General features: G+C 56.3%; 3 protein-coding genes across 8 annotated transcripts; all 3 read left to right on the top strand.

Moving 5' to 3' along the window:
• Positions 1 to 10,069: 10,069 nt before the first annotated feature.
• On the top strand, positions 10,070 to 35,327 carry LOC311510917 (alpha-1,6-mannosyl-glycoprotein 4-beta-N-acetylglucosaminyltransferase-like). Of its 4 annotated transcripts, none has more exons than XM_084611030.1 (5): positions 10,070 to 10,268; positions 11,889 to 12,098; positions 26,723 to 26,886; positions 27,609 to 27,756; positions 33,048 to 35,327. In XM_084611030.1, exons 3-5 carry the CDS (start codon positions 26,785 to 26,787, stop codon positions 34,190 to 34,192), a joined length of 1,395 nt encoding a protein of 464 aa, XP_084467156.1. In that variant the 5' UTR covers positions 10,070 to 10,268; positions 11,889 to 12,098; positions 26,723 to 26,784; the 3' UTR covers positions 34,193 to 35,327. The 4 variants fall into 4 exon arrangements, with proteins under 4 accessions (XP_084467156.1, XP_084467157.1, XP_084467158.1 ...); XM_084611032.1 differs by lacking the exon at positions 10,070 to 10,268 and adding an exon at positions 10,979 to 11,344; XM_084611031.1 differs by lacking the exon at positions 11,889 to 12,098.
• An 18,147-nt stretch (positions 35,328 to 53,474) lies between these two features.
• On the top strand, positions 53,475 to 145,983 carry CACNA1S (calcium voltage-gated channel subunit alpha1 S). Of its 2 annotated transcripts, none has more exons than XM_084611485.1 (43): positions 53,475 to 53,684; positions 63,740 to 63,845; positions 75,941 to 76,080; positions 76,684 to 76,817; positions 77,387 to 77,539; positions 78,352 to 78,557; positions 79,793 to 79,896; positions 81,153 to 81,301; positions 82,423 to 82,504; positions 83,506 to 83,666; positions 84,116 to 84,341; positions 90,544 to 90,751; positions 90,957 to 91,077; positions 91,503 to 91,617; positions 91,778 to 91,871; positions 93,133 to 93,202; positions 94,085 to 94,217; positions 94,564 to 94,693; positions 96,863 to 96,922; positions 99,470 to 99,576; positions 100,600 to 100,687; positions 101,106 to 101,213; positions 102,026 to 102,078; positions 104,375 to 104,521; positions 104,754 to 104,955; positions 108,875 to 109,033; positions 109,621 to 109,731; positions 111,012 to 111,095; positions 119,655 to 119,783; positions 120,424 to 120,489; positions 120,996 to 121,087; positions 122,664 to 122,823; positions 124,104 to 124,231; positions 125,756 to 125,852; positions 127,187 to 127,289; positions 128,256 to 128,357; positions 128,513 to 128,637; positions 130,277 to 130,405; positions 132,351 to 132,541; positions 140,333 to 140,409; positions 141,246 to 141,340; positions 142,514 to 142,681; positions 144,604 to 145,983. In XM_084611485.1, exons 1-43 carry the CDS (start codon positions 53,524 to 53,526, stop codon positions 144,928 to 144,930), a joined length of 5,601 nt encoding a protein of 1,866 aa, XP_084467611.1. In that variant the 5' UTR covers positions 53,475 to 53,523; the 3' UTR covers positions 144,931 to 145,983. The 2 variants fall into 2 exon arrangements, with proteins under 2 accessions (XP_084467611.1, XP_084467612.1); XM_084611486.1 differs by having other exon boundaries at positions 53,476 to 53,684; positions 142,544 to 142,681.
• Positions 145,984 to 158,860: 12,877 nt separating this feature from the next.
• Positions 158,861 to 244,335, top strand: KIF21B (kinesin family member 21B). Of its 2 annotated transcripts, XM_084610902.1 has the most exons (36): positions 158,861 to 158,983; positions 200,656 to 200,878; positions 201,263 to 201,445; positions 205,741 to 205,890; positions 207,634 to 207,768; positions 207,884 to 208,039; positions 208,374 to 208,489; positions 209,218 to 209,413; positions 210,805 to 210,994; positions 211,152 to 211,215; positions 212,401 to 212,622; positions 213,072 to 213,147; positions 213,777 to 213,876; positions 214,344 to 214,535; positions 215,538 to 215,737; positions 216,618 to 216,725; positions 217,907 to 217,975; positions 218,742 to 218,971; positions 219,258 to 219,405; positions 219,543 to 219,737; positions 221,579 to 221,680; positions 222,050 to 222,215; positions 222,684 to 222,744; positions 223,251 to 223,308; positions 224,038 to 224,243; positions 224,802 to 224,876; positions 225,535 to 225,648; positions 227,460 to 227,498; positions 229,176 to 229,312; positions 230,946 to 231,126; positions 231,946 to 232,110; positions 232,971 to 233,088; positions 234,140 to 234,310; positions 235,495 to 235,694; positions 236,347 to 236,545; positions 237,133 to 244,335. In XM_084610902.1, the coding sequence occupies exons 1-35, from the start codon at positions 158,877 to 158,879 to the stop codon at positions 236,444 to 236,446; spliced, it is 4,953 nt and encodes a 1,650-aa protein (XP_084467028.1). In that variant the 5' UTR covers positions 158,861 to 158,876; the 3' UTR covers positions 236,447 to 236,545; positions 237,133 to 244,335. The 2 variants fall into 2 exon arrangements, with proteins under 2 accessions (XP_084467028.1, XP_084467029.1); XM_084610903.1 differs by lacking the exon at positions 236,347 to 236,545.
• The last annotated feature ends 4,823 nt before the right edge of the window (positions 244,336 to 249,158 follow it).

Here is a 249,158-nt window from a genome sequence, read left to right as displayed (position 1 = left end):
GCATTTTTTGAAATTTCCCACAACTCAGAAATTCTGAAAGAAAAATAAATGGTTCAGAAACAGGGACACACAATCTGCTCCTTGGGACCCCAGCAGCGGCTGAGTGAAATTGACTTGATTCTTTTCTGTTTCAGGCAGTGGCTGCCAGGGCTGGCAGGGTCTGTGGCTCCAGGGCACCCCCACTATGTGGGACCTTAGGACTTCCAGACTCCTGATCCAGCTGGCTCCCAGGGCTGCCAGCTCAGAAGCTGGGGTTCACAGAGCTTCCAGGCTCCTTGCAGATTAGAGATGGAGATAGAGCTCCCTGAGCTTTCAGGTTCCCAGGTCTGCAGCAGAGATCCTGGAAGCCCAGGCATGGCAGTGCTGCCCTGGAGTCATGGACCTGGGAAGCTCATGGTCTCCAGCAGCCTGCCAGGAAAGTTAATCAAACCCGAGATATTTCTGAAAAACATTTTGGGTTCAATGAATTGGTATATTCCAGCAAAACTTTTTAGACTGTGTTTTCATGTTTGCACACTGGGTTTTTCAGTGCAAGCCATTGGCAGCCTGCGAACATTCTACCAGTTCTGGGCATGCTCAGGTAGCTTCGGGAAAAGCATAGGCAGGGGAAGGAGAATAATCTGTATTGATATATCAGCTGTATCCCTAGGGTTTGTATCACATCCAGAGTTGTATCAATTCAAAATTTGTCTATAGACCAGGCCTAAGTGAAGTCAAAAATATAGCCTTCACGTTGCGCTGAGGGTTCTCGGACCCCATCTTAACAGAGAGCTTGTCCCAGGGGCACCTTCCTCCCGGTCACTAGCTTGTGAAAGACATCCCCTCCCAATCCCAGCCACGTAACGGCCCTGTGACAGCTGCCCTAGAGACCGCCGTACTCCTGAATGGTGAAATGGCTCCTGCAGAAAGCACCTGCAATGGTCTGGGGGAGAGAGAGGTCTCTGTCTTATCCATGATGCCACCACAGCCCAAGGCTAATTGACCCTAATTCGTTTCTCCATTTTCAGTTGGGCTAAACTCAGACTCCACACCCTGGTCTTCAATCTGTGTTGGGTCTTACCAGGAACTGGCTTAAGCCTTCATAACACTTAGCAGTGTCCTTCAGAGAAGCCATTTGAGTGCACTGGCAGCAGGCCATGTGGAGTGCTGCATTTCTTGGAGATGTTTGTATTTGACTCCCGTGCAACCCATCAAACCAGCCCTGAGCGCCAAACCACGCATGTCAAAGCTCAGAGAGCTCTGAAAAGCTCCACCATTAAGAAACAAAGAGCATTGCTTCAGAGTGGCTTTGCCTTTCTAGGGGCTTCTTTGTACTTTGGTTAAAAAGAGAGTATTGTAGTGTGTAGGTTGGGTCTAGTACTGTGAGTGAGAAAGTACAGGCTTCTATGTACTTGTCAAGCACTTTGCGAGTGCTGATAGACACACCTCAAAGGCTTGGGCCCAGATAAGGCCCTGAGAGTTCAGGGCCCCCACAACGTCGAGCACCAAAGGCCGGCTTAGTTTTGGGACGTGCTGTAGACCGTGACCGTGACCTTCCAGAAAGGAGGTGTGGGTAGGGCCTAATCCCCCTAGGCAAAGATTCAGATTCCTAGGTCAAGGAGTCTGATCGGATAATCAAAAATTCGGATAATGGGAAAGTGTGAGGCTGCAGCGCCATCTAGTGGCCACAGGAGAGCTCACCCACGTCTGGACCCGTGCATGCCGGTTGTTCGGTTAATACGGAGAGCCGCCGGATATCGGCTCAACGGGGTTCTGCTGTATTCCCTTCGCAGCCCGCTGAGCATTTCTTCTTCTGTATCTCTAATTTTTAAGAGCAGGTTGGACAAACACCTGTCGGGGGGGAGGGATAGCTCAGAGGTTTGAGCATTGGCCTGCTAAACCCAGGGTTGTGAGTTCAATCCTTGAGGGGGCCATTTAGGGATTTGGGGCAAAAATTGGGGATTGGTCCTGCTTTGAGCAGGGGGTTGGACTAGATGACCTCCTGAGGTCCCTTCCAACCCTGATATTCTATGACGGTCTATAATAATACTTAGTCCTGCCATGAGTGCAGGGGACTGGACTAGATGACCTCGTGCCGTCCCTTCCAGTCCTGCAATTCTATGATTTACCCTATTGCTATGGCTATCGCCTCTCGTGGGCATATTCCCAGCGTGTAGTGGGTGCCTGCCTGCCTGCTGCTGCTACCATCAGCTCTTGGACTAGGTCTGACACAGAGCTCTTTCACATCTGAGTCTAGCGGCGGGTGCCGGGCTGTGTTCTGGGGCGCTAAGCCCTGGACCAGAGCGTGATTTTGGTAGCATGTAGGTAAAGACTGAATGAGATGCTCACACTGCAGATTGTCCCACAGAGGTGACAATTCACACGTCTTTGTTTGGAGTCATCCCGAGAGCCCCCTTTCTCAGCGCTCGCTGCCTTACTCTGAGCGATCCGTGGACTCCTTCGGAGACAGCAGCCTGGCTGCCCTACAAGCGCTGGTTTGCTCACGAGATGTTTGCTCCTTTCCGAGTCGGCCTGGGCCAGAATGACCAGGGGGGCAGCGGCCGGCGCACGGTGGTTTGGCTCCTTGAGCTGGCTGAGTCCCAAGAGGGGGTGAGGTGAAGCAGCAAAGAGACGAAGCTGCTGGCTGGAGTGAAAGTTCGGAGCTGGCTTCATTTGAGCAGAACCCGTTTCCATGTCTCTGTTCCCACCGAAGCAACCCCCTGTCCCTGCTTATGGTCACCTGGCCTGCCTCCTGCCTGTGGAGGCAATGGTGCTCGGATAACAAACCCGACTTTAGGTTCAGAGTCCAGGCTTAGTTCTCCAGCCAGGGCTAGCTGCTGCATCCCCGTGCTCCTCTCCCTGGCTTGTCTCAGCTGTTTCTCTGTCCAGCCGCCCCATCAGATGCCATGTAACATTTACGTAAGGGAATGTTCCCCGGGGGGCTGCCACGCAGCGTGGGGGCTTGAGTGAGCTGGAGTTGGCCTAGGTTCAGCGACTGGTGAATCGGGCTCATGTTTATTTACATAAGTGTAGGGAAAACCCGGTGTTTGCCCAGCCGCTCTGCACGAGGGCGGAGCAGCTGGGCAGGAACAGGACGTGCAACTGTATCTGGTGCCCATGCCAGAGCTGGGAGGCCACCTGTGAGATTCAGCTCCCTGCCCAGTCCCAGGCTCCAGCCCTGCCCTGTGATGCTGAGCTGGGGCAGCAGGCAGGCGGGCCGAGTGCTGGGGACAAAGGACCGTAGAGCTGGCCCTGCCCATGCCCTACTATCTAGTCTCATTCCCAGCCCATCACGGGCTGGCCCCAGCCTCCATGACTCAACGTGCCCGCCTCTGGGACTCCCCCCCCCCATCCCAGACTCAGCAACCGCCCTGGCCCTCAGCAGCCGTTTGCCTCTCCTGAGCTCCGCCCCAGGCCTCCTGGCTGCGCCCCTCAGGCTGCCCTCTGCTCCGGGCCAGCCACACGCTTGTCCCCCACCTTTGGCCAAGCCCTACAGGGTGCAGCTAGCCCCTAACAATTCTCCTTCCTCACTCAGCTCCTCCATCCCCTGGCTCTTTCCAGCGGCGTTCCCGTACTGAAGAGCCTAGGCCGGCAGAGGGGCGTTCAGAGGACGGGCCGAGGCCTGCGGAGCCCAGGGTCCCCGGCTCCCCCCGGCACGGCTCCCGTTCGGGCTAACCCTGCAGAGACATGTTGGCAGCCTGGAGAGATAAAGGCTGTTTGTTTTGCCGCTCTGCCAGCAGCTCAATTTCCTGGGAGGGTGAAAGCCCTCGGCCAGGTACCCTGCCCCGCCATGGAGACCCATACAGTGCTAGGGGCAGGCGGGGAGGGGAGCAGAGTGGAGAGGGGACAAGGAAGGGAGAGAAAGGGCACGAATGAAGGCAGGGGTGGAGGGGCAGAGGGGAGAGGTGAGGCAAGCAGAGTGCTGGGGGGGGGGACAGAGAAGGGGGAAAGGGAGGGGTGGGGGTTCCTGGGAATGACGTGCAGACAAAAGCTCCCACTGAGGAATCTGCTGCTGTTGCCTAGCCAATAGCTGGGAGACCCACAGTGCAGGGATGGGGTGTGCAGTGGGCAAAGGGGGCTGTGCAGTGAGATGGGGTGTAGCAGGCAGGGGGGCTGTGGAGGGGCAGAGGGGGCTGTGCAGTGAGATGGGGTGTAGCAGGCAGGGGGGCTGTGGAGGGGCAGAGGGGGCTGTGCAGTGAGATGGGGTGTAGCAGACAAGGGGGCTGTGGAGAGGTAGAGGGGGCTGTGCAGTGAGATGGGGTGTAGCAGGCAGGAGGGGCTGTGGAGGGGCAGAGGGGGCTGTGCAGTGAGATGGGGTGTAGCAGGCAGGAGGGGCTGTGGAGGGGCAGAGGGGGCTGTGCAGTGAGATGGGGTGTAGCAGACAAGGGGGCTGTGGAGAGGTAGAGGGGGCTGTGCAGTGAGATGGGGTGTAGCAGGCAGGGGGGCTGTGGAGGGGCAGAGGGGGCTGTGCAGTGAGATGGGGTGTAGCAGGCAGGAGGGGCTGTGGAGGGGCAGAGGGGGCTGTGCAGTGAGATGGGGTGTAGCAGGCGGGAGGGGCTGTGGAGGGGCAGAGGGGGCTGTGCAGTGAGATGGGGTGTAGCAGACAAGGGGGCTGTGGAGAGGTAGAGGGGGCTGTGCAGTGAGATGGGGTGTAGCAGGCAGGAGGGGCTGTGGAGGGGCAGAGGGGGCTGTGCAGTGAGATGGGGTGTAGCAGGCAGGAGGGGCTGTGGAGGGGCAGAGGGGGCTGTGCAGTGAGATGGGGTGTAGCAGACAAGGGGGCTGTGGAGGGGCAGAGGGGGCTGTGCAGTGAGATGGGGTGTAGCAGACAAGGGGGCTGTGGAGAGGTAGAGGGGGCTGTGCAGTGAGATGGGGTGTAGCAGGCAGGAGGGGCTGTGGAGGGGCAGAGGGGGCTGTGCAGTGAGATGGGGTGTAGCAGGCAGGAGGGGCTGTGGAGGGGCAGAGGGGGCTGTGCAGTGAGATGGGGTGTAGCAGGCGGGAGGGGCTGTGCAGTGAGATGGGTTGTAGCAGGCAGGGGGGCTGTGGAGGGGCAGAGTGGCCTTTGCCTGGCACCCGGAGCCCAGCTCTGGTCTGTGGGGCCATGCTGGGCTGTGCACGTGGGTGCCCCAGGGCTCACCTCCCTGCCGTGGGGGGTGGCTGGCCAGGGGTCTGTCCTGGGCCCTAACCAGGTGTGACAGAATACAGCCCTGTGTTCACACCCTACGCCCGCCTGCACTAAGGTCAGTGCAAGGGACGCCTTGTGGTGGGTCAGTTCAAAACTCCTCGTTTGCTGATCAATAATCCGACGGCCACATGCACGGAGCGGCGCGACCTGCTAAACACCAGCTGAGCTCACGGCCTGGAGTATGTTGTGCAGAGAAGTCTGGGGAGTGGTGGAACCAGTTCCTCGGAGACAAAGAGCGAGCTGACACCTCACCCAGGCGTAAACAAGACCGATGGATTGCTACCTGCTAAGTGGCCGTTCTTTGGCAGGGGCAAAAAATCGACGTCATTAGCAAAGAACCAGCATGAAGTTCCCACCACACAGACTTCCTGGTGCCTCGCTCCCGGCGGGAAATGCTTCTCAAAGGGGGACAGGACTATACAAAGGAAGCGGCAGACCCCCCCGGGACCCCTCTCTCTTTCCCTGCTCATTGCATTCACTGCACCTGAAGTGACAAAGGGGGCGTTTGTTGGATCTGGAGGAGGGGTCCTGCCCTGAAGAGACTGGTCAGTCAGGCCGCAGAAAGCACCTGGTGAGAAAACAGGGGTTTGAATCTAATAGACTGTGTTAAGCTGGGCACCAGCAGGGTTTTATCTTTATTTTTCTTGTAACCCTGTCTGACTTTTCTGCCTCGTTGCTTGTACTCACTTGGAATCTCTCTTTGTCTGCAATGCACTTGTTTGATCTAATCCAGCATGTTCCAGCCGTGCCTGGGTAACTCCGTTTGGGGTAACAATTTGGGTGCATATTCTTCCCTTAAAGGAATAACGGACTTAGTATATTGGTACTGCCCAGCCAGGAGGGGTCATTTCTGGGGGGCAATGTGTTGGGGTCTCTCTGTGAGAGCCCAGGTGTGGCTGGCTGGCTGCAGCACACGCAGACATGGCTGGGAGTGATTTGCACGCTGGAGCAATGCAGGGCAAAGGGCACCCCAGGTTGCAGGGCAGCGGTGACTCGTCGGTCTGGCTGGCACCCGGGCACGTCACACCCCAACGGCTGGTTTTTGCAAGGGTCGGGGAAGGTGACTGAGCCTGCCGCCCTCTTGCTGGGGGGAGGGGAGAGACCACAGGGCTTGGGTTCTGTGCCCACATCAGCTGGGCCCTCTGGGAGGAGCAGGGGCCTTGCGGGATGTGGATTTGGGCTGCAGCCAGGCTGGGGTTGGGACCTGGCTGCGGCTGGCTGGGGTCACCTCCCTGGTGACCTGGGCCAGAGTCAAAGCAGAGACCCAGAGCTGAGAGGCCCACGCTCACAGCCGCAGCGGGTTTAACCTGGGCCCTGCAGAGGGGGCTGGCTGCAGGCTGCACAGCCCTAATGCTTGCACTCCAGCAGCTCCCCACTCCCTGTGTGGAACGGCGGGGCCCACTACAGCAGGGGCCTGGCTGGCGAGACAGCGCAGGGAAAGGCCACAGAGAGCAGGGGCTGCTCGGAACAAAGTCTGCTCGAGCCGCTTCCCATCTGGCTTTGAAGAGCGAATGGGTTACCCGGGCAGAGGAAAAGCAAATCCCCGCCCGGCTGGGAGGGTTGGCGAGTGTTTGGACAGTGCTTTAAGCATGAGAGGTGCCAGCTAGATGCCAGGTACTGGTGAGACTTACAGCCTAGTCCACGTTCTAAGGGCTTTGCTCGGGAGCTCGGCCCTCGGTGTGTTCCCAGTGCACCTGTCGCCTTGCTGGTTAGCTGTGCCTGCATTTCCCCGCACCCAGCCGCGGGGGGCTGCCCACAGGGGCATGGCTCTACATTGGCTCGGCCACCGTTGCATGTGAAAATGTAGCCCCCGCTAGCTGCGCTTGCCACCCCACCGTCCTTGTTTTCAGATGGGGAAACCGAGGCACGGACAGGTGACGGGCCTCGTTTTCAAACCGCCTCACCGTTATGTGGGCAAACAGACGCGTGCAACTGTGAGTGTGATTTGCACCCGCTGGGGAATGTACCTTGGGACTCAGGCAGGAGTGCAGGAAGGGCGGCTAGCCCCGTCCACACCCCCCTGCTCTGCCGCGGCTCCGGCGTTGGCTCCAGCACGCTGACGCGCTCAGAGCTAGTGCAGGTCTGTCTGTCTGAGCCGGGAACGCCAGGGCCGCGTAGACACCAAGCTGCCCGAAAACACACGATGGCTCAGTTGGGGTGCAATCAAGATGGCTCCCCCAGGGGTCTGTTCGGGGCACTGCTGGCGGGATTGAGAGGCCGGGGAGGAGAACGTTGCCTTCTGCCCTGAAAGCTGGTTCTTGACTGAGGTCCCCCAAGCGTTTCCGTGCGTCTGTCTGCCTGTCGCCCTGCCAAGGGCTCAGCCTACGGGAGGAGTCCCTGCAACGGGCCTTTGCTCACCGTGATTCCAGAGCTGCGCAGGCTCCAGCTGCCCTCCGAAGAGGCTGCAGGTTGGTTCATGTCCCTGGGGGGGTCAATGTGAAATCTCCCAGCGGAGGTCTGGAAGCCCAGCGAATGGGTGCCATGCAGTAGTATGCTGGCTACACGGGTCCCAGCCCACCCGCGATGCCCTGAGCACCTCGCGGTCGGGCCTGAAGCAGGGGCACCCAGACGTGTGACTAGAAGGCGAATGTCACGTCGGGCGATAATTAAAGGCTCGCGTAACAGCTAGCCTGGCCCGCTGTAAACACCAACCTAGCGCAGCCCCCTTCATGGCCTTCTCGGGCACGTCTCCGACCTCTGATCAGACCCCTCTGGCAGGCAGCTTGGGCGCACCCCATCTCCGGTGTCCTGTGCCAGCCTCCCCCTGGGGCGGTGCAGGGTACGGCCACCCAGCGAGCACCGGCCTGCTGCAGCACGGCTCCAAGCCGGGATCACTGCTGGGCGTGGCCCGGACCCCGGGCTCTGAGACGCTTCCCACCCACCAGGTTTCAGCTATTTTTAGCCCCACCAGTGTGAATCAGGTGGAGCTGGGCTCGGAGACTCGCTTCGGTGGGGGTTTTTTGCCACGTTGACACTAACTCAGTTATAAGAGCTGCTCCCTTTGATCTCACCCACCTGTCCCCTGGCCACTGTCACAGCTTCTCTCTAATGGCCCTTTGGGCCTTGGACTCCTAATGGCCACGGAACCAATGGGAGTTGTGCACCTAAATCCCATGGAGGATCTAGGCTTTTGTTCTCATGGTCACAAATTAATCTGAATTTGGCCATCTGTCTGCCTTCCTTTGGTGTTTAAAGGGACAGGGCCCCTTCTCATGGTGGGCATTTGTCTGAACACTGACTCGCCTCTGATGAGTTATTGACGGATTAGCACAGGGTGCAGGGAGGACTCCCAGTGCCTTTAGAGGACGGGATGAGCCATCAGTCTCACCAGGAAAACAGGTGAGAGAAACTATAAATGGAGATTTAGTGCAGAGAAATAGGAAGTGGAGCCTGTAAGAAGGGATAAAATCAAACATCCGATTAGCAGAGCGGGGAATCAGATTTGCCCCCCTGCGGTGTGAATCTACCCCTCAAGCCAAATGCTGGATTGGGGCAGTGATGCCCGCCCAGGACCGTTGGCACAGGGATCCATCTCTGCCTGGGTCCATGCCCTCCGCACTGTTCCTAATGATGGAGCAATTCCAGCTCCATTAATCCAGGGGACTCTTTACCTGCCCTTTTATGACAGGCCTTAATGCGGGTCACCCAGAGGCAGGGGATCTGTGCGGACGTTCAGTGACTCAAATGGAACTGGCAGGTCAGAAGGGTGAGAGCAGCTGGACTCTGGCTCAGGATAGAGCACGCCCAAGGGCACCGCCCTACCGTGCTGCGGGCCGGATTCAGTTCTATCCCAGCAGTGTGAAGGCCTTGTTCAGTGACATGATTCTGCGTTTACACGGCCACAACAGAGCAGGAGCAGGCCCCAAAGCTCTTCTCATGGAAGTGTGTTGTCCCTTTAAGATTGAAATCCACACCAGTGAACATCACTCTCCCCCTCCCTTCGGGTAACCGGAGATGGCTCCATTGTAAAGTAACGCCGATGCCAAACAAGTTTGTTCCACTGCCTTGCCCTAGAAACACACACCGTGTGTCCATCATGGTGCTGGCTCCTGGCTGCTTATGGGTGCCCTGAAAGGGCTGGAGGTTTTATGGCAGTGGAGTCTCCCCTGTTAGAGCTTCGCTCCCTGGCCCTCCAGGTCTGGGGCATTTTTTGGCTTTAAAACGGCAAGAGAAATGCAAAGCCTCCATTTCCGTAGCATCAGGCAGTGCTCAAGAGGGGCCCTCTCACCGACGTGCTTCTAGGCCGTGCCCATTCCTGGGGGGGTTTCCCGAACCCAGCAAAAGGAAAAGCAGCGCTGGGGAGCTGGAAGGGGTTTGTGGGAACCACCTGTTTGCTGGCGGACGAGAGGTGTTTGATTGACGCGGCCGTGCCGTTAGAGTCAGGTGACTCACCTGACACGCTGGGCTCAGGCCACGTCCACACTGCCCCATTTCAGACCCCGCAGTGTGGACAGGGTAGACCCCTGCCAGCGGCAGTTTGCACCCAGTTGCCCTGCCTGCACCAGTGGGCCTGCCGTTTGCTCTGCCCCTACCCACAGATTATAACCCGGGCTTTGTGACTCCTGCAGTCCATCGTGGCATTCATCCTCTGCTGAACCGTGCCCCAGGCTTTCGCAGTTCATTGAACACTGTTGCTAGCCCTGGCCGTGTGGAAGGAGGGCTGCCCCGGGCCAAGATGGCCACCTCGGGGCTCTTCTGTGGCCAGTGTGACCGAAGCCACCTGCTTCCCACAGGAAAGAAGCCCATTCTCCGGGTTCCACAGTTAAGAAATTCCAGGGAGGCAAATCTATGGCATGACCCTCCGGTCAGTCAGGGGGGCCCTGGCCGGGGCTCCTGAGGAGAGATGTTTCCAAGCCCCCGGGGTGGGGTCTCTCCGGGCCGTGAGGAGCAGATACAGCCCCAGGCAGACTACAACGTGCAGCTGTGAAGTACGTTCAGCTGCCACCCTGCACTGAAAGCGGAATCTCTCACACACGCACACACACACACACAAATACTGAATCCAGGAAGTCCCAACCCTCCCAGCGGCTGGGCAAGCGACTGCTCCAGTCCTGAGCACACTGTTCAAAGTCGGACGACCACGGGGACAGTGGCAGAGCCTTTCCGGGTGAGTCAAAGTTTCCAGCAGGAACAGGGCGAAACCGCTGCCCGGCGGTGACAAAACACCACTCCAGGGGCTGGCACTGGGGTGGGTTTAAGCAGCCAGCCACCCTTGCACTCTGATTTCCGGCCTTGGTGGGGACAGGGCAAGGTCACCGCTGAGCAGCCGTAGCTGCAGCGGGCGGGTGGGAGGAGGGGTTGTCGGTCTGCAACCCCACAGGGAAGGTGCTGCGGGGAGTGGGGAGGAGAGCTGGCGGCCCAGGGCCCCTCCGTTTGTCTAGGACTTGGTGGGTGACGGGCGGGGGGAGATTGTCCCCTGGCTTTTGTCTGAAGTGAGCCTCACTAGGTGGGAACGGGAAGCTGCCTCGTATTTGTGTTTGGCCTTTCGGGGGCAGAGTTTTTAAGCGCACTCAGGTCCCGTGTAGGCACCAAACTCTGATTGTCCAAGGAGCAGCGCAGCAGGTGGATGTTGGCAACTCACTGGACAATTTGGCCCCAGTTGTGGTGCTGAGCCACCTTGAAAGTCTGTCCTTACAGGGGGCGGGCCAGGCATTGTGCCCCTGGCCCAGTGCTTGGAGCAGCCTGCCACAGGGAGGGGTGACAGCACGGCAAGGGGGTTATTTTCCTTATTTTCCTCACGGCGTCAGGTACGGGGTGTCGAGGGGTGACCCCGCCTGGCCGAAGCCCTAGTATAAACACTGTTAGACCAGTCTATGCTGAGTATACACACAGGCTACAGTGAGTATACACACAGGCTATACCGAGTATGCTAGGGGGACTGGAATAAGCTAGCCCATACACGCGGTTTGCTGGTCTCGGCTGTGTCTGCATGAGAAAGACTTTGCCCCTGGAGTGTACCAGCAAAGCACCCCTCCGGTGGAGCTGGCCTCTGAAGGCGAGGGAGCAGGGCAGCCATCCCAGGCTGGTTTCCAGCCCGTGTCACCGTCACACCCGCCTCAGCATTTTCAAGTCCCTGGGGGCCATCAGGGGAGGCTGGCCCCAGCTGAGCTCCTGGGAAGGCTGCTATCTTGGCTGACGCACCAGGGACTGAACCGGGGCCCTCCAGCGCCAGGAGCGTAGCCGGTAAGGCTATGTACACGCCACCGCTTACTGCGGTATAACCTGTGGCTCGGGGGGTGAATAGGCCACCCCTCCCCCGCCCCGAGCAACGCAAGTTACAGCTCCCTAAGCCAGTGCGACGTCGGCCGGCTGGAGTAAGGAAGTGACGGGCGAGCTCTCCCCCGTCCGCTTCGAGCCTGCAGTAGCAGCTGCATGGGTGTAAGCTCGGCCACGTGCCACCACCTCAGAACGGAGCTAAGGAGTCCAGCCTCCCTTGGCAGAGGCTATAGCAGCCTCGGTCCTGTGGATCAGCACCCAGGGGCACCCCCGTAACACACACTCACCCGTGGGTTCCCCTCCGCCCTGCTGGCAGCTGCCAGCCCAGGGCCAGATCCTGCTGGGGCAGTTACCCACTTAGCCTCGGCTTCCCCACAGCCACGCCTTGCCCCGGGGTCCCTCTCCTCCGGTCCAAGCTGTCCCTCTGCTGAGCAGGCCCTGGCCTTTGCTGGAGTGGGGATGGGACGGCCCAGACCCAGCTGCCTTGCACACAGAGCCCTCTCTCCCCCAGGACTAACCCGGAGAGTGGATCTGTGCACAGCAGCTGCAGTCAGATTCTCCTCCAATGTGAGCCGTGAGCCCCGGCTCGGGGTGGGGCTTGTGCAGGAGGAAAGCAGAGGCACCGGGCACAGGGAAGCGAAAGGGCGAACTAGGAGAATAACACGGGAGCTCCGGCGTTCGGCGGCTTCCTTCCCTGGGGGAGCCGGCTCAGCCAGACGAAGTAAGTCCTTTCCCTCCAGCTGTCCTCCTGGGGGGCTTTCCCGTGGGCACTAGCTAGGAGCCACATGCAGCCAGGCTGTGAAACCATCACCAAGGGAAAGGAAGCACTAGAGAAGGGAGTGGTTCTGGCCCTGCCCGGCCCCCCTGACCTGCTGCCGGGCACAGCCAGGAACATTTTGCCCCCCTTCCCCCCCCCATTTTAAAACAGGCAGGTTCTTACAATAAAAAGTGAATAGGGGACCCCTGGAGCTGCTTAGGGCAGGTCTGTGCTACCGCTTAAGTCGATCTAACTTACCTCGCCCAGGGATGTGAAGCGCCCCCCTCCCCCAGCAATGCAAGTTTCACGCCAGAGTAATTATGCCGATGGGAGACTGGCTGCAGCTGCGCCAGGGAGGGTCGACTGGCCGTTCGTTGGCTCATGCCTCGCGCCGGCCCTGCTGCCAGGGCTTTGACATGGTTTCCCCACTGAGCCATGTGGGGCAAAGCATGGTGCAGCCAAGCCCTGGGTTGGCTGGGGGAGGCTCAGGCAGCAGCAGGGAGATGCTGACGGCGTAACAGTCCTACGCCCCAAGCACCCATCATCCCCTTCCGTGGCGACGCCCGTGGGTGATCTCCCCCCTCAGCCCGCCAGGGAGCAGGGCAATCCCCCCTCCCTGCTCCTCTGTACGCCCACCTGGGGAGGAGACGCAGGAGCCAGGCCTCGCAGCACACTCAGCCCTGAGGGAGCAACGCAGCCCTGACCATGCAGCCCTGGCTGGTCTTTAATGACATCTTTCAGGGGGGCCGGAGTGGGGCAACGGCCAGCCCTGTGCACCTGCCCCCTCTCTCCTCGCTTGGGGCCTGGGCTTGGGAGAGGTTGATGCTGCGCCATCCCGCGGCTTGATGGCTGACTCAGACCCTGATCTGACCTGCAGTCAACTCTTGGTTATAAGACAGGTTTCAGAGGAGCAGCCGTGTTAGTCTGTATCCGCAAAAAGAACAGGAGGACGTGTGGCACATTAGAGACTAACCAATGTATTTGAGCATCAGCTTTCGTGAGCTACAGCTCGCTTCATCGGATGCATTCAGTGGATGAAGTGAGCTGTAGCTCACGAAAGCTGATGCTCCAATAAATTGGTTCGTCTCTAAGGTGCCAAACGTCCTCCTTTTCTTTTTGGTTATAAGAGAGGCACCACCAGCCATTTACAAGCTGCTCAGCGTGGAGGGAGGGGATTGGTCGGGTTCTACCCCCCAATCATTCCCCTGGTCCCTTGTTGCCCTGGCACAGGCCTATTTCCCTGTGTCTTTCAAGGTGTGTTTCTTTCCCCTGTTGCCGTGAAAGAGCCACACACGGACACAACAGGACCAGGGGACAGTCTAGGACAACAAGGGGTGAAAACTGAGGCAGACTTGACCCAGAGGGTTGCTAAAAAACCCTTCGGACAGAGCACTCTTTGGGTCAGAGGCATGATTGGTGACACCCAGGTACATGGTGTCCCTTTACATTAGCTGAGCCCGCCCGCCCTTCCCATTTTGGGAGTGAACACCCCAACCTTTGCTCTCCCCTGCCCCCCATGGAGGGGGCCCCTGCCTAATCCCACTGCCTCACGCTCCTCCCCCATCCCAGCTGTTAATCACAGTGCGATTCTCTCGCCAGCACCGCTGTCTCCTGCATCCCCCTCTGTTAGGCCGGAAGCTCTTCAGGGCAGGGAGCGTCTGTACTCTGTGACTTGCCGAACTCCCACGCTTTCATCACGAGTCCCCTGTCATGCCAGGCCCCTTGGGAGAGCGTCAGCAGCAGGAATTGAACTGGTGGCCTCCAGCTCTAAACCTAGGAGTTGCTGCTAAGAATCCGGCTGTGGGCTCTGGCTGTACACACCCCACCTAGCAAGGGCTACGGGTTACACGCACAATATTTGGCGGTGTTCTTAACGCCTCAGCTCATGAGGTCGTGTGATTAGGAGGGTGATAGGGTGGGACTCTCCACTCTGGCACCTCCTGCCAGCTGTCGTGGGAATTAGCACTTCTCGCCAGGCTTCCCCCTTCTGGCGATGCCTCACCACTGTCACTTCTGCGCTGGGACCCCCGTCACTCCCAGGACCGCGACGTTCTCTTCAGTGACACAGTCCTCCGGCTGTGCTGTATTCTGTGCTCCCCCTTTTCGGGGGAATGTCACAGTCCCTTAGTCCAGCCACTTCCTCAGTGGCAAGTGAGGGTGCGGGGGGGACCCGGGCCCACCCACTACTCTGGGTCCCATCCCAGGGACCCTGTAGATGGCTGCTGCTTGCAGCACCCCCTCCAACTCCAGTAGATTTCCCTGGGCCACTTCCCTGTGGCCTCTTTGCCCTTGTCTCAGGGCCTCGGCCTACAGCCTGCCAGGAGCTGCCTTGAGCTCCCTACGTCTCTCCCTGCAACACTGCTCTATCTAGGGTGCTTGCTCCCTTCAGCCTGCCAGGCAGTCTATCCTCCTCAGGCTCCAGGGAGTGACTGAAGCTGCCCTGTGTTCAGCAGCCCTTCTTATATGGGCCAGCCTGGCCCTGATTGGCTACTCTTCGCAGCCCTTCTCTGATTGGCCACCTCCTGCACAGCCTCCCAAGGGCTCTATTAACCCCTTAGAGCCCAGTGTGGGGCAAGCGCCCCATCACAGAGACTCTCAGCTTCTCCTTTCAAAGAAAAGTAAGTTTCTAGCCCTCCCAGTTGTGTTGATAAGGCCCCAAAAGGTGACCCCTGAACCCAAAAGCACCTAAAACATATCAGGCTGGATCTAAAAATCCTGTGGTTTTTTTTTTTTAAGCCAAGCTCACCATTTTTCTGGGGACGTGGCTCGTAGTTTTGAAGGCTTGGGGCTAACACCGCACTAACAATGGGAGCCAGGGGCTGCCTTCTCTTCCGGTGTGCACACTCGCTCGAGGCCCGACAAGAAGTACCGATGCTGGGGTTAGGCCGTGCCTGCCCCATTGACATCACTCCCAGGCGCTATTCATGTCTAACATAGAATCATAGACTCATAGAATATCAGGGTTGGAAGGGACCTCAGGAGGTCATCTAGTCCAACCCCCTGCTCAAAGCAGGACCAACTCCCCAGATCCCTAAATGGCCCCCTCAAGGATTGAACTCACAACCCTGGGTTTAGCAGGCCAATGCTCAAACCACTGAGCTATCCCTCCCCCCCTCCTGCACCCCAACCAGGGTTAGGGTGCAGGAGGGGGGGAGGGGTGCAGGGGGGAGGGACAGCTCAGTGCAGTTAGGGGTGCAGGGGATAGTTAGGGGTGCAGGCTCTGTGAAGGGGCTCAGGGTTGGGGAGGGGGTTGGGGTGCATGAGGGGGTGTGGGCTCTGCAAGGGAGTTTGGGTGCAGGGGGGGCCCAGGACTGGAGCAGGGGGTTGGGGTGCGGGAGGGGGTTCGGGGTGCATGCTCCAGGAGGGAGCCTGCCTTAGCCCCGCTGCGCGCCGCTGGTGAAGGAAGGCAGGAGCTGCTCAGTTTGCCGGGGACTGAGCCCCATCCGGCCTGACTTCCTGCTCTGCTCTGGTGCAGCAGCCTCCTTTACAAAGGCAGCAAGGAAGTGGGAGGGAGCGGAGTCTGTGGGATTTCCTCCTGCTCGCTGTGGGGGTGGCAGCCGCAGCCAGCTCGAGGTACGTTACCGGCTGGGAGCCCTGGCAAATACCCACCTGCAATTCCCTCCCAAGCCCTGCTGCCCCAGAAATCCTCCTGCTTACCTGCTTCCCCAGCCCCTCTGCAGTGGTGCTTACTCCTAGCCCTGGCATGCAAGGCCCCAGGCAGCCCCACTCCTGCCTTTCTCTAGCTCCACACTTCTCTCCACCCATCCGGCATGATGGCCCCAGGCTCGTCCCAGCTCACCCTGGCATCAGCACCTCTTCCCTGACCTGCTCTCAGGTGCCTTCTGCCTCTCAAATGCCCTTTCCCTGTAAGCCCTTCTCTTCTGCTGCCCCCTGCCAAAAGACAGGAAATGATCCGTCATCTGACTGTCTCCAAGCTAACCTTCCTGTCCCATCCTTTGGTATTTTCTCTTCTTTCATCCGTGCATTGCCTATTCAAAGAGTGAGTTCCTTGTCGAAGGGTCCTTGTCTCCATCCCTGTCTGTTGAGTGCCTGGGACTCCGCACTAATCATGGGAGCCAGGGGATGCCTTCTCTTCCGGCCTGCACACACCGCTCGCTGCTGTGGCCCGCTCCTGCACGAGCCTTGCTAGCTGCGGTGCTCTTCCACTGCTGAACTCTCCGCTTCCCCTGGGAGGTGGAGCAGGCTGCATCGGATGGATGGATAGGGAAGCCTGAGGCAGAGAGGTTAGGGGGACTCGCTCAAGGCTCGATAACCATCCCCGAGGCCTTTGCTTATTACAGACCATCTGGCTGCTAGCACAACCCTGCGCAAGGGAGCGGCTCTCATGGTGGCCTTACTCCCTTGTCCCCCCTGCTGATTGCTGGTGGATCAGGTCTCTTCATCAGACTGGTCGGGTTTAAGACCCACATTCTCACAGGTAGGTATGCGCCCAAATCCTATTGCTTTCAATGGGATTTCGGTGCCTAAATACTTTTGAGAATGTGGGCCTAAAGGTCTCCACTGCGACAGGAGAGGTGGACACGAGTCTTGCTGCGGGTTACGCTGTTTTATCTCTGGTGTCCCCTCCCCACGCAGCCTCGCCAGCTAGGGAATCGGTTCCTCGCAGCCAGTTTGCTGGGCGTGGGCCCAGCGCGTGTGAACAGCACAGCAGATCCGTGAAAGCAGACACAGCCGTCTAGAAATGGGAAAAAACCCAACACTAATGCCACATTCTGGCTGCCCAGTGAGCATCCCAGTAAGCTAAGAAGGGAGGAAGTTAGGGTTCCAACACTGAAAGGTTACCTCAGCCATTCCATGCACCCAGGAGAATTTATTGTTTTAGGAGACATACAGGATTTGACAGCATGTTTGCGGGGGGAGGGATAGCTCAGAGGTTTGAGCATTGGCCTGCTAAACCCAGGGTTGTGAGTTCAATCCTTGAGGGGGCCATTTAGGGATCTAGGGCAAAAATTGGGGATTGGTCCTGCTTTGAGCAGGGGGTTGGACTAGGTGACCTCCTGAGGGCCCTTCCAACCCTGATATTCTATGAGTCTATGAAGTCCCCGCAGGCTCTGGTGACACCCTGTCACATTTGTCTGCTCCTGTAAACGGCTCGGTATGCCTGGCGCTCGCCACGTCACCTGTCCACTCCCCAGGTGCTGGGTACCGTTAGCGGGCAGGCACCTGGCCAGAGGGCTCAGCGGACACAGGATTCTCTTTGAGAGCCAGGTCCTACCCGTTGATCTGCATCGGAACCAGGCCTCCCGAAGGGTGTTTGTGTAACCAGGCGGGCCAGGCCTGGCTGTCCGTGGTGCGGCAGGGAATCCCAGAGTCCGTTGCCCTGCATGCTGCCGGTGCTGCTCTGAGTGCCCGGCTGCCAGGCGCTCTGTCCCCTGCTGAGGCACTATGGGATAGCTGCCTGCGTTTCCCTGCAATGCGTCAATCCGAACGCAGCCAGGCAGCGTTGTAGGTCCAGGTGCACGGATTGAACCGACGCAGGGCTGAGCTGTGGGAAAGTGTCGGGCTCCTGTCGCCAGGCCGACTGAGAGAGCTGCGGCCTGGTTACAAAAGCAAAGTGCGACGGAATGCTTGTCTACACGGGGAAATGGACTGGCCTAGCCCTAGGGGAAAAATTATTCTGTTATAGATGGGCGGGTCAGTTTCCCTGTGTCGTCAAGCCCTTGTAGTGCACAAGTGCCGTATGCACAAAGACTCAATTGTGGAGTTAATGACCCAGCAACGCTCATTAGCTATTGTGCTCATTTAAGCGCCTTAAAGCCCGGAAACGTCAGCTCACCCATAAGCTGCACCGACAGGCTGCGTATGCAGGGGGAGTGACCCCTGGTGTGGGTTCTTGCCTTAGAGTTCTCAATCCATCCGCAAACCCTGTTGTGATAGGGGAGTTACGGATGCTTAGCAGCACTTTGTACCCTTCCAGAGCAGGCAAGTTGGCAGCCAAAGTCCATCTGAGGATCAGAAAAAATAACTTGGCCACACAAGATAATGCACCAAGCCAGGCCATTATAAGCTCCCGGCCTGGTCTCCGCGCTTTGTGCTGCGTCCCCCACCCTGCTCTCCCTGCTGCGTGTCTGCGTTATGCACCAGGCCCGAATTTTAAAAGCAGGACATTTCAGGGCAACTGTATCTCCGGACTCCTTTGATCAAACGACCCCGGGGTGGCCCCACCGAGCTGAACTAGCCTCTGATCCGGCATTCCAGATTTCACTCTTCCTGTGCATTTCAGAGCACTTTGAAACGTTGCCTTTGCAAAGGAACGCTGCCCCAGCCTGCGTCGCTCAGCCCGCTCCTGCTGGCATGCTGGAGCTGTTGCACTCATGTGCACCCCTCGGACAACCAGACCCAAAGGCTCCTCACGGCTGACCCACGGGGTTTTGACAGCCAGCTGAGATGAGGGGCAGCGCAGCAATAGAAGCTGTGTGTGAGTACTCCCTCTAGGTTTCCCCTAGCTCTGGCAAAAAAAGGGTAGTCAGAACCAGCAGATTTTAAAACGAGATCACAGCGTGGGGGCGGAATCTCGAGAACCCCCGTACCAAATGCCCCCAATTTCCAGTGCTAACGCTCTCTGGGCTCACCGCTGGCCCAGCAGTTCTCTGGCCAATTTGACGACGTGTGCGGATTTTAGTGCACTTAAAAAAATCGTCTCTCCACAGAAGGCTCGGTGCAACCTTACTGATGGTGCTGCAAGATCATCCCATAATAACATTACTGGCCCCCCCCTTTTACCAGAGTCTGTTGACCTCAAGTACCCCGTGACCTGGCTTCTCTTCGCCATGGTCTCAATCAGTAAAGCCCAAGCTAGGGCGGCTGCTTTGCGGGGCTGGATTCCAGAATTAGCCCAGAAATTCAGTGACCAAGGTGAGAAAATGAAGCCAGACCTTTTTATTTTAAATCCCCAAGTTAATCAGTAAGGCAACAATCAACTTGCATTGTGCTACTTCACTAGGGTGACCAGACAGCAAGGCTGAAAAATCGGGACAGGGGTTGGGGGTAAAAGGAGCCTATATAAGACAAAGCCCCCAATAGCGGGACTGTCCCTATACAATCGGGACCGCTGGTCACCCTAGAAGTCACCGAAATCAAGGTTACCACTGCCCTGAGTCACAGCTTTAACCCCTGGTACTCCCCAGTGGGACTTTGGGCGCTCTGCTAGACAACCAGGCAAAGCACTTGTGATCTATGCATGAGTGACCGAAGACTGTTCGGTCATGGAAGGGCCTGAGCCGCCTTACTCTTGGGCGCTGATGGAAGTTGTTTTCTTTGTTTTTAACAATTTATTTTGGAAGCGCTGACAATGTGACTTACAAATCCTTGCCGGGTAAATATCAGAAACAAAACAACCCTGACAGCAGTTAGTGGTTGTGGAAAGCAGGGGTGGCCAACCTGAGCCGGAGAAGGAGCCAGAATTTACCAATGTACGTTGCCAAAGAGCCACAGGAATACATCAGCAGCCCCCCATCCGCTCCCCCTCCTCCAGCCCTCAGTGCCTCCCACCGGCAGCCCTGCCAATCAGTGCCTCCCCCTCCCTCCCCACGCCTCCTGCAATCAGCTGTTTCATGTGTGCAGGGGGGGGGAGGAGGGGGAGGAGTGAGGGCATGGCAGGCTCAGGGGAAGGGGCAGGGGCCTTGGGGAAGGGAGTGAAGAGGGGGCAGGCAGGGGGTTGAGCAGTGAGCACCCCCCGGCCCATTGGAAAGCTAGCGTCTGGAGCTCCAGCCCCAGAGCCACCGGTTGGCCACCCCGGTGGAAAGAGACATTATGTAGGAATACAGGCAGTAGATCTCTCCAGAGAAGATGTGAAAATTGTTAAAAGGCCCAAGCCGAGCATTGTGTCTTGTGACCGCGGGGCTGCAGGGGTTGGAGACACAGCATTGGTTGTGTGAGTTTAACTCTCCTGCTGTCGGTCAGGTTTCACATACCCGGACCTTTCTGTGTATTGTGAGCCCGACTTCAAAGTCTGCTGAAGTTTTTCCACTGACCTTAATGGGTCAGGCCCTAAATTCCCTAGATTATTTTTTTTTTTTTGTACATGCGTAAAAGGAAAAGTCCCTGGGCAAAACCCTAGTCCCACTAATGTCCATGGGCTTTTCGCCTCGGTCTGCAGTGGATGCAAGATTCATCCCTCATCGGCGGGGGTGAGACGCGCCCTCCAGGTTCTTTGTTGCAGAGAGCCTGGATGTGTGCAGAAGTCAATGGGAATGAAGAGGAGCCTGCTGAGTGGCTTTCGCTCGGGACAGCTGCTAGCTATGGGGATCCGTTCTCACTGAAAGACACCAGTGGGACTAAAGGTGCCGGCCGCCATCAGGAGCCATTACTGGGCTGGAAATGGGAGCGTCTAAGCTGGGAAACCACTCCAGTGGCGAACCCAAATACCCAGAGGAACTGGTCCTTATGCATCCTGAAGCTCCTGCTTTCTCTTTGGGGCCTGAGATGTACTGTCTGGCTCCTGGAGGGTGTCTACAAGGTAATCAGAGATGTGGCGGCAGCAGAGGGGTGATGGTACCAGGGGGGTGTCGGCAGACACAACCGGAGGGGTGACGGCAGTAGAGGGGTGACGGCAGACACAATCAGAAGGGTGACAGCAGACACAATCAGAAGGGTGACGGCAGTAGAGGGGTGATGGCAGACACAATCAGAGGGGTGACGGCACCAGAGGGGTGACGGCAGACACAACCGGAGGGGTGACGGCAGACACAATCAGAGGGGTGACGGCACCAGAGGGGTGACGGCAGACACAACCGGAGGGGTGACGGCAGTAGAGGGGTGATGGCAGACACAATCAGAGGGGTGACGGCAGACACAATCGGAGGGGTGACAGCAGCAGAGGGGTGACAGCAGACACAACCGGAGAGGTGACAGCAGCAGAGGGGTGATGGCAGACACAACCAGAGGGGTGATGGCAGTAGAGGGGTGACAGCAGACACAATCAGAAGGGTGACGGCAGGCACAACCAGAGGGGTGACGGCAGTAGAGGGGTGACAGCAGACACAACCAGAGGGGTGACGGCAGGCACAATCAGAGGGGTGACAGCAGCAGTGGGGTGACGGCAGACACAACCGGAGGGGTGACAGCAGCAGAGGGGTGACAGCAGACACAACCGGAGGGGTGACAGCAGACGCAACCGGAGGGGTGACAGCAGACATACCCAAGCTAGCTTTGCACTAGCTCGCTCCAATAACAATAGCAGTGAAGTCGCAGCAGCACGTGCTGCACCAGTAACCATCCTCCCTGGGACCCTGGCTGTGGACTCAGCCCGTGCTGCCCCAGCTTCACGGCTGTCGGCACTCCTGCTAGTGAGAGCAAAGCTAGCTCGGGTCTGTGCACACTGGAAGAACTCTTGCAGTGGGAGCGCTGGGAGAGCTTTCCTTGGGTGTGTGTGTATTAAATAAAAATAGTCGCTAGGTCTTTCCCTCCGCAGATCCCAAAGCATTCCAGAAAGGAAGAGCAGGATCATTATCCCCATTTTACAGATGGGGAAACTGAGGCACGGAGTGACGATATGATTTGCCCAGGGTCACCCAGCAGGCCAATGAATTTCTAGGAATTAATTAATAACTAGAACTAGGAATTAAACTCAGGTTTCCCCAAGTCTCAGTCCAGTGCTCTGGCCACTGCTGACACAAACAAGCCAATGAACTTTAAACCATCTGAGTAAAAATACCTTCCATTCCTGTCTCTACAGACTTCACTTCTTTGGTACCCATGATGTCACAACCCCGCCAACTCCTCCGTCACCTAGAATGTCTTCCAGGGTAGACCAGGCCAGAATTCCTAATGGTAAAACCCTGTCTCACTCCATCAAGGTCATCCTCTCCAACCTTCCTGTGCCTCGGTTTCTCCCCTGCCCCCACAGAGGATAGTCCTCCTGGGAGAGCTCATTCCCTAATGCTCTAAGTGCTATGGACTATTTCAGCCTGGCACTGGAGCAGATGCCAGCGGGCAGGGCTGAGAACATAATGCAAGAAGCTTTTCCTGCCCAGACCTTTCAATAATATATGAACATCGTGTAACATCATCACACTCCCTTTCATCAGTCCAGAGCTGTGAAGGAGGTAGAATCGGGGATCCTGGAGTGCAGAGAAGAGCCCCAGTTAGCCCTGCAGACCTCATCAAAGTCTCATTGTGTGTCCCCTAGCTAGGCCTGGCCCTCTAGGAGAGCGTGGTTTTGTTGATACAGGGAATTCCTTGGCGGGGTGGGGGTGGAGAGGGGATGTTTGTAAAAGAGGCTTGTTTGAGACACCTGGCTTGTTAGCTGGACCTGAATTTCAGGTTCCCATCCTCGTCTTTGTCCTGACTGTCTGCATGTTCCTGGCCTCCACTGGAAGGGAAGTTACTTGGCCAGAGAGCGGAAAGCAAGGCAGGTTTGATACTCCTTCCTCTTGCATGCAGATGTCCTGGTGCAATGTCTAGGTTCCGTAACCAGAGGACAGCCTGTGGATCAAGGGAGGCCAGGAATTGCAAACTGCCCTCCAGATATGGGATTGGGCAGGCTTCCACCACAGGAGTTATCGTCTGCAACGCTGCCCACACAGTCCCTGCGTGGAGAGGAAACCAGGGCAGAGGCAGTTTGTGGAGCCTGGCCCAGGATCTGTGATTAAGTGGACAAGGAGGCAGGTGCGGCAGCTGACTCCTGAATTTACTTAGTGCATTGGACTCTTTCCCACCGCCGCGTCCTCTCTGTGAGAACGTCGTTTTCAGCACTTTGTCAGTGTGTGGTAACGGGCCAGCTGCGTTCTTGTGCAGGAGTGCATGAGCAAAGGGGTGTTGAGAGCTCCGCTGTGGGGTCGCACCTCGGTCCACAGGAGTGGGATCCCTCCCCTGAATATGGGCAGCCGGTTGTTTCCTGTCTGAAAACAGGGTGCCAGTCAACCGGAGATGTCATGGTTGGTTTCCTCTGGCACAGCTCTCCAGTCAGGCTTAAAAGGACTGGCATCTTGTTAAAGGTCTCGATTCTTCTCCAGTGAGTAGCTGAACTTAAGGCCAATATTTGTGAAATGGGGCAGCTATTGTGGGCACCAGCTTTGAGTCCCCTTGACCTGATTTCCAGAGGTGCGGAGCACCCGCAGATCATGGACTAGTGGGGCAGTTACAGGCGATGTAGGTAGGGGAGGTGCTTGGAGTTCTGTCTTTTGGGCCATTCTGCAAGAACCGGATGAGACTCTCTTGCACTTAAGTCCTGTGCTGGGGTGGGCACCTGTATGGACTTTCAAGCCCAGCATTTTGTGAGGCCCTGGTATCCTTTTTGCAGTTATCGCAGGATTGCAATAACATCACTATAGGTCCCCCAGGCCTCCAGCTCTGGAGAGCTCCCCTCTCATTGCAGGAGTCCTGGGCTGGAGGTAGGACCCCGACGACTGAGCCAACCATGTCTTATAAACTTGCACCCCCAGATCAGCTCAAAGCAGTGGGATCAACACCCACCTCCCCTCCCCTCCTGCTCTCCCCACACACGTATACCAGTTTCCCTTCTCCCCTGCCCATCCTACTGGGTAGATCTGGACAGCATGATTCAGGATTAGTGGTAATTCTCTGCCCTTATTTTTCAGAACTGAACATTCACGTCTGCAGAGACTGGCACAGGGAATCTTCTCCCTCTGAGATGCCCTCAAAGAATTGCCCTTTCCCAAGATGGCAGCTTTCTCCCATTGCACTCAACCATATTGCCTCCAAGGCAGGCCATAGACAGAGGACAATGGCAGACAGTGGCTGTTTTGGCAACGGGCAGTTTTTAGTGAGTTGTTTTAAAGACATCCCACCTTGATTTAAGAAATTGTCAATGATGAGGAATCCACCACGACCCGTTGGTAAATTGTTCCGATGGTTAATTGCTGTCATGGTTAACAATTTACACGTTTTCTGCAGTCTGAAATCCTACATATTTCTTTTCAAAAACTACCCTTTGCACCGGATCTGCTCAGGATTCATCTCCCTGTCAATTTTTGCCTAGATAGACAATGACTAAGCTGAGGGGGGGGAAAAAACAACCAAACCTGATGCCAAATGCTAACTTTCTAAAGGCCCACTTTTAAATCCGTTTCCACTCCTAAACTACTAGATTGATTTGTAAATTCTTTCAGAATTTGGCTTACGCTCCGAGTGAGTGCTGTAATTTAGAGGGTTGATGCTGTGTTCTCTGGACATAATGAACAAGCTGAGTCCTTGCTTTAAGAACACAATTCACTCAGCTTTAACTATGGACGCCATGACGGGCGCTTCCAGAACTCTTTAGATAGGTGTCACAGCATGCCTGGCCCCTTTAAGGGGAGATGGACCCAGTCCACCTGGGACTAATAAGTCCGCAGGCTGTGGGGCCAGGGCATCAGGTGATAGCTTGAAAAGCATCTGGTCTTTATAAAGGCCAGCAAGAGCTCGGTGCAGAGTGGCTGGTACCCTGATGCTGGCAGGAATTGCTGTGGTCAGGGAAAGAACCCAGCTGGCTCCCTGGTTCACAGGGTGGGAGCGACAGCTGCAGGAAGTAGAAAGGTTCCTGTGGGAGGCCCTGGCTCTGCGCACTGGCTGAGGGAAGAGCTTGGAGGAGCTGGTGCCGGGCAGGGGCAGAACAGGCTCTGGTGTGGTATCCGTCCTTCCTGGGCTGGTGAGGTGTGTCGCGATACCTGGGTGAGTGAGCTCCATGCTGTCGGGGTTTCGCGGCTATTGCTTTCAAGCTAGCTGGGGTATGTCCGCATGAGCTGCAGTCGCCCCTCTGACTGCGGGATAGCCGTTCCTACTGAGGGGGGGCTATTCCTGTGCCAATCGGATCAGGCCCAGGGAGGCGTGTGCATCAAGCAAACCGAATGATGCGGCAGTGAGACTGCTTGCCCACATCTCACACGGGTGGTACCCAAGGCCCGTGGAGGCAGTTTCCTTCATCCCATCACACACGTCTCTGCCTCGGTAGCAGCCAGCAGGTATTAGAAAGGGCAGGGTGAAGGGCTGTAATGTGTTTCGAGGGCATCTGCATCATTGCCAGAACAATTCCATAACATTTATAATAAGTGACTTAGCCAGTGTTGACTGGGGGCCCTGCCCATCCTCCCAAGGCAAAAGGGAAGCTAGAGAGGACTAATAAACCCTCCTGCTACCCACTAGCACATGACTGGGGTCAGGGCAAAACTTCTGTGGGCAGGTTTGTCCGTAATTGCTCCTTAGGGGATTTCTTGCACCTTCCTCTGTCGGAGCCGGTGGTAGGAGCGCCAGGAGCCCGGGCTGGCTGGATTCATGTACTGAGCAGTTTGGGGTTCCTATTTACTGGTGGCCATCAAGTGTTGTGAGCAAGACCCCGCCATTCATATCCTTTAACCCCCGGAGACTGGGTCCAGCACCTGGTGCGTCCAAGCGCTCGTACCTGGGCTGGGATTTGAAGCCAGCTCAAGTGGTCAGAGGGGAGCTGAGACGCACTGGAACAGGCCCTGGGCTCCGCGTAGCGTGCGTGACAGGGAACAAAACTCAGTCTACTCTTGTGCAGCTGCCTCTCCTTGGCCCGAACCTGCCCGAGCTTTTCATGCCAGACTCCTGCTGCAGGTCGCAGGCTGCACCTGAGGGTGCTGGGTGCTGATAGCACAAGTCACCCCCCGGCTCTGAAATTCCAGGTATCACTTGAGAAGAGAGCCAAGGGACGACAAAAGCCAGATCATCAAAGGCTTTAGAGTGCAAAACAAACATTGCGTAGGGCACCTGGGAAGCCAGGAGGTCAGAGCCACCCCAGGGTGTGCTCCTTTCACCCGTGTCTGCAGGCATGTTCTGCAGTAGCTGATGTTTCCTCGTGACCTTCAGGTGCAGCCCCCTAGACAAGTCGCTTTACTTATCTGGCGGAGCCCAGGAGCGGCTGTGCACCGTACACATGGATCTGTGCCTGCAGATCTTCCAGCGCTCAGGGCCGTGATCGGATCTGGCAGTGGAACTGCCCCAGAGCTCTCATGGACCAGGGTTTGTGGGACATCTCACCATTGGAGTTGTGGGGGGGAGGAGAGAGAGCCTCCCCCTTCAAATATGCTCGAGACCAGTGGGTGGGGCACCCATCTGCCCTGAGTGCTGTTTATATGCTCAGGTACTTGGCAGCCCTCCTCCCCCAGCCCAAGGAGGCAGTCAAGTATTCGCCTCCGATGAAGTGAGCTGTTGCACGATGCTCAAAATGGTTCGTCTCTGAGGTGCCACAAGTCCTCTTGTTCTTTTTGCGGATACAGACTAACACGGCTGCCCCTCTGAAACCAAGTATTCACCTGTCCATTTGACAAATTAGTCAAGGGAGCTCATGTCAGGTGGCAGAACTGAATATGGCAGATCTGAAGTTTATCCAGGAATTCAGCCTGTTTGTGGCGGTTTCTTCCTGGCCCCTGCAGAGCCAGCAAACACCCCCAGCTCCCCGCCGGGCCCCTCGCCCTCAGAGCTGGCCTGTGCCACGCAGCTCCAGGCTCGTCATGGGAGCTGGTGAGAGCCGCTTGGGACCCCGGCTCTCTGCGCCATGAGAGCCGAGGCGCTGGCTGGCTGCTCGGCAGCCCTCCCTGCCCTGCTCCCCGAGCAGGCCGCGCTGCTCCGAACCGTGCCCCTCATGCGCTCTCACCTCTCCCCCGAAGGAGCCCGGCTGAAACTGGCAACGCCCCCAGGAGCCAGCCCCTGCCCGTGGAGCCCAGCTGCCATGAGATGCTTCCCAAAGCGCTTGCTCGCCACTGCCCTGATGCTCCTGGCTCTGCTCCTGTTCTTCAGCACCCGCCTGCAGTGCCCGGAGGACCCACTGGTGGTGAGTACCAGGCTGGGCTGGGCGGAGACTTCGCCTCTGCCTGCCCCTCTGCTCCCAAACTGCTGTGCCAGCATCCCTTCCCCTCCCCTGCCCCAGGGCTGCCCTCCCCTCACTCTTGGGTCTGGGCTCCCCTGGCCCTGCCCCAGGCTGCCCCGCATCCCTTCCCCGTCCCGCCCCTTGCCCTGCCTCACAGACTGCCCCACATCCCCAGCCCCCACTCTGGGTCTGGGCTCCCCTGGCCCTGCCCCAGGCTGCCCCGCATCCCTTCCCCGTCCCGCCCCTTGCCCTGCCTCACAGACTGCCCCACATCCCCAGCCCCCACTCTGGGTCTGTGCTCCCCTGGCCCTGCACCAGGCTGCCCCGCATCCCTTCCCTGTCCCTCCCCTTGCCCTGCCCCATGGGCTTTCCCGCATCCCCTCCCCTCACTCTGGGGTCCACACTCCCCTCTCCTAACCCCACCTCCTGTCCCTGAATTGGGGGCTTCCTGGCCTCTCCTCCCTTGCCGCACTCAGGTGGAGAAGTCTGAGCAGGGGGAGGGCATGACTGGCGGGTGGGCGATGGCGCAGGGCTGCTAGGGGGTGCTGATCTCCAGCTCTAGCCCTCCTGAGCAAAGGGGGCTCTGGGCTGGAATGGACGCCCCGTGGCGGACGAGGTGTATCTGCCACTGGCCTGCCTTGGGGTGTGCTAACGGCAGCTAATGCTGGCTCTGCTCCGGCTCCCAGGAGGAGGTGAAACGCTGGGCCCAGGAAACGGTTCTGCAGCCACTCCAACCCGACGGGAACCTGCGCAGCTCCCAGGAGCTGTGGAACGCCTCTGCCTCCAGGAACGTCTCCTATCTCTACCTCGCCGGCTCCCCCCCCTCCAGGAAGAGTGAGTATCCCAGGACCGGCCTGCTTTAGCCTCCAGCGTTCTCTGCCAGCCGCTGGATCTGGAGAGAGACGGTCCAGAGCTGTGGTTATCAACGTTTTTGATACCAGGGGGTCTGACTTGCTGCCTTCCTAAACTGTGTCAGGGAGATCTCGGGGACTGGCGAGAAACGCTGGGTTAGAGGCACCGCCATAGCAGAGTGGCTGCTGGGAAGCAGGCTGACCGATTTCTGTAACTGGCGCAGATGCAGACCGGGGGATATCTGGCTTGGCAGCAGCACGGCTGAGAAGGATCTGGGAGCTGTGGTGGATCACAACCTCCGCATGAGTCAGCGATGCCATGCTGTTGCAAAACAAGCAGATGCAATTTTAGGTTGCATTGAGAGAGAATACCGCTCTACTCGGCACTGGTTAGGCCTCAGCTGGAGTTCGGAGTCCAGTTTTGGTCACCGATGTCTAGAAAGGATGTAGAGAAACTGGAAAGGATCCAGAGGCGAGTGACAAAGATGATCAGAGGGATAGATCCCAAGCCCTACGAGCAAAGGCTGAAGGAACTGGCTATGTTTAGTTTGGAAAAGAGGAGATTAAGGGGGGACATGATAGCGGTTTCAGATACTTGAAAGGCTGCCATAAAAAAGATGGAGAAAGGTTGTTCTCTCTGGCCACAGAGGGCAGGACAAGAGGCGATGGGATCAAACTACAGCAGAGCAGATTTAGATTAAACCTCAGGAAAAACTTCCTATCGGTCAGAACAGCAGGACAATGGGACAGACGCCTCTGGAGCTTGTGGAAGCTCCTTCACTGGAGGCTTTCGGAAGGAGGCTGGAGCCGTCTGTCTGGGATGGGTTAGACACCACAAGTCCTGCATCGTGGCAGGGGGCTGGACCCTTGTGGTCCCTTCTAAATCTGTGTTCTATGAGTCTGTGCCTGTGTTCGGGTGCTGGGCTTGGCTGGCTTGCCTGTGGCGAGGCTCGCCCGTTTGAGAGGTCTGGGAGCGGTTACTCAGAAGAATGGTGTGGGCTTTACCTGAGTTAACATCCTAGTGAAGACAAGGCAGGTTGTAGCTGTCACGTTAGTCTGCAGGTCAAGTTAAAGGCTAGGCTCCCCCATAGCCTCTATCTGTTATCTCCTCTGAAAGCTACAAGCTGCCACACCCTCACGAGGTTCTAGCAAACACACAGCTGAGTCTCTCCAGAGCGGCGGGAGACATTTATCACTGAGGAGCTATTCACGCCCACGGGAGAGAGCCCAAAACAGAAACAGTGGGCTGTGGCTTTCCCTCTGCTGCAAATGGGAGCATGTGACCCCCTGCCCCCGGGGCCGAGACAAACCACAGGGCAGACTCACGTAGGGTGCAAAAGTCCACCAGAGTGTAATGAGGCATTTCCCCACCCTGCCAAAGTCTCACTGGGACTCACAGGCCTGTGAATTATTGCTTTGCTTTACTGCTTTACTTCCAAAAACAAACTCCATGATCCTGCGCCCGGCCCACCTTCTGCCCCCTAGAGCTCTGACACCCAGTCAGCCGTCTCTGCAGAGGCTCTGGGCTGATCCTTTCCTTAGGAAGCAAAAGATAAAAGGTCTGTTCTCCTCTTTGGACAGCCAGCCACCTGCTGAGCTGTCCACTTCCCTTTTTAACTGCCCATTTGTTCATTACCTGGCAGCGATGCAGGCCTGAGTGGGCCCACAGCAGCCCCATAACCCTTGCCGGCTCAGTGTGGGGTTAGTGTCCCCCATCCCAGCCAGGAAGGGAGTTTCCCCTTGGCATAGATGGCATGACACTGTCACTCAATGGGCAAAAAGATCTGGCACAAGACATACAGATTCCTTCTAGCTCTGTTTGTGCAACTCTTGGTACCCCACTCCTGCTCAGCCTTAGGGAAGGGGACCGGCAGAAGAGAGAGGAGACCCTGTCCTGACTTGTGTGTTCATAGAGGGTTTTCTGGGAGCAGTCAAATTCTCACTTGCAACAGTTTGGAGGTGCAGTGGGAGTGGTTGGGTCATCTGGGGTCAGGAGAGATGGCAGCTATTCCACTCTGATTAAACAACACAGGCTTGGAGCTTTTCACTGAGAAAGATTAGGTAGGACACAAAGGGGAAATTAACAAGAGAACATGATGAATAAGCTAAGGGCTGGTACACACACACACACACAGTTCTCCTGAAATTACCAGCATCATTAAACAATTCACATTTACCATTGTGCTAGCTGCTACACAAAGAATTTGTAAGATATGCTTCCTGACTCCTAGAGCCTACCATTGAAATACACAAGACAGACACAAAGTTGGGGAAAGGAAGTGTCATCCGTCCCCCCCGTTTTACAGTCAGGGAACTGAAGCCTGGAGAAATGAAGGGTCAGATTTTCAAGACCTCTCAGCACACTGGGCAATGAGCATTTTGTAAAGATCTGGCTCTTATTGAGGTGCCTAAATAGAAGCTGAGCTTTGTTGAGAACGTGCTCCTAAGTGACACGTCCAACATAGCGCAGGAAATGTGTGTCACAGCCAGGAACGAATCCAAATCTCCTGAGTTCCAGCCAAGTGCTGTCGCTCTCAAGACCCACAAGAAAGAGGACCCCAAAAATGCCCCCATGGCTGAACAGAGTAAAAGGGGTGGGGGGAGACAAGGACACGTCTTTTAAAAATTGGAAGTCAAATCCTACCGAGGAAAATGGAAAGGAGCATGAACTCTGGCCAGTCCAGTGTAAAAGTCTAGTTAGGCAGCCCAAAAATAATTTGAAGAGCAACTAGCAAAAGACACAAAAACTAACAGCACCTTTTAAAAGTACATCAGGAGCAGGAAGCTGCCAAACAAGCTGTGGGGCCACTGGACCATCGAGGTGCTAAAGGAGCACTCAAGGCAGATAAGGCCATTGCAGGGAAGCTAAATGAATTCTTTAAAATGGTCTTCAGTGCTGAGGATGTGAGGGAGGTTCGCAAACCTGAGCCATTCTTTTTAGGTGACAAATTTGAGGAACTGTCCCAGATTGGGGTGTCAATCGAGGCGGTTTTGGAACAAATTGATAAACTAAACAGTAATAAGTCACCAGGGCCAGATGGGATTCACCCAAGAGTTCTGGAGGAACGCAAATGTGAAATTGCAGAACTACTAACTGTAGTCTGTAACCTCTCATTTAAATCAGCCTCTGCACCAGATGACTGGAAGATAGCTAATGTAACGCCGATTTATTTTAATTTTTTTTAACAAGGCTGCAGAGGCAATCCTGGCAATTACAGATTGGTAAGCCTAACTTCAGTACCAGGCAAATTGGTTAGAACTATAGTAAAGAACAGAATTACCAGATACATAGATGAACATTATTTGTTTGGTAAGAATCAACACAGCTTTTATAAAGGGAAATCATGCCTCACCAATCTATTAGAATTCTTTGACGGGATCAACAAATATGTGGACAAGGGTGATCCAGTACTTAGATTTTCAGAAAGCCTTTGACAAAGTCCCTCACCAAAGGCTTGTAAGCAAAGTAAGCAGTCATGGCATAAGGGGGAAGATTCTCCCATAAATCAGTAACTGGTTAAAAGATAGGAAACAAAGGGCAGGAATAAATGATCAGTTTTCAGAATGGAGAAGGGCATATAGCAGGGTCCCCCAAGGATCTGAACAGGGACCAATGTGGTTCAACATATTCATAAATGATCTGGAAAAAGGGGTAAACAGTGAGGTGGCAAAGTCTGACACAGAATTACTCAAGATAGTTAAGTCCACAGCAGACTAACTGGGTGACTAGGCAACAAAATAGCAGATGAAATTCAATGTTTATAAATGCAAATTAATGGACATTAGAAAGCGTAATCCCAACTATACATACAAAATGGGATCTAATTTTGCTGTTACCACTCAAGGAAGAGATCTTGGAGTCATTGTGGAGAGTTCTCTGAAAACATCCACTCAATGTGCAGCAGCAGTCAAAAAAGCGAACAGAACGTTAGGAACCATACACCAGAAAATATCATGCCACTATATAAAGCCATTGTATACCCACACCTTGAATACTGCATGCAGTTCTGGTCACTCCATCTCAAAAAAGATATATTAGAATTGGAAAAAGTACAGAGAAGGGCAACAAAAACGATTGGGGTGTGGAACAGCTTCCAGATGAGAGATTAAGAAGACTGGCTGTTTAGCTTAGAAACGAGACGGCTAAGGGGGGATATGATAGAGGTGTGTAAAATCATGACTGGTGTGGAGAAAGTGACTAAAGAAGTGTAATGTACCCTTTCACATAACACAAGATCACCTGGTGACATCAATCGGCAGCAGGTTTAAAACAAACAAAAGGAAGTATTTCTTCACGCAACACACAGTCAACCTGTGGGAATCATTGCCAGGGGATGGTGTGAAGGCCAAAAGTATAATTGGGAACAAAAAAGAATTAGGAAAGTTCAATGGCTATTAACATGCTCTGGGTGTCCCTAATGCAACCCCATGCTCTGGGTGTCCCTCAACCTCTCACTGCCTGAAGCTGGGACTGGGCAGCAGGGGATGGATCACTCGATAATTGCCCTGTTCTGTTAACTCCCTCTGAAGCACCTGGCACCAGCGATTGTCGAAAGACAGGCTACGGGGCTAGATGGACCATCACTCTGACCCGGGATGGCCGTTCTTATGTCATTCAGACCTTCTGTAGGCTGCTCGCCTGTCCCCTCACAGCCCAGGCAGGAGGGACCCTACCCCCAGACCCTACCCTCAGGCCCTTTTCTTCGGGCTTCGGCTTTATTTCTGCCACACAATGCTAATGCAGCACATCAATCATCTCTGCCCCTAACCCGGAGTCTCCTGCAGGGACCTGCCTATTTCCTACAAGTTCCTACTCTACAGACTACTTGCCTGGGGGTCAGACCCGGCCCCAGCGCCTCACACAGGAGCCAACTTGCTTCCCGTAGCTCTCCTGCTGGACCCAGGCCTTCCTTCCCTCCTCTTCCCAGTTGAGCCATGCTGGCTTCGATAATGACCGGATCCCTAGTGGATCTATCTCAGGTGGGATGTAGCCGATCCATCATCTGTAAGGCTCGGCACAACTCCCCACAAAGGCCCAGCCACCCTCTGAGACAGTCCTAGAGGCTACAGTAGAGGGCGTCAGCCTGTGCTGAAACACAAGGACCTGCTATTGGCTTCAGATGAAACCAGCTAGGCTCGCACCCTCATGGGGATTTAGGTGCCCAACTCTCCTGGATTTCAAAGGGAGTTAGGCACCTAAATACCATGAAGGTCTGGGCCTTCCTGACGTGTCAGCGGTGCTCATGTCTGTCCTTTCATCTCTCCGCGTTTCAGAGTTCCTCACTGTGGGGCTGTCGTCCGTCAAGCGGAAGCGAGGAAACTACCTCCTGGAGACGCTGAAGTCCATCTTCAGTCAGTCAACCCAGGAGGAGCTGGAGGGGATGGTGGTGGTGGTGCACCTGGCTGACCCGGACTCGGCGTGGAACACCCAGGTGGTGATGGACATTACCGCAAGATTCACTCCCCACCTCCTCCGGGGCCAGCTGCTGGTTATCCATGCCCCTCCGGAGTGCTACCCGCCCCTGGAAGGCCTGAAGAGGAACTACAATGACGCCGAGGATCGAGTGCGGTTCAGATCCAAGCAGAACGTGGACTATGCTTATCTCCTCAGCTTCGCTGCCAACCTTTCCTCCTACTACCTCATGATTGAGGACGACGTGGAGTGCTCCAAGTCCTTCTTCACGGCCATCAGGAAGGCAGTGGCATCCCAGGAAGGCTCCTACTGGGTCATGCTGGAGTTCTCCAAGCTGGGCTACATTGGCAAACTCTACCACTCCAGCGACCTGCCCCAGCTGGCCCAGTTCCTGCTGCTGTTCTACCAGGAAATGCCGTGTGACTGGCTGCTGGGGCACTTCCGCCTGCTGCTCACCCAGAAGAAGGTGATTCGCTTCAAGCCATCCCTCTTCCAGCACATGGGCCTGTATTCCTCCTTCCAAGGGACAGTCAACCAGCTGAAAGACGATGACTTCGAGGCAGATTCCTTGGACCTGCCTGACAACCCCCCGGCTGTGATGTTCACAGACATAGACACCTTTGAGGCCTACCTGCCCAGCAAGGCCTACAGCACGATGCCGGAGTACTTCTGGGGGAAAGCCCCAGCTGCCGGCAGCCACTTCACCATCGTGCTCCACCAGCCTGCCCGTATCTCACGGCTCCAGGTCCACACCGGCTCCAAGGAGCGCCACAGCGACTATCTCCGCGCGGGGGCCGTGGAGCTGGGCAGCCAGCGGCAGGGGAACGGCAAGGGCTGTGCTCTGTACACCCACGTCGGAGCCTTTGAGAAGGGACACTTTGAACGGAGGGGCTTGGAGAACAGCACGGCGGCCGCCGCGGAGTGCGTGCGGATCCTCGTGACAGAGAGTCAGAGCGAATGGCTGATCATCCGCAGCATCAGCATCTGGACCACACCAAACAGCTAACGGGGGTGCAGGGACAGACGCGCTGCTGGTGACCTGCAGGGCAGGGAGCTGGCCTCCCTTCTCAGGGGCGAGCGAGCGGTTTGGGGGTGTCTGGTGCAATGAGGGGCCATGGAGGGTGGTGGCTCTGCCCCCCTCCCCCGGCAATGGCACCCTGCAAGGGAGGCACAGTCAGGGCCGAGTGAGGAAGGAAGATGGGGCAGTGAGGGTCAGGGCAGAGGCACGGCAGGACCCTGGTAGCGTGGCAGGATGGTGCATGAGGGCAAGAAATGGGAGCTAAGGCAGCACATTGATACTCAGGGCAGCCTATGTCGTTGGGCACTAACTGCCAGGTATCGGCGAGCCTGGCCCCCCGCCTGGCCCCACAGAGCTGACTGACTCCTCTGAACTGCTTCCCGTGGGGGCCGTGCAGTCAGAACCAGGCCCAGGTAGGGTGTCCCGCTGGGCCAGACCCCAGGAGCGAGACCTGGAATGGTGCTTGCAGCAGACCGCTGGGGCTCTGGAGAGGTCAGGAGAGCCAGCAGTGCCTGGCTCGGGACAGGTCTACCGGGGAGCTCTAGCCCAGACATGGGCAAAATCAGCACCCCAGCGGGTGAGGTTGCTCCCAGCGGCCACGTGGGAAACCTTGGCTTAGGATCCTACTGCTCACAGCCGACCTGCTCTACCCATGACAGTTTAGAGCTGGGCGTCCAACCTCTCCAGCCTGACGGCCAAAGTGCTGTACCCCGAATGCCAGGGGGCTACACTCATGGTGAGAGGGGCAGGTTATTAATCACATTCATTACAGCAGTGCTAAGGAATCAACCAAAATCGGGGCCTGGTTGTGGTAGGTGCTGTACAAACACAGAGTAGCAGACAATCCCTGCCCTTAAGTGCTTACAATCTAACCAGACAAGACAGCCTCCTTGCCAGCCCCCTCCTCACTCCTGACTTCTTCACAAACCAAACTGAGACGCTAGAAGCAGGGCCTTGTGTGGCCCCTGGCACCATGGGGCCAAATGCAAGGGCAAGAACTCCTCCGTTCTGTGGCAGTGTTCATCTAGTGTATCCACGGTTAGGCTCAAGCCTTAGACAATCGCAAGATTGGCTTTAAAGTCATGAGATTTTTACAAACTTAATAAATATTTGGTTCTTTTCACTGGCCTTCTGGTGTCTGAGCTTTTAGGGTCACGTTTTTAAACTTTTCTCCACCACCGGTGGCGGGGTAGGGGAAAGAACCCTTAATATTTGTTTGAGGTGCAAGCTGAGATTCTCTTATATTCACTTGACTTCAGGAGCTAGACCTTATAAAGAGTATCAGACATCATGACACAATAGAATCGTGGGAATTGGCAACACTGGGTATTCCCAGGACACACCCTTCTTTGCCAGTCCCAAGCACACACAGCTGGCTCCCTGGGCCTTGGCTTCTGTGCTGCTCCATAGACAACCGAGAGGCCAGCCTGCACTTCTGGCCTGCTCCTCCACTCCTTGCCTATATGCTAAACTGAAGCCTGGCAACCCAAACTCGCAGCCAGCTCTCAGAGGCATGTCTACACTGCAGTGTAAGCCGGGGTTAGTGGGACTTGAGTCCATGGACCTTGCGTTTGGGAGTGTCCATGCCCTAGGTTTACAATTTCAGGACACAGGCCCCAGCGTCCACACTGCAGTACTGAAACCGGAGTCAAACCACCCTATCTCAGGCTTCCTAGTGCTGTCGCCAATGTGGCCGCTTTAGCTCCTGGTGCAGTGTGGGAAAACGTGACTGTCCGCCCTGCACGCGGCAGGAAGCTGTTATGGCCCATCGAGTTCCCAACACCTCCTGCCAAGCCGTCTTTTGGGTCTGCACGCTCCCAGCAATCAGAGCCAGCAACCGGGAGGAGTCCCCGGTTGAAGAGCTTCTCTTGCTTGTGCTTTCACTCCTGTTTCAGCAAACGGGCAGAGCATCTCTGAGACACTGGTGGGCAGGGGCATGTGTGGGAATTTCAATTTGACCGCTTTTGGAGGGGCAAGTTGAATACATATACACATTAAACCATATCAACACACGCACCTACCATCTGCATAGAAATAAACAGTGGTACATTCACCATTGCAACGAAAATCCATGCACCGGGGAGCCATCTGAATACAGGTATCCACAGCCTCTTCTGTGTTCACACTGTTGGTTAAGTCAGTCTTTACTGCAAGAATTCACAGTTGCTGAAAACCAATTTCTGTCAGGCTGCTGCAAAGTCTATGAAATTTGCACTTTTTAGCGCTAAAACCGTTTTCTGCAGTTGCAACTGTAACAGGTAACGGTGCCAAAAGCACCAATAGGTCAAATCCGTCAGGATACAAAAGTTCCAGGTCATGTTCTGTACAGACCTTCATGAGTTCCAGAAAAGATATTCCATTGTCTGGTTCCTGAGCCTTTCAAATAGGTTCAGTGTGGTGTACTAATAAATCATACTGCATCTCAGGAACTCTGCACTGAAATTCTTCGTTCAGTTTCCCTTTCGATATATTAACAGTTTTCCGTTTTTTTGCAGTGAGATAGGCCACAGCTTTGCGGATTAAATTGTCCGGCGATTTCACTTATTGCAGCCCTGAGTGCAGGGGAAAAAGCAATCTGCTTTATCTTTTAAAGATTCCAAATGGCAGGATGCGGTGTGACTGCTGTAAAAATAATCCAGAGTTTTTGCTGGTTGCCTTTTCCTGTAAGTTGGCATTTGCAGATTCAGTTCAGTAGCTTGCTGTTCAACTTTTACGAAGTACCCGTGCAACTTCTCATCCATTCTCAGGTTGTGCAAAGTTTTCAGCAACTCTCTATTGCATTTATTGCACAGGCAAAATCAGTGTTTTCCCCCTGCAAGAAAGGATAGCATAATACACACAGCCAACAATACCAAGCTGCAGGTTGTGAATTTGAAATCCATCTGTACCACAAGCCCCTTTGCTTCTGCTGACACACTTGCTTTGCTGTCATTCTGCTGAGTATTGATGAAAGTTTCTCTAGTAACAGAAAACTATTCATCTGGGACCTGCAAAGCTCGGCAGTGTGAATACCAGCGCACTTCATGAGGACCCGGAAGATGTGTCTCTTGACCACTGTATTAGTTGCCATTGATGCTTGAAGTCCCTTCTGTCTGTGTCATGGTGTCCTTCTGTAGTTTTTTAGAGACGGAGCTGTGGTAACTATGGGGTGGATGAAGTATACAGGTATACAAAGTATACAAAGTATACAGGTTCTGAACGAGTCCAAAAACGTTCTTGGAAACAGTAGTAGAGCTCAAAGGAGTAACCATGACTAAATGTAGACACTGCGCATACCAATGTGTGTAAACAGCATGTGGCTGTTTTGTTTGGTGGTTAACAATCATCCAGCAAGAGCCATTGATGGGATTTCTCCCCCCTAACTTCTGTGTATGTGGGCCAAGACATTACACCTCCCAGGTCTAAGCGACAGTGCAGGGCATCTCGCAGACGAATTGAACCTTGTTGTGTAGTTATTACGTTGGTTATCAGTATGTGTAATTGTGTATTGTATTAATGTTGGGGTTTTAAGCATTATTGTTATTAAGTTTTGGCTTGGAAGGGAAGATGTGGTATTGGGAGCTGTGCCTTCAAGGGCTGAGCTTCCCAGACAGAGAGTCTGGGCAGGGTGCCGTGAAGCTCTTGTTGTTTTGCACAGCCAGCTGAAACTAGGCACAGAAGTGCTTGTGGCCACCTTCAGCACCGAGGCCCAGATCCTCAAGGGTATTTAGACTTCTAAATTCCATTGAAATCAATAGAATCACCTTTGTGGTCTGGGTGTGATCTCTGAATGCCACAGTACCCACTGGGCTCTGCTGAGGACTCTCAGGCCTCCAAAGTGAGCTGGCCAACTGGTGGATTTGATTGGGAGCCAGGTGCAACTCGGGGCTGGCACAGAGTTTGCCTCCTAACACGGGGCAGTTTGGGAGGAATCTCCCTTGGCAGTTTGGGGCTGAGTCAAAGCCTGCAAACTCTTGAACCACAAAAAGGCACCTGCAAATCCAGCTCCGTGATGGTCCCATGGTACCATTCAGGATGATCTTGTGTCTTCTAAGGCTGGCGGTATCCCTGCCAGAGGCAGAGTCTGTCTAGCCAGGGCCGGATGAAAACATCACCTCTGAATTTGTCATGTAGGCCTGATATTTCTTCACATAGAGCCTTAGAAAACCCCAGGAGCCACCACCAATGTCAGTCCTCTGTGGTTAATCCTTCCTGGCCAAGTGGATGGCACGGAGCAGGGAGCAGACCTTCCTTAGGCCTTCCATTCACACACTGCTGGATCTCTGCCTTTAAAAGCACACACCTAGTTAGTGATCAGTCAGTGTGTGCAATTACTTACAGCTGTGACTGGGGTGGAGGAAAACCATCAATCAAGGTGTGTGTACCAATTCTGGTACAGCAGCAGTTCTGCAGAAAAGGACCTGGGGATTACAATGGATGAGAAGCTGGATATGAGTCAGCAGTGTGCCCTTGTTGCCAAGAAGGCCAACGGCATTTTGGGATGTATTAGTAGGAGCACTGCCAGCAGATTGAGGGAAGTGATTATTCCCCTCTATTCGGCACTGGTGAGGTCACACCTGGAGTATTGTATCCAGTTTTGGGCCCACCCACTACAGAAGGGATGTGGACAAATTGGAGAGAGTCCAGTGGAGGGCAACGCAAATGATCAGGGGGCTGGGGCACATGAGGGATGAGGAGAGGCTGAGGGAACTGGGCTTGTTTAGTCTGCGGAAGAGAAGAATGAGGGGGGATTTGATAGCAGCCTTCATCTACCTGAAGGGGGGTCCAAAGAGGATGGAGCTCGGCTGGTCTCAGTGGTGGCAGATGACAGAACAAGGAGCAATGGTCTCAAGTTGCAGTGGGGGAGGTTTAGGTTGGATATTAGGAAACACTATTTCACTAGGAGGGTGGTGAAACACTGGAATGGGTTCCCTAGGGAGGTGGTGGAATCTCCTTCTGTGACGATGTGACTCAGCAGGGAGGGGGGAGTGTTGACCTGGGAATGTGCCCTGGGGATGGGAGACCTGAGAACCTGTCACCTGAGCCAGGAGGGGGAGGGGGAGGTGACACCTCTGCCCAGGAATGTGAAGAGAGGCTGCAGCAGGGAACCTGCTGGGTGGGTTTAGTTTCAGTTTGGGGCTGGGTGGAGGAACACAGGGAACCCCAGGGCTGGGGTCTAAGCTCCCTGCTCCCCCAGAAGGACGTGACTGAGTGGTCCTGGTTGTACCCACAAGCTCTGTTTTGGACTGTGTTCCTGTTGTCCAATAAACCTTCTGTTTTACTGGCTGGCTGAGAGTCTCAGTGGATCCCAGGAAGAGGGGTGCAGGGCCTGGACTCCCCCACACTCGGTGACAACTGGTGGTAGCGGTGGGATCTACTGCACCCCGTGAACGGCGCTTCCTGCAGTAAGTGACTGGGGAGCAGTAAAAGGAAGGGGAATTGACGGGGACCAGGCGTGCTGAAGATCCAGAGAGAGACGGTTTCGGGGGGCGGTTAACCCCTGGGAATGTGTGACCAGAGAGAAAGACTTTTGCAGTAACAGGGTCCCCCGGGGGGATTGCAGCGAGCGGTCCCAGGGGTGGAGGAGTCTGCAGCTCGACCCTGGCAAAGAGTCGGTGACCTCAAGAAGGACTGGCACACGAGGGGCTTTTCCTGGAAACCGTGGGAAGCTGCCCGGCCTGCGAGTGGCCAGCAGGGCGATGTACGCTAAACGCCTTAAGAGCGACCTGGTGGAGCTGTGCAGGCAGAGGGGGCTGCGCATCGGGAGGTCCACCAAGGAACAGCTGATTGCCCAGCTGGAGGAGAGGGATCGCTTGGATGACCCGATCCCTGTCCCTGAGGGAAGCTGCCCGGGGGACGCAGCGTGGGCCCTGGGGCCTGACCGGGCTGGGAGGGGTCAGACTGCTGCTGAGGACATCCCGAGACCCTTCCTACCTATGTCCGGGGGAGGGGTTGGGGGAAGCCCAGCGAATACCGAGGGCACCCTGACCCCGGCACCCAGCAGGGGATCCTCCCAGCGGAGCTCCCCATCCCTGGAGCGGAGGCGGCTGGAATGGGAGAGGGAGATGAAAATGAGGGAGCTGGAGGATCATGAAAAACAACGTCAACATGAGGAGAAACAACGTCAACATGAGCAGGAGGAGAAGGAGAAACAACGTCAACATGAGCAGGAGGAGAAGGAGAAACAACGTCAACATGAGCAGGAGGAGAAGGAGAGGGAGCGTCAGGAGAAGGAGAAACAAAGACAGCATGAACTGGAGCTGGCCAGGCTGAGGAGCAGTGGGGCCCCAGCTGCGGTGAGTGCGGGGGGACCCAAGACTGCAAGGAACTTTGATAAGTGCTTCCTGGCCCAGCGGAAGGAGCGGGAGGACATAGATAGCTTCCTGACGGCCTTTGAGAATGCCTGTGAGCTGCACAGGGTTGACCCCGCAGACAGGCTCCAGTTTCTCACCCCCTTACTGGACCCCAAAGCCGTGGAGGTGTACAGCCGGATGACAGGGCTGGAGGCAGGGGACTATGAATTGTTCAAACAGGCCCTGCTCCGTGAGTTTGGGCTGACCCCCGAGATGTACCGGAGAAGGTTCCGGAGTCAGCGTAAAACGCCTGAGGTCACCTACCTACAACTGGTCAACCGGATGCAGGGGTATGCCCGCAAGTGGACAGCTGGGGCCCGAGCTAAAGAGGACCTGCTTGACCTAATCGTACTGGAGCAACTGTATGATCAGTGCCCTTCCGACCTGAGGCTGTGCCTGGTGGACAAAAAGCTCGAGAACCCCCAGCACGCAGGGCAGCTGGCCGACGAGTTTGTGAACAGTCGGTCAGGGGGTAGCCGGGAGGAGTCCCAAAAGAACAGGCCCCCCCTGATGCAGAGAGAGGGTCACCAGGGGGCCTCCCAGCGGGGAAATAGGGAGAACCCCCTCCCAAGGGGAACGCCTGGCGTCGGGCCCCTCCGACCCGCTCGAGGGGACCAACGTGACCTGAGCTGCTATCACTGTGGCCAGAGAGGCCACGTACGGACCCAGTGCTCCGGGCTCAGGGACAAACTGAGCAGACCCAACCTACCCAGGGTTAACTGGGTAGGGACCCAGCTGGACGAGGGGCAGACGACCCAGGAAAGGGGGCCTACCAGTTTACCACCGGCCCCGGAGGGAAGAGTACCCCAGGCCAGCTCCACCAGAGGGCTGGAGGCTCTGGACTCAGGGTGCTCGGTTTACAGGGTGGGCGCGGGGCTGTCCCTCCGGAGAGAGTGCCTTGTTCCCCTGGAGGTGGATGGGAGGAAGGTCAATGGATACTGGGATACGGGCGCGGAGGTGACGCTGGCCCGGCCCGAGGTGGTGGCCCCAGATCGGGTGGTGCCCAACACCTATCTGACCCTGACAGGGGTGGGCAGGACCCCATTTAAGGTGCCCGTGGCAAGGGTACACCTGAAATGGGGGGCCAAGGAGGGCCCCAAGGATGTGGGGGTACACCACCATTTGCCCACTGAAGTTTTGATGGGGGGAGACCTAGAGGACTGGCCAAGCAAGCCCCAGGCCGCCCTGGTTGTGACGCGTAGCCAGAGCCGGCGAGGGGCACTGCGCCCTGACCTCGGGGAGGGTATCACACCGGAGGTGCAGGACCCTACCCTGGTGGGGAGGGAGGGCCGAGGGGCACGGCTCAGAGAGGCGGAGGCCTCAGACCTGGCCAGCGAGAGGGAACCGGGCCCCGTCCCTGCCCCAGCCGCTGAGTTCCAGGCCGAGTTGAGGAAAGATCCCTCCTTGCGGAAGCTCAGGGACCTGGCCGACCTTGGTGTGGTACGGACCATGAGGAGAGGCTGCCAGGAGAGGTTCCTGTGGGAGAAGGGGTTCCTGTACCGAGAATGGGCTCCCACAAGGGAAGTAGAGTCCTGTGGGATCAGGAGGCAGCTGGTGGTCCCCCAGAAGTATCGCCGCAGGCTCCTGTACCTGGCCCATGACATCCCCCTCGCAGGGCACCAGGGAATCCGGCGCACCCGGCAGAGGTTGCTACAGAACTTTTACTGGCCCGGGGTCTTTACCACGGTCCGGCAGTATTGCCGATCCTGTGACCCCTGTCAGAGGGTGGGGAAGGCCCGGGACAAGGGGAAAGCGGCTTTGAGACCTTTGCCCATCATAGAGGAGCCTTTCCAGAAGGTGGCCATAGACATCGTGGGGCCTCTCAGCAAGACGACCCGGTCGGGGAAGAAATACATTCTGGTGGTGGTAGATTTTGCCACCCGCTACCCCGAGGCAGTGCCCTTAGCTTCCATTGAAGCCGACACCGTGGCCAATGCGCTCCTGACCATTTTCAGCCGAGTGGGGTTCCCCAAGGAAGTCTTAACAGACCAAGGCTCCAACTTCATGTCGGCCCTGCTCCGGTGCTTGTGGGAGAAATGTGGGGTCCGGCACGACTGGGCCTCAGCTTATCACCCCCAGTCCAATGGGCTGGTGGAGAGGTTTAACGGGACGCTAAAGATGATGCTGAAAACCTTTATGAACCAGCACCCGCAGGACTGGGACAAGTACTTACCTCACCTGCTGTTCGCGTACAGGGAGGTGCCCCAGGAGTCTACCGGATTTTCGCCTTTCGAACTGTTATATGGCAGGAGGGTGAGGGGCCCCCTGGACCTGATGAGAGACGAATGGGAGGGGAAGGCCACTCCCGATGGAGAGTCAGTGGTGGAGTATGTCCTGATCTTCCGAGAGAGACTGGCTGAACTCATGGGCCTGGCCAGGGAGAATCTGGCCAGAGCCCAGAGGAACCAGAAGGTCTGGTATGACCGCACGGCACGGGCCCGTGCCTACGCCACCGGGGATCAGGTGATGGTTCTCATCCCAGTGAGAAAGAACAAACTACAGGCCGCCTGGGAGGGCCCTTTCAAGGTCGTCAAGCAGCTCAATGAGGTAAACTATGTGGTGGAGCTGTCAAACCGGGCGCACCACCGCCGGGTGTACCATGTGAATATGATGAAGCCATATTATGCCAGGGGGAATGTGGTGTTGGCCGTGTGTGGACAGTGGGAAGAGCAGGGAGATGACCCTTTAGTAGATCTATTCCCTGGGACCAGAGCTGGTTTCCCCCTGGAAACAATTCCCCTCTCGGATCAGCTAACCCCTGCCCAGCAAGCTGAGGTCAGGGAGGTGCTGCATCCGTACCGACAGCTGTTTTCCAACCAGCCTGGACGCACTAATCTGACTGTCCACCGGGTGCAGACAGGGTCGCACCCGCCGATAAGATGCTCCCCCTTCCGAGTCACAGGGAAAACTGCTCAGGACCTGGAAAGAGAGGTCTGGGACATGCTGGCTTTGGGGGTGATCCAGCCATCTGCCAGCCCTTGGGCCTCGCCGGTGGTGCTGGTCCCCAAAAAGGACGGGTCGGTCCGGTTCTGTGTGGACTATCGGAAGCTCAATGCCATCACTGTATCTGATGCCTACCCCATGCCCAGGCCGGACGAGCTCCTAGACAAGCTGGGAGGAGCTCGGTACCTTACCACCATGGACCTTACAAAGGGCTACTGGCAAGTGCCGCTGGATGCAGATGCCCGACTGAAATCGGCCTTTATCACCCCTCTGGGGTTCTATGAGTTCCTGACCCTGCCTTTCGGCCTCAAGGGAGCGCCGGCCACCTTCCAGCGCCTAGTGGACCAGCTCCTGAGGGGGATGGAGAGTTTTGCCGTGGCGTATATTGATGACATCTGTGTCTTTAGCCAGACCTGGGAGGACCACGTGTCCCAGGTTAGACAAGTGCTGGACCGACTCCAGGGGGCTGGGCTGACTGTAAAAGCGGAGAAGTGCAAGGTGGGGATGGCGGAAGTATCTTACCTGGGCCATCGGGTGGGGAGTGGCCGCCTAAAGCCGGAACCAGCCAAGGTGGAGGTGATCAGAGACTGGCCTGCTCCCCACACCAAAAAGCAGGTCCAAGCCTTTATTGGGATGGCAGGATACTACCGAAGATTTGTGCCCCACTTTAGCGCCATCGCCACCCCCATCACGGAGCTATGCAAGAAGGGGAAGCCAGACAAGGTGGTCTGGACCGAGCAGTGCCAGGAGGCTTTCCGGGCGCTGAAGAAGGCTCTGGTCAGTGGCCCAGTTCTGGCAAACCCAGACTTTGACAAGCCCTTTGTGGTGTTCACCGACGCCTCAGACACGGGACTGGGGGCGGTGTTAATGCAGGAGGATGAAAAGGGGGAGAGACACCCCATCGTGTACCTGAGCAAGAAGTTGCTACTCCGGGAGCAACACTACGCGGCCATCGAGAAGGAATGCCTGGCCATGGTGTGGGCCCTCAAGGAACTAGAGCCCTATCTCTTCGGGCGACACTTCACCGTGTACACCGACCACTCTCCCCTGACCTGGCTGCACCAGATGAAAGGAGCCAACGCCAAGCTCCTGAGATGGAGCCTGCTCCTGCAGGATTTCGACATGGACGTGGTCCACGTGAAGGGAAGTGCCAACCTGATAGCGGATGCGCTGTCCCGGAGAGGGGGCCCCGAACTTCCCCAGGTCACTGGTCAGCGTGACCCCGCTCAGTTCAGTCTCGAAGGGGGGAGAGATGTGACGATGTGACTCAGCAGGGAGGGGGGAGTGTTGACCTGGGAATGTGCCCTGGGGATGGGAGACCTGAGAACCTGTCACCTGAGCCAGGAGGGGAAGGGGGAGGTGACACCTCTGCCCAGGAATGTGAAGAGAGGCTGCAGCAGGGAACCTGCTGGGTGGGTTTAGTTTCAGTTTGGGGCTGGGTGGAGGAACACAGGGAACCCCAGGGCTGGGGTCTAAGCTCCCTGCTCCCCCAGAAGGACGTGACTGAGTGGTCCTGGTTGTACCCACAAGCTCTGTTTTGGACTGTGTTCCTGTTGTCCAATAAACCTTCTGTTTTACTGGCTGGCTGAGAGTCTCAGTGGATCCCAGGAAGAGGGGTGCAGGGCCTGGACTCCCCCACACTCCGTGACACCTTCCTTAGAAGTTTTTAAGGTCAGGCTTGACAAAACCCTGGCTGGGATGATTTAGTTGGGGTTGGTCCTGTTCTGAGCAGGGGGTTGGACTAGATGACCTCCTGAGGTCTCTTCCAACCCTGATCTTCTATGGGTATGTCTACACTATGAAATCAGGTTGAATTTATAGAAGTCGTTTTTTTAGAAATCGGTTTTATATATGTGAGTGTGTGTGTCCCCACAGAAAATGCTCTAAGTGCATTAAGTGCATTAACTCGGCAGAGTGCTTCCATAGTACAGAGGCAAGCGTCGACTTCTGGAGCGTTGCACTGTGGGTGGCTATCCCACAGTTCCCGCAGTCTCCGCTGCCCATTGGAATTCTGGGTTGAGATCCCAATGCCTGATGGGGCTAAAACATTGTCGCGGGTGGTTCTGGGTACATATCGTCAGGCCCCCGTTCCCTCCCTCCCTCCGTGAAAGCAGCAGCAGACAATTGTTTTGCGCCTTTTTTCCTGAGTTACCTGTGCAGACGCCATACTACGGCAAGCATGGAGCCCGCTCAGGTAACCGTCACAGTACGTCTCCTGGGTGCTGGCAGACGTGGTACAGCATTGCTACACAGTAGCAGCAACCCCTTGCCTTGTGGCAGCAGACGGTGCAATATGACTGGTAGCCGTCATCGTCATGTCCGAGGTGCTCCTGGCCGCATCGGCTGGGAGCGCCTGGACAAACATGGGTGCAGGGACTAAATTTGGAGTGACTCGACCAGGTCATTCTCTTTAGTCCTGCAGTCAGTCCTATTGAACCATCTTATGGTGAGCAGGCAGGCAATACGGATTGCTAGCAGTCATACTGTATCATATTCTGCCGGGCAGGCAAGAGATGGGGATGGATAGCAGTCATATTGCACCATCTTCTGCCGGGCAGGCAAGAGATGAGGATGGCTAGCAGTCGTATTGCACCGTCTTCTGCCGAGCAGCCATGAGATGTGGATGGCTTGCAGTCCTTCTGCACCGTCTGCTGCCAGCCAAAGATATAAAAGATAGATGGAGTGGATCAAAACAAGAAATAGACCGGATTTGTTTTGTACTCATTTGCTTCCCCCCCTCCCCTGTCTAGGGGACTCATTCCTCCAGGTCACACTGCAGTCACTCACAGAGAAGGTGCAGCAAGGTAAATCTAGCCATGTATCAATCAGAGGCCAGACTAACCCCATTGTTCCAATAAGAACAATAACTTAGGTGCACCATTTCTTATTGGAACCCTCTGTGAGTCCTGCCTGAAATACTCCTTGATGTAAAGCCACCCCTTTGTTGATTTTAGCTCCCTGAAGCCAACCCTGTAAGCCGTGTCGTCAGTCGCCCCTCCCTCCGTCAGAGCAACGGCAGACAATCGTGCATCTGAGTTGAGAGTGCTGTCCAGAGCAGTCACAATGGAGCACTCTGATGGGGCTAAAACATTGTCGCGGATGGTTCTGGGTACATATGGTCAGGCCCCCCTTCCCTCCCTCCCTCCGTGAAAGCAAGGGCAGACAATCGTTTCGCGCCTTTTTTCCTGAGTTACCTGTGCAGACGCCATACCATGGCAAGCATGGAGCCCGCTCAGGTAACCGTCATCGTATGTCTCCTGCGTGCTGGCAGACGTGGTACTGCATTGCTACACAGCAGTATCAACCCCTTGCCTTGTGGCAGCAGATGGTACAGTACGACTGGTAGCCATTCTCGTCATGTCTGAGGTGCTCCTGGCCACATCGGCCAGGAGCGCCTGGGCAGACATGGGCGCAGGGACTAAATTTGGAGTGACTTGACCAGGTCATTCTCTTTAGTCCTGCAGTCAGTCCTATTGAACCGTCTTATGGTGAGCAGGCAGGCGATACGGATTGCTAGCAGTCCTATTGCATCATCTTCTGCCAAGCAGCCATGAGATGTGGATGGCATGCAGTCCTTCTGCACCGTCTGCTGCCAGCCAAAGATGTAAAAGATAGATGGAGTAGATCAAAACAAGAAATAGACCAGATTTGTTTTGTACTCATTTGCTTTCCCCCCTCCCCTGTCTAGGGGACTCATTCCTCTAGGTCACACTGCAGTCACTCACAGAGAAGGCACAGCGAGGTTAATCTAGCCATGTATCAATCAGAGGCCAGACTAACCTCATTGTTCCAATAAGAACAATAACTTAGGTGCACCATTTCTTATTGGAACCCTCCGTGAAGTCCTGCCTGAAATATTCCTTGATGTACAGACACCCCCTTTGTTGATTTTAGCTCCCTGAAGCCAACCCTGTAAGCCGTGTCGTCAGTCGCCCCTCCCTCTGTCAGAGCAACGGCAGACCATCGTTCCGCGCCTTTTTTCTGTGCGGACGCCATACCAAGGCAAGCATGGAGGCCGCTCAGCTCACTTTGGCAATTAGGAGCACATTAAACACCACACGCATTATCCAGCAGTATATGCAGCACCAGAACCTGGCAAAGCGATACCAGGCGAGGAGGCGACGTCAGCGCGGTCACGTGAGTGATCAGGACATGGACACAGATTTCTCTGAAAGTATGGGCTCTGCCAATGCATGCATCATGGTGCTAATGGGGTAGGTTCATGCTGTGGAACGCCGATCCTGGGCCCGGGAAACAAGCACAGAATGGTGGGACCGCATAGTGTTGCAGGTCTGGGATGATTCCCAGTGGCTGCGAAACTTTCGCATGCGTAGGGGCACTTTCATGGAACTTTGTGACTTGCTTTCCCCTGCCCTGAAGCGCATGAATACCAAGATGAGAGCAGCCCTCACAGTTGAGAAGCGAGTGGCGATAGCCCTGTGGAAGCTTGCAACGCCAGACAGCTACCGGTCAGTTGGGAATCAATTTGGAGTGGGCAAATCTACTGTGGGGGCTGCTGTTATGCAAGTAGCTCACGCAATCAAAGATCTGCTGATATCAAGGGTAGTGACCCTGGGAAATGTGCAGATCATAGTGGATGGCTTTGCTGCAATGGGATTCCCTAACTGTGGTGGGGCCATAGACGGAACCCATATCCCTATCTTGGCACCGGAGCACCAAGCCAGCGAGTACATAAACCGCAAGGGTTACTTTTCAATAGTGCTGCAAGCTCTGGTGGATCACAAGGGACGTTTCACCAACATCAATGTGGGATGGCCGGGAAAGGTACATGACGCTCGCGTCTTCAGGAACTCTGGTCTGTTTCAAAAGCTGCAGGAAGGGACTTTATTCCCAGACCAGAAAATAACTGTTGGGGACGTTGAAATGCCTATATTTATCCTTGGGGACCCAGCCTACCCCTTAATGCCATGGCTCATGAAGCCGTACACAGGCAGCCTGGACAGTAGTCAGGAGCTGTTCAGCTACAGGCTGAGCAAGTGCAGAATGGTGGTAGAATGTGCATTTGGACGTTTAAAAGCGCGCTGGCGCAGTTTACTGACTCGCTTAGACCTCAGCGAAACCAATATTCCCACTGTTATTACTGCTTGCTGTGTGCGCCAGAATATCTGTGAGAGTAAGGGGGAGACATTTATGGCGGGGTGGGAGGTTGAGGCAAATTGTCTGGCTGCTGGTTACGCGCAGCCAGACACCAGGGTGGTTAGAAGAGCACAGGAGGGCACGGTACGCATCAGAGAAGCTTTGAAAACCAGTTTCATGACTGGCCAGGCTATGGTGTGAAAGTTCTCTTTGTTTCTCCTTGATGAAATCCCCCGCCCCTTGGTACACTCTACTTCCCTGCAAGCTAACCACCCTCCCCTCCTCCCTTTAATCATTGCTTGCAGAGGCAATAAAGTCATTGTTGCTTCACATTCATGCATTCTTTATTCATTCATCACACAAATAGGGGGATGACTACCAAGGTAGCCCAGGAGGGTTGGTGGAGGAGGGAAGGAAAATGCCACACAGCACTTTAAAAGTTTTCAACTTTAAAATTTATTGAATGCCAGCCTTCTTTTTTTGGGGCAATCCTCTGTGGCGGAGTGGCTGGTTGGCCGGTGGCCCCCCGACTGCGTTCTTGGGTGTCTGGGTGTGGAGGCTATGGAACTTGGGGAGGAGGGCGGTTGGTTACACAGGGGCTGTAGTGGCAGTCTGTGCTCCAGCTGCCTTTGCTGCAGCTCAACCATACACTGGAGCATACTGGTTTGGTCCTCCAGCAGCCTCAGCATTGAATCCTGCCTCCTCTCATCACGCTGCCGCCACATTTGAGCTTCAGCCCTGTCTTCAGCCCGCCACTTACTCTCTTCAGCCCGCCATCTCTCCTCCCGATCATTTTGTGCTTTCCTGCACTCTGACATTATTTGCCTCCACGCATTTGTCTGTGCTCTGTCAGTGCGGGAGGACAGCATGAGCTCAGAGAACATTTCATCACGACTGCGTTTTTTTTTTCTTTCTAATCTTCACTAGCCTCTGGGAAGGAGAAGATCCTGTGATCATTGAAACACATGCAGCTGGTGGAGAAAAAAATAGGGACAGCGGTATTTAAAAAGACACATTTTATAAAACAGTGGCTACACTCTTTCAGGGTAAACCTTGCTGTTAACATTACATACAAAGCACATGTGCTTTCGTTACAAGGTCGCATTTTGCCTCCCCCTATCACGTGACTACCCCCTCAACCTTCCCCCCTCCCTGTGGCTAACAGCGGGGAACATTTCTGTTTAGCCACAGGCAAACAGCCCAGCAGGAATGGGCTCTTCTGAGTGTCCCCTGAAGAAAAGCACTCTATTTCAACCAGGTGACCATGAATTAGATCTCACTCTCCTGAGGATAACACAGAGAGATAAAGAATGGATGTTGTTTGAACGCCAGCAAACATACACTGCAATGCTTTGTTGTACAATGATTCCCGAGTACGTGTTACTGGCCTGGAGTGGTAAAGTGTCCTACCATAGAGGACGCAATAAGGCTGCCCTCCCCCGAAACCTTTTGCAAAGGCTTTGGGAGTACATCCAGGAGAGCCGCGAATGCCAGGGCAAAGTAATCCTTTCACATGCTTGCTTTTAAACCATGTATAGTATTTTAAAAGGTACACTCACCGGAGGTCCCTTCTCTGCCTGCCGGGTCCAGGAAGCAGCCTTGGGTGGGTTCGGGGGGTACTGGCTCCAGGTCCAGGGTGAGAAACAGTTCCTGGCTGTCGGGAAAACCGGTTTCTCCGCTTGCTTGCTGTGAGCTATCTACAACCTCCTCCTCCTCATCATCATCTTCTTCGTCCCCAAAACCTGCTTCCGTGTTGCCTCCATCTCCATTGAAGGAGTCAAACAACACGGCTGGGGTAGTGGTGGCTGAACCCCCTAAAATGGCAAGCAGCTCATCATAGAAGCAGCATGTTTGGGGCTCTGACCCAGAGCGGCCGTTCGCCTCTCTGGTTTTCTGGTAGGCTTGCCTCAGCTCCTTAAGTTTCACGCGGCACTGCTTTGGGTCCCTGTTATGGCCTCTGTCCTTCATGCCCCGGGAGATTTTGACAAAGGTTTTGGCATTTCGAAAACTGGAACGGAGTTCTGATAGCACGGATTCCTCTCCCCATACAGCGATCAGATCCCGTACCTCCCGTTCGGTCCATGCTGGAGCTCTTTTGCAATTCTGGGACTCCATCATGGTCACCTCTGCTGATGAGCTCTGCATGGTCACCTGCAGCTTGCCACGCTGGCCAAACGGGAAATGAGATTAAAAAGTTCGCGGTTCTTTTCCTGTGCATCTGAGTTGAGAGTGTTGTCCAGAGCGGTCACAATGGAGCACTCTGGGATAGCTCCCGGAGGCCAATACCGTCGAATTGTGTCCACAGTACCCCAAATTTGACCCGGCAAGGCCGATTTAAGCGCTAATCCACTTGTCAGGGGTGGAGTAAGGAAATCGATTTTAAGAGCCCTTTAAGTCGAAATAAAGGGCTTCATCATGTGGACAGGTGCAGGTTTACATCGATTTAACGCTGCTAAATTCGACCTAAAGTCCTAGTGTAGGCCAGGGCTATGATTCTAATTCCAAGCTGCTCGCCACACCCCAGCTGGCCACGAGATGTCCCCAGAGACCCTCCCTTGCACAAACAACTGCTAGTGGCACAGGGACAGGGCTGAGATGCTCAGAGCTCCCCGCCGGGGCTGCAGCCGTAGCTGAGCTCATAGGTTGAATCCCAAGTGACATGGGGACAGTGATTAGTGGGAGAAGGAGGGAGGGAGGGCAAAATGGGGTCCCACTCAGGATTGCAGTCAGATGTGGTGAACGCAGCCCATGATGCCTCCAGGGACCCCATCATTTGTCAGGGGTTGGAAGGAATATTTGACCCTAAAATACAGGAAATGATTGGAGGTGTGTGTGTGGAATTAATGTTGCTAATTTTACCCCTTTACAGCTGAGCTGATGCTCCCAGAGCACGCAGCGATGGACGGGAACAGCTGCAGCGTCTCCCCTCCCCCCATTGGTTAGCAGGCCTGTAGCTATGGGATTCTCCTTCAGGACTGTGTTGCACCGGGGCTGCTGGCCCGTGAATTGGGATGCTCCCAAGCCAGGCAGTTCCATGGTGGATGACATGATCCTGAGATGATATAAGCTGTAGCAGGGATACTCTGAGAGCAGCAGGGTGGTAGCAGAGTGGTTAGCACCTCCAGCTGCAAGGCAGGGAAAGGGGGTTCTGTCCCTGGCCTGTTGGCTGATGTGGGGCCAATCCCCAAATCGCGTGGGGCTGTAGTTTCTCTGCTTGTAAAATAGGGACACTGACATGTTCTTTCTTTGTCAAGTGCACACAGAGCAGAGTTAATAAGCGCTATAGAAGCATGAGAGATGGCTGTTTTGTCAGCTCTGCTGTGGATTTGCTGCATGACTATGAGCACGTTGCCGCTCCAGGCCTCAGTTTCCCCACCTGTGAAATGGGGATAATACGTCTGACCCATCTTTCTAAAGAGCTTTGAAATCTGCAGATACAAGGCTCTCTGTAGGTGCTCGGTATTATTATCTAGTAATGTTCTTAAAACACATCCAGGGTAAAGGCCCCTGTAGCAGGGCAAAGTTTAATTCATCTCCTGGAGTATTTAACTGTTTGTATGTAGACATTTCCCTAGGGGACATGCAGGCAGATCACACAGTGTAAAACTCAGCGATGGGAGGGAGGGGTAAGACAAGGTGTTGGGTGTTGGTGCTAGCCAGTCCTAGACCCTTTTAGGGGGTGAAATCCAGAACAAGCCCTATAGAATCCTTGAAATGTGGGGCTGGAAGGGACCTTGGGAAGTCATCAAGTGCAGCCCCTTGCACTGAGGCAGGGCCAAGTAAACCTAGACCAGCCCTGGCAGGTGTGTGTTCAACCTACTCTTAAAAATCCCCAATGATGGAGATTCCACAACCTCCCTTGGCAGCCTGCTCCAGAGCTTAACCACCCTTAGGAAGCACTGAATTTCCCTGGCAGCCGAGCGGAGGCAGAAGGAGACATGGGCTGTGTTCCTCGCTCTGGATGAGGCTAACGGCACTGCTGACCCCTCCTCCTTTGTGCCCCTCTGCTGGGCGTGCCTTGGAGAAGTGCCTGCTAGTTACAGTCAGGATCCAGGGGCAAATGCTCCGAGTTCGGCATGTGCTTTCTGTGGCTACTCTGCAGTGCGGAAGGAGACTTTCGGGGTTCCCGCCCTGGCGCGGGGCTCGGGAGATCTGTGTTCTGTTCCTGGCTCTGCTACTGTGGGACTTTGACCCAGATCTGCAAAGGAAGTTAAGTGCCTGATTCTCATTGAGCTCAGATGCCTGAATCCTTTCGAGGCTCTGGCCTGCCCCGCTCTGTTCCTCTTCTGCAAAATGGGGATCAGAAGTCTAACTTCCTCCCACTCGTGTCTGGTTAGATTCTAGGCTTGTTGGGACAGGGATTCTCTCTCATGTACATGCAGCGCCTAGCAGAGTGGGGTTTCCATACACTCCCTGATTCTGGTTAATAACAACATTTGCTTTGACGGGGAATGTTTGTCCTAACAAACACACTGGCTGGAAGGATCACTGGAAAGCAAACACCAGACGGGAGAGGCGAATCCATTTCCTGGGGCAGAGGGCCAGGGAGAGAGCTGAAGTGGGATGAAGAGGGTTTTTCTTGGGGTATTTCCCTCTGGAAGTGGGTCCCTCACCCCCACTCCTAACCTGGAGCTGAAGCTTGGGAAGCAGTTACCGGCTTTGGGATAAGCAACAGCTGCTGGGCTTCTTTTGCTGTCTCAGGAACTCTGACAGCACCAGGGAGCGGGGACGGTGTCTAATTTTAAACTCATGCCTGGTGCATTCGTATATGTGTGAGTACACTTTCCAGCCACATCCCCCCCCCCCCCGCCTTCCCCCTCTGCACCGAGGAGACTGGCTCGGCAGAAGAGAACCAGAAGGGGCTTCGGGCAGAGGACGGGGGTCTCAGCCGTGGGAGGAGGGGACGGGGGGAGAACGGCTAGAAGAGGCAGCTAGGGAAGGAAGATCATGGAGCCTGCTTCTGCCCAGGATGATCAGAAGAAAAAGCAACAGAGAGAAAAGTCGAAGAAAGCGGTGCCACCCGCAGCCCCCCGACCAGCCAGGGCTCTGTTCTGCTTAACCCTTCAGCACCCGCTGCGGAAAGCCTGCATCGGCATTGTGGAATGGAAGTATCCTTTCCGTCCAGGTGGGGAGGGGAGACGGGACCTGCGTGGGGGTGTCTAGAAACACGGGAGGCCGACACCCGGCAAAGCGAAGGGGGCATTGGAAAGCGTGCGGAGGGACTGCCTCAACGCAGCGGCGAGCTAGAGGAAAGTGTGTGCCCAAGGCACGGGGGAGAATGTTTGGGGCCATTTGGTGGGTGTGGATAGGTTTTTACATTTGGTGAGCGATAGATCTGGTTCCCCTGTTCCGGACGGCTGACGAAGTGCCTGTTTGTACAGTCTGTCTCGCTGGCGATGCGAAAGAGCAGGGGAGGCCAAGAAAAGGCTAAATATACATGAGAAGGAATGAGGGGCCCGATTCTGTGATCCCGCTGCACTCAGTGGCATAAAGCTGGAGTCAGGGAGATCAGGATCTGGCCTGTGTTTTCTTGGGGCGAGGTCGCAGATGGTAATTGATGTGCTCAGTGGAAGGGGGGCTGTTTGGGTGAGAGAAACGGAGGAGGTTTGGATCAGGGACACTGTGGCTTCTGTTCAGTCTCTTTGGTACCAAGCAAAGATGGGGCCATGGGAAATAATCGCAGGGGTTCCCCTCTCCCATGCGTTGTGCAGCCAGGCGAGGAGGGAGAAGGGGAGACGTTGCTTTCACTTCAGGAGGGAAGGTGCTGGCGGGAATCCAAGGAAGGCAGAAACCATCTTGGGGAAGGAATGCGAGCGAATCAACCAGCGAGGAGGAGAGAACCGACATGCAGGGTCAGGGGGCACCTGTGCCAAGGGTGCGTTGCAGGCCGGTGGCAGGAAGGTGCCGGGTGATTGGAGAAGCCGGGGCAGGGATCGGGGTGCGGTGGGGAGAGGATGCGCTTCGCTCGGGAGGCAGGAAAGGGGAAAAGGTGGAGGAGGCCCGGAGCGGAGCGTCGCGGAGAAAATGTCAGGCTGGGAAAGTAAAGTGTGTGGCGGGGGGAGCGACTGAGAGGGACTCTGCGAGCTGCTTGGAATAGCTCGCCCGCAGCTGCTGTCTGACATCACAGATGGATGGCTCTGCCTGCCCCTCTGCCATTCCCTTCTCTCTCCCTCTTTCTTTCCTTCTCCCTTTTTCTCTCCTTCTTGCTCTGTCTTTCCCCCACACCTTGCCCTCTCCATCCAGCACTCCCCTAGGCTCCCCTATCTCTGATCCCTGCTCTGCTAAAAGCTCGCTCTCGCTCAAAGAGGAATGAGTTCAGGCCCTGCATGATACAGGGGGTCAAACCACATGGCCCCATTGGGCCCTTCTGGCCTCACATTTGGACCCTGGAGCAGGGATGAGGGCACGGCAGCTCAGAGGGGCTGGGAGCTAAGCCCTGGGGGGGCTGAAGTGGAGCCCATGCGGGGCGGAAGAACCTTTTGTGTGTTTGGATTCTTGTTACCCTGGAAGGGGTGAAATTGTAGTTACAGACTTGGCTGGAGGCTGGGCCCCATCGCCACCTCCAGCCTGTGTGGGGAAGGCTGAAGGTTGGGGGCCACCTCAGAGGAGGAAAGGGAGGCAGGGAGTGTCTGCAGTGCCAGGCGTGGCCTGCAGAGAGTGCTACAGGGCAGCTGCGGCTGCTTCCTGCTAATAGCCCGAGGCCGGGAACTGGGAAGAGATTTAGGCACTGCTGTGCTCAGAAGCCTACATATACTTTTCAGTAGGGACTTGGGCGCCACAATCTCCTTGGCAGTCAGTGGCATTCTGCCTCCAACCGTGTCCATCGCTGAATATATGTAACGAGCTGGGCCTTGCTCCATTAGCTCAAATGACGGAGGCTGTTGGTTTTAGGACCCCGAGGGGCCCAGATTCACCCCAGGTGTACTAGGCTGCAGTCTGGCCATCAGGCATGTCGTATGGGTCCTTTCTTGACTTGAGGGCGCTATCCCACTGCTGGGGAAATCAATGTAACAAGAGAGAGGGGGGGTCGTCCTATGGGCACACGCTGGCTGGTTGGCCATCAGTCTTCTCTCTCGGACTCGGTACTGAAGCACTGTGCCAGCCGGGTGCCCCACGCTGCTGGATCAGACCTGAAGTGTGGGGCACGTCCGTCGAAGGCTTTGTGGTACCTTTTGGAAGAAATGGCGCACGGGGCCTTTGTCTTGGGTACGCTCCAGTTTGCCACGTTTTGCCTCGTGTGGCAAATTGCCAGTACGATTATGATGGGTCCCACGCTTCCTCTTCTTGGGGGGGTGGGGGGGAGTTCAGGGCTCAGATTCCTGCCCCTGAACTAGGGTATTTACTGTCCCACTAGTAACCCAGCGATGGGTAGTGGAGAGGGAGGGACCCAGGCCTGCCCTCTACTCCAGGTCCCAGCCCAGGGGCCCTTGGGTTAGCAGTAAACCACTTGAACTCGTGCTTCCTTCCCCTGGGCTACTTCCCTCTCCTGCTCTTCAGCTTGTGGGGCTTCCTGCCCTCTCTTTCTGCACAAGCCGGGTGTCTCTTTACCCGGGTCTTGGTCTTGGCTGGGTCTTGGTCTTCTAGCCAGCCACGGCACTTCTCCAAACTCTCCTCCACTTCCGCTCCTCCAAACTGCTCTCTGCTCCAACTGCAAACCACTCTGCTCCAACTCCTTCCCCTGGCTGATTGAAGCGGGGTGGGGGTTATCAGGTGACTGGCTTCAGGTGCTTTTAATTAATCTATAGAAACCTTTCTTCCCTCTACAGGGAATAAGGCTTCTCCTCATCCTGGGACTTACATCTCTCTCCTAGATCACTCTCCTGTTGTCGCCGTCACCCTGGTGTCCTGCCCCGATACAAAATGGCAGGACCTTCTGCCACCTTCGGAGGGTGAGGAGCCCTAGTGGGCCGGCCTCTATTCCACCTTGGTCCCGAGGCCCGCCGGGGATATCAGTTGGCGGCTCCTTCACGGAGCCATGAGCATGGGCATGTTCTTGGTGCGGTTCACCCCTATACCAGACACCTGCCCCTTTTGTGGCGTAAGAGAAACCCTGGTGCACATATATCTGGAGTGTGCCAGGCTGCAGCCCCTATTCCGTCTCCTCACCAATATTTTATTACATTTTTGGCTGCACTTTTCCCTTCACCTCCTTATTTATGCACTCCCTATCCGCGGCCCCACAAAGTCACGGGGCTCCTGGTCAACCTCCTTCTGGCGCTAGCTAAAATGGCCATCTATAAAACCAGAGTGAGGAGGTTGGCCGATGGAGTCTCCTGTGACTGTGGGGCCCCTTTCCGATCCTCGGTCCGTGCACGTATCTGGGCAGAGTTCCTCTGGGCGGTGTCCACTGACTCCCTTGATGCCTTTGAGGAGCAGTAGGAGCTGTCCGGGGTTCTCTGCTCGGTGTCCCCGTCCGGTTCCCTTCATTTGACCCTTTGACTGCACTCCTGTCCCTGTTATTTCATTAGTTGTCCCCCGCATTTATTTGGTATCCAGGTCCTGTGGACCCCCCTCTTAGGCTGGGGGGATCCTTTAGCAGTGGACGGCTTCACCCCTTTCCCGGATCCCAATAGGATCACTCTCCTGCTGCCTTCTGGCCATGCTGTATCACACTCCTTAAAATCCTTCCTGCATCATAGCTGTTATTGACTCCTCCTCCCTCCCATGCAGTGTTCCACCCCAGAAGTGGCTGCATTTCAGTGGGGAGTGAGCAATCCCTGTCCTACCCTATGCAAAGGGCTATGGGACCTGGTGTTGTTGTTTTTTTATCCTTTTAATAATAACGCTCTGGGCTGCCTTTGCCAAAGGCTGTCTCACTGCTTTACAAACATTTAATGAATTAATTCTCACAACTGCCCCACGCGGCTGTAACGGGAGTAGTGCCCTGAAGCTGCACATGGGACAAGAGACACCGAAAGCAGAAGTGACTAGCTCAGGGTCAGCCTGCAAATCAGCAGCACATCTGGGACTAGAACCTATGACCCTTAGGTCACTGCCGTAACCTCAGAACCCTGGTAGCCATGAGAGCGAATGGGTCTGCTATGTCCAGGGAGCTCTAGACTGGAAGGAGGAAAGAGACAGGTGCACCAGCAGGAAGGTCAAAGAAGCAGTCACTGCAATCAGGGTAGGGGACAGCATGTGTGTGAGAGAGAGTCCTCTGCAGCATCAGGTTACACTGGTACCCACAATGCAGCAGGTTCTATTTATACCCACAATGCACTGGGTACTATTTATACCCACAATGCGCCTGGTTCACCTGGTTTATTGCTTTGGGGGTTGCAATGAGAGGAAGTGGCCTAGTTTTGGCCCACTCAAGGTAGCATTTGCTCAAAGATCAGGCCAGTTGCTTGGTAGGGGGTTAATTGTAACCGAGCTTTGTGAGCGTTCTGGGGGTGTATGGAGTGGAGTTTGTGAGTGTTGGGGTGCTGGGGGCAGCGGTGTGGGGACATGTGCCCCATTACTGGTATACATGGCACCTGGATGCCACCCTCGCTTCCCAGTGCTCAGAAGACAGGTTGCTTATCCGGTGCCTGGTGGAGCTTGCTCCCTGTCATGCCCCAGAGAACCTGGCCATAGAAGCCAGCAAATTTCCAGGCCTGGTGTGATTTAGGCTGCAGCTAGAGACAGGTTTATGATGCGGGCTGCTGCTGCTGCCAGGGCAGACGTGATGCTCTCAAAGGGCTTTACCGGAGTCATAAATGGAGAGAAGCCAGGAGGGAAACCTGCCCCCACAGGATCCCGAGCGTCTGTACTGGTTTAACTTGGGTGCATTTGCTGCTAGCGAAAGGGGCCAGGCTGGCACCCCTCGGCACTTCAGCCGCAGAGGGGTTAAGACCCGGACATGCAGTAGGTTAGGTCCAGAATCAGGAACAGAGATCCTGGCTCCTAGGCCCCTGCTCCAGCCAGTAGGTAATACTCCCTAGAGAAGTATCTGAGAGGGAACTATGTAGAGTAAATTCCCAAATAGCAGAGGCACAGAGAACGGTCCCAGGCTCCTTCCGTCCTTGCGGGACAAAAGGCAGCCCATGCAGTGGGCGAAGCAGGGGACCAGGAATCAGGATTCCTGGGTTCTGTTTCCATTTCTGCCACTGACTTTGGGTGTGACTTCAGGTGGGTCGCTCGATCCCTGTGTCCCTCCTTTAACTCTTCCGGAGAAGGGGAGACTAACCTGAGGGAAGGGGAGGTTTCATTCGTTGTACCAACTCACGAGCGCTTTCCCTCTGCAGATCTTCACACGCCGGGCAGAGACAGGGCAACATCATTATTTCCAGGGAGCAAATGAGGGAAATGAGACGGTGGGGAAGGGAATTGAGTTTTTAAAGCCCTGAGAGTCTGGGACGGAAGGGCTACCGGAGGCTGCTGATGGTGATTGACAGTAAAGTGTGGGGTGAAATATACAGACTGCCAGCATGTCCACCTTGGGCACGTGACTAAAATTAAGGCAGTAGAGGATCATCTTTAGCAGCCAGTGGCCTCCTTGTCAGCTGATTACAGCAGGTCTAGGCAGCAGGCAGATGCTGAAGGGCTGGGAGATTTAATCCACGGGGCGAAGGGGCTGGTTCTTTGTGGAAAGACATCATCACGGACATACATGGCTCTCTTTACCAAAGATATCTAAAGAGCCGCAGGTGTTTTGTTTGGCCTGTGTAACAGGGCTGCCTGCCCCTTTAAGGGCTGGAGGCCTGTGACCAGCTGGCCCTGTTCACTAATAAGATCTAGCCGAGGGGAGACAGGTGCTTAGCTCACTCTAAGGAGGGGCAGGAACGTGGGGTTTGCAGAGAGATGTTGCAGCAAAGGACAGTTGCTGGCAGGAGCCGCTGGAGAGAAGCCCCAGGCACTGTGGCTGGGTAGAAAGCTCCAACTGGGTCAGTTTTGTTTTCCTTGGGTGAGTTTGTGGTTGTTGGGATAATAAATGGAGCTCAGAGGGAAGGGACTAAGGACGGAGGCATCAGACCTTGTCCTCTGCACTGCTTCTGCTTTATGCTGTTCCCCCCGGGTGCAGAAGCGCGTGGGACAATGCTGCAGAATGGGCCAGCACGCGGTCATTGAAAGATGATTCCTATCAATCCCTCCCTGTCCCCACAGCCCTCATCAGGCAGATGCTTGAGCAAACGGGTGGTTTGCACCATGCCCTGGCAGGCAGAGACTCGGGTGGGCCCAGTTGAATTCCAGGGAGGGGAGGAGTGCCTTGTTGGGGGTCTGGCCCCGGGGAGCCCCACTCTGAGGATCAGTTGCCCGCTAAACTCCCCTGCAGGGTGAGTGTCCCAGGAGCAGCGTGGCCGTCGGGGCCCAGCCTGTCATCACTGTGGATGGTCCTCAGCCGTGCAATGGCAACAGGTGTGATGTGATCTTTAGCCTAATGGCTGGGCCACTCTGGCTGTCACTGTCTGCAGCAGCTGACGTGTCTTAGGCCTTTGCCCCATCCCCTAGCCAGGCCACGCTGCTTCCCCTGGATGGAATCTTTGCCGTCTTGTTTTCAGCCTGGCCCCATGAAAGGAAACCCAGCATGCTCCATGGGTGGGATGACAGAGGGACACAAGCTGTGTGACCTGCGACACCTCCTCCCCAACCTCCCCCCCTATCTCCGATCCACCTCCACATACACGGCGGGCACAGGATAGGCTCTCCCCAGCACCGTCCCCCGGGCTGTTGAGCAGAGGGGTGACTGGATCTGCTAAATGGCTGGAGAGCATTTGGATTGTTTCCCTTGTAAAATTGCCCAGCGAGCATCACTTCCTGGCCCTCCCCGCTTCCCGGGGCTCTGGGTCCTGCCTTGGCAGAGGAGCAAGTGGAGATGTTGATTCAAGAGCCTGCTTTCGTTTTGCTTTTCCTGTCTCTGTCACAAGGGAGCGGAGAGGAGTCCCGGGCCAACCAGGGGGCAGGTAGGTGCAAGGCAAACCCCACACACCCAGCCCTGTCCTCCAGCTCCCCAAACACAGCTCTGCCACTGCCCCTCAGTCCTGACCTGCAGCCCCCAGACTTGCCAACGCCTTGGGGCCAAAAAGCAGCAGAGTTTGAATTTTCACAAACTTGGGCAAATGTGCATGAAATACTCCCTGGGGTGGGGACGCTTCCAGCCACTCCCTAAATGCAAAGGAATGAATTCTGTGCCCAGCTGTGACGCTTCACAGCCGGGGTACCTGGGGTGGGGAGGCACCTCGCTACCACCTGCCCTTTGCATGTGGGAGCCTTGTCTCTGCCCACCGGGGGTCAGCTCCTCACCTCCACCCGCACCCCAGGCCCTACCCTCTAGGCCTCTGCTGTCACTGAAGGGTTAGCAGTTGGCACATGCCAGGGGGACACTGGGCCCTCCAGGGGACAGTGGAGGTTGGAGTGCGCCGATTGCTCACCCACAGAGTGTTCCCAGATTCGCGGCACCCACAGCAGTCGTACACGCCCCCCACCAGCTCCCCAGTCCCGCCTCCGATGGCTTCGCACACGCTGGGTGTGTCCCGAGGGGCGCGTGCAGCAGTTTATTTGATGCGGAGCTGGGATTGCGCTGGTAGCACGTACAGGACGCTCCCCGTTAGCCGAACAGCAGGCGGGGCACGGATTTTATTGGAATAATCTAGCGGGCAGGAGCCACTCAGCAGCCGGGTGGCAGCTAGGGCTTGTCTTTCTCCTCCTCCTCGCAGTCCTGGCCGGGGGTCGCTCCCCTGACCGCAGGGCAACAGAGGAGCTGCCATGGGGCCGGTGACGGGGGGAGGCTGCGGTTTTGGCGGGGCAGAGCTGAGACAACCCCCCAGGCCAGGACTCTGCTCTGCCCTTCCAGGAACGCAGTCTTCCTTGCACCTGCAGGGATCAGCTGTCACGGCCCTGCCGCAGCGCTGGGACTGGGAGCCCCCTGCAGCTCCACGGTCATGATAGTGGGACCGCAGAGGGCTCCATGGACGGCCGCAGGGTGGCCTCCCGCATGGCCAAGGGCTCGTGGTCCTTGTCACAGTCCTGGCCGGGTGGCGGGGGGGGGGTCTCTGCTCTATTGTCTGCTGTGTTAGCCGTCCTGGCTTGTCACCCAGCATGGGAGACGTGCTGTGGAGGGCGTGTACTGGAAACCAACGGTTACATACAAAATAAAATCAGAGCACACGTTCTAGAACCTAGACTCGCTACTTTCATGTCGTACACAGCAAAGTTCGCCCCAAAGTCCTTCCAGCTTTTTACAGCCTGTGATCCTTGTTTCACGAGACAAGTCATGCTGGCAGCTTGCCTCCTAAGTAAAGGAGCCCCCAGTGTCTCTTTTGCAGCACGGGCTATCTCAAAACAGTCCTTTGATCTTTATTCCTAACCCAGACCCCATGGTGCTAATTGCTCTGCCCTGTAGATTTTGCAATCTCTTGTCAATTTTGTAATCTAGATGAGTTTGTGGCTCCCTATGCAACTCGACTCCCACTGTGAAGGGACCACACACAAGGAACAGATGTGGAGATAAGTGTCTGTAACCCCTTCCTGAAAGGAACCTGTCTGAGATATGTCCCCTCCTGGTTACCTGCCTCAGCTCCGAGGCATTAAGGACGTAATTTTCAGTAGAGAGACATAATTCCTTAAATATTATCCATGCTTACATTTCAAAATGATTGTGACGACCAGCGGGCTACAGGCTTTTGGTGGAGACCATCTTCTGGAGTACTAACACGCACAGAGCTGACCCAGGAGATCCCTGGAAAACCCCCTGCATCTGCTGTGCCAGTTGGCATCAAGAAGTCACTGGGTCACAACAGCCCCACAGCAATTACGAATGTGTTCCCACATTTCCCCACATCAGCTCTGTGTCTCCCCATCAATCTTGTGCTCCTCTAGCTGCCCAATCTTCCCCAGCTCCCCCTCACTGCTGAGTCCCTCCCCAAGCCCCACATCTGCCATTGGCTCCCCATGTCCCTCGGCTCCTTATGCAGAGGTTCTTCATCCCCCCCCCCCATTCCTAGGCCGGGTGGGATAGGGTGGCCAGGTGTCTGGATTTCGGACACCTGGTCGAAAAGGGATCCTGGCAGCTTGCACCTCTGACCGGGCCATTTGCTGTCCGGTTGGCGGAGCAGCACAGTGGGGCTGGTAGGCTCCCTGCAACCTCCGGGCTGCGTGGCTCCCGGGAAGCAGCCAGCATGTCCCCTCTCTGGCTCCTATGCTTAGGGGTAGCTGGGGGGCTCTGCAAGCTGCCCCCACAGCTCCCATTGGCTGGGAACCACAGCCAATGGGAGTGGCGCCTGTGGATGGGGCAGCATGCAGAGCCGCCTGGTCACGCCTCTGCATAGGAGCCAGAGGGGGGACATGCTGCTGCTTCTGGGAGCCGCTTGAGGTAAGCACCACCCGGAGCCTGCACCCCTGACCCGCTCCCCAGCCCTGATCCCCTGCTTCAGCCCTGATCCCCCCTCCTGCCCTCCAAACCCTTCGGTCCCAGCCCGGAGCACCCTACTAAACCCCAAACCCCTCATTCCCAGCCCCACCCCATAGTTTGCACCCCCAGCCAGAGCCCTCACCCCCCCGCACCCCAACCCTCTGCCCCAGCCCAGAGCCCCCTCCCGCACCCTGAACCCCTCATTTCTGGCCCGATCCCAGAACTTGCACCCCCAGCTGGAGCCCTCACCCCCCGAGCCAGCCTAGTGAAAAGGAGTGAGTGAGGGTGGGGAGAGCGAGCAACAGAGGGAGCAGGGGATGGAATGAGTGGGGGCAGGGCCTTGGAGGTGGGTGGGGCACAAGGTGGGGTAAGGGTGTTCAGTTTTGTGTGAGTAGAAAGTTGGCAACCCTAGGGTGGGAGGAAGATGGGGAGAAGCAGAGGCAGGAACCCATCCCCGTTCACAGGAGAGGAGAAGGGGCACCTTCCCCAAGAGGTGGGGCAGTGGGGAAGGCAGCCAATCAGAGGCTTATTTCCCCCTAGACTGATGGGCTGTGCCTCAGATCTGTAAGAGGCTCTGAAACTGTGGGAGTGTTGGCTGGTCTGATGGCAACCGCACCCCATGTTATTGCAGCCCTGGGTCCTCCCCCCAAGCTCTGCCAGGGCCCCTCAAGTTCTGAGCTGCAGCACCCCTGGCTAGTCCATTCCTGGGTCTCTCCTGTGTAAATGTGACCGGTGCCCTGGCATTGGATCAGCTGATGAGGTCGTTACCGTTAATTGGTGCATACGCAAGGACTGCGCCTCGGCTCTGTGCTTCTCCTTAATGACCACCCACAGACCCTTCGAGATCATTATCCTGATGACCATCTTTGCCAACTGCGTGGCGTTGGCCGTCTACCTGCCCATGCCGGAGGATGATACCAACGCTTCAAACTCCAGCCTGGTAAGAGACAGCCTCATCCTCGTGTTGTACAATCCTGCCCCCCGGCACCGTCTTGCTCGCTGCAAAGCCCCCGAGGCAATCATTTTTCCTTCACCTGTGCTCCAAACTAACCTTTTATAAATAGCAGGGGCATCAAGTCGAGGCAGCATTAAGGGGCTGAGTCCCTTGCTCACTAATGTTAGCACCTGCCTGGCACTGAAATTTCACCCTCCGAGACACCGGCACATGAACTGCATGGTCTCCAGTTATGTATTCGTGAAATTTACACCTGCGCGTCTGAGTCCATGAGCAGGAAGGGAAGCTGGGACCCACAACACCAAGATACAGGCCTCTGCTCCCTGTTAGGTTGGGGAGGGAGTGGCTGGCCCCACAAGTGACAAGATGTTAATAAAACATCTCTGTTGCCTGTTAGCAGCATTAAACTGCTCCATTATCCCCTTTGACCCGAGCAGCTACTCAAATTCTGGGGCCTTGCGGGTTGTCCAGCCGGGAGCAGAAATTGACGATGGAATCTGAGATGGTCTGGTGTGTTTGTCCCTTCCTTGTAGAGTCCTGCTTTACTCCTTGTAAGACATGTGCCCCAGGACCCCAGGTGCGGGGACCGAAGCCTGAGCCCTGCCGCACTGGATGGGGAAGCAAAAGTTGAAGCTTTGGCCCCGGGGGGTGGGGCTCGGACTTTAGCTTTGGCCCCGGGCCCCAGCAAGTCTAACGCCAGCCCTGGCAACCCCATTAAAATCTGGTCGCGCCCCACTTTGGGGTTCTGACCCACAGTCTGAGAACTGATGATAGCCTGTCTTTGTCATTCTGTCATTTATGCTTACTGTCCTTGCTGACCTCACCTCGGGGGCTGACAACCAGCTGGCTCTAACATACGGTGTGTTCTGTATCCTCAAGGGTTTGTATTCAGAAAAAAGAAAGGTGATTAGAAAGGAGTAGGATTTTATCATTATTAGGTCCATGACAGTGGTACTGAAAGGCCACAACAGAGATCAGGGCCCCATTGTGTTGGGTGCTGCACACACATGTAATAAGAGACAGGCCCTGCCCCAGAAGCTTACAACATGAATAGACAAGACAGACAAAGGGTGGGAGGGGAAACTGAGGCCCAAAGAGGGGCCGTGTCTTGCCCAAGCTCACCCAGCGGAAGAGGCAGGGAAAGCACTGGGTCTCCCAAGTCCAAGTGCAATGATCTCTGGGGACAGTTAGTGCTGCCGTCTCGAGGTTTGCTTCAAACAAGCACCCAAAGTTCACAGGCTCATTTGAGCCTTACCCAAAGAGCTCAGATCTGTGAGACTGAGCTGGAAATCTCATGAGAGTGACTGTAATTTCTGTTCCTTCCTCATTCAGTTAGGCTGGAAAGCCCCCCAAAACACCCTCTTTCAGGGCATTGTAACAAGCCTTTGGCCACTTAAGAATTGCAGAGTTGTCCATCTGTTTCACACCGTGAGCGGTTAGAATTTCAGAGTGACAGCGGGCTCCTAATTCAGATAATTTTGCTCCAGAAAGCCCAGGTCCCTACTATCAGAGCAAAATGAAAATCTCCATTAGCTGTAAGCAGAGTAGGGCCTTTGGCATACAGTTGAGCAGTTCTGATTGCATCCAGTAGAGGGCAGTGGTCTCTCTCTCTCGCTCACACACACACAAACTGAGAGGGAAGTTTGCTGCAACTGCTGTGTGGCTACAGAAGAGCGAAATCCCCAGGGATCTCAATCCAGCCGCTACATTCCCATGAACCTTGAAACAAGGAAAGGAATCTGCACACGCCTCTGCCTGCTCAGACCTCCCCGGAGATGATAGAGTGTCAGAGCCAGGAGCATGTGCAGGGTCTGCGATTGCTGCTTTTCAAGTGAATAAATAACTGGTAGCTGACAATACCGCGGGGATCTGAGTGGGCGGCTAAGTTATGGCTGGGGTCCCGTGTAGGTCCCAGAGTTAAGGCCCCGCTGGCAGGGTTACAGAGGCCAGCCCTGATGGAGAAAAGCGGCAAGGTTTATGAGCGGGAGCTAAGGAGTCCATAAAGGGAAAGGCTCCTTGTAGGAAGTGTCACCTCCATTCGCTCAGCTCCCAGGGAGAGTTATTGCTGCTTTGCAGCTTGTCTCGGGAGCCCTGGGATTCATCAAACAAGCCCCGTCACTTGTTTATGGGAGGAGAGGAGCAGTGGGTGTGGGGACTGGAGCTCTGGGGAAAGCTGAGCGTGCAAGCCAGGAACCGATCCTCGGCTGTTTCCTATGCGTTTCCCATCCATACCCTCTCCTTCCCCGCCCCCTGTATGCATTCCTCTCCGAGTACCCCCCTGATCTGCGTAGGGAGCCGTTCGAACAGGCAGCCTTCCAGCCAGGGTCTCCTGACGTCGAGAGGCTGTTTGGGTTGGAAATACCCCCCCCGCCCTCCCCGGGCACCGTTGGAAAATCGTCCGCCACGTGCTCTGGGCCTAATGCCTGGTGCTTCCGTTCCTGCACTCGGAGCAGGGGGTTGAAACTCGTTGGGTTCTCAGGAGCCATCCCGGCTCCCAGTGGAACTGAGAGCAATCTCAGGGCTCCTTGGACTTGCATTCTGCTCCTAATGCCTCCCTATGAGCTCAGGGAAGCAGAGAACAGCTCTAGTGCAATGCTTTTTGTCCCCCCCCCCCGGCCCCGACATGCTCCACGTCCGTCCGTCGTCCTCCCCCCCCCCCCCCCCGCTGGGCCATGGGGAGCTGAGAGCAGAGCCTGTATAGTGAGCCAGCTCTGCGCTGGCTGGCGCGGGAGTCCCTGGTCCCATCACCCACGGCCCCTTGGCAATGCCAGACCAGGAGCAGTACTGTAGCTGCAGGTCCGTCCAGTATACAGCTCTTGTTGGGTTCGCCACATGAGTTATTCGGCAAATAATTTGGGGGGCCCTTGGTCATCTCCTCAGCTGCCTATTCAGCCAATACGTGGCCCTGACACACTGACAGTGCTTGTCAGGTGGGTTATTTCATGGGTATCCTCATGCCCGCCCAGCGTTCCAGTCGCAATGCCCTGCAGAGCGTTTGCAGAGGCAGAGGCAAGCCCAGGACCCTAGTCTGAGTTCCCAGCCCCGGAGAATGGATCAGCGAGGGCCCACAGCAATCCCAGGAGGTGCAAATCCGGAGGAGTTTTAGAGTGAGTGTCTGATCCCAAGGCTTGCATCCCCCACTAGCCTCTCACAGCTGTTGTTGTTATTTATTATCTGGATTACCGTAGCACCTAGGAACCCAAGTCGTGGCCCAGGACCCCACTGTGCTTGGCGCTGTACAAACACAGAACAGAAAGAGACTCTGTGCTCCGGAGAGCTGACAATTTAAGAGAAGAGACAACAGGTGGACACGGACAGACAGTACAGTACAAGGGAACAATGAATCCATCCTGGCCAGCATGGTAGGCAGGGATTTCAGCCTAGCTGTTAGGTTTTTTTGCAGGCATCCTGGCAAAGGAACGTGGTGCAGAGGGATGTGAAGGAAGAGAAGAGGGAGCTTTGCGGGTGTTTGCAGGGAGCTCCGCCCCAGCGGGAGGGGAAAGCACGGAAAATGTAACAGGAGGGCAATGGAGGTGGCCGTCATGGTCCAGCCGGAGGCAGGAGTCGCCGTCTGGAATCTCTGGAGTGGGTGAGAGGGAGGGTGGGGAGAGGCCCTGGGGCCATTGCCAGTGAAGACAGCTAGCTTATGTTCGATGCAGCAGGGACAAGGGAGGCAAAGACGGGGACGAGATGGCCAAAGCCACGGGCTTGGAGGTGACATCTGCATGGACATGAGCAGGGCTGGAGGGCATTTGTCAGGAGCAGAGAGGAGGACGTAGCTGGGAAACGCAGTGGCCCATCTTCTCGACCACTCTGTCCGCTGTGGGCCACTGGCCCCTGACAGCTGGGCTGAGGGGCCCTTTCTTTATCCTGATTCTGTAAAGTCCCTGAGGGTCTCCTCTCCAGGGCCTGCCTTAGCTTTGCAAGTGAGACCTGATGGGATCCCCTCCCAGCCCTGGGTGCTGTGGCTCCAGGAAAAGAAGCCAGGGCCTGGTTCTACTCTCGCTCCCCATTCACACCGGCATAATCCCATTGGTGTCACTCCTGATTGACAGGGGGCTGAGTAAGGAGCACAGGACCATGCTGTCCACAGGCGTTTCTATCCTCCAAAGCATCAGTCTCTACAGCACTAGGTGCCCAAGAGGCAGTGTGGTCCAATGGGTGAGGCACTGGGCTGGGTGTGAGGAGACCCAGCTCTGCCACTGCGCTGCTGGATGCCCTTGGGCAACCTGGGGGTTGCAACACCATTCACTGCGCTGGCCCGCTGCCCCTCTGTATTGAGAGATGGCGTTGTGACCTGGCACACAGGGCATCTGTTGCTGTGCCGTGGAACACAGGGGCGTCCCCCAGGAACTTGACCCTTGGCAGCACCGGCTCATACACTGTGTGGGGAGACTTCCCAGCTGAGGGAGACCCAGGGTCCCTGCATGAGGAGGGAGAGGGACGAGCGGGGACCGGAATTCACACCCCTCCCCAATACCTGAACTGGCGTCCCTGCTAGAGGGGCATTGTGAGCTGAGGTGCCTGGAACGGACTGGCAGGTTGGCATTGACTCGCCCACCCAGGGGGCATGTTAGCCTGGCAGGAGGGGTGCTTACCCTGTGTACTTGGCACATAGGCGTGAGGGTCTATCCTACCCATGCAGGTCTGGATCCTGCAGGTCAGCTCGGTGGTAGGAAGGGCACCCGCAGCAGAGTCCCTCGCAGCGCTGTGGATGTCGGATTTAACTGGCCCATGGCCCACGTATGAGCAATTCCCTACATACATCCCACCCTGGAAACCCTGGTGTCTGCAGCGTCACCTGCTCCCCTGCCTTGCCCCCTATGTGTTACCAGCACGAATCCTGTGGCAGAGGGAAGAGTAACGCGCTGGCAGTAGGATGGGTGTCCTACTGGACAGCTATGAGACAAACACATGCAGTGCCGGGTTCACAGTGGCTCCATGGAGCCTGGTCCAGGCTCAGACGGGGCCCCGGCCTGCTCCGCTTGAACTGCGCCCCGAGACCCTGCTGGCTCCCCCTGCCCATCACTTGCTTCTCTCGGCCTGCCCGCCGGCTGGCCAAGGGCTCCTCTCCACCCCCTGCCCCACCCCCTGCTCCTCTCAGCCCCCTGGCCAGACCCCAGGGCACCTCTGGCTCTGCTCAGTCTCTGCTTCCCACCACCCTGTGGGGCCCCACCTGTCTCCCCGGAGCCGAGCCGCCTGGGACTGGCGCAGAAGCCTGGCCAGTCTTGGCCGGTTGGGGGGGCGGGGAAAAGTGTGGGGGGCTTGGCTGGGCCCCTCCAGGCAAGTGCGTCTTGAGGGAGCCCGGCCAGGGCAGGTCCTGGCCTGGCTGATCACGCCACTTCCGAGGGGCCGGAGTGATCCCCAGCCCTGGGACAGTCCTGGCCACACTGGTATTTCAGCCCGGCAGACACAGTCGCCTCCCAGCAGGGCCGGTGAGTGCGGCCGGGAGGCAGGGCCTGGGGGAAGGGGTCTGTGGGGAGTCTGGGGGCGGGAGGATCTGGGTGTGTTGGGGCACTAGGGAGTGGGGGTTCTCTGTGGGGGGTGCTGGGCAGTTGTGGTGGGGCTGTGGGCAGGGGTGGTGTTGTGCAGGGCGCTGTGCATTTCTGGGGGAGGTCTGCGGGGGCTCTGGGCATAGTGGGTCCAGGGGGCCTCTGGCCATAGGAAGTCAGGAGGAAGTTGGTGTTGGGCGGGGGGCTCTGTGGCGTGGCATGGGCCCGCCCCCCGAGGGGACGGGGCACGCTGGCATCACAGGGCCACTGTGCGTCTTGCAATTGCTGGGTTGCAAATAGTGCCCTTGCACCGGGCTGGGTGGAGCCGGACCTCCCCTGCCATGCCATGCCCCATTGCCCCTGGCTGGCCCCTGGGTCTGGGGACCGACCTCCCCTCGCCAGGCTCCATTGCCCCCATGGGGGCCCACAAATATGTTTGGCGTCAGGCCCACAAAAGGTTAATCCGGCCCTGCACACATGCAGTGTTGGTCTGTAAGGCTGTGTGGAGTATATGGGCTGCGGTACAGACCCAATGAGACTTGTAAAAAGCAGGCCCGGGGAGTGGGGAGGGGACTCTGCTCTGTTTAAAAAGTCTGTAGCGACAAGATGGGTGAGGAAATATCTTTTATTGGACCAACTGTTGGTGAGAGAGAGAACACGACACTACACAGAGCTCTTCTTCGGGTCTGGGAAAGGTACTCTGTACTAAATACAAGGTGGAACTAGGGTGACCAGATGTCCCGATTGTTTCAGGACAGTCCCGATTTTGGGGGCTTTTTCTTATATAAGTACTTATTACCCCCCCACCCCTTGTCCCGATTTTCTACACTTGCTATCTGGTCACCCTAGGTGGAACAGATTATGTAGCATAAGTAGTTAATACATTCACCCACATAGTCTCTCACATATTCTAAGGGACCATTCAAAGTGAAGTGGCCCATTACCACCTCTGAAGTCATGGGACAAACAAAGGGGGTTAGTGGGTTACAGTTTGTTGTAATAAGCCATAAATCCAGTGTCTTTATTAAGATGGTGATTTTTGGTGTCTAGCAACGTTATGAATTTAAGCTCCCAGGCTCGTCTTTTGAAAGCGTCGTGCAGGTTTCCTTTGAGGCCGAGAACTGAGAGGTCAGACATGGAGCGGTCGTTCGGTGAAAAGTGTTCGCCCACAGGTGATTGGGTGTTTTTGTGTTTTATCATTTAACTGTGCAAGCCCATTCGAGAGTGTTTGGGTTCACCCACATAGTTGTTGTTGGGCGCTTAATGCACGGGGTGAGGTACACCACTTGTTGTGATAGGCACGTGTAGGACCCATGGATCTTGAAAGGTGTGCTGTGTGGGGTGTTGGTCATTGGAGCTATGCCTGCCGGTTTTACATCTGTGTTCTGGCAGTTCTGGTGCCACTTTGAGTGAGTGTGTCCTGGTCTGTGGATGAGTTTGGAGAGGATGGGGGGTTGTTGGAAGGCCAGAAGAAACGGTTTAGGAAAGATCGTTCAGGATGTGGTCCCCACAGAGTGTAGGTTGTAACTGGTCGATGATGTCCGATATGGGTTCCAGTGTGGGGTCGTTCCTTGATGTGATCTGTTTCTCTGGTGGAGTGCCCGTGTTTGGTGAAGGCAGTTTTAAGTTTGTAGCCCGGACTTCATAGATTTCTACCACACCTTCAACAACCACCATCCGTCTGTCAAACTCTTTCTAGAACACTCCTGCATCAGCATCAACTTCTTAGACACCATAATCAGCTTCAGCATTGGAACCCTACAGACAGCTAGTTACAAGAAATCCACGGATCCCCACACTCACTTCCACAGATCCAATAACCACCCCAAACACACCAAGAGATCTCTTATCTGCAGCTCAGATATCACAGAATGTGCTCCAAAGAAAAAATCCATTTTTAGTGAGTAAACTGAAGCACAAAAGGTTAAGGCCCAGGTCCTCAAACGGTACGTCTACACTGCAAAAAAGGACCTGCGTCAGCAAGTCTCAGAGCCTGGTTCAACCATCTCGGGTTTACAGGGGGTAACACTCGGGCTTGGGCTGGAACCTGGGCTCGGAAACCCGGCGAGGGGGGAGGGTCTCAGAGCCTGGGCTCCAGCTTCAGCCCGAATGTCTACACTGCTAGCTTAGCCCTGTAGCGCAAGCCCCAGTCAGTTGACGTGGCCTGCCAGACTTGCTTATCAATGCGAACATGCTTTCCATTTACTTCTTGGGCGTAGGACGATGGGGTGTCATCTTTGCCTTCCAGATATTGTTCACTGTCCTTGCTCCCACACAGCATAGCCACCGGAGGCTTGTTTCTCCTGTGTGCTGCTTGCCTGTTGGCTTCACATCTCTGCCTTGGCGTTTGGGCAGCCATTGTGTTATCTTACAATGCTTGAATTACAACCTGACACAGAGAGCGGAGAATAAATATCTCTTGTCTGACAGAAAACCTGGTTTTTCACCTCTGTGATGACTAACATCGTAATCCAGTCTATAAGACCATGTTTTCAGTATCTATACAGAAATCCTTCCATAGTATCAATACATACATCTCACAATGATATTAATAACCCGTGTGCCACCGGCTTTCAGTGGAGACCTCTCATGACAGTCTTGGGTGAATGAGATGGTGCATACTGGCCTCAGGGTATACCTGTACCCCTATGTACCTCCTTGTTGGTTGGCATTAATAGGTTCTCGGGTCACAATATGGAACGAGGCTGCTAGCTATCCAGTCATACCTGGCATGTTTGCTGTCTGCGTGCAGGTGAAAAGGGAGCTACGTGGGCTTGGCCTGATTTCTTGCCCAGCACCTAGAGGCGGGAGATTTCAATCCTGGGTCCCATCCCCTGTTAGGGTGAATTCACTCTTTCAGTTCTGGCATTTTCTGCTCTACCAGTCAAATGAATACTTAGGAAGATATGTGTGGGCCAAACACCCCTATTGGTGGCAGCAGGAGATGGGCATCTGTATTAGAGTCTGGCCCCGAAGAGCATTCAGGGTGTAATTCCAGGCTGGGTCAGGATTTCAGAGCAAACCGAAAGTGGGGAATCTCCCTGCCCTGCAGCAGTGGCGGCTTCCCTGAAGGGGCTGTTATTGTGGGGTGTGAATGTAAATACATAAATATAAATATCCTCCCCCCAAATATCTGGCAGGCTCTAAAGTATTTAAATCCTGACCTGGAAGAGGCCCTAGCAACAGGCAGTGATTAGCGTCAGCGGGGGTGATGGACAGCTGGCAGCTACTGCTGTGCCCGGTGACTATTCTGGGCCCTGATGGCCGCAGGCAGCTGCACTGAGTCAGCCAAAGAGCCAGACAGCAAAGCCTTTGGACGAAGGCAGGAGAGGAGGGGGGGGGCAGCATCCTTTCTGCCCAAATGGAGTATAGGGGTCCCCTTCCCCTGGTTTGTCAAACCTCAGTTTCCTGCCACGAGCGGCAAGAGGGGCTCACAGCACAAAGGGAGCTGGAACCCATTGAGGACAGCCATGAGCAAAACCGGGGCTCAGTTTGGGTTTTGACGGGAGCAAGGGGCCCCACTGATGGGGAAAAGGGCTCTGCTGGGGGGGCTGGCCGGAGGGGGGAGGGCCCAGATGCGGGAATTGGCCTCAGTGGGACTGAGAGCAGCTGGAGGGGCTGGCCACAGTGGGGGTGAGGGACCCAGCTGGGGGGACTGGCCACAGTGGGGGTGTGGGGCTCAGAAGTCATATTCAACTGTACTTAATAAAGAGGGACAGGATCACGGTGGAATGGATCAGAGGGGGCTGGGCTCAGGAGGGAAACAGAGGCTACTTCTGGGGGGATTCTGCACCAAAAATTTAAAAATCCTGTGCCAAAATTTTAAAAATTCTGCGAAATTCTGCATATTTTATTTGTCAAAATAACACAATATAATCACTTCAATTTCAATTATTTTGGTAATTTATTTCAAAATACCTGTCAACAAGTACATCAACAATATCACCTCCCTGGTGGTCTAGTGGTTAGGATTCGGCACTCTCACTGCCGTGGCCTGGGTTAGATTCCCGGTCAGGGAAGGAATTTTGGGGCACGATAGCTCAGTGGTTTGAGCACTGGCCTGCTAAACCCAAGGTTATGAGTTCAATGGTTGAGGGGGCCGTTTAGGGCTCTGGGGCAAAAATTGGGGATTGGTCCTGCTTTGAGCAGGGGGTTGGACTAGGTGACCTCCTGAGGTCCCTTCCACCCCTGATATTCTATGATTCTACAGTCAACAGCTAAAAAGATTTCCCCCAGGAGTAGAGAGTTAAAGAAACCTCTATGACAACCCAGTTCCAGTTGAGGGGGGCTGGAGGGAGTTGTGTGGGGCCCCCCAGAGACCAGACACCTGCACTCCCATCCCCCCAGAGCTGAGCCACGCAGCATCCTCCAGCCCAGACACCAGCAGCCCCCTCCCCGCAGATCCCAGTCGCAGGGCAGACACCAGCACCCCCAGCACCTTTACTCCCCCCAGCTTCTTTACTGTCCCACTAGGGGACATGGTGTGGGGCAGCCCTGCCCTTCCTCATCCTTTACCAGAGCTGGCTGGGTCTCCAAGGCCCTCCCCATCCCCCGGGAGAATGAGGATCAAAGTGCTCCGCTCACTGCGAGCTGGGCTCTGCAGTGCCCAGCGGCCCCTAGTGGCGGCCAGAAATTCCGCAGGGGAAACCGGGAATTCTGCAAAATTCTGCATTGCATGGCGCATTGCGTGCAGTTCCCCCAAGGAGTAAGAGGCTGTGTGTGAGCAGGAGCAGCAGCTGTGGAGGTGAGCTGGGAGTTGGGAGTCACTTAGTGAGAGAGTGGGGGGCTTCTCTCGGGTGACCAGACAGAAAATGTGAAAAATCGGGACGGGGGTGGGGGGTAATAGGAGCCTATATAAGAAAAAGACCCCAAAATTGGGACTGTCCCTATAAAATCGGGACATCTGGTCACCCTAGGCTTCTCTCAAAGAGTATTAAACTGGTTTGCTCCGTTTTCCCTCTTAACAACAGGGTATACGTGAATTAGACATTCTCACCCAATAGCAGTATTGCTAACCCCAAGAGATCAAGAATCATAGAATCTTAGAATATCAGGGTTGGAAGAGACCTCAGGAGATCATCCAGTCCAACCCCCTGCTCAAAGCAGGACCATGATTCAGATCCTCTAAAATCATGTGATTGGCCCCACAATCAGTGAGATTTAAAAAAAATAAAAAAGGAAAACCATCAAACTCTGTTTTTCAATCTGTCTTTTGCCTTTCAAATTCTCCTCTGCTCTTCTGTCAGTGTGTGAGTGATAATGTCCGGCTGACAAGTCAACCTTTAATGCGCATGTGGCTGCTTGAATGGAGGCTGCAAGTAGACAGACATACTTCAGGAGAATTCGAGAGGAGAAGATGCAGAAGATGTTGCATTTGGGCTAGTCCTAGGTAGCAAGAGATTCATTTCAGTATAATAGTCGTGCTTCTGTTAATGGTATCTCCTCATGAGGATGGATAGCCCCTCAAAAGTATCCATTCCCAAATGGAGAGATGCGGTAGAGGGAAGGCATCCATGCTGGTTGGAAAAAGGGAAGGATGAATGGGAAGTTCTTGTACACAGGTGTAACCTCAGTACTCAGTGGAGAGCTCTGTCCTGTGACAAAGTGACAACATGATAGAAAAACCTAATTCACACCTATTCAGAAATAGACTGAACAAGGCTTGTAAGATGGAGCCGGCAAATGAGCAATGAACGGCCGAGAAACACAAAGCGTTCTCTCTGTGCAGCACGTTTTCTGATGGTTTTTGAATAACGAGGTGAGCTGCAGAGCTCTTGACACATAAGAATACCTTTACATCACCAAACCCCTTTCAGAGCTTTCCTTAGCTCAGTGCAGTAATTACATTCATAATCCCTAAAACAAAATCAATTCGGTCACATTCAAAGCATTTCAAAAATCATTTAAACCGTCTGCTGTTGTTGTATAATTTTGATAACTACATACATATATACATGATCCAGTAATTACAATGAATAATTTGGTTTTTAATTAATAATTATCCAAATAACTAAAAATAAATCATTTTTTTATTTTAAATATTCTTCTCTTTCGCAACCTCCCCATCACTCCAGCCTCCCCATCAGTCCCCAACCCCTCAGTCCAGCCCCCGGAGCCTCACCTCTGCTCCTCCTAGCTTTCCTCACCCCCTTTCCCAGGCCTGGGGGGGGGCGTTTAGTGGGGTCCCCTCTCATCTCCCCTTTCCCAGGCTGGGGGGTTAGGGATGGCTCCCTCTGTCCCTTCCCAGGCCAGGCGCTGGAGGGGCAAAGAGCAGAGATGCTGCCCTGTCCATGTTTCTCACAGGATGGGAGGAGGGAACGGAAGCTGTGCTGGCTTTGTCGGCTTCCCGCAGGACCGAGCTTCTCAAGGGGGCTTCAGCTTCTTGCATCAGCGCCCGACAGGCTCCAGACCCCCCTGAAATCCCGCCACTCACTATAAAATCACAAGCATTGGCAATACGACAATAAACAAGCTGCACTTTGCTGAATGATTGCTGTGGGGAGGTCCCAGGGCTGCGGTGTCATTCCCCCTCACTGTGTCTGTTACCCACCTCGCTACTGGTTCCCTTCTGTCCTTGGTCTCTCGCAGGAGAAGATCGAATACGTCTTCCTGATCATCTTTACCATTGAAGCCACACTCAAGATCATCGCCTATGGGTTTCTACTCCACACGGACGCCTACCTCCGAAACGGCTGGAACGTGCTGGACTTCGCTATTGTCTCTTTGGGGTAAAGGAGGGGGGGAGCAGAAGGCTTCTTAGAAAATGTCCTGGTGTTTGTTGGAGTGGGTTGTGAGACCACGGGAGGGACAGTGTGAACACGCCCGACGCCTGGAGTTTGATCCGAAGCCCACTGAAGCCGGTTTCTAGTGACTCCAGTTGGATGAGGCTCACTTACTTAGTTCTCGCACCTTTTCCCACACGGCACCCTTCTGCCTGATACAACTTCCACGAGCTCGCCCACACGCCCTCCCCACTTTTAAGTCCTCCTTCGAGACCTACAGGTTCCGCACACGGGCTGGCTTTAAATCAGAGCTGCGAGAATCGCCGATCTTTTGATTCACTGGCCGTGCCGAAAAACGGAAAAAAAGCCGTACCGAACCATCTGGGCTCGGTCTGAGATGAGGTTAGGGTTTAGCTGTGCTGGCAGGGGCCGTAGTGGGAACTTCCCCGTCCCTGCCTGTACAGGGTGAGATTGACTTTCCTTGCTTGGGTTTTTTTTTTCCTGTCTCCTTCCCCCCTTCTCCTCCCCCTCCATGTTCCTTCTCTTGCTCTTCTCCTCCCCTTTCCCCTCTCTTCCCTGTCCCACTCCCTTCCTCACCGACTCTGGCAGGCTGGTCACGGTGGTTGTGGAGCAGATCAACGTGATGCAGGGTGCACCACTGACGGGGAAGGGCGGCTTTGACGTCAAAGCCCTGCGAGCCTTCCGCGTGCTGAGACCCCTGCGCCTGGTGTCGGGAGTGCCAAGTGGGTGAAAGCTGCCCGTACGGCAGGCGGCTCTGGCGGGAGGCTAGGGTCACGGCAGCTGCAGTAGGCTTCCCCTTCGCACGGGTCTGTGGCCAGCCCCCAGCTGGGTCTCGGTGGAATTCCAGCCGACCAGCAAAGTCGAGATAGTCCCCGTGTCGTGCCCCTTGCTGAGACATAACCCACCAGGACCCAGCATGCGCCAATCCCACCATAGCCTGTTGTGAAAGGAGCTGGTGGGTGTCTAGGAGCAGATGTCCCCATCCTGAGACCATCTCCCAAGGAGATGGACTGCGGGGATTCGACCTTCCCCGATCCCTCTGGGGCGGCATGAGGGGGCCTGGAGCTGCTGCTGCCTGTAATGGGATTGAGAGAGTCACCAGGGCTTTCCTTCTTTCACACACACTCCTGGGACATGGAGGGACACATGCTGGGGAGGAAGTATGGCCGAGTGGTTAAGACACTGGTGAGAGCTGGGCCTAGGTCCCTCCATCCCTTCGTGACGCTGCAGGGCTGCCCATCAGGTGGGGAGGGGGCGTGACCTGTTCCCCTTCTCTCTCCCTGGGCTGCAGGCCTGCAGGTGGTCTTGAACTCCATCATTAAGGCCATGGTGCCCCTGCTCCACATCGCCCTGCTGGTCCTCTTCATGATCATCATCTACGCCATCGTTGGGCAGGAGCTGTTCAAGGGCAAGATGCACAAGACTTGCTACTACATCGGGACAGGTCTGGAACGTGGGTGACCCTCCCACCAGCTGGCGGGGGGCAGAGCAGGGAAAGAGGAACGTGGCACTGCTACTGTGGGGTGTGTCTGTGGAGTAAATCCATCAGTGGCATCGGGAAGCCCAGTCCTGAGTGTCATCACTGGCTCTGCCGGCACAGGAACAGGGCATGGCTATATGGCATGGCGGAGAGGTGTATGGCATGGCTGGGGGCGTTATATGGCTATATGGCATGGCGGAGAGGTGTATGGCATGGCTGCGGGCATTATAAGGCTATATGGCATGGCGGGGAGGTGTATGACATGGTTGGGGGCGTTATATGGCTATATGGCATGGTTGGGAGGTGTATGACATGGTTATGAGTGTTATATGGCTATCTGGCATGGTGGGGAGATGTATGCCATGGCTGGGGGCATTATATGGCTATATGGCATGGCTGGGAGGTGTATGGCATGGCTGGGGGCATTATATGGCTATATGGCATGGCGGGGAGGTGTATGGCCTGGCTGGGGGCATTATATGGCATGGCTGGGGGCGTTATATGGCTATATGGCATGGCGGGGAGGTGTATGACATGGCTGGGGGCGTTATATGGCTATGTGGCATGGCGGGGAGGTGTATGGCCTGGCTGGAGGCGTTATATGGCCTGGCTGGGGGTGTTACAAGGCTATATGGTGTGTTTAGGAGGTATATTGCACTGCTCCAAAACCCTCCTCTGGGTGGGGCCGGGGACTGAGTTATAGGCAGCAGCAGGCAGGTAGCTGTCCTTCTGTCCTCTGCTCAGCCTGTCCTTCTGTGCTTCGGTTTCACCCTCAGATGTCCTTGCCACCGTGGAAACGGAGAAGCCATCCCCGTGTGCCAGCACCGGCCACGGGCATCACTGCACCATCAACGGCACCGAGTGCAGGAGCGGGTGGCCGGGGCCCAACAACGGCATCACCCACTTTGATAATTTTGGCTTCGCCATGCTGACCGTGTACCAGTGCATCACCATGGAGGGCTGGACGGAAGTCCTCTACTGGGTAGGTGCGGGCTGGATTGGGCTGGCCAGGCTTCCCAAAGAGTGGAAATCCCTGTCGGGGCAGCGAGCCCCCCCAGTCTCTGCAGCTACTGGAGAATGTAGCCACCGAGCGATGCCCCCCCGGGGAGAAGGTGACGCCCGCCAGTGCAGCAGAGTGGGCTGGCTGCCATGCAGCCGTCGGGTGGAGTGCAAGGTGCTGACTTTCCCCGGCAGAGCCCCAAATGGTTTGAGCCCTGCCTACCCGAGAGACTGTCTCTATCCAAGTACCGCTGAGACTCTCAAACTTACCCCACCCTTGCATGGTGGGAGCGAGTCCTCGGGCAGCTCCTCAACTCTGGAGCTCAGGTATAAGTGACTTTAAACTTGCCCTCCAAGCCACGAAGCATGGTAGGGGAGAAAGGATGGGGTGACAGCTCAGGGACAGTCTGGGAATTGCAGAGCTGAGTTCCAGTCCCGGCTCTGCCTCTGGAGAGCGCTTGGTGTGTTACCCTTCTGGGCACCCTTTGTTCCCAGGAGCATGAGGTGAGGGCAGCTTGAGACACAGGGTGCTGGGCCAGCGTCTGATGTTGTATCTGGTGGCTTTTAATAATAACACCACCTAGCTCTGGTTTCAGAGTAGCAGCCATGAAAAGGAAAAGAACAGGAGGACTTGTGGCACCTTAGAGACTAACAAATTTATTTGAGCATAAACTTTTGTGAGTTACAGCTCACTTCATTGGATGCATGCTCTTATGCAGTGCTTTTCACCATTAGATCTCAAAGCATTTCATTGTTGTTACCCCCCCTGCCCCCCCCACACCCACACCCACATACACATATGCCCGGAAGGGCGGCTGGACAGTGCTATTATCCCCATTGCATAGATGGGGAGCTGAGGCCCAGAGACTAAGTGACTTGCCCAAGGTCACACAAGGAGGCTGTGGCAGAGTAGAGAGTTGGGTCTTCAAAGCCTTAAACTAGTGCCCTAACCACTGGGCCCTTCTTCCTCCTAGGGGTTCCTGGGAGGACGGCTGGTCGATGGGTAGGGACAAATCTGAAACCTGGGAGAACCAGGTTCAATTCCCTGCTCTGCCACAGGCTCCCAGTGTGACCTTGGGCAAGTCTCTTATTCGTTCTGTGTCTTAGTTCCTCATGCGTAAAGACTGTGAGGCGCTCAGCTACTCCAATAACGGGCTTACCTGAGCCAGGTGGATTTGATTCTCCCCCTGGATCTTCATCTGCCTCTGTCCTGCTCAGGTGAACGACGCCATCGGGAACGAGTGGCCCTGGATCTATTTCGTCAGCCTCATTCTGCTGGGCTCTTTCTTCGTTCTCAACCTGGTTCTGGGTGTGCTCAGTGGGTAAGGCGCATGGGCAGTGGTGCCGCCCTCCTATCTCTTGGTCCCAGCAGATCTCTGCCCCGAGGGAGGGGCTGGGCCCTTCTTGAGTTTGGGGATATGAACAGAAAGCCTGAAAGGGATTTTTACCTTTTTCTTCTGTTTTCTTCTTCCCCTCTTCCTTGGTACCTTGGCTACCAAGGCTATCAAGCCTTGTCTTCCCTTTTCTCTTGGAGGACTCTTTGGAGGACTCAGGAATGTGGAGCGGTGACGCTCTCAGCCCTTAATTGAAGGGACAGGACGGCGGAATTCTTAATACAGAGAGCTTTTCTCCCTAGCCTTAACAAAGCCAGACAATGAACACATTGTAATTATTCATTTGTATTGTGGTAGCACCTAGCAGGCCCCATCCTGGCCCAGGACCCCTGGTGTTAGGTGATGTGCAAACACAGAATAAAAAGACAGTCCCTGCCCCAACGGCTATTTTAAATATTCCCTGTAAAACTCCCTTCCCTTCTCAGTTAACCAGCTGTCACGTCTTGGTCCCTGCAGTGTCACAATCCTACTAGTCCTCAAGTCTTCCAGCGTAGACAAGACATTGATTAAAGCAAGCGGGTAAAATACCACTGAAAACAAACCCACCCGTCCTTTCCAGGCCGGCTTTATCCCCCAGAATGGAGTAAAAAAAGCCAAGCCTGATGTTATTCGCCCTTGACAGGTCACCTTTACTATGGAGAGCGTGGGAAAGTGGGCTACAGCTGGCAATCTCTCTGCACCCTCCAGCTGTGTGAGCTTCCCCTTTAGCTCTGATCCTCTGTATGATTTCCTCAAGGCTTTCCAGTATTGGATCATCCTGTGTGCCTCAACAGCAGGAGTGGGGACAGCCATTAGCGCTCCTAATGTTAACCTGCCCTCTTTACAATCTAGCTGTAGTAGCTGGTTCTGTGGTGTCCTGTGGCAAGGAGTTCCACAGGATGATAATAAAAAATGAGGAATAGGGAAGCATTTCCTGTTATTAGGTCTGTATTCCTCTTCCTCCTCCTCCAATTTTGTATTATATAACAAAGGTAAAAGGCAGGACTGATCCATTCTCAGTCTTTAGTTGTGTTAAAGGAGTAATTCCACTAGCTGGCAGCAGTAGTAGGCTCTTATCCTCTCTGGGGACCAGCCACTAGAATGGGACGTGGCACACACTTGATGAGCGTGTCCCGTGAGCAAGGTCTGGCTTGAAGCCGCCCCCTCTCCATTTGCCTCATGCCAGCCATCTGGGTTTGTTCCAGGGAGTTCACCAAGGAGCGTGAGAAGGCCAAGTCACGGGGCACGTTCCAGAAGCTGCGGGAGAAGCAGCAGCTGGAGGAGGATCTGAAGGGCTACATGGACTGGATCACCCATGCCGAAGTCATGGACAGCCACCGGGCCAGGGGAGAAGGTATCATCCTCACCTGGGCAAAGCCAGGCAGGACACGCCCGGGCCTGGCTTCCCTCTCGCTTCTGGAGAATAGTTAAATCTTCCACCGGGGTGGGGGTGGGGTGTGTCTGTGGGAGGAGCAAAGGGGGGCCGGGGGGAGGTGTGCACTGGCTCTTAGTTTACTCATTGGGGGAGGCTGCCCTCCCGTGACATTATCCAGGTTTAAGGATTAGAAGTTGCTTCAGACCTGCCAGAGATGAAGAGTTTTTGGAGAGGAAAGACAGTCTTATGGCACAGGACAGGCCAAGGCCTTGGGAAATCTGGAATCTGTTCCTGGCTCTGCCACTGACTTACTGGGTGACCTCGGGCAAGTCACTTCACCAATATGTGCCTCAGTTTCCCCATGCGTAGTGGGATGTACTAATACTTGCCCATTTTGGGCTGAAATTATTCACATTTGCTAAGGGCTTTGAGAGCCTTAAGTGGAAGTTGCTATAGAAAAGCGTTATTGGCAAACTCCCCTTCCCCATTACCTCCCGGGGTGCTGTTGTCTGCTTGGATATAATCCCTTGGCTCTTTGTTTACTCTGTGGGGCATTTTACACAGCTGTGGAGCTATACGTAATAACAATTCTGAACTCCCTCGCTGGTTCCCTGCTCTCTATTGCCACTGGTTACACTCCCATGGTGTCTAGTGTCTCTCCGTTTCTTTGCACATTACTATGCCAAAAGACCCCTCCTTCCCAGACTTGTTCTGTTGAGTGTGGACATGTCTCTTGGGGAGGTTTGTGTCTCTTAGGGAGTTATTAGAGGGGAGCCCTTCCTTTGCAGATGTGCTTCTCAGGGGGTATCTGCACTGCAATCACTTTAATCTAGCCAGCTCGGTTACCAGAGTAGGTGAAGCCGCAATAACCCCGTGAGTAATTACGTACTGATTTCACCACTCCAGCATCTGAGCTAGCTAGATTAAAGTTAGCTCGGGTGTGTCTACACAAGTTGCGATCACACCTCCGATTGCAGTGATGACATAGCCTTAGAGTTCCCCTTCCAGATGTGCTTCTGGAAGGCTCTCCAGGGGGAATCCATTGCCGATGTGTCTCGTGAGGGGTTTCCCAGCTCACTGAAGATCTCTCTCTTTCATAGGGATGCTGCCGTCAGAGGAAGGGGGCTCAGAGACAGAGAGCCTGTATGAAATTGAGGGCATGAACAAATGGATTCTCTTCTTGTGAGTACACGCACACACACTCTTTGTCTCTGTCTCTGCCGGACCCCGACTCTCCTGCTCTCGGAATCAATCCCGTTGTAAGATCCCCTATGAGAAGAGCTGGTGTTTTTGTTAGGGGGGGGATACACCATGATCAGTGCAGCCCATGCAAAGGTGGATTTTGCTATGTCTGGCTCCGGAAAAAGGCTAGTGCAGGTGGTATCCGGCCTCTTCTTTTGGGGGACCGTGCGTCAAGCTCCTTTCCCCAGTCCCTCCTCCCACCCAGCACATCCCAGGTCTCTGGGAACTGCGTGAGTGGTGTCAGGCAATCAAAGGTCAGGCCGACTGATGAACAGATGATGCCAGGGCACTCTGTAAGGGCAGGGCAGCGTCCTCTCCAGAGCATGCACAGGGCCAGCTGCCATGCGGAAGGGAAGGCATAGAATCATAGAATATCAGGGTTGGAAGGGACCCCAGAAGGTCATCTAGTCCAACCCCCTGCTCGAAGCAGGACCCTCATAGAATCATAGAATATCAGGGTTGGAAGGGACCCCAGAAGGTCATCTAGTCCAACCCCCTGCTCGAAGCATCTCATGCATCTCAAGCATCTCAAGCATCTCATGCATACTGCGCTGGGCGAGCAGCCAGGACACCTGGGTTCTATTCCCTGGGCAAGTGCCTTAGTTTCACCACCTGTAAAATGGGGATAAATGAAGCACGCTTCCCAAGGGCTTTGAGACAAGTTGTTCATTAACGCACCAGCATCTCCTCTGTTACCCTGGTGCATTCCCATTTGCCATCGGGGCGATTAAGTGGGGACTTTGACCCCGTGCCGGTAATAGATTGGGATGGAGGAAAGATGCTAGATGGGGCGAAGCGATAACCCCGCCTGCAGAACCCCTCTCCTATGCGTTCGCGTGGGTCCCTGGGAGCCAGTGGGCAGGGCGCTTTGCAATGGCTCTGCCCTCTGGGGCTGGGGGGCAGGGAGCCCCAAAGTCACCCTTCTTGGCCCGTCTCTCCAGTCGGCAGTGGAGGCGATGGAACCGCCTGTTCCGCAGGAAGTGCCGCGAAGTGGTGAAGTCCAAGTTTTTCTATTGGCTCGTGATCCTGCTCATCTCGCTGAACACCCTGTCAATCGCCTCCGAGCATCACTGGCAGCCCGAGTGGCTGACCCGCGTGCAAGGTGAGCAGGGCGGCCCGGTGCCGGTGAGCCCCCGAGGACACTGCCAGGTCAGTGCAGCTGCACGCACGGGGGGGGTGCCCGCCTGCCCAGGCGTGAACACCCACATAGATACACACACCCCAATGCACACGCATGCATGCACCTGCGCACCACACCCGTGCAACCGTGCACACGCACGAGTGCGCCGGCGTGCAAGGGTAGTTTCCTCCCGGTCTTGTGTTTCCCCTCCGCTGCTCAGGGCTAGGAGCTGGGCAGGTAAGTGTGAGTCAGCCTCCTCCTCCTCCCGGCTGCGCTGGCCCGGGATCGTAGGCTGGGGGGACAGGGAGGCAGCAGGGGGGCAGAGTGAGAGGGAGGCGGCAGAGGTGGTCTCACCAGCAGCCGCTAGTGGCCACCGGGGGGATCTGCCGCCTCGGTCCAGAGCGCTGACCGCCCAGGTTCACTGCCTGCAGACAGCGCCAACCGGGTGCTTCTGTCGCTCTTTGCGGCCGAGATGCTGCTGAAGATGTACGCCCTGGGCCCGCACCAGTACTTCATGTCCCTCTTCAACCGCTTTGACTGCTTCGTGGTGTGCGTCGGCATTCTGGAGGTTATCCTGGTGGAGATCGACGTCATGTCGCCCCTGGGCATCTCCGTCCTGCGGTGCATTCGCCTGCTGAGGATCTTCAAGATAACCAGGTGGGGGCACCTGTCCCCACGGCCTGGGGTCAGGCGGTACGGGCAGGGGGGCTTGCACGGGGAGGCTGGGCTATCCTTACCCCTTCTGAGGCCTCAGGCATGACCACAACTATGAGCTGCCGGGTTCAGGATACCTAGTGTCTGTTTACAGCTCCGGGAGGGGAGTGGGGTCTAGTGGTTAGAGCAGGGAGCCTGGGAGCCAGGACTCCTGGGTTCTTTCCCCAGCGCTGGGAGAGGAATGGGGTCAAGTAGGTCAGAGTAGGGAGCTGGGAGCCAGGACTCCTGGGTTCTCTCCCCAGCTCTGTGAGGGGAGTGGGGTCTAGTGGGTCAAAGCAGGAGGCGGGGAGCCAGGACTCTTGGGTTCTGTCCCCGGCTCTGGGAGGGGAATGGGGTCTAGCAGGTCAAAGCAAGGGGAGGTGAGGGGCTTGGACACAGAACTTCGGGGCTCTAATCTGACACTGACTCACCGCCATCAGCCCCCAGCTGATCAGGCTGCCCTGTGAGTGGAGGGGCATACCGCGCTCCGAGTCATTACCTGCGGCCCTGCTGGAAGGAAGGCGTAGAGAGTGCAGGGTCTGAGCCCTCCTGCCATGAGACAAACCAACAGCTCAGCCTGTCCTTTGGGACCCACTGAGGCTCCTCACAGCTACCCGGAGCAGGGGCAGGAGCCCACTCTGCCAGAGGGGTCCCGGAGACACAACAGAGCTGAGAATGCCACGGGATTCATTAACCTCACTTCCCTAGGTTGGGGTATTTGGTGGCAATAATGAAAATGGGGGGGAGCGGGGTGTCACGGAGTACCTGGGCGATGCTCTGGAACTGCTCCCCATGAAGCCAGTCAGGACTCTGGGGTAGTCGCCTTTCTGTGAGCAGCCTGTCTTCAGGACACAGCTCACCCGGCTTCCACCTTCCTGGGTCTGACCTCGGAGCATTCAGCATCCTCTGCCCCTCCGTGCGCTTCCCCCCAGCGAGTCCACTCAGGTGGGGCTCCTGGGGAAGCCAGAGGGTCCTGCACCCCAACTCCGCAGTCAGATGTGACTCTCAGCCAGCCAGTAAAACAGAAGGTTTATTAGACGACAGGAACATGGTCTAAAACAGAGCTTGCAGGTGCAGAGAACGGGACCCCTCAGCTGGGTCCATTTTGGGGGGCAGTGAGCCAGACAACCACGTCTGCACTTCACTCCATGTCCCAGCCAGCCCCAAACTGAAACTCCCTCCAGCCCCTCCTCCTCTGGGCTTTGTTCCTTTCCCGGGCCAGGAGGTCACCTGATTCCTTTGTTCTCCAACCCTTTAGCTCTCACCTTGCAGGGGGGGAAGGGCCCAGGCCATCAGTTGCCAGGAAATAGGGTGTCGGCCATTCTCTGTGTCCAGACCCCTGCACACACCTGCCCTCTAGGGCTCTGCAATGATCATACACCCTTACCCCACCACCTAGATACTTAAGAACTGCACAGGGGAAACTGAGGCACCCCCACAATATTCGGAGGACACATTAAGAACAGGCCCACTTCGTCACATCTCTCCCCCCTTCGAGATCGAACTGAGTGGGGTCACTTTACCCGGTGACCTGGGGAAGTTCGAAGCCACCAACGTTCCCATGGATGCCCCAGCATCTCTCCCATTCCTTGGTAGGAGTTACACCAGGCCCTTCCAGTTTCACGCCCTCCCTTAGGTCGGGGGTGGTCGATAGCACTAGCAGGCTGCATGTGGGAAGGTTTCTGCAGCCCATGCCCTTTGGCCACCCCAAAACCCCAGGGGGTCAAACTGGGATTGGGTTTTCTCCCAGAGCTCCAGTCTGGAGGGCTGCAATTTGGGCTCTCTTGGTTAAGGGCCCCCATCTTGACCTGGGCCACATACTGTTCACTTACAGAACTAGCATGGAGACATCCCTTTCTCCACAACCTTGTCTCCCCAACAAGCTGGCCAAACACAGCCACTTGGTTAGAGGACGGTATACCTTTCTTAACAGCTTTCACTCCATCTGAGACCTTCTCAAAGCTATCCACACTGGATCTTTCAACAGGAAAGTCAGTGGATCCATTCACAACAGAAAATTTCTGGCTGTTAGGAACTGAAACTTTCTTGATTAAATCATTTTCACACCCTTCAGTTGCAGTAAACTGCTTGCCAAGACTCCATGAGGATTCCTTTCCCTAGGGCTTCTCTATGCAACAATTCACCCCTCCCAGAAATTCTGCTCTTACCCTCTTTACCTAGGGCTTGCTCTAGGGGAACACTTTCCTGAGCAACAACAGACTTTTTCTGGGTCTCCCTTACATCCAGAATCACCTCTGGCCCATCAGGCGGATTCCTACACAATCCCCTTTCAGGCAAACTTACAGACTTCCTAGATAAAAGGTCAGAAGCATTCTCCTTCCCTTTGCCACACACAAGTTCAGGAATCTTTTCCTCCTTGCTACAGGTTTCCACACCCTCAGTAGGTAACACAATCACACACCTTCATGCTCTCCTTGTGCCCTGGCTAGGATCTCACCCTGATTAGACAGAGTTGCTCCACCCTTTCCAACAACACACTAGCAACAGGCAAAATACAAGCACCAGAATTGTCTGGTCTCGGGGATTTTACATAGACACTAACTGGATGCGACCTAGTTACAGGGCCATTCTCCCGAGCGGACACAAACTTAGGACCCTTCCCTTCCTGGGCTTTAGCTGAATCCAGAACCAGCTCTGAGACAACTGCACGACCCTCAACCATCACAGGCTGAAAGGCCCCTTCTGTCTGCTCCCCAGACCAAGAAGAGCCGGACACACTTTCTCCTTTCCCAGACACACAGCTTGGGATCTCATTCCCTTTGTCCCAGCACACAAGGCTGGTCACAGACAACTGCTTGGAGATCAGGGTAGCTCCCTCCATAGGCAAGTCAATACCCCTGACAGACAGAGACCCATTTCCTTCACTGTCCCAATTCTCCACCCAGCTAACAGGTAAGGTCCAGGGACTCTCATCTTCCACTGTCCTCGCCTTCCCACCCTGCTGACTGGACACATCCATCAGATCACAAGGCTGCCTAGGCTCATCCAAACTTTCCTTACCAAGCACCTTGCCACTCCCCACAGATCCCCTGCCCTGCCTGTGTCTCCCCCCACTCAGCTGGGGTCTCAGCTCCCACTGTGCTCAGCGCTGCCCTTGCTGTCCCAGTGGGGCAGGCCACTGCTTTCCTCAGTGCATCAGAGCCAGGGAGAGTCCCCGCTCTGGTGTGCAAGGGGGTGGGGAGCATCTCTCTGTCCCACCCAGCCCCAGGGGTCTGGTTACAGGCAGGCAGGTAGCCTGAGCCTAGCGGCTCCTCCCTGCTGCCAGCCAGGTCATCTGCATTTTCACTGACCATTTCCCTCTCCACCGATTGGTTCCCTGGATTCAAATTCAAACCCTTGGCAGTTACAGGAACAGGGCCTGGATCCTGTCCCAAAGAGACACAGTCACCCCACAACAGGGTCTCGCAGCTGGTATCCTGGAGAACCCCAATGACCAGCCAGCCCCACCCCTCCTGGGTCTGCACAGGGATCTGGGCCATAGGCAGGGCGAGGGCTTCGTCCCTGGGACCCTCACCCAGCTCACACAGGCCCTCAGCATCTGAGGCTGCACCACCCGGGGCCTGACAACAGTTCTCTCTGTCCCAGGGTCTCGCCACCCCAGGAATGTCTCCCCATTGACCATCACCTTCCGTTCCCACTGGAGGTCCGAGGGGCCTGGCCCCAGGAAACTCCACACAGACATATAGGTTGGGGTCAGGAGTGGGAACCTGTCCACCTCCCCACCCATCTGGCTGACGGAGTCTATGGCCTTGGGACCCAGCAAGGGAGCTAGACACCGGGGCTTTTCCGCAGGGTCCCCTTGGTTCAAATCGCCAGCCTGCTCAAAGGCAGTGGGGTGGGCATCCACCCCCCCCCTCCTTAACTCGGGGCAGCAATTTAGTCTCAAGGTTCCCTGCGGAACTGGCCCCCCGGGATCTATCCCCACTCACCCCGGGGAGGTCCCCTAGGCCTCTCCGCTCCCCCACCGCCAGTTCATGCTGCTGCTGCTTCTGCAGCTCTTTCTCGGGCTCTCGCTGTCTCCCACGGTCCTCTTGCTCTCTCGGACTCAGCTCCAGTCCCATCCATCTCCGATCCCCGGATGGGGAACGTCTGGTCGGGGACAGGAGTCTTGGCGATGCCTGGCTCCCACTCCAGCTGCTCCCAGATCCTGCGATAGCCCCATTTGGGGTCAGGAATCTGTTCCTTAGAGCGGTCATCCTCCTCCAGCTGCACGATTAACTGTGCCTTGGTGAACTTTCCAACGCTCAACCCTCTCTTTTTGCACAGGGTTACAATGTCCTTCTTAAGGAGACGGGGACAGGCCATCACTCCGCTCCTCCCAAGTTGTTGTGGACTCACAGGCCCGTGTGTTCTCAGCTCCCCACGGTTTCCAGGGAGAACCCCTAGTGTGCCAGCCCTTCTCGAGGTCACCACCTCTTTGCCAGGGTCGAGCTGCAGACTCCTCCGCCCCTGGGACCGCTCGCTGCAATCCCCAGGGGAACCCTGTTACTGCAAAAGTCCTTCTCTCTCCCCACGCCAAGCTGCAGGCTCCTCCGCCCCTGAGACTGCTCACTGCAGTCCCCAGGGGGACCCCATTACTGCACAGTCCTTCTCGCTGGTCACACACTCCCAGGGGTTAACCGCCCCCCGAAACCGCTCCTCTCTGAGCCTTCAGCAGGCCTGGTCCTCGGCGATCCCCCTTCGTGTTACTGCTCCCCAGTCACTTACTGCAGGAAGTGCCATCCACGGGGTGCAGTACATCCCACCGCTGCCACCAGTTGTCACGGAGTACCTGGGCGATGCTCTGGAACTGCTCCCCATGAAGCCAGTCAGGACTCTGGGGTAGTCGCCTTTCTGTGAGCAGCCTGTCTTCAGGACACAGCTCACCCGGCTTCCACCTTCCTGGGTCTGACCTCGGAGCATTCAGCATCCTCTGCCCCTCCGTGCGCTTCCCCCCAGCGAGTCCACTCAGGTGGGGCTCCTGGGGAAGCCAGAGGGTCCTGCACCCCAACTCCGCAGTCAGACGTGACTCTCAGCCAGCCAGTAAAACAGAAGGTTTATTAGACAACAGGAACATGGTCTAAAACAGAACTTGCAGGTGCAGAGAACGGGACCCCTCCGCTGGGTCCATTTTGGGGGGCAGTGAGCCAGACAACCACGTCTGCACTTCACTCCATGTCCCAGCCAGCCCCAAACTGAAACTCCCTCCAGCCCCTCCTCCTCTGGGCTTTGTTCCTTTCCCCGGGCCAGGAGGTCACCTGATTCCTTTGTTCTCCAACCCTTTAGCTCTCACCTTGCAGGGGGGGAAGGGCCCAGGCCATCAGTTGCCAGGAAACAGGGTGTCGGCCATTCTCTGTGTCCAGACCCCTGCACACACCTGCCCTCTAGGGCTCTGCAATGATCATACACCCTTACCCCACCACCTAGATACTTAAGAACTGCACAGGGGAAACTGATGCACCCCCACAATATTCGGAGGACACATTAAGAACAGGCCCACTTCGTCACACGGGGCATGGGGTTCACCTGGCTCCCCAGACCTGTCTAGGTAGGTACTTATCTGCCCCCACCACCATAACATCAGAGTGCCTCCCAGCAATGGATTCCTCCTCATGCCCCCTGTGCGGCAGGTCAGCATCCTTATCCCTGTTTCACACATGGGGAACGGAGGCACGGAGGGGCTAAGTGCCAGGCCCGTGGTCGCACGAGACATCTGTGGCGAAGCCAGGAACTGAGCACTAGGATGTGTTTCCTAGTGGAGAGCCCTCTTGAATGGGAATCAGGAGACCTGGCTTCTATTCCCACCTCTGCCACTGGTCTGCTGGGGGACCTGGGGCAAGTCATGTCCCTGCCCAGTGCCTCAGTTTCCCCACCTGTGAGGTGGGGACAATGAATCTGGCCTTCTTTCCAAAGCACTTTGAGATCTACAGCACAGATGAAAAGCTCTACAGAAGAGTTAGGCATTATTCTTCTCATCTCCTGTCTAACACCTGGCCCCAGGACCACACAGGAGACATTTGGTGAGGGCCTCCCCCGGCCAAGCGGGGATGAGATGATGGCGTGTCCCTCTCAAAATGAGCAGGGCACACCCTGCCCCCCATTTCTGCTTGTGTGCCCCAGCGGTGCCCTGCGCCGTAAGCAGCCTGTGTGCCTCTCCTCGCACTAGGTACTGGACCTCTCTGAGCAACCTGGTGGCGTCCCTGCTGAACTCGGTCCGCTCCATCGCCTCCCTGCTCCTCCTCCTCTTCCTCTTCATCATCATCTTCTCCCTGCTGGGGATGCAGCTCTTCGGCGGGAAGTACGACTTTGAAGACGTGGAGGTGCTGCGTAGCACTTTCGATAACTTTCCCCAGGCGCTCATCAGTGTCTTCCAGGTACGGGGCATGGGGCGCAGCGGGCATCAAGCCGGCTGGTCTAACGCATAGAGGAGGGGCTGGAGTCAGGATACCTAGGTTCTTTTTTGGGCTCTGGGGGACAGGGTGACTTAGTGGTTAGAGCAGGAAACAAGGAGTCAGGACTGTCCAGTGGTCAGTGGAATGATTCTACCTGACCTGTTCTCTCACTCACCCTGTCTCCCAGATCCTGACTGGAGAAGACTGGAATTCAATCATGTACAACGGGATCATGGCTTATGGAGGGCCCTCCTTCCCCGGCATGCTGGTCTGCATTTACTTCATCATCCTCTTCGTCTGTGGGAACTGTATCCTCTCTCTAGCCAGTAGGGGCTTAATAGCTGGGCGTTTTCTTGTCTTGTCCAGCACAGTCACGCCTAGGTTCAAGTACACATCGGGGAAGGGCTATGGGGCTGGGTATGGTATGTTCAGACATCATAGTACCAGGAGTGGGGGTTAAAAGGGATGAAAAAATCAGTTGGGTAGCTCTCTTGGTCTCATGGCTTCGGATCCCACTCCTGACACCAATGGAGGTTCACTGGTGACAGCCAAGAGGCAGCTGTCATGGGTACACAGAGGGCTCGTTCCTGAGCCTGCTGCCTGCATACATTGCTTAGTGTCACCGCACAGGCTCTCGCTAAGCCCCGACCATGGAAGGGACTCATTCCTCACAAGAGGCAACCCCCACATATGTGTATGCTCCCGAAGCTTCCTTAGCCCCATCCCCTCTCAGATATCCTGCTCAATGTCTTCCTGGCCATCGCTGTGGACAATCTGGCCGAGGCTGAGAGCCTGACGTCTGCCCAGAAAGCCAAAGCCGAGGAGAGGAAGCGGAGGAAAATGTCCAGGTCAGTGCTGCTCCCTGCTGCTCAAAAGCAGGAACCCCCAAGGGCTCAGGGCTTGCAAATCAATGCGAGCTGCTGGCCTCGGGCATCATCTCAGCAGCATTCGTTGGGTCTCTGCTGTGGCCTCACTCCCCACCTCTCCTTTTCGGTTCCCCCCGTCCAGAAGTTTCCCAGAGAAATCCGAAGAGGAAAAGCTCCTGCTGGCCAAGAAGCTGGAGCAGAAAGCCAAGGCTGAAGGAATCCCCACCACAGCCAAGGTCGGTGCCGCTGAGCTCGTCTGGCCAAAGGTCTAGGGGAACTTTCCCTGTCAGTTGAGGCGTACATTCCCGAGCAGTAATGGTTTCCCATTATTCGCCCTGTCGCACATGAAAGGTGGATAGCCATGTGGGGAGGGAGGGGGATTCCCCGGGGCCCACGGAAGGGCTGGGGGCAAAGTCCTGAGCTCCAGCAGACGCATCTCCGGAGACTTGTAGCAAGACGTCCATTCTGTATGCCCTGCAGGCCCGGATCATTCCTCTGACGAGAAAGCCTGCTTTCCCTGCCCCCTCCCAGAATGCGGGGGGGACGGAGACTCAGGGGGTACAGGCCCAGGATCAAAGGTCCTCTACCAAGGGGCTGTCTCGGTGGAGTTTCCACTCAAGGTCTTTCTACACACCCGGGTTCACAGACGCACACACACACATAGGGCCCGTCAGAGGCCCTTGTCCAGTGATCCTGGCTCCCCTGCCTCGGGTGTTTATTATTAATTATTTGTATTGTGGTAGCAATAGGAGCAGTGGTGGATTAGCCACTGGGCCTGGGGCCCCAGCCAACGGGGGTGGGGGGTCCCCGGAAAAAATCTGTTCTTGGTGGTGAAAGCCTGGAGCTGCGGCCGCCGGGCGGGTGGGGCTGGGGAAGCCCCCATGCACTGACCCTGCTGGGCGGGGGACGTCCCCCCCCCCACAGCGGCCAGACCCTGGTCCCATGCAGAAGCACAGGGCATGGTGGGGGAAGTCCCAGCATCCAGACCCCAGCTACGGCCCTGGGACTGAAGGAGCTCTCATGCCCTGCTGTGGCCCCAGAGCCGTGGCAGGGGACAGAGCTTTTCTGGTCTTGGGGCTGCAGTGGGGGGTGGGGGGGAGGGGCAGAAAGGAGCAAAAGGGGTTGCGGGGCTGCAGTGGGGGGGGAGGACTCTGGGTGGAACAGGGGCGGGTCCCGGGGGAAGGGGCAGAAAGGGGTGGGGCTGTGGGTGGGGCCACAGGCGGAAGGGGTGCGGAGGGGCCCCCCACTTGCTCTGGCCCAAGGCCCCAGGGAACCTTAATCCGCCTCTGCCTAGGAGCCTCCGTTGTAGGTCGGTGCCCCATTGTGCCAGGCACTGTACAGACACAGAACAAACAGATGGCGCCTGCCCCAATGGGAGATGGGGGGAGGTCTCCCTGCCTCTCGCTGTGCAGCATTGTCCCGCTGGCCTGGGGAAGGCAGTGCCACGGGTGGTTTCTCCGGGATGCTCAGCTACTCACCGCTCTCTCTCCTTCTCAGTTAAAAGTGGATGAGTTTGAATCAAACGTTAATGAGATCAAAGACCCCTACCCTTCTGCGGACTTCCCAGGTAAGGCTCTGGCTTGATCCTTGCCTCCAGCCGGAGAGGTGGAGAGAGCGATGGAAAGGGTTGGGGTGGCTGGCAGAGAGAAATCCCATTGGAGGGCTCTGGTCCCAAGAGTGCAGCTCAGCTAGTGGCTTATTATGATGCAGAAGGCCACATGGTTTGTTTCCAGCGGACGCCGAGCTGGAATAAACTCGGTGCAGTTCTCTGCAGCGCTTGGTCTGTGAATGTGGGTGGGGGTGTGGTCAGGGAGTTCTAGCTCTCTCTGGGGGGGATACCAGACTCTGCACATGCCTCTTCCATTGCTTGTGGGGTGTTACTTGCTTCACTGAGGGTCGAGTCCCACTGCCCGCTAGGGGCGCAATAGGAGGCATAAGATGGGGGACCCCCCTCCCCCACATACACACTGAGAGCAATGGGAGCCGGAAGCTGGTTTTGGCCAGGAGGGTTTGAAGTCAGGACGTTGGGTCTCTAATGGCAAGCAGCATCTTGCTCCACAGTGGGATTGTGAGTACCCCCAGGGGCTGAGGGATGCGAGGGGAGCCACAGCCCTTCATCTAACTGTGGTGGCCACACTCTCTCTGCCTGGCATAAAAGGAAACATGGCCAGATGTCATGTTCCTGATCCTTGCATGGAGGGTCAGAGCTGTTCTGCGGACTCACCCTGCTGCTGGACCACAGCGGTCTCATCATCCCCAACTCCGGACTCTGGATGGTTACGAGAACAATCCCTCATTGGCTGCCCAGGACGGAGAGGGGCCAAGGGAACCTTCTCTACCTCTAAGTTTCAGCTTCTGCTAAGTTTTTTGTTTTTGGCTGCTGCTAAGTGAAGGACCCCAACATGCGAGCTCCCCTGACTGTGTTTCCCACTTTCTGGCTGTTCCACAGGTGACGACGAGGAAGATGAGCCCGAAATCCCCCTGAGCCCTCGGCCACGCCCCCTGGCAGAGCTGCAGCTCAAGGAGAAAGCAGTGCCCATGCCCGAAGCCAGCGCCTTCTTCATCTTCAGCCCCACCAACAAGTAGGTGCTGCTTCTCCTCCCATCTGTCCGAAACCCAGCAGTGATCAGCGAGCATAGAACCTGGGACCTCCCGAGGGAGCTACAGCAACTCCTTTAGCTATTGCGGGCTGTTAGAGCCTCTGGAGCCATCTGTGCCCACAAGCTGTCCCGGGGTACAAGCGTGCCGGGCGCACAGAGAGAGGGGTGCCACCCCCGAGACTCACGCAGGGATCTCCCCAGGTGCACCACTCCCCAAGCTCTAGCCTGGGCTGTCACTTAGCCCCCTTGGAGCTGACAATGCTTTGACTGCTGCTTTGCCAGCACAGGAGCGGAGTCTCAGCCTGCCTCCCCTCTCTCCCTTCCCCAGGATCCGAGTGCTGTGCCACCGAATCGTCAACGCCACCTGGTTCACCAACTTCATCCTGCTCTTCATTCTGCTCAGCAGCGTCTCCCTGGCGGCTGAGGATCCCATCCGGCCCGAGTCCTTCAGGAACCAGGTGGCCAGGATGGGGAAAGCAGTTTGAGCCACCAGAAACGTGCAGCTTCAGGGGAGCTGCTTGCCAGGCTATTGCCTTGTGCCCAGGGAGAGTTTGGAACAGCGGCCTGGGAATCAGGACAGCTGGGTTCTCTTCCTGGCTCTGAGAGGGAAGCGTTGTCTAGTGGTTAGATCAGGGGATTGGGAGATGGAACCCCTGGGTTCTATTCCTGGCTTATGGTTAGAGGAGGAAATTCTGACTCGGGACTCCTGGGTTCTGTTCTTGGCTCTGCCAGGAGAGTTGTGGAGTTTTAGAACAACGGTTCAGCATGCCTGTGTCCAAGGAGAGTTTAGTGCGGGGGATAAGGAATCAGGAGGCCTGGGTTCTTTTCCTGGCTCTGGAAGGAAAGCCTGTTCCATGGCTACAGCAGGGGATTCTGGGTTCACATTCCAGCCCTGGCACTAACTTTACTTTGTGGCCTTGGGCAAGTCACTTCCTCTCTGTGCTTCACCATCCCCGTCTATAGCAGAGGGATAATAAAGCTACCCCGTGAGGTTAAATTCATTCCCCGCTGGGAGCTGCTCGGCCCCTGTGGTGGGGGGAGTGGTAGGGATGCCCACAGAGCAGTACATTGCCCTGTGAAGCACTCGGAGACCCCGCAAGTGTGGATGGAGTTATTCATCAGAACTCCACAGCTGGAGGTGGGTCATTGGGCAGGGTGCCGAAGTGCCACCAAGGATCCGCTCTCTCAGGTGCTTGGCTGGCTGGTTCTTGTTCACGTGATCAGGATCCAACCGATCACCATACTTGAGGTCAGGAAGGAGTTTTCCCCCAGCTCACACCAGCTGGCATCTTGGGGCTGGGTGGTTTTGCTTTCCTCTGGGGCACAGCTCACTTGCAAGAACCAGCTGGGGTATGTCTCAATAAAACAACTCCCTGCCTCTGGACTGCCAGCGCAGGTTTCCATGGAGGTAAACTAGGACTGCTCTAAAAAACTGGAATTAGGACTCCTGGCTTCTGCCCCTAGCGCTGCCTCAGTTTCCCCACCTTTAAATTGTCTTGGATTGTAATACTTTGGACGTGTAGTGCCTTTCATCTGAGGACCCCAAAGCACTATCACTAACCTTGTTTTACTCATAGGGAAACTGCGGCCCGGAGAGGGGAAATTACTTGCCCAAGGTCACCCAGCTAGATGCTTACAGAGCTGGGAAAAGAACCCAGAAATCCTGACACCTTAGGCCATGGTCCTTTCCCAGAACCAGGAATTGAACCCAGGAGTCCTGACCCTAAATCACCAGCATTAACCACTAGAACACTGACTGGTGAGGCCACATCTGCAGTATCGTGTCCAGTTTTGGGCCCCCCACTACAGAAGGGATGTGGACAAATTGGAGAGAGTCCAGTGGAGGGCATCAAAAATGATCAGGGGGTTGGGGCACATGACTTACAAGGAGATGCTGAGGGAACTGGGCTTGTTTAGTCTGCAGAAGAGAAGAGTGAGGGGGGATTTGATAGAGGCCTTCAACTACCTGAAAGGGGGTTCCAAAGAGGATGGAGCTCGGCTGTTCTCAGTGGTGGAAGATGACAGAACAAGGAGCAATGGTCTCAAGTTGCATTGGGGAGGTCTAGGCTGGATATTAGGAAAACCTGTTTCACTAGGAGGGTGGTAAAGCACTGGAATGCGTTACCTAGGGAGGTGGTGGAATCTCCTTCCTTAGAGGTTTTTAAGGCCTGGGTTGACAAAGCCCTGGCTGGGATGATTTAGTTGGGGTTGGTCCTGCTTTGAGCAGGGGGTTGGACTAGATGACCTCCTGAGGTCTCTTGTAACCCTGATATTCTATGATTCTATGAACACTCTCCCCTCCCAAAGCTGGGAACAGTAGCTAGGAATCCTGGCTCCTGGGCTCTAACCACTGGACTGCTGTGCTCTGCCAAGGATAGTCCTTTCCTAACTGCGGTGGGGGCTGGGAGGCTTAATTCATTAGTGTCATAAAGACGCTGGCGCGAAAGGAGCAGTCACAGTGCAAAGCATGTATGTATTATTGTTGTATTTATGAATAGCACCAGGGGTGCAGTTTCGATTCAGCGGGCCAGCGTGCCCTCTGTCTGCCAGAGCCCCCGGTTGTAGGACGTTCCAATAACATCCTGTCTCCTGAGTTACCAAAACCTCTCTTTGATTTTTATCTTCAGGTTCTGGGATATTTTGACATCGGCTTCACCTCCGTGTTCACAGTTGAAATAGTCCTGAAGGTGAGTCACACCCCATCTGCCTGGAAACCGTGTGCAGCGATGGGAAACTGCTGATCGGGCCGGAGCAGCGGCAGGAGCCAGCAGTGGCTGCAGTGAATGGGGAATCTTTGATTGAGGCTGCCGCTGCACACAGACAGACACTGGGGGGTTCGCTGGCCAGCCTGTGCCACTTACTGTCACCGCTTGGGGGGCCTCCTAAGTACAGCTGGAACATTTTCCTCAAAACGTTTTTTGTTAGTTTCACCAAAACTGAAATCTGTCATGAACTTGTGTCGATTTTGACAACAATTCCTGCCCCCCCCCCCAAAAAGAAGTTTGGAGTTTTTAAAAATGTTGTTTAGAAGTTGATGTCCTTTCTTTTTTCATTTTTACATTATTTCATACCATGGCAGGAGTAATAGTGCATAATATGTTTCCATCAATACAAACCAGCAACTACCACTCATGAAGGCCCATAATATGCCCTATTACTGTGACAAGTCATAATATAATAGTAGAAATTAGGGCTGTCGATTAATCGCCACTAACGCACACGATTAAATAAAAAAAAAAGAATCGTGATCAATCGCTGGTTTAATCGCACTGTTAATCACTCGAATGCCAATTGACATTTATGAAATATTTGTGGATGTTTTTCTACAGTTTCAAATATACTGATTTCAGTTACAACACAGAATACAAAGTGGACACTGCTCACTTTATATTATTTTTGATTACAAATATTTGCACTGTAAAAATGATAAATAAAAGAACTAGTATTTTTCAGTTTACCTCATACAAGTACGATAGTGCAATCTCTTTATTGTGAAAATGCAACTTACAAATGTAGATTTTTTTTGGTGATGCCAGCTGCAACAGTGCCATGAGAACACTTGTTCTCACTTTCAGGTGACACGGTGAACAAGAAGCGGGCAGCATTATCTCTTGCAAATGTAAACAAGCTTGTTTGTGTGAGTGATTGGCTGAACAAGAAGTAGGACTGAGTGGACTTGTAGGCTCTAAAGTTGTACATTGTTTTATTTTTGAATGCAGTTATTTTTTGTACATAATTCTACATTTTGAAGTTCAACTTTCATGATAAAGAGATTGCACTACAGTACTTGTATGAGGTGAACTGAAAAATACTGTTTCATTTGTTTTTTACACTGCAAATATTTGTAATCAAAAATAAATATAAAGTGAGCACTGTACACTTTGTATTCTGTGTTGCACTTGAAATCAATATATTTGAAAATGTAGAAAACATCCAAAACTATTTAAACAAATGGTCTTCTATGATTGTTTAACAGTGCGATTAGTTTTTTTTAATCTCTTGGCAGCCCTAGTAGAAATATCATTTCAATATTTTCATTTTAAAACTCCTTAAGGGTAGCCGCCACTTAGCGTGGATTGAAACATCTTCTCTTTTCTTTTAGATCAAAGTGTTTCCTGTTTGTGTTGTAATGAAATAGTTTGACATGGGAGTTACAATGCAAACAGGAGACGTTTTGATCTAGAAGAGAAGAGAAGATGTTTCAATGAGTGCTAAGTAGCAGCTGTCCTTAAGTGCTTTAAAAATGGACAGATTAATAGATTCCAAGGCCAGAAGAGACCATTACGATCGTCTGGTTTGACCTACTATGTGACACAAACCGTAGAACATAGAGAAGGCCTTAAGAAAAACATCCCCTCTTGATTTAAAAATGGTCAGTGATGAAGACTCCACCATGACCTTGGGTCAATTGCTTCCATGGTTAATTACCTTCACTGTAAAAAATTTACACCTTATTTCCAATCTGAATTTGTCTAGTGTCAACTTCCAGCCATGGGACTATATTATGCCTTTCTCTGCTAGATTGAAGCATCCGTTATTAAATAGTTAAAATGAAACCAATAGACCAATTAAACGATTGTCATTTTACCACACCAGTAGCCGTAGTGCATGCTACAGACACGTCATGAAATAAAAATAAAAATATTAAACAGAAAAAAGAAATAAAATAAAATAAAACAAAATTTCAACATGTTCCAAAACCAACATTTTTCAAAATTCCCATTTCATGGTATATTTTGAAAAATTTTTTTTTTTTGGTTCCAGTCGGGAACAACACCAAATGATGATGCGTTGAAATTTCCCATGAAACAGAAATGCCGAGTTTTGACCCGCCCTGCTCCTGAGTCCCGCCCTCGATGGAGCAGTCGGAGAAGGCACTGCTGGCCATGCTGTACTGTGGCTGGTTGGTAGCCCCAGGGAAGCATTTGTTTAGTGGCTCTCAGCCCAGTTCCCTGGCCACAGGTGTCTGTGTGAGAAAACCACCATCACAATCGGCAGCTGGGCCAAGAACGGGCTGTGGAGAAGGAACTCCCTGGAGAGACTCCTGTGGGGTGGGGCCGAGGCTCAGTGGTACATGATAAGCTTCCTTTGCTGGGCCTATTCTGAGGATCCAGAGAGGACTTAAGTCTCCAGGGCTCCAGTCTGGCTTCTTTCATGAGCAGCAGTCACTAAAAAGAAAGGGGATCAGAGGTGATCTGCCCCGTTCCCATTAACTCTCCTCTGCTCCCCTTCAGATGACTGCATACGGCGCATTCCTTCACAAGGGGTCCTTCTGCCGGAACTACTTCAACATCCTGGATCTGCTGGTGGTTGCCGTCTCCCTCATCTCCATGGGAATTGAGTAAGCATCTGTTGTAGCAACAGGTCTGCCCATTCAGCCGAGGCTAGGGCATCTGCAGTGCTGCCATCGACGTTGGAAATAGAGACGTAGAATGGGTTAGGCCATTGTATCTTGCCTCCAGCAACGACCAGTAACTGATGCTGCAGATGGTAGGGGTGCACCTGGGCAGACGCAGGGCTGGAGATGGAGGGCGGGGAGTAATTCCCTCCTGATCCCTGTGACAATCAGCCCGTGCCCAGAAGCATGTGAGTTGGGTGATTCCCCTTGCACCAGCATTCATACACTGTTCGGTGCCACAAAGTCATCCAGCCGCACTGTTGGGAGTAAGAAAATAAACAACCCGTGAGAATGGGGAGGAGAGGCGTATGCCACGAATTGGACACGCAAGGGTTTTGTGGGCAGGCACCCACTTCAATCTGGAATTGCCTTCCTCCTCCCCCAAGTTCCTTCAGGACTCCTGGGCTCTGTTCCTCACGGTGGGTGGGAATGTGGCCTAGGGGCGAGGGCTCAGGACAGGGATGTCAGCGATCCTGGGGTCCAGGCCCAATTCTGCTACGGAGGTGCTGTGCACCTGCCAGCCCCTTACAGGAACGGTGGGAAGGGCCCGGAAGTGCTGCTCCTTGGGGAGCTCTGTCAAACCGAGCTGGATTGCTCTGCCCGCCTAGGACACGTGCCAGCCTGTCCCTGCCAGAGCCTGGCTCCAGGCCTGTTCTCCTGCCCTTGCCGCTCTGCACCCCCTGGCCTGCCCCTCTGCCCTCCCCCCGATGCCCCCTCCTGCCCCTGCCGCTCTGCACCCCCCAAGCCTGCCTGTGCAGCACACCCCCAGCCTGCCCCCCCCCCCGGACGCCCCCTCCTGCCCCTGGCGGGTACAGCTCCCCTGCCCATGTTACAGGGGCACAGGTGTCGGCTCTCCCCCGATGCGTCGCTGCCGGCAGGTCTGGCTCCCGCCGGTGTGTGGGAGCTGATTTGTCTGGCCAGACCCCAAGCTGGCTGAGTCACCCCGTCTCCCCCCGCCCACCCCAGGTCCAGCGCCATCTCCGTGGTGAAAATCCTGAGGGTGCTGAGAGTCCTGCGGCCGCTGCGGGCCATTAACCGAGCGAAGGGGCTGAAGGTGAGAGCCAGGCGGGGAGAGGGCGCTCGCGGCACGTGTCACGGGACAAGGGCCCTCCGTCGGGGGCGGCCACGGCCCCCCTCAGATCGGCAACAGGAATCCAGGGCCTGCCAGATCATGGGCCATCTGAGCAGGATCCCAGGGCTCAGGCGACCTGATTTCACTCTCACCCGGCTGTTTCGTTAGGTGTCTGTGGGCAGCTGGGAGGCAGCTGGGAGGCAGCCCATTGGTATTATACTAGGTCCCCCAGCTGCATCTGGAACAGCCACTTCCCCCGCACGCCGGTGAGGTGCCGGGTCCCCCGTCCGGGTTTGGGACGGCCACTTCCCCTGCACACCAGGCACGGCCGGTACCCACAGCAGGTCATGGCGCTGCAGGCCCGGCCCATCTCAGCATTGGCCTCTCTCTCTCTCTCTAGCACGTAGTCCAGTGTGTGTTCGTGGCCATCAAGACCATCGGCAACATTGTGGTTGTCACCACCCTACTGCAGTTCATGTTTGCCTGCATCGGGGTGCAGCTCTTCAAGGTGAGAGCCCCTCCCGGCCAGAACCCAGCGCTGGTATCCCCCAACCCTCCCTGTCCCGGGGAGAGCGGGGTGGAGCTGAGCTCAGGGAAGCACCAGGAAGTGGCTCCCCTTCGTTTCCCATGTCAGAAATTCAGAGGGAGGCCGAGGACCATCCCCTGCCACCAGCACCCTTGGGCATACCAGCATGCTGCAGGCAGAACAGGGCAGTGTATGCATAGTCTATGCCCAAGCAAGGCAGCTCCATGGCCCCATGGGAGCCAGCCAATTTGGGATCTCTTCCCAGCTTTGCCGCTGACCAGCTGGGTGGCCTTGGGTGAGTCCCTTCCCCACCCGTGACTCGGTTTCTCCCTCGCCCGCTCCAGCTCCCCACCGTGTTGCAAGGATCACAGGTGTTTCCTCCTGACCACCCATGGCTCTGCAGGCAGGTCTGTGCTTGTGCTATTGTGCGAACGGATGAGGTCGCTGTGACTCTTCGGCTGGAAGTGCCACGGGTCGCTGCAGCAGTGGTCTGGCCTTCGGGCCCTGCAGGGCTCCTAGGGGTCATCGGTGCTGCTCACTGAGCAGGGAGAGTTGAGGGCTGGCATATCTGGCCGGGCTCTGGGGTGGGGCCCAGGCTCTCATGACCGGCACTAACCAGCCCCCTTTGAGGCTGGAGACGCTGCCCACTGGGTCAGGGCCAAGCCGTGGGGTCAGGCCAGGATGTACGGCAATTGCCAGCAGCTGCCCTTGTCCTTGCTCCCCAGGTCTATCAGTCAGGCCCCCTGGGGTTCACAGCACAATCCCTGATTCTTCTGCTCTCTGCTTAAACCTAGGGGAAGTTTAGCAGCTGTACGGATCCGGCCAAGATGACAGAAGAGGAATGCAGGTAGGCACCCCGTGTCGTCACTGCATGCACATCGCAGCCAGAGCGCAGGGACCGGGGGTATCGTTGCAGAAGGGGGAACTGGTAGGGAAGGTGAGGAAACAGTCCTCGTTTGTTGTCTCTTGTGAGTCTGCTGAGCAGGGGAGGCCAGGCGTGGTTCTCTATGCAGAGCAAAGCCTGCGGTCCAGGGCAGTTTGCTGTAGGGGGCAGAGAGCCGAGGGTAGTGTTGAATGGCCAGGGCCAAGGAGGAGTTGGGCTCGTAAGCCAGAAGAAGGCCAGGCCAACAGTTAGGCACTAGCAGGGTTGCCAGGTGTCAGGTTTTCGACTGGAGCACCTGGTTGAAAAGGGACCCTGGCAGCTCTGGTCAGTACGGCCAAGCAGGCCATTAAAAGTCCGGTCAGCAGCACAATGGGGATAAGTCAGGCTCCCTGCCTGCTTTGGCTCCTGGAAGCAGTGGCATATCCCCCCTTCGGCTCCTACGTGTAGGGGCAGCCAGGCAGCTCTGCATGCTGACCCTGCCCCAAGTGCCAGCTCTGCAGCTCCCATTGGCTGGAAACCATGGCCAATGGGAGCTGCAGGGGCGGTGCCTGCAGATGGGGCAGTGTGCAGAGCCCTCTGGCCACGCCTCCACATAGGAGCCATGGGTGGGGACATGCAGCTGCTTCTGGGAGCTGCTTGAGGTAAGCACTGCCCAGAGCCAGAACCCCTGACCCCCTCCCATGCCCTAACCCCCACCCCAGCCCTGATCCCCCTCACGCCCTCCAAACTCCTCAGTTCCAGCCCAGAGCACCCTCCTGCACCCCCAACCCCTCAGACCCAGCTCCACCCCAGAGTCTGCATCCCCAGCCAGAGCCCTCAAACCCCCTGCACCTGAACCCCCTGCCCAGAGCCCCCTCCCGCACCTTGAACCTCTCATTTCTGGCCCCACCCCAGAACACACACCCCCAACCCAGAGCCAATACCCTCTCCTGCCCCCCAGTCTCAGCCCGCAACCCCCTCCCATACTCTGAACCCCTCGGCTCCATCCCCCAGCCCGGAGCCCCTCCTGCACCTCAAACCCCTCATTTCTGGCCCCACCCCAGAACCCGCATCCCCAGCTGGAGCCCTCACCCCCTCTTGCACCCCTGCCCCAGCCTGGTGAAATGAGCGAGAGAGTGAGGATGGGGAGAGCGAGTGACAGAGGGAGTGAGCAGGGGCCAGGGCAGGGCAGGGCTGTTCGGTTTTGTGTGAGTGGAAAGTTGGTAGCTCTAAGCTTGGACCTGTCTTGTGGTTTATGGAACGACCTGGAAAAGCTCTTTCAGGTCTTCTTCACTCATCCTCAAAAGCAGGAGCAGAAGATGGCAGCCCCCAGGCATGGGTGCTGGGTATAAGAGGCTAGAGGGGGCTAAACCTCCCCAAACAGCCGGCCCACCACCTTTGGAATGCACCGCCGCCGAAAGGGTGGGTGCCCCAGCCATGGCCCTGCCCGCACTCCACCCCGAGCTCCCGCTCATCCTCTTCCCTCGAGGCTCTGCCTCTTCCTGTCCCCGGTCCACTTGCAGGGGAGCCTCGAGGGAGGGGGTGAAGAGACACGTGCACGCGTGAGGGGTGAGCTGCCAGAAGCCGGCGGGCAGGCAGGGGGACCCCAGGGGAGGGGGCGAAGAGGCGTGGGTGGGGAGGTGAACGAGTGGGGCAGGGGCAGGGGCGGGGCCACAGTCTGGGCACACGCAGCCTCCCCCAACGGTGGAGTCACATGCCACCCATGCCCCCAGGTGTTTGTCACCTTTGCTGGTCCCCTTTTGGGCACCTTGGCGGGTGGAGTATGTGTCTGGGTGTATAGGGGGCTGGGACGGTGCTGCCCTGGGGCACGAGTCTCCTTGGCTGGGGAAGGGCAGAGCTCATCCTGAATGGCAGGAGCATGTGATGGGATTTGCCAACTAATCCCAGGTATTCCGGGGAGAGGCACCAAGGGTGGATCTTGGTGAGGATGCTGGGCGGGTCGTAGAGGTGTTGTAGCCCTGGCGTCTGCAGGTGATCCTTCCTCAGCACACCCTGATTGCATGAGTGCTGATTCCTGTTATTGTCAGCACTCGCCTACTCGGCCATGGCACTTGTGGCCACCCGCACTGGCCTCTGGCCTCCTGCAGCTGTGAGTTCCCTAGGTTGATTTGGTGAGATAGCACCGTGCTCTGAGCAGTAGGGAGTCTTCAGCAGGTGGGCGTGTGTGTGTGTCATGGGCAAGGGGACTGGAGCATTTCTGGGCCCAGTTCCCCTCTCGCTCACCCCTTGTCTGTAAATGTGGCGTCGGCTCCCGTTCCAGAGGCTACTTCATCCTGTACGTGGACGGCAGCCCCACACAGCTAGAGCTGCGCCCACGCGAGTGGGTACACAACGACTTCCACTTCGACAACGTCCTCTCAGCCATGATGTCGCTCTTCACCGTCTCCACCTTCGAGGGCTGGCCGCAGTGAGTCCACCACGGGGGGAGCGCGCAGCATGGGGGCTGCACGGGGGAGATCCCAGCGCCCCTCTGGCGCTGCTGCCCAGCTGGGGAATGCCACGTGAGGGGACTTTTCCCGATGGTGGAGAGAGGGGTCAGTGCAGTCGAAGGGGCTGCAGCTGTCTGGGATGTCCTGACCGCTCTGCCTTAGCTCGCCTGGATGGAGGCCCCACCCCGTGCTCTCTGCTGCTCCCCACAGGCTGCTGTACAAGGCCATCGACACCCACACTGAGGACATGGGCCCCATCTACAACTACCGGGTGGAGATCGCCATCTTCTTCATCATCTACATCATCCTCATCGCCTTCTTCATGATGAACATCTTCGTCGGCTTCGTCATCGTCACCTTCCAGGAGCAGGGCGAGAGCGAGTACAAGAACTGCGAGCTGGACAAGAACCAGGTACTCCCCATGGAATCCCCCCCACGGAACCTCCCCCTGAGGCCCCAGTCTCCTCCCACCCCAACCCCCATGACCTGGGTATCCCCAGGTTCCAGGGATGCCCAGGCTCTGGGGGCAAGGAGCCAGTTGTACCAGAGCTAGGTGCCAGGGCCCATACGTGGCTGAGCGTGCGGGATGAGTGCCAGCCGGACAAGAGCCCAAGCTGGGTGTGAGCTAGGCAAGGCCGAGGTGCAGGGGACCCCAGGCAGGTGAGGCCGGGAGCCCAGGCATGAGGGTGCATCCAAGCTGCAGAGGTGAAAGATGAGATCCCCAGTTCTTCTGTGCCTCTCTCCGTTTGCTCTCGGACACCTGCATTGACACATCCAGGCTTGGCCACCAGGCCAGGAGCCCAGGATGGTTCCCCTAAGCTGGGCTGCACCAGCCACTGACTAGCTGTGACGGAGTGAGACTCACCACCGTGGCGCCTCCTGCTGGCCGTTCTGGAATTACCTCAAGTCCTTCTAAGAGGCGGCCTCCTCCGGTGGTGTCTCGCTCGCTGTTACTCCCGCTTTGGTGCACTCTGTGACCTGTGTCACTTCCTCAGACCACAGCGTCCTCTTCTGGGCACAGCCCGCTGGCTGGGCCCCTGTCCGCTGTCTCCCCCCACTTTCGGGGGGACTGGCAGTCTATAGCCCAGCCACTCGCCTCAGTGGCCTGCTGCAGTCACCAGTCTAGTCCCTTGGTCCAGGGGCAAACTGTAGTCGGTGTGGGCCACTTCCCTCAGGGCAAGTGAGGGGTAGCCCTCACACCTTGTTTGCCATTCCTCCAGGGCCTCAGTCTGGCCGCGGTCAGCCAGAAGCTCCTTCTGCTCTGCTACGCTACGCTACGCTGCCCAGCACTGCTCTAGCCACGGTGCTCCTAGGCAGCCAGTCCTTCTCCCTAGCAGGCCAGGGAGAGACTGCCCTCTGCTCTCTTGAGCAGCCCTTTATATGTGGCCCCTGCTGGCCCTGATTGGCCACTGCATCAAGCCAACTCCCGATTGGCTCGCTTAGTGAGCCCTCCTCTAATGGACGGGTTCTGGGCAGGCTCCCTCTGGCCTGCTTTAACCCTTCCTCCCTGTGTGGGGCAGCTGCCCCACCACACTAGTGTATTGGCTATGTGGGAGCGGCACAGTATCGCCCCTTTGGGCTGCAGTGGGGGCCTGCCCCAAGACAGTGGGGTGACCAGACGTTCTGATAAAACCGGGACTGTCCCGATATTTAACTCTCTGTCCCGCGTCCCGACTGATGTATGATCGGGACCCCATTTGTCCCAGTATTGTAGGGCTGCCAGGCCTCTGGTTGGTGCAGAGCTGGCAGGCTCCCTACCCAGACGGCTAGTGGTAACATCTCCCTCTGGGTCCTAGGTGCAGGGACGGCCAGGGGGGCTCTTCGCACTGCCCCGGCCATGAGCGCCGGCTCTGCAGCTCCCATTGGCTGGGAACTGCGGCCAATAGGAGCTGCTGGGGTGGCACCTCTGGGCGAGGCAGTGCAGAGAGCCACCTAGCCGCGCCTTTGCCTAGGAGCCAGAGGGAGATATTGTCACTTGTGGGGAGCCGCCTCTGGTAGGTGCCGCCCGGAGCCCACACTCCTGCCCCAGCCCTGAGCCCCCTCCCACATCCAAACTCCCTCCCAGTGTCAGCACCCCGAATCCCCCTCCTGCACCCTACCCCATGCACCAGCCCTGTGACCATCTCTTGTGGCGGGGGCCATGCGCCCCCGACCTGCAGCTTGCAGAGGGGGCCGGAGCCAAGGATGTGCACCTCTCTCGCAGCTTCCTAGGGCTGTGCACCCTCCTCCCCGGTGTGTCCCCACCATGTGTCCTGATATTTTACTCTTGCGATCTGGTCACCCTACAAGTCAGTGACTGGCGGTGGCCTGCCAACAAGGGGTGGCGGTGGGCTGGGGAGCCCCCTCGGGAGTGGGACTTGCTGCTCCCTTTAAAAAGGTGCAGAAAATGCTCCCACCATTGCACGGTGGCCTTGCAGCTGGGCCCCAGCCACACCCCATGAGGGACATCCGGCTTTCCTGATGGTGCTAGTCCCCGCCACGACTGTCATGCGGGATTCACGCTGCCCCCTGTGCCCTCTCCCCCCCGCCCCCGCAAGGAAAGCTAGAATATGGCCCTATATGGCCCATTCCTGCAAGGGGCTCAGGCTTCCTACATGGACTGCGGGCGAAACCAGACAGTCACTTCGCTCTTGAATGAACTTGCACCGAGCCAAGACCGAAACAGCCAGAGACCTGCAGGCGAGCCCCTCTCACAAAGCAAACCCTGCGTCTCAGACCTCTCTGTCCTCGTCCTGAGGAAACCTGCAGCGCACCTTCCACAGACAAACCTGGGAGCTTCAACTCATCGCTTTGCTAAACACTGAAATCATGGACTCAGCAGAGACATTGGCTTGTGACAGCCACCTGTAAGCAACTGCCACCGACGGGGCCGCAGGCGGTCAGGCCTAGTGGTGGCAGCGAGAGTTCGTCCTACCAGTTAGAGCTGGGTCTGGGGAGGGCAAAGTCCAGGAAAGGAGCCAAGAGTCAGAAGCCAAATGCCAGAGTCGAAGGGTAAACTGGCATTGTCAGCCACAGGCAGAGCTGGGGATCGAAGCCAGAAATATGAAGCTGGAGGGGAGCAGGGAGTGGAACAAGAGCAAGTGCTGCTGTGGGCCTGGTACCTGCCCAACAGCCCCTGACCTGCGGTGGGGGCCGGGCTTAGACCCGTCAGGGGCTGTGACCTCTCTGTCAGTTCCAAGCTATGCAGCTAGGCTCACTGATTGCTTTGCAGCGAAGTTAGTCAGGGAGCAGGCCAGCCGCGGGTCCTAGCTGGTCTGATCCCTGACAGCACCCCGCTTCTTTTAGGGTCGCCTCCCTGGAGCCCTTGGGCCGGGTTTCTTGGGGAACCCACAGGAGGTCCAGGACATGGACGTATTCCAGGGATTCCCGCAAATGTTCTTCTAGGCCACATCCCTCCCCATCACTCAGCTGTTGGAGTCGTCCCTGGACTCGACGGGAGTCTCGAATCTGCTGGCCCATGCATTCCTCTTGGCCCTGCCCAGTTATTGGCGGAGGGGGAGGAGTAGTGTGGTGTGGGAAGGGATTCTCGGTGAAAGGTTTCAGGAGGGAGATGTGGAACAACGGGTGGAACTTGAGGGATTCTGGCAGCTGCAATCAAAAGGTTACCGGGTCAAGTGGTTCCATGATCACAAATGGCCCTAAGGACTTGTGGTCCAGCTTCTCAGACAGATGCGTGGGTCCCAGGTCCTGAGCACCCGGGGTTGTTATGGGTCTCATGGCCCAATGTACAAGAACAGGTGACCTGGGCCAGAAGGGGCCAAGAGCAGAACGCCGAAGCGATTGCTGGTAACCGTGCACCAGGGCAGCCTGGAGTCAGAGAGGGGCAGAAATGTTTCAGCACAACAACTGTCCTATGGAAAATGCTGATGTTGAAAACGTGTCCATTTTGATGAAATATCATTTAGAACCCCACTCCCGCAATGCAGGGTTGTGCTCACGTCAGCCATTCAGCCATTTTCTGAATGGAATCTTTGGGGGTTTGATTTTTCATTTTGAAACAAACTATCGATTGAAGCCCACGAAGCTCGACGGCGGCGGGAAACATTCCTGTTTTCTCAGAGCAAAACGTTTCGATGGGTCCCAAAACGAAACTTGCGTTTCACGGGAACTTTCAAATTTTTTTTGTTTTCAGAACTCGGGGGGGGGAATGCTCAAAATCACAGGATTTCCTGCGCAATGAGCGAAATCTGGTCTGGCCTGGCTCGGCAGCGAGGAGGGGCTGGGAGCGGGGCTGGAGGTTTTTACAGCTGGGAGTGTTTCGTGATTGCCCACAGTACCACCTCTGCTTCACGGGCGTCAACGCTCGACCGTTTCCCTCCTCTCGCCCGCAGCGACAGTGTGTCCAGTATGCGCTGAAAGCCCGCCCGCTGAGACGCTACATCCCTAAGAACCCCTATCAGTACCAGATCTGGTATGTGGTGACCTCTTCCTACTTCGAGTACCTCATGTTCTTCCTGATCATGCTGAACACCATCTGCCTGGGCATGCAGGTGAGGATGGAGCAAAGCGAACACCCTCGCTGTAGGGTGGGAACCTTTGATCCGCTGTCCACGGGGCGGGGGGGTGTCCGAGACCACCCGGCTCTTGGCAGCAGGCTAGCAAGCCATCAAAGTGAGACTCAGGCTTTGCCACTGGTCTGGTGCCCTTGGATATCTGGGTTTGGATCTTGGCTTGGGATACGTCATGCAGTTCAGCAACACTGCTCCAGGGAGGCCCCTCCTATGGAAAAGCCGGGGGTGCTGTAGGTGAGGCGGGAGGGACCGTGGCACAGCTGTGCATGGGTGTGGGGACGCCCGGGGCTGCGGATCAGGAATCAGGAACATCTATGGAGCTGTGGGGCAGGACCCAGGGCTGGAACAGGGAGGGGGCTATGGGGCAGGACTTAGACGCATTGGCAGAGCTGTTTGTGGAATGGGGGAAAGCATCACAACTTCTGCTCACATTCCTACCCTGACAGAGCTCTAGGTTTGTATGTCGGTCCCAGGCTCTCGCATCTGGTCCAGAATCTGAGACCCCAGCCCCATACCTGCTCCCCATAGCCCAGTGAGCTAACCTGTGCCTCTTCCTGGCTCCCCAGCACTACAATCAGTCAGCTGAGATGAACTACATTTCGGACAACTTGAACGTGGTCTTCACCATCCTCTTCACCGTGGAGATGTTCCTCAAGCTCCTGGCCTTTAAAGCCAAGGTGAGTGTGAGGTGAAAGTCTGGGGGGCATGAGTCTGGAGAGGGGTGGGGGTGCATAACGTGACCGGGATGTGGGCAGCCGTGCCCAGTGGTTGGAGCAGGAGTTGGTAGCCAGGAGTCAGATCCCAAGGGTCAGAACCGAGTTACCTGGGGTGAGACAAGGCAGGAGCTGTCACAGCCGTGGGCAAATGCTTTGAGTAGCCACTGGGCTACTGCCGCTGGGCTTAGGAGCCTGTTCGCTGGCTCTTCCCATCTCCCGGGCGCGGTATCCGTCAGCAGCCTGCTGCTCGTTGGGTTGCCTGGAGGCTGGCTCTGCTGCAGGCCCCGATTCCGGACTTGGGTGAGGGTGCGAGTCTGGATAGGGTCCCGGGGGTGTGACTCTGGAGGAGGGCAGGGGCTTACCCCAAGCGGTGGGCATGGCATTTCCTCCCCACGCAGCGTCCCGGGAACACAATCCCCTCGGAGCCTGGGGCTGAGGACCTGGCAGCTCCTGAGGGGAGGAGCAGGGCCAGTGCAGGCCACAAGGGGGAGCCCTTCCTCCAGCTACCTGCTCGCCCAACACCCCCGCCCAAACCCCGCTGCTCTCCCTGTCCTGGGTGTCTCTCCAATGGGGGTGGGAGGCTAGTGGCCCTCCCTGGAGCTCTTCTGACCCCCCATCAAACCAGGCTTAAGTGTGAGCGGCCCTGTGAGAGCCCCTGAGCCTCCCGCCACCGCAGCCACTGAGCCAGGTGAGAGGCGAGGCAGAGCCCCCCTCTGCCCTGCCCTGCAGGTGTGTCCCCGATGCCCACTGAGAGACGGCCGCTCACCTCCGTGGTCCCCGTCAATGTGCCCAGAATAAGCATCGGCACCAATCAGCTGGGAAGGTCTGACCCCAGGAGCTAAGTGGGTGCTGGGTTCTGCCATGCCAGCGGATAAGAGTGGACATGGAATTAGCTCAGGGTCAAACCCCTACATAGCACCGTGCTCGGCACGGTATCCATAGGAAGGGCGATCTGAATCCAAGCTCCGCAGTGCTCTCTCCATCTCGGGGCATGGGGGGCAGCCTCCCCCCGCTGGCTGTATTTTATGTGGGCAAATGGAGACCCTCCCTCTGGCGCGGTGAGTGGGTCAGCTGTTTGCAAGGGACAAAGCGCGCCTCGCTCAGGAATGGCAAGTCTCCGCCGCAGGGAGTTGATAACCCCCCAAGAGGAATCTCCCCTGCCTGACCCTCAGCTCCTTCCTTTTCTTTCCCCCTGTTCTGCCCCCCTGTCGTCCCCCCGTGATTGCTCTCTCCAATCTCAGGGCTATTTCGGTGACCCCTGGAACGTCTTTGATTTCCTCATCGTCATCGGGAGCATCATTGACGTCATCCTGAGCGAGATCGATGTAAGTGCCGCGGTGGGGGGGGGGGGCGGGAACGTGTCCGAGAGCATGGGCAGGATGCTGATGTCACGGCAGTGACGACCTTGGCAGGCTGCCAGCATCCCACTGTCACGTGGGAGGCCTGGGTTCCTGCAGGACTGTGCGGAGCGACCTGGGCTGGGCAGGAGGAGACTGGGGCAGGGGCTTGGGCATGTGGGTTAACCTTCTCTCTGTTTAAGAGCTGGTGCTGACAGGCTCTCTCCTCAGCCATTACATAGCCCCGGTGGACGCGCCCCCTCCTCCCAGCCTCAGTGGCCCTCACCCCACCCCTCCTCCTGAATCTGCCTGCAGAGGTACCCTGTGGAAACTGCCCTTGTCCTGGGACAGAACCAGAACCTCAAGCTGACTCCGTAGTGACATATGCCAGTGCTCCCCAGAGGCTGCACCCCCGCCGTGCCCTGCCCATGTTCTTTAACCACATGCCCAGATGGCTAGCAATCAGCTCACTTTCCTGAGATCACCATAGAGATGGCTGAAAGAGTTCCCCTTGCCTCATGGTCCCTATAAGAAGTTTCTGCCCTGCGCTTTGTGCGGGTCAGGCGTCATTTCAGTGACTTGCTGGGTGTGCTTGGAGTGTGTCATCGTGTATGATGATTGCCACATATACCCGGTGCCTACTCTGTATATGTGTGCCTGTATATCCAATATACACCGGCGTATATTCGGGATATACCGCCTACATGATACCACACGTGTACGCTGCAGTGTGTGTGTACCGGGCAGCCTGCATACAGGAGCATTGTCCAAGAGGCGTGCTGGAACTGCACGAAGCATTGCTGGGAGCTGTGGGCCCGGTTGCTGGCACGTGGCACGGAAACACATCGGGTGTGCGGTGCGTACCGTGAACCCAGCTGTAGTTGTAGAAGTAGCTTGAGAAGTGAGCACTTCAGTGGGGTTGACACGTCCTCACTAATAAAAAGGCCCATCCAGTAGTCACTGCAGCGTGTCCCCGCTCTCTGTGCTGTGTCCCAGAGTAGCACTTAGCCATTCCCCCGCATCTGAGAGTGAACCATCGGCAAGGAGGTCCGGCCCGGAGGAGATGAAGTGTCATCCTCTCCTGTTCTCGGGCACAGCTTCCCAGCCCCAGTGCACACCGGTCCCGCAAGGTGGATTGCCATCTCTGCAGCCCAGAGGAGCGCTCTGGCTGGCTCCATTCTCCTGGGGCGACCGCACTGGCTGTCTCCTCAGTGAGCGAGGTGCCGAACTCCAGGGAACAGGACTCCTCGGAGCTGCCCCTGACTGGGTATTGGGTCATTGGCTCCATTCCCATGTCACCACCAGCTAACGGAAACCAAAAGCCCCCCTGAGCAGGACTGCCGCCCCGGACAGAGATGGCTTTAGTGACCAGCACCGTGGCAGCCCCTCTGTTTTTTCACCATTCCTAGCCAGCACGAAGGAGAAACCCATTAGGGAGCTTGCAGAGGTCCTCAAATGCCTGCTAATTTGGGCAGTTGCCAGCTCCTGTCAGGAGTTCCAGGCAGAGCAGCAGCTGCCAGCCCCTTTCCCCAGTCACTGAGCTGCCATTGAGTGGGGCCTTGAAACACTTCCTGGGCTGCTGTGTCCTTCCCAGCAGTACTCAGCTGCGAGGGCACCTGGGCTTCAGATCCCATTGTTGCTTGGGAAGGGAGTTACTGGAGCTCTGGGCTCCCCCTGGAAAGAGCTTTGCATTCAGTGGGTATTGAGAAACACTAACGGGTTGGGCATGTTGCCCAAATCACCCCACGTCCCCTCCTCCAACAAGAGACATCAGGGCTGTTTTTTGGTCTCTTTCCAGAGGGTTCACTTGGCCACCCCAAGATCCCCCCTCCTCGTTTTCCCCTTGACATCGCTCCCACGCGCGCACCTTGACAGCCCCCCTCATGGCCACAATTGAAGATCCAGGGGTGAGGGGAGATCTTCTCTCTGGCCACCAGGAGCTAAGGGACCAAGAGGAGAACTTAGTTCTAGGGACCGTGCTGGAGATTTTGGTTGGGGGGAACTAGGCTCAGTGAAGCTGGGCATGTAGCTGGAGAACATCAACCCCACTTGGTAAGTATTCCTCTCTGCCCGCCATTGGCAGCTGGAGTTTCTGAGTCATTGCCCATCAGGGTATGTGTTTGCACCTGTCTCACCTGGAGTCTGTAGCCTTGTCTGCTCTGGACAGTGCTGGCATGAAGCATTGCTTGAGCAATTGCTTAGGGCTCCAAGCAGCTGATGGGGGCTTGTCATAAATATAAAGGGAAGGGTAAACACATTTAAAATCCCTCTTGGCCAGAGGGAAAACCCTTTCACCTGTAAAGGGTTAAGAAGCTACGATAACCTCGCTGGCACCTTACCAAAATGACCAATGAGGAGACAAGATACTTTCAAAGCTGGAGGGGGCGAGAAACAAAGTTTCTCTGTCTGTGTGGGTTTTTTTCTGCCTCTTTCGCTGCCTCCATTTCTTTGTCCTTTGCCTCCATAGCTCTCCTGGGGGCAGCCTCTAGGGCTTTTTCTGCCTCTTTCGCTGCCTCCAGTCCGGTTAACTCCAATTTGTGTTGTACCTTGGTTACAGAACCAAGCAGAGACAAAAAAAGCAGAACCAAGCAGAGACAAAAAAAGCTCTAACTGCTTTCAGCTGAAAACCTGCTTTCCAGGAGCCCAAAGGGGAAAAAAATGTCCTTTTTAAAATCTGTGCTTCTTGTTCAAAAAATCTCAAATTGATCTCAAAATGATTTCAAGTTAATCCCACCGCTCTGCCACCATGTCAAGGTTCCTTCCCCTCTCTGAACTCTAGGGTACAGATGTGGGGACCTGCATGAAAACCCCCTAAGCTTATTTTTACCAGATTAGGTTAAAACTTCCCAAAGGTACAAACTATTTTACCTTTTGCCCTTGGATTTTATTGCTGCCACCACCAAGCATCTAACAAATATATAACAGGGAAAGAGCCCGCTTGGAAACGTCTTTCCCCCCAAAATCCTCCCCAAACCCTACACCCCTTTTCCTGAGGAAGGCTTGATAAAAATCCTCGCCAATTTGCATGTTGCAGGTGAACACAGACCCAAACCCTTGGATCTTAAGAACAATGAAAAAGCAATCAGGTTCTTAAAAGAAGAATTTTAATTGAAGAAAAAGTAAAAGAATCACCTCTGTAAAATCAAGATGGTAAATACCTTACAGGGTAATCAGATTCAAAACATAGAGAGTCCCTCTAGGCAAAACCTTAAGTTACAAAAAGACACAAAAACAGGAATATCCATTCCATTCAGCATAGCTTATTTTATCAGCCATTTAAACAAAACACAATCTAACGCATATCTAGCTAGATTACTTACTAAGTTCTAAGACTCCATTCCTTTCCTGTTCCCAGCAAAAAAAAAAAAAAAACCAACAACACACAGACAGAAAGAACCTTTGTTTCTCCCCCACTCCAGCTTTGAAAGTATCTTGTCTCCTCATTGGTCATTTTGGTCAGGTGCCAACGAGGTTGTCCTAGCTTCTTAATCCTTTACAGGTGAAAGGGTTTTTCCTCTGGCCAGGAGGGATTTAAAGGTGTTTACCCTTCCCTTTATATTTATGACAGGGCTCCCTATTGGCTTTTTTAGTATGTGCCGTGTGGGGGCTCCTCGAAATGTTCCTGCTTAGTCCAATGGTCTAGCACTGCCTCTGGCTCTGGAATGCTGCTTCCTGCCCAAGCGCACAGAGCCCGGGAGCGCCATGTTTTAGGGAGACCGCACTCTCACAAAACTGTGCCAAGTGCGTCCCAGCGGTGCCACTGGGATGGGCCGCCCTCGTGTTCTGGGGCAAGGGGAAAGTTCGCCAATAACAAAGCCATTCCTGGTGGTTGTTTTCTCCCAGAAAAATTTTAACGCTGGTTTGCAAAGTCTGTCCTCTCTTGCTTTCTCTCTCCTTCCTTTCTCTCTCCTGTTTCTGCTGGCCATTGACTCATGCAAGATGGGGCGGAGAAGGCCTTGCTATTTGAAGCCCTTTCCTAAGTCACTCAGGCCCTGATCCAGCAAAACATTTAAGCACATGCAAGCAGTCCCATTGACTTCAATGGGACTAAAAATAAAGCACCGTTGCTGGATCATGCCCTGTGACCGTGATCCCAAGCCCACTAAGTCAATCGAAATACACTCGTTGACATCACTGCACTGGGGGTAAGGCCTTACGAGTGAAATTCACTCCTGCACACAGGGCCAGCACAAGGGCTAGACACCACTTAGGCCTGGTGTGACGATGTAAGTGGTGCATATGCCTTGTAGCTGTATTCCCAGCATAGGGGAGAATTGCACCCAAATGGAGCGCCCTAGCCAGGGAATGGAATAGTTAGATCTGCGGATATCTGCTTTCTATCCATGCACCATTTTTGTGGATCGGATGTGGATACAAATTTTGTATCCGTGCTGGGCTCTAGGAATAGCTACACTCTAGGAATTAACAAATTCAGTACACTTGGGCGAGAAGGTTTTGTGTGTGGACGCGAGCCGGGCTCAGGGCAACACCTGAGAAAGAGCCTGCATTAACTTGGTAGGGAAGATGAACCCTAAGTGACTTAGGAGCTTAAGTCTTATTTTCAAAAGTGGCTTAGACACCTCGTAGCGTAAGACCTGCTCTACACTTGAAAATGTAACTGTTGTGTATGTTGGCTAGAGGCATGAATTTTTTACCAATATGTAGGTATACCAGTGCCCATATAAAGCTGCAATATACTGGTATTCCCGTTCCCATATGGGAATAGCTATCCCTGTATAAAGCACCTTCTACACCAGTATAACTGCGTCCACACTGGGGCAGGTTGTATTGCTCTAACTACCCCGGAATAGTTCAAGTGGAACAACTTTCTAGTGTAGACAGGGCTGGTGTCTCATTGAACGTCGCTAGGGGCTTCGGCCTTTAAGTTGCTCTGGTACTTTTGCAGATGTTTCCCCTAGTGCCTATCTTTAGGTTCCCAAGTCCCAACATTTCTCTTCCAGTCTTACCCAGCTTGATATTTCCTTCAACCTGCCCTGGGGATGAGCCTGGATTCAGATCTGCCTTATTCTGTGCGTTAGTTTTTGGGCCATCCTACCCTGTCTTCTTTCTGTGTCTCTTCCTCTCTCTGCTTCCCAGCTTGCTCTTCCCTCCAGCCGCCTTTCTGTCTTTCTCCTTCTGTCTCTCTTTTGTTTCCTGCCTCTCTGACAGTTTCTCTTGCTGACACTCTTGTTCTCTCGACAGACGTTTCTTGCTTCCAGTGGCGGACTGTACTGCCTAAGCGGAGGCTGTAATGGCATTGTAAATATCAGCTGCATGTGCTTGCAGTGGGTCTCTTTATTTTTCTTCTCCTAGTTGTTTCTCTGCTGCACTCAGCTGCTGTGTTTGCCTGGATTGCATGGTGTGAATCCAGGGGGCTGCTCTGCAAATGCACAGGGTGACACTCCCATTCGGAGTGGGGGTAGGAGCTAAAAACACCAATGGTTTGGGAGCAAAACACACCCAACCTCTAGGAGATCTTCTCACCTCACACTGAAATGTGATCTCCATCCATCTATTTATCCATCCACCCCTCCCTATCTCCCCACTGACCCATCCATCCATATTGCACTGTTGTTCTATCCATCCACCCCTCCCTATCCCCGCACTGACCCATCCATCCATATTGCACTTTTCTTCTATCCGTCCATCCTTCATCCATGAAATACAGCAAAACTCAGCTAGAGACAGAGCCATCTAACTAAGGTTGCATCCGGCTGTTGTACAGACAGGACTGGTACTCTACCTGCTCATTGTATCATCTAATGCAACGTTATTTTGTAAAGGTTGGGGATTGGTCCTGCTTTGAGCAGGGGGTTGGACTAGATGTCCTCCTGAGGTCCCTTCGAACCCTGATATTCTCTGATTCTAAGGTCTCTCCCCCCAGCTGTGTGCACACAGCTTCTTACAATGTGATTTGGTGCAATTGCAGGGATACGTTTCTCGACACTTCCATTCTCTGCGGAAGGTTAGTTTCCCTCCTGGCCTGACATGTCCTTGGGCTCTGGGTTCCCTCAATCCCTGTTCAGCTGTGTATGGTACAGAGCCTGTGCTGGTTTCGGTGGTAACTGATCTCCTGGTGATGGACAAAAGTCACGAGTCCCAGAAGCACATAACAATGAATTTTGTTATGTGCACCAATATGGAAGGGAGGTGTGACACATCACCTTCATATTGGTGCACTTAACAAAATCCATGCGGTGGGGGTGGGGTTGAGGGGTTCGGAGCGTGGGAAGGGGCTCAGGGCTGGGGCAGAGGGCTGGGGTGAAGGGGTGTGAGGGCTCCAGCTGGGAGTGCGGGCTCTGGGGTGGGGCTGGGGATGAGGGATTTAGGGCTGGGGCAGAGGATTCGGGTGGGGGCGATGCCACAGCCCTGGCAGGTCTGGGCCGCGGCTGGGTCGGGGCTGGGGTAGGGGCGCCCTGGCCATGGCTGGGTCCGGGCCGGGTTTGGGCGCCCCGGCCCTGCGGCAGGTTGGGGGCTGGGCTAGGTTGGGGCCGGCGGGGCACTCCTCCCACCGCAGGTCCCCGGGCGGGTTGTCTGAGCCAACAGAGCGAAACAAACGCCATCAGTTCGGCTGGAGCAAGTGGGGGCGTTTTAAAGCAGAGGGTGGTGCCCAGAGACCTGGCAGAGCTTTTGCTGCTGGTGCTGATACTGCTGGGGTGGGCAGCAGCATGCGGGAGTGTGAGGAGAGGCAGCCTCAGGAGGCCAGAGAGGGCAGTTGCACTAGGCGTGGGACGATGGAGGCTGGGATGTGATTTGGGGCCGAGATGGAGCTGGGGCAGGGACAAGGACAGGCTGATTTTTCAGACTAGGAACGCTTTGGAGAGCAGAATTAGGGACACTTCACTGAGCCCCCTGGAAGAACCCACTCTCTCCTTTGCAGAGGTCCCCCCATAGCGAGCCAGCCCCTGGGCTATCAAGAGGGGCAGCTGGAGATGACCCTGCTGTTTTTGCTGGACAGCTGCCTCTGGTACCAAACCATTGAGGTGTTAAGGCCTGGTAACCAAATGTTGCTATTCCCATTGGGCAGCTGGGGAAACTGAGGCAGGGAGAGGGTCAGTGACTGGCCCAAGGTCATCCAGCAAGTTGCTGGTGGAGTCAGGATTAGAATCCAGGACTCCTGACTCCTCCCATCAAGCATTAGGCCACAGCTGCCTTGTGGGGAGTGGAACCTTGTGTTATGATCATCCGATCTTGTGCCTGGCACATCCCCTCAGCTGAATCCAAGGAGCTGTACATACAGGCAAGTCAGGTCTCTGATCCCCCCTCTGCCCCACGCCGCCCTGTGAGTCAGTGTGCCAGCCACCGCGGCTCCTGGCTCCTCCCCAGCGAACGCTACCGAACAAGACATGGTGCAGTGAGACAAGACAAAGCGGGGGAGGGATTTGCCCCACAAGCTGTGATCCTGGCTGATCAGCACTATGGAGCGTTTGCTCAGCTTGTTCCAAAAGTTATTGGGAGCCTTCGATAAGATGCAGACACCTGGGGCTCCTGGTGGGGAAGGCAGCGTGTGAGCTACAGGGAAGACGGGGTTAGGGTTCCAGCTTAGGAGACAGAAGGTCTAGCTTCAGTTCCCTGCCCCAGGCTCCCTGGGGCAAGTCATGCTGGGCCTCAGATGCCCGTCGGAACCTAGCCCTGCCCTACCACGCGGCGGGTGTGAAGACTGTGATCTGTGAACTGCTTTGAGACCTGCTGACGAGAAGAGCTAGGAGGTGTTATTACTGCAGGTCCCAGGCCCAGGGATGCACCCGCCAAGCAGCGTTTGGCTACTCAAGCAGGTGTCGCACTGTCACTTGTGTGTCTGTGGCCGCTGTTGCGGAGCGGAGAGTTCCCACCCTTGCCAAGAGCTTTTCTCTCCGGACAGTCTCCTTTGCTGCCCGTCCCCCTTGGGAGGGCTCCGATCCCCGCTTCCCTCCAGACAGGGAGGGACTCACAGGGACTGGGGGCCGCAATATCGTCTTTTGAAGGTCTCCCCCACCCTAACCCACCCTATTCCTTCCCTCCCTTCCTCCCACCCCACCCCGGTCAACCCCTGCTCCATGGCCCCAAACCGAATGTTCACAGCGAGCTCCAACCCTTTGCCCCCTGCCATAGACCTGCTGCAGCCAGGTGGCTCTCAGGCCTAGGGTGGTGGGAACCAGAGCCCCAGGTTAAGCAGGGGGGACCGGAGCCCATCATGTAACCCTTGCTGGTGGAGCTGAGCATGGGGGAGGGAGCCTCTCTTCTGGATCCTCCTCGCTGGCATGTACTGATTTGGTAGCACCCCTCGACCCTCACTAGAGCATGCAGCCGGCCCAGCGCGTGGGCTTACTCCACCACACAGAACACCCAAGCTGCAGGAGAGCCCTGAGCGGGGCTGCAGATCCGAGATATACCTGGGCTGCAGCGGTGAACAGTGGGGGAAACGCCACCAGTCCTGCACAGCGGTGGCTCCTCCCCGTGGCCAAGCAGCCCCGAAGAGCCCAGCAGGTCTCCTGGGCCTGTTCCCGCCCTCCCCTCCCTGGGGCTTCTGTTCCTACTGAGCGGCTAAGGGGCCTGCTTTGCCTGCAGGATTCTACAGACAATTCCCGCGTCTCCATCACCTTCTTCCGACTTTTCCGGGTGATGAGGTTGGTGAAGCTGTTGAGCCGGGGGGAAGGAGTCAGGACCCTGCTCTGGACCTTCATCAAGTCCTTCCAGGTGCGTGTGGACCAATCCCCAGCAAGAGCTCCATTAGCCCGTAGACGCAGCAGGCTGTTAACCTCGATATGGACCGGTCACTAGCTGGCACACACTTGACATGTAGGTTACCCAAGCATCCGGGAGTTCAGGAGGAGCCAAGAAGGGCTTCCCAGATGCTCATTCATACTGGTGTCAGCATGTCTCAGAGCCTCAGTTGACCCCATATTCCCCAGACCAGTAAGATTGCCAGCTCCCTTGGGCAGGAGCTTCAGGACTGGAGGGACCCTGGGGGTGCTCTCCAGCACCTCAGTCGTGGGCACCTGTTTGTGCGGAGACTGTGCATGTCCCTTTCTCCCTGCCCCCCCCCCCCCCCAGTGCTTGTCCCAGCTGCTGGGGCAGGGAGCTCCCTGTGCAGCAGGCTGTGGAGTGAGCGACAGCTGCAGGAACGCTGGAGACCGGGTGTTTTTAATGGCAGCTTCCAGCAGCAGACAGCCTCACTCTCTTGCCAGCTGCCCTGCTGGACCCCTGGCTGGCACCAGAGCTTGGTAGCTCCGGCCCGGAGAATTCCTACCCCTAAAGCAGGTGGGATCCACAGCGGGGATAGGCCGCTCCCTCTCAGCTCCACTCCCACATAAGCCCTGGACCCTTTGTCTCACAGGCTCTGCCCTACGTGGCGTTGCTGATCGTGATGCTGTTCTTCATCTACGCTGTGATCGGGATGCAGGTAAGGAGGTAGGGACAGTGCTGGGGCCCCAGCTGGCGGGGTGTGGGAGAGTCAGGATCCAGGGAGCAGGGGTCACCCCTCAGGAGCTCCTGCCGCACAACGGATACAACCCTGCTGCCTTTCCGTCGGGGGTGGGGGTCTCAGAGTGCTCTGCAGTCACTAGTGAATCAAGCCCCAGCAGCCTCCCTGCCAGGGGGAGGTCACTGTTATCTGATGGGGAAACTGAGGCACGGAGCTGTCAAACTCCCTCTGCGTCACACAGCCAATCGGTGGCAGAACTGGGAACACACCCCGGACCCCTGACTCCCCGCGCTGTACCCAGTCCACAAGGTCATCCTGCCAGGCCAGCCCTTTCCCTGTGGTTCCGGGCTGTTGGCTGGAAAGGAGCCATCGGGAGCAGTGGTGAGGCCAGGAGTGGGCGCGTGGGGTGGAGGGTAGCCACAGATGCCTGTGGCAGTGGGGGTTCCTCTGCCAGGGCAGCTGGGATCTGAGCATGTCGTTCACAGATGTTTGGGAAAATCGCCCTGGTGGATGGAACCGAAATCAACCGGAACAACAACTTCCAGACTTTCCCACAAGCTGTGCTGCTGCTCTTCAGGTCTGTGCAGGCCCCGCCCCTTCCTCATCCCACTGCATCCCTTTCCATTCCACCCCCTCGGTGTGCCTGGTACAGCCAGCCGGGAGCCACTGCTGGGGGAAGCCAGCCTGACTCCCCGAGGAGCAAAGACCCCAGGCTAGCCCCTCACTCCCACAGGTCAGGAAAGGGCCCCTCGTGTGTGCCAAGAGGTTGCACCGGATCACAATGCACAAGTCCAAGTGCAACACAAGGACCTGGGTCTCCATACATGGAAGCAACAGTGAGGTGTACCCATCATGGCACTGTCATCCTGGCCATCCCCAGGCGTTGAACCCGGCACCTCCAGAGCTGAACATGGAGCTGCGCTAGCTTGTTCTGCAGGGCCACGATCCAGAGCCTCAAAGATATTTAGGCCCCTGAAATCAGTGGCATCGAAATACCTTTGAGGATCTGGGTGTAAGTCCCTCAGCTGGCAGCTGGCACAGGCTCGTCCTCGCGGCTGGGGACCAGGCACAGAGGGGGAAGCATGGCTCGCTGACCAGCCGGTTACGGTTGCAACAGGTTGCAGGGAAAATACACTGTGGGGTCAGGTTGTGGCCTGCGTGTGCCTTGGGGCCCACACTGGGCTCCCCAGAACTTCCCCAAGAAGACACATGAGCCCTGTTGGGGGTGCCCGCAGCCCCGCAGCCCATCAGTGGTGCCTGACTCTCAGGTCAGCTGGGCTTGGTGCTGAATGCAAGGCCAAGCTTGAGTTTTCCACCACCCAAAGACGCTGTTGGGCTGAAATTGAAAAGCTTTGTGGGACCGCGTTGATTTCAACAGCAGTCCTGATGGCAACGTTTCCAAACGATTCAAATCAAAACTTTAAACATGTTTAATTCCTCCTAAGCTTAGGCTATGTTTCTATGCTTCATGTTTCCACATTGTGGAAATTAAATGGTGCGCTAACATTTGATGTTTCAGAAATGAAATACTTTTGAATTTCCATTCCGCTGTAAATTTCAAAATGTGGATTTTTTCCCCTCTGGAATTGGTATAAAAGGAAGTGTCAGCATTCCCCATTGGAAGGAAACTGGTTTCTTACCAGTGCTAAGAAGGGATAAGAATAACAAATATGGTCTCTGGTTTTTTTCAGTCCAACCATCTCAGGGGTGTTTGATAAACATCGCTTGTAAAGCCCCCTCCCCTTTGTGAGTTATCACTGTGCCCATTTCACAGATGGGGACGTGACTTCTACTGTTGCATGGAGAGCCAGTGGCAGGGCCGGGAATAGGAGCCCTGACTGCCACTCTTCTGTTCTAACTGCTAGACTTCACTCTCTTCCCAAATCCAGGGATTGGACCCAGGAGTCCTGAGTCAGTACCCTGTTTTAACTGCTGCATTGTACTCCCCTCCCCAAGTGGGGGCTAGCACCCAGGAGTCCTGACGCCTAGTCCCCTGCCCGCCCACCGCTGGGACTAGAACCCAATAATATTGATTCTCGGCCCCTGCTGTAACCACTAGATCCTGCTCCCTTCCTGCAAATCTCATCCCATACTTCCTGGGCAGGGCAGCCCTTCCCTGCAGAGCCTAGGTGGCATTCTCCCTTTCTCCCTAGGTGTGCGACAGGCGAGGCCTGGCAGGAGATCCTGCTGGCCTGCAGCTATGGGAAACTGTGTGACCCCGAGTCTGACTACGCCCCAGGGGAGGAGTACACCTGTGGCACGGGCTTCGCCTACTTCTACTTCATCAGCTTCTACATGCTCTGCGCCTTCCTGGTACGGTCCCTGATTCCGGATCCCCTTGTGTTTAGCTCCCGGCCCCTTCATTGTCCTGGACGGGAGAAGGGTGAAAGTGGAGGCCGGGGACCAACCAGAGAGCTAATGCCAAGGCTTTCTCCCATGAGCTCTCCCGTGGCACCCCAGGTCCTGGGCAGCCCCAGAGCAGTCCAGACAGGGTCCGAAGGGTTCAGCGTGTTCTGCATTGTGCAGCTGCCGTCCCCCTTTCTGCGAGGCTGAGGGCACAGCACGCTTCATTCGCCAGTGGCAGAAGGAAGGCTGGGAAGAAAAACCCCAGTGCTGCTCCAGAACTCAGTCACCAGGAGGTGAAGTCCTCCACCCTCCAGAGCCCACCCCATGGTAAACTTGAGCTCCAGCAAGCCAGAGAGCCCTGCTCATGGCTCCTGGACTCTGGTCTCCCAGGGGGCAACCCATGGCAATGCTGTCAAGCCACTGAGCCACCCACAGTCACGCAGGAGGGGTTGAAATGAACGGGCTGCCATGCGGATTGAGGACAAATGTCAGTATTCGTCTTGCGGGGGCGAGGGCAGGACTCGCCTGTGGTTGTCATAGGTTTTACCAGCTGGGTATGAAATATTTCCAGGGCGCTATGGTCTGTTCCCTGCCTGACGATAGCAGCAGACTCTGCTGGCTTCAGGAAACCTTCTCTGCCTGGCCCTCTCTCAGTCCCTGCGTGAGGGGATCCATCCACTGCCTCTTTTCCCCCTCTTTTTTCAGCCTGGGATCCTGTGGGGCACATGGCTCCTGGGTTGGGTCTTGCTCTGGTGAGAGCGAGGCACATAAAAACGACCCTCTCGTGTATTCTCCATGCAGTAGTTGCGCTAGACAGGCTGGGAAACGCTCTCCAGCTTGGATTGGCTGCCCATCGCGTACTGCTGTAAGGACAAAATGTTCCTGAATCCACAGGGCAGGCCTGGTCCCTGCATGATGGGTCCCCCAGGGCGAAGACAGAGAATGTCTGAGCCAGGATATCGGAGTTGAGATCTAGCAGGCAGGCTGGAGAGGGGAATTTTGTACTAAGTGTGTAATTTGTCAGAGGAGACCAACCGGTGGCAGTTTAGAGCACAGGGAAGATAGTGCGCGGCCCAGTGCCCTGCTGTCATCTTATATAAGCCCTTCACATTTGGAGACCCCATGTCCTTCCCTCTCCAGGGCTTTGTGGGACAGACACTCAGCAGACTTCAATGGGAGCTGCTTTGCACTAGCTGAGGATCTGGCTCCGCATCTGGTCCCCTTCACATATGCTTATCTCTTGCCAGATTATCAACCTCTTTGTCGCCGTCATCATGGACAACTTTGACTACCTCACGCGGGACTGGTCCATCCTGGGTCCGCACCACCTGGACGAATTCAAAAGAATCTGGGCAGAATATGACCCGGAAGCCAAGTGAGTGAGCGCTGGTCTATGGCTGGCCTGGGTCTGAGTGGCAGCCAGGGAGGCCTGCGGATTATTTCCTTAAAAGGCTAAGAAAGAAGTTAGCACAGCTGGAAGGTGCTGGATTGGCAGCCTGTGGGCCTGAAGTCCCCTATTTATCCACAGCTCCGCCATAGCATGGGTAGCGTCAATACCAAGGGCTATGACAGACTCTCCAGTGCTGGCAACTTTTAAATCAAACCTGTATGTTTTTCAAGATGTGCATTAGTTCAAAAGGAATTATTCGGGGCAAGTTCTCTGGCCTGTGTTGTACAGGAGCATTGACCGGTTCTGTTCCCTGCTACCCAGAACGCACTTGTTCACAGGCAGAGCCTTGAGCTTGAAGAAGAATGTCATTTCTTCACTGCTTCAGTGAGCGATCAGTCCGCCGAAACAGGGCCCAACAGGGCTAAATCCAAGCGCACCCCCAGGTTCAGGTGCTCGCCTTGAATACACTGTTACAAAGTTATTTGTTATATAGTGTATAAACACTTTCCTGCTTAGCGGAGATTAGTTTGCTAACTCCGTTGTTTACCTGATCAGGTTGCTGACCCAGATGATCACCTGGTTGGACTGCTGACCCAGTTGTTAAGCAGATCAGGTTGCTGGCTCATCTTTTCACCCAGCTGTTCTCCCTCCCTGCCAGACAATGTCCCAACACCAAAAATATACCTGCTATATATTACGTAACCTACAAGGAGGTCAGACTGGATGAGCACAGGGGGCTCTTTTGGTCTATGGCTCTAAAGCCCGGCTGAGATGATCATCCAAGGTGCTAATTATAGTAGTGGCTTTCTGAGACCTTTTAAGAACTGGCCTGAGAAACAGCAACTCATTTAACGCAGGCCCCCAAACTACCCCCAGCTGGGTTCTAGACCTGGGAGCTTTCCTGTCCCCTGAAGCATCCAGTCCCCAGTGACATAATATGTCAGCACTGTAGTGTCATTCTAGAATGGCCTGCAATATGAAATCCCATCGGTTTCAAAATTATCTGCCTACCTACATACTTCTGTGCCCCCCATCTCTGTAGTGCCTGGGGGCCTCGCCTACATTAATGAATTTACCCTCGCAACAGTCTGTGCAGCAGGGAAGTGTCCATGTTGGAGATGGAGAAACTGAAGTACAAACAGACGTAAAGCCCAGATTTTTCAAGGCTTTTGGCACTGCTGCACTGAGTTTTTTAATGCCTCACTGATTTAGGAGCCTAAGGTTCATTTTCAAAAGAGATTTAGGCACTGAAGAGCCAAAAATCCCATTGCCAGCACCTATATCCCTTTGGAAACGAGACTTTGACACCTGGATCAGTTCGGTGTTGCATCACTCAGCGTAGCAGCGTCTGATACCGTTAAAATCTGGGCCTAAGTGACTTCCCCAAGGTCACACAGGCAGTCAGTGGCTGAGCCAGAGATCCAGCGCTTCTGCCCCCGCAAGCCAATTAACCCCACCCCCACCCCCAGCATTTGCAATTCTACCACAGCTGTCTCTTGACTCCTGCAGGGGAAGAATCAAACATCTGGATGTGGTGACCCTGCTGAGACGCATCCAGCCTCCCCTGGGCTTTGGGAAGTTCTGTCCGCACCGCGTGGCTTGCAAGGTAATAAGCCCTTTGCAAAGGGAAAGGTTCCATTATTAACATGCCGGATGGCTCACCTCCCCGTCCCAACCCCTCCCTCCAGCACCCCCTGCAGCCTCTGGGTTCCCCAGCTCCCACTGAAAGGAGCTGGGGAGAAATCCAGAGTTGGTTTTGAGTATCCTCATGATCTGATATCAAGGGTTTAATGGAGAAGGAGGCTTTTGGGGGGAGCGAGACAATTTAAACGGGCAGAGGCTGACACACTTCAGGTTTCCTGAATGATAATCTCCCATGGTACAGTCAGTCCAATACAAGGCGGAGAACCCCACCACTGAGAACACTCCGAAGCTCTTGGTCAGACACAAATCTCAGCTAGAGATGGGTCCAAGCTGCACCGCTCAGCTCTAGTGTCCCCGTGTTTGGGTCTGGGGTTGGGGTCCAGGCCCTTCTTCGGCTTTGGTGGGTCACACTGTGGCTGCGTGAAAGCTGATGGCGGGAGTCCGAACTCCTCAGTGGGGAACGTGTCCTGTTGCCCGCAGGGGGCAGCTCTCCAAAAGCCGAGGCTGCAGAGGGAGCAGGGAGAGTGGACGGCATGGCTGTTGTTCCGTAGGCATCTGGCACTTCTTCCTGCACCCGCTCATTCTCCACAGAGCACGGGAGACGTTTCTGACTCACGCCATCAAAGCGTTAACAAAGCCACCCAGTTCCTGGGTTGGAGCTTAAGGCAGCTTTGCCATTTTAAACCAGCCGTGGATTCTGGACCATTGGGTGAAATTGTATGTTATCAAGAGGCCATGGGGTCTGATCCCGGAATCCTTTGGGTTGGACAGGCTCTCTAGTGGATCCTCTAGTGCACCCCGCTGCCTTTGTGGTTGGATGGATTTCATTGATCCCATCCCATCCCTGATAGAAGGATGTCTTCCCAATTCCCTCACCTTCAACATCTTCACTGGTGAGGCCACTCCTGCCATACGCAGCCTGCTGCTTAACCCAACCCGTCCGTAGAGTTGTAACCTTTAACCTGACCGTTCCCATGCAGCCAAGGCCTCCGTGGTCAGTCTTTGCTGCCTGGTGAGCTGTGCTCTGGAGAGCGTCCTTTGCACAAGTGCCGTGCAATAGAGACGGATCTCCGTTGTCATGAATATAAGGGGGACTCTCTCTAAGGGGGCTGCTGGACACAGATGGACCGGGAGGGTCTCTCTGGTTCCCTGGCTCTCAGACTGTGTTGCCATTGTCAAGGCACCGCATCTCCCTGAGGCCTGGCCTGAGCAGTCCTGCCGGGGTCTGCTGCCGGGCCTGGGCGTGGGAAGTGCACTCCGGGCTGGGGGTGAACGCGGTTGTCGTTTGTTGCGCAGCGGCTGGTGTGCATGAACATGCCTCTGAACAGCGACGGAACCGTCACCTTCAACGCCACTCTCTTCGCTCTGGTGCGGACAGCCCTCAAGATCAAGACGGAAGGTGAGGGACGCGCTCTGTCTGCTTTGGTGCCCTGCCCTGCCAGCACGGCGCTGGCTGGTGCATCTATAGAGACTGCCTCCAAAATGCTTCCCTAGCTCCGCCCATGCAGGGGTCCCTCCCCAGCACCAGCATGAGCTGTGAGTAATATCGGCTACCCTGGTGCCTTTCGTATGGGGGACCTAGGGCCAGATCCTTTGCTGCTGCAAATCAGCACGACGTGACTTCAAAGGAGTTAAGCCTATTTACACCTGCTGGGCACTTGGCCCATTATACTTTAGCCTCGCAACGCCGGTTGTGCGGTAGGGGAGGGTTGTGCAGGGATCCTTTCACCCTTCCGCAGAATGCTGCCTTCTTCTTCGAGTAGCGCCCCCCACCTGCGATTGGAGATGTTTAGTAGCAGTGCCCGTGCGTCCCGTGCATGCATTCCCGGCGTCCCCGGACCCCGTGCTGCGGGTATGTAGAGCCGCACGGGCAAATGGCCCTCGGTTCCTTCTCAACCACCCGCTGGCCTGAGACAGAGCGTCAAGCTTGCCCGCTTCAGCTTAGCCTTGAGTTCTCAGTTCAAGGTTTAGTTTCGTTTACTTGCCTCTCTTCTTTATTTTATAATTGTCCCTCTTCCGTTAACTTGGGGAGGTTCTGCTTAATAGGCCCTTTTTTCCTCCCCCACCCCTTCCTGAGGGGTTTGCCTTGGGGATTGTCATTCACCTGGTGTGCCGGGATTCCTGGGATGCAAGCGCTGCCTTTCCCACTGGGAATCAACCCCGGTCAGCGACAGACATTCCCAGCGTATCCGCTGTCTGGGACACGCCTACAATTCCAGCCAGCTCCAAGGTCTGCTCAGCTTTTAAAAGCAGATCTAAAAACTCCTGGAGAGTCAACTTAGGATCCCCATGATGGAGCTCTCCGTCCAGCCAGCGGTGTTCCCTAGGGGAAGAACGAATGGATTGGTGGTTTGTCTCCCCACAGGTAACTTTGAGCAGGCCAACGAGGAGCTGAGAGCCATTATCAAGAAGATCTGGAAGAGAACTAGCATGAAACTCCTGGACCAGGTCATTCCGCCGATTGGAGGTGCGTCTTCCCATGGGTGATCCAGAGACTGTGTTTGCCATCCTCCCTGGCTTATTTCTCCCTGGCACCCTCTGCCCGCCGCCCCACGCCGCTCGGAGGGGGGCTGGGTATAGCCGCTGGGCAGTGTTACACTCACTTGGCTTTCTCCCCTCCAGAGGACGAGGTGACCGTGGGCAAGTTCTACGCCACCTTCCTCATCCAGGAGCACTTCCGGAAGTTCATGAAGCGCCAGGAGGAATATTATGGGTATCGGCCCAAAAAGAACGCCATTGCTATCCAGGTCAGTGCCAACAGGTCTGGGGATCCCAGCTGCTCCTCTTGCCTGGATAAAGCAGCCAGCTTGTCCCTGCTGCACAAAGGCAGGGCAGGGCTCAGGAGGCAGAGTTGCCTATTGGATAGAACACTGGCCTGGGACTCGAGAGACCCGGGCTCTGCCACCAGCGCCGCTGGGCAAGTCATTTCCCCTCTCTGTGCCTCAGTTTCCCCAGCTGTAAAATTGGGATAGTGACACTGACCTCAGTGGTAAAGCACATTGAGATCGCCTCATGAAAAGTGCTCCACAAGAGCGAGGTGGTGGTGTTATTATGTGCCGGGCAAGGTGGGAAGGAGGCCTAAGTATTTGAAGGTGTCGGTACTAGGCTGGCAGAGGAATTCTCGAGGGTGGCCGGAGGGGAAGTCCTGGGACAGAGCTGAACAAAGGGACATGGAGACAGGGGAATGGGCTGTGGGTGGAAGCTCTGCCCCTTAGAACACTGGAAATGGGGCTGCATAGGAGAGCTGGTGGATGAGACAGGAGAGCCCAAACAGATCTCAGTGTGTAAGGGATGGGACCCCACGTTAAGAGGAACAGTCCTGAAGTGGAGGAGGCTGGCCCAGCCTAAGGGACAACTTGGTGGCTGCCTCCTCGGGGCCTGGCAGTTGGTCTCCGCTGCACACAGCTTGGACTGGTGCCTGGACCGAGCTCTGGGCTTTCAAGGGCTTCCCGTGATGGAATCTCAGAGCTGGTGCCCCCACACCACCCTTCCTGCAGCCCTGCTCCTTCCACGATGACCCAGGGTCGGTCTCTACAGGCAGCGCGATCTAGAGGAGTAAGCACGGTGGAGAGCAGCAAGGCACCTGGGTTCTTTCCCCACTCTGCCACTGACTCATTGTGTAGCCTTGGGCAAGTCACTTCCCTCCTGTCTGCCTTGGTTTCCCCACCCATGAAATGGGGACAAAGAGGCAGGGACAAGGGGAAGGTCTGAGGCTCATGTCACTCCCTGCCCCCCTTCTGGCTGATGGAACGAACAGCCCCACACAGGAGTTTCAACTGGAGTCCAGGCTCCCTGTGTCAGAGGTCCTGGGGGGCATGTCCCGAGCACAGAGGACTCCTCCCCTGGAGAGATGCGGGTATTTCTCTTGTCCAACCTGGAATGCAGCCATGTCTCAGGGCTCCCCTGGCCTCCCCCTGGGGTGTAGGAACATCGGTCCCTGGGTGTCAAATCCAGTTCCCACATGTGCAAGGTGAGATGTGCCAGCCCCCATGGCCCTGCAGGAGGGGCAGAGATGCCGATGCCCTAGACAGACCCCCCGCCTCCCCCAGCCCCATGACTCAGCTCATTTACCCTCTTCCAGCCCCATTGCGTGAAGTCACTTCTCTGCGTCCCCCTTTCCTTCCCACCCAGTGCACAGAGCTAGCGCCGGGGGAGAGGCTGCTGAACCAGCAGGCACCAGAGTCCCCCCTTTGGGAAGTAGGCAAGGCAGCCTGGGCTCGGTGGAGGCAGCTGGGGGGCAGGGCTGCGGGTTCGGGGAAGGAAGCTGGAGCTGCCGGGTAAGCGGGCTTTGCTGAGCCTCCCTCTCCCCTTGCCTGGGGAGGAAGCGCTCGCCCTGCCACCAGCAGCCCCGTGAGTGACCTTCCCCGTCTCTGTCCGTCCAACCAGGCCGGCCTGAGAAGCATCGAAGAGGAAGCCGCACCCGAGATCCACCGAACGATCTCTGGGGACCTGACCGCCGAGGAGGAGCTGGAGAGGGCCATGATGGAGGCAGCGATAGAGGAAGGGATATACCGGGTGAGCACAGCGAGAGGTACCGCCCGCTCTCCCCACACCCTCCCCGCACGTACCAGCCCCACCGCCGGTGTCCCATGCGGAGCATCGTGTGCTGAGCGGTGACTGCTGCAGACAGGGTAGGGGCCCCCCAGAAGGTGCCAGGGGTGAGTGATGATGCCCGAGATCAGTCACATTGTCATGGCCGCTTGGTGCCAAACACTTGGGCAGGACCCAGCTCTGTGTGAGCACGTGAGCCGGCGGGTGTGGCACGAAGCCACAAGCATGGGAGATGCCACAGTCTGTGGAAATGGGTCTGATCACAGAGGAGAGGGTCAGTAACAAGAAACCACGTCACCGACTGGCTAAGTCGCCGTCACCGTCTCCTCTGTTCCCAGGCGTTAGGTCAGGGGTGAGCAAACTTTTTGGCCTGAGAGCCACATCTGGGTATAGAAATTGTATGGCGGGCCCTGAATGCTCACAGTATTGGGGTTGGGGTGCAGGACGAGGTGAGGGCGCTGGCTGGGGGTGCGGGCTCTGGGGGGGGGGCCAGAAATGAGGAGTTCAGAGTGCTGGAGGGGGCTCTGGGCTGGGGCGGGGGGGTTGGGGGCTCCGGCTGCGTGTGCAGGCTCTGGGGTGGGTCTGGGGATGAGGGGAGGGGTTGGGTGTGCAGGAGGGTGCTCCGGGCTGGGACTGAGGGGTTCGGAGGGCAGGAGGGGAATCAGGGCTGGGGCAGGGGGTTGGGGTGAGGGAAGGGCTCAGGGGTGCAGGCTCCAGGTGGCGCTTATCTCAAGCAGCTCCCAGAAGCAGCAGCATGTCCCCCCTCCGGCTCCTATGCGGAGGCGCGACCAGGCGTCTATGCAGCATGCTGCCCCATCCGCAGGCACCGCCCCTGAAGCTCCCATTGGCCGTGGTTCCCAACCAATGGGAGCTGCCGGGCGGTGCTTGGGGAGGGGGCAGCATGCGGAGCAGAGTCCTCTAGCTGCCCCTACGCATAGGAGCCGGAGCAGGGACCTGCCGCTGCTTCCAGGAACCGCACAGAGTGGCCCCTGACCCTGTCCCTGGCTGGAGCGGGGCAAGCCCCAAACCCCGCTCCCCAGAGGAACTCGAGGGCTGGATTAAAATGCCTGGTGGGCCGGATCCGCCCTGTGGGCAGTAGTTTGCCCACCCCTGCGTTAGGTGGAGCTGCGGGCTGGTGACCTGATCTCAGAGATCTCTGGGTTCTAATCCCAGCACTGGTGTTATCGCCCTGGCTGTCCCTTCCCCCTCCCCTGTACAATGGGGCTAACTGTACTGACTCCCCCGGACCGCAAAGTGGATATTAACCAGTTAACATGCTGGAAGAGTGCTCATTCCTGGGATGGACTGGCTAGTGTGTATCGGCACCTCTGCTCGGTGCACAGCTATGTGTCACAGACCCAACACTGCTGACAGAGATTCCCTCTGCACTCCCTATGCTGGGAGCTTCCAGCTGGCTGTGATGTAATGATAGCCATGGCAACCAAGGTACCAGCAGTCTGTGACAGCGTCCTGCCCCGTCTCGCTCCTCAGGGAATCCCTCGCATTCAGAGCCGCCTGTGAGTGTGGAAGGGTTTATCTGGTAGGAGAGACAGCGCTGCCTAGTGGATGGGCTGGGACTGGGCTGCAACTCAGGAGACCTGGGTTCTATTCCCAGCTCTGCCATGGACCTACTGGGTGACCTAAGGCAAGTCACTTGTGCCTCAGTTTCCCCCGCTGTGAGGTGAGGAGCTGAGCCCCCTATTTATAAAGAGCCTCTGTAAGAACTGGGGCTGTTATTACTGCTGCCCTGCTGTGCATGACCTTAAATTCAGTTGCCATTACTGGCCTTTGCCGTCCCACCGTGGGCCCAAACCCATCCGGACCGTCGGGCGGCGTGCGCCACAGGCTGGGAGGCCTCGAGAAGCGCCACGGTCAAGGCCCGCTCTGACCTCTCCCCTCTTGGTTCCAGAGGACGGGTGGCTTGTTTGGCCATGTGGACTCCTTCATGGAGCGGAACAGCCCCCTGCAGCCCCATGTGACCAGCCAGAGACCCCTGCAGTTCACTGAAGTGGGGAGCGAAGACGTGGACTCCCCCGTCTTCCTGGATGACTTCCCGCCGGACAGGAACCCCAACACCAACAACAGCAACGCAGCCGCACGGTCAGAGACAGCCCCCCAGGGCGCGTGGCGGCCGGGGGGGGACCGCAAGGGGTTATGCTGTCTGTGTAAATGGTGCAGTCTCCATAAGAGAGGGACCCATTCATATCCCTCGACTGCACAGCTGCTGTGACTCGGGGAGCTTGGCGCTCGGGGACTGTGAGTGTGTGTGAACGGGTGCAGTAGCGGGTGCTCACGTGCGTGCACGTGTGTGTGTGTGAGCTTGTGTACGCGTGGATATGTTGACGCTTGTGTGTGCGGGGGCAGACACTGGCCGCCTCCCGCCCCGTTAACCGGGGGGGGAAAGGGGGGGTGCAGTTTCTGCCTTCAGGTCTCAGGCAAAACCAGATGCCCGCCTTGCCCAGGTCTCGTTTACAGAGCATGGCACACGCCTCCCCATGGCCTGGCAGCTTCACCCCTTTCTACCCCAGCGGTTCTCAACCTATTTATCATTGTGGGGTGCCCACCTAACCCCCCCACAAGCCCCTATGCTCAGTGCTCTCTGCCCACACACCCCTCCACAGAGAGGGGGCAGAAGCAGAGAACCGGGTGTGGGGCGTGGGGCAGGGACTCCGACCCTGCACCCTGCTGTGCAGGGATCCCTAACCCCAACACCCGCCGTGTGGGGACCCCAACCCAACTCCCACTCTGCAGGGTTGGGATGCAGCCAGGACCCCGACCCTGGATGCTGTCAGGACCGCACTGTGCGGGGACCCAGAGCCCGCCGCGTGCCAGGGTGGGTGGCAGCCAGTTGCTTGGACCCAGAGCCTGCCCTGCGGCCTTTATCACACAGCTGAGCGGGCTGCAGATCCTGTTTACACTAGCAGGTGTCAGACTAATCCCAGCAACAGGCACCTGGCAGCTGCCGGGCTGTTTTACCCCAGAGGAAGATCTGGCTCCAGATTATCGGTGGGGCACTTTAGGGTCTAGAACAGGGCAGAGACCAATTCAGAGCAGCGGTGAGCAGAGCCGCTCTGACACCAGACAAGGCCGGGGGGCTCGGCCCCACTGCAAATCGGGCCGCGTGATTTCAGGCACCCAGGCTAAAGCTCTGGTCACTGGGGCTAGTTCTCTACGCAGACTTGCCCCTTTTGTGAAGCCCTGGACAGCTGCAGGTGCAATGAATGACGCCAGCTGGCAGACTGCCCCGCCAACCCTCCGAGGCTGTCCCTGTGACTGTTATCCATATGGACGCTGCAAGGACCTTGGGCTGGCATGCGCAGCGTGACTCCTTTGGCCTGAGCCCAGTTGTGCCCATCTGTACGTGGCTCTCGGTTTCCCAAGCCCTTCTTCGCTCCCTCTGGCCCTGGCGGTGATGTTATGTAGTCAGACAGCTCCAGAGACTGCAGAAAAGACACAGCGACCGCCCAGAGCGCTTGTAATTGAAGCATGACATGCCCCTGGCAGGGTCATCCACAGGGCTTGGCCGGACAGGGGAACCTCGGATCTGAACGCATCGGCTGCTACTGCTTGAATTGAAGGAGTAAGGCCCGTACCTCGGCAGCAGCAGGTCCAGGAATGTCTTTGCATGGTCCAGCCAGAAGGGGGCAATAGGCTGCAGCACGGTGCTAGCCTGGGGTCCGGACCCCTGGACAAAACAACACAGGAGGGCAGTGAAATGGGGGGACGAGGGTTACCCCACAAACATAACGGGGCTGTCCTCATTAGTTCTTCTGCTATCCGTCCCGGTGAGGGGTCCACCGTAGGAGGCGTGTGCCCTGGACTGGAGCCTGTGCCGTCGTGCTGGTGGCCTGCGCCGGCTCCGAGCAACGGGATACAGGGATGTGGGGGTGTGGGGCAGGGCCCCCAACCCAGAGAGGCGAGAGCCTGCCGCCACTCAGCTCCTTCTCAGCTGCCTGAGGCTCGGGACCGAGTTTTCCGCAGATCGCTGTGTTCTGCGTCCCGCCTTTCTCTCACCTCCGGAAAGACTTTTCTTGCGTATTTTCGTTTCTCATTTGTTTTCCTGCCCTATATTTTATGTTCATTTTTATTTCATTTGGCACGTTTCTGTGCTCTTGGAGGGGGTGGGGGTTCCCCACCTACTCCTGGACCTTTTTCTGTGCCGATCAATCTGTTGTGCCTAACGCCCCAGGGGTTAAGCCCTGCCAGACTTGCCACAGGTCTTTTTCCAACCGCGATGGACATTGAAGTTGCCTGTGGTGTTTGGGGAACTCCCCCGTCCCCCCCAGAGCGTGCGGTCTGTCTGGAGTTTAAGGGCAGGCCCCAAAACAACAGGGAGATGAGACTAGCAGTCCTGTTAATGGGACGTGCTCTCGCTCCGGAGAGGGCCGCTTCCCCCCAGGCATTAGCATTGGCTCCTTCAGTCATCAGCCCAGCCGCAGCTGGGACCACGGAGGTGAAGCCTTCGAAGAGGAGAAAGCACTCCTCCTCATCCAGAGACTTGGCAAAAAGGGGTAGCTCACCTCGTAAGACCCACTCGCAGGAGCCCTCATGTCCCTTCAGGGGTACCGTAAAGGGGCCGACTGAGCCTGGTGTCGAGGCATCGGTACCACATACCTGACCCTCCATGGCACCATGATACGCATGGGGCTACCACTCATCCCTTGGCACCGGCTTCTGACCCCAGCTCTGAAGTGAGACAGGACCCTGCATCCACCTCAGTACTGCAGCAGTCTCCATCTCAGAGTCCACATTTTCACTTCCAGCTGCCAGCGGCTGTCAGCACCCTCCGGCTCCTTCCAGGCCCCCGTTGTCTGAAGATCTCATCATTTCGGATGAGCCCGACTCTGTTGCGGTGGGATCTGTCAGAGCCCCCTCGCCGGTACAGCCTAGGCACCTGCAGGCCAAAACCCACCCAAGCCTCCAGCAGTCAGCACCAGCCATGCTAGCTGAGCCGTCACGTAGCCTCTGAGGTCCCGGTACAGGAATCCACCCTGGTGCCATACCATCCAGCTCCCAGGGGTCCCTGTACCAAGGAGGACCCTAGAGAACCAGCCAGGCATCGCAGACCCAGAGATGATGACTGTCATTGGGGACACTCTCCCTGTTCCCTCCCCCCATCAATGGGAGTCCTGGGGGCCATTTTGGTGACCAGTTCTACAGGATGCCAAGAAGAGATTACAGGCACCCACTGGTCCCATTCCATCCATGGCAAGCAGCTGTCCGTCCCCTGGTACCATGCACTTCTTCAGTACCAGACGATATGCAGCAGGAGTGAGCGCCTCCACCTGAGGAGGTCTCACCTCCTTCAGCTGAGTCCTCTTCATCTGTGGACGAGGCAGTAATGCCACCCCCGCCCTCCTCTGCCGATGAGTTCGAAATGTTCCAGGAGCTCATGAAGAGGCCAGTGGACTCTCTCCAAATCCCGCTTGAGGAAGTCCAAGAGTCATAACGTTCTTTGGTGAATATCAATCCCCGAGGAAAGATTGCTCTGCCCAGTAATGAGGCACTGCTGTGCCCAGCTCGCACTCTGTGGCAAGCACTGGCCACGATTCCACCCACCTGAAAGAGAAGTGATAAGAAGTACTACATCCCACCAAAGCGGAGGGAACGCTTCTTTTCCCACCCTCGTCCTAATTCCGTAGCAGCCAATGAAAGGAGCCATCAGACTCGATCTAGACCCTCTCCAATAGACAATGAATCCAAGAGACTGGATGTATGGGGCAGAAAGAGCTACTTATCAGCTGCTCTTCAATTCCGTACTGCCAGTTACGGGCCTGGGTGATGAAATGGGACTTTACCACTTACTCAGAACATACACACTTCATTGAACATCTGCCATGAGACCAGAGAGACCACCATTATGGAGGTCCCGTCCCGCCTCCTGCTGGGGGCAGTCGAGCTGGTTCCAACAGCATTCACCAGGAAAGGATTCTATTCCAACTACTTCCTAGTTCCCGCGAGAGACAGAGGGGGAGGCTGATTCTCGACCTCAGAAACTTGAGCAACTAAGTTCTAGCACAGCAGTTCATCAGGGTGACACTAGCTCCCATTCTCCCATTGTTGGATCCAGGACACTGGCTCATTGCCCTCGACCTACAGGACGCCCATCACCACAAGTGTTTGCTTTGCTTTGTAATCGGAACAGACCACGATCGACATCGAGTTCTCCCTTCTGGACTCTCCACGGTGCAGAGGGTGTTTACGAAGTTCCTCTTGGCAGCAGCAGCTGGTCTCTGTCAATGGGGGATCTCGGTATTCCCATATTTGGACACCTGGTTGATCAGGAGTTGATCGCTCCAAGAGGTCCAATCAGCCATGGCCAAGGCGTTAACTTTATTCCAATCTCTAAGACATTGCATCAATCACAAAAAATCGATCCTAACTCCAATGTAAAGGATAAACTGCATAGGAACTACTCGGGAGCCCACAACAGCAAGAGCCTATGTTTTCTGGGAGACATCTTCCACCCTACCTGGCCTAATCTCGGTGCTACAGTTCAGCCCATAAACAAGCATGAGGGCTTGTCTTCAGCTCTTGGGACACACATCTTCCTGCATGTTCATGACTTCCTATGTGAGACTCCATCTCAGATGTCTCCAAGATTTAGAACAGTGAATATCCCAGACAGACACCACCTGTCCAAACGGGTCACAGTGCTTCAGAAGGTGTTGGATTCCCTTACATGACAGAAAGACCCACAGAGGGTCTGTGTGAGAACCCCATTCTTGCATTGCACACCATCAAAGATCCTCATGACAAATGCTTCCTCTCTGAACCCCAGGGCATGGATCCCAAATGGCTCTCAACCATGGAGTTAACTTGCTTGGCTGCAGTTCAGTCAATTTGTTTGCCTGGCAGAAAGCCCAGTACCGGCAACACTTATCTCCAGAATGGAAACGCCTTCACTCTTGATGCTCTCTTTCTTCTTCCCAAGCCCCAGAAGTTCCCCTTTCCAAAATACTTGACCACCTGCTGGAATTAAAGATACAGGGTCTCTCCGTGCGCTCTGTTAGAGTGCAGGTGGTTGCTCTCACAGTTTTCCAGTCACCCATCCAGGGCTTCTTGGTTTTTGCCCACCCTGTCACAGCCAGATTCCTCCAGTGTCTATACAACTGGTTTCCTCCTGTTTGGGACCCAGTGGGACCTCAACCTGCTTCTTAATGCTCCAAGGAAAGCCTCTGTTGAACCAACGGCCACCTGCTCTCTCCTCCACATCTCCTTCAAAACTTCATTCCTGGGCGCCATTACTTCAGCAAGATGAATCGGAGAGCGGGGGGCACTCCTGGCTGACACACCATATCCCCCCCTTTCATAGGGACAAGATTCTACTGTGTCCCCGTCCCTGTTTTCTTCCTAAGGTTGTAGGAATGTTCTTGGAAGATCACATTAACCAGGAGATTCACCTGCCAGTGTTCTACCCACATCCTCAGGCCCCCAGAGAGGTCTCAAGCCTTCATTCGCTGGATGTTCAACGGGCCCTTGCCTTCTCTGTGGACAGGACTAGGTCCTTGCGGGCCTCTCCCAGGCTACTTGTGTCGTGAACAGAATGAATGAAGGACCTGTTTCCAGTCCAGCCAGGAGTTGTCTGTGTGTTGCAGGTTGTATTTTAACCTGTTATGACAGAAGGGGGGTGTTCCCCCCCACGGTGACAGCACATTCCACTGGAGCTCAGTCCACATCCAGTACGTGCCCATAGCAGAAATCTGCAGGACTGCGACTTGGTCTTGTGCTAGCCTGTGCCAAGCATGTGCCATCTCTCCTGTTTCCAGAGAGGGCACTGCCTTTGGTGATATCGTTCTCCGAACAGTCCTTGACTCACCTCTGTGGCATCCCCCTTCCTCTCTGAGTTACTGCTCTGGAGTGTCCTGCGGCCACAGGGACGTATGCTCGACGAAGAAGGGACGGTGACTTACCTTACGTAACTTGAGTTCTTTGAGATGCTTCGTTCCTATGGGTGCTCCATACCCTGCCCCCCGGTCTCCCTCCCCTCCGCTGCGGCAGGTCTGGCTTCACAGCTGAGAAGGCGCTGAGCGGTGGCAGGCTCACGTTGCCCTGTATCCCTCCTTCAGAGCCCAAGGTGTGACTCTGTGCAGTGCCACACGACTGCAGTCTCCGATCAAAAGTGCACCGGCCCGTGCAAATCCTGTGGTGAAGCACCCATCGGCCAGAACATCTCAAAGCACCCAGGGTAAGTCACCTCCCCCTCTTCACACTTAGTGATGCTGTCCTGTCTGTCTGTCCGTCCCCATTCACCTCCTCTGTCTATCCCGAGACAGACCCTTCTATCATAGAATCATGGAATCATAGAACTGGAACAGACCTCGAGGGAGCATCTACTCCAGTCCCCTGCACTCAAGGCAGGACGAAGTATTAGCTAGACGGTCCCTGACAGGTGTTTGTCCAACCTGCTCTTAAAAATCCCCAATGATGGAGATTCCACAACCTCCCTGGGCAATTTATTCCAGTGCTTAACCACCCTGACCGTTCGGAAGCTTTTTCCTGATGTCCAACCTAAACCGCCCTTGCGGTAAGTTAAGCCCGTTGCTTCTTGTTCTGTCCTCAGAGGTTAAGAAGAACAATTTTTCTCCCTCCTCCTCGTAACAACCTTTTATGTACTTGAAAACTGTTCTCATGTCCCCTCTCAGTCTTCTCTTCTCCAGACTAAACAAACCCAATCTTTTCAATCTCCCTCACAGGTCATGTTTTCTAGACCTTCCATCATTTTTGTTGCTCTTCTCTGGACTTTCTCCAGTTTGTCCACATCTTTCCTGAAATGTGGCACCCAGAACTGGACACAATACTCCAGTTGAGGCCTAATCAGCGCGGAATAGAGCGGAAGAATTACTTCTCGTGTCTTGCTTACGACACTCCTACTAATACATCCCAGAATGATGTTTGCTTTTTTTGCAACAGCCTTACACTGTTGACTCATATTTAGCTGCTGATCCACTATGACCCCCAGATCTCTTTCCGCAGCACTCCTTCCTAGGCAGTCATTGCCCACATTGTATTGTGTGTGTGCAACCGATTGTTCCTTCCTAAGTGGAGTTCTTTGCATTTGTTCTTATTGAATTTCATCCTGTTTACTTCAGACCATTTCTCCAGTTTGTCCAGATCATTTTGAATTTTAATCCTATCCTCCAAAGCACTTGCAACACCCCCAGCTTGGTATCGTCCACAAACTTTATCAGTGTACTCTCTATGCCATTATCTAAATCATTGATGAAGATTTTGAACAGAACCGGACCCAGAACCAATCTCTGCAGGACCCCACTCGTTAGGTCCTTCCAGCATGACTGTGAACCACTGATAACAGCTCTCTGGGAATGGTTTTCCAACCAGTTATGCACCCACTTTATAGTAGCTCCATCTAGGTTGTTTTCCCCCAGTTTGTGTGTGAGAAGATCAAGTGAGACAGTATCAAAACCTTTACTACAGTCGAGATACATCATGTCTACCGCTTCTTCTCCATCCACAAGGCTTGTTGCCCGGTCAAAGAAAGCTATCCAGTTGGTTTGACACAATCTGTTCTGCTGACTGTTATCACCTTATAATAGTGTATCCATCCATCTGTCCATCTCCTTACACAGCCATCCATTCAGTACCTAGGGTGTCTATCTGTCCAGTCATTGTTTCTCTCTCTAATACAAGTGGAGTTTGTGCTGTTTTTATTAATATGATTGGGAGGGGGGTGTCAAGCCGGAGGGGAAGGGATGAGCCCAGAGGTGCTGAAGAAGAGGATGGAGGGGCGAGGAGGGAGCTGTGGTGGACAGAAGGCAGGAGGCGGTGAGGGTTTCGCATGGTGACTGTTGCTTGCGAATGGAAGCCCTTGGAGGGGTGGCTGGGGGGTGGTCCCTGCGCCAGACTGATGCTCTTTCCTGTCCCTGACAGGGTGCAGTACGAGAATGAGCTGCAGGGGGAGAGGATGCTGCCGGCATCCTGCCAGCCATGGCCGCACTCTGCCCTGGGTCAGTACCCGCAGCATCGTCGCACCGGGCACGTCCTGGCCTTACCGGGAGGGGTGTCCTGGGTGGGCAGTGACATGGCCTGGGGAAACTCCCGGCTTGCCATGTTTCACCAAGTGGCCTGGAGGATGGACCCTCTTTTGTTAGAGGGTTGGGAAGGAGGACACCCTTTGATTGGGGGGACCCCATAAGGCGTGGGAGGGAGGGGCCCCCTTTTATGTGGGGGTGGGACTCCATTTTTCACCAAGACAGCCGGGGAGCCCCCTTTTATGGTGGAACAGGGGCTGTTTCTTCATGGCCCTAAGGACGAGCTAAGCAATAGAAAGAGAAGCCGATATTGTAATTCCCTGCAGTAGCGAATGCAGATAACCTCCTTCCCTGGGGGTGTCAGTTCTGGGGGGGGGTGTCCTTTCCCCAGGCGCCATGGCCCTCAAAGGGAGGTGAAGCAGGAGGCTGGTTTTCCTGGGGTGCTGCAGGCCGAGTCCCCCCTCAGCCGGCAGAGATGGGAGGCCGCAGTGGTTTCCAGGAGGGGGCACCCGGGATCTCCGGTTTCCCCTCCCCATGCGCTGAGGGCAGAGGCGGGCTGGGTGTAAGGCCGAGGGCAGGCCCGTGCTCTGCTAATACAGCGAAGCTCTTTCCCTGTGAGCTAGGGGAGCATCTGGTTCCCTCTGCCCCTCTCGGGGGGTCGCCAGGGGAGGGGGCTGGCCCAGGGCTGGCTGGAGCTCTGCTGCCCCCACACTAGTCAATCCCTTCCCAGCTGGCACCCCCTATGCCCCAGGGCCCCAGCAGTGTCCTTCCCGTGGGCTCCCCACGTGACACCCCCCTTCCCTTCCCCTCAGGCCACAACCGCTCCTTCCGCCTGGAGAAGCTGCAGCGGCAGCTGGACAGGAGGCGGGCAGCCAGTGTCGGCGGATGCCCGGGGTGCGGGCTGCAGGTAAATGGGGCTGGGGTATCATGTGGCTCATCTGGGGGGGGGGGGCTAGTCCCCCTCCCATTTTGGGCTGGCCAAGACAACTGTGCACTGGAGGCACCTGGCCCGCTGGGGCCAGCTGGCAGGAGATCCCAGCGTGGCATCCGCCCCAGGCCGGTTGGCCCCTGGGAAGCGGGACGGAGCCCGCGCTCCTGGCCCATCCGCAGCAGAGACGCGGCCACGGGGCTGGGGGAGGCTGGGGATGTCCCGGTGACCAGCCACGAGCCACCCGAATGGCTCGGGCGCAAAGAGCACCCCTGCCCTCTTCCCAATGGCCACTGGAACGGCCCACAGGCCTGGAGCCTCTGCCAGGGCCACCGGTGGCCAGGAGTGGGGATGGGCGTACCGGGGAATGGAGGACTGGAGCGGGGGTCATGCCTTGTTATAACCAGGTAATCGTGGCTCCGCTGTATAAGGAGATGAGGCTCTGTAGCCTTTCCCCTTCTCTGCCCATTCCCCGGCCTTTTCTGCCCTGCGCTCCAGAGGAAAGGAGAAGGCCCCTGGGGCTATGGACAGGGGGCTGTTGCTAGCCTGGGGGAGTTGGCCATTGGCTTGACAGGAGCTGAGCTCAAGCGGTTACATAACCCCCACTGCTAGCACTTCCCCTGCCTTGTGCTGGAGGCCAGGGCCCTGTGGGAACATGGCCCCAGCCCCCCGTCCCCGGGGCGAGGATCGGGTGACATTGCTATTCCCCTGCCTGGGCACAGAGCGACGCCGCGGGCCCCGGTAACTGGGCTGTATCCTGCAGCTCAGAGCGTGGTCAGCTCGGCAGCTGTTGTTGGACTGGCCCTCGGGTTCTGTGCCCTCGCCAACGATCGCCGCCTCTCCTTAAACTAACCGGGGCGCCCGGCTCTTCCCGGAGCCCAGCGGGGAGCAGGGCAGGCGAAGGTAGCGCTGTCCGAGTGCAGAGGCATTGCCCCGGAAGAGGCTGCGCTCTTCCTCCAAAGGGGTGCCACCGGGCGGCTAGCGGACGCCACGGCAGGCGAGAGGGATCCGAGCGGGCGATTGTGTCGCCCTGGCTGCTCAGCAAGCCCGGGGAGGGTGGGGGGGTGGCCCCTGGGCGATTCCACAGAGCAGCACCCACCTCGCCCACCCGCCGAGGCTGTTGCAGCAGGTTCAGAATTGCTCACCCCCCAGGATGTGACTCTTGGCTGCTTCTCTGCCCAGCTGCCCAGAGAGGAGGCGGTTGCCCGGGAGCGGGGAGCAGAGCTGAGCTCCGAGCGCCAGCTGGATGGTGGCCATGAGGCGAACGGGGAGGGAGATGCTGCCGCCTCTACCCCGCCCACCAATTTACTCATCCAGGAGGTAGAACTGGGGCAGGACCCTGCGGGGGGACTGGCTGGGGGGGGGCTGGAGAGACTGTTCCTGGGGGAGCGGTGAAAGGAGGAGAGGAGCCACAGCTCCTGGAGGGGGACGGGGTGAGGCAAGGGGGCAGAGGCAGGATGGGACAGGGGGAGTTGCCAGCCCTGAGCCTCCGGATGGGATGGGGAGCAGAGCTCAGCCCCGGTTAGAGGGGTCGAAGGTCATCGACAGGGTGGTGAAGTAGAGGCAATGGGGGACACGGAGGGGACCGGAATGGGGTAAAAGCGGAGATCAGTAATGGTGCTGGCACAGGGGTATGGAGGGCAGAAAGCCAGCTGTGGGATAGACGCAGGAAGGGGGCTGCGGGTCGGGACTGAGGGGCACCGGCGGAGCTGGGGGAGCCCAGGGCTGGGCTAGCAGGGGGCTGCGGGTCGGGACTGAGGGGCACCGGCGGAGCTGGGGGAGCCCAGGGCTGGGCTAGCAGGGGGCTGCGGGTCGGGACTGAGGGGCACCGGCGGAGCTGGGGGAGCCCAGGGCTGGGCTAGCAGGGGGCTGCGGGTCGGGACTGAGGGGCACCGGCGGAGCTGGGGGAGCCCAGGGCTGGGCTAGCAGGGGGCTGCGGGTCGGGACTGAGGGGCACCGGCGGAGCTGGGGGAGCCCAGGGCTGGGCTAGCAGGGGCTGCGGGTCGCGATTGAGGGGCACCGGCGGAGCTGGGGGAGCCCAGGGCTGGGCTAGCAGGGGGCTGCGGGTCGGGACTGAGGGGCACCGGCGGAGCTGGGGGAGCTCAGGGCTGGGCTAGCAGGGGCTGCGGGTCGGGACTGAGGGGCACCGGCGGAGCTGGGGGAGCCCAGGGCTGGGCTAGCAGGGGGCTGCGGGTCGGGACTGAGGGGCACCGGCGGAGCTGGGGGAGCCCAGGGCTGGGCTAGCAGGGGGCTGCGGGTCGGGACTGAGGGGCACCGGCGGAGCTGGGGGAGCCCAGGGCTGGGCTAGCAGGGGGCTGCGGGTCGGGACTGAGGGGCACCGGCGGAGCTGGGGGAGCCCAGGGCTGGGCTAGCAGGGGGCTGCGGGTCGGGACTGAGGGGCACCGGCGGAGCTGGGGGAGCCCAGGGCTGGGCTAGCAGGGGGCTGCGGGTCGGGACTGAGGGGCACCGGCGGAGCTGGGGGAGCCCAGGGCTGGGCTAGCAGGGGGCTGCGGGTCGGGACTGAGGGGCACCGGCGGAGCTGGGGGAGCCCAGGGCTGGGCTAGCAGGGGGCTGCGGGTCGGGACTGAGGGGCACCGGCGGAGCTGGGGGAGCCCAGGGCTGGGCTAGCAGGGGGCTGCGGGTCGGGACTGAGGGGCACCGGCGGAGCTGGGGGAGCCCAGGGCTGGGCTAGCAGGGGGCTGCGGGTCGGGACTGAGGGGCACCGGCGGAGCTGGGGGAGCCCAGGGCTGGGCTAGCAGGGGGCTGCGGGTCGGGACTGAGGGGCACCGGCGGAGCTGGGGGAGCCCAGGGCTGGGCTAGCAGGGGGCTGCGGGTCGGGACTGAGGGGCACCGGCGGAGCTGGGGGAGCTCAGGGCTGGGCTAGCAGGGGGCTGCGGGTCAGGACTGAGGGGCACCGGCGGAGCTGGGGGAGCCCAGGGCTGGGCTAGCAGGGGGCTGCGGGTCGGGACTGAGGGGCACCGGCGGAGCTGGGGGAGCCCAGGGCTGGGCTAGCAGGGGCTGCGGGTCGCGATTGAGGGGCACCGGCGGAGCTGCAGGTGGAGAATTTGCCGAGCTCCTGCTCACACTTGGCTCTGGGCCCAGTTCTCTCCCGAGCGTGAACGCTCCCAGCTCCACATGTTTGTTCCCGCTGGGAAACGCAGGCGTCAGCCGCCCTGAGCTCAGGGGTGGTTTCTGCACAGCCCGAGCAGCCGGGCCTTGCTGATCCCTCTCTTCTGCGGCAGGCTCTTCTCTCGGGGGGCCTCGGCGCTCTGGCCCGCGACCCATCCTTTGTGTCGGCCGTGGGAGCCGAGAGGGCGGCCACCTGCCAGCTGGAGATGGTGGTGATGGAAGAGGCCGCGGCCGAGTTGCTGAGGGGAAGGGAAAGCCCGGTGGGAGCGGAGGCCGGTTCCACCCACCGACACACCCTGGCCGCATCCCTGCATAGCTCCCGGGGGCCCAACACGCCTGGCTCCCAGGGGCCATCTCCAGCCCCCACCAGTGAGACGCCGCCGGGGATCCCCCTTGCCAACGGTGCCAGCCGGGAGGTGCCACCCATTTGTGGGCTTTGAGAGGGAAAACACAGCACCATGGGAACACAGCACCATCCCCTCCCACGCCCAGCCCTGACTGGTTGCTCTCTGCCCCGGGCCAGGCAGATGGGAGCAGAGAAGGACTCGCCCGGCTGTTTGTGGAGGAGCTGCGAGGGCCTGATCTCCGGGGGCATTTCCTACCGGGGTGTCTGGCGCTGCGTGGGCTGGGTGTGCCCCCTGCCCTCCCAAGAGCTGAAACGTGTGCACCGGACGGGTCATTAAATCCCTGGCACCGCGATCTCGCTGCTCCGCTCTGTCCTTCTGGGCTCTGGTCTTCGATCAGAGGGGGGTCCAGCGGAGACCCTTGGGGGCCTGCTTTCCAGCGGTGCTGAGCACCCGCAGCTCCAGCCAACGCCAGTGGATGCCCGTCCCTCTGAACGCCAGGCCCCCCAAGGGTCTCCAGTCAGGCCTGCCGAATGAGCGGCCGCTTTCCAACCATGGGGCTGAATGCAAATAGCCAGAGCCGGCCCTTGCCATCTAGACCAGGCACGTGCTACAGGTGAGGGACGAGGGCCAGCGAGGGGAAGGGGGAGATTTTCACTATTTATCTCGCTCCCTGTGACATACTGAGAGGCCTCACCTCTCATTGTCATGTGAGCCTTTGCAAATCAATGCCAGGGTGACTGGCCGAAGGTCACAGGGGGGGGTCTGTGGCCAGCGTGGGAACTGAACCCACATCTGAGTCCCAGCCCGAGCCTTAACCACAAGCCCCTGCTTCCTCTGTCTGTCCAGGAGCCACTGGCTGAGCCTGCCCTTGGCTTGGACCCTGAGCTTGGAGGGGCAGCTTGCCTGCAGTGATTTATTATTGCTGTTACCCTAGTGCCTAGGAGCCCCCGTCATGATGCTCGGGCCTGTGCCAACGCAGGACAGAAAGAAGGTCCGTGCCCTAAGGGGCTGGCTCACCACGAAAGCCCTGGGTCAATCTCCCTTCTCGCATTGTCTTCAGCCAGGACAGGTGGCATTTCTGGCCGATGAGTAAAATCACACGTGTGTTTTGTTCTAATCAGCCTAATAAAGAGCAGATTTGGTGCCTTTTGTGTTAAATTTCCCAGGCTGGGTTCAAAAGTGGGGCTGCCTCGCTTTGTTCCAAGCAGGAATAAGTGCTCTGGGTCAAATCTAGCTCAGATACAACACCCATTCTGTGTGTGTGGTGTGTGTGTGTGTGTAAATTAACAACAAGTGCAACATGCTGAGTGGGCTGGATTCTGCTGCATTTGGATGCCTCCTTCCAAAAATGTGCCCTAGCTCCACCACAAGGCAGGGGCTTGACACAGGAACAACGGCTTGAAATTCTCCAGCCTGCGTTAGACAGGAGGTCAGACGAGGGGAGCGCAGGGGTCCCTGCTGGCGTACATCAGCATCGTGCCATTGCTGTCAATGGAGCTGTGGCAGCTGAGGATGTGGCTTCTCTGTCATTCGCTGATAATCCAGCCCTGTTCCCTTCTACGGCGATGAACCAGAGCCAAATTCATGCGTACCACGAAAGGAACCAGATAGGGCTTGAAAGTCGCGGAGGGAGCAGATGTGCCGGGGCTGGGATTTGTAGCGAACGGCTGATCTGCTGAATTCGTCCTCTCCCTCACTGTGCAAAATTGCCCAAGGAGCCCGACGCCGGGGACGGGGCTCTTGGGAGAGTCTGGCCCGCCGTGACATCCAGGGGTCCGTGCTGTCCTGCCAACGTGGAGTGATCTGGGACAAGGCCGGAGACACCCCAGCCAAGACAGCATTGCCCAGGAGGGGCAGAGACCAGCCAGTGCTGCCAGGATGGCACTTCTGTCATGGTGAGCGGTGGGGGTGGGGCTGCATAGCACCCCCTGCTGGACAATGCTTCTCCTCCCCTCTGGCCCCCGGGCTGCACGCTCTGTTTTGAAGCAGCACAAGCCCATCGCTGGCCCAGTCTCCGGCTAATCTAGATTAAAATGCAGAGAAATGATGGGTCCCACGGGACGCGCTGAATCAATAGAGCCCGTCTGCTCTCGGCCCTGGTGTTTATTTGTTAACTTAATAAACGGGAAGTGGCTGTCGCAGGGACCATCTGCGGCCAAGCCCTGGCGAGTGACAGCAGGGGGTTCCCCCCGGGGAGTGAGGGAGGGGAAAGGAGCCAGGCGGTCAGAGGCTCTCTGCAGGTGGAGAGCCGGGGAGTTGGCAGGGGAAACGAGGCCCGTGCTCAGATGGAACTCCAGGGTCTCCCCCCAGAAGTCAGGGGGCGTCCCTGGGAATTTAAGGAGTGGCTGGCCCCCCTCTGCGCAGTGTTTAATCAGCCACAAGCTATAGGAACTGAGCGTTGTCTAGTGGTTGGAACCGGGGACCGTGGGCCAGGCCTCCTAGAGTCTGTTCCCAGCTCTGGCACACTGTGTGCCCACGGGCAAATCACTTGCCCTGTTCTGTGCCTCAGTTTCCCTTTCTGTATTGTGGGGATAATGGTACCCATCTGCCTCGCAGGGGAGTTGTGAAGCTTCATTAATCATGATCCAGCCAAAGACCTTACAGGTGTGTGGCTGAGGGAGGATCTAGGTTGGATATTAGGAAACACTGTTTCACTAGGAGGGTGGTGAAGCACTGGAATGGGTTCCCTAGGGAGGTGGTGGAATCTCCATCCTTAGAGGTTTTTAAGGCCCAGCTTGACAAAGCCCTGGCTGGGATGATTTAGTTGGGGTTGGTCCTGCTTTCAGCAGGGGCTGGGACTAGATACCTCCTGAGGTCCCTTCCAACCCTGATACTCTCTGATTCTATGATACACGAGATGGTGCCAGGGTCTCCCTCGAGTGGCAGAAGGGGGAGCTGGAGTCTAGTGGACTGAGCCAGGACGCCTGGGTTCCACTTCTGTCTTATTGCGTGACCTCGGACCAGCCACTCGCCGCTGACTGCCGGGGCCTTCATTCTGGGGAGCCCCAGTTGGAGACACTTGAGGCCTGATCGTGAGGAAGTGTCACGCGCCCGCTGCTCAAGCTGCACTCAATGGGCATTACAGGGGCTCAGCACCCCGGGAAAGCCCCGCCCCAGGGGCCTCAGGCTGGGCTCCCAAACCGAGGGTGGTCTCGTTGAGGTGGGCTCTTAGCTCTTCCAGGCAGGACCTATGCGTCCAGCACGGCAGGGCCCCACTCTCAGCTGGGGTCCCCAAGGGCACAGCTGCTCCGCAGTGAAAACACCACACGCCATGCGTCTCAGAGCCCCGGTCAGCTGGCTCAGGCTCAGGCTATGGGGCTAACAGCAGGGCAGACGTTCCCGCTCGGGTGGGAGCCAGGCCCGGAGACCCAGCGAGAGGGGAGGGCTCCAGCCTGAGTGGGAACGTCCACACTGCTGCTGTTAGCCCCAGAGTGTGACCCCCACAAGCCTGAGCCCATAGTCCCAGGCTCAGAGACTTACTGTCATGGGGGGAGGAGGGGTTTCAGTGTAGCTGTACCCCTCAGTGAAATACACATATTAACGAGGCCTCAATCGCTTTCTGCCTCAGTTTCCCCACCTGACCTATCCATGGGGAGTGAGGTGAACTAGCCCATGTTTGTGGATGGGACATCTGGGCTGTAATTCAGACGTATCCTCATTAAAGGGGGCCGATTGTCCAACTCCAAGTCTTACCCCTTCCTTTTGCTCAGGAGTTAACCCAGAACTTGGGGAGGGGCAGGTCCCACGGGGCAGGAAACTGGTTCCTAGAGCTTCAGGCCAGAAGGGACCAGGGTGACCAGCCAGTCTGGCCTCCTGCATCGCCCCGGATGGAGAACGTCCCCCAGTGATTCCTGCCTCCAGCCCATAACTCCTGGCAGAGTTGGCGCCTGCTTCTTAGCCCGCCCCAGTCGATCCCCGTGTAAGATTCCAAGTGATGGTGAACCCACCCCGCCCTCGTGCACGGTGCCACTGGCGAAGGGCCTTTTACCGGTGAAAATCGGGCCTCTTATGTTTAGTCTGAATGTCTCTAGCTTCAGCTTCCAGCCGCCTAGTCTCCCCTTGGCTCGCCCCATAGCACAAGTTTTGCTGTACACCCGCGACCTGCTGATCTCATTCCAGCTGACTCCCAGGAACGTCTCTCTCTGTGCAGCCAGACAACCCCCTCCCCCTGTCCGACAGGCCATTCCCACTTCCTGCCCCACAATGGGGCTTTGTCAGGGCTTCCACCTCCTCACTGGGCTCCTGTGACCAAGGGGATCAGCCTCCGCCCAGGGACATCAAAGGGCTGGCGCTGCCCTGGGGACTGGCTGTGACCCAGTGGGGGAGGTGGACGATGGGTGGCTCAGGGGGTCGCTGGCCTCCAGCCTAGTCTAGTGTGTTCCCCACTAGTGCTGGTCAGTGGGGAGGAAAAAGCTTCCCACGCTCTGCGTGCCTGGGCTCAGCTCTTGGTTCGGGCCCAGCTCAAGTCTAAGCCGACACTCACCTATCGGTGCCAACCGCCTGGCCCCGCTGTGTCCCTCGGGGCAGGGGCGAGACCGGGCTGGCCTGTCATGGATGCACAGGAGACCCTTCGCTGAGGCTGCTGGACACAGCCAGACCCCGAGAGCACTCCGATGGGGTCTCAAGAGATTGGGTCATAGTAAGGGGCCTGGGCCCAGAAATCAAACCCACCCCAAGCCCAGCAGGAGGCGCCGGCTGGGGCCATGTGAAACGCGTGATACACGCGCCGGTTGGCTTCCCCTGCCAGAGACGTGCTGGAGAAACAGACTCCCAGCTAAAGTTTTCCGGGCAAGGGATCCTTCAAATGAGGCCAGATCATGTCTGCGCTGCAGGAGCATTAAAAACTCCGCTGCACAAGCCCTCGAGCTTTGTCGCGTGGCCCCAGCCGGCGTGGCAGGAGCTCCCTTGTGATAAGCAGGCGAGTCTCGATCGTCGGGACATCCGCGACAGCCCGCCCGTCGCCGCTGGACAGCGAGGACCACACCTAATACAGGGGAGAGCCTGCTCGGCTTTCCCCTTCCTTCCTTTCTCCCCACCACCGTCTTCCTCCTGTCCTCTCTCTCTCTCTCGGTTCTTCACCTGATCCGAGACCATTGGCACGGCCCAACGCCAGCGTGCCAGGAGGAGACAGACCCCGCAGCTCTGCGCTGCCAGCAAAGGAGGGGGACCAGACCAGCCAGATGACACTGCAGCCAGGGGGAGGCCGACCTGCCTGCCCAGGTGTCAGCCAGTGGCTTGTATCCTGAGAAGGCGGTGGAAAGCCATATTGCCCCTTTACTACCCTGTCTCTTCTCCTCCTTCTGCATCCGTCTCTTGGGTCAAAAGCAAGGCAAGTGACCACCATTCACAGCACTCCAGCAACAGAACTAACCCTTTCCTGTCCACTAACCCTAAACCCGAACCCAAAAATCCCCCTTCTCCGCTGTCCTCTTGGCTGCCCTCCAGGGGTGCTGGCTCGACGCACGGCAGCTCTTTGGGTGCTCTATAAACATAGGCTCACACAATGTTTTCCAACTACCCTGTGTACATCTGGCAGCTGCGAAATGCAGCCACCTCTGGGGGGGGGGGCTGAGCACCACGCACATGCCACAGGGGGCTACTCCCCTGCAGACACCCCCTTATCCTCATTCGCTCGGCTTCTCTCTCTTGCACTGGAGCGAGAGAACGGGTCAGGAGCAGGGCAGCGGCTCTGCAGTGGAGACCCCGAGGCCGCCAGGAAGGGCGCTTTGATCTCTCCAGCTGTCACGCTTTCTCCTGTTTTCGCCTCCGGATTCTCCGTAACATCTGAGTTACTGGTTTATTTTTTGTTCCGAGCCCGGCGGTCTCTCATGGTCACTTTTCACCAGCTGGCCCGGGTGCATCGTGCCGCCGTGTGAACGGGATGGCCCGGGCGGCGACGGAGCTGTGCACGTGGAAAGGGCTTTGGAACCACACAGGCATGGCTGGGGCAGGACGGGGGGCAGGGAGCAGCTCCCATTCACTAGGGCAGTGCATGCCCACCGTTAGGAACATAGACGCTGCCCAGTTGGGCCAGGCCCAGGGCCTCCAGACGAGCCTAAACGGCCCTCTCCCTACGAGTTAGAATGGCTTAAACCATGAAGCAGGAGGCTTTACATTCTGTGAGAAACAAGCTGTGGGCTCTGGATCCCCCCCACCAACAAAATCCCCTCTGGGATTGTCTCCTGTCTGACGGCACACGTCTTCCTTGGGCTGCCCATGGGGCTCGGGGGGGCAGCGGGGGAGATCGTGGCCTGGATTCCTTTGCCTGCCCTGGGATGGAGTCTGCAGAGCCACCCCTGGGAGGAGAACAGCAGCAGGGGCTTTCTGTGCCCAGCCGGGGCTGAGAAGCTCCAGCGAAGGGTGCCCTCAAACAGCGATAGATGGCCAGACAAGTGCTTGTCCCCTGGCCGGGTTAAGGCAGAGAGGCCCAGGACAAGGTGCCGCCTCTCCCCACCCTGTCCATGGGGCGATGCCAGTGTCTCAGCTTTCACTGTGTTTCGTTGCTAGCCTTCCTGCTAGCCAGACGGCTGAGGGTAACCGTGACATCAACGTCTGCCTGAGTCTGCAGCCAGCCTGCAGTAGAGGGGGAGCACCAACCGCTCGCGCCAAGGAGGAAGCCAGCTGGCCCGAGACCCAGCCTCAGAAAAGCCCAGGCCCCCACTCTGCTTTTGGAGGAGCAGTTGCTGTGGGGGACATTTCCAGGTCCCCGTATGGGACCAGCTGGAAGGGTCTCTGGGTAAGATCCCTTGTGAGGCCCAGAACCTTTTCCTCCCCCGGCACAGTCTGTCCTGCCTGGAAGTTGGTGGCTACAACAAGGGGCTGGGGTGGGAGTGTGCTGGAAAAGAGGGGAGACATCTGAGAGCTGGGAAAGACTCCAGAGCGGGGATGGAATTTCTTATGGGGAAGAGCCTATTTCCCCATTAAATCCATGCTCCAGGCGGGGTGGGGGGGTCACTTGGGTGTGTAATGGGAGAGCTGCCTCAGCCAGGCCAGTCTCTCCCGCAGCCCTTTGGGGAGAAGGGGGCATTGTGCTGGCTCTTGCCCCCCATGAAGATCCAGGTCACACCGCTGGAGTTCACAGGCGCCAGGGCCCCTGTTTGAAGCTGCAGGTTCATGCAGGGTGAGAGGCGACTGGCCAAGGCGTGTGTGAAATGGCACCAGTGGCCTTGTCCTTAGCAGCGCCGCGACTGCCTGGTCTCACTGAGTTATTATTGTTCTGTGCCCAGCACCCAGGACAGAGGGGATCCACCCAGCTGCGTGGGCCCGGGCAGTGGGATGCTGTGCATCCCTTGCTGCTCTTGCAGAGGTTGTGTTTGCTCCCTCACAGCACTGCTTCAGGCCAGGCCTGCAGCACAGTCCGGTGCTGAGTGTCCTTAGGGCCCCAGCCTGGGATCCCACTGCACTTCAAATGCCCGTCATCAGCAGTAGGCATTCAACAGGCAGGATCAGGCCCCTGGCATTCCACCACCTTTCCCAAGCTAAGCAGCAGTAGGCCATGCCAACAACTGGGTGGGACGCCACCGAGGTACGCTTGCTTGAAGTGTTGCAAGATTGCTGCAAGAAGAGAGGTGGTAAGCCAGCAGGGGGTGATCTATCCCCGGAGTCAGTTCCAGCCAAGGGGCAGTAGGGGGTGCTGTGCTACAGAAAGAACCACATTTTAGAGGAGCTCTAAAAGAGAAGCCTTGACCTCGTTTAGTCAGTAAGGATCCCGAGGCGATTTGCACAAGACTTGGCGATCCCAACTACAGTCCACTGTGGATAATTGCATTCTGCCTACCTAGAGTCCCCTGCTAGTTCAACTAGCCATGGCGTTCTTCACTGCCTCTTAGCTTCTTACAGTCCATTGCTAAACAGCTGCTGGCTTCCACCCAGAGGGGGCTGCATTTCAGGAGTGCAGGGAATTAGCCTTGCACGTGTAAGCGTGAAACGTTCAGGACAAAAAGCATCATATAAAGGTGAACTACTGTCTGTGGTGTGGCAACCGTTAAAGGCTATTTTTACAGGAGCCTGTTCTTCACTGGATACCAAGTAAGTGAGAGCCACGGCTCATCTACTAGACCAGGGGTCGGCAACCTTTCAGAAGTGGTGCGCTGAGTCTTCATTAATTCCCTCTCTTTTAAGGTTTCGCGTGCCGGTCATACATTTTAACGTTTTTAGAAGGTCTCTTTCTTTAAGTCTATAATATAGAACTAACCTATTGTTGTACGTAAAGTAAATAAGGTTTTTAAAATGTTTAAGAAGCTTCATTTAAAATTACATGAAAATGCAGAGCCCCCCGGCCCGGTGGCCAGGACCCGGGCCGGGTGAGTGTCACGGAAAGTCCGCTCGCGTGCCGCCTTTGGCACGTCTGCCATAGGTTGCCGACCCCTGTATTGGACTATTGGCTAGAGGAAGCGATTTAAACTCCTGTACTTAGATTGGAAACTCTTGGGGTCTGCGCCACGGGGCCTGGCCCAGCTCTGAGTTCCTGGATGCCACTGCAATACAGACAGTAAATGATAATCACAGGGTCTGCGCTGCCTTCCACCGTCCTTTCTTCTCGTAATTTTTCTGTGGCAGCTTCAGGATTAAAAGGGCAGAGTTTGGATTTCACACCTGGTTAACCCCCAGGAGCTAGCCAAAGGCATTCTGATTAAGAGGTTTTATCCTCCCCCCCCTGCAATCTATTTCACTTGATCAGCCGTTGTTCCCGTTCACAGTCACTAGACGCGCAGCCAGTCTCCTGGGAGATGGCCCAATTCCTGGGTGTGCAGGCTGCAGTCATTACATGTACTGGCTACATAAGCAGCTGGGGAACCCTGACCAGCCATGATTGCTTCCTGGGCAGGTTTGGAGTGACGTACAGCTGATCGGCCTGCCCAAGCAAATGAGTGTGTGATAACAGAGCGGGGGAATCCACCCCACCACGTCTCGCTCAGAGGGTTTTGCGAGGGGAGGAGGCATCGCGATGAAGTTCACCTATCGCTGATCCGGCGCACGGTACATTGGGCCCTTTCTGAGCTGGCCTGGTGGCACCAGCCACAGCCCCACAGCTGGCTAATGAGGAGGGAGCAGTGTTTGCTGTTGATGAGCCATGCCTGCAGAGATCAACAGCTGCCTGTGTGGAGAAGAGCTAATGAATTTGGTTTCCAAGGGTCAGCTTCATGAAGGAGTGGAACTGTCTTCTGGGGCTGACACACCAGGGATTGAACGGGGGGACTGTCTTCTAGGGCCTGACACTCCAGGGATTGAACGGGGGGACTGTCTTCTAGGGGCTGACACACCAGGGATTGAACGGGGGAACTGTCTTCTGGGGCTGACACTCCAGGGATTGAACGGGGGGGACTGTCTTCTAGGGGCTGACACACCAGGGATTGAACGGGGGGGACTGTCTTCTAGGGGCTGACACACCAGGGATTGAACGGGGGGGACTGTCTTCTGGGGCTGACACACCAGGGATTGAACGGGGGAACTGTCTTCTGGGGCTGACACTCCAGGGATTGAACGGGGGGGACTGTCTTCTAGGGCCTGACACTCCAGGGATTGAACGGGGGGACTGTCTTCTGGGGGCTGACACACCAGGGATTGAACGAGGGGACTGTCTTCTGGGGGCTGACACACCAGGGATTGAACGGGGGGACTGTCTTCTGGGGGCTGACACACCAGGGATTGAACGGGGGGGACTGTCTTCTGGGGGCTGACACTCCAGGGATTGAACGGGGGGACTGTCTTCTGGGGCCTGACACTCCAGGGATTGAACGGGGGGACTGTCTTCTGGGGCTGACACACCAGGGATTGAACGGGGGGACTGTCTTCTAGGGGCTGACACACCAGGGATTGAACGGGGGGACTGTCTTCTGGGGGCTGACACTCCAGGGATTGAACGGGGGGACTGTCTTCTGGGGCTGACACACCAGGGATTGAACGGGGGGACTGTCTTCTGGGGGCTGACACTCCAGGGATTGAACAGGGGGGACTGTCTTCTGGGGGCTGACACTCCAGGGATTGAACAGGGGGGACTGTCTTCTGGGGGCTGACACTCCAGGGATTGAACAGGGGGGACTGTCTTCTGGGGGCTGACACTCCAGGGATTGAACGGGGGGGACTGTCTTCTGGGGGCTGACACTCCAGGGATTGAACGGGGGGACTGTCTTCTGGGGGCTGACACTCCAGGGATTGAACGGGGGGACTGTCTTCTGGGGGCTGACACTCCAGGGATTGAACGGGGTGCCACCAGCTGCTGGTTTTTGCATTGGTGAGTGGTCCCATCAACCACTGCTGGGAGCCACAGAGCCCTTTCTGGGGAACACAGAACCAGGGCCCCTCTGAAAGAAGAGTCAAGATCTAGGGCCAGTGCACTGGTTGAACCAAGAGGAAGTCTAACTAAAATTCCCTGGCAACCTTTGGCCTGTTGGAGTCGTGATTCTCAACATCCCCTCCTGCAGGACCCGTGGAACAGGGGTCACATGTTCTCCTTAAACAGCTGCCGCATTCCAGCCTAGCAGTGGCTGCACTGCAATGGGGGGCGGGGGGGGGGGGGATTCAGAAAGTCACAGATTTTAAGGCCAGATGGCACCATTCTGTCATCGAGTCTGACCTCGTGTGCAGCCCAGCCCAGAGGGTTTCACCCCCTCGCCCCTGGATTAAGCCCCAAGAGTGGTGTTTGACTAAAGCAGGAGGGAGCTCAGCACGCTCTTCCCTGCCCTGGCCCTCTCCTTGGCTTGAGTCGGTGGCTGGGGCTTCTATACACAACCCTCGCAGCTACTGGGCCAGATCCATCGCATCAAGGACTTCAAGGCAGCTGCACCGGTCCACATCTGCTGAGGTTCTGCCCCCCACCGCCCGCACCGTGTCTCTCCTGTTGCTCTGTCCTGCCTTTGGGGCCAGGTGGTGGGGCCAGAGTAAGGAACCCGGCGGGCTGTGGAGCGGCTCCCTTCCAGGTCCCTGGTTCCAATGCTCCCCTGGGGCTGGGGGCTGGACGGCATTTTCAAGGGCGATGGCTCTTTGTGAAATGGGTTTGCTGGGGTCTCCATTCTTGGCGGGCACTAGTTTGTCTCCCCATTGTTCTTTAATTCAGTAACCTGTAATAATGCCCCTGATGCCCCTGGGGGAGCATCAAACACAAACCTACACTGAGAGGTCAAGGACTGGACAGAGGGAGAATAAACTCTCCTCTCTGTCCTCCAGGGTCCTCCAGGGCAGGGGCGGGGGAGGGATAGCTCAGTGGTTTGAGCATTGGCCTGCTAAACCCAGGGTTGTGAGTTCAATCCTTGAGGGGGCCATTTAGGGATCTGGGGCAAAAATTGAGGATTGGTCCTGCTTTGAGCAGGGGGTTGGACTAGATGACCTCCTGAGGTCCCTTCCAACCCTGATATTCTATGATACTTCTATGACTGTCTTCTAGGGGCTGACACACCAGAGATTGAACGGGGGACTGTCTTCTAGGGGCTGACACTCCAGGGATTGAATGTGGGGCACTCCAGAGCAAAAAGCAACAAGTGGTTAGAACTTGAGCTAAAGAGCCAGGCTTCTGTGGCTGTAGCTGCAATAGACCAAGCCCAGGTTTGTTTGCTGCATTGTTGTAGCTGTTTTGGTCCCAGGATATGAGCCAGTGGGTGTGGTGATGGACCAACTTCTGCTCGTGAAAGAGACAAGCTTTCGAGCTGCCCCGAGCTCTTCTCCAGGTCTGGGCTTGGATTGGCACAGAGGGGGCCTCACTGTAACACACACTCATCAGGGGGGCACTATTTGCAGGGTTAGAAACCAGGCACACACCTGCCTTTCCAAATGATTTATCGGCTTTCTGCTATACCTCTGGTTGCCATAGAAATGAGAGTGAAATAAGTATTGCTAATAATTAATCCTCAAAAAATAACATTCACCCTTGTACCGAGCCCTTTTCAGCCCAGGCCCACCAAGAAGGAGCAACACAGTTTGCCCCCATTTTACTGATGTGGGAAGCTGAGGCACTGGGAAGGGAAATGCCACAAGACAGCAACAGAGCAGAACGCAGGAGTCCAGATGCCTAGTCCCCTCCCTTAACTATTCGATCATACCACTCCCTCCTTAAAAAAACAAAACCAAAACAAAATAGAACATACAGCAGGGATGAAGTCGGGCCACAAGCTACTGCCACAAGACAAGGTATTTACACCAGAGAGCAGGCTGGTCCTATGGCTTCCCTGAGGGAATGGAGACCGGCCCTGTAAGCAACGACAATGAAACCTGGTGGTGGTCTCTCTCACTGGGACTCACAGGGCCTGACCCCTCTCATCCTGGTGTGAACCAACGGGCTAAAATCAGTGATGGGGAGAGGAGGATCGTGCCCTATTCTAGAGGGTGCCCACCTGATACAAGACCAAGAAGCTCAGCAGGGCTGGGGCCTCAGCTCACGGGCAGCAGTGTCCCCACTCAGCACAGCTGGGCAGGTGTGGCCAGCACTGTATGTCCCATGGGTGTGCTCAATGCAGTTAACAAAGGTGCCGGTGGAGAGCAGGGTCCACAGGCCCGGGTGCCACTGGCGGTCTGCTCATTGGCAAACAGGCCGGGGAGTATCCTGGCCTCGCGGGGGTGGGTTTGTCTGTGAGCCTGGTCCCTCTTTAGGCCCTGCTCCTCTCTGCCCCATGTGCCCCTCCCAATGCAGCTGCTAGCATATGTGCCGTGTGCAGCCATGGCACCAAACTAGCCTATTCTCTTCCCACCGCCGATCCTGGCAGTCCCCCCACCCACCGCCTTACAGCGGTGGGACTCAGGACCTTTGCTCTGGAAGCATCAGTCGCTCTGCAGCCATGACGTACCATGCAGCGGGCGTGACACGTATGCAGCAAATGTGCGTGGTGGGGTGGGAGTCTGGGGCCACTGTGCAGGAAGGCGGATCTCCGCGTAGCCTGGCACTAACTTCAGGGCCGATGTGGGTGTAACAAGCTGGTCCCCGGCACCCATAGCCCAGGACCTACGAGCCTCTGGAGTTAAAGGAAAACGGGCTGGGTGAGAACTCAATTTCCCGGCGCAGCTGGAGAGCTCAAGGGCCCTGGCCTCACCCCACAGGAGATGCTGCTCCCATGAGCAGGGCGAAAACCCTGCAGCCAGCAGGGGGGAGTGGTGCGGCTCTGACACACCAGCATCCTCAATACACCGCCCCCCCGGGGGCAGGTCTGTCACAAAGGTGGGCGCTGGGTTGTGTTTGTGTTGGGAGCTGACACCCCCTGTCCACAGCTCCCGGCCTGTCTGAGGCCACCGCCCGCTGGCTGATGCACGGTCCTGGGAGCTAGTTCACAGTCCCCGGCGCTGATTTACACTTCTGGGGTGTCTCGGGTGGGGTGGGGGGTCTCACGTTTCTTTTGATCGCAGGGCCCGGCTTGCTGCCTTCCTCAGCAGTGTCAGGGAGATCTCAGGGTCCAGAGCCTGGTCCTTGAGGACCACGGATTTAGACCCCAGCTGCGCGTGTGTGTCTCTCGCACGCCCCTTTGTGTAGGGCCCGCCTGGCTCCCCCACGGGAGGGGAATGGGGGGGGGGTCCCTCTCACACTCACCAGGGAGCCCAGGGGGGTGAGGGAATCGCTTTTACTGGACCAGCTTCTGCTCTGGTACTGAACTAGGGTGACCAGACGCCTTGATTTTATAGGGCCAGTCCTGACATTTGGGGTTTTTTAATAGGGTGGCACCTATTACCCCTCGCTTGCTGTGGGGTCGCCCCGCGCTGCAAGGGCAGGGCGCCTCCCGGCGGGGGCGTCACGCACACGGGCTCACCCCCGCCCTCGTGCCCAGCCCTTTAAAGCCGGCCCGGCCCCGCCCTCCCCGGCCCGGATTGGCCCGGCCCCACGCTCCGCGGCGGGGCTGGCTCGGGCGCCCGGCTCCGCTTCGGGCTTGTCAGTTTCACCGCGGAGCTTGCGCGGCCCCGGGCCCCGGCCCCGCATCGCTCCGCGGGGGGGCGGATGGAGCAGCGCCCCGCGCCCGGCATGCCCGCGCCCCCCGCCGCCGCCGCCCGCCCCTGCCTGCCTCCGTCTCCAGCTGAACCGGGGCGGCTCCGGCCCCGGGACCCCCGGCCCCGCCTCGCCTCCCATGAGCTGTAGCCCCCCCACCCCCCCGCAAGACACGCCGCGGCCGGGGTGGCGAGGGGCCGCGGGCATGGCGGCCCCCGGGGACTGCTGCGTCCAGGTGGCGGTCAGGTAAGTGGCCGCGGTGAGGGGCTGGCGCCGGGAAGTGGGGTGATGGGCTTGGGGGGCAGACAAAGGTACCGGGCGTTGGTCCAGCCCCTTCTGCGGCTCGCCCCCTTCCTCCTGCTGCTGGGGGGGGGGTCCATGGGGTTAAACAGAGGTGCAGAATTCGGGGGGGCGGGGAGGGGCTGCATGGGGGCGGGGGGCTGGGTGTGCAGATCAATACTGGTGGGTTGCGTGCCTTGCAGGGGGGGGTGGGTTGTGTGAGCTTTATCTGGATCCTGGATAGGCACAGATCAGGATGGGGGCTGTGCGCCTCCGCAGCTCGAGGTTGTTCTGGTTTTTGCCGAGGGGGGGGGGGTGTGTTGTCTAGGATGTGTGTTTCTGAGGCACAGATCAATATTGTTCTGTCTTCTGAGACAACACTGGGCTGCTCTCTGCCTCTCTCTCTGAATCCGGCCGGCGCTGACCGCTCTGAAAGATAACCAGTGAGGAAATCCTGTATTTCGCACACTAGCCTAGCAGTTTGCTGGGTTTCCTCCCCGCCTGGCGTGCGCTCGATTTATTCTTGTTATATTTTTGTAGCCCAACAAAGCCCCGGGTCGTACAATGAAAGAGCTGTCTGAGTCCCTGAGGCCTGGATGACCCCCCCTTTATCTCCAGCCACCAAAAATCCGTTTCCTGGCCTGACAGTTTGGGGGGGTTTGGTTTGGCAAGAGCTGCTCCTTTCTGTTGTAATTTGGGGTTAATCTGTTGTAACCAGGACTCTCCTCTCCCCTTGGTCTGAGTGGCCTTCCAGGTGTGTGGGAGAACATCCCAAATGTCCTTGTTGAACGTCAATGCTGCTTTACCTCCGTTCTCCCTTGCGGGTTTCCGCTTTGCAGCTTTCCCTCATCAAATGTGCTTGTTTCATGGCCATTTTGTGTGTGTTTTAAATGCAATCGGTGACAAATGTGGCTGCAGCAGTCCCTTTATCCTCCCCGAAGGTGTGAGTCTCCTGCTTCAGTGGGAAGCTCGGAGACACTGCCTCAGCTCGGCATCCTTTGTGCTTCCTCCTGGCCTGGGAACAATAGGGGAAAGATTTTGCACTTGCATTTTTTTTAATAAAGGATCTGTAAATGGCATCTAATCTGTTTGCAGTTAATGGGACTACTGTGAGCTGTGCTGTGTGTCTCTAGGTGGTGGTAGGGTGCATGGGGCGTTAGGGGAGAAACTGAGGCAAGATTTCTAGTAAGGTATTGGCACTGGGTCTCAAGGAGGATTGCAGAGCCCTTGTCAGATTCGGGGGTTCTTTGTTGAAGCCGCAGGGCTGGGTGTATTCTGAGTGCAGCCACTAGGATCCTGGAGCCGACTGTCATCTTCATTGCGGCTCGTTGCCAAGAAAGGAGCGGTGGGGTGAGGGAGGGGAGACCCTGCTGCATAAGCGCACCTTATTGAGCTACCGTCGGCGCTGGGGCAGGTGGGAGGGGAGGTAAGCAAGTCTGTTGCAGACTGAGCCACTGTCCCAGCGTGGAGGACGGGCTTTGACTTCTGGCCCTGGGCAGCACTTCCCCTTTGGGAGGTGGCCGTCTGCCCCGTGTTGAGTGGTCACCAAACCCGGGAGCCTATCTGCTGGATCACCCAGTTCAAGTGACCCTGGCCTGGGCCCTCTTAAAGCCACAGTGCTTGCCTAAAAGCACCGAGGGACTTGGGGGGTCTAACGGAGGCAGGATTAGAGGCCCTGGTGTTTAAACCTGGTGTTTCTGGGGAGTTGGTCTCCATGGAAAGTCTCTGAAATATGGTCCAGCTGAATCGGTTTTGAATCTGATTGGGCCAGGCTGTGTAGACAGGGCCTAATAGTCTCTCCAAATTCTTCTCCCTGCCTTCGTTATAGTGGTAACCTCTCTTGTTTTCCATTGTCTTCTGTGATGGGGGTGAGCGGTGGGATCTCTGCCTGTGGGGAGTGCTGCAGACCCCTCCGGGAGGCGGCGGGCAGCTAGTGCTAGACTGATGATGCAAGAGACTATTTTAAATGCAGCATTTGAAGCAGGCCTGTGTGTCTGGGGAATGGCCATCAACAGGAGCTGCCCTGCGCCCCAGGTCACTCAGATCTCCTATGGCTTTACCTGGGAGGCAACTCGTCCTTCCCCCCCCGCACCCCCGGCTCAGGAGAGGATGGCCCTGGTGGCCCAGATTCTGATTTGGCTTGAGCTGGTGTAAATCTGGAGTGAAGTCAATGGAGTCTGCACTGACTCACTAAGAACCCCTTAAGTGGAGCAGCCAAGCCCCTGACGTCAGGGGGAGGAGCGGGTACTGCTTGGAGACCTTGTCAGCTCCGGGATATTAGCTCAGGTAACCTGCACAGTTACTGTGTTGCACGGGTTTAAATTGTCTCCCATGGGGGTTTGCACTGGTGCCCCAACACTGGGTGTGTGCCCAAGCACAGGGGTTTCCCACTGGTTGGAGACCCACCCGTCATTCATCTTGCATTTCTTTCAGGACAGATCCTCTAACAAAAGCCCCCAGTCTGGGCTGCTGGAAGCTCCCCCTTTCTGAGGTGAAAGGATGGCTGTAGTCCTGGTGAAGGACTATTGTGGGCCTTTATAATCGGCGGTGCCTTGCTCCCAGCTAATCCCCATTAGCCTGTGTCTACTAGAGGGATTCTCAGGCTCACGTGGTGCATTGCTGGCGAGCAGCTTTTGAAAGCCCTCGGTGGCCCAAGGGTGAGCAGAAGGGCTGGGGGAGGGAGAGAGGGTATCAGTCTCCAAATCGTGCGTTCTGGAGAGCGTCAGCGACGTTGGTGTTTGGCTGCGGCTTAGCTCGGATGGTGGAGGATGAGATCAGCAGAGGGAAGGGTGTGTATATGGGAGCATGTGCGCTCTGTGGGTTCTCAGGCTGATCCTTACCCAATCTGCCCTGTGCTCCATTGTCTTTAGAGCCTCTCCTAGCTCCAGATATTGGTTTGGGGCGAGGCTGTTTGCAGCTGATCTGGCCAATGAAAGCTGGTTTGGGGCGGGGGGAGGAAGAACAGGGCGCATGCATTGGAAGCGGAAGGTGAATTGGCAGGACAAAGGAGGGGGTTTAGAAATAAATGGTAATAATGAGGCCAGTGGTGGCCAATGGGACAGCAAGGCAGGATTGCAGCACTGGGCTGGAACAGTACAGAAAGGGTCCCAAACACCAGCCCGGGCTGTGGAAGGGCCTCGCGCTTTTTGGCTGTTTCCAATACAGTGCTAGGACTTCCAGTGTGTTGGAAGGGGGAGGGGGTTGCCTGTCCAACTCCCCTGCAAACCCAGGCCCGAGCGTGCTGGGCACTTGGAAATCTGTAGCGCGTTATCTGCTAAGACCCAGACAGACACGAATGACTCTGCCCTGGGGGGTCGAGAGCTTTAACCCCATTTTCAATCAGGCTGTGGGATCGCCGCCTTTGGAATGATACCAAACCGCCCTTGCCCAGCCAGCAGAAGCAGCTGGACTCTGGCACGCCTGGGGTGTGCGAACCCCTCTGTGCGTGACCAGGTGCCTGCGTACGCAGAAGTGGGGAGTCGCAGCTCTGCAGCGTGACCCGATCTGGGAGGTTCTGGCTCCATGGAAGGCAGAGAAGCAGAGGGGTTTGAAAAGCCACCTTTGGCATGGGAAGGAAGGTGAGGCGATGGCCAGAGGTTTTACCCTCCCCCTTAGATGCACAATGTCAAAATTTGCCCAGCCAATGGCTCATCGGACTGGTGCGATCGAGGCAGGTCAGTTTCATAGCTATGGCAGGAAAACCATGTGGCCAGCATCCCGTCCAACTGCCTTTGGCTGTCCTGCTCCAATGGATCAGGTACCCGGTATGCAGCTGGGTGAACTGGAGGTGGCCTTTCAGGGTGAGATTGAGCGAGACTTGAACCCATGACCTTCAGGACTTGCAGTCGAGCGCTCAGACCCTGCACCTCATTCCATGGATCCACCCTGACCCAGAATTCACAGGAATCTTTGGGGTACCCCGGCTTCTGCTGTGCTGCGTGCCCCGCCAGTTCCCGAGGATCCTGGGGCCACACAGCTATGGAGGTGCTTATATGTCCCTCCTCATGGTGGCCTCCCAAGAATGCTGCTCCCAGGAGCTGCCTGAGTGTGGCTGTCACATGGGGGTGGGAGCTGCGGCACCGTGGGAGAAGGAGCCCATGGTTCTGGTTAGGATCAGGCTATTAACCCCTTATGCCCCTGGTGAGCAGTTCCTTGTGAGGGTCCGTGCTGGAGCCAGGGCTCCCTGAGGGAGGAAGGGACTTTGCAGACTGGCCCTGTAGGGAGGATCTGTCAGGCTGTGCAATGCCTGGATGGGACAGCACAGAACCTGCTCCAGCACCTGCTTGGAAAGTCGAGACCTGTGGAATTGAGTTTTCAATGCATTGGGGAGGGGAATCCCAGCACCATCTGCAGAAATGCAGTAAAACCCTTAAAAAAAAAACAAAAAATAAAAACAAAAAAAAACCCAACACAATACCAAATACCTGCTTCTGGATCAAAGAGCCGAGCCTGCAAAAGCAACAGGGAGAGAGGCGAGTCTGTTTAATAGATGCACTTTACACATCAAAGCAAAATCAGCGAAGACAGTGGCTCTTCCTTGAATGGCTGCTGGTTCAAGGCACAGACCTGCCAGCAAGGTGTGCTGGGATGTGCTTTTATTACCTACCTATGACAGGCAGTGATGTGGCCAGCTTCTGCTCATGTGGCTGAGCTGGCCCTGTTGGCTCCCCAGCTTGCTGCTTATTCAGATGCCTTTTTAATCTTCTCTCATGATAATGCAAACAAACAAACAAACCCCTTTCCGTTTACACTGCCCAAGGGCTGGACTGCCCATCTGCTCTGCTACAGAGATGGAGCCAGGCCTGTCCTGGAAACTTGAGGGCAGAAGGGCGAACAACCCATGGGGTTTAGGCCCCTTTTTTGGTTCATCTCATGATGTGCAGTAGGAGGAAAGCCTAGAAAATGCTATTTTTGTTTTCTTGACTGTTTTCCTACTTCTTTTACTGCCGAGAGTGAGGCTGTCTCTCTTCCCTGGATGGCTCTGTGTATGGCTGCAGAACGACTAGGTTTATGACATCACAAGTCCCATAGAACTTCAAACTGAGCAACTCATTATGATGTATTGAAAATGCTGTTAAAATTGTAGGCTGTCGCTTTAAATTTCAAGGGTGTGTTTTTTGGTTTGGTTTGTTTTTGATCCGGCCTGCAGATTAGGGGGCTCTGGAGGGAAATGTGCAATCTGGGCCCAGCAGCAGTCAGCAGATGCTTAGAATAAGGTGGGGTGAATTGTGCCTCTCTAGTTTAGGGAGCAGCCTGTTTTTTCTCTCTCTCTCTCTCTCTCTCTGTGTGTGTGTGTGTGTGTGTGTGTGTGTGTGTGTGTTTGGATCCTTGTGTGTTCGAGTTCTGGATTCTAAGGAATAGTTACATTGCAACCTTCTGGCAAGTGCATCTGTTTTGATCTAACTCCTCTGTGTGTGGGCCATGAAACATAACACTGGCAAGAGAATAGCAAGGTCTAAATAAAAACCTTACGCTGGATTTTTAGCCACGGATGTACATGTGCCAGACCAAAGTCCTAATATACAGTTTACACCAGGTTTTCAAAGCAGGGTAAGCTGCACCAGCAAAATTGCATCTGTGGATTTACACCAAAATTAGAGTGTTTTGAACTTCTTGTCTTTAACACCACTTCAACTCAAACACCTGACAATCAAATGGGAGAAAAGCTCTTTGTTCAATATGTAACATGTTTGCCCTTTCAATTAAGGGCAGTGAAAGCTTCCACTCCAGTTCTCTGGTCCTCCAGGGAGACCTCTGGCAGAAAGAGGAAAGGTAAGGCCTTGTTTAAATATAAACTGCTCTTGTTTAGTCAGTTTCAAAACCGCTTTTGTTAAACTGGTGCAAATCCCTGTGTGGATGCTCTTAATTTGCTTTCAGTCTTGTTTGGATTGATGGGGAAATGAGTTAAGAAAAATGGAGATTAAACTGTGCTGGAACTAAATGGATTGTTCCCTGCGTTTACACTGGTTTAACTGAACTAGTTTAAAATCACACTGTTAGTTAAACAGTGCAACGCTAATCATAGACAGGGCTGAAGACTTTATTCCTGATAGTCCTAAAGTTTAAAAAATCTAGTAGTCTTTCTTTACTGAAGATGGGGGAAGAGAACATGCCCCTTGTTGTTTTTCCTTCTCATAGGTGACCTCCAGGCTGTGGCCGTCACAAGTTAAGTGTCTTTGCATGTAACTAGACCGCGAGCACTCTGCGTTTCCTGTTCTCAATTCCAGAAGACTTTCTTAATTTAGCCTCCCATTCGCCCCGTCCCAACTGCCGGCTTCACAGACTCCGCCACAGGTCCGAACTTCAGCTGGTTCTGATGTTGTCGGAACAGGGCTGGCGATGCGGCTGATGGTGGACAGACTCCAGGCCCCACTGGGCTCATGGGAGCAGACCCTGGCTCCCTCTCCCATGGCCAGGCTGGCCCTCCAGGCTTGTTTGTGTCAATAGAGAGCCCACTGAGCGCTATTGTTTCTGTGTGTGCCCAGGGTTTGATTGGAGGGTTGGGAAGGCTGGGGGGATGGGATTGGGCCCTCCTAGAGCTGCTTTGGGGTAGGGGTTGGGGGAGTTCTTCACAAAAGCGTCTGTGCTGGGTTTCAAAGAACTTTTCAAATATAAAATAAATACAAAACTACCCTCAAAGTCCCTAGCCCACGTTTCCTGCAGCAGCTGAGCATGCCCGAGAAGGGCCAGGAAATGGAGCTTGTGAAATTGGGGAAGGAAGTCGAGTCAGATTTCAAGTTTATTTAAACCCTGCAACCTCCAGACCTCAGGCTCTCTTCTAAACACACTGCTGAAACATGCAGCCTTCCCCTAACCAGGCTGCTGATTCGCTCGTGGCCAGGCCGAGCGCCTGTTATCCCCAAAGCTGCTGGGGCTGCTCCCCTCTGCCCTGTCAAGTGGGGAGGGTGCACACCCCCTCCAGCCACGGGGGCTGGCTCAGGTTCGAATTTGGCACTAGTTTTGCAAGTGGGGTGGAGAGACCTGTGTAGCCAGAGGGAACAGCTTGGGTCTTGTGGGGGTGCATAGAATCATAGAAGATTAGGATTAGAAGAGACCTCAGGAGGTCATTTAGTCCAACCCCCTGCTCAAAGCAGGACCAAGCCCCAACTAAATCATCCCAGCCAGGGCTTTGTCAAGCCCGACCTTAAAAACCTCTAAGGATGGAGATTCCACCACCTCCGTAGCTAACCCATTCCAGTGCTTCACCACCCTCCTAGTGAAACAGTGTTTCCTAATATCCAACCTAGACCTCCCGCACTCCAACTTGAGACCATTGCTCCTTGTTCTGTCACCTGCCACCACTGAGAACAGTCTAGATCCATCCTCTTTGGAACCCCCTTTCAGGTAGCTGAAAGCAGCTATCAAATCCCCCCTCACTCTTCTCTTCTGCAGACTAAACAATCCCAGTTCCCTCAACCTCTCCTCATAAGTCATGTGCCTCAGCCCCCTGATCGTTTTTGTTGTCCTCCGCTGGGCTCTCTCCAAATTGTCCACATCCCTTCTGTAGTGGGGGGCTGAAAACTGGACGCAATACTCCAGATGTGACCTCACCAGTGCTGAATAGAAGGGAATAATCACTTCCCTTGATCTGCTGGCAATGCTCCTACTAATGCAGCCCAATATGCCGTGAGCCTTCTTGGCAACAAGGGCACACTGCTGACTCATATCCAGCTTCTCATCCACTGTCACCCCTAGGTCCTTTTCTGCAGAACTGCTGCTTAGCCAGTCGGTCCCTAGTCTGTCGCGGTGCATGGGGTTCTTCCATCCTAAGTACAGGACTCTGCACTTGTCTTTGTTGAACCTCATCAGATTTCTTTTGGCCCAATCTTCCAATTTGTCTAGGTCACTTTGTATCCTATCCCTACCCTCCAGCGTATCTACCTCTCCTCCCAGCTTAGTGTCGTCTGCGAACTTGCTGAGGGTGCAATCCACACGATCCTCCAGATCATTAATGAAGATATTGAACAAAACCAGCCCCAGGACCGACCCTTGGGGCACTCCACTTGATACTGGCTGCCAACTAGACATGGAGCCATTGATCACTACCCGTTGAGTCCGACGATCTAGCCAGCTTTCTATCCACCTTATAGTCCATTCGTCCAATCCACACTTTTTTAACTTGCTGGCAAGAATACTGTGGGAGACTGTATCAAAAGCTTTGCTAAAGTCAAGGTATATGATGTCCACTGCTTTCCCCTCATCCACAGAGCCAGTTATCTCCTCATAGAAGGCAAACAGGTTGGTCAGGCATGACTTGCCCTTGGTGAATCCATGTTCACTGTTCCTGATCTCCTTCCTCTCCTCCAAGTGCTTCAAAATGGATTCCTTGAGGACTTGCTCCATGATTTTTCCAGGGACTGAGGTGAGGCTGACCGATCTGTAGTTCTCCTTCTTCCCTTTTTTAAAGATGGGCACTATATTTGCCCTTTTCCAATCGTCCAGGACCTCCCCTGATTGCCACAAGTTTCAAAGATAATGGCCAGTTGCTCTGCAATCACATCAGCCAACTCCCCCAACACCCTCAGATGCATTAGATCTGGACCCATGGACTTGTGCATGTCCAGCTTTTCTAACTGACCTTGTCTGTGAAGGCTGAGGCAAAAAAAGCATTGAGTACTTCAGCTTTTTCCACATCCTCTGTCACTAGGTTGCCTCCCCCATTCAGTAAGGGGCCCACACTTTCCCTGACCACCACATTGTTGCTAACATACCTGTAGAAACCTTCTTGTTGCCCTTCACATCCCCTGCTAGCTGCAACTCCAGGTTTGCTTTGGCCTTCCTGATTACACCCCTCCATGCTCAAGAATATTTTTATAGTCCTCCCTAGTCATCTGTCCAAGCTTCTACTTCTTGTAAGTTTCCTTTCTGTGTTTAAGTTCACCGAAGATTTCTCTGTTAAGCCAAGCTGGTCGCCTGCTATATTTGCTTTTCTTTCTGCACGTCGGGATGGTTTGTTCCTGTGCCCTCAAGAAGGCTTCTTTTAAATACAGCCAACTCTCCTGGACTCCTTTCCCCTTCATATTAGCCTCCTAGGGGATCCTGCCCATCAGTTCCCTGAGGGAGTCAGTCTGCTTTTCTGAAGTCCAGGGTCCGTTTCCTGCTGCTCTCCTTTCTGTCTTTTGTCAGGGTCCTGAACTCGACCATTTCATGGTCACTGCTGCCCAGGTTGCCACCCACTTCTACTTCCGCTACCAATTCTTCCCTGTTTGTGAGCAGCAGGTCAAGAGGACGACGGCCCCTGGTTGGTTCCTCCAGCACTTGCTCCAGGAAGTTGTCCCCAACTCTCTCCAAAAACTTCCTGGATTGTCAGTGCACTGTTGTATTGCTCTCCCAGCAGATGTCAGGGTGATTGAAGTCCCCCATGAGAACCAGGGACTGTGCTCTGGAAACTTCTGTTAGTTGTCCAAAGAAAGCCTCGTCTACCTCATCCCCCTGGTCTGGTGGTCTGTATCAGACGCCCACCATGACATCACCCTTGTTGCTCTCGCCTCTAAACTTAACCCAAAGACTCTCAACAGGCTTTTCTCCAGTTTCTTCCTGGAGCTCTGAGCAATCCTACTCTCCCTTACATACAGTGCAACTCCCCCACCTTCTCTCCCCGGCCTGTCCTTCATGAACAGTTGACACCCATCCATGAGAATGCTCCAGTCATCTGAGTTACCCCACCAAGTCTCTGTTGTTCCAATCACTTCATGGTTCCTTGACTGTGCCAGGACTTCCAATTCTTCCTGCTTCTTTCCCTGGCTTCTTTTGTTCGTGTACAGGCACCTAAGATAACTAGCCGATTGCCCTGCTTTCTCAGTATGAATCGGGAGGCCTCCCCTGTTGCACCCTCCTCCTGGTATCCCACTTCCCCACTTACCTCAAGGCTTCAGTCTCCATCCTCCAGCGAACCTAGTTTAAAGCCCTCCTCACTAGGTTAGCAAGGCCGCTTCCAAAGATGCTCTTCCCTCTCTTCGTTAGGTGCATCCCATCTCTTCCTAGCAATTCTCCTTCCTGGAACAACATCCCTTGGTCGAAGAATCCAAAGCCCTCTCTCCGACACCACCTGTGTAACCATTTACCTCCACAATTCGATGGTCCCTACCTGGGCCTTTTCCTTCAACAGAGTGCATGTGATTGCAGCCCCTCCCGCTGGCCCTGGGTGATGCTGAGCAAGAGCCAGGGCTGTACTGAGAACATACGTCCCCTTGGAGCAGGGTTGCTGGGGGAAGGGAGCAACCAGGCCTGCCCAGGATGGGCCGTTGGCTTCTCTGCTGTCAAACAGGTGGTGCTAACGTTACCAGCAGAGATCGGCTGCGTGCGTTTGTGCACGGGGGCCGGAGTGGGGGGGGGGCAGAATTAGGTCCTGGGCTTGGCTGTCTCTGCTGTCTGAGATCTCCTAGGAGGCTGGCTGGCAAACCAAAGAGGTTCTTGGCTTTTCAAGGCAGCAGGGGAGTTGAATGCAGTTTCAGCTCCACTTACTGCCAGTTCTGGTGTAGATGGTGGAACGAGAATTGGCTAACTGCTGTGTTAGAAGGACCCTGCCACCGGGTGCCCCCAGGGCAGGGAAGATGACTTGGGATTGTGTGGGAGATGCCAGGCCAGGATCTTGGTCTTCGTACTCATTGTAGATGTTGGCATCTAGAATTTGTTTGGTTTGTTATAAGAGAAAAAGATTGAAACAGCTGAATGAATAATAATATTTTTAAACAAAGATACCAGACCAGTATGAACATGGACACCAGTGATGATCCCAGGATTTTTAAACTGGGAGCAGTGGTGGAAACTGGCTCCTGAATGGGTGATAGCCCTTGGAGGATCCTAGCACTGACGTGTGGGCAAAGCCTCTTTCTGGGCCGAGAGGCGGCAGGCTGGGGTCCCTGTTTCAGAGCCGGCCCTGGCGCATTACCACCGGAAAGCACCTGCTCTGAGCCTGTATCTGGGGAGGGTGGTGGGAGTGCAGTGCGGGCACTGACGGAAGCCTAGGAAGATGATCATGGTGGGAGGCCTTCGTGACCATGGAGGGCAGCTCTGAAGTGGCCACAGGTGACAGCTGAAACATGCAGGCAGGCTGCCCATGTTGCAAATCCTCCAGTTGGGGAGCATCCCGAAGCCCCTAGCTGGCCCCTGTGCCATGACATGGGGCAACATCTGCCGCCTCTTTAATTGTCACTAGAATGCTGGTGGGTTTCGCCATCTGTAGGAATGCCTGACTATTGTGAATCCCACTAAGCTTTGGGACTCAGTGAAATCTTGTGGCAGTGAGTTCCACGGGTGTGGGTGTGAAAAATATGTATTTCCATCTCTTTGAAACATGCTGCTTTTTCAGTCCATTGACTGTCCCCTCGTCCTTCCACTAGGAGATGGGCTGAATAGCAGGGTCTGACCAGCCTTCTGTGCCCCATTCGTTGTTGCGGACATTGGCCTCACGTCCCCTCTCTATGCTCACCAGCCCCAGGCCCTCAGATGAGTGGCTCTTATGGGCTGTCTCTGACCCGCATCTCCCTCTACTCTGCCCCCTTGGAGATGGGCTGACCAGAACTGGGCACAGGGCTCTAGACCCCAGAGCTGCACTGTGACCCTCACTGCTAGACTGGCTGAGGGTTCTCTCTGCAGGGCTCTCTACACGGAAGGGGATTCAGTGCAGCTGCAGCTAATCTGTTGCCCCCCTGCCTCCTCCATTTGGGGTCCATAGTGGGCTTAGTGTCATGCTGCTTAGATCCCCATTTGCCTCTGCAGCGTGGGGAAGGTGCAGAATCCTGTGGGGAGGAAGCTTTCCCGCAGTAATTAGCTAATCGTTTACTCAAATTACAAGTAGAATTAGCTGCTCAGGGAGCTGCTGGGGAGGTGGCAGCTGCTTCAGATGGGAATCTGAATCCGGTGTGGGGGGGATAGTCAGGTCTCTGGGAGCTGGGGCAGGTGGGATGTCCTGTCTGCTCTTGGAGAAGTTCACTGCAGCTCGGTTTATCCCCCAGATGCAGGGATTGGAGCAGGCAGTTCAGGTGGTGCTCGAGAATTGTCAGGCTGGCCCTGGTTGCACACCCTCCGTTGCCGGTCCGTATTTCAAACCCTGGGGAATGCTCTGCAGGGCTGGGGGAGGAGAAATGGATAGGAACTTGGTGCCGTCTCCTGTCCGTCTGCATGGATGGAAATAAATGGGGAAGCTCCCGGAAGAGAGCAATGAATGGCTTTTTGTGCACTCGTGGGTTTAACTGACTTCAAACTAACCCCCACAGGTTCCCTAACCTCGGGTTTCAAGTCCTTCGGTGCCTGGAGCCAGGGGTTCATATTACAACCCCTGGGTTCAGCGCGTTCCTAGTATTAACCCTTGACAGAATGCTCCTTGGGCTGGGGATCTCATGGGCCTTCCTGGGGTGGGAGCGTGTCTTGAAGGCCACATAGCTGGAACGGAGAGTCTTCCAAAGGCGGGAGTAAAAGCCCCTGTTCAATGGGGCCTGCACCTACATAGGGATGGGTGGCCCAGAGGTTAAGGTGCATGCCTGGCATTTAGACCCGGGTTCAATTCTCTGCTCTGCCACAGACTCTGTGTGTGACCTTGGGCAAGTCACATGGCTTCTCGGTGGCTTTGTTCCCCGTCTGTACCATGGGGATAAGAGCAGTGTGTGTGTGTACGGGGGGGAGAGGATAAACATGTTTTGTGAGGCATACAGTGATGGGGGGAGGGGGCATATAAATACCTTAGATAATCCAACAGATTTTCTAGCTACCTAAAATAGTCTCCAGCATCCTGATCCAAGCTGGACCCAAGGCGACTCCGGTCTTGTGCCCAGATCTCATGTGAGCAGCCCATTTGCTGCATCTGAGCAGCTCTGGAAGAATCAGTCTCTTGTGGTTTGGGATCCGAGCCAGTCGGCTCTCCGAATAGGTGGGAAGGGGTCATCCTTGATTTGATGGGCCTCTCTGGTCTGGTTCCCTGTCGGTGGGGTTTATGTGGCCTCCTGCCCTGGCTGGTAAGATACAAAGCCCTAATGGGCTGACGTCCATTGTCACCGCGGCCTTAGGAAGTCAGGCAGTGGCCACGGGGGAGAGCAGGCTGCCCTGCTGCGGCTCGGGGCACGGCCCTCTCGGGACGGTGCGAGTGAGGCTGAGAACAGGGCACCTGCAGCCTGGCAGGGTGAGAGCTAAAGTAGGCTGAAAAAGTGTGTGTGTCTGGCTATGGAAATGAAAGTGACGTCCCATCTGCCTGTCCTCCCCAGCCCACATCTGGTCTGCCCCCTCCAGACCCACTGTGGGCCCTTTTCGGTTCTGTCCTCCCAGGCCTGGGGGAGCTGCAGCCAGGCTCCCTGTGTTGGGGGGCACACCCCATTACACCAAGGATGGGAGGGGGGAGAAGAGAATAGAGCCACTCCGAGCTGCGTCTGCGGCACCCCTGACAGGCTGCTCTTCTCCAGGGGGCGAGAAGTGGGGGAGGCAACCAATCGGGGAGATTCCCCCTTTGCAGGGCTGAAATGAAGCCCCTCAGAGACTGGCTCGAGCTGTGGTCCTCGGTTCTCAACCTGGCGTGGTGTGAGCACTGGGCATGGCAGACCAGGAGCACCCCCCGCCCCCATCTTCCTGATGCTCTTCACACTACAAAACCACTGGGGGTGGGGGATGAGGTGACATGGGCTGGACAGGCTGGAAGGAAAATGCAGGAGACTCGGTAAAAGCTCCTTGGAAAATGTAACTGTTCCAGCCAATGGCAGGGGCCCCAGGGCCTGGGCTCCCGCCTGCAGAGATGGGGGGATGGGCGGGAGGTCGCTGCCCCACCTGGCCTAGTGTTGGCTCCAGTGGGGGGAGTGAACCCTGATGCTCTCAATGGGCTTCTGGCTATTTCCTCTTGCAAGCAGCTGCAATCCCCCTCGGCCCTGCCCCCGCTCCCCCACTGCTGGCTCAGACCTCTTTTTGAATCTGGGTTGGCCGGTGCATCCCCCCAGCCACCACCTGCCCTGGATGGCCCCAGTCCCCAGGAAGGCGAAAGCAGCCAGTGTCTTGGCGGGGGGCTGTGGGTTATGAGGATGGGACCCAGGTGCGCACATGAGATGGACGTAGAGGGAGATAAACAGGTGTGATTGGGGTGAATGGCTGCAGGAGATCCAATCTTCAGGGGAGTGGGTGGGGGCTCTGCGGGAGAAAGCAGTGTCCGGTCTCATGCTCGGGACCGCTGGCCCAGGGGGTTGGGTGTGGCGGCTGCAGGTTTTCAGGGAGCTCAGTAGTGTGAAGGATCAGCTGGCCCAGCTTCTCTCTAGAGAGGATTTGGGCCTGTGACAGGCACAGGGGAAAGGAGCTGGGTGATCTTTGCCTCGTCCCCAGGGGGTCTCTGGCCACTGGGCTCCCTGCCAGTCGGCTTCTGTTCAGGAGAGTTGCCGGACAGGAGGCAGCAGTTCAGAAATGACGCATCGGTGGAGCTGTGTGGGGCGGCCCAGAGCTGGAACAAGCATGTGGCTGTGGGTCAGCACCGAGTGGAGAGGGAGCTTTAGCCAAGGCTTTGCTCCGCTCCAGCCACTGCTGTTCGGCTTTGCATTTTCATGAACACTCAGGTTCACCCAGTATCTATTCCCCCAACTCCAAACCACCGTAAAGAGAACGGAGCTCCAGTTCCCGGGGGGGCCGTGGCTAGGGCTGGAACCACGGTAATCTCCACCGTAGGAGGTAGCAAATCTTTGCGTGGCTGAGGGCTGAAGTCTGGAGAGGTGTGACCTCGTGGAGCAGAAACCTCGTGAAACCCCAGATCCCGTGGGGTCCTGTACAGCACGTTTTGGGGGATCTAGCCATGTGAGGCATGGAAAGACAGCTGCAGCTTCCCCTTTCAGGTGCCTGCATACAGCAAGGGGAGACCTACCCCAGTAGCTAAACTGCAGGGGAGTCTGATGGGAATTGTCTGGGTCAGAGAGCACCAGGCAACTAGGCAGAGACCACTAGACCAGTCAGTTTCTTTTTCATAGCTAGTCAGTTTCACTTCCGGGTTCCCATGCCCTAGCAGAGCGCTGTTGTGTGTTTGGCATCCATTGCCGCAGAGAAGTGGTTTAAATCAGCCGCTTAAAATGGTCACAGGAACTCTCCAGGGCAGGCGCGACATCGAGTCACTCACCCTTTCCGCTGTCGGCTCGGGGAGCGTTGGGTGACTCATTCCGGGGCTGTGCAAAGATCCTGGAGAAATAAAGCGCAACTGACTTGCTCTGTAAACAGTCTCTTGCCTTAGATGTGTGGCTGAGCTGGAGTTTTACAAAGCTGGCTTCTATCTGCCGCATTTTTCGAACTGACGTGAAGAACGTAGATCAAATACCTCGTTGGTAATGGGTTTTGCTCAGTCTACGTTTTTGTGGCTAAAATACCCGACCGTGCCCCTTTGATTTAAACAAGAAGAATATTCCATGCTCTAGGAGCCTCTTCCCAGGCTTGACCGGCGTCCTTCGCTGGCTGTGCGATTCGTATGTTCAAAAGTGATTTAGGGGCTCACTGAAAGTCAGTGGGATTTAGGCATCTAAGTCCCTTTGGTGCTTTTGCCCACCGCATGTAGCCCACGTGGAAATGCCTCCACGTTCTCTAGACTCACTCTTTCACGGTGCATTTACAGCATTAAGTGGGGCAGGTTCTGTTTGCAATGCTCCGTCTCCGCACAATGAATATCCCCCGTCCCATCTCTGTACCCAGCACCTCCAGATCCAGAGCATAGACCATTACCCCGACACTTCCGAAGTAACTTCAGTAACTGACAGCAGTAGTAGATTCTTATCCTCTATGTGGACCAACTAGTAGAGGGGACAAAACACACTTAGCTATTCCTATTCTGTGCCTTCCAGCCTTACATAAGAAGAACGAGGTAATTCCCATCTGAATAACCTTAATTTTATACGAAGAATGAAAGAGAGTTCTGCATATGAGGGGGGTGTGTGTGTGTGTGTTTTCCTCCTCCTTTTCCTGGGCTTGGATCTCGCCTGGAAAAGGAGCCCCCCATGCAGATCAGTGTTGTTCCAGGGGATGCACCCTGCAAGGTGGAAAATGGGGATCAGGGGAGATTTTAAGGCTATGGGACAGTTGGGCTGTGGCAGCTCTGACCTGGTGGTTTAGCAATGTTTAATTATGGTCAAGCAGCATAATTAGGGTGGAGGTTGTGGGAGAAAATGATGGAAGGCGAAGCTCTAAAAAAAAAAAACCCCAAAACCCCAACCTGCTCAAAATAAGAATCCAACATATCAGCCGGAGGCAGGGCACTTCTCCCAGTGGTCTCTGGTGCTAATTGAAAAGCAGGCAAGCTTCTTGTTTTCCCCATTTGTCAGGCAGGCCTTTTTGGTCCCGGAGGGGATATCCCCTACCAGAGGCTGTCAAAATACGAACGTGTTGTTAGATTAAACAGCTGAGAGGCTTGGGACCTGCCTAATTGCACCAGGAGGTCATGCAGGGCTCTGCCACAGAGGCCTCCCTGTTGGGAGGTGTGCAGTGTGGGGAGGCCTGTGGGCAACTGGGTGGTTTCCGCCTGTGTTAAGTGCTAGCAGGTTTCTGCCCTCTCCACAGTTTCTCATTGGAGGTTAAGCATGTGACCTTGCCATACCCTGGTGATTTTCTTAGCAGGCGCGTGGCTCGCACTAGGCAGGTGCTGGGGGTTGCTTTCCCGGGATGGCTCCTTTTCCATGACTTGAATGGGTTGGATACGTGGGCACTCGGCCCATTGAGCAGATCGGCTGCTGTCTGTCAGGCTTCCCTTCTGCACACAGCAGGCATGGTAGGTTTATTCCCAGCATCCCGCTTTCACTGGAGTTAATGTGTTGGGAGCAAAAATCAAACCCTGCTGTTTCTTTCTGCTGCCCGAGAAGGTGGGGCTCAGACCCAGCTGTTTGTCTGCCAGGCTGTCTGTGAATTGGGGCGCCGACCCTGGGGGTGCAGTTCCCTTTGTAACCATGATGTTTTTGTTTTCTGCGGGCTGTCTCTTTAAACCTGCAAGGACTCGGCTGCTTATCTCTAGGGACAGTAATGGCGAGTGCAGCCTGTGATCTGTCTCTTGAACTTCTCTGGCCCTCCCTTGTATAGTATCTGAGCCCAGCAGGGCTTTTACTGTCTTTATCCTCAGGCAGCCCTGCAAGGTAGGGTGGTACTGTTATCTCTATTGTGCAGATAACATCTAGCTCTTCTCGAGCACTTGTCATCCATAGATCTCAAAGCACTTGACAAAGGAGGTCAAGTTTCATTGTTCCCATTTTACAGCAGGGGAAACTGAGGCACAGAGACTAAAGGGTTTTGCCCACATAGGGAAATTGGCTGGAACAGCTCCACATGTGGACACTCTGGTTCTGGAATAAGAGTGTCTTTTTCTGGCTTAAATTTACACCCTGCCTTAATCTGGATTCATTTCCCTGTGTAGACAAGCCCTGAGTGACTTGCTCAAGTCACACGGGGAGTCGGAGGTGGAGCAGGACTCTGAACCTGCGTCTCAGGAGTTCCAGGCTAGCGCCCTGACCCTGTTTAGAATCAGAGAATCTTAGGGTTGGAAGGGACCTCAGGAGGTCGTCTAGTCCCACCCCCTGCTCAAAGTAGGACAAATCCCCAATTTTTGCCCCAGATCCCTAAATGGCCCCCTCAAGGATTGAAATCACAACCCTGGGTTTAGCAGGCCAATGCTCAAACCACTGAGCTATGCCTCCCCCCAATCCCTGACCCTGGGCCATCCTTCCTCCTTTTTCTCATTTTGCTTCCCCTCGACCCAAGCGGAAGGTCATTCGGGCTGGCTGGTCTTTGTGCAACGGCAGTACCCAGCTTCTGACCCCACCCCAGGCTTTGCCCACCTCTGATACAGCCCTGAGTCTGTCACGCCGCGCTTCCCGTCTGCCCCTCGCCCTATGACACAAGAACGTGTTGGCAGGAGCCTCTTCTGGGTGAGACTTTTCTGCCGCCGTTGCCCATTTCCAAGCCTCGCCTTGTGGGCTAGAGCGCGGTGAAATGTGTCATGCGGGGGGGTTGATGGCCAATGCGGTTTCGGCCAACCCAAGACGATGCGCATAGTTGACGTGAATAATTTTGGCCCTTCACAAAATGGCCAAAGGAGAAGGTGCCGTCCCAGCCTCCCTTTTCTGCCCCTACTAACCTTTAGCCAGGTGATTGGGCACTCAGCTGGGGTGTGGAAGACCCAGGTTCAAATCCCTGCTCTGGAACAGACCCCAAATGGACATTTTCAATTCACTGAAATGTCCCAAAAGCTTCAGTCTGTTCAATACGAACAGAATATTCATTTTATTTTTTTGGGGCGGGGGAAGCTGCTGCCAAACCAAATGTTCAATTCTTCCCCCAGCTCTGCTGTCGTCCCCAAGGGGCAAAGCGCCCATGGATGTCACAGGCACCTTGGCTGGGAGCAGGCCCTGTGGTTCTCACCCTGCTCGGCTCGCTCTGACCCGCGCTCTTTGGCTAACCCTGCACTGGCATCTACCGCTCGCTTGCTGGTGGCCTGGCTCTCTTCAGTGTGGCACTACTGCCTGCCTGGCCATCCAGCGGGTCCCTGCCATGGGGCTGACCTAGTCCAGGAGAGTCTCCCTGAAGGAAACCCAGGGGCCATCGGGTAGGTCCTTGTGGGCCACAGGGGTTTTTCACTGGCGTGCAGTGCTTCTTCTCTCCCAAGGCTATGGTAGGGCAGCACGAGTCTCCGCATCCCCTGGCCAGGGCTTGCTGGCGGCAGCCCCTGCCCCACCCTGACTGCTCTCCCCATGAATTTTCCTCTCTGGAAAGGCCCCAGCCGCAAGCCTGGGGTGGTGTCGCTTTCAAACAGCATGGGTAATGTGTAGACATGGGACAGCGACTGCAAACTCCAGCCCCGAGCCCCCAGCAGATCGATGAGTGAAGGACCCCGGCCTCTCTTACAGTCGGGCTTTGCCGCAGGAAGGGAGCAGGGCAGCTGTTAACTTGTCATGGGCCCGTCTCTCCCCTCCCTTGGAGAGAGGTTCCCGAGGGAGCATTATCCCTCAATGTCCTGACCTTTACCACGGAGGGACAAAGCCTCCCGTTATGGCCCCCACTGGGCCTCTTCTCCTTTCTCGCCTGGAGCAGCCTCAGGCCTGAGGCCCGCGTCTGGGTCTGGCGGGCACAGAATGAATCCGCCCCTGTGTGTCCCCGAGCTCAGAGCGCCCGGGCCAGCCCCCTCCCCGAGCCAGCTGTGCGGTGCGGGTGGTGGCAACGGGAAGAGCTGGCTGGAGGGGAGCCTGGGTGATGAGAGAGAGCTCTTAACTCTCGCACCCGGGGGCCGTGATCCGACACCCCTGTGGTCGGGGCTTGTGTCTGTATTAGCCACCCTAGGGCTCTGGACCTCAAAGGTATTTAGGGGCTTCAGAGCGAGGGACAAGAAGTGCCCCCTAGTGGACAATGATGGAATAACCTGCCAACGGGGGAAGCTTCTTCCTGACTCCTGTCAGCCAATGGCTGGTGCATGCCCTGAAACATGAAGGTTCGTATCCCTTAGGTACGTGTGTCCTGCCCAACGGAACTGTGGGTGACCATTTTTAAAGGGCCCCTGCCAAAGCTCTAACTCCCCCATTCCTTCTTGGCTTGTGTAGGCATCACCCTGGTGGTGATCCCCACCGTGTAAGTCTGTACGTAGGGTGGGAGCTCTTCAGCGCAGGGACAGTGAAATATTCTGTGTCTGTACAGCACCTACCACTATGAGGCCCAGGCAACTAGGGGCTACCTCCATAGACCCGCAGTTCAAATGGGAAGGTGCCAATCCATCTCCATAGCCGTTCCTGAGTCTGAATCTAGCTGAACCTTTTGCCAGGTGGTGCTTGTGTGTATTGGGTTTTTCAGAGTCCGTGGCCAGAAGGGAGCCCTGACCGTTCAGTCTGACCCACTACATAGTGCAGGGTGGAGACCTGCCCCACAATGAACCCGAGAGCAGATCTCTCAGAAAAACCTTCCCACCTGGATTTAAAAATTGCCAGGGCTGGAGAAGCCACCACAACTCAGGGCTGGAAGGATGGCTCAGTGGTCAGGGCGCTCGCCAGAGACCTGGGTTCAGTACCCTGATGTCCTGTCTGACCGTGAGCGAGTAAATCTCTCTGGGGCTCCATCCCCATTTGCCCAGTGGAGGGGACAGCCCTGCCCTGTCTCATGGGGGGTGAGGATAAATACAATGAAGACTGGGAGGTGCTCCGAGACTCTGCTGATGGTGGCCTGAGACGGACAGCCGTGGCCCCTTAGTGCTGGGCACTGCATGCTTGCATAACAAAAAGGGAGGTCCTGCCCCAACGAGCTTGCTGTCAAAGTCATCTGACTGATAAGCCTTTCCATCCCAAAGCCTGCGACCGAGGGGGGGTGGGGGGTGGGTGCTTTCGGTGAAACAGGACTGCGGCGGTGCTCACCGAGATTCGTCCAGAAGTGAAGCCGGCACTTGTGAAAGCTCAGACAGCAAGTCGTACGCGTGGCAATCGCCTCGCCCAAATGGGGAAGTGCAGCCACCTCTGGGGTGGGAGGTAGCAGCTGTTTGACAGTGCACAGAAACATGCAAGGTGACACCGGGAGGGAAGAGGGACTGAGGTGTCCCACTGAAGCTCTTAACTGGCTGTATTCCTGCCCCTGCTCCTATGGAGTGTTTAAATATATGGCAGAAAAGGATTTACAGTCCAGTGAGCCGCTGTTTCCATACCCCATTGACGCTTCCTTCCCTGGCAGCTGGGCCGGCAGGCCTCAGAGCCTCATGCCCTGCAGCACCCCCTGTGGCTGTGGTTTAATAGGACATGCTTCCTTCCTCCCTCTGAGGGCAGCCTCTTGCAAACCTGCTGCCCCATCAAGCAAAGCATGTGTGCAGGGTGCTGTAGTCACTGAGGGAATGAGACCCTAGAGAACGTAGCCTTGGCCTTGTGTGTGGCTGAGAAGGCAGCTGGCTACAGGACTCTTGGTCCGACCTTGTTTCTCCTCTGCCAGGCCCAGCGCCTTCTCTGACCAGAGAGGAAGCACAGTCCAGAAAGGACCAATTCAGCCAGGGCACCGGGGCTTGGACCGCAGCAGCTGGAGTTCTTAGCATAGGCTCAAAGAAGTGGAGAGGGGTTGGGATGACGGCCAGCTGCCGGCCCTCACCACTGCGCTCCGAATGGGATGGGCAGGTTAGGATGGCCCGGTGAGGCAGCTGAGAACAGCAGGTCGTGTAGCAAAGGCAATAGGGATAATGCACTTTATTGTCCTGGCAGATTTCTGCATGAATCAGATGGGGCGTGTTAAAAACCAGGCGGATACTTGCCCTACGGCTGGGGGTTCCTGCTATCAGCTGTAGTAAGATAAGCGGAACAGGGTCAGAATCCAGGGGGGCCTAATTTGGGGTGACATCAGGGGCTCAGGAGTGCAAACTGGACCAGGCTGCGACCAGCCAAATACTGGCCTCTAGCAGTGAACTCTGCTTCTTGAGGATGAAATACCCTGGCGGTGAGCTGTGTGTATGTGCTGGGGGCTGTCTGGTTTTCAGTTCCCAGAACTACTGACCTGCAGCTCCTAGCGTGGTGTGTGTGTGTGGGGGGGGGGGGGGGCTGCTTGCTCAAAGTGTGTGAGGGTTGATGTCTGCCCGTGGGTCTGCACTGGCTGGGGGGGGGGGAATGTTGTTAATGCTCTCAAAGCAAATAGCACTCTCTCTCCACTCCTCCCTCTCCGCTGGGGGCGACAGGCACTTGGACGGAAGGTCCGGCTCCGGCCTGGCCAGCTGACTAACAATGTGGCCATTGCGGCTCAGGCTCCAAAGCCTCCCCGACCCCCTAGGCTGGAGAGTTTGTGCCGAAATGTCCACGCCGCTGTATTTAGCGTGTTAGAGCGAGTCTTGTCCGCCCACCTGGCCTGGGAGAGTCGCTCCCGGCAGCAGGGCAGACGTTCCCTGCAGGGCGATCGCCCGTTTCCTGCCTTGCTTGGCTGGAATGGGATTGTGTAACTGACAAGCTCCTTAGGGTTGCTCCTTGCAGTGTCTCCTGTGTCCCCACCACATGCAAAGTGAAATGCTGCTTAGATGGGAAGCTCTTTGGGGCAGGGACCGTGACTGTGGTGTTTGTCCAGCGCCTAGCACCGTGGGGTCCTGGTCTGTGACTGGGGCACAGAGGGGCTCTCGTGATCTAAATAGTAACACATTATAATAGTGTGACTTGGCTTGCACCAACATGAGAGGAGAATGCCATTTGCGCTTGTTTTGCATAGCTGGAAATGCTGATGTAGGGGGCAGGGGCGTGAGCGGAGTTTCGTATCCCATGCACAACAGAGTGAGAGCTCTTCCCATTCTCTTGTGGGGGAATGGACGGGGGAGGTCAGCCCAGAAAATAGGGAACCCCCACCTTCTACGCTTGGGCTCCAATGGCCCCAGCTCCCCGCTGTGTCTGCGGCTGAGCTGAGCTGGTTTGTTAGGACAAATGGGCCCCTCTGGGCCATCATTGCCGGAATCTCTGCTCATCTATATCTCATGATAATATCCCCCGATGGCTTCCTTGCTCTGTCCTGCATTGATTTATTCTAGGACAGCCCCCTGTTGTCAGCGAGTGGGCTCAAACCTGGGACCTCTGGAGCTTAATGCATAAGTCTCTACTGCCTGAGCTAAAAGCCACACGGCTCTTCGCTAACGCTGTAGCAGCCTCATTAATCTCTAAGTCGTCTCAATGCCACTGCACGGGACAGAGCACCACACCCAGAAGGTGTGTGGGTTACACCGGGCCTAGGGATTCTGACCCACTGAACAAAGGACTCGTTCCCCTCCCCATTCACAGTGCTGGGGCAGGGCCTTGTTTTCACCCAGGGGTGCAGTGGGGTCGACCCCGTCCATGGGTTCGGGTTCCAGGCCAGGATTCTGGGAGACCTTGTGTTGACTCTGGGCAGTGCCCATGGCATCCGTTGGCCAGGGAGCCCGAGAGAACCGCGGGGTCAGTCTGTGTCCAGGAGCCTCAATAAAGCATCCCAGCTGTATTCGTCTCCACCCAGCCCTGCCCTCCTGCACTGCTCCAGCGTCCCTGCCCCGCATGGCTGATCCAGGGGGCAGCCTGGAGAGGGGAACGAGCTCTCGGAGAGCCAGGAACTCTGAGAACCTGGGCTCAGGGAAGACAAGCCTTTAAAGCTTCTCGCTGTGGAAAAGCAAAAAATCCACCAGCCCCTTCTCCCACCTTCCTGCCCCCCCCCGGGTGCTGCATTGTCTCACCCCCTGGACCCTGCATACCTTCTGCCCCGCCCCCGGGTTGTCCTGTGCCCCTAGCTCGCATCGCACTGCTCTGTTTGGTGGACTTGCCGTGAGAGAAGTTCGAGCCGGGGCTCTGGTGTTACTATGCTGTGGCATCTGGTTTTCCAGGACACCGTTTGTTTCTCCGCATCCATCAAAGAGGATCAAAGTGGCAGCAGCATTCAGGGCCGCGAGCAGAAGAGAGCAAGGCGAGAGGGAGCCCTGCCGCTGCAGCGCTGTACCCTCCAGTTCTCGTGGTTCTCAAGCTAAGCAGGCGGAGGCAGGTTCAGTCGTGGATGGGACACGGAGAGGAATGCCGAGAGGCTGCAGGAGAGGGTGCCGGCGACCTGGTAGGAGGTGCCTTTCCCTCTGGATCCGCCTGGCCCCCGTCCCCCCTCAGTCATCACCAGTAGTAGTGCCTACCCACCACCCCAGTCATGGACCGGCTCCCCATTGTGTAGGCCCTGGATAAACACTGAGCAAAAGGCCCCCCAAGGAACTTACACTCCGTGTAATAAGCCTCTCCAATTTCGGCAAGGACGTGAAATACTCCAAGACCCCCTAGGCCCGTGCACGGGATAAGTCAGCCAGCCATCGGCACACGGCCCATTTGAAGGCAGGGGTCAGGGAGGAGGAAGCCTAGGGCCCGCGGCACAGGTATGGGGCTGGAATGAAAGCGGAATTCCTCTGCGGTGTTGCTGGCATGACCGAGCGTTGGCCAGCCGCTGCTTTCACACTAATAGTTCAGTGGCTGGTAGGGGTGGGGGCCCAGAATCTCCCCAAAGAGCGTGGAGGGCGGCTCCTGATCAGAACCCTGCCCGTCTCTGGGAGGGTGGAAATACCCAGGAGAGGGCAGTGCTTGGGCACCAGCCTAGCTCAGGGCCGCATTGTGTTAGGGGCTGTACGAGCACACAGTAAGAGACCAGCGGCCACTCAGCTGCTAGAACCAGGGCCGGCTCCAGGCACCAGCGAAGGAAGCAGGTGCCTGGAGTGGCCAATAGAAAGGGGCGGCACTCGATGCGTTATTGGGGCGGCACGTCCCGGAATTCGGCGGTGAGTCCTTCATTCCCTCTCTTCCTCTTTGGCAGCAATTCGGCGGCAGCTCAGTCGGTGTGGTGTGTGGTTTTTGTCCCCCCCCGTCCCCATCCCCGTCCCCATCCCCGTCCACTTGGGGCAGCAAAAAAGCTTGGAGCCAGCCCTGGCTAGAACAGACAAGCCGAGTGATCAGAGGGGAGCTGCAAAGGGCATGTCAGCGCGATTCTTCTTTGCAGGGATGGGTTGGTGTTTTTTTCTTTTATTATTGTTTTTTCTAAGCTTCGTTAGCGTGTGGCTCTAGAATCCAGCACCAATACGGACGGCTTTGTGTGATGCTATTCGAGACTCTGCTGAGAAACCCGACGGCAGAATCCTATAGCTGGCCTGCCAGCCCCCCAGCCCAGCGTGAGGCTAACTTAAAATAAGGTGGAGCACTGGATGCTAATGTTTGCCCCTTGTGTTTCTCTGCTGGGGTTTTGGTTGGGCCCCTGAGGTTGGGGCTTCCCTTCTCCGATGCCTTCTCTGGTTTAAACCCTGTGTGTTCGTTCCTCTCTGAAAACCCACCCAGAGCCTGCTGCTATGAAACACGCAGGGCAGATGGCGTGGCTCGGCACAGGTGTGCTACGCCAGAGCTAACGAGCTGCACATGTTGGCTGCCTGATGCCTGATTTAAAAGGCTTCCCTAAACCCGGGAAAGCCCAGAGACTGGGATTATAGGGGCCAGGGAGCCAGCTCTTTATGAGCTATGCATTCTGGACAACGGGGCTCGAGTGGAAGAGGGGGGCGGGCCCTGGGCCCCCAGCAGAGCCCATCAGTGTGGCTCCTGAATGGCTGGAGGGGTTGGGAGGAGGGAGGTGAGCAATCCCCAGCCTCTGCGGGGAGCTCGGGTGTTTCCTGGGCTGCTCCCTAGGGACGAGGGAAGGACTTGAACGTGGCCCTTGTGGAGGGCAGGGCAGGGAGTGTCCACTGGAAGGATTGCTCCTGATGGGCAAAGGCTCCATTCTTACAGGATCCCGTGGCCAGACTGAACTTGTATGGAGTGCCATGCTGGAGACAATCCTGGTAAGGGGGGGCGGGGGCACTTGTGCAACCCCGTGCACAGTAACAAGAGAGGACCTGCTCTGGGCTGAGGGATCCCTCCAGTCTGTCCTGTGTAACCCAGGCCACAGGGCTCCCCTGCTTTAACTCCTGGTGGAAGTAGAGCAGCACTTGAAGCGAACCCGCCCGTCCTGATTTAATACTTGCCAATGCTGGAGAATCCACCCTAGCCACTGGGAGATTGTTCCAAGGGGTAAAGACCCTCCTTGTTTGAGTTTGTCTAGTGTCAAGTTCCAGCAGCTGGATCTCATTAGACCTTCCTCTGCAAGGCGGAAGAGCCTGTTGTTATCAGCCGCGGGCTCCCAGGGGAGGTCTTTGTAGGCTGGGATCAAGTCACCCCTTAACCCTTTGGTTAAATTAAACACATTGAGCCCCTCCCTTATCTGGCCCCCACCTCTGGGGTATCTGCACCCCTCGCAGCCAATCATGTATGCTCCCCTGTGGCAGGGCAGTGCTGTTACCCCAGAGCACAGATTGGGAAACTGAGGCACAATATGGATTACGGGACTTGCCCAAGGTCACACGAGAACTCTGTGGCAAAGCCAGGAATTGAGCCCAGCTCTGCCGAGTCCCAATTTAGTGCCCCAGAAGCTAGGCCATTCTGTCCGGTCGTGGGCTTTGCTTGCTGCTGGGGGGGTCTCCCTAGAAGCTCCGCACAAAGCTCAATGGCCAGAGGCTGCAAGTGCCTGGCGCGTCCAGTACCCGCTGCAGGCAGGCGCGCTGAGGACCAAGCGAACGCCCTGCTGGAAGTTGACTAATGGTGTCTTTTAATCTGCGCCACAGGGGAGAGTGCTGGTTGATCAGGCCCGACAGTCCTGCGGGAGCCTCATTTGATTTTCTCCAGTCACCTGAGCTGCCTTCCGGCTTCTGTAATTAAATGCTTCACTTTGGCTTGACCAACCAGAGAGCCCCATGTGCAGACAGCAAACTCTCTCCACATGTGCAGGGCCCGGCCGAACCCAGAGCCAAGCCAGTGACAACTTCTCCTCCTCCTCCTCCTCCTCCCGCAATGTGGGAACTTGGCCCCTTCCCTCCAGAGGACAAAGCAGACCCAGCATCTCTCCCCTGCCCCACAGGGAACGCCCCAGATCTGGAGTGGAGGCTTGGCTGAGCTGGTTGCCGCAGCAGAGGAAGAATGGCCTGTGGATAGGGCGCTAGCCTGGGACTCTGGGGACCTGGGTTCAAGTTCCCCCTCTGCCACAGACACTCCGTATGGCCTTGGGCAAGTCCCTCAGCCTCACATAGCTCCTCTGGGCCTCAGTTCCCCTCAGTACAATGGGGTAACAGCAAAGCGCTGTGGGGGGTTGAGGGTCAGTGCATTGGTCGCTGAGCATTCCCCAGGAATGGGGGCTGTGTAAATACCTTGGAGAGAACTCATCTGAACATGTCCACTGCGCCTCTTCCCCCCCCCCCCACCCCCGGGAGGCTGGCAGCCCTCTCTTGCTGTAGCCAGAGGCTTAGTCCTCTGCTGGCCGGATGTTACCGTGATCAGAGCCACGGCATGCATATTAGCCTGATTCTCCCCACCTCACGCCTTGTGCCACCATTTACGGCGAGGTGAAATGCTACCAGTGATCCAGGGCACGTGGTGACATGAGGGAGGCGGGGATCAGGGCCTTTCACTGTGGTCTCTGGGTCGCAGCAACAGCTCTCCTGGGTATGTCCCAAGGGAGTCGGTCTGTGTGGGCACTTGCACCTGCTCAACACTGTGGATCTGGACCTTGTGCTGTGGGAGAGTCGCTCTGGATTGATCTTACCAGTGCCAGAACAAGAGGCCTCGCTCTCTTGCTGTTTGAGAGGCGAGCGCCCCGTCTCCTTGGAATCTCTTGCATCCTTTCTGCAGTGGACAAGGGACCAACCTGTGAAACAGGGTCCTCCATCCCAGTCTCTCTGGGTCCTGGGAGAATGGCAAAGCAGTGGCCAAAATGGGTCATGGCTATTGTGTTCCTACAGATATGGTGCACTTACAAGAGTAGCAGCCTATGGGCCAAAGCGTTTGGGGGGCGATACTGGCTCCAGTCCTCGTCAATATTTTTAATTAGCGACGTGGAGAATATTCATCACGCTGGTGGCCAACAAGCTTGACCTAGGCACTTATGCTGCCCGCAAATAGTATCCGGGTGCACTCGAGAATCAGGAGCGACCCCTAAGCTGGGGAGGATGCATGGGGCTGAGCAGCAGCACTGGAGATGCAGGCTGGAACAGAGCCCCCCACTAGCATGGTTTGTGTGGGGAGAGCTGATCAGAAGCCCGATGAGAATGGAGAGGACTGGCTAGGCAGGCAGTCGCACCACATCGAAAGCTCAGGGGGATTGGAGCGGGTGATGGATTGAGTGAGTCATCCAGGCGTGGCTGCTGCAGAAATAGACCAGCACGGCCTCTGCTGTCCACGAGGTGACAGGAGCCAGAGCTGCAGGGGAGCAGATGTAGGTTACACGTGAGGCAGGATCTGCTCCGCCCTTCCAAGGTAGATAAACGGAGGCTGGGACATGTGGCTAGAAGCAGGACTGGATTCCTCCAAGTTGCTTTGACCTCCTTCAGCTTCCCTGTGCAACCCCATGGCCAGTGTGTGTTGCAGGTCCCCTCTGGGCTGATCCATAGAGGACACGAGTCTGAGACTGTTCGCTCTCTCTCGCTCTTGCTTCTAGCTGTGAGCGTCCCTGGTGCATTGGCCAAGGTGGTACCTCTCACGCTTGTGACCCTCACCCCGCCCATAGCTAGCTACAGCTGTGTTTGCAGACCTGACCTCTGAGGTCTCTGCCAGGGGCAGATGGTGCTAACTTAGCAGTAACACCCCATCTGTATTCCAGCGGGGCCAACGAAAAGCCACGTTTGAGTGGCACAAGGGTAGACGCCCCCAAGGACTCTGAGCAGCCTGTCCACTCAACTAGTCTAATCCCTTTGAAAAGGGGAGCTAGCTGGGCTAAACAAGAAAACCCTCTGTCTAAGCCAGCTGCTGGCTGCCTTCTAGGATCCCAGAGATGAGTGTACCAAAGAGACATCTCTATCCTTCCTAAATGTAGGGCTTCCTGCCCCACCATGTGGGGGATCTCTTCCCCCCATCTTATGTCAGAATCTTCTGTCTGTCAAGGTAATCTTTGGCCTGGATACTGACTTGCATTGAGCAGAGAGATTTTCTTGCCTCCAGACCATTGATTGTTCATCAGTCAAGTGTTTTGTGTGAAAACTCCCTAGAGTGTGTGTGTGTGTGTATTGAGCCACTGAGGGGAGAGTTCCCTGGTCCGGTGCATCGCAACCCCGAGAGTTTGCATTGTTTTTATTTAATGATTATATCCCCCTGCCTGCCTGCAGCTGTCTGTCCCTGCAGCCTGCAAGACCCTGCTGTCCAGTGTGGGGTGACCCTTTGACCTCTACAGCCACATCCATTCAGCAGCTGCTCTGGGCAACTGTGCAGACCGCAGCAGCAGGCCCTAGCATGAGCTACAGGTTACCAAGCCCCTAATTGATCAGACAGCATAGCAAACTCTCCTGCTACTCCTGGGCACAACTCGGTGGGTGTCTCGGAGGGTTTGGGGATGAGATGTTAAAAACTGTCTGCTTAGCGTGGGTGATAAAGAATTCTTTCCCCCTGTGATAAATGAATGGGGGAGGGGGGGTAGCTCCCTTTTATGAACAGCCAGCCAGCTATAAAATCCCTGTTAGTAGCTGTTCTCTACTTGCTTTACCTGTAAAGGGTTAAAAAATTCCAGAGGTAAAAGGAAGGGAGTGGGCACCTGACCAAAAGAGCCAATGGGAGGGCTAGAACTTTTCAAAATTGGGGAAATTTTTTCCCCTTTTTTCTGTCTGTCTGCTCTCTGGGGAGAGGGGACAGAGCAGACACAGGGCTGGAGCTATGCTGTAAAAAGCTGTGGACCAGGTAGGAAAATCACCAGGTCATACCTAGAAACTACTCATTTGAAACCCCAGCTATGTCAGTAGATCAGGGAATGTCCAGGAAGACGTGAATAGGTTTATCTCTTTTTATTTCTTTATGGCTTGTGGACTTCTCTGGGCTAACCTCAGGTGCCTTTGTTTTGCTTGTAACCTTTAAGCTGGACCTCAGAGAGCTATTCTTGATGCTTAATCCTTGTAATTGCCTTTTTTTTTTTAATCTATCAAAAAGCGTAGGTTCCAAATGTATTTATTTTTTTCCCCCAAACAGGATTGGATTTTTGTGTCCTAAGAGGGTCGTGCACACATTGTTTAATTAGCTAGTGGCAACAGCTGATTTCCTTTTTCTTCCTCAGCTCTTCCCTGGAGAGGGGGTGACAAGGCTTGAGGGTATCCCACAGGAAGGAATTTCCAAGTGCACCTTTCTGGGTTCCAAAAGGTGGTTTTTGCACTTGGGTGATGGCAGCATCTACCCATCCGAGGTCAGAGAGAAGCTGTAACCTTGGGAGTTTAATACAAGCCTGGAGTGGTCAGTATTAATTTTTAGAATCCCTGCGGGCCCCCACTTCTCATAAGAGCAGAGGGTTTTCCCAAGTGTCCAAGGTTGTTTTTCTCTTTCCCCGTTTCTACTGCATGCCTCTGCCCCAGAAGTGGCTGCATTTCAGTGTTGCTGTACACTTACCGTGCTGGGGGTGGGGGGGAGGGAGGAGGAAGCACTGGAGATTTAATTTAGTGCTGGATTTTCAAAACTGCTCAGCTCCCAGCAGCTCAGTGGGTGGTGGGGGCTGTGGGGAGCTGAGATCTCTTGAAAGCCAAGGCCAGGTTAGGGTCTGTGCTGGGCTGTTCAAGTATTACTTGGCAAAGTGCTGTGGACAGAATGGAGTTTGATCGATGTAAAATATTCCCACCGAGATAATTTAGCAATGGAAGGGGAAACACAGCAGAGGTGACCGGACAGCACCCTCTCTAGAACTTGAGCAAATCATCTGGGTTTGTGCCCTGAGCTTCAGGGGAACCAAGTCCTCGGGTCTGAGTTGCGCGGACTTCATCTGCAATGAGGCTGTGTGTGAACACGGCTTCAAAAGACTCTTATGTAATCAAATGCTTCTTAGGGGCCCTTGATGAGCTGTGTATGCCGGGACAAGGGGACATCCCCTTTTTTAAAAAGCTGGTTTCCCTTCCTGTCTGGTCCATGATGCAATTGGGTTATTGATTTGATACCTGGAGTGGTGGGTGCCATACAGAACATTGGGGGAATGAACCCCTGATCTTCCATACTGTTACAGGGAGCCTGGGACCCGTCTGGCACAGTTCTGTGGAATTGTAGCATCTTTCTGGACCAGCTCTTTCTGTGCAGTGGGTCACTGAGGCCTCTTACTAGAAGGAAGCAAGGCGGGGGAAGGCTCCTTGAATCACTCGCTGCTGGCGTGGGGACTGCGGACTCGCTGTTAGGCCGGTGCCCATTCAATACTTTGGATGCCAGCCCAATTGGTTCCCCCTCTGTCAATGTTGGCTTACGGTGACGGAGCTGAACAAGCCAGCCATTGTGCAGCTCAGGGCCACTGGAGAAATTGGCTGGGGATTTTTATAAGCGTGTCTGTGTGTGTGTGTCAAAGCTTTTCACCCTTCGGGTTCAGTGTCCCGCTCCCTCTTCCTCTCCCTGCAGATGCTTGGTTGCCATGACAATCTTGCCATGGTGACGGCTGCTTTCACATCCTGCCAGCAAAGAAAGAAAAGACCGAGAGGCTCCCAGTTGGGGAGCCCCCTGTACCGCCTCTATTGCTTTACAAACTGCTCTGTGTCTCTTTCCTAGTCGAGTCTGGCTCCCGCGCAGCCCGGATGCAGGATAGGGGCTCCCTGGCACACAGGGGCCTCCTGGCTCTGGGGGCCCAGCACTGTCCGTCATCGGCCCAGCGAGAGCTCCCAGTTGGAAAGGGCAAGATCTCTCCCCCTGCCCGTGTCTCTGTCTCTACCAGTGTGTCTGTCGGCCTGCGGCGTTTGTGCCTTGTGTGTTGCTGGCTCTGTCAGCTGGCCAGGCCCAGGTCTGCGAATAGACTGGCCCTGCAGGAAGGATCTGCAGCTCCGGCCGCCCGTGTCAATCAGCCCAGGGGCTCCAATGGTCCTTGCTCGGACCAGATCTATTTGCTGCTTTCCCACCACCCACGTCTCCAAACAGCTCAGCCAGCTGGATGCGCCTTAGTAGGGCGGGGGACTCTTGTCCCTCCCCCCCCTCAACTCCTCTTGCACCCAGCTGTGGCATCTGTCACACCCCCATCTCCTCCCTCCGGAGGGTCAGGAAGGCTCCAGCCGGAGCATCTTGCAGGGCTGTTTTGCTAACAGTGAACGCTGTGCGGTCCTTTGTCCTTTCCCTCTCCCCCACCCTGCACCCCCATCTGGGGAACCCCGGCGCCGATGATCTCGCGATGATCCTGTCTCTGGGCTTGTCGGCCAGTCTGACTGCACCCAGCCCCGAGGGTGGCTGTACTCCCAGAATGCCTTGCCAGTGCCCCCGGGATGCTGTTGGTGTCGTGTCTCCTGTGGGGCTGTCCGTAGGAGGGAGCGGGTGCTGAGCCAGGGCTGGGGCGCACACCCTACTCCTAACAGGGCTCAGTGGGAACTTTCAAGCCCCCCCCCCCCCCCAACCCTAGAAAAGTGGCTGGCAGACGTTTTCCCCCTGAAATGGAGACTGGAAGCGGCTCATGTGGCTGGAACAAGCCCTGTCCTGCGCTTCCTCATGCAGATGGGGCTCGGGTTCGATCCTTTCCAGGCAGTGCCTGCGGGAGGCTGCCTCGTATCCGGCGTGATGAATGATTTCCTGGCCTCTGAAGCCCTGGTCTGTTTGAGCTGCCACTCCATGACCAGTGGGTTACTCCCTAACTGCCAAATGGGCTTAGGCATCTGGGCGGACAAGTGCGATGCTTGATGCACTTTGGAGCAGCCCCTGGAGTTACCGGGAGTCTTGGCACTGGCTCCCGTGGGTTTGGGATCAGGTTGGGAGCAAAGTCCACGCCCCGCTTTGCTGTTTGGGCTACATGGATTCTGACGGGACGCCTCCAACATCTGCAGTGTCCCGCCACTCCTCAGCACAGCTTAATAACCGAGAGGGAGCCGCAGGGAGGCCTCCCGCCACGCTGATCTCCAGGGGCCAAATGCACCCCGGTGCAACTTCACTGCTTTCGTTACGAACGCTTTCCCGGCCTGGGCTCTCGCTGTGCTTTGCGATCACGGCTGGATCCAATTTCCTGGCTCTGTGTGAGGCTAATCAGTGTGATTAGCCCCACTGAGTAGGTGGGGAAACTGAGGCATAGTGAGGTTGAGGCAAGGTCACATGATGGGTCAGTGGCAGATCTGGGATTACAACCCTGAGTTTTGATATGTAAGGGTCTAGTCTTGTCCTGGGCTTTATTTTAATCTTCTGTGAACATAGACCTGCCGTGCCTTATCCTACCTACCTCAGGCATGACAGTAACTGACTAGAACAGCACCATCTGTCTGGCCTCATTAGTGCTGTAATACTGTAACCATTAGACACATGATCAGGCAAGTTCGTTAGTTATACAGGGTAATCGTGTGGCTATTTCCGTCTCTAATTTGTTATTGGGAGCTTTCGGGAATGCAGCCGAGATAAGGCATGGAGCGAGCATCATGGGGGCTCTGCAAGGTGGACAAATCTGTGCTCTACTAACCCTCCTGGAGGTTTCTTCCATCTCTAATGCCGGTAGGTCCGGTCCCGTCCATCTGCCTGCTCCCCGGCCAGCAACCAGGTTTAGGAACTGGCATAGCCCAATTTCTAATAGGGGGCAGCTGCTTCAGGGAAAGGTACAAGAACCCCCCCCCCTCCAGCCCCCATGAAAATTAAGGAATAATCTGCCCACAGAAAGTTTCTTCCTGACCCTCATTGCTTAAGAAGTTGGCTCATGCCCTGAAGCATGAGGATGTACAACTTTTTAAAAATAACCTTCTCAGGTTCTCATTATCTTTGTAAAATATCCAGCCCTCTTGAGTCCAACTAAGCTCTTGGCAACTGGGCTATGTGATAGCCTGTGGAACTCATTGCTAACTCTGTGCTGGGTAATAAAGGATTATTCTCTTCATTATATTCTTCATGACTTTTGTTCTGCATTTCCTGATGTTCAGTCTTGATTTCCTTTGCTCAGTTCTATCCCAGTGCTCCTAGCTCTCCTGCCCCATCCTTCCATGTCACACTGAACACATCCCCTGCCTCTTCATTTTGCACCACCCTTCAGGTCCCCATGGTTTAAAAGATCTCGGGCATGGGGTGCTGTGCTCTGGGTATTTGCCTGGTGAAGGTGTACAGAACCTGCCACTTGGCTCCTGTGTCTGGGTGCCATTTGACAAGCCCTGATGTCTTTTTTTTTTTTCTTAAAATCTGGGGAAGAGGCGGAGCAGGGGGTGGGGCCTCGGGGAAGAGGCGAAGCCTCAAGGGTCCAGTTACCAGCCATGAAAAAGGTGGCAACTCTTCTGTCGCTATAGGGCCTCTATCCTGACTTGTACCTCCAGGCACTCCCAGAACTTCAGTGTTAGAGGACACCAGGCATTGGCCTGAAGTAGGACTCTGAGTGGTTGGGTGTCTGGTGAGATCAGGTCTGAAAGCTCAGCCAGGAATACCTTGCCTAGCTCAGACCCTCTGGCTCTGCTTATTGGTCTATGCATGGGCCCTGCGACACTGTGGGTTCTGTTTGCCTCCCTTAGCACAGAAGCAGAGCAGCGAATGTCAGGCAGGGTGCCGGCTCTCCCAGCTGTACAGGGTGGCATAGGGAAGCAGGGCACGGGATGGGGGACAGCAGGGTGCTATTGGGCATTAGGGTGAAGGCCAAAGCATTTAACAGTAGCTTCTTGTGACTCAAAGGGGAGAGATCTCAGGGAGGGTGCAGCTGTCCATGCACAGTTGCAGTGGGCCAGAGCATTCAGAAGGGCTCAGCAGCCCCAGCTGGGGCTACCTATTCCTGCTGCTCCCAGTGTGACACTTGCAGCCAGGCTTTCATGCGAGCTGTGCATGTCGGGTGCTGGCTCCTTGCCTGAGGAGGTTGTGAAGGCTGGAACGATAACAGGGTTTAAAAGAGAACTGGAGAAATTCATGGAGGTTAAATCCAGGATCTGAGTTACTACAGAGAATTCTTTCCTGGGTGTCGGGCTGGTGACTCTTGCCCACATGCTCAGGGTTCAGCCGATTGCCATATTTGGGGTCGGGAAGGAATTTTGCTCCAGGGCAGATTGGCAGAGGCCCTGGGGTTTTTTCGCCTTCCTCTGCAGCATGGGGCACGGGTCACTTGCTGGAGGATTCTCTGCACCGTGAAATCTTTAAACCACAATTTGAGGACTTCAGTAGCTCAGACATAGGTTGGGTTTGTTACAGGAGTGGGTGGATGAGATTCTGTGGCCTGTGTTGTGCAGGAGGTCAGACTAGATGATCATAAGGGTCCCTTCTGACCTTTAAAGTCTATGATTCATTAATGGCTATTAGCCAGGATGGGTAAAGAATAGTGTCCCTAGTCTGTTTGTCAGAGGGTGGAGATGGATGGCAGGAGAGAGATCACTTGATCATTATCTGTTAGGTTGACTCCCTCTGGGGCACCTGGCATTGGCCACTGTCGGCAGACAGGATACTGGGCTGGATGGACCTTTGGTCTGACCCAGCCTGGCCATTCTTATGTTGAAAAATATCCATTCTTTTTGCAGGAAATATTTGAAAACATTTTACTCCCCTCTTCCCCCCAAGAAACAATGAAAATTTTGATCAAAAAAGGTTTTTCTAGTCCACAACAAAAAGGTTTTTCTGGTCCAAAACAAAGCGCTGCGTTTTACTTACACACACACCCCGTTTTTGTCAAAAAGCCATTTTTTTGCCCAAGGGGACAGGGAAGGAAATCTCTTTGGGGAGAAGAAACCTGAGCGGCCCCAGTGCTGAGCCCTTCTGAAACTCTGAACCTTGCTGTGGTCGCTGAGCTCTCTTTGGAAATTTGGGCCCAAAGGGCCCAGTTGAGCCTTGGGCTGTTTGATTCTGTTTGTACGCTTTAAACCAAGTGCCAGCTTGGGAACCCTGGGGAAAAGCCCCCACTTAGTGAGACTTTTGTGCTGGCATAAGCTGACCTCCCTTTCCGTCCTTCAGTGGTACACAAACTACAGAGGATTCTTTCCCAGGTGTCTTGCCCACATGCTCAGGGTCTACCTGCTCACCAGATTTGGGGTCTAGAGGGAATTTTCCCCAGGTCAGATTGGCAGAGACCCTGGGGGGGCTTTCGCCTTCCTCTGGAACATGGGGCACGTGCAGGTTTAAACTAGTGTGAATAGTGGATTCTCTACCTTGAAGTATTTAAACCATGATTTGAGGACTTCAGTAACTCAGCCAGAGGTTACGGGTCTGTTACAGGAGTGTGTGGGGGGGTGAGGTTTTGCAGCCTGTGATGTGTGGGAGGCCAGATGAGATGATCACGAGGGCCCCTTCTGGCCTTAAAGTCTGAATCTTTAACACCTAGCTCTTACACAGTGTCTTTCATCCAGAGATTTCAAAGAGCTTTACACAGGTATTTGATATCATTATCCCTGCTTTACAGATAGGGAAACTGAGGCACAGTGGCCATACAGGATTTGTTTCGCCCATGGCTAAAGTACATTAAACAGTAGCTGAGGATAATATTGGACACTATTTGATAAGCCCCACTTTAGTGAGAGGGGGCTGGTGGTGGTATTAAGCATGTGGTCCATTCTCCTGGCTTCCATGGCTTTAAAGGAATTAATATAAATATTTATAAAACAGCCAGTGAGGGGAGTTGTTTTGTCATGAAGTCTCCAAAAAGCGTTTTTATCAGGGTCTTTGGTGTCATGTTGTCTCTTCTCCCTGATTCTTCCCAGGCAAGCCAGCTTCAGAGCTGCCAGGCCAATCCCCTGAAAACAGGAGACTTTAAAATCTCAACAAATGCAGCTGTCTTACCAAGCAAAGCTGCAGGTCATTTTGTTAGCAGTACATTTCTATTAGTTGATTCCTGTGTAACAGCAGGATTTTAGGTGGGGGTGCGTGTGAAATTCCGACTAATTGATCTGATTTGGGTTTTTGGGTTGTGCAGATGCTAGGGTGGTGTTCATGGCCTGTGAGCTACAGAGGTCAGATTGGCTCATGGTTTCTTCTGGCCTTCCGCGCTGGGATTTAGGCGGTAAGCAAGAACTTGAGAGCGAGTACTGAAAAGACCCCTAGCAGAGCTCTTACCTTCCTGGCTCAGATTGTGTTGGTTTTCATCTCTGGCTTCTCCGGTCTCGCTCATGTAGGGTTTGTACTGTCCCTTTGCCTTGTCAGTTTTGATTAGCAATATTTGGGGTTTATTTTTAATGACTGATTTGGGGCAAAAATGTTTAAGCCTCGAATTGGTAGGATGGGAAACTGTCAAGGGAGCTTTTAATGGTGTGGATTGAGCATGTGCACTGCAGTAGTCTATCTGACAAAGGAACAATGAGTCTAGCGACTGGGAGCTGACGGGTGAATTCAGACCGGAAATAAAGTACAGGTTTGTGTTTTATTTGAACAGTGTGGGCAAGTAGACCCCAGAACCATTTACACAGGGCTGCGGTGGATGCTCCATCCCTTGAAGCTTTGAAATCAAGAATGTGCATCTCTAATACATCTGCTTTAGCTCAACCACGTGTCATGGGATTGATTCCGAAGTTACTGGGGAAAGACGGTGTTATGCTGGAGACGAGACGGCATGATCAGAATGGCCCCTCCTGGCCTTAAAATCTAGGTATTGATAAACAGCATTTTAAATGAGCGAGCGTGCATTCTTCTATATCCCTGAATTGGGCGTGCAGTTTGGGGCTGTGCGCAGATGTGGGGGCCTACCTACATATGCCTTGCAGATTGAGGATCTGCTTGTCTAAACCAGGTGTTACGTGTCCTAGTAGTTTGTATATGCCCAGGCCATCCAAACCTGTATTCCAGTTAGGACTCTGATGCACCGACTGCCATAAATTAGCAGCTGGGACCCCTACGTATTTAGTGGGGTGAGGGGTTGCAAGCAGTAAAGGAGTGGGAGAGAAGTCTGGAAGGAGAAATAATCCACCTGAGGGCCCAACTTGCCCCTGGGAGCAGTCTTTTAGGACCATCCAGCATCTTCTGACCTGACCCACTTATTGTGCAAACGAAAATGGGAGCTGGTCAATACAAACTTTCAATATCAGCCACGGATTTGGGGTGCCTCTGCTTCTGGGGGGGCCAGCATGAGATGGAATGGGCCTTGTTTCCCCCCCCCCCGAAGGTTTGAACACAAGGAAATCCAGCTGAAGTCAGTGGGAGCTGTGGGACAATCAGTAGCTCTGGGAATTGGGCCCCAATTGTCTCAAAATGGGCTTCCCAGAAAGAGAAGCCTCCAGAATCAGAGGCCACTGCTGAAAACATGGGCCTTACTCTTTTTCTAGCAGAATGGGGTGAGGAGGAGGAGAGAGACTGGCATCTGACTAGGCCAGGGAGCCATTCATAAATAGGAAAGGTGCTTCTAAGACTTTAGTTAGCCTTTGGCAGGGCCATGTTTTCTTGTGCTCGTCGTCTGTCAGCAGCCACTTGTGGTCTCTCTCAGTTGATCATCAGCTCTTTGGGGCAGGGACTGTCGTCTTGTTCTGTGTTTGTACAGCGCCTGGCACCACGGGGTCATGATCCATAACTTGGGCTCCGATGAGCTACTGCAAGACCAATAATAATAAGGAACTATTTTTATAATAGCGGAAGGATATTTCCCATAAACCTTCCCCTACAATTTACTGTCCCTCATATATAATGCACACACGTACGGACACGCACACGCATCCTCTTCAAAACACCAGAAAATGTACCAAACCTAGGCCAGGCCAGGCAGTGCCATGGGAGGGAAGGGCTACTCAGTGTTTAATTTGTGCCAGGACTTGCCTGAGCTGAGCCCCGGCACCTCTGATGCGACAAATTACGCACTGAGGCTACTGGTGTGAACTGCTCCAGAGGTTGCAAACACAAGGCCCAAGTCCTCACTAATGTGTCCCCCTTTGCAGCTTCCTGCTCTAGCAGGGAGAGCTGCTTGGGGGATATTTCCATCATGTTTTTTTCTGACGGAAAATCCCTTTTTTTGTTTTGTTTTGTTTTTTTACTAAAAGTGACATTTTTTAAATGTCTGGGTTTTGGTCAAAAAAGCAACATAATTTCTCTTAAGTGATCGTTTTCCTTACAATGTGTATTTTTTCATGGTCTGTGTGTATATAAATCTCCTCACTGTATTTTCCACGATATGCATCTGATGAAGTGAGCTGTGGCTCACGAAAGCTTAAGCTCAAATAAATTGGTCAGTCTCTAAGGTGCCACAAGTCCTTCTTATAATTTTGTAGAGAATAGTTGACAAAAATGAACAATTTCCTTTTTGGACTGATTGATTTACTTGGGGGACTGGGGCTGGGAATCTGCTTTCTCAATCAGCTTGCGTGATGCTTTTGTGGGAATGATCCTTGGGATTCTCCAGAGGCTTGAGAATAATCTGCTCTTAAACGGTTTTCGTAAGTGTAACTCCAGTTTGCTAGCGTCAGGCATCCCGGTGAGTCACCTCTCTCTCTAATTCTATAAGCAAAGTGTCTTTCAAAAGGAGCCGAAGTTCTCATAGAGTAAGTTCATCTCCAGCACTAAATATAGTCCCTTCAGAAAGGGCCCAATTCCCCCAGTGCCTTCTGGCTTGTGCAGTCACTTACAGCTGGGTAAATTGCTTATCTATGAGCATTAATTTGGTCTACTTGGTATTCCTGAAACCCGGTGGGATGATTTGCACAATTGGAACATTAAAAGCAATGGTTCTAATCTATTTCGGAAGGACTGAATGGGCAAAAGGGGTGGGGGAGGGGCACTCTAGGTCCAAAATGGCATCACCTGTTTCCGAGTCACTGATAACTGGGAAGAAAATGATCTTGAATGCTCACAGATCAATGTGCTAACAGAGAAAGCACAAGGTGGGGACTTATTTGGTGTCTGCTACAGAGCCCCAAATCACACTAGGGAATTGGATGACCAGCTCCTTATGTACCGATCGATGACGTGTAGGGGGAAAGAACCCTGTGTGATGATGGGAGACTTCAATTGGAGTGACTGCTGGAGGTCTCCTGCTGCCGGTACTCAAACATCCTCTGAATTTCTAAATATTATTATAGATGACAATTTCCTAACTCAAAAGGTGGTGCAGCCAACCCAGGGGGATTCTGTATTGGACTTTGTTCTTACAGGTAAAGAGCAACTGCTCACAGAACTAAAATATAATGGTAGCCTAGGAACAAGTATCATGACTTGATCACATTTATAATGTGCAATCAGAATAAAGTGCAGACCAGTGATATAGATACTTGGTGCTTTAATAGGTCCAATTTCACAAAGCTGAAAACAAGTATGAGCCAAAGCTGCTGGGAGAGAGAATTTAAACAGAAAAATGTGAATGATAATTGGGAATTATTTAAGAACTCCTTACTAGATGCCCAAAAAGCCACAATTCAGGAAGAAGGCCGCACTGTTTAAAAAACCACCCAGGTTTAGAGGGGAAGTGAAGGAAGCTATACAAAATTTTAAGAATGGAAGAAAGGGTAACTAGGTAGTAATGAATATAAATCAGAAGTTAAGAATTGTAGAAAATTGATCAGGGAAGCTAAGAAACACAGGGAGAAATTGATGGCCAGCAGAGTAAGGACAATACGGAGTTTTAAAAAATATATTTGGAACCAAAAGAATCTGGACAATAGTATTGGCCCTTTAGTTAGTAGCTGGAAATGGTAGAATTATTAATAATAATGCAGAAATGGTCAGATGTAGAAGTGGTATTGGGGGGCAAAAAATGAATGATTCAGTCTCATCATATGGTGATAACACTCTTTCCATTACCCTTGTATCTCTGGAAGATGTTAGAGAAGCTACTAAAGTTAAACATTTTTAAATTAGCCAGACCAGATAACTTACATCCAAGAGTTTTAAAAGAGCTGACTGAGGCACTCACTGGACAGTTAATGTTGATTTTCAATAAGTCTTGAAGCACTGGGGAAGTTCCAGAAGACTGGAAGATGGCTAATGTGCCAATTTTTAATAAGGGGAAATGGGATGACCTGGTAATTATAGGTCTGTCAGTCTGACATCGATCCTGAGCAAAATAATGGAGCGGCTGATATGGGATTTGATTAATTAAAGGAGGAAAATATAAGTAATGCAAATCAACATGGGTTTATGGAAAATAGATCCTGTCCAACTAACCTGATATAGATATAGATATAGATAGATATATTTTATACAATTACAGGTTTGGTTGATAAAGGTAATAGCATTGATGTAATATACTTAAACTTCTCGTAAGGTGTTTGACTTGATATCACAGTATACTTTGATTAATTTTATATTTTGTTTTTTAGTGTGCCACACATTAAATGGATTAAAAACTGGCTAACTGATAGGTCTCAAAATGTAACTGTAAACATGGAATAGTCCTTCAGCAGGTCCGTTTCCAGTGGGATCCTGCAGGGATTGGTTCTTGGCCCTTCACTAGCTAACATTTTTATCAATGACCAAGAAGAAAATGTAAAATCATCACTGATAAAGTTTTCAGATGACCCCAACATTGGGGGATTGGTAAATAATGAAGAGGACAGGTCACTGATACCGAGTGATCCGAATCTCTTGATTAAACTGGGGCCAAACAAACAATGTGTTTTAATACAGCTAAATGTATAAATCTAGGGACAAAAAATTTAGGCCATACTTATAGAAAGGAGGACTCTATCCTGGGAAGCAGTGACTCTGAAAAAGATTTGGGTGTTGTGGTGGATAATCAGCTGAACACAAGCTCCCAGTGTAATGCTGTGGCCAGAAGAGCTAATGCATAAACGGGGAACCTTGAATAGGAATAGAGAAGTTATTTTACCTCTGTATTTGGCATGGATGTGACCACTACTGGAATACTGCATCCAGTTTGGGTGCCCACAATTGCAGAAGGATGTTGATAAATTGAAGAGGGCTCAGAGAAGAGCCACAAGAATGATTAAGGGATAGACTGTCAGGTTGGTGGCAGTGATCACTGGGTCCCACCAATCTCGCTTGCTATGGGCCAAGCAGCCATCACATGGGAATTGCTGTCAGTAAGTACTGACGGGGGGATTTGAACCAGCAATATTGAGGTGACAGTCAACACCACGGTCCCAACCCTTTGTGTGGTCTCTAATATCTCATTGCATTAGTCAGAGGAGTCGGGAGGGGTCACCCTGGCCAAATTCCAGCTGCCTTTCTAAAGCCTGCATCCTGCAGTTTCACCTGGGTGTGGTATTCCTGTTCCAGACTGTTACTTTGTGTGCTTAAGCAGCTGCTGCCATGTTGCAGCCCAGAGGTGGCTGCATTTCACTGTTGGGTAGGGTGATCCCCCTTGCTGCAGGGATGCAGGGTGCTCTGGGAGAGGTAAGATTGCTGTGTCCTCAGTTGTCTGTCTTCTCCCACTGGCAGGATCCGTCCCCAGCTGTCAAAGGAGAAGATTGAGGGATGCCATATCTGCACTTCGGTGACCCCCGGGGAGCCCCAGGTGCTACTGGGAAAGGACAAGGCGTTCACCTACGACTTTGTCTTTGACTTGGACACGTGGCAGGAGCGGATCTACACCACCTGCGTCAGCAAACTCATAGAGGGCTGCTTCGAAGGCTACAATGCCACCGTGCTGGCGTATGGCCAGGTACCGGCTGTCCCCGTCCTGGGCCTCGGCGGTAAACCTGGGCCATTGCACTGATGCCAGGCTCGGGTGTTAGCCGTTGTGGGCTATCTGGCTGGGCACTGAGTGCTGCGCCAGCGAAGCCATGCCGGAGGGTGGTGGGCTGGACCTACAGGTCGGAGTTGAGGCTCATTGGTGGGGTGCAGGGGCAGAGGCCCAGGGCTGGAATGTTGGGGGGTGGGGGGGGCTGCGGGTTGGGATTTTGGGGCATCAGCAGCGCTGTTGGGGAACAGTCAGGGAGGGGTGGCTGCAGGTTGGGTTTGGCAGCCCAGGGCTGAAGCTGCAGGGGGCTGCTCTTAGACTGATGCGCCGTGGGGCTGTCTAAACACCCGTCCTGTGCCCTTTCAGACCGGAGCTGGGAAGACGTACACCATGGGCACCGGCTTTGACACAAACATCTCGGAGGAGGAGCATGGGATTATCCCGCGGGCCATCTCCCACCTCTTCAGTGGCATCGAGCAGCGCAAGCGGGCGGCGCAGGAGCATGGCGCAGCCGTGCCGGAGTTCAAAGTCAGCGCCCAGTTCCTGGAGGTGCGTGTGAGCGAGCAGGGGACGAGCTGGGGCTGGGGAGTGCTCGGAGCTGCCATTCCCACACCCCGGAACAGGGCATGGGCAGGGGTGTCCGCCCCAGCGGCCACAAACCACAGCTGCTCACACGCTGCAGCAGGGGGGCACGTGCGATGGGCCCTACATAAAACAGAGCTGACAACTTATGTTCTGGCTTCTCGCGGAGGCCATGGTGCTGGTTATCTGTGGTCCCTCTGTGTCTGGGAGCTGGAGGGTGGCTCGACCTCAGACAGTGTACTCTGCACCCACTTGCCGACATTCGGATTTGGCCCAAAGTCCAGTAGCTGTACAAAGGATGCAGGTTTTCCCAGCCTTCCCCAATTCAGGGGCTAAGCAGGAAGTCTGTGGCTCCTTCTACCCCATCTATTGCTTCCAGCTTTCTTACCAACTGAAATGATCACCTTGAAAGTAACATACTGGCCCTTGCCACCCCTTTGCCCTGTTTTTTAGTCCCTAGAGCCTGAATCCAAATCTTTCCTATTGCGCCTTTCATCTAGAACGATCCCATCATGCCTTGCAGACTGCGTGTACTTTGTGACTGCTTCAGCTCTTCCGCACATGCAGCTAGTTCTGGGGTGGAATGTGAAAAAGCCAAATGCAGCATCAATCAGCAGTTCAGGACTGGAATGGGTTTAGAATGTCTTCTCTGGGCGAATGCAGGAAGGCTGTATATAGCTAGCCCCGCTGTTCTGACAAAATTTCTATTTTGGTAATGTCCCAAAGGCATATGAAAAAGCCAGGAGATCTTTAAAGATCTTTGCCAAATCAGTTTTGCATAATTTCATGGAATCCTGAAACTTCAGCTTTTTTTTAGAACGTGCAAAATCTCAAGTGATCTGAAAACTAGTCACACTCCAACATAGAAATGCCCCCTCTGTTGGAAAAGTGGAGAGGAGAAAGCATCTGCTGTGTATCTAGCCTAGAAAGGACTGAAAGACTGGGAGCGGGGAGGTCCTGAGTTCTAATCCCACTGTTAACACTCCATGCCCTCAATGATCCTTGTATATCTATCCCTTCAGAGGCGTATTTTCTTGGGCTTCACAACACCTTGATGAATGGATATAAACTAGCCACCAGGAAGTTTAGACTTGAAATTAGACGAAGGTTTCTAACCATCAGAGGAGTGAAGTTTTGGAATAGCCTTCCAAGGGAAGCAGTGGGGGCAAAAGATCTATTTGGCTTTAAGATTAAACTCAATAAGTTTATGGAGGAGATGGTATGATGGGATGACATGATTTTGGCAATTAATTGATCTTTAACTATTCATGGTAAATAGGCCCAATGGCCTGTGATGGGATATTAAGTGGGGTGGGATCTAAGTTACCCAGGAAAGAATTTTCTTTAGTATCTGGCTGGTGAATCTTGCCCCCATATGCTCAGGGTCTAGCTGATCACCATATTTGGAGTCAGGAAGGAATTTTCCTCCAGGGCAGATTGGCAGAGGCCCTGGAGGTTTTTCACCTTCCTCTGTAGCATGGGGCACGGGTCACTTGCTGGAGGATTCTCTGCTCCTTGAAATCTTTAAACCACGATTTGAGGACTTCAATAGCTCAGACATAGGTGAGAGGTTTTTCGCAGGAGTGGTGGGTGAAATTCTGTGGCCTGCGTTGTGCAGGAGGTCAGACTAGATGATCATAATGGTCCCTTCTGACCTAAATAGCTATGAATTAGATAAATACCAATGGTCCATTTTACAATGGAGTACAGATAGTGTCTTGCCAAAGATCAAGCGAGCCTGGGTCAGAACCAGAAGTGGATTGCACATCTCCAGATGATCAGGCCCAAACCACTAGAGCACAGAGTTCCCCTGGAAAGTCTGAGCTCCATTTTCTCCATCTGGGCAAAGATTTGAGACCCATATGGCTTCAGACCCCCGTACCTGGCTGGGTAAGTTACCCCCATATTGCAGCTTAGGAAACCTTCCCTTCCATGACGCGCTCCTCATCTCTTCTGCCCCAGATCTGAAGAAGTGGGAAGCGTGACCGTGTTCCCAAAGATCTCTAGCCTTGGCAGGGCTTTGGCTCTTCCGTGAGCGCCCGTGATCTGGCATGGAAGCAGGACGCGGGAGGCCTTCCTGCTCATTGTCCCCTCCTTTGAAATCCCTTTGTCGGGGCGAGGCTATTCCGAGTGGTGGTTAACCCTGCTTCTTGTTCAGTACGCCAGCAGGACAGCACGGCTGGGAGTGCCCCTCTGCCCGCAGTGTTGTGTGACTGCCCAGCCCCGGGCATGAGCTATAGGATCCGACACAAGTGCTGCAGTGAATCCTGCGAGATCCCGTCTAGCCTTTGCTCCCTGCTGTGGCAGGGTTGCCTCCTATAACATCTTCCCCAGAGCCAGGCCAGCTTGTGAATGCCACAGTGTGCTGGGACTCCCACCGGGTACATTGCCACAGTAGATCTCACTGTCAGGGAAACCTCCTGTTATTCAGCCTATGTTTCCCTTTGCTCGATCCCTTTCCTCCCAGCGACATCCCCTTTGGAAACACCCCGTTAGACTTTACGGGCTGGGGTAACTCCACTGACTTCAATGAAGCTGTGTCTGATTGACGCCAGCTGAGGATCTGGCCCCACTGCGTTGGCATGTGGAGAGTGTGTGCGAACTTGGCCAACGCCGTGGACCCTTTACATGGCCTGAACCATCCCCCCTAGGCTAAGAGGAGCTACATCTGAAAACCCTTCACCTTGGCCTTGCTCCTGATCTGTAGGTTCAGCACCAGAAGCCGTCCTGTCTGACGGCAGGGCTGGCAGATGCTAGCTTCTTGGCTATAGAGAAGCTTTGACCAAGCCCGGAGGCTGCTGAGACTCCAGCACTGCCAGGGTTAATGACTGCCAGGGGCTGCCTGCCGAGTTCTGAGTTTGTGTCCTGTCTGTTTTCCGGTCAGGATATTTTTGCCTGTTAAATAGTTTCAGAGACTCAGATGTCTGGGCTACTGAAGCATCCAGTCCCAGCGTGAGGCAGGAGTTTCCTCCAGACAAACCCCTCTGGTCTATTTCAGAGTCGCCCGTTCGTAGTGCCCTGTGCCCAGCCTGGCTCGGACCAGGCGATCCGCAGAATCACAGTGACGGCGAAGGCGCTAGTGTAGGCAGAGCTCAGGCTTTACCGTCGCATCATCTAGAGCCAGCTGGTACCTAGCACTTTGCCTCAGGAGAGCTCAAGGTGCTTTACAAAGGAAGATCAGTATCTTGATCCGCATTTTACAGATGGGCAAACTGAGGCACCGAGAGGGGAAGTCACTCACCCGGCAAGTCAGTGGCAGAGCTGGGAACAGACAAGACCCAGGTCTCTGGAGGCCTAGCTCAGTTCTCTAGCCCCTAGACCACACTGCCTGCTCCTGTGCAGCTGCAGCCAGTCAGCAGGGGATGGCTTCGTTAGCTGCCTGCTTGGTCCAACGCATGCAGGGCCCGGCTCAGCTGACCTATAGCGCCTGCCCTCTCAGCGCTGAACACCCACGCTCCCTGCAAACCCAGCAGGGCAGCGCGGCCCTGTGGGAAATGGTTTGCCCCAGTGTCCCCTCTTCCCCTGGTGGGGTGTGCTGATGGCTACCCTCCACCCCAGAGGTGGCTGCATCTCAGCACCGTGGTGTGCACAGCTGGAATAAAAGGTGCCCTCGTTGGAGGGTGACCTTGTGGGTCCATTAAAGCTCCAGCATGCAAGGTGACAGGCGGCTGCTGTTACCGCTGTGTTCCGAGCCGTGTCCTGGTACCTCTGCCCTCTCCAGGCAGGTTCATTAGAGGGGAGGCTTTACTGGGGTGGAGCTAACTTCCTCCAGGGGCAGAGTGGAACAGATTAGCCTTTAGCTTCAGAGCCGCTCAGCGGTGCTTTCCCGCTGGTCCCTGAGCTGGGATTGTTGCAATGAACTGCGTGCCGAGCCTAATGCCAGCCAAATCTTCCCAAATCGATTTCAGTTCTTCCTTGAAGCAAGCTCCCGGCTGGAAGGTTGGCGTGTGACCAGCCAGGGGAGCCCCAGAGAGCAGGGGGCTCTACAGCTGTTCCAGCAGGTGCCATTAGAGTATCTTAGTCCATGTGGCGGCCTGTGTGGGGCCAGCAGATCCAGTAGCCAGCTGGGACCCACTGGCAAACGACAACGGGAGTTTCGCGGTGGTCTGCGTGGACTCTCTCTAGGATACTCCCTCCTCCAGCGCAGCACGGCCCCTGTTCACCCCGCAGTGGCAGGAGATTAGCCGTGAAGCCAAGCGCTGGGCTTTGCCGCGGGCCCCGTGCCGCCCAGTAACCTGCTCCCGTGTCTCCCTCCCCCACAGCTCTACAACGAGGAGATCCTGGACCTGTTCGACAGCGCCCGGGACCCTGACTCCCGCCACCGCAAGTCCAACATCAAAATCCACGAGGACGCCAGCGGCAGCATCTACACCACGGGCGTCACTTCCCGCCTCATCAGCTCCCAGGACGAGGTGGGCGACGCCTGGGGCCTGGCTGCTGCCGTGGGTTGGCCGCTCTGGGTCGCCGGAGAGCGGGCATGGGCGGAATGCAGGGGCCGGGTGCTGTGCGGGGCAGAGCCCCCGTGACGACGAGGGGCGTCGGGCACTAGCCCGCCAGAGTCCCAGGGCGGAAGCTCTCCTGCAGGCTGTCCTAGCCAGCCCTGGGAGGCTCTGGCTGCTGCTGGCCTGGGACAGCCACGGTCAGGGTGTGGCGTTGACACATGGCCGGCTGATGTGCCCCTGGGTGGCATGAGGGCACCGCACCAGGATACGAGCCCTTTGCATTTTCCTACGACCATGCTCCCTGGTCCCAAACCTGGGGGGCGGCAGAGGGGGATGGGCTGTGAATGGATTTTTCCCTCCTCCCCCCACCTGCTCTACTAGCCCCCCCTCGAAGGGGAATTGTCCCCCTGCCGATCCCAGCCCTCTCTTCTTCCCCACACTCAACAGCCCCCCTTGCAACAAGAGGGGACCCAGCTTGGACAGGGTTAACCCTCTCCTTGCCAGCCCCCAGAAAGGAGGCTTTTTAAATCCACTCCCCACCTCTTCACTCTGTGTGCTTGGATCCTTCCTTCTCGCCAGGCCCCCTGCTCCTCCCCTCTGTGCCATGTGGTGCAGGGCCTAGGGAGAGTGGTCCCCTGGCATCCTCAGTGCTCATGTGCTCCTCCTTTGTTATCCGAGGGCAGGAGTCTGGGTTCCATGCCCAGCCCTCCCTTGCCCCCCCGTGGTGTTGGCATGCGGTACCTGTCTCCCATGGGAGCAGCATCCTAGGGCGAAGGGGGGGTGGAAACGCAGCCCCCATCCTGTAGCGCCGGGGCAAGGGAATCGCTCGTCCAGCAGGCAGTGAGAGCCATTAGTTAACCAGGCATCGCTGCAGGAGGCTCTGGTCCCAGGGGAGAAAAGTCAGGCGCCAAAGGCAGGACTGTGAGCGCGTGATGCTGGGACACGTCTCTCTCCTGCTGCCTCAAGCAGGTATCTCCGGGCACAAGTGCATGGAGGGGGTTGGTCCTGGAGAAGCCCCTGCCCTATGCGTTGTCTGTGAGCGGGAACGTCTCTCAGCCATCTGGGGATAGCAGAAATGACCCTCAGGACCTGGAGGTCAGATCCCTCCTCTGTTGCCCCCAGGCACTTTGTGTGCAGCAGAGATCATGGGGGGCAGCGTGGACCAGTGCTTAGGACTCTGGGCTGGGCCCTGGGAGAGCTAGGTTGTTACCCACCATGCCACTTGCTGCTGTGTAACCTTTGCAAGTCCCTTCTCTGTCAGCTCTGTGGGGCTGGGGCTGGCTCTCACTGCGTTTGTACAGCACCTAGCACACCGGGGCCTCGATCTGTAGAGTGTTACATTACTCACCATGGCTGTGCATGGGCAGATTCCCACTCCCTTCTCTGAGCACACAGACCCTAAGTGAGCCTCCGCCCTGGCCTCAGGTTTGGCTTTCTTGGTAACTCGTGAGCAGGGCTGTTCTGCGGTCTCCCTGCAGCGCCTGCTCCCTCGTTCCCTGTGGCCATGGGAGACGCTCCCCAGTGTCATAGGGCAGGGATCTCCCAGTGCGGGGCCCAGGCACCTGGGCCTGCATGCCATGCAGGGGCTCGGCTGCCTGCATCCCAGGGTGACTATGGCCCATTGACCTAGGGCGCCCTCCCACTCTGGCATCGTGCCCCCTCCCAGCAGGATGGGGTGGAAGTTTCCTTTTAACCCTTTCCTTGCTGTTGCAGCTGATCCAGTGCCTGAAGCAGGGAGCTCTGTCCCGCACAACCGCCAGCACCCAGATGAATGTCCAGAGCTCCCGCTCCCATGCCATCTTCACCATCCACCTGTGCCAGATGAGAGTCTGTGCCCGACCGGACCTGGTGAGGCTGCAGCGGGATGCTCGGAGCGGGGTCGGGTTGGGAACTATCAGCGCAGAGGGATAATGCCCCGTTCCCCCGTGGGACGCGCTGACGCTGCGGCGTGTCTGCTTGCCAGGTGACCGGCCTTCCCGAGGGATCCCAGGCCACCGGCGAGTACGAGACCCTCACCGCCAAGTTCCACTTCGTGGACCTGGCCGGTTCGGAGAGGTTGAAGCGGACGGGAGCCACGGGCGAGAGAGCCAAGGAGGGCATCTCCATCAACTGCGGCCTGGTAGACGCTTAGCGGGCGGAGGAGGTCGGGACGGGCTGCAGTGGATATAAAGGGGCTGCCGGGGGGTCACGCCGAGTCCTGGTTCGGTCATTAGCTGCGCTATCCAGCGCCGTCCCTAGTAGGGGTAGATTCCTGGATCTGGGGGCTCAGGAATAAAGTGGAGGCAGGAGAGGGGCAGCACACTGTCTGGCTGATACAGCTGCAAGTGCATCTTGTCCAGAGCCCCCTGCTCCCCGGAAAGAGGTGGCTCCGATCACCCTGAGCTTTGTTTTCCGCAGGGAAGGGACCTCCCCAGCATGGGGCGAGAACTCAGGCCCTTCTGTTTTGTTGGCAGCTGGCCCTGGGAAACGTCATAAGCGCCCTTGGAGACCAGAGCAAGAAAGCCGTGCACGTACCCTATCGAGACTCCAAACTGACCCGGCTCCTCCAGGACTCCCTTGGGGGGAACAGGTACCAGGCACCCTGAGCCAGGGCATGGGGTCACCCAGCGGGTGTCCGCTGCGGCTGGGTGTGCATGACCCAGAATGGAAGAGCCGTACCCTTGCTGGGTCTGGGGTCTGCACCCTGGGTGTGTCACCTGCGGGGGGTGGGAGATTTCTGAGTAACTGGAGGGCCGCTCTGGCTCAGGGACGGATCTGAGGTGCCGTGTGCGTTTCCTGGTGCGGCGCATTGCCAAGGATCCGGTGGTGTCTCCATGGCGGCTTTTCCAATGTAATTATCTCGGCTCTCTCAGTCCCGAGCCCCAGACGCAATTAGGCAGCTTTCTCGGAATTACCTCTTGCAAAATGTGTCTGAGCCCTTCGTGATCCGGGACTTGGCAGCTGAGTTTCCCAGCACAAGATTGCTCTAATCCTTCCTGCCTCAGCGATGCCCCTGGTGCCCTGCCGTGGGCCGCCCTGGGTGGCGACTCCCTGAACATCACTTTGTAATGAGCAGGGGAGGTCGGCACTTTGCAGCACGAAGCCTGTGCTGGCCCAGGGTGGAAGGGACCCAAGGCATGGCCCGGACGTCAATCGCACCCCGGTTATAAAGTAAATAAAGGCCAACGGGGGTTGTGGCTGGAGCTGCCAATGGGCCCCCACGTGCCAGGGTTGGAATTGGCTGATCTGATGTGGCCCAGCCGTTGCGTTGTTCGATGGCTGCTCTGGTTGACCCCGCTGGCTCTCCGTCCTCCCCAGTCAAACCATCATGATCGCCTGCATCAGCCCCTCTGACCGGGACTTCATGGAGACCTTGAACACGCTCAAGTACGCCAACCGGGCTCGCAACATCAAGAACAAGGTGGTGGTGAACCAGGACAAAACCAGCCAACAGATCAGTGCCCTGCGGGCCGAGATCGCCCGCCTCCAGATGGAGCTCATGGAGTACAAGGCGGTAAGGGGCGGCTGAGTGGGCGAAGCCTCGCGCATGTACGGCCCACTCGGGTCACCGGCGCGGATCGAACCCAGGACTTTCTGTGCCTGCCACTTGGGCTAACGGACTAACTCCCCTAACTGGGTTTGTGGCAGGCTTTTGCAGTTGCTGGGGCTGGCTGCTAGAGGGAGATCTACTTCCATGTACAAAGCCTGGGTATGATAGAAACACGTGGACTCTTTGCCGTCACCGGTTCAAATCCCAGCTGCACCAACACAGCCTCGAATGGCGGGGGGAAAGTACTCCTGCCTCCCCTGCGCAGACCTGGCCCCATGGTGTGTGTACAGCTACACGTCTGCTGGCCTTGGCCAGCACCACTCCTCCTGGGTGTGGTATATGCTGTGGCATTGGGCTCCACCCCAGAGATGGCTGAGTTTCAGAGACGCTGTAGTTTGTGGGTAGACTGCAAGGGGCTATGGTGAGGTAGGCTGTTAAAGGGCTGTACATCATGCTATGAACAGGGAGAAGGCTTCAGAGTATCTTTCGGAGCTGAGAAGGCATCTCCTGCTTTATATCCCTGTCCCATGTGGCATATCGGACATCCTGCTTCGTGCTGAGCTTGTCTGGGCTGGTTTCCCATGAGCACCAGCCCTTAGGCAGCCAAGGGTTGCTATTGAGCTGAGTCATGTATCTCACCAGTCTGAGAGGAAGGATGGCCCAGTGGTCACGGCACTGGCCTGGGACTTGGGAGCCCTGTGTTCAAGTCCTTGCTCTGCCACAGACTCCCTGTGTGACCTTGGGCAACTCCCTTAGCCTCAGGGCCGCAATCCCCATCTGCCCAGCGGGGGTAAGAGCACTGCCCTTCCCCTTGGGGGTGCATGAGGGTAAATGCATGAAACTGGGAGGTGCTCAGCTCCTGCCATCATGGGGCTCAGATTAGTACCTTAGCTGTAAAAGGCATTTACAGCATGTCAGCTGCTCCCTGTTTCTGCCATCCCCCAAGCACGGCCTCCCCATGGGCACACCTGCCATTTTTTTGATTTTCCACGTTTCTCCTCTTGCTGTGACCCATCTTTAAGGGGACCACATTTCCCAAAGAGAAAACGGAACACCCTGCAGGCCTGGCCCGAGCCCTCCCTTCCTTCCCCACGTTCCTCTGCACCCCGCTTTCTTGACAAAAGTGAGTGTCCCGTTTGCTCTTGGAGACAAATGCCCACTTTTGCCAAAAAGTCGGGTCACCCGGGACATGCCTTAAAAAAGGGACTTGTCCCAGCCAAAACGGGGATGTAGGATCACCCTACCCATCTTCCTCTGTGCGGAGACATTGAGTGCATGACCGGCTGGGTTCGGCCAGTGCTGACGGATGCTGTGGCTTTGCCCTCTCTGCATCTCCCCTTATCCTCTCCCCCCAGGGCAAGCGTGTGATCGGGGAGGACGGCTCCGAGGGCTACAGTGACTTGTTCCACGAGAACGCCATGCTCCAGAAGGAGAACGCCACCTTGCGCATGAGGGTGAAGGCCATGCAGGAGGCCATAGATGCCATCAACAGCCGGGTCACCCACCTGATGAGCCAGGAGGCCAATTTGATACTGGCCAAGGCAGGTGAGGATGGACACCCCTGGAGGACGTGTATGTGGGGTGGGGAATACGAACTGGTACCATGAAAATTACAGCCACCCCAGAGCTCAGGGTGGTTGAGTGGCACCCTGGTTCCTAGGTGTTTTTGATCTTGTCCGTGATTCTAATTCTCTCACTCCAGGTGACGGCAATGAGGCCATCGGCGCCCTGATCCAGAACTACATCCGGGAGATCGAGGAGCTCAGGTGGGCGCGAGCCACGTTCTCTCCTTCCGCCCATCCGGGGGGCCGCGTATCGCGTGCAGCTTGAGGGGACCTGCAAAGGGGCAGCACGGGCTAGCAGGGCGACGCTGACCTGGGAGGCCCAGATTCCCTCCTTGGCTCTGCCGCTCCTGGCTGGGTGACTGATGTTGTGGGCACTGAGTTCAAGTAGTAGGCTGGTATTGCAGCTCTGCCAATGACCTTGGGTGACCGTGGGCAAGTCCCTTCCCCTCTCTCTTGCCATTGGTCTGACGTGACCATTTAGATTGTCAGCGCTTTGGGGCAGCGACTGTCTCACGGGTGCTTGCAGCACACGGCACAACAGGGCCCTGATCTCGTGTCTTGGAGCTGCTGAAATATAAATAAAAGCCCCACATTCGAGAGGGAAATGTCCCCATCCTGTAGGGTGTTCTGTCCGGCCGCCTTGTTCCCAAGCCTTCTCTGGAGCCTTAGCTGATCCAGACTTAAATGCCTCCAAGAGGTACGTTGAGATGCAGTCTGATAGCTAGTGCTGTTCATAAATGTGGATTTTGTTCCAGAGAAACTGACAACCCCAGAGACAGGAATCCCCTCGCTCATTCTGTACCAGATTCTCAGCTGTTGTAAAATCAGCATTGCCCCACTGGGGTCCATGGAGCAATGTGGATTTACCCCCCTCCCACTGAGGATCCAGACCCCTGTCCGTAATGCTAGAAAACAGAGGTGCCCCCTCCGTGTCTAGCCCAGCGGCTAAAGATTAACCGTTAGGCTGCTATGGCAGTGAATCGCCATTGCTGTTGAGACCTGGCTGTCGGCCAGGGTTGCTTCTCTCCCGTTAGTGTTCAGGCCTGATGGGAAGCCCTGGGCTGAGACGCCTTTGTGACGTGGTCCGGGCTGTATTGCCATCCAAGTGAAGGCACTAAATCCGGGAAGTGGCATCTGATGGGACTCTTTGCTCTCATGAGAGGCATGAGGATGGTTAGTGGTGGCCCTTCTGCAGCACCCCTCCCTAAGAGCGGAGCCCTGAGCCCCTTGGACCGATCTGAGCAAGGGCAGTTTAGGTTCCAGACACACACTCTCCCGGTCACCCCTCCTTAGAGGTTGGGGGGGGGCGTGTCTTTTCCCCTGGGGTTCTTGGACATCTGCCCAGGGTGGCAGATCTCCATGACCAAAAGCCCCTCCGGTCCCCAGGACAAAGCTCTTGGAGAGCGAAGCCATGAACGAGTCGCTCCGCCGCAGTCTGTCACGGGTCTCCTCCAGGCCCCCGTACTCCCTGGGCTCATCTCCAGGGCCAGGCCTGGGGGCACTCAGCAGCCCCGTGGTCTCCATGGAGGCAGAGGCCACCGAAGTTCTTCGGCGGGCCAAGCAGGATCTGGAGCGGCTGAAGAAGGAGACCAGGCAGCGGAGGAAGAGGTGATGGCCAACTCCCTGGCTGGGCGGGCAGACGGGGGGCTGTTCTGAGTGCGCCCACGCCTGCCTCTTTGTTGTTATGGCAGGACCATAGTTATTGGGGTGCCTACTTCTCCCTGGGCTTCCAGCCCTGGCACCCTCTAGCTCCCATCAGCCCTGCTGGTCCAGACATCCTGCTCCCCCATCCCTAGGGGAAGCCAAAACCATACAGCAGAGAATCAGGACTCCTGGGTTCTTTTCTCAGCTCTGCCTCCAATGTGCCACATGACCTTGGGTGAGTCCCTTCCCCTCCTTGTGCCTCAGTCTCCCCATCTGTTAACACTGCCTGGCCTGTTTCTCCGGAGGGCTGGGTTCATGAAGGGCTCTGAGATGGAGGATGTTGGGGGTGTTCTAAGGGGACCATGTGCTAGTTCTCCCCCGTCACCAGGGCTCATCCCTTCTCTTCCTGGCAGCCCGGAGAAGGAGGCCTTTAAGAAGAGGCCAAAGCTACAGCAGGAGAACGGGGAGGAGACGGACGAGAATGAGGAGGTGAGGGAGGCTTCCCCCGTGGAGTGGGGGGTGGGAGCCCCATTGCTAGCCAGAATGGCAACAGCCTTCTCTGTGCCTCGCTGGCATTGGGACAGCTGCGTCTGGGAGGCAGGGGCAGAGTCCATGACCACCCCCCCATAGGGCAGCCAGTTGGCTGCTGTTTGGCCCCACCTAGGTGTGGGGAGTGGGAGCTGGGCACGGGCCGAGGATGGCGGGCAAGACCATCCCCTCTGCCCCCTGGCAGTGCCCTGTGCCATCTGGCGCACTGGCGACATTGGGGCAGGGCAACTAGCCACAGGACTTTCTGCGCAGCTGGGCTTTGTCCCGTGAACCATGTCCCGTCTGCCCCATCAGGCCCTTCGTATTCAGCTGCCATCTCAGCAGGGAGGGTGGGGGGCGTTCCTCAGACATGGCCCCCTCCCTTTGCACACCCCACATCCTGAATGGTGCGGGATCAGCCCTGCCCCTTGCTCTCTCTCCTGCCTCTGCCTGGCACTGGTTTCTGAGGCAATCGCTTTAATTCACCCACGTTCGGGGCTGACGGATGGAGAGAGGCCTGAGCCCCTGGGACAATAGGAGAGGGGCCAAAGGCTCCTGATCTCTGCCCTAACCCTGCGCTTGTTTCCCAGGAGGAAGAGGAGCGGGAGGAGAGTGGCTGTGAGGATGAGGACGAGGATTCGGGCAGTGAGGAGAGCCTGGTGGACTCAGACTCAGATGCTGAGGAGAAGGGTAACTCTGAGAGCACGGCGCCAGGCTCTAGGCTTGGGCTGGGGGCGTCTGCAGTGACTCGGGGCCAATGCCCCCTTTGGGGAGGTGGTAGGGGGCTGCAGCGGGCCTGTGGGGTGAGCTGGGCAGGTCTTGGCTGGAGGTGCACGAGGTGCCAGTCGGGGTGATGAGGTGGGCCTGCTCAGCTGGTGCTGAGTGGCACAGGCCTGGCTGCCAAGCTGGTGCCCCTTCCCACCTCAGCTCCCCGCATTCGCCACCGGCTTGGCTGGGCTAAGACTGCAGGAGCGAGATGCCATCTCCTCGGCGTCCTGCCTCATCTGCCTCCTTTTCCCCTGCAAAGCCAGAGTCCACAGGGGACCCATGAGCCAGGCACTGTCCCTCCCATCTCCAGGCCAGCCCAGGGCTCCCTGGCACTCTCCCCCTGACCTCCCTGGGGTTGCCTGGCTGACTGACTCTCTTCCCACCGCTAGTGGTGAATTTCCAGGCTGACCTGGCTGACCTGACCTGCGAGATCGAGATCAAGCAGAAGCTGATTGACGAGCTGGAGAACAGCCAGCGGCGCCTGCAGACCCTCAAGCACCAGTATGAGGAGAAGCTGATCCTGCTGCAGAACAAGATCCGCGACACCCAGCTGGAGAGGGACCGGGTGCTGCAGAACCTCAGTACGGGCAGTGCCCCTTCCACCCCGCCGGCTCATCCCACCACACGGGCCCTCTGAGCCAGCACTGGCAGGAGACCCCCGGGGTTCTCCCGGCGCCCAATGAGACCCAAACTGAGGCCGCTCCCCACTCCATTCCATGCCCCTCTTGCAGTCCCCAGCGATTACCGCTGGCTGCTCAGTGTCTGGCTTCCCACCTCGTGGGATTGACCCCTCTCCACGGTCCCCCGGCAGCGTGCCACTTGTCCCACCTCTTGATCAGGGCTGGGCAGCCCACTGGCCGTGGAGAGACAGTGGGAGTAGGGCCTGTGGAAAGTCTCTTCCCCGGCACCTTCCCTCGGAGGAGCTCCAAGCTCTGACATGAGCTCTGCCCCCTTGCGAGACAGGCCCAGGTAAAGAGCTGTGCCCAAAGACAGCTGGCATCTGTGGCCAAGCTGGCTGTAGAACCCAGATCTCCCAGCTGCTCCCGACTTCCTCCCAGCGAGGAAACTGGCTCCCCAGTGCAGGAGCAGTAGCGTAGCCTGCCCATGCAGAGAGCTCGGTCTCCAGGGCTTTTCAGTCCTGGGCATCTTCCCTGAGGGGGGCAGCTGATGCTATAACTGAGACTTTAGTGATTGAGACACCTGCTCTCAGCTGAGTCCCACCAAACTCATCTCAGCAGCGTCCCCCTCTGGGGTGGAACGGCAATGGCTGCCTGGAGGAGAACAGGGTACGCCCAGTCCCTGGAGTGGTCCAGTCCCTGGCACACGCCTGGCACTGCTCTGCTGCGAGGGTTATTGGTCTTAAATAGGCCCAGGGTTCTGGCTTGCAGGCCATGACTGGTCTGGGCTACTCAGCTATTGAACGTCTCCTGAGCTGCTGGACCAGGCAGGCTTGTCTCTGGAGGCCAAGAGTTAATCTAAAGCGCCCCACAATGAGGGTGCTTTCCCTCAGGGCTGGGTGGGATGGAGCATGAGGGGCTCGGCCTGGCCTGGCGCTCTGAGCGTCCCTGCGCCACCCTCTCCAGGCACCATGGAATGCTACACGGAGGAGAAGGCCAACAAGATCAAGGCGGACTACGAGAAGCGGCTGAAGGAGATGAACCGGGACCTGCAGAAGCTGCAGGCGGCCCAGAAGGAACACGCTCGCCTGCTCAAGAACCAGTCGCGCTATGAGCGGGAGCTCAAGAAGCTGCAGGCCGAGGTGGCAGAGATGAAGAAAGCGAAGGTACCTGGCTGGCAGAGGAGGAGGGGGCTGGAGGGGCATGGCCCTCTTGTGCCAGCTCTCCACACTAGGGCAGGGGCGGTGGATGGGCACGGTCCACTGGGCACGCTCCTTATGCTGGCTGTGGGCTGTTGGGGGTGTCACGGAGTCCCCGGGCGATGCTCTGGAACTGCTCCCCATGAAGCCAGGCAGGACTCTGGGGCAGTCACCTTTCTGCGAGCAGCCTGTCTGCAGGACAGTCAGCTCACCCGGCTTCCACCTTCCTGGGTCTGACCTCTGAGCATTCAGCATCCTCTGCCCCTCCATTCGCTTCCCCCTGCGAGTCCACCCAGGCGGGGTCCTGCGGAAGCCAGAGGGTCCTGCCCCCCAACTCTGCAGACAGACAGACTCTCAGCCAGCCAGCCAGCCAGTAAAACAGAAGGTTTATTAGACGACAGGAACGTGGTCTAACACAGAGCTTGCAGGTGCAGAGAACAGGACCCCTCAGCCGGGTCCATTTTGGGGGGGCAGTGAGCCAGACAACCACGTCCTTCACTCCATGTCCCCAGCCAGCCCCCAACTGAAACTCCCTCAGCCCCCTCCTCCTCTGGGCTTTGTCCCTTTCCCAGGCCAGGAGGTCACCAGATTCCTTTGTTCTCCAACCCTTTAGCTCTCACCTCGCAGGGGGGAAGGGCCCAGGCCATCAGTTGCCAGGAAACAGGGTGTCGGCCATTCTCTGTGTGCAGATCCCTGCACACACCTGCCCTCTAGAGCTCTGCAAGGATATCACACCCTTATCCCACCCCCTAGAGACTTAAGAACTGCCTAGGGGAAACTGAGGCAGCCCCACACTATTCGGAGGAAGCATTAAGAACAGTCCCGCTTCGTCACATCGGGCCCACAGGTGGCACTGATGAAGCAGATGCGGGAGGAACAGCAACGTAGACGGCTGGCGGAGACCAAGCGGAACCGGGAGATCGCCCAGCTGAAGAAGGAGCAACGCAGGCAGGAGGTGAGAGCCCAGGACCTTGCCAGGGCCCTGCAGGCCCGGCAGCTCCGGCTGGGGCCTGCACCCCTCGCTCGGCTTTGAGCTCCCGCACCAGCTGGCTGGGGCGCAGCGGGGAATGCGGGTTCTCCGAGGGGTCTGAGATGCCCCAAGCCAGGCTCCTTGGGGCCGGATGGGGAGGGTGCTGAAGAGCCCTTGCTGATGCATGATGTCAGGTCCCCTCCCCTGTGCGCAGGGGAGCAGTTACCTGTGTGAGACCCAGAGCCCCTGACGCAGGGTGCGGCGGGGACAGGGGTGCCCCTGTGATCGGGCAGGGCTGAGCAAGGGGGTGGAGCCATTTGGGATGTGGGGGCAGCAGGGAAGCCCTGCAAAGCTGGGCTGAGCCGCGGGGATGACTGAGCAAGGCGCTGGGAAATCTGGAGCAAGCGCTGTACCAGTAGAGGACTAGATTCCGCTCTCCATGACGCTGGTTGTAAATCTGGAGTAACTGCATTGACGGAGTCGCTCCAGATTTACACCGCTGCCGCGGAGATGTGAATCCAGCCATCGCCTGTATCAAGGACGTTCCGTGGTCAGCTCTGCCCTGCCTCTGCTTGACAGGGTGCTAGAGCTCTCCCGCGTGCCCAGCCCCTGGAATCAGTGCCCGGCTTGGCCCCCAGGCCCGTTCCTCTCAGAGCCTGTGATGGGCCGCTGGCCTGCCAAGGCCTGCAGGCTGAATCTGCATCGGGGGAGGGTCTGTGAAGCCAGCTGCCCCACCGTCTATCTGGGGACTCAAACAGCATCCGGCACCCTCCTCCCCCTATTGAAAGCACAACACGTCCCCTTCCCTGACCATGTGTCAGTCTGTCCGTCCATCCCCTGAGATCAGCACCTGGTGGGGTGGCAGGTTCCTCCCCACGGTCAGAAGAGGTGATTGCTTCCTCCTGCATCTCTGGTTGTTGCTCAGGGCAGGTGCAAATGCCACAGTTGTTCCAGGTTTTACACCGCTGCTGGTGAGATCAGAATCTGGCCCATGGCCTGCACTGAGAACATCCCATATGCTGGCCTCACGCAAGGGGGTGTGGGAGCCTGGGGTCCTCTCCCCTTCCCCCATTCCTGCCATGGGTTCTACCCCAGAGCCCGGGTTCCTCTTTAGCGGCTCACGCCCGCTCAGGACTCACCTGAGGCTCGGCTTCTCTCCCGCACAGTTTCAGATCCGGGCGCTGGAGTCTCAGAAGCGGCAGCAGGAAATCGTGCTGCGAAGGAAAACCCAGGAGGTGAGTACCAGCCCCTGCATCTGCGGGAGTCTGGAGAGCTGCTCGCGGCTGTGACCGGATGGGCACTGAGGCCTGGCTGCTGGATGGGGCCCTGGGCAGGGCCTGGGGCCTCTCCAGTCCCCTCCGCCATCCCGGTGGGTCGTACTCAGCCAGTGCTGGGTTGTTCCCAAGGCGCTGGCCCTGGGTGGGGTGGATTTCCCACAGAGCCTGGTGGTTTTATGGCCAGGAGTAACCAGGCTGGAGATGACCGCGATCGGGGCGGGGGGGGAGGAAACACCTGCCTCCAGTGGCAGCTGATCTGGAGTCAGGAAGGAGGAATTCTCTGCATGCCATGTGGGAGCGTGCACAACAGGCTGTGCCCCCCTCCTCCCTTCCTGGGGCTGGATCCTGGCCCTTCTCTGATCCAGTCAACACCAGCCCCCTCTGGGTCCTGGCAGCTGAGTCGGTCGGGTGATTTGTCCAGGCTGCCTCCCGCCCCAGCGCCCGTACAGCTTGCGGGACGGTGCTTCGATCCCGTCTCGGGGTCGGTAATCTGGACGGGTCCCCAGCCCCTCCTGATGCATTCTGGGAAATGGCTCTCCAAGGGTACCGGACCTCCACCCAGCCCAGATAGGCTCAGCTCTCTTGAAAGGTGCTCAGCCGCTCCCGGGCTCTCTGTGCCACCTGAGACGGGTTGGAGTCGCTCTGCCACTGGGATGGCTGGGGGGCGATGCCCCCTGCGGGTGTTCCCCAGGAGGCCCAACCCTCCGGCACTGCTCTCGCCCAGGTCTCCGCTCTGCGCCGCCTGGCCAAGCCCATGTCGGACCGGGTCTCTGGGAGGCTGAGTCAGAAGCCGGCCATGCTGGACTCGGGCGCGGAGGTGTCCGCCAGCACCACCTCCTCGGAACCGGAGTCCGGCTCTCGCTCGGTCTCTAGCATCGTGCGTCAGTGGAACCGGAAAATCGACCACTTCCTCGGAGACCCTTTGCCCTCCGTGAATGGGGCTCGGCCCGTCAGGTCAGACCAGCGCTTCCAAATCCATGTCCCCCGCCGCCCCGTTCCCTGCTTGGTCCTCAGCCCCCAGGCTCCTGGGTGTTAGCCGGGAGCGGAGTTCTGTGGCCAAGAGGCACGCGGGAGACGATCGCTCTATCGTCGTGGGTGACTCTGCCCCGTGGTTTGACATGTGGGACTCCCCCCATTGGCTGGAGGCAGCCCCGATGTGTAAATGCCCCCCCCCTGTCCCGAGCACTAGCCGAGCGCCCGCCCGGCGGGAGCCCCCTGACCGCATCCCGTCCCACTGCAGGAAGAAGTTCCCGAAGAAGGGGGTGAGCCAGTCCTTCAGCAAGGCGGCCCGGCTCAAGTGGCAGTCTCTGGAGCGGCGCATCTTCGACGTCGTCATGCAGAGGATGACCATCGTCAACCTGGAGGCGGACATGGAGCGACTGATCAAGGTGAGGTGGGGGAGGGGGGCCGTGCCCCGGTGGGCGTGGGGGGGGGATTGGGTGGCCTGAGCATGACGGAGGGCTGGGAGGCTGCTGGCACCTGGACAGCGCCAGCTGAGGCGTTCCCCTCCCACCCGCCCCCCCAGAAACGCGAGGAGCTGGCATTGCTGCAGGAGGCGCTGCAGGGGAAGAGGGGAAAGCTGCAGGCGGGGAGCCCGGAGGAGCAGAAGGGCCTGCAGGAGCTGAACGAGGAGATTGAGGTGCTGACCGCCAACATCGACTACATCAACGACAGCATCGCCGACTGCCAGGCCACCATCATGCAGCTGGAGGAGACCAAGGTGCCGGGGGAGGGGGCCTGCGGGCGGGGGCGAGGCGCAGGGGTCTGTGTATGGGGAGATGGTCTCACGGGGGCGGGGATGGGAGGGAGATCACAGCCGGGCATTGTGTGCTGTAAGGGAAAGGGGGTGCGCTGGGGGCTGGCCGATAGATGGGGCTGGGCGTGGGCAGGAGGCTGGCTGGCTGGACTCTTCCTCTAGGCAGTTTAAGCGTAAGGGTTGCAGGAGGCAGGTTTGCAGTCTGGCTGCTTTCTCTGCTCGTGGTCGCTGAGGACGGCTGTACAAGGCCCAATTCAGCAGGTGCCTGAGCCCTGGCGGGGCTGGTGCAATGGGCTGCCGTAGGCCCGCAGGCGCCAGGCTAACGGACGTGGCTGCAGCTTGGCTTGGACCAGCAGAGGCCACGAATCTGCCCTCTTCGTCTGCACGGCTGGGGCCAGGATTTAGGAAGGCCCTTATATGTTGGTCCATCAGGGTCTCCATCAGTGCTGGATGGACGGCTGCTGAGACCATGACGTCCACCACCAGCCACTAGGCCCAACAGCCCTGATGGGAGTTCTGCACCCGCTGGAATCAGTGGAAGCCCCGTCCGTACAGGGGAAAATCTCTCTTCCCCCCACCCCACCCCCATGAGAAACTGGAATTTTTTGTCGTTTTTGAAAATCAGTTTTGATTAAGACAAATAATTGGGGGACTTGGGAAAGAGTTTCCCTTCTGAGAAACTGCAAACTTCTGCTGAAAGCTGTTTTCAAACATTAAGAGTCTTCTGATGTCAAATTTTTGTAAACGGGGTGGAGGGATTTTGAGCAAAAAGGAAATTTTTGTTTAATCAAAAAGCCATTTTTCATCCAATATTTCCACCGAGAAATGCGGAACAGTAGCCCTAATAATGAGGCCTTTCTCCCTGGCACCTGTAGCATGTGTCGGTGCTGCAAGGAAAACCCCACAGCCCGTCTCGGAGCCTGGATCCATTGCCTTCGGCTCGCAGGGCTCGGGCTCCAGGGCTAAAAATAAGAGGGTAGACACTCACACTGGGGCTGGAGCCTGGGCTCTGTAACCTGGCCAGGGGAGGGGTCTCAGAGCCCAGGCTCCAGCCTGGGCAGGAATGTCTACGCTGCTACTTTTAGCCCCGTAACGCAAGCCCAGAACCATTGGCCTGGGCTCTGAGGCTCGCTGCCGTGGGTTTTTCTTTGCTGTGTGAACGTACTGTTAATAACATGCGGGCTCTGACCCAGGTTAGCACAGTGTCCCTCTCTGCTCCCCTCCAGCGGCGGGCGTACGTAAATCGGTTTATTAGTATACGTCTATGCTTCAATGGCTACCGCTGCAAGGCTTTAGTGCTTGGTGTAGACGCTCCCCGTCAGAGTAGCTAATCCACCTCCCAAGGAGGTGGCTGTTTAGTTCGGTCCGCATAGCTACTTCTCTCTGGGGCGGGGCAGGATTGTCACACCCTGGAGAGACATAGCTATGCTGGTTTAAGCTCCCAGTGTAAACCTGCCCTGGGTCTGCTCTGGTCACCTGACTAATGAGCAGCTCCTGCCGTCCAGGCAGTAGAAGCTCATCTTCTTGAGATCCCGCAGGTGTGTGGTTCGGTGCCCACAGACGGCCCAATTGGGGGCCTGGATCCAGGCGTGCATCCAGTGCACAGAGTGCAATGGGCCCCTGACTGCAAGTGCTCACGCACAGTATTGGCGTGCAAGTCGTCGTCCCCACCATCGTCAGCCAGTCAAGGGAACCCCCCAGTTACCTGGCGCCGGTGTCTCTGCTGGACCTCTTCTTTCTGCCCTTCACCCCGCCCCCAGCGCTGTTCTAATTCCCCCTCCCTCGGGGTCTCTCCTGCACCGTAGGAGGAGCTGGACTCCACCGACACCTCCGTGGTGATCAGCTCCTGCTCCTTGGCTGAGGCGCGCCTCCTGCTGGACAACTTCCTCAAGGCTTCCATTGATAAGGTCAGGCAAGGGGCCGTCTGGGGCGGGGAGGTGCAGCTCTGGGGGGCGGGTCGCAGAGCATGGGATCCCAGGAAGCCCCCTGTTGGGGTGGGATCGCAGTCGCTGCAGGGCAGGTTTGGAGCCGGGGCTATTGGGCTGGGTCTGGGGCATCCTCTTTGCGCGGGTGAGGGAGACTGAGAGGCTGGCCCAGGCTGTGTGCTGCTGGTCCCAGGGAGGGGAATGGGTTGCAAGCAGCATCTGAGTGAGGCTGGTGTGGAACCTGCGTCTGCCCAGGGATGGGGATTGAAGCCAGGAGCCGATTTCCCCGACCCGCCCGCTGGCCCATCCTGTGTGCGGGACGGAGGCTAACCTCCTGCTCCTGCCAAACAGGGGCTGCAGGTGGCTCAGAAAGAAGCCCAGATTCGCCTGTTGGAAGGGCGCCTGAGACAAACGGACGTGACCGGCTCCTCCCAGAACCACGTCATCCTGGATGCCCTGCGGGAGAAAGCGGAGTCCCACCCTGAGCTGCAGGCACTCATCCACAACGTGCAGCAAGGTGGGTGCTGGGCTCTTCCCTCCTGGGCACCCCCGTGGGTATGGGGCACTGGCTGGCAAGGGAGCCGGCAGCGCTGATGTGGGACCAGGGGCTGGCAGCAGCTGGGAAGGCTCGGGGTGTTTCCCTGCCCCCTACAGATGGCACGTCTGCCCATTGGGACAGATGGAGCCCACCCCAGGGCTCTTGGCATTGCTCTGACTCCGTGGGCAGGAGTGATGGGCCCGCTTCTTCCAGACGTATCCGCCCATGTGGTCACAGCCTGTCCAGCCGTGAGGATGCACTGATGGTGCTTTGGTGGCATAGAGTTAATGATACGATAGCAGTGGTCTGGGGGGTGTCCCAAGGACCTAAAGGGCCACACGCTGATCGGCAACCACCTGCTGCCTGGCTCTGATTGGACTGGCCCAGCGCAGTGCCCTCCCACCCTCTGTCGCGTTGACGCCCCCTTGTTGGCTGTTCCTTGTGCAGAGAATGGCTACGCCAGCACGGACGAGGAGATCTCGGAGTTCAGCCTGGCCTCGGAGGGGAGGTGAGCGCACCAGGGAGCATGCAGTGTCCCAGCCTCGTGTGCCCCTGAGCAGCCGGATCTATGGAGTGAGCGAGGCTGGGGGAGGGAGTCACATCTCTGTGGCACTTGTTGGCAAGAGAGACCCGTTAGAGCTTGGCAGCTAAATTTTCCAGCTTCTGTCTGTACCGAGCATGCTCCAGCCCCTCAGAGTTCCTACATGTGACCGGACAGTGCACACGCAACCCACACACGATGACTGGCCTTGCTCAAACCCAGGCGTGCAGGGGCTGTACAGAACCATCCCAGCAATCATTCCTCTTGAGGACCAGGGGCAAGATGGAGCTGAGAGTGGAGAGGGCCCTGAAAGGGACCAGGGGATGGGCTGTACCTCAGGGAATGGGAGGAGGAACCGTAGCCAGGCTGATGATAGGGTGTTATGGGGTGGGGGTGATGGACAATGGTTTCTTCCTTTAGCTTTAGGTAAAACCTTTAAGGGAGTCGGCCATTGAACCATTTGTTCCCTACAGCTTCTCCCAGTCTTTCACCATGAAGGGCTCGGCCAGCCAGGATGACTTCAAGTTCAAGGTCAGTTCACGGCCACAGACGGGGCCGTTTAACATAGTCCAGGTGGCCGCGGCTGGATGTGGGTGTGGGGTCCTCGGTCCATTGTAACCCCTCTCCCTTTGTGCTCACAGCTGGGTGGTGGCCCCTGGCTGGTGTCTTCTCCATGGCTGGAATGCCTTGAGGAGCTGGGTCTGGATCTGAAATAGCCTGGGGTCTGGTCTCCTGGTGGCGTCCGTGCCTGGCGTGTTACTTTGGCCCTATAAATGGCTCCTTGAGTGGTAGACCCCACTTGAAACCCCCAAATGTCACATCATTGGGCTGTACTGGGCTTCCCTAAATCCAGGGAAGGTGTCCTTGTGCTGCCTACCCCTCCTCTGGGAGCAAATAAAACCCACACGATACCCTGGTGCTGTGCACCCTTTCCAGCAATTAATTGACTGGACCAGTCCCTCCATGTGCCGAATCTTCCTGGGAGAGCTGCTCCAGTGCCCTGGCCATACAGGGCATGTTCTAGCCTAGCACGGGGGCGGGGGGTACTTCCTGTTGCCCTCACTAATGTGTGTATGAAGCGTTAATGCTGGCAACCAGGGCCCAACTGAAAGGTCTTCCTACATCTGCCACTGCTGAGTGCTCGGCCCAGGGTCGTCTTTGAACTGAGTGGCCAAGGGGTGCCAGACTCACTCCATGTGCTACCCTTGGGGCAGTGAACTCCTCCCCTCTCAGACTTCCTCTCCCTCTGCCCTGCCATAGGGGGAACCCAAGCTGTCAGGCCAGATGAAGGCTGTGTCGGCCGAGTGCCTGGGACCCACGCTGGACATCTCCACCAAGAACATCACCAAGTCCTTGGTATCCCTCATGGAGATCAAAGAAGACGGAATCGGTTTTTCCATCCGAGATTCCTATTACAAGGATAAGGTCTCCCGCACCATCAGCCTGCCCACCCGCGGCAGCACCTTGTAAGCCCTGGCAAGCGTTGGCTCCACATACTTACAGGCTCTTGGGGGGCGAGGTGGGCTGGGCCATCATATTCTGCCCTTGGAGCCTTGAGTGTGGACTCCTCTTGGTCAACCCAGCCTGTCCCCAGCATGCAGGGGTGGGGCCAGCTCTCCTGGCTTGCTCTCCCATCCTGGATGGACAGTTTGTGGCACTGGCAGTCGGGGGGACGGGAACTGGGGAAGGTGGGACAAATTGGGTTCCGCTGTGGGACAGAGTTGGGCGTGCAGTCTCCATGGCCTTCTTATCAAAGGCATGGAGCTGCCTTGTCCGGCAGCAGAGTCTCGGTGATGAAGCCAACAGGACCTGCAGTCAAAACACAAACCCTTAGCCGGGGCCACTGGCCTGACCTTGGGCCCTGCCGGGGCCTGATCCAGCCTGCTGGGCCCCTGGTTCGGGAGGTGGATCTGCGTGCTGCCCCAGGGCTCTTGGCTCGCTTGCTCTGCGGTAGGCTTGTTCGGTGCTGAAGGGCCCAGGGCCCAAGGAGGGGCGATTGCTGACCAGGTCTTGCTCTGTTCTAGCCCTAGGCAGTCCCGTGGCTCAGACACCTCGCCTCTGACCCGGAGGAAGTCCTACGACCGGGGGCAGCCGACCAGGTGAGCTGGGGAGCAGCTGGAGAGCACATGGGCCTAGCTCCCCGTCGGGGACCGGCCTGTGCAATCGGCAGCGCCCTGGCACAGAGCTCAGTGCTGGATCCAGCTGTACCATAGAATCCTAGAAGATCAGGGTTGGAAGAGACCTCAGGAGGTCATCTAGTCCAACCCCCTGCTCAAAGCAGGACCAACACCAACTAAGTCATCCCAGCCAGGGCTTTGTCAAGCCAGGCCTTAAAAACCTCTAAGGATGGAGATTCCACCACCTCCCTAGGGAACCCATTCCAGTGCTTCACTGCCCTCCTCATGAAATAGTGTTTCCTAATATCCAACCTAGACCTCCCGCACTGCAGCTTGAGACCATGGCCCCTTGTTCTGTCATCTGCCACCACTGAACAGCCGATTAGAGAACAGTCCTCTAATCGTTTCCGTTGCCCTCCGCTGGACTCTCTGCAATTTGTCTACATCCTTTCTGTAGTGGGGGGCCCAAAACTGGACGCAATACTCCAGATGTGACCTCACCAGTGCTGAATAGAGGGGAATAATCACTTCACCATGGGCTGGCACTGCAGGCCTCCCTGTGCTGAGTGGAGGGGTGGGGGGAATAGGGCAAGGGGGTAGGTTTGTAATCGTGGGTCTCTTTCTGAACACCCCGGCTCAGGACTTCAGACGTTGGCTTTACGCCTCCCTCGTCCCCTCCCACCAGGCCGCGCAACGACCGCAATGTCTTCTCCCGCCTCACCAGCAACCAGAGCCAGGGCTCCGCGCTGGACAAGTAAGAGTCTCACGGGGCAAGGAGTGGGTGGGGGCGTGAATCTCCGGGGAAGCCCAGCCCAAGAGCAGTGAATGGCAGATGGTGACTCCCATGGCTGCCCCCTGATACCATCCCCGCTCTGCCCCGGGGCCCGGCAGTCCCAGCCGGAGTCCACCCCGGGCTTGTGAATTGACCCGGGCGAAGGCAGAGAGCTGCAATCCTGGTGCACTAGAACCTCACACGGGGCAGCGTCTCCCTGGGCAGGAGCCCTATGCCAGGCCTGTGTATAACCCCACTGATATGGGGGGCGGGGGTCTTTGGCCCCCCTCTACTGGCTGGACCTTGTCTCGGGGCTGCCCCTGAGCGGCCAAGCCTGGGCCTTTCGCTCAGGCAGAAGCAGCTGCTGTTGCGAGCCTGGGGCGGCAGGTGCCCTCCCTGCAGACGCTCCCGCCAGAGGCTCGGCGTTACGTTGCACTGCCAGAGCCCTCAGGCCAGGCCCGATGCGGTGCCCCGGCCTTGGCGCTGTGCGTGCACACATGGCAGTGCCAGGGCCCCCGCTGGGCCCGTGGGGATCCCCTGGGGGGCTGGGGCAGTCACAGGCCCCGCTAGCAGCCCTGGGCTCCTCAGGTCCTGCTGGTAGCTCTGGAGGGCCCCGGTGTCTTGGCCAAGATGGCCGCCGTCACGCTGGCAGCCATCAGAGGGGGAGTTTCACCCGCAGTGACGCCGCTGGGTGGGTTTGGCCGCAGTTCTAAAGCGGGTGAGGTGGGCCCAGGGGGCTGTTAGCTGAGGACGCTGAGCCGCCATCCTGTCCCTGCCGAAGCGTGGGGCTCGTTGGCGCTGGGCTTGGCAGGGGTCCCCAGGCGGTGGGGAAGCTATTTCCCAGCTGGCCCCACCCCTGGTTCTGGGGGCACCGGCTATGCCATTGCACCTGCCCCTTCGGGGCCGTGCTCCCCCTCCCGCTGTGTTCAGTGGGGAGACACCGGCTGCTCGCAGGCCCCGGGCCCCCTCAGGAGGTGATATGGCTGCTCTGTGTGGGGCGAACTTTCCACCAGGGTCCCGTTGGTGCTCCCTGATTGCTCCTGGTGCCAGGGGATGTGACCCTTTGGTGGTTGGGGGCGTGCGCTCTCCCGTGGGAATCTGGGTTTCCATGGAGGATCGAGTCCACCTTAGGACCGCCTTTGACAGTCACAGGCCAGCCCCTCAGTGGGTGCAAATTGGCCTAGCTGCCGTGGGGGTAGCGGAGCTGCTTTGATTTACAGCCCCTGAGGGCCTGGCCCTAGGGGAGCAGGCAGCAGCCACCTCCCATCTGCCTCCTTGCAGAATCCCAGTTTGGAGGTGACGTTGTAACCTGGGGGGGGGAGCCCATGGTGCTGCCTGCAGCTCAGGAATAGCCCCCCGTCCCCATCCCGTCTGCTAGCAAACTGCACGATAGCGCAGAGCAGGTCTGTGTCAGAACGCCCCGGCTGGACCCCGAAACCTGGGGGGCTAGGTTGGATCGCTGGTGGCAGTGATGGGACAGGGGGGACCATGGGAGATGAAATGAGGACTCGATGCAGGAATCCCCGGGCGAGGCCTTGTACAAGTCAGACTGGGTGATTGTAACAGTCCCTTCTGGCTGAACGACTCCAGCCCAGCCGGAAAGATCTTGTGTCCGAGCCACGTGTCCCTTCCTGCTCCTCTGCCCCTTTCCTCTCTCTGGTTTTCTGTGTCCGCTCCTCCCTCTCTACCCCGCTAGCTTGGATGCAATAACAACGCTCCACTCTCTGACTCTGCTACTGCCTTTCTCATCCGGGATTTTTTCTCCCATAATCCTGCTAATTTTCTGTCCCTAGGTCTGACGACAGCGATTCCTCTGTCTCGGAGGTGCTGAGGTACATACAACTTTCTGTTGATGAGAACTCTCCTGCTTCTTGCATTTCCCTCCCGTTGCCCTGCATGCTGAATCTGTGCTGGCCAATCTCTGGGCCTTGCTTCTTTGCTAAATCTATTGGGACTCTGTCGTGGTGTGGCTCTTGCTTGTTGTGTGTCCCTCTTTCCTTCTCTCTGCTGCCCCGCATGGCCCTGGCATGCCGTGTCCGGCTGTGGAAGTCCCTTTCTGCCTCTGGTCTCCAGAGCCTTAAGGTCTGAGCCATTGTCTTGAAATGCGGTGCTGGGTGTTTAAGCAAATAGCGTACGGTGCTTTGACTGGATGGGGCCAGCTGCATGCTCTATTCTGCCTCGAGGGCAGGGCGGGTAGGGATGATAACTTGCGCTGTGTCTAGCCTAGCTCCAAGAGGCAGGGCAGTCCAGCTGTTGGAGCTGGTGGATGTTTGGGGGGGTCCAGACTATGATGTTTTGTCCTCTTCTCTCGCACCTTCAATTCAAACATCTCAAACACTTGACAAACGGGGCTTCAGCCTCCCAACACCCATGGCGAGGCTGGTCAAGATTGTTATCCCTGTCTCGCAGATGGGGAAACCGAGGCACAATGATTAAACACCTGGGGTGCAGCCTCTTGGCACTGAGGATCCTATGGCTGCTGCTGAGGCCTATGCAGCCTCCCACATATATTAGAGCAGCCTTGGGGTTGCTCTAACTCACTGCAACCTCCCAAGGGGCTGCTTGCTGACTGTGCCACAGCCCAGAGTTCCCCTAATGGGGTGCGCTAAGGCCCTGGCTCTGCCCCCAGCATGCTTGGGTTGGCAACATGAGCAACACAGAACCAATTACACTAGCCCAAGGAAGACAACTCTCCCTCCCCCATGCCCTGCACATCAAAAGGGCCAGGCTGGCAGAGGAGCATCTCCCCACTGGTGTTTGGGTGCCTATCTGAGACACCGTGGGCCTGACTCTGACACCCTCAGCACCATCAGCTGGAGTAGAGGGTACTCCGCGCCCCTCGAAAAATCGATTCCAGCCATGCCACAAATATACCGTGTGACCCTGGGCTAGCCCTTTCCCCTCCCTGTCCCCACCTTAATCCAACCCCGCTGGGAGGAGGGGAGGTGCTTTGAGATCCTGGCTGGGAAGCTGCTCTGGAGATATTGATTCCCTCCATGACGGGCTCTTCCACCTGGGCTCTTTCCTCAGGGATGTCGAGTCTCATGTGCTCAGCGCTCTGGAACCTCCCTCTGAACTCCCCTCACAGCCCCATTGGCTGTTGTTGGGGCAAAGCCTAGAACTGGTTTGAGACAGGATTGTCTCCTGGCTCAGGAGCCAGAACTCCTGAGTTCTCTCCCTGTTCTGGGGGGATCGAAAACTCCCTGGGCTCCTTTCCTAGCTCTGCCATTGATTTGCCATGTGACCTTTTAAAAATCCCTTCCCCATCTGCCAAACTGGGGTGAAGCTCATTGGGAAACCGGAGTGGGTCAGATGGAGAGAGGGCGCTTCCCCATGCTGGCCATGGTGCTCTTTTATGCCCCACAGCACAGCTGGAGCCAGGCCCCAGTTTGTTCAAGCTTGGAGGTTCTGGGGGTTGGGTCCGGAGCCAGCCTGCCCCTGCTCCGTCCTAGGTCACCCAGCCAGTGCCCCCTTGCTGACGCCCTTGCTCTCTTTCTCTCTCATGGAAGGGGCCTCATTAACCCCGTGGGCAGTGCCAGGAGCGCTCGGACAGCCCCGCTGCAGTGCATATCCATGGCGGAGGGACACTCCAAGCCTGTTCTCTGCGTGGATGCCACCGACGAGCTGCTCTTCTCTGGATCCAAAGGTGCACACCTCAGGGGTGCAGGGGTGGGCTGGCTGCTGAGCGCTGGGTGTGATCGCTGGGGAGTGAGTCTGTTACCCAGGGGAGTAGCTGAGCCACCCCGAACTGCGAGGACAGGACACGAGCCTCCTGCTCGGACGGCACCGGCCTGCCTGAGAGCCCCCTAAGCCACAACAAGAAAAGGAGTACTTGTGGCACCTTAGAGACTAACAAATTTCTGTAGACATAAGCTACAGCTCACTTCATCAGTTGCATTCAGTGGAAAATACAGTGGGGAGATTTTGTATACACAGAGAACATGAAACAATGGGTGTTACCATACAGACTGTAACAAGAGCGATCAGGTAAGGTGAGCTATTACCAGCAGGAGAGCGGCACGGGCGGGGATGGAGGGATGGAACCTTTTGTAGTGATAATCAAGGTGGGCCATATCCAACAGTTGATAAGAACGTGTGAGGAACAGTAGGGGGGGATAAACATGGGGAAATAGTTTTACTTTGTGTAATGACACATCCACTCCCAGTCTTTATTCAAGCCTTAGTTAATTGTATCCAGTTTGCAAATTAATTCCAATTCAGCAGTCTCTCGTTGGAGTCTGTTTCTGAAGTTTTTTTTGTTGCAGAATTGCCACTTTTAGGTCTGTAATCGAGTGACCAAAGAGATTGAAGTGTTCTCCGACTGGTTTTTGAATGCTATAATTCTTGACGTCTGATTTGTGTCCATTTATTCTTTTACGTAGAGACAGTCCAGTTTGGCCAATGTACATGGCAGAGGGGCATTGCTGGCACAAGATGGCATATATCACATTGGTAGATGTGCAGGTGAACGAGCCTCTGATAGTGTGGCTGATGTGATTAGGCCCTGTGATGGTGTCTCCTGAATAGATGCTCTTGTTACAGTGTGTATGGTAACACCCATTGTTTCATGTTCTCTGTGTATATACAATCTCCCCACTGTATTTTCCACTGCATGCATCCGATGAAGTGAGCTGTAGCTCACGAAAGCTTATGCTCCAATAAATTGGTTAGTCTCTAAGGTGCCACAAGTCCTCCTTTTCTTTTTGCGGATACAGACTAACATGGCTGCTACTCTGAAAACTAAGCCACAGCAGGCCAGTGCAGTTCTGGGTCCCCCCAGTAGAGGGCAGTAATGCTGCACAAGTCATTATGGCTGAACAGCTGTGTGGTGACATGGACTCATGGAATATCAGAGTTGGAAGGGACCTCAGGAGGTCATCTAGTCCAACCCCCTGCTCAAAGCAGGACCAATCCCCAGTTTTTTGCCCCAGATCCCTAAATGGCCCCCTCAAGGATTGAACTCACAAGCCTGGGTTTAGCAGGCCAATGCTCAAATCACTGAGCTATCCCTCCCCATGACACCCATGAAGTGAGTTGTTGGGGCCTCTGCCCAGCCCCTAGTGGCTGGGTGTCACCTCCCACCCGGCACTTATAGACCCTCCCCCTGTCTGCAGTTCTGGTGGAGGTGCCAGGGGGCTGAATGGGCCACAGGGACAGAGCTCGCTCCTCGCCTCTGGGGCACCCCTGGGGGCCAGCGTGGGAGGGTAGGGAGCCATGGGGTTCCTGTGCTGAGGACAGGAAGGGGCCACAGTGTCATGGGCTCCCGCCTCCTCCCGCAGATCGGAGCTGTAAAATGTGGAACTTGGTGACGGGCCAGGAAATCGCCTCGCTGAAGGGCCACCCCAACAATGTGGTGTCCATCAAGTACTGTAGCCACTCGGGGCTGGTGTTCACCGTCTCCACCTCCTACATCAAGGTGTGGGATATCCGGGACTCGGCCAAGTGCGTCCGCACCCTCACGTAGGTACCTGGCGCGCTGAGGCTGCTCTGGGGGCCTGGCCGAGCTCGACGCGCTGCCCTGCCAGCGTCCCACACCCAGGGCAGCATAGCAAAGGCCAGGCGGGCTGCAGGGCTGAGCCTAGGAACGGTGCAATGCTGGTCGCTCTAGCCCGGCCTGGCTCGCGGAGGCTCTGTGGCTTGGTGCTCTGCTCTCAAGGCAGTTGCTTCTTTAGTCTGTTTCAGGGGGCCCCGTGCACCCTACTGCCTACGATTGCTTTGATCAGGGATGGGTAATGACCCATCTGCAGCTGCCAGCACCGTTTCCAGACCCCAGCGAATTAGCCCTTCTCTCTGGTGCCCAGCCACCGACTGAGACGTCTCCTTGCCTGCAGTCCTTCCCCAGACCTAAAATCAGACTGGCGGGAACGGGCCTGGGCTGCCTGTCACCATCAACTCCAGGCAAGGGGCGGGGTTTGTGTTGCTCCGCCCCTGGGCGTGGGTTTGGCTGGCTGCTCGGCAAGGCACCTCCCTTGGGGCCGCCCCCCGAGAGCTGCTGCCTGGGTCACCCTTGCTGTGCCGTTGCTCCTGGTTTGAGGGGACGTGGGGCTGAGGGGGGGGTCTCATCCTGGCACCACTGGCACTGCATGGGGCCAGGAAGTGGCATTGCTTTGCCCTCTAGATGGCTGGGGACAGACGCTCTCCACCCTTCTAATCAGTCCACAATGGACCAGATCTTCCATTGCACACTGTGTAAATCCCCCCCCACCCGCATTTCACCTGCCCCCCGCCCCATGAGGGTCTCTGCCCTGAGGCTCACCTCTTGCTGTCTCTTTGGCTTAGCTCTTCGGGTCAGGTGATCTCCGGGGACGCCTGTGCTGGGACCACGACCCGCACCATCGCCAGCGTGCAGGGCGAGCACCAGATCAACCAGATCGCGCTCAACCCCGCCGGCACCATGCTCTACGCCGCGGCCGGGAACTCCGTCCGCATCTGGGAGCTCAACAGGTCAGGGCAGCACCGGGGCTCGGGCCCCCAGGCGAGGGCAGCTCTTGTGGGGCGGGAGCCGGCTGCTGCCCAGGCAGAGGGAGCCGCCGTGCTGGGCGGGGCTGGGGCCCGCTCCCTCCGGCCTGGAAGCTGTTATTGAGGCGGGGCAGATTTGGACTTGGCACCGGGAGCAGCCGCACAGGCACAAACCCCAGCGTGGAGCAGCTTGGCCTGTCTGCCCTGGGGCTTTGCACTGCAGCAGCTGCTGGGGCCGATGATCAGGCCCAGGGGTGGCTGAAAGCAGGACCCCGCGCTCCTCTCCCAGCTGCAGCCCTTAGGGCGGGGTTGGGGAATCTTTTTTCTGTCACGGGCCATTGACCCACAAAAAAATCCATCACAGGCCACTCCCCTGCCTCTAGGGGTGCAGGGGCTTGGGGCTTCCCCTGCAGTGGGGCAAGCCGGTGCTAGCAGCTCCAGCCCCACAGGGGGTGGGGGGTCGGGGAGGGCGCCACGGGCCGGATGAAATTAACCAGCGGGCTGGATCCAGCCTGCAGGCCGTAAGTTTCCCCACCCCGCCTTAGGGGCTCAGCAGACAAGCTGATCACCCCCTGGCACTGCACCTGAACCCAGCTCCCCACCCCTAGCCTGAGGCCAGGATCACGGCCCACGGTGCTGAGGGACATGGTATCGCCAAGGGTGCTCCGTGCTCCGCGCCCTGGAGCCCGAGGTCCCCACTTCTGCTCGGGATGGTGGAGAGGGGCCCGGGGCTGGAAGGATCCCTGCTGAGAGCCTTGGAGACAGGGCCAGCGAAGGGCCTGCAGGAACGAGCGTCTTCTGCTGAGCACGCCCCACACCCTGACGGCCCCGGCTCCTGCTTGTAGGTTGCAGCCTATCGGGAAGCTGACCGGCCACATCGGGCCCGTGATGTGTCTGACTGTGAACCAGACCACGAGCAACCACGACCTGGTCATCACCGGCTCCAAGGATCACTACGTCAAGGTACCCTGGGACCCTCCCTCCCTCCCGCTCATGGGCAGCACAAGGGGCCTTTGAGCCCAAGACCCGCTGCTCGCACCAGCCCTCCCCAGCCCCGTGCATAGCCGATCTCCTGTAGGTGCCAGATACAGGGGCTCGCTGCCCACCAAAGGCCTGGCGAGGAGGGGACACGCTGGGTGGGGTTGTCCAGAGCGCTTGGTGTCGGCCTAACTCTGCTCTCACGGTGGGCGGGAGGGAGCCGTTCTGTTAACCTCAGCGGGAGCAGAGGGAGGCCAGCGCTGAGCACATCTGCAAATCCCGCCAGGGTCTGAGAAATGCCATGAGCCCCCCAGGACTCGTGGCCTGAAAGACCTGGCAGCTTTGCAGCTGGCCAGCCTTCCTGTCCCCCCCGTCTGCCAGGTGCCTCTGTGGGTCACAGGGAGCAGGATCTGTGCACTGCCCCTAAGAGCGTCTTGGAACCCAGATCCGGGAAATGCTGGAGGAGCTGCCGTGTCTCAAAGTGCCGGGCCGCTCGCCAGCCCTGGAGACCGGAATTCCAGGTGCCCGGCCCAGGCCTTCCCTCCGCGCCCCCTGCCAACGTGCCTCCTGCGAAGATGGAACCGGCCTCAGCCTGCCCTCTGTGGCCTCTGCTGGACCTGTCTCCGAGGGGGTATTTTGTCTTTGCAACGTGGCCCCCTGCCAGCCAGGCGCTGATCTGCGCCCGCACGTCGGCCGCCAAACCATTGTAGGAGGTGGAGATTTCCAGTCCCAGCTGAGCCGGGCGAGGTTCAAACCAGTGACCTGTGTCCCAGCACTGAGCCATCGTGTCTCCACATGGCCTCCCCACAAGGATCGTGGCCTGGCGTAAGCAGGCAGAACCCCGCCGCTGCCAATCCATCCCTGTCTCATTGCGCCGGGCCCTGGCTCAGCATCCAGTGGGAGCTGTGTGGTCGGATGCATTAGCCGTACCCCTGCCTTGCGGGAAGGGCTGTTGCTGGCCAGATGACCCGAGAGCGGCTGGTCTCCTTCGCCGCCGGGGTTCACAGCGGCTGCCCTCCGGGCTGTTGCCTTGCAGATGTTTGAGATCGCGGACAGCGTGGTGGGGAACGTTGGCCCCACCCATAACTTCGAGCCCCCGCACTACGACGGCATCGAGTGTCTGGCCATCCAAGGCGATGTGCTCTTCAGCGGCTCCAGGGACAACGGGATCAAGAAGTGGGACCTGGAGCAGCAGGAGCTCCTCCAGGTATGGAGTGGAGTGAGCAGGAAGGCCCTGCTGCTGGGCTCGGGGGGCGGCATTTAGATGGGCCTAGACCCGCAGCGTGCCATTTCGTGTGCTGGAGAGCGAGGGCCGGTGCCAGGGGCTGGAGCAAGGATGTAGAACTGCTGGAGTGTCACTGTACAATCTGGAGCGTGCTCCCGCCATGCTGGGGGTAGAGGACCAGAGGGCAGATGCAGGGACCCCATCCCTACATTGCACACAGGGCCTCCAGGCAATGGAAGAGCCCTGGGGGTTGCAAACCACAGTGGCTGGCATGGTGGGTCCTGAAGGCAGTTTACAGCCGTGGGCAATGCATGGTAGCCAGTTCTATAGGGCTGTGCCCCACTTGTTACGGCTGAAGGGCTCAGTGGCCTATGGAGAAGGGGGACAGGTTGATCTGCGGGTAGATAGCGCTCGGCGTTTTCCCTATTTCGGATCCCCGTGAGTGTGGCTCTCTGGTCTCTGGGCCCCACATGCCGCAGTGCCTGGTTCCCCAGTTCAGTCGGGGCACTCAGCATTGCCGGGACGGCCTCCGGCGGCTCCGTGGGTCGGGGATAGAGCAGCAGCCAAAGCGGACGGGGGGGGGGAATCTCTCTTATTGGGCCAGCTTCTGTGGGTGGACGGGACAAACTTTCAAGCCCCACCCCAGAAGAAGTGCTCTGTGAGTTTGCAGACTTGTCCCTTCCCCCACCACAGAAATTGGTCCAGTCAAAGAGATTCCCTCGCTCGCCTCGTGTGTCTCATATTCTGGGGTCATATCATGGTCGCCGTGAATTAACCGGAGCTTGGAGGTCCTCTGGCCAGTCCCAATGAGCAATTGTCTCATGGGGCGTAGCCCTCTTCTCTCCTGCTGGGCTGCTTCTGTAGCTCACCAGAGCCCTGTTGTCTTGAATTCGAATCCTCGGCTGCTGCTTGATGAGAAATTGAGCAGAGCTTTATAATACCAGCTCTAGCTCTCAGCCACTGTGCAGATGTGGGGTGTTTGCCTCGGCCCACTCTAGAAACAGCAGCCAGCTGCAAACCCAGGATCTGGCTCTGGCTGCTGGTCTGACCCTGCCCCAGAGCTCAGGGGGGCGGTTTGGGTCTTGATGGTCCCAGCTGGCAGCCTGGGTCGGGCGCTGTCGGCCCGAGGGCGCTCACTGGCTCTGCCCTGTCTCTGTACCTGCCAGCAAATCCCCAACGCACACAAGGACTGGGTCTGCGCCCTGGCCTTCGTCCCCGGCCGCCCCATGCTGCTGAGTGCCTGCCGTGGGGGCATGGTGAAGGTCTGGAACGTGGAGAACTTCACTCCCGTTGGGGAGATCAAGGGCCACGACAGCCCCATCAATGCCGTCTGCACCAATTCCAAGCACATATTCACTGCTTCCAGGTGAGGGGCGTGGGCGGGGCTAGGCCCCTGCGGCATGGGGGAGGGAGGTCTGACCCCCAGCTCACCCCAGTGCAGCAGAGCCGCAGGAACTCTCCAAACCCACTGTTGCGCCCCCCAGATAGCGGGGCCCGGAATGGTACAGGAAGCGAGGGATGGGAGCCGGCTGCAAGCAGGTTTAGTGTGGGGCAGCAGGCGGGGCGGGGGGAGCGCGCTGGGGGCCCTGCAACCATCTAGCCTCTCTCCTCCATCTCTCAGCCATTGTCAGCCCGCCCCACAGCGAGGCTCCTCTGCCCCATCCCGTTAGGCCGAGCGCTGGTCCTGCCCTGCCCTGCCATGCTTTTGGGATGCTGCTTGCCAGGTCTGGTGCCGCTGGTCCTGCCACCCTCGGCGCAGAGAACGGGCTTCCTGCCTGCCGGGCACCAGCTCCTCCTCGAGGGCACCTTGCGCATCTCCAATGAGAGCGCCACGGCCCCCTCCCTCCGCTCCCCGGCCTCTGTGCACAGCCCTGGCCCCCAGAGAGGGTCCCTGGGCTCACGCCCGCCCCTCGCGATGTCTCCGGCACTGTCTCTGATCTCCTCTTTTCCGACCATTTCCCTTTTCTCCTTTCCTTTCTTTTCCTCTCTTCCTCCCTCTGTTTCTCTCTGTGCCGCAGTGACTGCCGGGTAAAGCTATGGACTTACGTGCCTGGGCTCACCCCCTGCCTTCCTCGCCGCGTCCTTGCCATAAAGGGGCGTGCCACTAGCCTGCCTTGACCCTCCTCCTGCTCTCTCTGGCCTGCTCTCGCTCTCTCTCTCTCTCTCTCTCTCTCTCTTCCTTCCCCTCTCCGCTCTGGTCTCAGCTGCTTCCTAACGGTATGAGATTCTTTTGGATTTTCCCCCTACGTAGAGTTCTTTGCAAGAGGAGACTGTCCTCTTGGCCCCTCCCTGCCCCCCAGGTTACTCTATGCCTTTGCCCTGGGGCGGGCTGCCTGCCCCCTTATAGCAGTAGGGAAGGGGGGCCAGGGCTGGCAGCTCCCCCGGCCCCTCCAAACTTCTGTGAAGGGGTGATTGGCTCCAGCAGTTGGCTCAGTGCTGCATGGGGTTTGCCCCTCTGACTACTGCTCCTCTTGGGCCACTGCTGGGGGGATCCACGTCCCTGGCCACTGCCAGTGAGATGCCACTGGCTGAGCCTGCGCTCTGGCCCAGTGCCCCGTTACTGGCGCTCTGGGGATTATCCCGCTGGCAGGCAGCTGGGCGCATCTGCTCTCTCCTTGCGCTGGTGCACAGCGGCCTGGCTCTCCTGGGCGGCAGCATGATGCCTTTGGGAGCGGGGGAGTTGCGGGCAGGGCGTGGCCCACAGCTGATTGTATTCGCTGTGCTTCCTCTCTTTAGCTGGGGCGGGGCTCAGGTGGGGGCAGCCCCCCGGCCTCACTTCCTCTCTATCTCTCTTCCTTCCCCAGTGACATGACAGTGAAGCTCTGGAGCAGGAGACGATTCCTGAATGGCCCGACCTAGGGGCTGGAAAGGCCGGAGCCAGGGCGACTGGCAGGCTCCCTGGCAGGCCCAGGCCCCAGCCCCTCTCCCCGGCCACGAAGAGGTGGGAGTGGCCTGGCCTGCATGTGCCCCAGTTCCCAGGACTCTGGGGTGATGGTGTCTCGGCTGGGTCTTTGTGCACTGCCAGCTCCCACGGCTAGGGGGCGTCGTTGCCGTCCAGCCCCACGCTGGGTTTCCAGCATGCATAGGGCTTTCTGCTGACTGGGGCGTAGCCAGGCAGTGCTTCAGGACATGGCCTTGCCAGCCCTGGGGAGGACCCTGAGCTGAGACACTCAACGGGATCGTTCCAGTCTGCCCCACAGCCTATTCAGTGCCCCCACACCCCGGAGCCTGGATGTGCATGAAGGATCCTGCAACCTGCACCCTGCTGCTGGCCTCCGCACCGCCCTGGTGCCTGGGGTCTCGTTCCCCCTGGAAGCGGCTGCAGGCGCCCCTCTCTACACCTCATCGTTCAGCAGAGCTGGGTTCTGCCGGCCGGTACCGAAATACGGAGAGGGCTTGTGTGCTGCCCGAAGATCGCCCCAGGGCCGCGCTCAGAGCCTACCCCAGCCTGGCACCAGCAGGGTGCATGGAGCACTGCTGGGGAACGACCCACTCCCGGAGACGGCCTCCCAGCCCTGGCGCTGCACTAGGGCTCCTTGCAAGGAGCTCCGGCAGCAGCTCCATTGCTGTGTCGCTGGACCAAATCCGCATGCTGTCTGGCAAATGTCGACCTCTGCACCTGACCCACCTCATTCTGAGCCAGGGCATCCCCCCTTTTGCCCCAGGGGTGGAGAGAAGGCAGCTGGCACATCGGGGAAAATCCCTGTGGGCGTCTCCAAGGAAAAGCGGAATTTCTGGATCTGTTCTCTTTGGGCACCCCCCCACACATCCGACTGAGCCTTCATCGCACACTGGTCTGTTCGCTGTTCCCTGTGGTCCCCACTGCCCATTTGGACATCCGGCTTGGTGCCATCTCTGCTGAGCATGGGAGTAGCTCATTCCCAGCTGCTGCGGGAAGGGATTGAAGCTTTTATAGTGGGGTTTCAAAGAATTTTTTAAGCACCCTTGTGAATTGATTGGGACCTGGGGATTTTTAATAGCTGCAAAAGGCTTTAATGCTGGGAAAAGGGGTAAGCTCTCCGCACCATCTCACAGGAGGGGTTTAGGTTTGCTTGGGACAGATTCCTGCCTGCCAGCCTGTGGGGCCTGGCCTGGGAGAGGTCTGGGTCTAGAGTAGTGGGTGGAAGGGCAGGACGGGCGGTGGTTATATGGTCAGGAGAGAGGCGCTTTGGCAAAGGCGGAGGGCGTGGGGTGCTCTGGACGGGATCTGCAGCGGGGAGTGGGGCAGGGCTAGAAAGGAGTTGGATGAAGGGAAAGATGGGGGTAGCGGGAGGGGCCCACATGAGACTTGAGGTGCATTATCAGAGCTGGGGGGCAATGAGGGGTTGCCCATGGCCTGCCCATGCTCTGCTTGCCACCCACCTGCACGGCCAGTATGGCACAAGACACTAAATCACCACGGTCACCCCAGATTTCAGTTTTACAAAGGTCAAAATTGCATAAGGTCTCTTGCCACCATCTCCCCCACCACGCTTGGGTGCCCCACTTCCTCTGGGGCATCCACGGCACTACACTCCCCAAAGCACATGGACTCGCTGTCACTGCGGTCTTTCGCTCCCTCCTCCCCTAATGACTGGCTAAAGAGTCCCAGTCCCACGCAGCCAACACCCAGTGCAGCCAGAACCTTCGTCAGCCAGCTTCTCGCTGCTATGTAATGCCCTTGGGGTGCAGAGCTTGCTGCGAAATGGACCTGAGAGAACGGCAGCAGGCTGGCCCTTTCCACCAGGTACGTTTCTTGCGTCGCTCCGCCCGTCACATAAGAAGCAGCAGCCGGACTCTGGTTTTATTGATTGATCTTCAGCTAACCCCATCAGCAATGGATTGTGTGTTCTCTAGGATGCAAGACTTTCAGTGTCCTTGGTTAACAGGGGATTGCCCCGGGTTTCCTTCTACCCGGCAGATCGAAGGAGAACACCAAGGGGTTCTTACCCCAGATTTGACCTCCTTTGAAACTGATACATTGGACAGGAAACGTTTCCACTTCGTAAACAGCACCAGCCTCTTCGTTCATTTGTTTTGCCTTTTGATAATCTGTCTTGCAGTAGCGAGCCCTGCCAAACCAGTGATCGCCCCCTGCTGCACAAAGTAAAAATGGCCTCCAGTCGCTGCTGCTCTGGAGTGGTTCTGAGATGGGAAAAATTGTTCATTTCCATCAAGCCTCTGAGCATCTGGATACTGACCGGGATGGGGAGCTCTGAAGTCCTGCCAGGGTGCTGGCTCTGGTGGGACCCAAACACAGTGACTTGGTTTGCTCAGCTACGCATCACACCCACCCATCATTCTCCCACTGCTGCCACCAACGAAAGGAGAAGTGTCCCCAGGGCTCTGCCGATGGCCTGGGGGAAGGGAACGCAGGTTGAAGTGATGCCTTCCAGCCACCAAGAGAGAGTGGATTATATCCAAGATCCCCCCCCCCCCCCCGATGGGACAGGATTAAACTGTCTGGGAGAGAAAAGTTGGATTTTTCCAGTTGGCAACGAGGGACAAGCAAACGTGAATGGTCTGAAATGAAGGATCTGAGCTAGGGGCTCTGAGACGCGGGTGGGTGGCCTATACCCTGGCGGATGTTGCCTGAGTCTCTGCTTGTCACAATGGCTGTTGAATGTAACACCTGCTCCGCCCTGGCAGGTGTGAATGGCTCTGGGGGCAGGAGGGAGCCAGGGCAGCAGTGTGTCTGCTTCAGTGGGGCTTCATCTGATCTTTAAGAGCTTGATCCGAAGCCAGCAGAAAGTCTCCCATTGACCTCCATGGATTTTGGATCAGGGACTCAGTGCGGGTCGCTGCATGAGAGGGGAAGATTTCACCTGCATGTAGCCCAGTAGCCACCTGTTGGGATTCCCTGGTTCTTTCCCTCGGGGCTAATCCCAGGCAGCTCTGCTTCAGTGACCCCAGCATGTTGCAAGACCGAGCGCTCGTGGCGGCTGGGCCTCGTTCTGTCTCGCACCGAGCGACTGCATCTCGTGGCGTTCCCGGCCGGCGAAACCCCACAGGAGGTCAATAGGAACAAGCAGGTTGAAAGATGGAAATTTCCTCAAAAGTTGTCCTGAGGCCGCCCAGCCAGCCAGCATCAGATGATCCAGTACCGGGCACCTGGCATGTGTCCACTGTCCGTTCCCATGTGCTGGGCACAGCCCTTCCCTTGAGGTGCCCCTGCCGGCTCCTCTCCCTGTGTGGAAGGGAGAGCAGGCGGGGGCTGTGTTGTACTGTAGCTCTGTGTGTGTGCGGACGGTCTCTTTTTCATTGGGAGGGGTGTCATTTGAGGGGGGTTCTTTCGGTTAAGCTACCTCATGGTCTGAGCCATTTTTAAAACTTTTTTTTTTTATGATTTTGAAACTTGAATTTGTCCTGGAATCACCACTTGCGTTGCTGAGCCGCTCGGGTCCTGGGGGCTTGTCCTGCCTTAGCGTTGCAGGGTGACCTACCGCACCCTTGCTCTGCTTGAAAAATGCCCCCCTTAGCCTTTAAAAAAGGACCTCTGATTGTTGGAGGGCCCAACTTGACACTTGAAAGGGGTCTGATCTCCAAACGGGGTGCTCACGGCTTTCTCTTTAAGGGGTCATGGACTGGGCCCCTGAAACAACTAGCCGCTCTTGAAAATCATGACCCTGACTCTTACATGGAGGCCCTGTCTGCAGGTTGTCAAGAGGAGCTCCGAATGCCACCCTGAGCCAGCGTGTGCCAGGCGGACATCGGAATGCCTCTCGAGCCCACAATAGTCCTGCTGCAAGCCCAGAAGGGTCCATGCCAACCCCCCAGCTGCCTGTTCGTGAAAGCACTGACAGCCTGACGCTGATTCCCAGGTCTTCCACTTCACCCGAAGTGGGGCCCTCTGCATTTTAGTGAAACCAGTACACGCCCCCCGACCCTCCTGGTCCTGACGCTGGCCGTGGCCACCTGGGAATGGCTCCTTATCTGGAACCATGCAGTGACCGATTTTACCATGATCTGGCTGCACTTAACCCTAATTTAACAAGAGCCTCCTGTGGCATCATATTCAGGACCCATGTAAGAGCAGGGTTATGGAATTTCCCCTGAGCTCATGTATACAGCTTGTGTTTGGCTGAAACGTCCCCTAACAGGGACTCTTTCCCAGCGTTCGGATTAATGTCCATCTCTTTCTGAATCCTAATGCCCTCCCTTATCTCGAGCCAGATCCTCAGCTGGTGAAAATGGTCACAGCTTCATCAGTGGAGCTAGGATGGTTTACACCAGCTGAGGATCTGTTCCCTGGACTTTTAGGCACAAGACTATCCTTCCTCTTAGCCAGGGAACAAATCCTGGAAGAGCCCCAGCTGAAAGCACAATGCCGCTTAATCTTGGGAATAAGGGGCAGCTTTGTAATGTACAATCAAAGGGGAAGCCCATTCCCCTAAAATATATATGCTGCACCCCTTCTGGGGGCCAGTAACTCAAAGCACACCCCCAACGTACCCCTGCTGTCATTAGTAGCTGGGCGCGTTAGCCTCTTGGAAGAACTAAGGAGTCCTATTTGTTCCTTGTCTTCAAAATCTGCCTGCTAGTGATTGCACGTGATTGTACTTTCAGGCAGCAGGACAGGGAAGAGGATGGCACAAATCAAGAGGTCCCTTTGGGTGCAGTCATCCCTGATGTTACCATGTAAGGTGGGGAGATGGGGAACAAATGCCTCCATGCAGGGGCAACGAGTGAAGGTAACCGAGACCGTGTGTGATCTGGGAGAGTTTAATTGGTGTGTCTGTGATGGGAAGCAGGTAACGGGGCAGGACAGCGAGGGCTCAGGAGATAAATTCACCCCCACAAGTCTCCTTGGCGTTCGCAGCAGCGCCCGGGGCAGGCTGTAGCCCAGTAACTCGGGGCTGAAAGGAGCCCAAGGTGGATGAGGGCCTGGGAGCGGCAGTGAGCTGCGTCTCCCGAGCCCTGATTCTGATCTTGCCCTGTCACTGCAGTGTCTGTGGGGCCATGAGTCAGGCCCGTCGGCACACACTCATTTACAGATGCGTAACCTCCACCCTTATGAATGGCATCTGCATTTGACCCCCAACCTCTCCCCACCCTGCTCCTGCCTCTTCTCCCTCCATCCCCCTTTCTGGCCCTGAAACCATCCAAGACTCGACAGGCCAGTGGCTACCTTCCCCTACCCACTGCACATGAAGGGGGATTGAATTCAGGGAGCGGCTCCGCGGGGGGGGGGGGGGGCAGGTCAGTGCCGGGAGCCCTCAAGGCCGCTGCAGCAATGGTGCCTCCTGCAGACCGGTGGTGAAATTGAGCCGGGGGGAGACGATGGAAGTTACAAGTCTGAGCTGCCTGGAATGACTTTTTTTGTGTTTATGCTGCAGGGCACTGCATGTACCCCTAGCGTGGCACCCACGGGCCCTGTTCCTTTACCTGCTGTCTGTGCAGACCCTGCTCATGCAAACCTCTCTGGGGGGCCAGAGCCAGGGAGGATGCCCTAACTGACGATGGAGACAACTGAACTCGTGGTTGCCGCAGCTCTTTTTCTGCGCTATTTGCTCTGCTCTCTCTAGATTCCTGCCAGGCTTCCCACCCCAACTGCTCCACCCTTGTCCTCTCCCGACCGTGCGGGCCATACAGCTCCGTTCACAGCACTGGCTGTGGTACCCTCCTGGAGCTGGGACTCGCTGTCCCATCTGCTGCTGTTTGTGCTGTAGGGGCAGGGCTGATGAAGATCTAGCACCCCACGGCTCACCCCTTTCAGGCCCCCAGTTAGCTGTTAGCACCGCAGAGCCGCTGCTAGCCCCATTCCCTCTAATCGCTGGTGACCTGGCATGTCCAGTCCAGGAACAGAGACTCCTTTAGCCCCCAAAAGCCCTGGGGGAAGCCTGTCGTCCTGAGGGGTCCCTCCCATCCCTCGTGCTCCTCAGGACCTAGGAGTAACCCCCCTGCTGGGGGCTCCATTCTCAGCCCTTATGTTGGGCAGGGATGGGTCCCTGAGGCAGGGGCCTTCACTTGGAAGAGCTCCCCAGCGTAAGGGTTACAAACCTGGGGCCGCCCTACTGGAAGGTGGATTCTCATGAGCACCAGGATGTGTCCTGGCACTGATCCTCTCCCAGGACCCTGATTCCTTCCTGGTCCTTTACTCTCAGCCCTTCCCCCCCACACACGCACACTGCTGGCCGTATTCCCATCCTGCCTCCCGCTGACCCCCGTTTCAGGTACGATTCCCCCAAAGAGCACAAGGGTCAGATTTCTTTCTGAGCTGACTGGTGCCATCCCATGGTCAGCGTCTCCCCTTCCCTTCTCACCCCTTTCAGCCCTAACAAAGCCTCTGGGCAAAGCTTCTCTCCTGGGGGAGCTGGGTTGCGAGACCCAGCAGGGTAGGACGAACGGCCTTCATCAGTGGCCTTGTGCCTCTGCAAAGGCAGTGGGCCATTGGCACTGGGATTGACCCCGCGCAGGGATCCTTCCACCCCTCCCCACAGTTCCACCAGGAGATTCTTCCGGTGCCCAGCCTTGCAACTCTTAGCTGCATTCGTCCGGGGGCTCCTCCACCTTACACTACAGCCCTGCTTTACCCTGGGACGATGCCTGGCCTTTGGTGTAGTCGTCTGTGTGATTTCTCCCCCACCCCCTGGGGCAGGAAGGAGCACTGCTTTACACTGAGGTTCTTTTGGTGATGGGATAGTGAGCTTACTCCTGCCCTGCATTGTGAGCGTGAGCAGCTGTGTATGGCGCCTCAGCCAGTAGAGACGGAGCAGACCTCACACTGGTCACTTAGTTTAGCCCTCACCCTGTGTCAATACTGTACAAGTGTTGCAAACAGCCGGTGCCTTTTCTTGCCCTGGGATGTTTTTGGAGCTGTCAACGCTTGCTAAGGCTTTTCTCTCTCTGGGTTGTGTGATCCAGCGGGGCGGTCTGTGTCCTGTGTATAGGACAAGGTGTGTATATATTTTATACCTCGATGTATCACTGTAAATGGGGTTGTTGAAGCCTCAAGCTGTACATGGTTTTTCCCGATGGATGTGTCTGTTCCTTGCGCTGTCTTCGTAAATAAACGCACCAAAATGAAACCGAGGCGTGGGGCTGCTCTGTATGAGGAGGGATTGCGTAGGGAAGGGCAGGTGGCCGATGGGCGAGAAGCCAGGGTTTGGGATGGTGGGAAGAGCCTCCCCCGTAGACACCAAGAGTTTCACCCCGCTCAAGCAGGTGCCGGGGCACAAAGCCCCAAAGGAGGGAGGCTGGCTCACCAGCTGGAGGGGGGGCCTCCAGCCACAGTCACGAAGTCACAATAAACCCCGTTCACCCACTATTTATAGGACTCCCCCTAGACTGCAGTATCCCTGCCTGTATTTACGTGTAACCTCCCCACCTCCTGGGTGTGGTGGTCTGTCCCATCTAGCGGCACTGAGACCACTTAGAGAGAGAGAATGGGTCTGCTCTACAGCCTTAGCTAAGAGCCATGCACTGAGCTCCACAGGTCCCAGGTTCGATCCCGCCTGCCGACGACTGGGGTCTGTCGGCGTTACAAGTGGGGGCTTGTCCAGGATTGAACCGGGGACCTCTAGAGCTTGGTGCATGAACCTCTACAGTATGAGCTAAAAGCCAGCTGTTAACCAAGACTGTAGAGCAGACTCATTTCCCCCCTCCCCCCGCCAGTGGGCTCAGTGCCACTAGATGGGACAGAACACCACACCCAGGAGGTGTGTGGGTTACATACCCTCCCTTTGCCCCCCTCCCCCCCCCCAGTGGACAGATGGGCACTTAGGCCCACAGAGAGGGAAATGCACAAAGGGGGCTTGGGTGTTGTCCGGCTCTACCTAACTGTAGGTGCCCTCCTGCTGCCACCCAAGGATCCCTGGAGGCCAGCATGCTGTGCGCCCCCCCTTCCCCCCAGAAATGCCAAGGAGGGGGCATGCGATAAGCCCAGCCTGCCCAGGGAGCTCAGCCCTTATCTAGCTCCAGCTGGGATGCCCAGCTGTGAACCTACTCCAGGAGTGAGGAGGCTGTAATTTTCACTCCATGCATCTGAAGAAGTGGGTTTCTTAAATAAATCTGCTAGACTTAAAGGTGCCACTGGACCCTCGTTGTTTTTGTGAATACAGATGAACATGGCTACCCCTCTGAGCAAAATCAAATTCCACTCAGGCTGACTTAAATTCTGCTGCAGTGAATTGTGGGCCATTGTCCATCACTAGTTCTGGATACCGAAGTGAGCAAACGAGCACTTCAGTTTCTCAATAGCACTGCAACATGTTATGTCTTTCAAGTACATTGTGTCCATATAGCTTGAAGAATAGTCCACAATGTCCTGGCACTGCTGTCCTCTGAATTCACAAAAATCTGCAGCTAGCCCCTTCCCAGGCCTCTCTCTTGTAGAGGTGGTTGATCACTGGTTCAGCATTGCCTCTTAAGTTAGTTTGGGCTAGATCACCTTTCAAAAGCCCAGTAGCATCAGATCCTCAAGTTCTTGCATCTTTCTCACTCGGCCCATCATGGCTCCCACCCTGCAGCTGAGAAGGTTGTTGGTCTTTGATCCCCTACACACTGAACGCAAAGTTTTTGTCTTTGTAAATTGGTTCGGTGATGAACTGGCCCACGCAGTTCGGGATCCCTTCAGGGAGGGTCAGAGCTGTGTCACAGGAAGGCTGGGAGGGGTTGACGGTGATATTAAGTCCCTGCTGAGATGGCTGAGACATCGGCTCTTGTCAATTTTAAACTCTCTAGTCTTGCTTGGAATATTCAATGACACTCTCCGGGTGGGCGCAGGTGGGACCAGGTATGGACTGGCTACGGAGCTTGCTTACACACACCAGATGGGCAGTGCAGGGCCTTAAGCAATTTTTTTACATTCCTAACTGATGCAGCAAGCCCAGAGGGGCCGGGGCTCTGATCTGCCAGGCCCAGAGGTGCCGGGGCTCGGCCCTGGCACACGCTGAGCACTGCAGATGTAAAGGGCTCACCCCAGGGCGAGATCCTGCATCCTCGGTCTGGGCTGCCCTGTCCCATCGGTCAGCTGGGGATCCAGGAGACCCTGGGAACAGCTTTAGCCGGCCCTGTGCCATTGCTAAATAAAGAGCGGCCGGGTCCCAGCAGAGTTGGGGAGGGCTGCGGGTAGGATTTAGCGTTGTGGGAGCTGGGTGGTCCCTCTAGGAGCCCCCACTGGGGCGTTACCCCTGGAAGGCAGTAATGGATGGGTCCCTTCCTCCCGCCCGCTTTGCTGGATCTCGCTGTCCAGTGGGGGAGTGAACATCAATCTGGTGAGCGCACCGGCGGGGGCTAGTCTGTGGTTACGAAAGGCCTGGGGAGAACTAGCCCCTCCTTTGACGCTGCCCTGCCCTGAGAACGAAGGGGAGCGGAAAGGGCGGTAGCTGCAGAACCTACAAAGGGAGCTGTTTCCTTATGGAGCTGACAGGCCAGCTGCTGGATTCCTGGCCGGAGGGGTGGGGAAGGAGGGGCACGATTTTCACCAGGGTACCATCACCTGGAAGCCAGCAAGAGCATTGCAGCACCCTGTGCTGCAGGGGCCCCCTCGCTGCATGAGGGCTCAGGAATGCATGTCCTTCCCCAAGGGGAGCCTCATCCCCAGGCTGCCCTAATCCTTCTCACCAGGCCTGCAGGACACCAGGGTTCCCACCCTGTCATAAACATACAACTAAGGGTAGCATAAAACCAAAACCCCTCCTTTCCCTTTAAGGGGTTAAGAAGCTCAAATACCCTGGTTGGCACCTGACCAAAAGGACCAATGAGGGAAGAAGATACTTTCAAATCTGTGGGGGAAGGTTTTGGTTGTGTCTCTTTGTTGTTCTCTCCAGGACACAGAGAGACCAGGGCAGGAAAAACACATCTCCTAAAACCCTACCTGAAATAAGCATCTAAGATTACAAATTGTAAGTAATAGCGAGGATGCGTTAGATTATCTTTGGTTTTAGCTTGTGAATTTTCCCTATGCTAAGAGGGAGGTTTATTCCTGTTTTTTGTAACTTTGAAGTTTTGCCTACAAAACTCTGTGTTTTAAATCTTATTACCCTGTAAAATTACCTTCCATCCTGATTGTACTGAGGTGCTTCTTTTACTTTTTTCTTTACTATAAAGTTCTGTTTTTAAGAATCTGATTGGGTTTTAGTGTCCTAAAAACCCACGGATCTGGTCTGTGCTCACCTTGTTTACCTATTTGGTTGGTATATTATTCTCAAGCCTCCCCAGGAAAGGGGGTGAAGGGGCTTGGGGGGATATTTTGGGGAAACAGGAACTCCAAGTGGTCCTTTTCCTGAATCTTTGTCTAACTCCCTTGGTGGTGGCAGCGATACCGTCCAAGGACAAGGAAGAATTTGCGCCTTGGGGAAGTTTTTAACCTAAGCTGGTAGAAATAAGCGTAGGGGGTCTTTCATGTAGGTCCCCACATCTGTACCCTTGAGTTCAGAGGGGGGAGGGAACTCTGACACACCCTTACTGCCATATGCTCTGATGGAGAGTGGGGTAGCAGAGGAAGGTGGGAATGGGCTCACGTCATTTATGACAATCCTTTTTCTGGCTAGGACCATAGCACAGGCCCTGCTAGCCCACCCGCCAGCCCCCACTCACACGTCCACGGCTTGAAGGGTCTCCCGCGGGCCGCCAGGCCTTACATCATCAAAGAATGGCAGGAGTTTCTCAGCCACTTGCACAGCTGCGGGGCTGGTGCTCTCCCTGTCCATGCCAGTGAAGATGAGGTTCAGGTCAGTGATGGCCTTGGCGATGACGTCCCTGTCTGCCTCGTGTAGCCACTTCTGGATGTCTGGCAGCAGATGCTGGAGTTTCCCCACCTGCGTGAAACGAGGAGCTGCTTTACGAAACACCTCCAGTGACCCAACAAGCCATTTCCAAAACAACGTTACAGCCCAGCCTAGGGGAGGGAGCCGATTTTGCACACGAGTTCTAGGGTTGGTCTGTTACTAAAAGCCAGATTCAAATTTCTGTATTTGGTTTTTGAACCTTTCAAAGACAGCCCCACAAAATCTCAACCGGCATCGGGGGAAAAATGTGTCCAACACAGGCTAACCGGTTCCGGAAGGCAAAATGAAACACAAGCAAGTGAAAACCAGGCTGAGGCACATGGAATGACGGCAATGGTGTATAGCAAAGAGAATTACAGTCACGCCCTCTCCATGTTTGATCTATTCATAGTCCAGGTTTAATAAACCGGACTGACCCGCTATTCTGAGAGTAAGTAAATTGTCATTAGCGAGAGTTGCCTTCAGATTGTCTTGTCTTTGTCCAGGCTGCCAGATCTGTGTATTTAAGTCCCAAGGGTTTTCTCTGCCTTCACCAGACTGTGTGAATCAAACTGGTTAGGAGGTCTTATCAGCAAAAGGCCCTTCTCGAGCTCTTCAGAGGAGTGAGTGCTGCGTGTCAGAGCTGTGACGTCAACAGTTAAAACCTACAAGGCTTTAAAAGGGAGTTTGCTGGAAAAAATGGTTCCTAATTGATGGGCCGAGGTCATACAAGGGGAACGGCGAACCACGGCCACTGAGAGCTGCAAGCTGCCGTACCTGCAGACACTCAGGTAAATAAAGCTTCTCGTGGCCTGCCAGGGGCTTACCCTGAACAAGCTGTGAACCAAGTTTGGGAAGCACTGCCCTAGTGGCCATGCTGGGGTGAACAGGACCAAAGCCCATTTGGAGAAGTCATTTCACTGGGAGGGAATGGGCAAGGACATTTCTACCTATATCTGGCCTTGTGAGGTGTGCCAGGGGCTGGGAAAGCCCCAAGACCGGGTTAAGGCCCCTCTCCAGCCACTTCCCATCATTGAGGTTCCATTTCAGCGAGTAGCTGTGGATATTCTGGGTCCTTTCCCTAAGAAGACACCCAGAGGAAAGCAATACAGACTGACTTTCGTGGATTTTGCCACCCAATG

This window comes from Lepidochelys olivacea (genome assembly GCF_965140295.1).
Source record: "Lepidochelys olivacea isolate rLepOli2 genome assembly, chromosome: 21".
Taxonomy (NCBI): Eukaryota; Metazoa; Chordata; order Testudines; family Cheloniidae; genus Lepidochelys; species Lepidochelys olivacea.
This window is presented reverse-complemented; position numbering and strand designations above follow the sequence as displayed.

What these genes read in the sequence shown, in the direction of transcription:
- KIF21B (XM_084610902.1), top strand. Translation starts at nt 158,877, where the DNA reads ATGAGCTGTAGCCCCCCCACCCCCCCGCAAGACACGCCGCGGCCGGGG. An exon ending in CAGAGATGAAGAAAGCGAAG is followed by an intron (nt 215,738 to 216,617) that starts GTACCTGGCTGG and finishes TCGGGCCCACAG; the next exon opens with GTGGCACTGATGAAGCAGAT. An exon ending in TCTGTCTCGGAGGTGCTGAG is followed by an intron (nt 227,499 to 229,175) that starts GTACATACAACT and finishes CTCTCATGGAAG; the next exon opens with GGGCCTCATTAACCCCGTGG.
- LOC311510917 (XM_084611029.1), top strand. Translation starts at nt 20,475, where the DNA reads ATGGGAGCGTCTAAGCTGGGAAACCACTCCAGTGGCGAACCCAAATAC. An exon ending in GCCCGGAGGACCCACTGGTG is followed by an intron (nt 26,887 to 27,608) that starts GTGAGTACCAGG and finishes TCCGGCTCCCAG; the next exon opens with GAGGAGGTGAAACGCTGGGC. An exon ending in CTCCCCCCCCTCCAGGAAGA is followed by an intron (nt 27,757 to 33,047) that starts GTGAGTATCCCA and finishes TCCGCGTTTCAG; the next exon opens with AGTTCCTCACTGTGGGGCTG.
- CACNA1S (XM_084611485.1), top strand. Translation starts at nt 53,524, where the DNA reads ATGGAGCCTGCTTCTGCCCAGGATGATCAGAAGAAAAAGCAACAGAGA. An exon ending in GTTCTGGGTGTGCTCAGTGG is followed by an intron (nt 79,897 to 81,152) that starts GTAAGGCGCATG and finishes GGTTTGTTCCAG; the next exon opens with GGAGTTCACCAAGGAGCGTG. An exon ending in CCGAGTCCTTCAGGAACCAG is followed by an intron (nt 94,694 to 96,862) that starts GTGGCCAGGATG and finishes TTTTATCTTCAG; the next exon opens with GTTCTGGGATATTTTGACAT.